The sequence below is a fragment of the Geotrypetes seraphini genome, chromosome 10 (genome assembly GCF_902459505.1).
Source record: "Geotrypetes seraphini chromosome 10, aGeoSer1.1, whole genome shotgun sequence".
NCBI classification, from domain to species: Eukaryota; Metazoa; Chordata; class Amphibia; order Gymnophiona; family Dermophiidae; genus Geotrypetes; species Geotrypetes seraphini.
The window spans coordinates 137,823,006-138,081,065 of NC_047093.1; the positions used below are offsets into that span (position 1 = coordinate 137,823,006).

General features: G+C 46.0%; 6 protein-coding genes across 14 annotated transcripts; 5 read left to right on the plus strand and 1 right to left on the minus strand.

The window, feature by feature from the left end:
• Positions 1–4,984: 4,984 nt before the first annotated feature.
• LOC117368660 (extracellular calcium-sensing receptor-like) lies at positions 4,985–18,481 on the plus strand. The gene is made up of 5 exons (XM_033962385.1): positions 4,985–5,020; positions 9,475–10,314; positions 10,778–11,005; positions 12,739–12,862; positions 17,562–18,481. Exons 1-5 carry the CDS (start codon positions 4,985–4,987, stop codon positions 18,479–18,481), a joined length of 2,148 nt encoding a protein of 715 aa, XP_033818276.1.
• Positions 18,482–32,615: 14,134 nt separating this feature from the next.
• LOC117367386 (uncharacterized protein ZSWIM9-like) lies at positions 32,616–42,769 on the plus strand. Of its 6 annotated transcripts, XM_033959866.1 has the most exons (4): positions 32,961–33,062; positions 35,923–36,070; positions 37,890–38,149; positions 39,248–42,769. In XM_033959866.1, exons 2-4 carry the CDS (start codon positions 36,053–36,055, stop codon positions 40,614–40,616), a joined length of 1,647 nt encoding a protein of 548 aa, XP_033815757.1. In that variant the 5' UTR covers positions 32,961–33,062; positions 35,923–36,052; the 3' UTR covers positions 40,617–42,769. The 6 variants fall into 6 exon arrangements, with proteins under 6 accessions (XP_033815759.1, XP_033815756.1, XP_033815758.1 ...); XM_033959868.1 differs by lacking the exons at positions 32,961–33,062; positions 35,923–36,070 and adding an exon at positions 32,616–32,639; XM_033959865.1 differs by lacking the exons at positions 32,961–33,062; positions 35,923–36,070 and adding an exon at positions 32,787–32,842.
• A 13,083-nt stretch (positions 42,770–55,852) lies between these two features.
• Positions 55,853–151,847, plus strand: LOC117367517. 3 transcript variants are annotated; one of them, XM_033960115.1, is made up of 18 exons: positions 55,853–55,914; positions 60,594–60,825; positions 62,217–63,303; positions 69,251–69,340; positions 72,676–72,896; positions 79,065–80,160; positions 97,058–97,275; positions 103,923–105,009; positions 113,607–113,833; positions 130,671–131,757; positions 133,683–133,820; positions 134,719–134,808; positions 136,092–136,312; positions 144,334–145,429; positions 147,611–147,828; positions 149,073–150,156; positions 151,397–151,489; positions 151,707–151,847. In XM_033960115.1, exons 2-18 carry the CDS (start codon positions 60,614–60,616, stop codon positions 151,809–151,811), a joined length of 8,370 nt encoding a protein of 2,789 aa, XP_033816006.1. In that variant the 5' UTR covers positions 55,853–55,914; positions 60,594–60,613; the 3' UTR covers positions 151,812–151,847. The 3 variants fall into 3 exon arrangements, with proteins under 3 accessions (XP_033816006.1, XP_033816004.1, XP_033816005.1); XM_033960113.1 differs by lacking the exon at positions 55,853–55,914 and adding an exon at positions 56,784–57,115 and having other exon boundaries at positions 60,599–60,825; XM_033960114.1 differs by lacking the exon at positions 55,853–55,914 and adding an exon at positions 56,784–57,115 and having other exon boundaries at positions 60,599–60,825; positions 133,686–133,820.
• On the plus strand, positions 151,803–163,515 carry LOC117367519 (uncharacterized protein ZSWIM9-like). The gene is given in 7 exon segments (XM_033960118.1): positions 151,803–151,939; positions 152,607–152,950; positions 152,953–153,428; positions 153,430–153,699; positions 158,199–158,297; positions 158,950–159,185; positions 162,889–163,515. Coding segments are annotated over 7 exon segments (2,046 nt in total). The 5' UTR covers positions 151,803–151,913; the 3' UTR covers positions 163,484–163,515.
• Positions 163,516–163,832: 317 nt separating this feature from the next.
• On the plus strand, positions 163,833–220,060 carry LOC117367518 (uncharacterized protein ZSWIM9-like). Of its 2 annotated transcripts, XM_033960116.1 has the most exons (10): positions 163,833–163,968; positions 173,154–173,493; positions 190,688–190,762; positions 198,257–198,394; positions 198,706–198,807; positions 198,975–199,049; positions 205,775–205,855; positions 206,279–206,371; positions 216,182–216,429; positions 216,774–220,060. In XM_033960116.1, exons 2-10 carry the CDS (start codon positions 173,275–173,277, stop codon positions 218,104–218,106), a joined length of 2,364 nt encoding a protein of 787 aa, XP_033816007.1. In that variant the 5' UTR covers positions 163,833–163,968; positions 173,154–173,274; the 3' UTR covers positions 218,107–220,060. The 2 variants fall into 2 exon arrangements, with proteins under 2 accessions (XP_033816007.1, XP_033816008.1); XM_033960117.1 differs by lacking the exon at positions 190,688–190,762.
• Positions 220,061–245,210: 25,150 nt separating this feature from the next.
• On the minus strand, positions 245,211–248,588 carry ATG12 (autophagy related 12). The gene is made up of 4 exons (XM_033961514.1): positions 248,384–248,588; positions 246,816–246,952; positions 245,936–245,998; positions 245,211–245,640 (listed from the first exon to the last, which is right to left on the minus strand). Exons 1-4 carry the CDS (start codon positions 248,538–248,540, stop codon positions 245,581–245,583), a joined length of 417 nt encoding a protein of 138 aa, XP_033817405.1. The 5' UTR covers positions 248,541–248,588; the 3' UTR covers positions 245,211–245,580.
• Positions 248,589–258,060: the final 9,472 nt, after the last annotated feature.

A 258,060-nucleotide genomic window follows, 5' to 3' on the forward strand; every position in this document is an offset into this window, starting at 1 on the left:
AAATGAGCAACATAGAGTGCATAGAAGGAAACAAGCAGAAAACTGCATGATACGACTGTTACAACCCTACCCATCTTAGTAGGCAGACTAGATGAGACATTTCTCCCTCAATCTACCATGTCTATATTTCTAACTGTGATGTTAGTTTCCTGATTTATTGACTCTTTCTGTTTTGGACCTGTCACCCCCCCCCTCCTCTCATTCTATCTTCCTGTGGATTATATACAGTAACTCCAGAGATTTGATCTGTAATTGAGTTAACTGTCCAAGAGTATTCTTTTTTCTTTTTTGTTCCTTCCTCAATCCCTAGATATTTTGCCTCTGACATTGCAAAACAGAGGAGTGTCTAGTGAAAAGGGATAAATACCGTAGACTGAATATGTTATACTTAGCAACAAGGTGGGGAACACTGGTCACTCCTCATAGACAGGACAACATGTCATAGTAGACTTGATAAAGAATTGACGATTGAAGAACTACAAATATTTCATACGAACTGAAAACCTTATATAGACATATCATCATCGTCACTCAACAGATTCTGTTATAAATGTGGCTTGTATATCCATGACACTCTACCAGTTCATCAATCAGATAAAGGACACCAGCTCTTGAGGCATTTGTTAGCAGCTTACATCTGAATCCTTGACCTCTTCTTAACACCTCTCTCCCCGTCCTTTGATGCAGAATATAGATTACACTTTTCTCAGCATAAATTGATGCTAAACATGGAAGTAAAATAAAAAATATAGAGTAATGTACAGATTGTTGACAATGAAAGACCACTTGACCAACCACCTCTGCTCTTGTCTTTATCTCCTACTTGACCTTCCTTTTCTATCTCACACCCCTTTGTCTATGTCTCAAGGAATCTTGAAATCCGACACTGTTGTGTTGCTACCATTTGTTGGGAGGCAGTTGCAGGATTCCACCAACCCTTTTGGCTTCCTTCATATTGAGGTCCTGCTTCTGTGAAAAATGTTCTTCTTTTGTATATAGATACCAGAGATTTCAATGTTTGTTATCATCTCTTCCACCCTCTTCTTCCTATCTTCTTGAGAGTACATTTTTGGTTCTTCATGTCTCAGAGCTACCGTAGGTAAGATCTAATACCCTTCTATCGTTTGGAAATCTTTAAGAGTAAGAGATAGGGCAAAGACAGAGGAAGAGATTTCTAATCCCTCATGGAAAAGCTTTAAAATTAATGTTGCTAATTTTTTTTTTTTTTTACTTTAATTTTTTATAATCTTGCCACATAAAATGGTATGTCATCATAAAGGACTGGAACCGTCAATTTTTGCTATTAAAGAACTCTACCACACACTTTAATTGATTCAAAGTATTAACCCTGGAAGCCAACAGAAAATGATGAAAGAAGCCACGAAGGTCACATTTGTCCGTTTCTGTATAGCGAGCCTCCTACAATATGTAGAATTTTCTACATGACGTTGCCCACACCTGCACTTTTGGAACAACATTGACAAGCTTTCATGCTTTTTGGTTTTATCCTGTTAACTTTCCTCGCTCATAAAGAAGTTTTTTAAAAGTAACTTCTTTTAAAAATGTTTGTGTATTAATCTTTTAAGTTCAATAATATTTATTAACTTTTTAAAATCACAAATAACAGAACATCCCCACATCCACCAAGTGTCAAGTTTTATACATTTATACATCAATCTGACAATAAGAATCCAACAAACCCCCATACTTAAAAAAAATCTTTCCTTGCTCATCTAGAAGTAACTTCTTTTAAAAATGTTTGTGTACTAATCTTTACTTTCTGTAGCTTGCTATAGTTTTTTTGTAACAAAACTACACTGACTTTTGCTTCAGAATCCTGTCCCCTTTTATTTTTTGTTTAGACCAATGAGCCATTAGATATTTTCCGCGCAATATTGAATGCTATTTTAAAAAATATTTAAAATGTAATTGTTTCAGCATATCTGTGAAGTAATTGGTATATTAGTAAGGTACTAGGTTTACTTTTAAGAGAAAATGTTATGATGTCACTGTTTCCTATTTGAATATTATTAATGTAGCTATATAGATATAGAAATATAGATATAAATTGTCTAGTGCTATACGGTATATAAATTTTAAAAATAAATAAGGCTCTCTTTTACTACCGCGGCCTAGGGTACTAAATGCTCCGATGATCATACAAATTGTATGAGCATCGGGGCAACATTAATCACAGTAGAAACCTCTACCACGGCTTAATAAAAGCAGGGGGGAGGGGGGAGAGTAAATTTGGCAGGTCAAAAATAGCTCTTCATTGGCCAAACAGCACATAGCCAACTATCCACCGATATTCAACTATTTCCCGCTGAATCTCCCATTCAGCGGATTGGCCATTGACCAGCCAGCTGATGAATATTGGCTTAGGCAGTTATGTCTTGTCCAGCCCCCCAAAACACCCTGAAATTCAATGCTTCTTGACGGATATGGGGCTGGCATTGAATTTCCAATTTCAATTTCAGCCACTTAATAACGTGTTGTCAACCAATTGTCATTAGATGAACTATCATTAAATCAAATGTCGGGGGTCTCATTGAAGGCACCTTGAGTTGTGTCTTGTCCAAAGACATAAGCATAAAAAACCTCCAGAACTGTCATACTCAGTCCATCAAGCCCTGATATATTGTATCTAACAGTGGCCAAGTCACAAGTACCTGACAGAATCCGAAAAGGTAGCAGGGTCACAATGCTCTAATCTTTGGGCAACTCTTTCCTCCATATATGAACGGGACATTAGGGTGGGCAGACTGGATGGGCCTTGGCCCTTATCTGCCGTCTATTTCTATGTTTCTATGTTTCTATAATACAATTATTTACATAGTAACATAGTAAATGACAGCAGATTAAAGACCAGAAAGATTCATCCAAGTCAGCCGTATAACTACAAGCATTACAATTTCATGATTAAATTGTCTTTTTTCTTTGTTTCTTCTGGGCCACAGACCTTAGAAGTCCACCTGGTACTGTCCTTAGGTTCAAACTACTGGATTTGCCATTAAAGCTCACTCTAACCTAACCAAACCATCTCCTTTGCGGGATTCAGATCGTGAAAGTCTGCCCATTCATATTCTAATTAGAGATCCTCTGTGTTCATCCCATGCTTCTTGAATTCTGTCACTATTTTCCTTTCCACCACCTCCCTCAGAAGGGCATTTCAGGGCATCCACCACCCTCTCCGTGAAAAAGAATTTCCTAACATTATTCTTAAGTCTACCACACCTCAACCTCAATTTATGCCCTCTAGTTTTACCAAGTTCCCTTCTCTAGAAAAGATTTGATCCTATATTAATATTTTTCAAATATTTAAATGTCTGTATCATATCACTCCTATCCCTACCTCTTCTCCAGAGTAGAAATGTTGAGATCCTCTAGTCTCTTCTCGTACTTCTTGTGACTCAGACCCCCTACCATTTTCCTCTGGACCGCTTCAAGTCTTCAACTAGTATTTTGTTACCATGTGAAACTGCTCTGTGTCTAATTTTCCTCAGTTATTCTTTCACAAACGTTTTCATATAGGTAATGAAAATATTCACTGGGATCGCAAATGAACAGAGAAGTAAATGATGTTATATTTGAGAATCATGACCTCTGGAAGCTTTGTTCTGTCCTTGTAGGCTGCGTGCGGATGAACATGTCAAAGCAACGGAAGAGAAGCCATTTCTGGTTCTAAGATGCTTCTGTTCACTGCATGGTTTTTCCTGGTTACAATTCCGGTTTCCAACGCCACTAACACAGGCTGCAAGAAACCCCCTGCCCTGCCCACCAAAGGATTTGAGAAAGCTGGGGATGTTCTTATTGGTGGCGTTTTTCCAATCCATTATAGCAGTGTTGATCCAACCATCACTTTTCAGGCACCACCGAGCGCACTGGGCTGTGACCAGTAAGTATCACTCATACATGGGGTATGGCATTAGGAACAGAGGTTTTGTCCTTGCTTAGATGTGTGTCTCCAACAGGAAGATGAAAGTCTTACAATGTGCCGTCATCGGTGACTGTCTGCAAAAATGATACCGATCACATATAAGTCACACTACGGGTGCCATTTTCAGGATCACGGCTCCCATTAAAAGTAGGTATGGTAATGTAGGCCAAGGTTTTAAAGGCCTATATTACCGGCGCCTACCATTGACAGAGAATTACGCCTAATGGCACCTAAGGTCATTTCTGGTCCAAACCATGCCTACTTTGTCCTTAAGCACCACTAGGCACCTCTGAAGTCTTGATTCCAGTGCCCTTTTTTGTTGGGGCCTATGGGCGCCTACATTTTTTTAAACAACATTTTAATTGTTTTCAATTAGTGCAGTCAATTAGTGCACCAATTAAAACAATTATGTGGTGGTAGGGTGCCTATCGCTGCCTAACTTACAGCGCTATTTTCTGAATCCGCCCAAAAATGTCTAGAATTATTGAACTGGTGGGTCCAAAAGTCAATAAGACATCATTTATTTTCAGTGAGCGTCTTGTAAATAAGTGTTCCTTGTCCATTTTCCGAGCTACACAATCTCTATAGAGTTATCCTCAACATGAGCATCAGTCTTACATGCATAATCGAGATAAGGGATTCTTCTTGCATACAGCTTCTGTGTAGGGATCTTCTGCCATCTCATTCTGCCTTTCCCAGTTCCTTTCATTTTAGTTATGGTTAATTAAAGGAACGTTTCTAAAATCTGAACCTGGCTGATAAATGCTCTTGGGTCTCTTTCTCTCTAGATTTGAAGATGACTACTATCAGCTTGTACAGAGCTTCATCTACGCCATTGAGGAGATCAACGCAGATGGAAACCTTCTTCCAAACCTTACACTAGGGTTCTCCATTCGAGATTCATGCAGTTCTACATTAATGGCTGTTGAGGACACCATTCACCTCCTAACCCAAAATAAGCAATCAATTGCCAACTATCGTTGCAGAACACGTCCTCCACTGGCTGCTGTAGTAGGAGAAGAAAAATCCCTACTCTCAATCCCTATGGCTACACTTCTAGGGGTTTATAAGTTCCCCCAGGTGAGAAACCCTTACACGTTGATATTCAAAAGGTTCACAAGGCTAATTTCAGGAGTCAGATCAAATGTGTTGTTTCAGTTTCTCTTCCCCTCCCCCACCTCTCCCCCTTGCTGACCACATAAATTCATCTAGGAAAACCACAGCCCCCACAAAATGTATCCAGACAAAAAGAGAGCCCTGGGAACTTCCAGCACTGACATTCAATGTTAGCCAGCCAGGGTTATTCTGTTAATGCTGGTCAGGAAAAAGCAGGCAGATCCTGCAAGCAATTCCTCTTTCTTCCCTCCTTCAAGTCAGGTCTCCATTCTAGTTGAAAAATGCTTCCCTAGGGAATCCAACAAGCCCTTCACCTTCCTTCTTGTCCAGCCACAGACCTGGAAATAAACCAATTGCAGGTCAGGACCCCTTCCAACTGTATTAATATTGCCAAAAACTACCACCCGAGGCTGCTAGGAGGAATTTTCCCTCCATATTTCCCTCCCATCTATTCAGTCTTCAAATCCATCTACTTTCCCTTCTTATCCCTTAGAGATCCTATGTACTTGCCCAAAGTTTTTTTGAATTCAGATATAGTTTTCATCTCTACCACCTCCACCGCAGGTATATTCAGCTAGACATAACTACACAGATTTCAACTGAACACTCGCCTAGTGAAAAACCCTGTCAAAATAAGAAAAATGATGAGTGGAGCAGTTAAGGAACATAAGAATAGCCTCCTGGGTCAGACCAATGGTCCATCAAACCCAGTAGTCTGTTCTCATGGTGGCCAATCCAGGTCACTAGTATCTGGCCAAAACTCAAAGGGTAGCGACATTCTATGTTACCGATCCAGGGGAAACAGTGGCTTCCCCCATGTCTCTCTCAATAACAGATTATGGACTTTTCCTCCAGGAAATTGTCCAAACCTTTCTTAAAACCAGCTACGCTATCCGCACTTACCACAACCTCTGGCAACGCATTTCAGAGCTTAACTATTCTCTGAGTGAAAAAAATATTTCCTTCTATTGGTTTTAAAAGTATTTCCCTGTAACTTCATCAAGTATCTCCTATTGATCTTCAAAAACACTTCACTCTAGCAATCAAATTCTCCTACACGGTCCCTCATTAAGACATATTTTCTACGATACCACACGGAAGTGAATATTTTCAGTTACCGCCCCTACGCTTTGAAACACACTTCCACTATACCTACAGGAAGAGACAAATCTTGAAAAATTTAAGGGAAACTTTAAAACCTTCCTATTTATGGATGCTTACTACCTCTGACTTCCCTATTTCTACCGATTCCATCAAAGGAAGAGCATAGCTATCCCTCCCTAATGTTCCATGCATTGCTGTTCTTCTGTCCTATTCTCAATTGTAGTTCAGCCCTCCCTTCCATTTTTTTCCTGTACGTCATGCTATGTCTTTTGTCTTTGTTTTATTCCCCCCAATTGTTTTTTAAACTTTTTTATGTTGTAACCTTGTATACTGCTTAGACAGCTATTATAAGCAGTATATCAAATTTTATTAAACTTGGTAGTAGTTGGATAATTCATAACTCTGTTTGCTACTTGAAAATTGACCCAACAAATAATAATAATAATTTTATTTCTTGTATACCGCTATACCGTGAGGTTCAAAGCGGTTTACAGTAGATACAGAAGAGATGCAATTAAGTAAGATAATTAAAATGAAGAAAAAGTACTTAGAGTTCCCTGACTGTCCCAAAGGCTCACTAGGAAAATTAATTTAGAATACATTATATAGGAGGGTTTTTTTTCCGGATACGATATATGGGAAGGATTTAACATAATAAACATAATAAATTATGTATCATTAAAAAATTAAATCTAATAACATTACAAAGATTCTAAACTGAATTCCTTACATTGATTGAGTAAATGGATTAGTAAAAGAATTTAGAAATTGAAATTAGTTACATTGATTAAGAAAATTGAACCAGGTAATAGACTAAACTTGGGAATATAAAGAGGAGATAGAAGGAGAAGAGTTCAGGTAGATTGAATATGCTTAGTGAATAAATGGGTTTTGATTTATTTTCGGAAGGCTTTGATATTAGATGTTGTGATCAGCAATTTAGAGATTGGAGGATCAATTTTTGCTGCATGTGTCGCTAGAAGGCCATCATAAAATTTCTTTCACAGGGTGCCTTTGAATGATGGGTAGGAGAATAGGGTCTGTGACCTCCTTGTTCTGGTTGGAAGTAGACGATTTAGGCAATTGTAAAGATAGGAAGGGGCCGTACCGTAAATTACTTTGAAGAGTATACAGTATAACTTGAAATGAATTCTGGCTCGGATTGGTAGCCAGTGTAATGTAATGTAATGTAATTTATTTCTTATATACCGCTACATCCGTTAGGTTCTAAGCGGTTTACAGAAAATATACATTAAGATTAGAAATAGGAAAGGTACTTGAAAAATTCCCTTACTGTCCCGAAGGCTCACAATCTAACTAAAGTACCTGGAGGGTAATAGAGAAGTGAAAAGTAGAGTTAGAGGAAAAATAAAAATAAAATAAACATTTTAACAAGATTTTAGTTTCCAGAAAAAGGGCTTCTTCAGGGAAGAGACTTGGCCGACAGTCCCAGGATGTCTATGTCTCCTCCCCTGCGATGTTCTCCCATCCATGCATTCCCTCCCAGACACACTGCCCGTGCCCCAGCCGCTCCAAGGAGGCGAATGCAGGATTCTCTCCTCTGCGGGAAAGCCGCCCGGAGCCGACAGTCGATCTTCATAGCGGATTGCAGGGGGGGAAGAGTTCACACTCTTGGTAGGATCGGGTCTGTGTTCTCTCGGTGGTTGTGGCTGGTCTCGTTGCTGCTTAGGTGTAAAAGCAGTTGATCTCCACTGCTGCTGATATTTAAAAGCAGGCAGATTGATCTCTCCAATGGACTGCAGGGGGAGGAGTTCACAATCCTGGCAGGATCGGGTCTGTGGGCTCTTGGTGGTTGCGGTAGGTCTCGCTGCTGCTTGTATGTAAAAGCAGTTGTTTTTCTACTGCTGCTGATATTTAAAGCAGGTAGATTGATCTCTTAAACGGGATATAAGGGGAGGAGCTCTCGATAGTGGCGGCTGGTCTTGGTGCTGTTTAGGTGTAAAAGCAGTTGATCTCCCAATGCTGCTGATATTTAAAAGCAGGCAGATTGATCTCGCCAACGAATTGTATGGTGAAGAGCACACACGCCTGGCAGGATTGGGACAAAGGCTCTCGATAGTGGCGGCTGGTCTTGGTGCTGCTTAGGTGTAAAAGCAGTTGATCTAGATAAGCGTTAGTTATATGGTCAAATCTTCCAAGAGAATAAATCAATCGAAGAGCAGTATTCTGAACAGTCTGGAGTCGTTTGATCATATAATTGGGGCAAGATATTTAGAGAATGTTACAATAGTCTACTAGTCCTAGTACAAGAGATTGAACCATAATCCTGTATTGCTCTTTATCAAAGAATAAGGAGTTCTCAACCCAACCCTCAGGGTCACACCCAACCAGTTAGGTTTCTGGATATCCAGAATGATTATGCATGAGAAAGATATCATAGGAGTCAACTTTTCAAAATTATTGGGGGTGCTAAACACAATGGAAATTGCCTCTTCATGAACACTGTCAAAGACTCTGTTCAAGCACCCACGGCACCCACAGAGATGGCTCCTACGACAGATATAGGGCTCCTTTTACGAAGGTGCGCTAGCGTTTTTAGCTTGCAAAGATTAGCGCACGCAGCCCCCTGCGCTAAATGAAAAACTAACGCCAGCACTATGGTGGTGTTGGCGTCTAGCGCAGCGCTAAAACTGGCGCTACCGCACCTTTGTAAAAGGAGCCCATACTTTTGTCTCAAACGTATTCATCGTGGATATCTTGAAAAGCAGATTCACTTGTTGTTTTCTGAGAACGGAGATGAGAAGCCCTATAATAGTATAAAGCAGTCAGATAATTTATTGATCTTGGAGCATCAAGTTAATCCGGTTAGTATATAAGAATATAAAAATAGCCTTACTGGGTCAGACCAATGGTCCATCAAGCCCAGTAGCCCATTCTTACAGTGGTCAATCCAGGTCCCTAATACCTGGCCAAAACCCAAGCAGTAGCAAAATTCCATACAGAATCTCAAAGAATAGCAAGATTCCAGAATCCCAGAGAGTAACAAGATTCTAGAATCCCAAAGAATAGCAACATTCCATGCTACCGGTCCAAGGCAAGCAGTGGCTTCCCCCATGTCTCTCAATAACAGACTAGGGACTTTTCCTCCATGAAATTGTCCATAGGTCTGACTAGAAACAGAGCACTAAACCTCCTCTCTGCTCTATGATAACATGTGATCTTGGGATTACAAAATAAATGGAGTAACATCCATGGCTCTTCTTAGAGAGAAACCAACTTTACTGCTTGCACTAGATTGGCGTCATATAACGAGATTATGTTCTTACATTTAAAAAAAGTCTCTGTATTTCCAGATCAGTTATGCCTCATCTGTAGCCACTCTGAGTGATAAGACTCGCTTCCCTTCCTTCTTGAGGACCATGCCCAGCGATGACTACCAGGCTTTTGGTCTTACCAGGCTGGTGATCCGATTTGGGTGGACCTGGGTTGGGATTGTGACCGAAGACAGTGAGTATGGGTGGCACGGCACTCAGATTTTGATAAAGGGACTAGAAGAGGCTGGGGTCTGCATCGAGTTCCTCACAGCCCTGCCCACTTTCCTTTCCAAGCAGAAGACTGACCAAATAGTGAAGAACATTGAGAACTCTAAAGCAAGAGTTATTGTAATATTCGCCACTTTTCGTAGCCTAACTCCCGTCATGAAGGGAATCTCCAGAAAGAATATCACAGGGCACACCTGGATAGCAAATGACGGATGGGCCACCTACAGAAAATTTTCTGGGGAAGCATTTTTGAGAACCTGCGAGGGAGTCCTGGGATTTACTGGCCGAACAGGTTACATGCAAGGCTTCAGGGAACATCTCAGTCACCTTCACCCTACAAAGACCCCTGACGACATTTTCCTTAGAACTTTCTGGGAGACGACATTTAGCTGCAAGTGGCCAACTCATAGCAATCAAACAGGAAGTGATGGGGCAAACAGAGGCATGATCAAATTCTGTGCAGGAAATGAGAGCCTACATGAATTAAACATCTCTTTTTTGGATATGAGCAGTTTAATCACCGGTTATAACACATACAATGCCTTGTATAGCATCATGTATGCCTTGCGTAACTTGAGTCTCTGTCAACCAGGGCAAGGGCCCTTCAAGAATGGATCATGCGCAAGAATCCAGGATTTTGAACCATGGCAGGTAAAACAAAAAGTTTTGACATATAGAATAGATGTGATAATTACTTGAACACACATTTAAAAAGCAGAAAGAATGCCATGTTGAAAAAAAACCCTTCACTGAATATCATTAGTGGAAACTCAAGGCTCACTTCCTCGGAAAATGGCCTGGAACTCAATTCCATTTCTTCTTTTCAGGCTCTAGTCTAGATCATCATTGGTGTCCTGTTCCAGCCCCTCACTTCCAGTTAACCTTCAGAGAAGAGTAGTCACTATACTCCTTATTCCAGCCCATTGTTTCCAGTACATTCTGCCCTGGGCCCACCTGCTGCCTCCTTAGGCTGCACAGGTCCACTTCCTTTCAGTGTACAAATTAAACACTGGTAAATCCTATTCGTTCTGGATCTACAACAGGTCACTTACAGTCAAATTTCCATTTGCTGTACTTCCTGCATTAGACAATGTCTCCCTTCCTTTCTTTCCAGCTTCTGTATTACATATGGAACACCCGTTTTAGGAACAGCAATGGAGAAGAGGTGTTTTTCGATGCTGGTGGAAGTGCACCTGGGCTTTACAATATCATCAACTGGCAGCCTACCTCTAAGGGCACCTTCAAGTTTGTGAAGGTCGGTGTCTATGACTCAACAGCCCCCAAAGGAAAGGATCTCATTGTAGATCAGAGCGCCATCTTATGGAATGGAGGGCAATTACAGGTTGGTCATGTTTTCAAGAAACATGTTTGAACTGTAGAAGAATTTATAAAGCTGCGATAGCTGAATGGAATATGAGGTTTGTGTCCATAAACATCCCCTGTGGGCTGCTGTAATTTAGCTCTCCTCAGTCTTTCAAAAAAGATGCTAATTCAGTATTTCTTTATTCAGTTTGATGCATCTTCCATAGATGTATTTACTAAATTGCATTCTAATTTGGACATAGTCTATAAATGGATGCTGTTGAATAAACACGCTCAAGAAAAGGGTCGCAACATGGCAAATGAGATTTAACGTGGATAAATGTAAGGTGATGCATGTCGGTAACAGAAATCTAATACACGAATACAGGATGTCCGTTGCAGTACTCGGAGAGACCCCCCCCCCAGGAAAGAGACTTGGGAGTACTGGTAGACAAGTCAATGAAGCCGTCTGTGAAATGTGCGGTGGCGGCAAAAAGGGCAAACAGAATGCTAGGATTGATTAAGAAGGGGATCACAAACAGATCAGAAATGGTTATCATGCCGCTGTACCCGGCCATGGTAAGCCCCCACCTGGAATACCACGTCCAGCTTTGGTCGCCGACATGAAGGAAGACATAGTACTACTTGAAAGGGTCTAAAATGGTTAAGAGGCTGGAGAAGTTGCCGTACAGTGAGAGATTAGAGAAACTGGGCCTCTTCTCCCTTGATAAGAGGAGACACAAAGGGGACATGATCGAAACATTCTAGATAATGAAGGGAATAGACTTAGCAGATAAAGACAGGTTGTTCATCCTCTCCAAGGTAGAGAGAATGAGAAGGCACTCTCTAAAGTTAAAAGGGGATAGATTCTGTACAAACGTAAAGAAGTTCTTCACCCAGAGTGTGGTAGAAAACTGGAACGCTCTTCCGGAGGCTGTTAAAGGGGTAAACACCCTCCAGGGATTCAAGACAAAGTTAGACAAGTCCCTGCTGAGCCATAACGTACGCAGGTAAGGCTAGACTGAGTTAGGGCACTGGTCTTTGACCTAAGGGCCGCCGCGGGACCGGACTGCTGGGCACGATGGACAACTGGTCTGACCCAGCAGCGGCAATTCTTATGGCAGACTGAAGTGATGGTGGTTAGTCGATGATCTGTTCTGACTAACTTCTTTTGTTGAGTTTCAAGGTGTTCGATTGTAGGTTTGTAAGAGAATTTGCTATCTTGGAGTTACTTTGGACTGTCTATCATTTTGTGAACAAGCTATAGTTCCTCTTTCTCACATGCATCACTTTGCACTTGCTCACATTAAATGTCATCTGCCATTTTGATGCCCAATCTACCAGTCTGACAAGGTCCTCTTCTGATTTAACAACTTTGTGTCATCAGCAATTTTAATTATCTCACTAGTTATTCCCATCTTTATATCATTGATAAATATTGCAAAAGGTTTGATTATCCCCGCAAGATGTCCAAGCTGGCCCAAAGCCCACACAAATCTCACCCAAAACACACCTCTAGCACACCTCTTTATGAGTTAGATTTCCTCAAGACATTTAAAATATTTGTTTCAAAAATAGGCACTTGGACGTTTGCTGAGAAAAATGTCCAAATTCCGGTTTAGACGGGATTTTTTTTATGTTTTTATATTTTGAAAATGCCCTTAATAGTGAGCTCACTTAAGACTGAATCCTCAAGTGAACAGCTAGAGTAGAAAAGTCATGCTGTTCTGTCCACATTTTTGTATTTTTCTCTGTTTTCTGTTCTTTCTCTAGATCCCTCAGTCTATGTGCAGTGAACCTTGCTCTCCAGGATACAGGAAGATTGTTCAGGAAGGAAAACCTCTTTGCTGCTTCATGTGTGTCCTCTGTTCATTAGGAGAGATTTCTAACCAAACTGGTAAGTCCAACTTCTATCACAGATGGATTTATAAACATGATGGCAGGTAAAGGCCAAATGGCCCATCCGCAATAAGCATAATCTCTTCCTCTTTCTAAGAAATCCCATGTGCCTAACCCAGGTTTTCTTGAATTCAGGCACAGTCTGTCTCCACTACCTCTTCCGGGAAACTGTTTCACACATCTACCATCCTTTCTGTAAAAAAGTATTTCCTCATAATACTCCTGAGCCTATCACCTCTTAACTTCATCCCATCCTACCTCTCATTCCAGAGCTTTCTTTCAAATGAAAGAGATTCGGTTCATGTGCATTTACATCATGTAGGTGTTTAAATATATCTATCATATCTCACCTTTCACGCCATATCTGTTCCTGAAGTACTTAGGCAATTCATTTGTACAATCCTTCCCACAATAACTGATCTCCAGAGCCGCTATTCACTAGTTTTAACCTGCCAGTTCTACTCAATTTGTAGCATTTTTAATCATTGTAAACCGCATAGAACTTCACGGTCCTGCGTAATATAAAATGTTTATTATTATCATTATTTTCTCAAAGTATATAGATTGGGATCTTTAAGTCTGTCCCCATATGCCTTATCACAAAGACCACACACCATTTTAGTAGCCTTCCTCTGGACCAACTCCATCCTTTTGAAGGTGCGGCCTCCAGAATTGTACACAATATGCTAAATGAGGTCTTATCAGAATCTTATACAGAGGCATCAATACCTCCTTTTTCCTACTGGCCCTACCTCTCCCTATGCACCCTAGAATCCTTCTAGCTTTCAACATCACCTTTTGAACCTGTGTGGCCTCTTTAAGATCATCATCACATCTAATCACACCCAAGTCCTGTTCTGTCGTGCACTTAAGTTCTTCACCCCCTAAACTGTACCGTTCCTTTGGGTTTCTGCAGCCCAAATGCATGACTTTGCATTTCTTAGCATTAAGTTTTAGCTGCCAAATTTCAGACCATTCTTCAAGCTTCGCCAGATCTTTCTTCATGTTATTCACAACATCCTGAGTGTCTACTCTATTGCAGATTTTGGTATCATCCGCAAAGAGGCAAATCTTACCTGACAGTCCTTCAGCAATATCTCTTATAAAAATGTTAAAAAGAACAGGCCAAAGAACAGAACCTTGAGCACACCACTGGTAACATCCCTTTCCTCAGCGCAATCTCCATTGATCACTACCCTCTGTCACCTTCCACTCAACTAGTTCTAGACCCCGCCCGTCACTTTGGGACCCATCCTGAGGGCACTCAGTTTGTCTGTGTGGAACACTGCCAAAGGCTTTGCTAAAATCTAAATACACCACTTCTAGTGCACCCCCTCTATCCAATTCTCTGGTCACCCAGTCAAAGAAAATGATCAGATTTGTCTGACAAGACCTACCTCTAGTGAATTCATGTTGCGTCTGGTCCTATAATCCACCGGATTCCAGAAATTTCACCATTCTCTGTTTTAAAAGCATTTCCATTAATTTGCCTACAACATAAGTCAGACTTACCAGCCTGTAATTCCCTACTTCTTCCGACCTTACTTCTACTTTTGTGGAGAGGGCCCACATCCACCTTTCTTGAGTCCTCCAGTACCACTCCCGACTCTAGAGACTCATTGAATAGGTCAGTCAGCAGAGCCACCAGAACTTCCCTCAGTTCCTTCAGCACCCTCGGATGTACACCATCCGGCCCTATTGCTTTATCTACCTTTATTTTAGCTAGCTCCTCACAAACACAACCCTGTGAAAATCAATCAGGGTCTACCACTCCTCCATCCCTATTCATGTTTGTCTTCTGCAGTCCTGCTCCCAGCGCTTCAGCCATGAGCACAGAACAGAAATATTTGTTAAGCAATTCAGCTTTTTCTTCATCAGCTTCTACATATTTCTCCCCGTCATCTTTGGGACTAAGAATGCCACTAATATATCTAAAAAATGTCCTGTCTCCCCAAGAAGAGGAGTATAGAAAGGACTACTGGGTGAAACTGAAAGAAGCCAAGAGAAAGATATTTCTGGCGAAAGCGCAGGCGGAAGAGCATATGGCTAAAAATATAAAAAAGGGAGACAAAAATTTTTTCAGATATATTAGTGAAAGGAGGAAGATGAAAAATCGAATTGCTAAACTAAAAGATGCTAAGAAAAGATATGTGGAGAATGATGAGGAAAAAGCAAACATGCTAAACAAATACTTCTGTTCTGTGTTCACGTAAAAAAATCCTGGAGAAGGACCGAGACTGTCTGGCAAAGTTACGCATGAAAATGGAGTAGATTCTGCACCATTCATGGAGGAAAGTGTTTATGAGCAACTTGAAAAAATGAAGGTGGACAAAGTGATGGGACCGGACGGGATCCATCCCAGGATACTGAGGGAGTTCAGAGAGGTTCTGGCGGGTCCTATTAAAGACTTGTTCAACAAAAGTAGTCACAGAGATAAAGCGGGAAACTTCACTTTGGTTGTTGGAAAAATAATGGAAGTGTTGCTGAAAGAAAGGATAGTGAACTTCCTAGAATCTAATGGGTTACAGGATCCGAGGCAACATTACTTTAATATAGGTAAATCGTGCCAAATGAACCTGATTGAATTTTTTGATTAGGTGACCAGAGAACTGGATTGAGGACATATGCTAGATGTCATTTACTTAGATTTCAGCAAAGCCTTTGACACGGTTCCTCATAGGAGGCTGTTGAACAAACTTGAAGGGCTGAAGTTAGGACCCAAAGTGGTGAACTGGATTAGAAACTGGTTGTTGGACAGATGCCAGAGGGTGGTGGTTAATGGAAGTTACTTGGGGAAGGAAAGGTGAGTAGTAGAGAACTTCAGGGTTCAGTGCTGGGGCTGATCCTGTTCAATATATGCTGGGAGGTGAGAGGCCGATATGCACAGAGGGGAAGAGGGACCTTGGGGTAATAGTGTCCGAAGATCTAAAAGTGAAAAAACAGTGTGGCAAGGCGGTGACTGCCGGCATAAGGATGCTGGGCTGTATAAAGAGAGGAGTAACCAGTAGAAGAAAGAAGGTATTTATGCCCCTGTACAGGTCATTGGTGAGGTCCCACTTGGAGTATTGTGTTCAGTTTTGGAGACCGTATCTGGCGTAGGGTGAAAGAAGACTTGTAGCGGTCCAGAGGAAGGCAACGAAAATGATAGGAGGTTTGCACCAAAAAACGTATGAGGAGAGATTGGAAGCCCTGAATATGTATACCCTAGAGGAAAGGAGGGACAAGGAAGATATGATTCAGACGTTCAAGTACTTGAAAGGTATTAAAGTAGAACAAAATCTTTTCAAGAGAAAGGAAAATGGTAAAACCAGAGGGCATAATTTGAGGCTGAGGGGTAGGAGATTCAAGAGCAATGTAAGGAAATTCTTCTGTACAGAATGCGGTCCTGAGAGAGGTGGTGGAGAGGAAAATGGTGATGGAATTCAAAAAATCGATGAACACAGTGGATCTAGAATCAGAAAATAATAGTGTCTGTATATGGCCGCTTAGTTGAGGATGGGCCGGGAAGGGCTTCACTGGCTGGAATGGTGTAAATGGGCTGGAGTGAGTTTTGACAGAGACTTCAGTAGTTGGAACCTAAGCACAGTACCGGGCAAAGCTTTGGATTCTTGCCCAGAAATAGCTAAGAAGAAGAAAAAAAAAAAATTAAATTGAATCAGGTTGGGCAGACTGGATAAGCCATTCAGATCTTTATCTGACGTCATCTACTATGTTACTATTTTACCATGTCAGCTATTTTTTCTTCCATTTGCATCTTTGCTATCCTGAATACATGACCAGCCTCTCTTAACTTTTCCAGATATTTTTGCCTGTCTTCCACTTTCTGTGATTTGAGAGAGCAAAAAGTGAGGCGTCATAAACCCATATTAATTAATTGCATAATAATGCTTTAAGATCATCCATATATATTCTGCACAAAATGTTCAACGTGTGACTTCTGCACAACTTTTCATAAAGAAAGTATGAGGGGCCCCTGAAAAATTCTTAGCTATACACTTAGTCCAGTGATTTTCCACTTTTTCGTTCTGTCGGAAAAATAAGAAACCAAAAGAGTGGAAAATCGCTAGACTAAGTGTAAAGCCCTGGATGGAGACTTCCCCCAACTTTGTTGGTTGGGATCAAACCTTTCAGTGGCCCCCCCTAGTAGGGTATGGGCACAAGGTCTACTAACGACTACATTAATGTCTAAGGCAGCCATCAGAATGAGTTCAATTTCCTATAGGTTTTGAAAATAAATTAAAATTAAAAGAAGAAAGTGGCAATCCCTATGGCACCCCTGAAAGAAACATGCATGGGGAGTAAATAGAAACACCTGACTGACCTCTAAGACAACTTCCTGAAGAAAAGGGGTTAATCCACTCCAACACTGTTCTCACTAGTCCCAGTTGAGCACATCTAGCCTCCAAACCTGTATGGTCAACCAAAGTACATCTGAATTTTAAAAAGGCTAGGAAAGGTTTCTGAAGACCAAGTCTCTAAATAACTATTACTGAGGCAAACTTGCTAGTCTCCGTCACTTACTTCTGGGAATGTGCAGACTTTCAAGCTGGTACTTTTATATGACCCGAATTGGCTATTCTTGGAGACAAAATTCATGAATCTTTGAGTCTAGTATGTATTTAATTTACTCTTCATTACTCACTGGGGTTATCATTTATTTATAATTAGCTAACGTCTTTCTAATTATCTATCCACAGACTCCACTGAGTGCTGGAAATGCCCTGAGAACTACTGGCCCGATGAGAGAAAGCAGAAATGCATTGAGAAATCAGTTGAGTTCCTATCCTATACAGAACCATTGGGAATCATACTAGCAGTAACATCTGTAGTCACAGCTGTGATCCCAGCAGTCATCCTGGTGATCTTCATCAAGTATCGGCATACTCACATCGTCAAAGCCAACAACTGGCAGCTCAGCTTTCTCCTACTGGTCTCCTTAGTTTTCTGTTGCCTCTGCTCACTCATCTTCATTGGCCATCCCAGGGATGTGACCTGCTTAGTCAGGCAAGTGGCATTTGGCATCATATTTGCTCTCTGTATCTCTTGCGTCTTGGCTAAAACCATCATGGTGGTCATCGCCTTCAAAGCCACCAAGCCTGACAGTAGTCTAAAGTACTGGGTAAGACCACAGCTAAGCAATGCCATTGTCATCACTTCCACATCCATTCAGGTCATCATCTGTATTCTTTGGCTATCCATATCACCTCCTTTCTTACACAAGAACAAAAACTTCCAGATCGGTTCAATAATTCTCGAATGCAACGAAGGCTCAGCCACAGCCTTTTGGTGCATGCTGGGATATATAGGGTTCCTGGCCAGTTTGAGTTTAGTTGTGGCTTTCCTGACCAGGAAACTGCCTGACAGCTTTAATGAGGCCAAGTTCATCACTTTCAGCATGCTTGTCTTTGTTAGCGTTTGGTTGTCCTTCATTCCAGCCTACCTGAGCACCCGCGGAAAACAAATGGTGGCTGTTGAGGTCTTTGCTATCCTGTCTTCCAGCACTGGATTAATGACCTGCATATTCCTGCCTAAGTGCCATATAATCTTATTCAGACCAGATATGAACACGAAGGAATACCTCTTGAGAAGAACAGTCGGCAGCAAGAAAGTGAAGTGAAATTTATCCATTTGAAAATTGTGACATTGCTGAGCTAAGGAGGGAACTGCACAGAGAGTGGATATGCAGATTGTCTCACTGTAAGAAAAGGCAGACGAATTCTCAACATTTACACACTTTAGTGATGATAACTATTAAAATTGATAAATAAAGTTGGGATTAATAATGCAAACACTCTAAGGCCTGAATTCTGTAACCGTCGACGTTGTCAACAGCCGCTTTAAAAGTGGCCACCGATCGTATGTCAATCACACAATGGCAAAGGTAGGCCCCACCCTATTCTGACTAAGGCCCCACCCATTCTACATCCAGCCCCATCTAGCACCGCCTTCAGCCCCACCCAATTTTGCCCCCTGCTCTAACCCCTCAAAGCCTCCTCTCTTCTTCCCCGATGAACTCTGACCATGTCTGGAGGCCCTGGAGCATGTGCGGATATGTGTGATATCATCCAAGCATGCTCAGAGACCCTCCAGATGCGGCTGGAGCTCATCAGGGCTTTCCAAAACCTGGATAAACTGCTGGGTTTTGGAAAATCCATCTAGGCTCCTGGACAGTCCTCTAAAAAGAGGACATTTCTGGGTTTTCCCTGATGTCTGGTAACCATAGCCTTGCAAAATCATGGCCTATGGCACCTAGTGCTAAAACACCCTCCAGCAGGAAGGTGAGATTTGGAGGACTTGATGGGGACGGACAAGGGGAAAGATTCAGGGAAGGAGTAAGGGGGACATAGGTAACACTTCAATTCCAATATAAATAATAAATATTTAATAAAGGACTATAAAGATCTATTTATAGCTGCCACATTAGCAAGGAGATTAACTGGGTTGAAGAACACTATTCACTCAGAAGACTTAACTTGATTATTATGAATACTTCTCATGAGCAAATGTCTGAATGCTTTCATATAGTATAAATTGAAAATAGTTTAATAAACAGTTTTACGCTGCAGACAGTATTACTCACTGTGGTCTTTTTTTAATTTCTTGGGAGGAAAGGAAGGAAATTCCAACCCTTAACATATTTCTTCCCTATATGGAGGCACCGACTATTACAGGGCCTGATGGAGCCTGCCCAAAGGAAGGAGACTCTAGTCATATTGGCACTGAACCTAGGGATGTCTACAAGGGTGCATCACATAAGGTGGATCAAGGGATTCCCTGACAGAAGGGATGTTTAAAAAAATGATTGCCCAATCACTTCCCTACTCATAATCCATAAATTTGTTGCTGCAAAAGATGCTGATAGAATATTCAAACATATTGATTCTAAAAACATGTTGACAGAGCAGAATGACAATAAGAAGAATGCATATGGAACCAAACACCAGACAATGCTGAATAAGACTGGATTGATTTTGAGATTTTGTGTGAAAATAAGAAAAGACTACTTTGTATCTGAATTATGAAGTGGGCAATTTCTTATTCATAACATCAAAGTCTAGTAAGGAATACTGTATTCCATGGAGATTCCCTGTCACCACTCTTATTTCGTCTGGTAATAAATTTAAAGGTATCACTACCAGAACGAAGGAGGTTATCCTGCCATTGTATCGAGCAATGGTGCGACCACATCTGGAATACTGTGTCCTATACTGGTCACCGTATCTTAAGAAAGACATGGCGATGCTTGAGAGGGTCCAGAGGAGAGCAACTAGGATGATAAAAGGAATGGAGAACCTTTCATATTCTGAAAGGTTAGACAAACTGGGGCTCTTTACCCTGGAAAAGCGGAGACTGAGAGGAGACATGATACAGACGTATAAAATCATGAAAGGCATAGAGAAGGTGGATAGGGGCAGATTCTTCAGACTAGCGGGGACGTCAAAAACAAGAGGTCATTCAGAAAAACTGAGAGGGGACAGATTCAAAACGAATGCAAGGAAGTTTTTCTTCACTCAGAGGGTGGTGGACACCTGGAACACGCTTCCAAATGAGGTAATAGGACAGAGTACAATACTGGGTTTCAAAATGGGGCTGGATGACTTCCTGGAAGCGAAGGGGATTACAGGGTATAGATAGAAGGTTACTCTACAGGTCATAAGCGAAAAGTGTATGACAGTTTTAGGGTATGAGCACTATCAGGTCTTGGACCTGAGGGGCCGACGCGTGAGCGGACTGCCGGGCACGATGGACCTCCGGTCTGACCCGACAGGGGCAATTCTTATGTTCTTATTTTCTTATATTCATGAATTTATGGGCTATCGAGTTTAGGCTTAACCCTAAAAGACACTAAGACAACCCTCAAGCAACACAGTGCTTGTTATTTGTAGATGATTTAAACATAAGAATAGCCTTACTGGGTCAGACCAATGGTCCATCAAGCCCAGTAGCCCATTCTCATGGTGGCCAATCCAGTTCCCTAGTATCTGGCCAAAAACTAAGGAGTAGCAACATTCCATGCTACCCATCCAGGGCAAACAGTGGCTTCCCCCATGTCTTTCTCAATAACAGACTATGGACTGTTCCTTCAGGAAATTGTCCAAACCTTTCTTAAAACCAGCTCCAATGATCATCACTTAACAGAACAAAATTGAATGATAGAAAGTTTCTCAGATAACAGGTTTACGTTTATCCTCGACAAATGTTCTAAAGCAGTGGTTTCCAAACCTGTCCTTGGGATCTCCCCAGCTAGTCAAATTTTCAGAATATCCACAATGAATATTCATGAGAAAGAATTGCATATGCTATCTACACTGCTTGCAACTCTCTCATGAAAATTCATTGTGGATATCCTCCACACCTGACACTTGACTTCAGTTCCAGGCAAGATGATGGAAGCACTGATAAAGGACAGCATCTGTGAGCACATGGAAACAAACGGACAACTGAAAGAGAGCCAACATGGCTTTTGCAGGGGAAGGTCGTGCCAAACAAACTTACTGCACTTCTTTGAAGGTATAAACAGAGAGTTGGACAAAGGGGAACCCATAGACATCATTTACCTCGACTTCCAGAAAGCCTTTGACAAGGTGCCCCATGAGCGACTACTTAGGAAACTGCAAAACCACGGGGTGGAAGGGGATATATACAGATGGATTAAACACTGGTTGGCAGGCAGAAAACAAAGGGTTGGGGTGAAGGGACAATACTCAGGCTGGCGGAGTGTCACGAGCGGTGTTCCACAGGGGTCTGTGCTCGGACCGCTGCTGTTCAATGTGTTTATAAATGACCTGGAAACGGGGACGAAGTGTGAGGTCATAAAATTTGCAGATGACACCAAACTCTGCAGCAGGGTTAGGACCGCGGAGGAATGCGAAGACCTACAAAGGGACCTAAACAAACTGGAAGAGTGGGCAAACAAATGGCAAATGAGATTTAATACAGAGAAATGCAAGGTCATGCATATAGGAAAAAAGAACCCGATGTTCAGTTACAAAATGGGGGGATCAGTGCTAGGGGAAAGCAACCTTGAGAAGGACTTGGGTGTGCTAGTGGATACAACAATGAAATCAACGGCACAATGTGCAGCAGCCTCAAAGAAAGCAAATAGAATGTTGGGTATTATTAAGAAGGGTATCACAACCAGGACAAAGGAAGTCATCATGCCACTGTATCGAGCGATGGTGCGCCCGCACCTGGAGTACTGTGTCCAGTATTGGTCGCCGTACCTCAAGAAGGACATGGCGATGCTTGAGAGGGTCCAGAGAAGAGCGACGAAAATGATAAAAGGCATGGAAAACCTTTCATATGCAGACAGGTTAGAAAGGCTGGGGCTCTTCTCCCTGGAAAAGCGGAGACTCAGAGGAGACATGATAGTGACTTTCAAGATCATGAGAGGTATCGAGAAGGTAGACAGAAATAGATTCTTCAGACTAATGGGGCCCACAAGTACAAGGGGGCACTCGGAGAAGCTAAAAGGGGACAGGTTTAGAACCAATGCTAGGAAGTTCTTTTTCACTCAGAGGGTGGTGGACACATGGAACACACTGCCAGAGGCTGTGATAGGACAGAGTACACTCCAGGGTTTTAAAGAAGGATTAGATAAATTCCTGAAAGATAGGGGTATTGAGGGATACAGATAGAGGTAGAGATGGGATAGAGAGAGAGTTTAGATAGAGACCAAGGGGATTTAAGGGTTCAGATGATCACCGTACAGGTCATGGGCCTGATGGGCCGCCGCGGGTGCGGACTGCTGGGCGCGATGGACCTCTGGTCTGACTCAGCAGAGGCAACTTCTTATGTTCTTATGTTCTTATGTTCTTAAGTTGGGGAGCCTCCAGGATAGGTCTGGGAACCACTTTGCTAAGGCAATCTTCCTCGAGAAAGTGCTAAGTGAAAGTAAAAACATTTGAAGACGAGGTAGGAGACAACCGCACACCAGGAGGAATAGTGAGAGCACAGGAAGACATCCCCCCACCCAAAGAACAGGAAACAATTTCAAGAGTATCATTGGAGGAAGAAGACTGGCCCTACTCCAAGGACGTGGACCTACGCCCCCCAAGGAACTCCCGAATAAAGAAGATGGGGATCATCGTAGGCGACTCCATTATACGACATGTGGACAGCCACACCGCAGGAGGAAGAGAGGACAGAGTCGTCACCTGTCTGCCTGGAGCAAGAGTGAAGGATGTGACCAACAGGATCTCCAGGATCATAGATGGCGCAGGGGGAGAGGACACCGCTGTGCTTATCCACGTGGGAACAAATGATGTGAGCGGGCGGAAGTATGACAGGGAAGAGCTGAAGGGCCAGCTCCGCTCACTCGGAAGACAACTGAAGATCAGGGAGGTGAAGGTGGCCTTCTCTGAGATCCTCCCAGTACCAAGAGCGGATGGAAAGAGACAAGGGGAATTGCAAGTAATCAACGCCTGGATGAGACGATGGTGCGAAGAAGAAGGCTTCGACTTCGTGCGCAACTGGACGGCGTTCTGGGGAAAAAGCAAGTACTACAGAAGGGACGGACTACACCTCAACAAGGAAGGAGCACGAGTTTTGGCAGGCAACATGAAGAAGGCAATCGAGAAGGCTTTAAACTGAAAGATAGGGGAAAGCCGACAGTCGACCACCGGTCGATGGCACGGATAGCAGGATGCCCAGGCGAAGAAGCCAAGGACTACTACTCCTACACAAGAGAAGACGACCTCACAGCCAATAAGGGAGAAAAAGCAGGAAGGGACAACTCAGACACAGGAGAGGACGACCACACAGCAAACAAGGGTGATAACACAGGAGCAGTAAAGGATACCGTAATTGAAACTATAGGGACGGCCAAGAGTAGAAGGTCCAAAAAGGTAACACAAAGGGAACTTAGGTGTATGTATACAAATGCTAGAAGTCTAGGTAACAAAATGGGGGAACTAGAGACAATAGCGAGACATGACATATTGGATATCATTGGCATAACAGAAACATGGTGGAATGAAGAAAACAAATGGGACACAGTACTACAGGGATACAAACTGTATAGAAGAGATCGAGTAGGGCAGAAAGGTGGAGGTATTGCTCTATATGTTAAGGAGGGAATAGATTCTGTTGAAATGGTTACAACAGAAATGAAAGAGAAGCTTGAGTCACTCTGGATCAAAATTCCTGGTAAATATGGCGCAGATACGAAAATTGGCCTTTACTATCGTCCCCCAGGACAGGCGGAGGAAACTGACTCAGAAATGATGGAGGAAATCAAACAAGAATGCAAGACGGGCAATGTAATTATATTGGGAGACTTCAATTTCCCAGGGATAGACTGGAAACTAACAACCTCCAACTGTGGCAAGGAGGCCAAGTTCCTGGAGGTGCTAGGGGATTGCTTCCTGGAACAAATGGTAAAAGAGCCGACAAGAGGCAACGCCACCTTGGACTTGGTCCTAAATGGCCTCACGGGACCGATAACAGAAGTGGAAGTCGTGGTTCCACTGGGAACGAGTGATCACAATGTAATCAACTTTAAACTTGACATCGGGAAAGGGAAACATGCCAAAACCTTAACCACCACCTTAAACTTTAAAAAGGGTAAATACGATCGCATGAGGGCCATGGTAGAAAAACGACTCGAGAAGATGGTGGACAAAATTGAAACGGTAGATCAGGCATGGTCCCTACTGAAAAATACTATCACAGAAGCACAAGATCTCTACATTCCGAGGATTTCCAAAGATCGGAGAACAAAGAGCAAAAGAGAACCGGCATGGCTTACCATACAGGTGAAGGAAGCCATAAAAGAAAAGAAGGACTCTTTCAAAAAATGGAAATGCATAAAGACAACCGAAGCCTGGAACAAACATAAAGATGATCAGAAGAAATGTCACAAGGCGGTGAGGGATGCCAAACAGGATTATGAGGAAAAAATAGCCCAGGAGGCCAAAAACTTCAAGCCCTTCTTTAGATACGTGAAAGGGAAAAAACCTGCAAAAGAGGCAGTGGGACCCCTGGACGACCAGGGAAGAAAAGGGTACATCAAGGAAGATAAACAAATCGCAGACAAACTAAATTCCTTCTTTGCGTCTGTCTTTACGAAGGAAGACACCTCAACAATACCTGAAGCGGAGAAAGTGTTTCCAGGAGAAATAGAAGACAGCCTCACCACAGTTGAAGTGGACTTAGACCAGATATACTATCAGATCGACAAACTTAAAAGTGACAAATCCCCTGGACCGGATGGAATTCACCCGAGAGTCTTAAAGGAATTGAAGGTTGAAATCGGAGAGTTATTGCAAAAACTTGCAAACCTGACAATCAGAACTGGACAGATACCGGATGACTGGAGGATAGCGAACGTCACGCCAATTTTCAAAAAAGGATCGAGAGGGGAACCGGGCAACTATAGGCCTGTGAGTCTTACGTCGGTCCCCGGCAAGATGGTTGAAGCACTGATCAAGGATAGCATAGTCCGGCACTTGGACGCACACGACTTGATGAAACCCAGTCAACATGGATTCAGGAAAGGGAAATCATGTTTGACGAATTTACTCCAATTTTTTGAGACCGTAAACGAGCAAATTGATAGTGGGAAGCCTGTGGACATAATATACTTGGACTTCCAGAAAGCGTTCGACAAAGTTCCACACGAAAGACTTCTCAGGAAACTACAAAGCCATGGCATAGAGGGAGATATACAAAGATGGATAGGCAAATGGCTGGAAAACCGAAAGCAGAGAGTGGGCATAAATGGGAAGTTCTCCGACTGGGAGAAAGTGACTAGTGGTGTACCCCAGGGCTCGGTACTTGGGCCGATCCTTTTTAATATTTATATTAACGACCTGGAGGAAGGAACATCCAGTGAGATCATCAAGTTTGCAGACGATACAAAACTATGCCGGGAAATCAGATCGCAGGAGGATAGAGAGGAACTCCAGAGCGACTTGTGTCGGTTAGAAACATGGGCGGAGAAATGGCAGATGAAGTTCAATGTGGAGAAATGCAAGGTAATGCATTTAGGCAATAAAAATAAGGAATACGAGTATACAATGTCAGGTGCAACTCTGGGGAAGAGTGAACAAGAAAAGGATCTGGGTGTACTGATAGACAGAACCCTGAAGCCGTCGGCACAATGCGCGGCAGCGGCAAAGAAGGCAAATAGAATGTTGGGCATGATAAAGAAAGGAATCTCGAGTAGATCGGAGAAAGTTATAATGCCGCTTTATAGGGCAATGGTCAGACCACACTTGGAATACTGCGTCCAACATTGGTCTCCCTACCTAAAGAAGGATATAAGACTGCTGGAGAGGGTGCAGAGACGAGCAACAAAACTGGTCAAGGGTATGGAGAGACTGGAATATGAGGATAGACTTATAACACTGGGATTGTTCTCCCTTGAGAAAAGGAGACTGCGTGGAGATATGATCGAGACCTTCAAAATACTGAAAGGAATCGACAAAATAGAGCAGAGAAGATTATTTACACTGTCCAATTTGACACGGACTAGAGGACATGTAATGAAGCTAAGGGGGGACAGGTTCAGGACTAATGGTTAGCTGTTGTTTAAAATATTGCTCTGGCCTACATAGTTGAAAACAGTGTATAATCCACTGACCTCATCTGCCTGAAATGTATGTCCCTACCTTATCACATTGTAAGCTAAATAGATAAGAGTTTGAGCCATGATGTACCCTACCCTCCTGTATATGTAACATTTAGAACTGTAAGATTTAGATAAGCAGAGAAATGAGCTAGTTTCCTATAGGACTATAAGTTGTATCCCTGAACCTATCATAAGTGCTGGCTTAGGACCAATAATAATTGTAGAAAAGTTATAGAAGTAACAAATGAAAATTGTAGTTTTTGCATATATTAGTTTGCGTATGCTTAGTGAAAAGGGCATAAAAGTCCATGCATTTCCTGATTCTAACACTCTAGTAGGCAGGCTGTTAACTGCACTAGAGTCCAGCATGCTGTAATAAACCTCTTGTACTTTCTTCACACCTCTGACTTTGTGTGTCCAAGTGACCTTTCAATACTACACACAAAAATATCTTTTCAGTGACCGCGCCAACTTTGTGGAATTCGCTGCCATAGAACCTCCAGGAAGAAATCTCCATAGACAGATTTAAACCCAGCTTAAAAACGTTTCTTGAAAGAAAATGTGAGATATGTAGCTACAAAATCTAAGATAGTTTCAGTAGCTGGAATGTCACTTTGGAATAAGCGGTCAGGAAATCTAAGATTTAGCACTGACTGTTTCAAAAAGCTGTTGAAAACCAAGCTATTTGTGGACGCCTATTTGTAGACGTACTCAGTCTTCATATTTGCATATTTCCTGGTAGATGTAACATCTGTCTTGACTCTGTGTTTGTGTCAATAAGTGGATTCTTAAGTGCCTGTTATTAATTGCCTGGGCATTGTTTATTTGTTTGATGCAAATGGGGGTTTTTTTGGGGGGGAGGAGTTCTTCTTTTCTTCTTTTAAAGAAAATGTATTTTCTGACATTGTAATTTAGAGGTCATTTTACTAAGACGTGCTAATTGATTTATATCCTATGGGCACCTTAGCATTTAGATCGCGCTAAATCGGTTAACGTACCTTACCCCCCTCTTCTACAAAGCCGCGCTAGTGAGACCTCATCTGGAGTACTGTGTGCAATTCTGGAGGCCACATTACCGTAAAGATGTACTTCGAGCTGAGTCAGTCCAGCGAATGGCCACTAGGATGGTCTCCGGACTCAAGGGTCTCTCATACGAGGAAAGACTGGGCAAGTTGCAGCTCTACTCTCTAGAGGAGCGCAGGGAGAGGGGTGACATGATTGAGACATTTAAGTACGTCACAGGTCGTGTCGAGGTGGAAAACGACATATTCTTTCCTAAGGGACCTTCAGTCACAAGGGGGCACCCGCTCAAACGCAGAGGAGGGAGATTTGGTGGTGACACCAGGAAGTATTTCTTTACAGAAAGGATGGTGGATCGCTGGAACAAACTAACGGTGCAGGTGATCAAGGCCACTAGCGTGCTCGACTTTAAGAATAAATGGGACATCCACGTGGGATCTCTACGTGGGTCGAGCAGCACTCTGACTTAATGGGGTGGGACAGTAGAGTGGGCAGACTTGATGGGCTGTAGCCCTTTTCTGCCGTCATCTTTCTATGTTTCTATGTTAGTGGCTGCCGTGTGATAATGGCCCCGAAGCCCATAGAGATTTAAAGGGCTTCGGGGCTGTTGCCGTGTGGCTTTGTAGAAGAGGGGGTTAGTCAAAGGACCCCTTAGGGCTCCTTTAACAAAGGTGCGTTAGGGCCTTAACACGCGGAATAGCGCATGCTAAAATGCCGCGCGCTAGCCGCTACCGCCTCCTTGTAAGCAAGCGGTAATTTTTCGGCACCTTAGTAAAATGAGCCGTTAGTTTTTAATCTTAGAAATGTAATTTTGTTTTATACTTTGCGATTATGCATGTTTATTTTTTATGGAAACCGCTCTGTTTAAAGGCGGTATATACATTTTTTTAAATAAATAAATAAATCCAACTTAAAAACGTTTCTTTTTAAAGTTGCCTATGACCTGTGACTCCCATACCCCTAACAGAATAGCACGAAGGAAGAGCATGCCCCTCCTATTGTACTTCACCCCCCCTCTCCGCATGTATCTTTACGTTTTGTCTTTGTCCTTGTCCCAAAAAAGGAGGAAACCCAGACGTCTGGTAACCCTTGGTGCCCTCCACACATAGCCTGGACTTGGGGAAGAAGAGATGACGTTTATGTGGGGGCGGGGCTTGGGCAGAATGGGGCGGGGCTGGGTGAACTGAGGCGGGGCTGGAGGTAGAATGGGATGGGGCCACGTGTCCTCTTTTTTACACAAACAAATCTGGTTACCCTAAGTCAAGCAGCCATAGGAGCCAAAATCAAGTTTTATTAAAATTTGTTATCCCACTTATCAAATTTCTAAGCGGTGTGCAATAGTAAAATTATAAAATTATTGGATATACAGACTATAATCAATACTAAATGTACATTTACGTTAATAGATGAACAATTCAAAACAGGAGGTTAGGGGGGGGAGAAATACAATAATAAACAGGATAGGAGAATATGGAAGGCATGTGTATAAGGAGAAGGGGGTGCTAAACCCAATGGAAATTAATCTCCCTGGATCCAGTCAAGGAATTTGTTCAATATTGGGGGCACTCAAGCACCCACAGAGCTGACTCCTAGGCAAGCAGCCTTAACATTTCAGGTGCTCACCGCAGATCCCCTGATCCAATCGCCCCCAGCTCTTATTTGGAGCATATAACCGGCAATTATATTGTGGAAATCCACTTAAGAGCCAGATGGTGTAATAGTGATTAGTTTGACAGTAATAGCAGCAGACTGGGAATTGTTAGCAAGGTTGGTGTTTAAAAGCTACCTAATGACAAGGCTGCTGCAAGTACACACACACACACACAGGACCTGTGGGATTTTATTAAAAACTTCAGAGCAATTATAAACAATATTTGGAAAAGTTGGCTGTGCACAGTATTATATTGTTATGGCCACAGAACAAGCTAGCTCTATCTGATTTACAGCGTCTCGCTGAAAACACGTATGCTTTTGAAATAAATTAACGGTGATGGGAGGGGGGGGGACATGTATGGGCACCATTTACCAGTTAAAATTCCTTTCTGTCTCACGTGGTTAATGCATTGAGAAAAGGGCATGCAAAAGCTTAGGCTGTATTCTCCGCTGCCAGAAGTTCTCTCTTCTTAGGGTTACCAGAAGTCCAGGTAAACCCAGACATGTCCTCTTTTCAGAAGACTGTCTGGGCTCCTGGACGGGCTTTTCAAAATCCTGCATTTGTCCGGGTTTTGGAAAGCCCTGAAAAGCTCCAGCCGCATCTGGAGGGCCTCTAAGCATGCACAGATGACGTCACCCACATCCGCACGTGCTCAAGGCCCTCCAGACGCGACCAGAGCTTGTCAGGGAAGATGGCAGGAGGTTTGTGGGGGCAGAACTGGAGACTGAAGTGGAGCTGGGGCAGAATGGGGCGGGGCCAGAGGTGGAACTGGGCGGGGCTGGGGAAGAATGGGCAGGGCCAGAGGCGGAACAGGGTGGGGCCTTGTGTCTGGATTTGGTGCCTCCTCTAGTCTAAACAACGCTTAGTCTGTCCCTCCCAAACAGACGTATACACTTCTCCCTCCGTATTCGCTGTGATAGGGGATTAACAGAACCGCAAATACAGAAAAACCGCAAATTACTTTTTCATATGTTATTTGCTGTTTTCTATTAAAAACCATTGTGAATATGGTGAAACCGCGAACAACATGGTGGGAGACCTGGCCTGTTCCTGAAAGAGAGGCAAATCACGGTGAAGAAAGTGCTGGGAATCGGCGATTTTCTCTGTAAACGCTAGGAATCAGCGATTTTTCTATGCAAGCTGATGTAATTTGGGGGGAGGAGACAGCAAGCTAAAACCTGCGCATAATCGAAACCACAATTGCTGAAACCGCGAATACGGAGGGAGAAGTGTATTAAAAAGGACGGATCTAGATCACTCTGTATATGTTATTTTTAGTATAAATTAACCGTAGCATATGTATGTTAACCTGTAACCTGTTCTGAGTTCGTTGGGAAGGATGAGATATATAACAAGTTAAATAAGTAAAGAACTGGGATCAGTAGCATGGAATCTTGCTACCCTTTAGGATTCTGCCAGGTATTTGTGGCCTGGATTGGCCGATTTTAGAAGAGGACACTGGGCTAGATGAACAATCAGTCTGACTCAGTAAAATTTTTATGTTCTTGTTTCAGCTCCTGCCCACCGGCGTAGGAAGGGTGAGTGGCACCCCTCTTCCCCGCCCCTTCCTCCACACCGTTTTAACTTCTCCGGCATGAGCAGCATGCCCACGTCGGTGTCAGCTCGCTGTTTAACGTCCCTTCCTAGGCGCAGGTCCCGGAAGTGATGTCAGAGAGAGCGCCGATACCGATGTGGGTAGCAACCTCGTGCCGGGGAAGTAAAAATGGTATGGGGCAAGGCAAAAGTCTCATGGTAAGGAGAGGAGCAGGGGGGGGGGGGGCGGAGAGGAAGAGGGGTGCCACGCTCTTAGGAAGACGGCGTCTGGGGCAGACCGTCCTCTGGCCCCCCCATTACTACGCCACTGTCCCTGGCACTTCTAGCACTTTTTATTTTCCTGTTATCATTAATGCAATTAATTTTTAGGTTTCAGCTAGCAGTGGCATAATAAGAGGGGTGGGGAGGAGGGTCATCCACCCCGGGCACAGCTTCCCTCCTCCTCTCCTTGCCTTCCCCTGTACCTTTTTTACTTCCCTGGCATGAGGTTGCTGCCTGCGTCAGCATCAGCGCTCTCTCTGATGTCACTTCCTGGACCCCCGCCTAGGAAGTGAACCAAAGGGCGAACCAACACTGACATGGGCATGCTGCTCAAGCCAGAGCAGTTAAAAAGGCACGGGGAAAGGGAAGGGGGCACACACACAGGGGGGGGAGGGTAGAGGAGAGGGGGGGAGGGGCACCACCGCCCTGAGCACCACTCACCCTTACAACCACTGACAGTTATGGTTGGTTCTGAAATTCTATCTTCTGTCTAGGCAGCTTACATGCATACAACAGGGTGAAACCAGAACATATTTTTTCTTCTGACATGGATCTAGTTACTTTACTAGAATTAACATATGTCTGAATTTACCCAAAGTGTCCTCTTTTTAGAGGAATGTCCGGGTGTAAGGGGAATTTTGTCCAGGTTAGGAGCTTGGGGTAACGTCTGAGTAGGGTTATCAGATTTTCCAAATGGAAAATCTGGACCCCCTAGACCTGCCCCCAGGCCCTCCCCTGCTCCATTACACTCCAATCTGTCCTTTTTCTGAAGCCATATGGTAACCCTCCCTAGGACCTACAGCTTTGATTTCAGAGGATAGACTAAGGGACTACAAATCCCACACTGCTTTGAGATGTAAGTTTTAAAAGCCAGGGCTGGTCAAAAAGTCTCCCTCTTTGAACTGGGTAACTTGGTAGCTCTGAGTATATATTTGAGGGGGGGGGAATCTCTCAAGCACAATTCACACATGCATTATAATCTGCTTGTAATTTGCTGTAAATCTGCTTGTAATTTTGTTGTAAATCTGCTTGTCAATGCAGGTCATTTGCTAATTGATGTAAACCGCCTAGAACTCGCTGGGTATGGCGGTATATAAGAATAAAGTTAAAGTTATAGTGGAATACTGACTTCTTTGTCCCACTATAAGCCAGCCTTGCATCTGGAAATGCTTAGAAGAAATGCCAAATTATCCAGATCCAGGCTGAAGATCTCGTGGTCAGTCTTGGCTCTGAACTTATGTCCTAAAGCATTATGGGATTTGTAGTGCCTAAGCCTGTCCACCGAAATTAGGATGGGAGTGGTCAGAAATCCAGGACAGCCCAAAATCTCCAGCCTGGAAAATCTCTATACATCTGAACCTTACAGCTTCAGTGCATCTGCCTCGGTTTTGAGCATGCTCAAAGCAGCTCCAGCTATTGGGTCAACATGCTCAGTAGATATTTGTGCGATGCCGACCCCCTTGCCTCACTTCTGGGCATGCTCAGCTGCAATCCCAGTGACGTAGGGTGTGAGCACGTTCAGTGCGAACCTGGGAGTTTGGTTTCGGGCTATATGCGCTTGCTCAGTGCAGGAATTGTACTCGTGGGCAAGGAACGTAGCCATTAGTGTGGCAGCAGGACACGAGCATGCGCAGTAGGCTCGAATTCTGTGGCGTTTGGATTTGAACCTGTGCGCATGCTCAGGCAGATTTTTTAGTGTAAACTGTGGGTGAGGTAAGTAGCCATTAGTGTGGCAACAAGGTGTAAGCATGCGCAGTGGGCTCTACGTGGAGCTGGGTTTGAGCCTGTACGCATGTTCAGGCAGATATTTAGTGTAACTGTGGGCGTGACAAGTAGCCATTAGTATTGCTGCAAGGTGTAAACATGCGCAGTGGGCTATGCTCAGGCAGATACAGGTATTTTGTAAATGGGGCGAGGTAAGTAGCCATTAGTACGGTAGCAGGATGTAAGCATGCGCAGTGCGTGGAGCCGGGTTTGAGCCTATACGCATGCTCAGACAGATCTTTGTAATTGTGGGCGAGGCAAATAGCCATTAGTGTGGCTGCAGGGTGTAAGCATGCGCAGTGGGCTCTGACTGTGTGCATGGAGTTGGAGGGGGGGCAGCAAGTGCTCTTCTCTTTTGCTTTGGGGGTGCAGGTGAGTTGCAGCTTTGTCCTTTCCTCTTTGTTCTGCCTTGGGGGGCTTTTATTGCCTTTTGATCTGCAGCAGAGCCTGGCACTTGGCACTGTTAGTTTGCTTTGTTGCAAGAATGGTTTTTCCTGAATCACTTAATGCATTGCTTTGGCACCACATGCCAACCTGTCATTGCAGTTCAGGGGTAAGTAGGTTCAGCAAGGGCTTCTCTCATGTCTAACGCTATGTCTCCCTTTCAGTGTGTATTTATATCCCTTTCATTTGAATTTCAGCGCTGTTATAAGTCTATTTTTGAAACTGTTTCATGGTAGTCCTTATTATTCAGCTTCAAATTGCTGATTTTGAGTTTACCTTTCTCATTGCATTTGTTTATATTTGGTCTTTTTACTTCTGTTGATAAAATTGCAAGTTTTATGTTGAATTGTACTTGCCATACACCGCCTTGGGTGAATCTCTTCATAAAGGTGGCTAATAAATCCCATTAAAGAAATAAATACTTAACATTTTGCCAGAGAAAGTCTTCTTTTGGAATTAAGAGGCTGTGATGGGGGGGGAGGGGTCTGGGCTGGAGGGACTGCTCACCTCTTCCCTGCTGTCTTCTCTCAGCTGTTTGTGTCTTGTTTTACACCAGTGTATCGCAAACTGTGTGCCGTGAAAGGGACGAGTCTGTCACCGCCGGCGCCTCTCCTCCTCTCCCCTGACGATGGAGGGATTTCCAAAACCTGGCAGTTTGTCCAGATTTTGGAAGGCCAGTGAGCTCAGGGCTGCGTCTACAGGGCCTCTGAGCACACACGGACATCGATGTGTTGACATCACGCACATGCATGTGATGCCGCCTGTCTATATCTGTGCATGCCCAGAAGCCTTGTAGATGCGGCCCCAAGTTTAGTGTGTCGTGACGGAAAAAGTTTGCGAGACGCTAGTTTACACCTTATCCTCACATTGCATTTCTGTACAATTGCCAGGAAGGTACAGTTCAGGTAAGGGAAGGGGTATAGGCCAGTGAACTATAACGTTCTTCTGCCATTGTCACCTCTGTCGAGCACTCCCCCCCCCATTCCCGCCATCCCTTACTAAACTATAATTGTGTTTGTAACTTTCAGCTTTCTGACATATGCAGCTTTATATTGCAGAAAGATGAAAGTTACAACCTAGCTAACTGTACTTTTTCATACAGAACATAAATAGTTAACTAATGAAATCACTGAAATTGTAGATATGATGCCTACTCTGGACCCTGTGACATGCCCTTAATGCTTCCCAAGCTGGGCAACAATGGTTCACCCTATCCCAACTTAAGCCAAAAGTCATCTGTGGACTGGTATGTGTATTTCAGCAGTAAGTGCAGAGAACATTTACACTATCAAACTGATATTTATAATGGAAGCCCGCTTCCACTGACACAAAGAAGTTACTGGGCCAGTTACTAGGCCAGTTACTGGGCAGACTTGTACGGTCTGTGTCTGTGCATGGCCGTTTGGAGGAGGATGGGCAGGGGAGGACTTCAATGGCTGGGAGGGTGTAGATGGGCTGGAGTAAGTCTTAACAGAGATTTCGGCAGTTGGAACCCAAGCACAGTACCGGGTAAAGCTTTGGATTCTCGCCCAGAAATAGCTAAGAAGAAGAAAAAAAAAATAATAATAATTTAAATTGAATCAGGTTGGGCAGACTGGATGGACCATTCGGGTCTTTATCTGCCGTCATCTACTATGTTACTATATAAGTGAGCTTGGCTCTGGGAATCGGTTAATCCAAAACAAAGTATTGGATCAATTTGATCCATTAATTCTTAATGTATGCATCAGACCTTAACAACGTGCGTGAATTTCTATCATGGCCACCTTCTGAGCGCATCTGTGTTCTGCTGGTGTGGGGAAAAGTTTTTCTCTGTCTCTTCTTGCACTTGCCGGGCTTCGGTACTGAATCCTAGGAAAAAAGAAATAAATTTCCTTTTGCAGGTTACATAAGAATGGCCATACTGGGACAGACCGAAGATCCATCAAGCCCGGTATCCTGTTTCCAACAGTGGTCAACCAGGTCCCAAGTACCTGGCAGAAACCCAAAGAGTAGCAACATTCCAGAGCTGAGATTGTGATGTCATAATGCCTCATTCCGTCAATGCCTAAGAGCCAACCTCATCAGTGATGTCACAGTGGCTCCATTGTCCTAGACTTGGCTCACATAAAAGCTGCTGTACTGGGACAGACCAAAGGTCCATCAAGCCCAGTATCCTGTTTCCAACAGTGGTCAACCAGGTCCCAAGTACCTGGCAGAAACCCAAAGAGTAGCAACATTCCAGAGCTGAGATTGTGATGTCATAATGCCTCATTCCGTCAATGCCTAAGAGCCAACCTCATCAGTGATGTCACAGTGGCTCCATTGTCCTAGACTTGGCTCACATAAAAGCTGCTGTACTGGGACATCAAGCCCAGTATCCTGTTTACAAAAGTGGCTAACCCGGGTCCCAAGTACCTGGCAAGATCTCAAGGAGTAAAACAAATTTTATGTTGCTTATCCTAGGAATAAGCATTGGATTTTCCCTTGTCCCTCTTAATAATGGCTTATAATACCAACAGTATGACTTTGATACCACTATTATTAGCCATCATTTGGATGTAGCAGTTATCCTGGTCCCTAAGAAGGCAGGATCCTTTGCAGGCTTGATGCATTCGGTAGAGACAACATGAGAATTAGCGGTACGTAAATTCTTGCTGTACTAACAAAGACAAAAACCTCATTTGTAAACGTCTTTCTGGATAAGGTGTGGAAATCACCAAAAGATTAAATTGTGTTTGCTATTTTTTTTAACTTTTCAATATACTTATTTTGTGAGTATGCTGTCACGGATTTCTTTTTAATGCAGGATGGTCAAAGAAGCCGCCATAACCTTACGCTGTGAAATTTAGTTGTGGAGCACATTGAAATACAAATTAATTTTTTCGAGCAGTGGGATTAACGTCTACGCCTGACGAAGAGGCGAAACAGAGCAGCATATGGACTACACCGGAAAAGCTGAGTGTCTCCTGCTACTAGAAAACATTTGCATGTAATACGCTGGCAGCTGTACTCGCCCAGTGTGTTAGCTGAATCTCTTGCCCCCGATTCAAAAATTTTGATCTCATTACAACGTTGTTTTCCGCATCACTCTCTACATGTGATACATTAGACATCCCGGACCCCTGAGGAAGGAGTGTTTCTCAGAAACACGGACCGTGTTGGGTCCGTACTCCATGTATATGAGAGCCATTTTTAAGGATTACAATTTTGTATGTTTTTTTAATAAAGATTCTTGTACCTTGTACATTCCATTCTGCAGTCTTTTCCTTGTTTTTGGTGTTCGCCTTTTACTGTTTGATTTTTCTTTGTTTTAATTAATTTATTATGATCATGCTACATATGGTTAGTATCTCTTAGCTACTGAACCGCAAGGTAGCTGCAGTATGTAAGAATTTATGTAATGTAATGTTATTGTATATTATCTGCTTTATTTAAGCAAATGGATAACACAGCTGATTGAATTTTGAAAAAGCTAATAGAGTTCGTTAATTTCAGCTTCACTGACTTTCCAGTAAAAAGAGTCTTTCTGAATTGATGCGATTGTAACCATAATAGTACATGTTACACTTTTGTTTAAAAAAAATGTTACGGAGAAAGATGATGTCGTGGCGGGTCTGTGCTTTTTGACTCAAAGGAGCACTGCGTGCGGTTCCAAGGGGCATACCGCTATCATTAACGGGTTCCCTCTACTGAAATTTACTAAGAATTTAATAAAAATATTTTTTTAACAAAATAAGTATACTAAAAAGTAAAAAAAAAAAAAAAATCAAAGACAATTTAATCAGTTGGTGATTGCTGCACCTGAACCAGAAAGATGTTACATACAGATAAGAGTAGAGGTAGATTATAGGGATGGGATTAGAGGTAAGTTACAAAATTAATCAGGGACCACTGTTCAGGCACTAGGCCTGATGGGCCGCTGCGGGAGCGGACCGCTGAGCAAGATGGATCTCTGGTCTGACTCAGCGGGGGCAACTTCTTATGTTCTTATGTTCACAAACAAGGTTTTTGTCTTTGTTAGTACAGTGAAAATACCTCCTTTGTTTATTTTTTATTGAGCTTTTTGCGAATCTGCATGAATTCTTTTGACATCATGGGTCCCTGTTTTCAAATGGGTATTTGTCAATTCTCATTGGCTTCCAATCCAGGAAAGAATACAATTTAAATTCTACTGTATACTATTTAAAACTATAAATGGAGACAGCCCAACCTACCTGAACGACCGCCTCTTCCAAACCACCTCTACCAGGCATAGAAAAACACACACCCCATTCACTTACCCCCCTATCAAAGAAGTAAAACGGAAAAAACTATACAACGGACTACTGGCCACTCAGGCAGCGAAGATAGACACCCAAGTCTCCAACCTATTGACAACAACCCCAGACTACAAGATGTTCAGAAAGGAAATAAAAACTATACTCTTCAAGAAATCCCTTAATAAAGCTTAATACCATGATAAAGCTTAACCCCCCTCTTACCATCCCCTCCCTAACCCCAGATCCTACTTTTCCCTCTCGTGGAAACCTTCTCTGACCTAACATTGTAACCCTCATCCATAACTCTTTTTGTAATCCACTTTGAACCGAAAGGGAACGGCGGAATAGAAATCTGTAATGTAATGTAATGTATATGTTCTTCAACTCACATAGTACATTGATTTTGGATTTTTATTAATGACCAATTTCTCCTTTCTCAAAAGATGCTGAGAAAGAGCTGGGCCGGAGCTGAAGATTCACTTGCAGCAATTTATAAATCTTGTTTTCCTTGCAGGAAGGGGCAGGCATGGAGGAGCTGGGCCTGGGGCAAGAGTTCCACACCTGGCGGCAGTTCAGTACCTTCTTTGATAACTGGAGTGAGAAACACAAAGTGCTGTTCATCATTGCCAGCCTGAAGCCCCTCACGTCCTTCCGGCAGAACCCCGTGGACTACATCACCAACCTCCCAAAAACCCTCCGCTTCCGCTTTGTGCGGCTGATCTGTAAACATAGTGGCACGTATGTGGGACAGAGTACAGTCCGCAGGAACCAGCAGTAAGTTACCAGACGACCCTGAGGGCCTTCCTCTTCCCAAACCATTCTAGAGTTTCTGAATTCCTGGAGAATGTGGTGAAAGCAGTTAGCTTAGCAGGGTTTTAAAAAAGTTTGAATCATTTCCTATAACAAAAGTACAAAGGGTATTATTAAGATGGACTTGAGGAAATCCATCCTAGGATAAGCAGCATAAAATATGGTTTTCTCCTTGGGAACTTGCCAGGTACTTGTGACCTGAATTGGCCACTGTTGGAAACTGTTTGATGGACCTTCGGTCTGTCCCATTATGGCAGCTCTTATGTAAGCCAAGTCTAGGACAATGAAGCCATTGTGACATCACTGATGAGGTTGGCTCTTGGTCTTTGGCGGAATGAGGCATTATGACATCACAATCTCAGCTCTGGAATGTTGCTACTCTTTGGGGTTCCAAATGAGATTCTGGAATGTTGCTACTATTTGGGATTCTGCCAGGTACTTGTGACCCTAATTGGCCACTGTTGGAGCAAGATACTGGGCTAGATGGACCATTGGTCTGACCCAGTTTGGCTATTCCTATGTTAACCAAATTACAGGCAAGAGATGCAGTGGTGACCCTCAAAAACAGGGCCTGAAGGACCCAGAAGGATACTATTAAATAGCTTTAAGGCACTGGAAAAAAATAATAGTCACCTAGCACTCATTCATCTACCAAGATCCATGTAACATTAACCAGTCCAGACATATGAGGGTGGTTGGAAAAGTTTGATAAAAAAGCAAGTTAAACACCACAGTCTCCATCGATGGCTATACACTTAGTCCAGCAAGTTTCCAGTTTTTTTGATTTGTAGGAAAAATAGCTTACGTAAAAGCTGGAAACTCGCTGGACTAACTGTATAGTCATCAATGGAGACTACATTATTTAGCTTGCTTTTTTACCAAACTTTTCAAACCACCCTCGTATTTGCTCACCATCCAATAATTGAGATTTCAGTACTTCCTTAAGTAACCTGTTAAGAGTGTTTTAATTACCCTTAGTTAATGGTCTTCTTAATTTGTCTGCCCTTATGCCATCCTCCTTATGGCCACCTCTTTTATTGTATGTTAATTTTATCATTTCAGGCGTGAGAAGATTGACTGTCTGGCTTCAATCACTCTACGGCTCGGCCCCAAGAAGGACCGCCTGGTAGTCATCGAGGCAAAACTGGAGCACAACCACAAGCTGTCGGAGGTTGAGTTCTCACGTTACTTCAAGAGGCAACAGCTGGAGGCCAGCCTTGGTCTTCCCATTCGCATCACCAATAGCATCTCCAAGCGTTTTCTGGCGCCCGAAGTGGTTTGGAACCTGGAATACTACAGCAAGGCTAAGGACCAGGGCATGTGTGAGCTGCTTCGGGAATTCGACGGCCTCTTCAAGAGCGACCCTGGAGCCAAGGTCAAGCTGGTGTTCCAGGAGGATGTGGCAGTCCTCAACAGCATCTTCCTGTCTACTTCACACATGAGAAACCTGGTCCAACGCTTTCCTAGGCTCCTATACATGGACAAGGTATGCTGTGTCGCTGAAGACTTTGAACTGTACACCGTACTATGTCAAGATGCAAATGGCCGAGGACGGGAATGTGCCCATTGTGTGGCCAGGAAAGGAACACCGGACTTGGTTGTCTTCATTATGGCCTCGTTGGTCCAAAGCGTCCCTGCCATCAAATTCAAAGTCAAGTGCGTCACCGTGGGATCCAGCATCACCGACGTAGACTGTGTGGAGGAGGTTCTACCATGCAGCCGAGTGCAGATCTGTAGGACCCAAGTTCTCGAGTCTCTCTACAGGAAAGCAGAACATCTTGGCATACCAAAACTTGACAAAATCAAGAACGTTTTGCACAGTATGGCCTATGCAAATTCCCCAAAGAACTACAATCAGCACCTGAGTGATCTAGAGGACGTGTGTCCACTGAACTTCCTCCAGTACTTCCTGGAAACCTGGCATGAAAACAAAGGTACATGGGTGGAGTGCTGGGGATTCGAGAGGAAAAGGGAGTGCGCGTTTTTGGACCATGTTAATTGCCACATCCAGAAGCTAAATTCCACCCTGCTTTGGCCCTTGACCCTTCCTACATGTATACGTGGCTTGTTTGAACTCCAAGCGTTGAAGGTGGAGTTGTCTTATTGGAATGGAGAAAAGGTATCTACATTGTATCATTCGGTTTGCTCTCCTGAGTCGGCCAGGCTCATCGAGGAAGAGATGAATCTCGCCAAGCACGGGATTTATGACCTGAAGGAGAAGGAAGAAGGTTTTTTGCTGGAAGGTGGCATTTGCTCTTTCGTAGTCGACCGCGATGTGACTTCATGTACTTGCTCTATCTATACATCTAGACTGTTGCCTTGCCGGCACTTGTTCTCCGTGCGCCTCTGGACTGGGAAGCCTCTCTTTGACGCTGGCTTGATAGATATTGAATCTTGCTCAAAGAGCTCGGACAGCCCAGCCAGTTCCTAACAAAACATTTTAGCAGGTAGAAGGCTTATATTTGTTGATACCTTAGGACACAACAGGGAGGGGGAAAAAAACTGTCTTTCAGTTACACACTTCTCTATACATATGTGATTTTCAGCTTTTGGGAGATTTTGGGGGGGTTTCTGTTTTATGGATCATATTTGATTTCATGGTTACAGCTGGAGGTGGTGAAGGCCTCTGTGAGGTTGGAAACCAAGATTCTCATAGCACTTAACAAAGGCTTTTTTTTTTCTCTCAAGGAAGATGACTTCTCTTATTTTGATGGACCTGCTGTGACTTTGCCAATGTGCGACTTACTGTGACTGTACAGATATTCCATGTTTTGTGGGAGATGGTCCATTCGTTTGTACGTAAGGTACTGGATCAGGGTCGGCCCACAACCATAATAGGGTGACCTCATTCCAAATTGGAATTACTCACTTGTCACTTTAAAGGTTTCGAGAGAGACCATAAGGTCTATGTGAGTGCGTCTGAACCCTCTCTTGGAGGCATGCCGAAACAGGGTTTCAGAATTACCACAATGAATGGTGCATGATATAAATTTGCACACAATGGGTCTCTGCCATACCAGACTCTCCTGGCCTGGGACCGGACAATACTTCTGTACTGATAAGGTTCCTCTCTACCAAACGCTGCTTCCTTTTATTTAAGTTTCTTTTTTTTTTTAACGTATATTTATTGAAAGTGGATAAGAACATTAGGGTGGCTTTGAATGTCTGCACCTGAAGCATGAAGGGAAAATGAGAGAGGAATAGAAAGCAAGGGAGGGGTAGAGGAGGGCAAAAGAAAAGAACAGAAGGACCCTCCTCACAGATGGGCCTCCCCAGTCAAGAAAAGGGACCCAGACTTCCCTGCAGTCAGTCATAGATCCCTCCTTTGGACTTCCCTGCTTCTGCAGCTGGGCCCAGGAGCCTTCACCAGACCAGCCCCGCACTGCTCAGAGCATCCATTGCTATCTGCTGGAGACAGAAAATACAGGATTGCTAGAGCTGCATGGTGCCTCTTATTGGCTGCAACTCGCAACTGTTGGACTCTGTCTCCATCTGCTGGTTGATGGGTGTAACCCTGTCGGTTCTGGATTAGTCTGGTGGATAAAAAGGAAATGCAGGTTTTATTTTATTTATTTAATTAGGTTTTTTATATCCCATCCTCCCCAACGAGCTCAGAACGGGTTACAGGTTAACATACATAATATATAGTCAAAACGGGTTACAGTTTAACATATTTACAATACAATGTGTTTATCCTAACTCAACATATACAGACGATCTAGTTCCAATTTACATTTCTTTTATTTTTTTTATTACTCGTACGGAAATCTCATGTATATTCGTTGCGGTAATCCTGAAAATCCAACTGGCTAAATGTGCTTCCAGGAGAGAGTTGAGAGGGGTGTCTTGGAATACGGAGATACCACAAACACAGAGTAGCAGTGTAGAGCCAGCAGCTGTGTATTAAAATCCTTGGAGAGCAGAGAAATAACAAGTGGAGATACTGAGTCTCCTTTCCCCCTTAAATACCAGTTCATCGGCCCAGTATTTACATGTTATAAGGTTGTCTCCTGTGCTTTCCAAGGATTTTAAATAAACAGCTGCTGGCTCGACCTTGCTGCTTGGTGTTTGTGGTATATTTTGGATTGCAGCATCTGGACCTCTCGTCTGTTTGCGGTTGGAATATGGAGATGCCTGGACTTGAATTCAAAGTAGTTTACCGAGGGTAGATGCCCACGGTCCTCAAGTTGGGTTTTTAAGATTTCCACAATGAATTATGCATGGGTTTGATTTGCTTGTACTGCTTCCATTGTATATGAATCAGTCTCATGCGTATGCCTTGTGGACATCAAACTCCCACTGGGTAATGGCCCTCGAGGACCTTGGTTGTTTGCCCCTGTTAGTACAAATTTCTTACTGACAAACACCTAACCTTCAGCCTTTGGACTTGCATTTGATCATATCAACTCTTCTACTCATTCCCTTTTCTTCTTCCAGCTCTGGGAGTCCGTTTTTCTCATCTTTCGTACTTATCAAGCCAGCAAGGGCATTATCTTTTCAGATCAGAGTTTCAGCCACAACCTTTTCTAAAATCCAAAATAGAGAATGACATGGGGACAAATTTTTCCCCGTCCCCATGGGAACTCATTTTCCCATCCCGTTCTTTTCCTGTCTCTGCCCCATCCATGAAGCTCTGTCCTCATCTGCACAAGCCTCAAACACTTTAAAATCATGTTTGAGGTTTGTGTGGTTAAGGCAGAGCTTACAGGAATGGGACAGGGATAACGACAAAACTCGCACGGACAGGACGGGGAACCTGAGTTCCTGCAGAGACGGGGACAGATTTGTCCCTGTGTCATTCTCTAATCCAAAAGCCACCTTAAAAAGCAAGAAATAGAGAATGACACGGTGACAAAATTCATCACCGTCTCCGTCCCTGCGGATAACCGCGGGAAATAATCCCATGTCATTTTTTAGTGTCTATTTCAACCTCAGGTTGTTCTACTCCAGCATTCTTCAAAGCAAAGCTGGAGGGTCATTGGTTGTGGCCATTCATACTCTGATTCTTATGTGAGCCAATGATAATGAAGCCATTGTGACATCACTGATGTGATTGGCTCTTAGGCACTGGTGGAATGAGGCATTATGACATCACAATATCTGCTCTGGATATCAGAGACTGTCATTCTTCAGTGTCTAACTCAACCTCAGTCCTTCTACCCCAGCATTCTTCAAAGCAAAGCTTGCGGGTCGGTGGTTGTGGCCATTCATACTCTGATTCTTCCCTCTCTCCTTAAAGAATGACATGAAGATGGTTTCCCGCGGTTATCCGTGGGGACGGGAACGGTGATGAATTTTGTCACCGTGTCATTCTCTAGCAAGAAACTGTCATGCACATTGGTTCTCCATCCAGGATCCACCCAGCCAGTCAAGTTTTCAAGATATCCATATTGAATGTGCACACGATAGATTTGTGTATAAATAAATTGAATATACGCATAGTAAATGACAGCAGATAAAGACCTGAACGGTCCATTCAGTCTGCCCTGTAATTCCATGCATTACAATGTCATGTTTAAATTAAAATGTCTTTTTTTTTTTTTTCTTTATTTCTGGGCCATAGACCTTAGAAGTTTGCCTGGTACTGTCCTCAGGTTCCAGCTACTGAAGTTGCCGTCGAAGCTGGGGCATTCAGTAAAAATGTGAATTTTATAGAAATCATGGAATCTAATTTAGGCAGGGGGGAGATTTACATCAAGGTTCAATTGGTGCAAATCCTCGTGCCCAGGGCTGGCTCAGGAGATTGCGGTGCCCTCACCCTTGCACTGCCCCCCCACCAGTTCCCTCCTCCGATGTTACTGCCTGGTCCTGTGAAGATGTATCAGTGTCGAGCGGTAGCATCAGAGGAGGGAAGTACAGCACTTTCCTTCTCCGACACCAGTCCTCCCCCCATCGGGGCAACTGGTCTGTGAAGCCGCACCCTGCTGGGACAGGGCATTAGAAGAGGGAGGAGGAGGGAAGAGTAGCCACAAGGTAGCTCAATTTATGGGCTGGTGATGTCATGGCCTTGGGCACCAGCGCCCTGGACCAGAGCCTCACTTAGTCCGTAGGTTAAGCCGGCACGCATTTCGGTGCACTTTATTTTTTTCAATGTCCAATTCTGAGTTTAATCCTTCAAGGCCCCTCCTTGCTATTAGGAAGCCAACCAGCGCATTGCAGAGTGGCAATATTCCCTGGTTCATCCTAATTTCTCCTGAATAAATCTCCTCTCTGTTGTCACGCAGATGTGGGAAACCTATAGCGGCCAAGCCGCCAGCTCCCCTGGGTCTCTGCATATTTGCTCAAAGCTCATGCTGGCATACAGTTCTAGCTCAAATCTTTCCGCTGCAAATGCAAGGGTTTTACAAACGGATCCAAAACTCCTCATGTTGTTTCCGTACTGCTGTGTACACACCCATTTCAGGCAGTCCCCGCTCTAAAAAGCTTACCATCTCTTCAGGACAGAAAAATGGGACTTGTATACTGCCTTTTTGTAGTTTTTTTTAATTTTTTATTTATTTATAAATTTTATTAATTGTTACATCATAACAAACTCAAGCAAATATACAAAATATAAAGAAAATAATTCAAATTAAAATATAAACATTAACAAGTCCACATTATTGAGGGTTGACTAATCTTGTCGCCGATTTTTTATTCCAAAAAAGTAAAGAACTAAACATCAATATTCCAATAAACTCTAACATCAGGCAATGATAATCTTCATATTTCATTCCTTCTCAGCTTCTGCACTAGTAACAGGTAATATATCCAATTTAGGTTTGTCTGAAAGAAAATTTTCTAAATGAACTGGGTCTAAAAATATATATTTAGTATTCTGAAAAGTCACCAAGCATTTACAGGGGAACTTAAGAAAGAATGATGCACCCACACCCAAGGTTCTAGCTAGAGAATGACACGGTGACAAAATTCATCACCGTTCCCGTCCCCGCGGATAACCGCGGGAAATAATCCCATGTCATTTTTTAGTGTCTATTTCAACCTCAGTCCTTCTATATCAGCATTCTTCAAAGCAAAGTTTGAGGGTCAGTTGTTGTGGCCATTCATATTCTGATTCTTCCTTCGCTCCTTAAAGAATGATATGAAGATGGTTTCCCGCGGTTATCCGCGGGAACGGGAACGGTGATTAATTTTGTCACCGTGTCATTCTCTAGTTCTAGCCTTAAGTTGCAGGAATTGCTTCCTCCTGTATTGTGTTTGTCTGGAGACATCTGGGAAGATGTTTATCTGTTGACAACAAAACAGGGCATTTTTGTTCAAGAAATACAATTTAAGTATACAGTGGTACCTCGGTTTACAAGTGCACCGGTTTGTGAGTGTTTTGCAAGACGAGCAAAACATTTGCAAAATCGGTGCCTCGGAAAACGAGCACCCCCCCCCCCCCACACACAATCCAGCACCTCCCCCTGCAATCCCGCACTCCCCCCCCCAACATCATTGGGCACACCCCCCTGCTGCTTCTTACCCTCATCTGGGCACTCTTGAAGATCGGCCCTCGTCTGCTGGGCCTTGAGCATCTGAGCATGCTCAAGGCCCAGCAGACGAGGAGTCCGATCTTCTAGAGTGCCCAGATGAGGGTAAGAAGCGGCGGGGGTGCCCAATTGTGTCGGGGGGGTCGGATCATGTCGGGGGGGGGGTGCCCAATCGTGTCGGGGGGAGGGGGGGTGCCGGATCGCAGGGGGGGGGGGCCTTTGATGGGAGCAATGCCGGTTCTCGGGGGGGGGGGGGGGGGGAAGCATCAAAGCGAGTTTCCATTATTTCCTATGGGGAAACTCGCTTTGATAAACGAGCATTTTGGATTACGAGCATGCTCCTGGAACGGATTATACTCGTAATCCAAGGTACTACTGTATCTTGTTTCTCTATTTCAGTCATAAAAGTGACTAATAATGTTGTTCTCTTGGCTATATAATCTTTTGATGACTCAAGAAATTGGGAAATGTTTAAACTATCAGGTGAAACTAGTTGGTCTTCCCCCCCTTCTTCTGATATCATCAACTAGTTTCGCCTTTTTGTAGTTTTTACAACCACACACAAAACGGTTTATATACAGACATTTTTCCCTGTCTGTCCCAGTGGACTCGCAATCTATTTACTATATAATGCTGAAAGGTGTACGCAGCACTTACATTTTGACATATTTAATGTACCTGGAGGATTGAGTGACTCGCCCAGGGTCCCAGCGCAGAGTTTGAACCCACAACCTCAGGGTGCTGAGACCGTAGCTCTAATCACTGCACACCACACTCTCCTCCAATATACATGAGCCAAGTGTAGAACAATGAAGCCATTGCGACATCACTGACGAGGTTGGCTTTTAGGTATTGGTGGAATTATGACATCACAATCTCAGCTCTGGAATGTTGCTACTCTTTGGGTTTCTGCCAGGCATTATGACATCAGGGAAAGGGATTGGGACTTGTTATACTGCCCCTTTGTAGTTTTACAGCCACACTCAAAGCGGTTTACATACAGGTACTTCAGGCATTTTCCCTGTCTGTCCTGTTGGGCTCACAATCTATCTCATGTACCTGGGGCAGCGGAGGATTACCGTACGTATTCAAATATAAGTTGATCCAAATATAAGTCGAGACCCCCTTTTTCCCCAAAAAAGGAGGAAATATGGTTGACTCAAATATAAAACGGGTGGCTTAATATTCAAGTGTCTTGCCCCGTCAGACTCTACACCCAGCCCCCTTCCTTCCTCCCCTGTCAGGCTGTGCACCCAGCACCCTTCCATCCTCCCCTCCCGTCAGGCTCTGTACCCGCCTCCCTCCCTGTCCTAGCCTCATATGGTACCTCATCTTAGTGATCCGCGGTGGAGGTGCAGCAGGCAGGAGCAAACTTTCCAAGTTCCTGCCCTGCTGCTAACCGGCTGCCGCAAGTTCCTTTGGCGCTGAGCTACACGAGCAGGAGCGCGATTTGGCACTGCTGCTCGGTACTGAGAGGCATCCATACTAGCTCCCGCAAATTCTCGCCTCCACCGCAGATCGCTAAAATGAGGTACCATATGAGGCTAGGGCAGAGAGGGAGGCAGGGGCAGAGCCTGGGAGGGAGGGTGCACAGTCTTGATGGGAGGGGGGAAGGAAGGAAGGGGATAGAGGGAAGGGAGCTTGGTGAAGTGCCTGATGAGGGGGAAGGGTGCTGGGTGCAGAGCCTGACCGGCTGCTGCGAGTTCATTTGGCGCTGAGCTACACGAGGAGCGCGATTTGGCACTGCTGCTCGGTACTGAAGCATCCTTACTGGCTCCCGAGAATTCATGGGAGCCAGTAAGGATGCCTCTCAGTACCGAGCAGCAGCTGGTTAGCAACAGGGCAGGATAATGGAAAGTTCGCTCCTGCCCGCTGCACCGCGGATTGCTAAGATGAGGTACTGTATGAGGATAGGACAGGGAGGTGGGGCAGAGCCTGGCGGTGGCGGCCTTAAAAAAAAAATTCTGGGAGGGGGCATTGACCCGAATATAAACCGGGACCCCCATTTTTGGGCCAATTTTTTGGTTTATATTTGAGTATATACGGTAAGTGAGTTGCCCAGGATCAGGGGACAAATAAGGGATAGTTCAATTTATTATGGGAAATGGTTATAAGCGATAGGGGTTGAGTAGGCACAACCATTAGCCAAACGACTAGGCAGTTGTCAATAATAGCTGCTTCCGGGATGAGGGGGGTGGAAGGAGCAGCAAAGAGCTCAAAAACTCAGCACATACTTTTTCTCCTGCAGGAAGAAAAGGGCTGTTCTCAAATAGTCTATTTAATTGGCTTTGGAAGATTCTCCTCATTAGTGACACATTTACACCTAGGCCTCGTTTGCTCCTGAGCGCTCCCTCAGACCTGTCCTGCACATCTCTAAAGGCAGAGACCTCTTAAAAGTGCACGTGCATATATACTAGATGTAATAAAAGCCATTTGCACAGAACATGCCTCACACACACACAAGGCTGTATGAAATTATCTTAAAAAGTAGATAAGGTTGCAATGCAACAACAGTAAAATAAAAATACAGGGTGGAGAAGTCTTTTTCAAGTTCAAATGTTTTATTGACAAGTTTGCATTTTAAAAAAACTGAAATAGAAAGACATAAGTCAAACAGAGAGAGCGTATGAAAATATTATACAAGCCAATTTTATTTTTTGTAAGGAACAAATTATTCCCCCCTCCCTTTTTACAACACTATAGCGTGGTTTTTAGTACTAGCCACGGCGGTAACAGTTCTGACATGAATAGAATTCCTATGAGCGTCGGAGCTATTACCGCCGTGGCTAATGCTAAAAACTGCGCTACAGTTTTGTAAAAAAAAGAGGGGGGTATTGTATTGAATAAATAGAGTTCCACTGGAGACCAGATTAGTTTAATTATCTGGTGAAAGACTTTTTTTTCCCCAAAACCTTAAATTCTAATTTGTGTATTTTAACACATTGTGTGCCACCAGTAAATGTCATTCAAGTTCTTGGCATTTTTCCAAGATCCAAGGCTGGATTCCTTAGTACTCTATAAGCATGTCCAATAAAGATTTATAAGATTCATAAATTGTTAGGTGGTAGAGCTGAGTTTAAGATAATTAAAGACAATGAAATTGTTGCTTTGTATAGTCAACCTAACTTTATCCCAGAACAATTTAATCAAATACTGAGAAAAAGGTGCCTTGATCTTTGTCAAAACGCCAACATATATTGCATACTGCAGGTCTGTCTCCATTTTCTGACAGGGGGGTCCAAAGTGCTTTATGTGCCGTGAAATAAAGAGATTGGTGTAGAAAAGTCTTGCGTGTTCACATTCTTAGCAAGTAAGAACAGTGGTTTTCAAAGCAAGGCCCAGGGACTTCTGAAGTAGCCCCCATTGTTTCAGGGTATTTTTTTTTTTTTGCTATTCTGCCTCTCTACCTAGGCCAGGGATAGAGAAGAGAAAGTGTGTGTGTAGGGGGGGAGTCGCTTACTTGAAGGACAAGGCATTTCTCAATAGACCAGTGTCCCGCAAACTTTTCGACCAGAGGGCACACTAAACCCAGTGCCCCGGCCGAAAGGCACCTGGAAATGTGCGGACGTCGATGCAATGACGTCACTTGCATGTGTGATGTCATGTTGACATCTGCACATGCGCGGAGGTCCATCTGGCTGTGATCCTGAACCCGTCACTTTGTCAGGGGATCCTGGAGGAAGGGAGGTGCGGGAAGAGGAGGAGGAGACGCTGGTAAGGAAGAAAGGCGCCAGCGTGGGATGAATGCCTAAATGACGTGCCTCTTGCCACTAGAAGCACACCTTATAAGTAATCAGCCCACGCCTGCACCTCTCCTGCTTACCGGCGTCTCGTCGGGGCACACCTAGAATCTGCTGCAGCACACAGTTTGCAATACACAGACTGCAATAGACAAAAGAGAAAATGCTCACAACCTTGACAATTGTCTGATGGAATCTAACACTGATTTTGTGGGGGTGATCTTTGAGATCACCAACCCCACCTCCTCAATGCTTACTTATTCAAATTTATCTGAGGATCCTGCACCCATTCCTCCAAAATCAGAGTCCGCCATGTAAATAACGCTACACTACAACTCGCACTTGTAACTTTGCGCATGAAGTGTACTTTTTTGTGTGCAAATTTATGGAATTCTAGGGATGGGGGTAAATTGATATAGCAGTGTGTCTATATATATATATGTGCCCAGAGGGCATGTGATTGGTGCTCATTCTATACAGCATTTAGTGCAATACCAGTGTTTTTATTATTGTGTCTACTTCCAACCTTCCTTAGATAATGGTAGAAATAAACCTGGTTGGATATCCAAAGAGTAAATAATTCCTCTAAAATACCTCAGCCCCACCACTCCACCGCTATGTTTGCTTCAAAACAGCGGGAGATTTGCGTGGTAACTCATCATCGGTATTTTACCAAACTAAATGCTGTGACAGTTTTAGACAATTTTTATCTTTTTTTATCCTTTTGATATCTTTTTTTCATATATATCTATCTTTTTTATATAAAAAAAGTTATACCATAGTAATGGGTATACTTAGCTTTTAACCCACACAGCTGGACCTGGGAGCCAGACCCGACATGTTTCGTACAAACGTACTGTCTCAAGGGTCTCCCTAGTGTGCAAAGATAAAGAAAAAACGACTTAGGGAAATAGCAGAAAGATCTAATCCTACCTGCCACCTCCCATATGAACCTTTTCAAAAGTACTTAATCAAAGAGCGCTCACCGAGGCCGCCGTTGTCATCCGACTCACAATCACAACTCACAATCATAACTTCTGTGGAAAGATGGCGTCGGCGTTCTCAGGCTGTTTTTAAATCCACAGAAGTTATGATTGTGAGTCGGATGACAACGGCGGCCTCGGTGAGCGCTCTTTGATTAAGTACTTTTGAAAAGGTTCATATGGGAGGTGGCAGGTAGGATTAGATCTTTCTGCTATTTCCCTAAGTCGTTTTTTCTTTATCTTTGCACACTAGGGAGACCCTTGAGACAGTACGTTTGTACGAAACATGTCGGGTCTGGCTCCCAGGTCCAGCTGTGTGGGTTAAAAGCTAAGTATACCCATTACTATGGTATAACTTTTTTTATATAAAAAAGATAGATATATATGAAAAAAAGATATCAAAAGGATAAAAAAGATAAAAATTGTCTAAAACTGTCACAGCATTTAGTTTGGTAAAATACCGATGATGAGTTACCACGCAAATCTCCCGCTGTTTTGAAGCAAACATAGCGGTGGAGTGGTGGGGCTGAGGTATTTTAGAGGAATTATTTACTCTTTGGATATCCAACCAGGTTTATTTCTACCACATTCTATACAGCAGGCATGTCCAACTTCGAAAAGGTCATGATCTACTTTTTCCGGCCAAAAGTGCCGGTGATCTACCACCATGAAAATTAAGTTTCAAATTAAATTTTAACCCAATAAAGTTGGAGGTTTCTGCTCCCCCCCCCCATTTCTAATGAACCTTCTGTCATTTACTTGGATGTGATTAGCTGTTAAGCAAATTAAGCAAAAACAAAACAGACGAAGATCCAGTAAGAACTGCGAGGGGAAATGGAAAGTACATTTTTTTCTTAAAGTTTTAGTGAGTAATAACTTTAACTTTTATTGAGTAATTTGTGTTAAATTTAGGTCGAGTATTGATCTTGCACAATCTTTAAGATTTCGTTCTTGCTCATTAGTGAGATGTCTGAGCCTGCATTTCATCTACCAGATTTTTGAAGTTGGGTGAATATTGCGTGAGGGCCAGTCTCAGGGAATCCTGGAGATGTTCATCTGTCATGTTGGAACATTGTGTACTCTTTGTCATTTTCAGATGGGAAAATGCAGATTCACACAAATAAGTCAAACCGAAACAGGAGTGTACAGCTTCACTGCATCTTCTCAAGTTAGGAAATCTGTCTCTAGGCACCAGCTTCCAAAACGATTCTTGCTCAGCACGGGTCTTGAGAAAAATGTCATTTTTAAGGGTTAATATTTCAGTTTCAAGAGATGGCTTGTTCAATGAGTAATTTTTACTGATAGCAGCTGCAGTTTCTTCAATGTCCAGATCTATTTTGAATGGATAACAGGAAGCAGAGAGTGGGCATTAATGGGAAGTTCTCCGACTGGGAGATAGTGACTAGTGGTGTACCCCAGGGCTCAGTACTTGGACCGATCCTTTTTAATATTTATATCAATGACTTGGAAAACGGAACATCCAGTGAGATCATCAAGTTTGCAGATGACACAAAACTCTGCCGGGCAATCAGATCGCAGGAGGATAGTGAGGAACTCCAGAGCGATTTGTGTCGGTTAGAAAAATGGGCGGAGAAATGGCAGATGAAGTTCAACGTGGAGAAATGCAAGGTAATGCATTTAGGCAGTAAGAATAAGGAATATGAGTACAGAATGTCAGGTGCAAGTCTGGGAAAAAGTGTACAAGAAAGGGATCTGGGTGTACTGATAGATAGGACCCTGAAGCCGTCAGCACAATGCGCGGCAGCGGCAAAGAAGGCAAATAGAATGTTGGGCATGATAAAGAAAGGAATCTCGAGTAGATCGGAGAAAGTTATAATGCCGCTTTATAGGGCAATGGTCAGACCCCACTTGGAATACTGTGTCCAACATTGGTCTCCCTACCTAAAGAAGGATATAAAACTGCTGGAGAGGGTGCAGAGACGAGCAACCAAACTAGTGAAGGGTATGGAGAAACTGGTATATGAGGATCGACTTAAAACACTGGGATTGTTCTCCCTTGAGAAAAGGAGACTGCGTGGGGATATGATCGAGACCTTCAAAATACTGAAAGGAATCGACAAAATAGAGCAGAGAAGATTATTTACATTGTCCAATTTGACACGGACAAGAGGACATGAAATGAAGCTAAGGGGGGACAAGTTCAGGACTAATGTCAGAAAGTTCTGCTTCACACAGAGAGTGGTTGGCATCTGGAATACTCTCCCAGGGGAGATTATTGCAGAATCGACAGTCCTAGGCTTCAAAAGCAAACTAGATGCATATCTCCTTGAGAGAGGCATATAAAGTATGGTTGGCTATAAAATAAACCAGGTGTATACCTGGCAGGGCCTCCGCGTGTGCGGATCGCCGGACTTGATGGACCGAAGGTCTGATCCGGAGATGGCGCTTCTTATGTTCTTAGTACTCCACAACTGTTCCAATTTTTTTGGAAGTCACAGAATCTATTTTCGAATTCCTGGATAACAGAACGGATTTCTGTCACATACTTCTCGTTCTGAAAAACAAAATTTGGATATTGCCCCAGATGGTCCTGCATATTAGGAAAATGATTAAAAGTGTTGTGTGCAAGGTCAGTCATCATTAGCTCAAATTTGCTCTTGTAGGATGAAACTGTATTCATCATCTCGCCAATGCATTTGTTTTTGCCTTGTAGTTCAAGGTTCATATCACTTAGTTCACCTGTAAAGTCAGCGAGAAATGCCAGATCACATAACCACTCCTCATCTTCCAACTCTGCTTGGTCATCTCCCTTCTCCTTCAAAAAACTTCTTATTTCATTCAGCAAATCACGAAATCTTTGCAGAAATTTGTGCCTACTTAGCCACCTTACATCTGTGTGCAAAATGATTTCCGCTGCCCCTTCATCAAGAGTAAGATTGAAAAGCCGTCTTTGAAGTGATCTTCCACAAACTGAATTTACAATTTTGAAAGTGATGTCCATGACAGTCTTTGTATTGAGTCTCTTGCTTGCCAAAACTTGCTGGTGAATGATGCAATGGTAAGAAAGGAAATCTGGGAAGTCGTCATGCAGTCTACAGAGGGCTATGAAACCCTTAACCTTATCTGTCATTGCTCTTGCTCCATCAGTAGAGATGGAAACAAGTCTATGCAATGGAAGATTACACTTTGTCACCAAAGAATGGAAAGAACTGAATATTTCCTGACCGGTAGTTCTCCCTTTTAAAGAAATCATTCCAAGTAGCTCTTCTTTAACACTGAAGTCTTCAAAAACCATCCGGATAAAGATTAGTAAGTGGGCTATTTCTTTTATGTCTGTAGATTCATCCAGTTGGAGTGAGAAAGCAACACAATTTGAAACATCCTCCAACAATTGTTCAGTTGTGTCTCTACACATCTTTTCTATTTGACAATTGTACATCTTGAATAGCAGCTATGATCTCTTTCTTATTTTTAAATCCTTCAAAAAGATTGTCATCTGCTTTAAGAATACAATCTTTTACATATTCCCCTTCAGTGAAAGGTTTGCATTTCTTTGCGATCAGGTTGCTGACCTTGAAGGATGCTATGGTTGCATTGACCGAATGTGACCTTGGCTTCGCCATCGATTTAAGTTCTTTGAGCTTCAGTTTACGAATTTCACTTTTGGGTGGAAAATCAGCATCAAACTTATTGCTATGCAGAGCCATATAATGACATTCCAAATTACCCTTTTTGGGCAAGGATACTGGGGCATTACAAATTAGACAACAACACTTGTCTTTAACCATGATGAAGAAGTAGTCCATTTCCCATTCATCATGAAAGTGGTAGGTTTTGCTCTTCTTTGGAACACTCATCTAAGTTATACTAGGGTGGCTGGAAGTAAGAAAGCCATATCTGCTAAATTAGTATAAACACTGGCTGAATCTGGTCCCAAACTGTCACTGTCCCAAAGTATTAAAGATCAACAGGAACTGAAGACCTCTGGATGATGTGCAATACAGGGACTGGAGATGCCAAAACCACACATGCAGTTCTAAAAGTAAAAATAAGAATTCATCAGACTGGCACCAATAATCATCATAAAAACTCAAACACCTATCCAGCAAACCAAATAAAATACCGCCAAACAAGTTCAAATACCACCACACGCAATTTAATAAGTTCTCCACACAGTGTAGAATCAATGCAAAGGCTAGGCAAAATAAAACTGCAGAGGCATGCAAAAGTCACAGTGGTTTGAACCACTTCGAAGGCATAGGCAAGTTAGAACAAAATTGGAAAAGCCCGCCAAAATCACAAAATTCTTGATACTTTGTTGTGTTTGCCCGAAAACATTTAATGAAAGCAAACTATAAAGTGACCAACGACCAGCTTACGACACAACTAATTCGGTAAATGTATTCAGGTAAAGCCCGGGCGAATGGATATCACCCGGCATATGACGCACTTCTAAGGGGTGTTGTGGTGGGGGCAGAAGACAAGGTATGAGACCGGGCCTGTGGCGTCTCATTGCGGGGCACCCATAAACTATTGGCACGAAAACAACAAGCGCCCCCAATACAGCCGCAGGCAAGATTCCTGAGGGCAGGGGAAAAAAAGACAGGCAAAGGATCAGCAGCAAGCCCTCGGCAGATGACCTGCTGGCACGAGCTCTCTCCTAGCGACGGGGGTAAGCTGCTAGAGAGAAGGAGCCAAGTGGGGCTGGCGAACTACCTGTTGGACATGCCTAATCTATAACATCACCAGTAGGCCATGGTTCCCTCCCAAGGGAAAAGGGGATGGGCTTTTTCTGTGTGGTTGCAATCAAAGTGGGATCAGGCAGATACTTGGGGCAAAGAAGTGTCAAGTGACTTGCCCAGAGTTGCAAGGGATTGCAGTGGGAATCAAACTCACAACCTCAGGGTGCTGAGGCAGCTGTTTGAGCTACCAGGCCACTCGTCCCCTCACAGTGGCCCCTGCCTAAAAATTCATGAAGATCACCGATTTAAGAGTAAGGCTTGCCAACTGGATCTAAATTGTCAGGACAGGATGGATCCAGGCCAGGGTTTTTACCCCATTGCACGCAGGGACCGGTAGTTCTGATCACTGCATTTCCCCAAGTAGAGCAAGCTACTAATCCCAGCATGCCCTGGGGTTAACCCAGGACTGGGTCAACCCACGCACTGCGAATCCGGCCACTTTTTAAAAGAGCGCACGTGCGCTTGCCTTGAAATACTCTTGCTTTTTACCTTTGCTCGCGTAATAGGACGTAAGAGCGCGCGTGCCAGAGCACGGGGCTACGTGTGCGAGAGTAGAACGCCGCGCGCACCTGCACGAGTCGAGAAGACAGCTGGTCGGGGCCCAAGCGCGAGGCACTCTGCGCGGCACGCGACAGCTCTGTCTGTCTCTCTCTCTCCAACGACCTTCCGCCCCTCCTCCTCTGACGCCACTTCCATTCCGCGGCCCGCCCCCATCCCCGCCGGAAAGAGGAAGCGCGTCGGAAGAGGGGGCGGGAGAAAGTTAAGGGCCGGGGTCGCCCGCTCGCAAGCTGTGAGGATTACCGCCAGCTGCACCGGAGACGAGTTTTCAATGTAGGACCCGAGAGGGAGGGGACACCGGGGATTGCCTCCCTGAATGCCTTTGAAGGGTGGGGGGGGGGGTTGAGGTTATTATAAGCTGGGCCCCTCCCCCTCATTCTAGAATCTCGCGCACACATTTAGGTGACGAGGCCCGAATTCCACAGAAGGCGCTCTAAGTTGCGCGCGCAAATTGGTGCAGCTTCATGGCTTTTAACAAAGCTAATTGACGCTGGTGATTTGACAATTAACTCCTCATGGTTGACGCTAACGGCCACTAACTCCAAAGTTAAGTGCCCAACTGCAATTCCTTGCCAGAGAATGTGGTGGAAGCGGTTAGCTTAGCAGGGTTTAAAAAAGGTTTGGATCATTTCTTAAATCCATAAGCCATTATTAAGATGGTCTTAGGGACATCCACTGCTTATTCCTAAAATAAGCAGCATAAAATCTGTTTTACTCCTTGAGATCCTGCCGGGTACCTGTGACCTGAGTTTGGCCACTATTGGGAACAGGATACTGGATTTGATGGACCTTTGGTCTGTCCCAGTATGGCAACGCTTTTGTTCTTAGCCATTTTTGAATAGGAAAAATGGGGTTTCCTGTTCAAAAATATGTGAGTACATCCAAAATAAACAGTCATTTTACAAAATAAAATGTTCAAATTATGAATATCCCAAAAACCCCCACCAGGGCAAGGACATATGGCAGCATTTGTACGTGTAATTAAATTCTGATATTCGTTGCTGGAGAATATGGTAAAAGCAGTTAGCAGGGTTTAAAAAAAGGTTTGCATAACTTCCTAAGAGAGAAGTCCATAAGCCATTATTAAGATGAACTTGGGGAATCCACTGTTTATTCCTAGCATAAGCAGCATAAGATCTGTTTTACTGTTTTGGGATCTTGCCAAGTACTTTTGACCTGGATTGGATACTATTGGAAACATGATACTGGGTTTTGATGGACCTAGTGAATAACACAGGAACTCAATTTCCCTGTCCCGTCCCCAGGAGTTTTGTCGCTGTCCCTGTCCTATTCCTGTAAACCAGTGTCTCGCAAACTTTTCCGGCCGACGGCACACTAAAGCCAGTGCCCCGGCCAGCAGGCGTGACATCATCGCGTCAATATCCGCGCATTCATGGAGGCCCATTTGGCCACGACTCCACCGTTACAGGGATTCGGGAGGTGCAGGAAGAAGAGGAGAGACGCCGGCCAGGAGGTGAGTCAGCTGACGTGGATGACTCTCCTCCTTGCCAGTGTGTCGTGGCACACTTGAAATCTCAGGAGGCATATTGATGTGCCATGGCACAGTTTGCGATACACTGCTGTAAACTCTGCCTTAACTGCACAAGCTTCGAACACTTATGATTTTAAAGTGTTTGAGGCATTGTGCAGATGAGTACAGAGCTTGCAAGAATGGGGCAGGGACAGAAAAATGAGTTCCTGTGGGGAGGGGGAAAAATTTGTTCCATAGACCTTTAGTCTGTCCCAGTATGGCAGCTCTTAGATTCTTAACTTTGATGGCACATTCTATAAAATTGTGCATGGATCTTAGAAAGGGTGTGGACAGGGGAAGAGACTGGGTGTTCCTGTTAGATGCAATGTTATAGAATACGCCCGATCCATGCACAACTTAGGGCCAAATATTTAGTCCTTGGCAACACATGCACCTAAATGTTATACCGCCTACAGCTACTAAGCGCAATTCTCTGTAAAGTGGGAGCCTTTTATAGAATCACGTGGAGCGCTATTGTAATCAGCGCTGATTTTTTAGGCGCCTTATGTTCAATTTAGAGGTAAGGGTGCAAATCTGCATGAACAGATTTTAGAATAATAGTTATTAGGCACTAGCAATAATTGAAGTTGATTGCCACTAGTTCACAGTTGCGTGTGTAATTGCCCTTACTTGTAATTCAGAATATTGTCAGTTATGCACAGGCATTTATGCCAATCTTTGATGTGCTGTAAGTGCTTTTGTTTGTTTGTTTATTCAATTTTTTCTGTACCGTTCTCCCAAGGGAGCTCAGAACAGTTTACCTGAATTTATTCAGGTACTCTATTTGTCCTGGTTAGCTCACAATCTATCTAATGTATCTGGGGCAATGCGGGGATTAAGTGACTTGCCCAGGGTCACAAGGAGCAGCGTGGGTTTGAACCCACAACCCCAGGGTGCTGAGGCTGTAAAGATAAGTGCTAAAATGTGAACTTATGTGTATAATCGCCATATAGAATTCATACGTAGGCCCATATTCTATAAATGGTGCCAGTAGACAGCCTACCAGCGTATAACTTGTGGAAAACGCCATATAAAAAGATTTTAAAGCGGTTTTAAAATAAAATAAGAATCCGGCTCCTGTATCACAGCTACAGAGCCGCTTTATGACGCCTAATGCCACTGTAGGGCAATTCACATGAAGGGTAGGCACTGGAAATGTAAGCCTTGAAAACCCTGGCTTACATTTCCGCGCACAGAATTGTTGGATGTCTGCGAGTAATAATTTTTTAAATAAAATAAATACTTTAAACAGTGATTGACACATGATTAGCGGCCATTTATAGAATCCGGACCTTAGTACTTAGCATTTTAATACCCCAAGGAAAGGGGTTGGGACTTGATATACTGCCTCTCTGTGGTTAGAATCAAAGCTGTTTATCTAATATAATAAAACGGTAAGCCGCGCATGCGCATTTCCTATGCGTGCGTCCGTTTTCCGTGAGCTGTCGCACACATAGGAAGTGCGCATGCGCGGCTTACGGTCTGGCCTCACGCGAGGCAAGACAAGTGGCATGCGCGCCCTTCCCTGCTCTCCACCGCTGCCGGCCGCTAGCACCCCCTGCCCTCTCCGTCACCTCCCGGTTCCAGCGGCGTAGGCAGCACTATAAACATGCTGCTTCGCGCCCTTCTCTGCCTATTTCCTCTGCTGCGTCTCTGATGACATCATCGGAGACAGACGCGGCAGAGGAAATCGCCAGTAGAAGGCTGCGAAGCAGCGTGTTTAAAGTGCTGCCTACGCGGCTGGAGTCCCGAGGTTTGTTGGCGGTGGGAGGGCCATGGAGAGACATTTGGGGGGGAGGTGGGTGCTGGGGGCAGACAGCTTTGCTCGAGGGGGGGAGGGAGGGGGAGACAGAAGGATACAGACAGTGGCCAAGGAGAGAGAGATAAAGAAACACAGACAGACAGACACATCTATTCTAGCACCCGTTAATGTAACTGGCTTAAAGACTAGTATATTATATTCAGGTACTGTACTTAGTTTTGTACCTGGGGAAATGAAAGGTTAAGTGACTTACACAGAGTCACAAGTAGCTGCAGTGGGACTCAAACCCAGTTCCCCAAGTTCTCAGACTACTGCATTAACCACAACCCGGTCCTCAGGGTGCAGCCATCCAGTTGGGTTTTTAGGATATTTACAATGAATAGGCATGAGAAAGAATTGCATGCACCTCTTCTGTAGTGGTATGCAAATTAATTTCATGCATATTTATTGTGGACATCCTGAGCTGGCTGGCTGTCATCTAACTAAGTCTGATATCAAAGGTTTGTGTGCCGGTGTAGTTAACAAATTGTATGAGAATAGACCTGTGCAGAACTTGTGCGCTGACCTGTGCAAGCACAGCTCTGTGCTAACAGCAGCTGGAGCTTGCAGACAGATCTGAGCACAAATGGTTAGAGCTGCGAACTGAGAACTAGGGGAGCCTGGTTCAAATTCCACTGTGGCTCTTTGTGATCTTGGGCGAGTCAGTTTACCTTCCATTATCTCGGATATAAACTTGGATTGTGAGCTCACTAGGGACAGGAAAAATGCCTGAATGTAACTCACCTTGGAAAAAAAAGATGTTAGCTAAATATATAGAAATTCTACATCTGCGTTGGAATGCTATCTGTGCGTAAAATTTTTGCAATACAGAATAGCATTCCAGCTCATTTATAAATTTATGTGCAAATCTGAGTGTCAATACAGTTCTGCTCAGACCTGTTGCAGCTCAGTGTTCAGTTAAAACTGAATTGTGACAGCTGAAGAAGGAGTACACCTCTCTTGTGAACACCCCTTTGCATTTACATACTAAGCAAGTTGTGTTTGTCGTTTATAGAGTAACGCTGAATGCTCACATAAGCATTGCCATACTGGGACAGAATGAAGGCCCATCTGCCCTGTTTCCTAAAATTGTAAAAACAGATTTTATGCTGCTTAACCTAGGAATAAGCAGTGGATTTTTCCAAGTCCATTTTAATAATGGTTTATGGACTTTTCTTTTTGGAACGTAGTCAAACTTTTTTTTAAACCCTGATAAACTAATTGCTTTTACCACATTCTATAGCAACGAATTCCAGAGTTTATGCTTTGAGTGAAGAAACAGTTTCTCTGATTTGTTTTGAATTTACTATTTGGTAGCTTCATCGCATGCCCCCTAGTTCTTGTATTTTTGGAAAGAGTAAATAAACAATTCATGTATATCCACCACTCCACTCAGTATTTTATAGTTCTCTAACATATCTCCCCTCAGCTGTCTCCTCTTCATACTGAAGAGCTCTATTTATCTTGCATAAGTGATAATATTCTATAAATCTAAGTACCAGGTTATAGAATGAGGGAGTACGGTATATGTGTTGCTACTATGTGTAGCTCTGCCCCAGAAAACCCTAAAATATGCCAATTGTATGTTCTTATTATGTATTATCTTTGTGATGCTTTGAGAAAAGGCCTGCACCCCTGTGATGGAGGAACGGATGGAGCAGAGCAAATTCCAAAGCTGGGAGGACCTCTGCGTCTTCCTGGATGTCTGGTGTGAGGAGAAGAAGATGAAGTTCAACATCCTTCAGTCTGAGGCCTTGACAGAAGAGGATATCCAGAAATACCCAGGAGGCACTGAACGAGCATGGGCCTTGAAGTACAGCAGCTTGCATCTGGGTTGCAGCAGCTGCACCAGGTACACCTACCAGTTCCAGTTTCACGAGTAGAAAAGTACCTTGAAACTCTCATGTTTGCAGGGCAAGAGACCAGGATGCTTTTAGAAAACACAAATGTTGTCTCTACCTGCGATCATAAATTATCCAAGACTCATCTGCCCATCTTTCTCTGCCTTTGATAGAAGTAGAAAATAGGCAGTGAAGGTTAAGCTTCAGAGCTGTAGATTACCCTTCTCCATCAGGGTTCATTCCCATGGAGTGAAGATCTTCACAATGCTTGGAGCCCTTGCACCTTTAAGACCAGGAGCACAATCTTTTCATTTCTGTAAAAACTGGTAATATGCTAGGTCCTAGAATTTATTGTACTAACAGCAAAATCCAAGAGCATCAGTGACCCCCCCATGGTCAAGAAAGCAGTATGTGTTTCTTTCAGAGGCATTTCCAGTTCAGTCACTCACCAGTAAAGGTTGATGTATGAACAATCGTTGAGTTACCTCCTCACAAAGAAGTTTTGGAAATCTGATGTGAGGTATCATCCATGATAATAGATTGAACCTGATGGTGGTGATGATTCTGATGTAGAGGTTGAGGCTGTGATGATGATGAGTGTGGTGGAGGTTGATGTTCGGGCAGTTGTGGTGTGAGTGGTCCGATGTCAAGACTGAGGCAGTGGCAGATAAATAAGAGAACTAACAAATCATGTGCTTAAGGACATAGTCCAGCTGTCACCCATGGAGCATAACAGTTTGTGAGAGAAGAGCTACAATTTCCTAAAGACTGGCCAGGTTGTGTTGACAGTTGCTTTTGTGGGAAGAGAAGGGTGCAAGGTGTGAATGTAACTCATTTATCCAAGATAGTGGGGATACAGAAGAGGAAGAATCTTAAGGTGATATGAAAGTGTCTTTGATTTCTGCCTTAATCTGGTGGTGGTATTAATATTGAGGTGATTGGAAGGTCATTGGTGATCATACTTGTGGTGGTCTGAAATGGCTAATTTGGGTGGTGATGACAAAGTAATTTCTGATTTCCTTAGTGTCCTCACCAGCCCAGTCCAAAACTGTGATTTGTGCCTGTCAACCAACTGGTCAATAGGCATAAACCTACAAGGTCTGGACTGGTCAGGTGAGACTAAAGGAAAGAAATTAGCAGGTTAGACCAAATTTCTCCTTCTGATTGTTGTCTTGAGAGGAAATGGGCCAAGGTGTTTAAAACAAGGCAGATGGTAGTGATGCATTTATTACATGAGTCCTAAAGACAGAGAGAAGGGTAACCCATATGGAGTCATAGGTATTTCCCTTTTTGGGCAGACTAGGTGGGCATGATGGTCTTTATCTATGTTATGATGCATTTGATGATGACAGAAAAGGAACATTTAATATAATTAACATATTTATTCTCTATTACTGTCCAGCAAGAGCTGCCCAGCTTCCATCCAGCTGAAACTGTGTCCTGATGAAGATAGGCTCATTATCGCCAGTGCCAACCTCCTTCACAACCACAACTTGCCAGATACAGATGTCCCACTTCAGGTTAAGAGAAGCAGAGTGACTTACCCAGCACGACTCCCAGCACAAATGGCAAATGACATCTCCTGGAAGTTTCTAGAGTCATGTGACTTGAAAAAACTCCTAGGGCTACGCTGTGCAGTGTTTGAGGAGCGAACCCATGTCCTAAAGGAACTAGAGTCTCTGTTTCGTTCTGATCCTGACATCAAAGCAAAATTAGTGTTTTTGGAAGGCAAACTTCTCATCAAGAGCCTCTTTCTTATGACCTCTCAAATGCAGCATATTGCCCAGAAATTTCCTGGCTACCTCTTTGTGGACTGCATCTCCTCTTTCAGCCCTGGATTTGATTTCTACACTGTTTTCTGCGAAACAGAGGGCCTGGCGTGGAAGGTGTGTGCCAACTGCTTTGTGAAGAAAGGTTCGGCGGATACTTTAAGGTTCATCGTGGTCTCTATTTTGCAAAGTAGTCCTACCATGAAAAGTCAAGTCAAACAAATAATGGTGAATCCTGAGATCTCAGATATCCTTGACTTACAGATCCTCATACCTCACGCCACGGTGAGGTACTGTAGGCCGTTGATTTTGGAGATTTTGTACCGTAAAGTGTCTCACCTGGACACCACCGCAAAGGCCCACGTGAAGAACATTTTGCATATCTTGGTTCACACCCTGTCGCCCAAGGACTATGATCGGTATCTAACTGAGCTGAAAACCGTCTCTCCAGCTGAGGTCTTCCAGTACTACCAGGAGGTGTGGCACCCGCGCAGGAAACTGTGGATGGAAAAAGATGTCAGGACTGAAGTTGCAGAGCATTCCATACAGTCCTCTGTGAATGCCACTCATCGGGCCCTCTTGGACCAGCTGGGCAGTACACCCACCTTACACCACTGCCTTCAGGTTGTTCTCAGTGACAACAGAGCAGTGTTGTCTACTACTGAATCATCTCAGGAACTTAGCTCCAGAACATACATGACTCCATTAGTCATGATCAAGGTAAAATCATCTTTCCTTATTGTCCACACCAGTCCAGCAAAGTAGGTTATGTTCCCTGCCAGCAGATGGAGCGAGAGAAAAACAGCTCAGAGCTGACTTCGTTCCCTTTATAGGGGGCTGACGCTGCCTTCAGCTACTGAGTATTTCTCTGGCTCCAGCAAATGGCACAGACTTGTGGTATGGTGCAGTAAGATCCAGACCAGGTCCACTAATAGGAGATTTTGTATTAAAAGTTTTATGCTGGGCAAATTTCTAGGTTTTGGTAATGACTGGCTATTCATAATGATTGAGCATCTAATAGGTAACAATGCATGGATTTGCACTAAGACTGTGCTGGACAATTCCAGCCATTGCAAGGAAAACCGGCACAATTTTCAGCATATCCACAATGAATTGCACATGGGAGATGTTTGTAGGTACGGCTGTACTTAATGCACATTTACTGCAGCTATCCTGAAAAGCAGGCTGTGTTTTGGCTGTTGGGGATTAGACTTGCCCAGCACTGTTCTAAGGAGTTGAGGAGGAGCTTGGCTTTTTGCACAATCAGTTGTTCACATTCATCCCAATTCAGGCTGCTCATGCTTTACAGAGGGGGTAGTTCCATATAGATCACCTTAAACTAGGCACCAGGATGATACAAACTAAATCGTATAATAGCATTTGTGCATGCAACTGTGTTATAGAATACAGGTCTCCTTCCATATTTGTGGGTTCGGCACTCACCACTTCAATTATTCACGGTTTCATCTCGCTGACTCTCTAAAGTTAAAAGGGGATCGATTCCGTACAAACGTAAGGAAGTTCTTCACCCAGAGAGTGGTAGAAAACTGGAACGCTCTTCCAGAGGCTGTTATAGGGGAAAACACCCTCCATGGATTCAAGACAAAGTTAGACAAGTTCCTGCTGAACCAGAACTTACACAAGTAAGACTAGTCTCAGGGCACTGGTTTTTGACCTAAGGGCCACCGCGGGAGCGGACTGCTGGGCACGATGGACCACTGGTCTGACCCAGCAGTGGCAATTCTTATGTTCTTATGACTCTGCCCCCGAGTGACATCATCCTGGGGTGCCATGAGAAAAGTTCAGCACTTCAGCGGGCAAACAGGTCGGGCAAACAGCAGCGTTGGAGAAGTTTGCTACTGTGAGTTTTGCTGCAGCTGCACCAGAGATACCGATTGAAGTGTATGACATCATCCAATCTATGCGTGCAAATATGAAGGGAAGGTTTATTATTCGCAAATTCACAGTATTCGCACAGACTATACCTCCAAACCTCATGAATATGAAAGCAAAATGTTATTCACAATTTTTTTGTATTCGCGGGTGGGCTTTGCTCCTGACCCCCTATTTATGAAACTGCGATTCACTAGCATGGGGAGCGCGCTGCTCCCGATGTTCATAGAAACTCAATGTGCGTTGGGAGCAGCACAGGCCATTTAGCGCGGCTCCCCGCACTAGAAACCGCTATCGCAGTTTCGTAAAAGGAGGCCTAAGTCCTGCAAATAAGGAGGGAGATGTATATTAGTTTAAGTTTGCATGGACCTATGTAACCATTTATGCTAGCTCAGTGGCTGGGGAAGATGCTCGTGCCTAATTGTAGGCCGTTAGACACACAACTGCTAGTGTTTCGCTAACATTTTTTTAGCTATGGCACACTAAACGGAGTAACTGTGTCTCATGGCACATTATAATTGAAATTATAAAATTGCAAAACCAACAAAAAATTAAATTTGAGAGTTATTTATTTAAAGTTCTTTAAGCTATGTATGAGTAATTGTAACAACGGTGAAACTAAAGTAGAATAGAATTGCTAATCAATGTGATGGATATGCTTGTTTTTGAGTGCAAATTAACTCAAAACGCAGCTTGATAGTTGACAAGCAAACACTCATTTCATTCACCATCTGTCATTGTTCTCTCTCTTTTTTTTTTTTTTTTAAATTTCTATCAGAGCTGAAAATCCAAGTTCGCAAAGATAAGATCCAAACAGTAACAAAGCCTTGATTGCTTTGTTGCTCAAGTCGGGATAACTACTGCATAAAAAATAAAACTAAAATTACTTGCCGTTAGTTTTCAAGGACCAATCACGTCCAAGAATGATGCTTGTCTGGGCGGTTGTATCCTTACGCAACGCAGACCCTCATAATATTGACAGACTCTTGCATACGCAACATACATGTCATCTATTCTAATGTAATAATTATGAAGGGACTTTTTAAAAAATAAAGTAAAATTCTGGAATCTCTCGTGGCACACCCAGAATCTCTCAGGGCACACAGTTTGAGAGACACTGCTTTAACCCATGCACATAACTACCTGACAAACTCCCGACCCACCCATTCGCCTCCCAGGTCCTCGCCTTCCTTGGAATTGTGCACTCTGGAATTCAAGTGCACAACTTACAGTATACCCACTAATTGGGGAATTCTATAAAGGGTGTCCAAAGTTAGGCACCTAATTTACAACCCCCCCCCCCCCCCTTTTACTAAACTGTATTAGAGGTTTCTTCCATGGCCTGGAGCGCTAAATGCTCCGATGCTCATAAAATTCCTATGAGTGTTGGAGCAGCGTCAGAGCATTTAGCGCTCTGAGCCACAGTAGAAACTTGTACTGCAGCTTAGTAAAGGGGGGGATTAATTAGTAAATTGTATTCACTAATGAGCTTTAACAAGCTCATAATTTAAAAAAAAGAGATAGTCGCCTGTCTTTTTTTTAACTTTTTCTTTATTGATTATTCATTACAATATATTAATAACAAATATTCATGAATGACCACAAAAAACTCCATATAGAATACATTAAAACATATATAAGGCAATTAATCAACCGTGTCCTAGTCCACATTATCGTGGTCACCAGTATTTTAAACAAGAAAAAGCAAATCTATCTAGCATCAAAGGACAGGCAAATGGCATTTATATATTTATACATCATCCTCCAAAAATGAAAATCAATACTAGAAATTAAACTTTCAGCAAAGGTTTCTCTTTAATGAAGTCGTCTAACTGGACTGGATCATAAAACACATATTTATCACTTCCATTCGATATAAGGCATTTACATGAAAATTTCAAAAAGAAAGTAGCTCCAACTGCCAAAACCTTAGAGGGGCATAATCAAAAAAAGCGTCTAAGTCCCCTTTTGGCCTAAGTCCCTAAACGTTCAACCCAGAAGCAGGGAAAGTGTCCATAACCAAAACAAACGTCCATATTTTGATTATGGCCTTCCTCTGCCTAAACGCCCAATCTCCACTACCTCTACAAGTACCCCCACAGCACATCTACACTTTTTAGCCATAATGAAACAAAAACACGCCTAGGCCACAAACGTCCAACAGAAGGGCTTTTAGGCGAAGGAGGAGCCAGTCCTTCGCCTAAAAGCTGGATTCTGTAACCGGTGTCTGTCAAAAACAACACCGGTTACAGAATCTTCCCCCCTCCACAACGATCCAGGCAGGAGGGTGCCCAAGCCCTCCTGCCATGTCAAACCACGACCCCCCCTTCCCGACAACATCGGGGCAAGAGGGAGCCCAAGCCCTCTTGCCCCGCCAACTCCCCGACATGATCGGGGCAAGAGGGAGCTCAAGCCCTCTTGCCCCCCCGACTCCCCGACAATATCGGGCCAGGAGGGAGTCCAAGCCCTCCTGGCCCTGGCGACCCCCCCCCCCCCCCCGCTAGTTGTTCGGGCCAGGAGGGAGCCCAAGTCTTCCTGGCCCTGGCGACCCCCCCCCCCCCGCTAGTTGTTCAGGCCAGGAGGGAGCCCAAACCCTCCTGGCCACAGCGACCCCCTACCCCCACCCCGCACTACATTACGGGCAGGAGGGATCCCAGGCCCTCCTGCCCTCGATGCAAACCCCCCTCTCCCCAACGACCGCCCCCCCCAAGAACCTCCGACCGCCCCCCCAGCCGACCCGCGACTCCCCTGACCGACCCCCACGACACCCCAACCCCCCTTCCCCCTACCTTTGTTTAGTTGGCCGGACAGACGGGAGCCAAACCCACCTGTCCGGCAGGCAGCCAATGACGGAATGAGGCCGGATTGGCCCATCCGTCCCAAAGCCCCGCCTACTGGTGGGGTCTAAGGCGCCTGGGCCAATCAGAATAGGCCCGAGAGCCTTAGGCCCCTCCTGGGGGCGGGGCCTGAGGCACATGGGCCCAACCCGACCATGTGCCCAAGGCCCCGCCCTCAGGAGGGGCCTAAGGCTCCTGGGCCTATTCTGATTGGCCCAGGCGCCTTAGGCCCCACCAGTAGGCGGGGCTTTGGTACCGCTGGGCCAATCCGGCCCCATTCTTCGGTGGCCTGCATGCCGGACGGACGGGTTTGGCACCCGTCTGTCCGGCCAATGACGAAAAGGTACGGGGAAGGGGGGGTGGGGGTTGGGGGGTCGTGAGGTCGTCCGGGGGGCACGATCGGGGGTTCTGGGGGGGCGGACGTTGGGGGGGGAGAGGGTTCGTCGAGGGCAGGAGGGCCTGGGATCCCTCCTGCCCGTAATGTAGTGGGGGGTGGGGGTAGGGGGGTCGCCTGGGCCAGGAGGGCTTGGGCTCCCTCCTGGCCCGAACGTGTCGGGGTGTAGGGGGGTCGCCTGGGCCAGGAGGGGTTGGGCTCCCTCTTGCCCTGATCGAGTTGGGGGGTTCGCGGCTTCAACGGGGCAAGAGGGCTTGGCCTCCCTCTTGTCCCGATGTTGTTTGGGGGGGGGGGGGAGTGATCCATCGTGGCAGGAGAGATGCCTTATCTCCCCTACCGCGATGCCATCACTCCTCTACCGGAACTGGCCTTTAGGGCAGATATGCATTAATTAGCACCACTTATAGCCAATAAAACTGGAAGTTAAGGCCAGTTAGCCTTACATACACAACTGACCTTCTGTAATTTGTGCGCTCAACTTTCTAGAATTAGGGGGGGGGAAATGTTTATGATCGCCCAGCGATTAGGTGGATTTTGGGCAAATTCTACAGATGAAAAATAGTACCGACTTGATCCCAGAACTACGATTACACCCAATCTGTGAGCTCCTTGGTTAAATCTCGGCTTCCTTTTCTTTTTAAAGTTAGAATCATACTTGTAATTTACCTGAAAAGGTAGAAAGAGATATTTTTTTTATTTTTATTAATTCTTTATTCGTTTTCAAATTAAACAATAAGTGCACAAAAAAATATATTACAACAAATTATTCCAGAATAGCACTTTGATATCTACCATATAAACATCTAGTAAAATCAATAACCCCCCCACCACCCACCCTTCATCATATTTTCAATAAAATAAAAAAATATACACATATATCATAGTATAACATAATATGTAACATTATTTCCAACTCCCTCCCCCCTTTAGTGTGCTAAAACAAAGAAAACGAAAAGAAGAGAAGTGCTGACTATTCACTACAATATTTTACCAATGGCCCCCATGTTTTTATAAATTTAGTATATGTCCCTCTTTGTACTGCTATTGCTCGTTCCATTTTAAATATATGGCATAATGTATTCCACCAAAATGTATAACTAAGGTTTCTGTAATTTTTCCAATTATTGGTTATGTGTTGGATGGCAACCCCTGTCATAACTAATAAAAGCTTGTTGTTCTCTGATGATATTTATCCAAAAATAAAGATGGCAATGAGACTTGAAGGAGGGATCTATGTAAACTTGTAAAATTCAAGTTACAGGGTCAGCTGTGGGCAGTTTTTACATTAGTTTCGTAACCTACAAAGAATACAATTTTCTCGTGGCCCTGCATGAGCCATTAATGATGGGGAGTCTTGATGATATCTGGCATGAACCACTGTTGTAAGGCTCAATAATGGGAGCAAAACACATGAAATATTACAACCTTTATACCCCGACTACATCTAAACTACATGTATGCTGTTTTCAGTAAATGTATGGGAAGAACTTCTTAGGAAATCCATTTTTTTTTCTCTCCTCCCTCCCTCCCCCCCCCAATTCAGACAGATGAAGCAGCAGCTTCTCCAGAGGACGATGAGAAAATAAAGAACTTGTTTCAGTTTCCTGGAGAGTGTAACTCTAATGAAAATCAGGTAAACAGAGACCTCTAGGACAAAATACTTGAAAAATCCATGGCTAGACTTCAGCTGCAAGGGTCTATTTTTGTTGAAGAGCTTCTTTGGAGCTGTGTACCCCTAAGCACTTCAGTTTATCTACCGTATTTTCACGCATATAACGCGTGCGTTATACATGATTTTACAAACCGTGCATAACCATGCGCGTTATAGGCGTGAGCGCGTTTTACAACTTTTTTTTACATAGTTCCCCCCCACCCCCCCCCGACGTCCGATTCACCCCGCAGGACAGCTCACCCCCCCACCCCGCAGGACAGCTCACACCCCCACCCCGAAGGACCGTTCGCACCCCCACAGCCTCCCCCCCCCCATCATGGAGAAGCTCCTACCATTGTCCTGCTGCTTCCTCTTCCGGCGGTCCCGGCCCTTCTGTGAGCCCTGCGTCTGCTGCTTCCTCTTCCGGCGGTCCCGCCCTTTCTCTGACGTCAGAGAAAGGGCGGGACCGCCGGAAGAGGAAACAGCGCAGGCGCAGGGCTCACAGAAGGGCCGGGACCCCTGGAAGAGGAAGCAGCAGACGCAGGGCTCACAGAAGGGCCGGGACCGCCGGCAGAGGAAGCAGCAGGACAACGGTAGGAGCTTCTCCATGATGGGGAGGGGGTGAGGAGGCTGTGGGGGTGCGAGTGCAAGTGGTCCTTCGGGGTGGGGGTGCGAGCAGTCCTGCGGGGAGGGTGAATCGGACGTCGGGGGGGGCATCAGGCTTTCAGGGTGGGGACAGGACTTCAAGGGCGAAAGGAGAGTCGGGGTGGCCAGAGGAGAGTCGGGGCGGGTGAAAGGAGAGTCGGGCGGCGACGGGAGAGTCAGGGCGGCATGCACGGTATACGGGTGTGCGCGGTATATAAAAATTTCTTTACATAAATTTGTGTTCCCCGCGCGCTATACCCGTGTGCGCGTTTTACACGGGTGCGCGGTATATGAGTGAAAATACGGTACAATACCCTGCAAAAAGATTAGGCTTGCTTTTCTGAAGTAGGCTGTGAAAACTGTAAAGCTGTTTATACCGCATTCAGTGGTAGATTCTTCCATTTTATATCTAGTTTAAACAACTCATTTTCAACTTACAGCCTAAGGGGCCAGAACAACAGTTTATCACCAGCAGTTAATCATCAATTTAGTTTGTAACAGTTTCAATGTAATAAACTTGACTTATCATGATACCATGTCACTCTCCAGCTGTCACAATTCTTTAGATCTCTTTATTCTTACGGTTTCTCCCACTTCTCTCTGGGTTTCTGTGATTAAAGCCTTGTCGAATCTAGATATAAAATGGAAGAAGGTTTGGGAAAGTTTTTAAGGTAGGAGTATATTTATAATTAAAATTTAAAAATAAGATAGCAAGAAAAAAAGAAAAACATTTTAATACTGAGGATTTTTTTTTGCCAATTTCTGTATGAGAAGCAGAGTGAGTAATCACGCTGAATATCTGTACTGTGTAGACCAGTGTTTTTCAACCTTTTTATACCTATGGACCGGCAAAAATAAAAGAATTATTCTGTGGACCGGCATCGATCCGGGAACCGGCGGTTGAAGAACACGGGTCTAAGTCGTGGGCCAGACCCCGCCCATCTCTACCCAATCTCCACCCCAGACCCCGCCCCCATAATAGTACTAATTGCACCTTCCCTCATCTGAAAGCCTTCCCTCTGATGTTGCAACGTCAGAGAGAAGGTTTCCGGTTCAGGCACAGGATGCCCGTAGGAGCCACTGCCCGTGACTTTGTGCACTGAATCAATTAGGAAGAGGGAGCTGGCTCAAAGATAACGCCGCATCGATCGCACCATAGACCGGCGGTTGAAGAACACTGTTTTGGGCCTGATGCACATGCTGGCCCTGTGGACCGGCAGGAAATTTCTGTGGACCGGCATCGGTCCGTGGACCGGCGGTTGAAGAACACGGGGCTAAGTCGTGGTCCAGACCCCGCCCATCTCTACCCAATCTTCACCCCAGACCCCGCCCCCATAATAGTACTAATTGCACCTTGCACGTCCCGTGCCTCATCTGGAAGCCTTCCCTCTGACGTTGCAACGTCAGAGAGAAGGCTTCCGGTTCAGGCGCAGGATGCCCATAGGAGCCGATGCCAATAGGAGCCGATGCCCGTGGCTTTGTGCACTGACTGAATCAGTTAGGAAGAGGGAGCTGGCTCGAAGATAACGCCGTATCGATCGCACTGTGGACCGGCGGTTGAAGAACACTGGGCTAAGTCGTGGTCCAGACCCCGCCCATCTCTACCCAATCTCCACCCCAGACCCCGCCCCCATAATAGTACTAATTGCACCTTGCACATCCCTTGCCTCATCTGGAAGCCTTCCCTCTGACGTTGCAACGTCAGAGAGAAGGCTTCCGGTTCAGGCACAGGATGCCCGTAGGAGCCGCTACCCGTGACTTTGTGCACTGAATCGGTTAGGAAGAGGGAGCTGGCTCGAAGATAACGCCGTATCGATCGCACCGTGGAGCAGCGGTTGAAGAACACGGGGCTAAGTCATGGTCCAGACCCCGCCCATCTCTACCCAATCTCCACCTCAGACCCCGCCCCCATAATAGTACTAATTGCACCTTGCACGTCCCGTGTCTCATCTGGAAGCCTTCCCTCTGACGTTGCAACGTCAGAGAGAAGGCTTCCAATTCAGGCGCAGGATGCCCATAGGAGCCGATGTCAATAGGAGCCGATGCCCGTGGCTTTGTGCACTGACTGAATCAGTTAGGAAGAGGGAGCTGGCTCGAAGATAACGCCGCATCGATCGCACCGTAGACCGGCGGTTGAAGAACACTGTTTTGGGCCTGATGCACGTGCTGGCCCTGTGGACTGGCAGGAAATTTCTGTGGGCCGGCACTGATCCATGGACCGGTGGTTGAAGGACACTGGTGTAGACGGCTCCAAAATATGAGGCTTTTTCCCCCCCTAAAGAATAGATCTAGTAGTAATAAGCTGGAATAAGCCGCGAGACTCTTATCAGCCTATGGATCCTACAACTGAATAGTGGGGGACTATTCTATAAAGTAACTAATTTTTGGACCATAGGTCAGACATTTTGGGCTCCTTTTACAAAGCTGCACTAGGGCCTTAACGTGCGGAATAGCGCATGCTAAATGCTGCACGCACTAGCTGCAACCACCTCCTTTTGAGCAGGCGGTAGATTTTTGGCTAGCGAGCGCTAATCCAGTGCGTGCATTAAAAACGTTAGCGCACCTTTGTAAAAGGAACCCTTTGTGTTCCCCCCCCTTTCCTTACTACGCCACTGTGTACCAGCCTCCGTTTTTGTCGTAGTGAAAATAATTGGCATATTGTATTTGGACAGATTTCCGAGGAGGCCCTGGATGAACCGTTGGAGCAGAGCGAGTTTCACAGCTGGTGCGACTTCTGCGCTTTCTTGGATACTTGGTGCTTGAAAAAGAAAATGGCCTTCAATATTCGGCAGTCAGTGTCTCTGAAGAACGACCACGTGAACCCAGACCCTCAGTGGCCGGATCTAGCAAACGCCCTGAAGTACAGCAGCGTGATCATGGGCTGCAGCGTTAGGTATGTTGAGTAGCACTTTTAGAGTCATTGGATTTTGTTCCTGGAAGTATGTCCAGATACCCACAAGAGCCATGGTAATATTTTAGTGTTGCATATGACGGGGCTTCAGAGCAGAAGAAATTGTACTTATCTGTGAATGAATGGTATAGTCTTGTAAAAATAGGCTAAAATATTATTATTTTTTTTAAAATTCTTTATTCATCTAATATAATAAAAGGCTACTCGTGCATGCGCACTCCCATCTGCGTGTTCCGTTTTCCGTGCGCTGTAGGGCACTGCAGGTAGGAGTGCGCATGCGCCAGAATGCCCCCTGAGGCGGATGTCGGCAGCGGTGGATGTCGTCGTCGTCGTCGTCGGCTGTCGGCCACAGCGGCGGCGGCTGTCGACCGCAGCAGCGACAGGCCGCGGCGGACAAGAGCTACAATAAAAATAATTAAGTGCCGACTTCTAAGACCTCAAACCCGAGACTCACAGGATAAAACTAAAAAAAAGGGAGACACAATCCCACCACGTGTCAGCTTGAATAGAAACCTCATCACCTGCCCCAAAAATGCCAAACAACTGTTTAGAAGAATGATAAGTGAAGTCCTTAAGATCTGGATGTAACACATGCTACAGAATGACCAATCCCTACTGATTCAAAAAAACTATGCAACTTAACCCGATCAGCCTGTCCATTACTTACAGCCTAGGCACATGCACACACACAGGGAAGTGGTGGGAGAGAAATGGTGCTGCATAGGAGGCAGGGAGAGAGACAGATAGATAGAAGGAAAAAAGAAAGCCACAGGGGCAGGGAGAGACACAGAAAGACAGACAGACAAAGGGGGCCAGGGAGAGAGACAGACAGCAGGAGGGAGAGAGAGACAGAAATAAAGACACACAGACATATATTCTAGCACCCGTTAATGTAACGGGCTAAAATACTAGTTTTTACATATTACAACAAGTGTATCAGATGAAATCATTTGAATTTGTATATATACACTTGATTAACTTTCATATAACACTTTAAATATAACATTTCAGTCAATCAGTACCTATCTAATATAATAAAACGGTAAGCCGCGCATGCGCACTTCCTAAGCGTGCGTCCGTTTTCCGTGAGCTGTAGCTAGGAAGTGTGCATGCGTGACTCACCCCCTGCCCTCTCCGTCGTCTCCCGGCTCCAGCGGCGTGACAGTTTTCAAAGAGGCGCGGGATTGTTTCAACGCGGAACCACCAGCCGTTAAAGCTCCTGCCGCTGTCTCCCAACGGTGGAGGAGAGGCAAGGTAGAAGAAGATTTCCGCTGCCCGGCACCCGAGTCCTTGGCCGCCACCCCCCCTTCCCTTACCGCGGCCCCGACTGGCGATTTAAGCAGCGTGTCCAGCAGTCTTCACACGCTGCTTCGGGCCCTTCTACTGCCATGATTTGCTCCGGACGTGCCAGAGTAAATCAGACCAGTAGAAGGACCCGAAGCAGCGTGTGAAGACTGCTGGACTCACTGCTTGAATCGCCATGTGTAGTCGGACCCGCGGGAAGGGAAGGGAAGGGGGGCGGCAAAGGACTCGGGCCCGCGTTTGTAGTCGCGACTGTGGGAAGGGAAAGGGGGTAGAGGAAACAATAATGCTGCTGCACAGGGAACTGGTGGGGGGGAGGGAAATGGAAGGGGGAGGGAATGCTGCTTTGGACAGACAGACAGAGGGATGAAGGGAGACGGAAAGACACAGGGGCAGGTGCACAGGGAACAGACACAGGTGCAGGGAGATATACAGAAAGACAAACAGACAAAGGGGGCCAGGGACAGAGACAGACAGAAAAAAAGACAGCGGGAGTCGCGTCAGGAGGGGTGCGGGATGCCGCAGAGGGAACTTTTCCAATGGGTGTAACTGGGCGGCTGTCGGGAGCCTCTGATCAGGGGCAGAGCAAGGTAAGTGTATCATAGGGATAAGAAGGAGGAGGGGGGATAAAAAGGAAGGGACGCCTACTGCTGAACAGGGGGAGAAGGAAAGAGGTGCTGATGGACAGGGGGTGGGTGAAGAAAAAGGAACGGAGGCCTAATGTTGGATAGGGGGAGAAGGAAGGTGCTGCTGGACAGGGGGGAGGTAAAACAAAAAGAGAAGGGCTGCTGCTGCATAAGGAGAGCTGTGAAGAGGTGGTGGTGGACACAGGGGAGGTAAAAGGAAGGGAGAATGGACAGGGGAAGCAGGCAAGGGGTGGTGATGGACAGCCAAGGAAAAAGAAAGACAGAAAGAAAGAAAGCGGCTAAGGAGAGAGAGAGAAAAAAAGAAATAAAGAGAGACACACACACATATATTCTAGCACCCGTTAATGTAACGGGCTATAAGACTAGTGTTCTATAATATGTTGAATATTATATCCTACATCTAATATCTTAAGAATTAATATTAGGATAGAAAACCCTCCCTCCCTCCCTCTACAGAAATTCCATCTACAATATATCAAAATTATTAACACATTCATATACATTATAGTATTAATAAATATTACCCACCCACAACCCCTCATGTCGAATATCTTACTTTGGGAAAATGTTATTACTCATTGCAAAAATCTGTTAATGGTCCCCATATTTTCTGAAACTTATCAAAATATCCTCTCTGTGTTGCTATTGTACGCTCCATTTTATATATATGACATACAGAATTCTACCAAAAGTTGTAATTTAATCTGTCATAATTTTTCCAATTATATGTAATCTGTTGAATGGCTATTCCAGTCAATATAAATAAAATATTATTGTAAAGACTTCCCAATTCAAAAATTTGAAAAATAGAAAAACAGGGTAGATATACTCTAATAAATTAGAAATGGGAAAAAAAATATTTGTAGAAGGGAGTGTTCACTCACTAAACTATCAATAAAACCACAATGTTTTTAAATAGTGAACAAAGAGGGGGAGAAATATCAGACTTGTAGTTTATCAGGGATTGTAGGGCCTCTTATAACACTCAGCTATTTCAGTACCCACTCCATAGATATAAGTCTTTCAATCACTTGTTTCTCCACCCTCTATAACAGGGGTCTCAAAGTCCCTCCTCGAGGGCCGCAATCCAGTCGGGTTTTCAGGATTTCCCCAATGAATATTCATGAGATCTATGTGCCTGCACTGCTTTCAATGCATATTCATTGGGGAAATCCTGAAAACCCGACTGGATTGCGGCCCTCAAGGAGGGACTTTGAGATCCCTGCTCTATAATCTTATACCAACACAACCAAAAATTATTGAACAGTCCTTCTAAAATACAAAAATGAGGCAATGTACTTAGCATTGTCCACAAGGAGTCTAGCACTGACCAATTCCTACTCCCGATGCCGGTTAACCCAGTTCAGCTACTGGTTTACTTAGCGTTTCAGTCCTTAGACCTGCTTCTGGGGATTCATCGGCCACACACATCTGAAGACACACCACAATAAACAGAACAAAACGCCAAGCATTATATCACAGTCTACATCAGGGGTGTCCAACCTTTAGGCTTCCCTGGGCCGCATTGGCCGAAAAAAATGTTTCTGGGGCCGCACAAACGCTGCAGCAAGACGGAGGAGGGAGCTGGCAAGACAGTAAACATCCGGGGGCAGCAGAGGAAAACACTGTATCGCCCTCGACCGGGGCCACACAAAATACTTCACGGGGCCGCATGCGGCCCTTGGTCCGCAGGTTGGACACCCCTGGTCTACATCTTAAGAAACGCACTCCCCAAATGTAATTAAGGTGCAAGGCTCGTCAATTCACGCAGCTGTCTTACTGCTCACATTCAAACAATGGCATCAAACGTGCTCAAAAAAGAAATAAAGCCTATATATACTACTAACTCGACGTCATCAAAAATACCACCTTCGTTACATTTCCCAAATATCTAAACCCTAATCAATCACACACCACCAATGTCACACCACCCATACCGCCCATATAAAACACACAACTCACCACAATGCAAACACAAGAAAATAAAAAAGTCGAAAACATAGGTGTGAAACATGACTAATGTATTTTGAGGCGAGAAGAATGAGCCTTGGGGGGAGGGGCAATTCTATAACAGGGCGCCACTTTGTTAGGTACCTGATGGCATGTATGCTGAGCGTCAGTTCAATTGAATTGATTGGATTTATTTCACTTGATACACTGCTTGGACAAATGTACAGCAGTTTACATAAAAATAGTCTAATAATATTTACAATAAACCTATCTCACAATAAATACAAAAACATTTTATATTTATTTCCTTCTTTTTATCTGCTTTAGGATATAGTATATTAATTGTGTTGATAAAAAATTATAAACAAAGCCCTGCCAGCTGAACATCTCTTTCTCTAGTTCAGCAGCCAGAACTTTGATTTATAAGGAAGGAATAAGCTAAATATTGCAGTACTGAGGCTTGTATGGATGCTACAGGGACAGTGGTCGCGGGGACAGGGCGGTGACGGGGACAAATTTTTTCCCCGTGTCGTTCTCTATTTGTAATATCTACACTGTCGTCATTGTCATCATGTTTGTAAGTCTATGCTATTTCCACGGTCATGCATCATATATAATTCTATATAATTTTATCATAAACTACCTGGAATGATTTCTTTGGATTCAATGAATAGGCATTTTTTTTTCTACCTTTGTTGTCTGGTTTCTGCTTTCCTCATCTTCTCATTCAATTCGTTCCATCCACTGTCTGTCTTCTCTCTGCCATCTTGCTGTCTTCCATTTGCTCTATTACTGTGCCTCTCCCTTCACCCCCCCCCCAATTGGTCTGGCACCCATCTTCTTCCCTCCGCTCCCCCAAAGTCAGGCATCTCTGTCTTCTTCCCTTCCAGTGTCTTCTCTCCACTCTCTGTTCCCCATTCCCTATAGCGTCTTCTCCCCACTCTGTCTTCCACATTTCCCTTCAGCGTCTGTTCCTTTCCATCCCCTTCAGTGTCTGTTCCATTCCTTTCCACCACCACCCTTCCCTCTCGCCACCCCCTTCAGCATCTGTTCCTTTCTACCGCCCTTCAGCATCCCTTGCACGGTTACAATGTAATTTGTGCAAGCCGCCGGAGCCTGCAAGCTCGGTCCCCATCCTATCCCCACAAACCATCTCACTTCTGTGTTCCTATTTTCTCCATTTCTAATATCTCCCCTATGTATCTGGCATTCGCACCTCCCCCCCCCCCCCGGTGTCCATATAGCATCCCCATGTATGTCCTCTTTATGTCTCTGTCCCTATACCCCCATGCACATAATTTCCCCCCTATGTATCTCCCCTTTATGTCTCTGTCCCTATGCCTCATGCACATAATTTCCCCCCATGTATCTCCCCTTTATGTCTCTGTCCCTGTGCTCCCATGCACATAATTTCCCCTCTGTTCCTGTTACCTTCCTGTGTCCAGATTTCTGTGTCCGGATTTCCCCTCTCTTCCTTTTCCACACCAATGTGTCTCTTCTCTGCAGCCCCATCTAGCTTATTTTCCTCTTTCTCCCCCCCCCCCCCTCCCACTGCTTCCAGCATTTGGCTCACCTGCCTGTCCTCCCCTTTCTTTCCTGCTGTGGGTTTTTTTTCTCTTCATTCCCTTGGCCCAGCATCTCTTTCCCTTTCACTCCCTCCTTCCTAGTGTGAGCTGGGAACATGTGCAATCACGGATCGCGCGGTCCAGCAGCCCCCTCCCGCCCGATCGCAGCATTTCGCCATCTCCCTCCCTCCCTCCACCTCACTTTAGGTGCCGACTTTAATTATTCTTCTCCCAGCTGCACGCTTTCAGTATGCCTCGCAAGCGCGGCTGCTTGAATTGTTGAATCTTCTCCTCTGACGCAACCGGAAACAGGAAGTTGCCTCAGAGGAGAAGATTCAACAACTTGAGCAACCACGTATGCGCAGCTTATTGAAAGCGTGCGGCTGGGAGAAGGCATCTAAGGTGAGGTGGAGGGAGGGAGATGGCAGGATGTGGGATGCGACGATCGGGTAGGGATGCTGGACCACGCGATCCGTGATTGCTTCACTGTGGAGACAAGACCATTCACCGCTCCACTGGGTGGTGAATGGCCTTGTCCCCTTCCCCGCAGCGACCACTATTTTTTCTCTCCCCGTTTCAGCGGGATACCCATGGCTAGCCGTGGGTAACAACCACCATGTCATTCTCTATTGTAGGGCAGTCATGAAATGAGGCAGATAGTTAATGATCTATTGGTTCTTTCCCAGCAAGAACTGTCCAGCTGTCATGAACCTGAAACTGGGTCCTCAAAACAACAAGCTCATACTCACCAAAGCCGTACTTCGTCACAACCATGACGATCTTGGGACTAATATCCCCCCTCCGGTCACAAGAAGCAGGCTGGCGCCTCTTATGTGCCAGCCCACCAAGATCACGAATGACGTCTCCAAGAGGTTTTTGGAACGTAGTGACTTGATCAAATTGCAGAAGTTGCACCCTGCCCCGTTTGAAGACTGGGCTCAATTCCTGAATCATTTGGATGCCCTCTTTGTTTCCAATCCTGGGGCTAAAGTCAAGTTAGTCTTCATGGAGAATAGACTGTTGGTGAAAAATGTCTTCATTATGACCTCCTACATGCTGGAGGTGGTTCAGCGTTTTCCCGGATTTCTCTATGTAGACTTCTTACCACGTTTTGGAAGCCTTTTCGATTTATACACAGTCTACTGTGAAGATGACAATTCAGAATGGAGGGTGTGTGCAAAGTGTATTGCACGAAAGAGCAGATCATCAAATTTACGGTTCCTTATGGTTTCTATTTTGCAGAGCATTGAGAATTTGACTAACCAGGTTAAATATGTAACAGTGAACCCAGAGATTCAGGATCCGCTAGATCTTGAGCCACTAGTACCCTTTGCTTCACTGAGGTATTGCATGCCACTGGTCTTGGAGATCCTGTACGAGAAGATTTCTCACTTTGGTTCCACAGCAGAGGTCCAGATTAAGAACTTTTTGCACATCCTGGCTCACACTTGCTCACCCAGTGTCTATGGCCGGTACTTGAGTGAGTTGAAGGGTGCCTGCCCTGCAGAATTTTTCCACTACTATTACGAGACGTGGCACCCGCACAGAAAAATGTGGATCAAGAAGGACAACAGAAGTCAGATTGCAGAGAGCAACATCTGTACGTTAGTTAAGTCTGAACACCAGTCACTCAGAGCTCACATAGACTCCTCTTCCTCCCTGTACCATTGCCTTCAGGTGATTCTCGATGGCAACATGATGGCACTGGATGCAACATCACCTTCCCTTCTCCAGACATCACCAGCTATGCTAGAAACATCTCCCACATATGCAGCCCGTCAGGTATGACTTTTTTTTTCCCTATTGAGTCAGAAGTCACTCAGTTATGCAATGACTAGAAGGTGGTAGAGTGCAGACTGGATGGACCATTCGGGTCTTTATCTGCCGTCATCTACTATGTTACTATGAGGTGTGGATGATGGATGATGTTGGCAAGGCAGAAGGCACAAGCATTTTCACCTTTACTAAGCAGCTGTAATACAGATTGTAATGCAGTCTGTAAGGATAGTGGGAGCTTTATGAAAAACAAGCAGTATAGGCTACAAGTCCTTGGTGTGTCCTGGCCACTGTTAGGCATTTGGTGGTTTTTCACCAGACCGGTCCAGAACTTGTGGATTATGTCCAAGGACCAGCGGCAGACACAGCCCACAGCTTCTGGTCTGGGGTGGTGAGACTAAAGGAAGGAAAATTAAGTAAGATATCATTTCTTCTTTCTGAGACCTTATGTGTGTGTCATAATTTGATTATAGTAATAGTATTTTACCTCCTAATTCTGCCTGTTGCCAATATTCTAAGTTCTATATATGCAAGGCAACTTGTTGAAATTTGTCGAAACCTTCAATGATTTCAATATTTTATCAATTTTTTGATAAGTCTTGAGAATTTGCCAACCACCAGCCTTGATAGGATGACCTTGCCAGACAATACCTCAGCCACGAACTGACAGGCTGGTGGTTGGCAAATACTCAAGACTTATCAAAAAATTGATAAAATATTGATAATCATTGAAGGTTTTGACAAATTTCAACAAGTTGCCTTGCATATATACAACTCATCATTTGATTAGACATACTCCTTGGTTAACAATAAGTTATATGAACGGTTTGCCTCCATTCCTACCCCTCAGTGTCTGTTCCACTTATTTGCCAGTATCTAAAGCAAATCATGCGGCCTTGCAGTTGGAGGGCATTCTGGTGCACCCCTACCTGGACGACTAGTTGATTCGGGCAAAGTCGTTGCAGGAGAGCTCCCAGGTTACGGCTCGGGTGGTAGAGTTTCTCCAGTCGCTGGGCTGGGTGATCAACCTTTCCAAGAGTCGGTTGGTCCCGGCTCAGCGTCTGGAGTACCTTGGGGTTCTGTTCGACACCTCCTTGGGGAAGGTCTTCCCAGTTACTCACTCTCTCTATGTCTCTCTCATTCAATGTCCATGGATTCTTCCTGGCTCTCTATCACAGGACCAGCGGTTTGTACCTCCATTCTTTCCACACCATTAGGAAACTGGAAACCTGAGGTGGGGAGGATTTCTTCCACCTCCTGCATAGGCCAATCTGATACTTCTGGTTCTGCTGCCTGGCTCCACGGCTCCTACATTGCCTTGGGCTGTGGGAGTGACTCACCCTGGTCACTCGCTCCTCCCCCTGCTGCTTGCCTCAGCCTGCTCTTAAGCAGCTCAGAGCCAATCCCCTTCAGCCTATAGAGGGGAATGGGCTTTGGTTCCACAGCAGCCTTTCTCTGCCTGGGTTTACTTGGTGCAGCTAAATTCCTTGTGGCGTTATTGTTCCGCATGGTATTTAACCATTTCAAGGCCGCGTGGTCGGTAACCAGCGTAAACTCCCTATCCTGTAAGTAGTGTTCCAGGGTTTGCACAGCCCATTTCACAGCCAGACACTCCTGCTCCACCGTTGCATAGTTCCGTTCATTTGGGTGGAGCTTACGACTTAGGTAAAGAATGGGATGTTCCAATCCTAGGCTTTCCTGACTTAGGACTGCTCCTAATCCTGTACCCGATGCATCGGTTTGTAAAATAAATGGTTGTGTGAAATCAATAGCCTTGAGCACAGGCTGCTCACACAAGCTAGCCCTTAACCTGTGGAAAGCCTGCCTACTTACATCATCCCAACATAGCATCTCTGGGCTCTTTTTCCTCAGCATGTCAGTTAGTGGTCCTGCCTGTGATGAAAAGTAGGGATAAATCTCCTGTAGTATCCTACCAGCCCCAAGAATGCCCTAAGTTGTTTTTTGTTGTTAGGACAAGGATACCCCCGAATACACTGCACCTTATCTACTATAGGCTTTATCTGTCCTTTTCCAACAATATATCTTAAGTATTTTACTTCTTGTTGGCCTATAAAACACTTTTTAGGATTTATTGTGAGGCCGGCCGCCCTCAGAGCTCCCAGGACAGCCGTAAGGTGTTGCAAATGTTGTTCCCATGTATCCGAATGGATGACTATGTCATCAATGTAAGCGTCTGCAAACTCGTAGTGGTCTCTTAGCACCTTGCGGACTAGGCACTGACATGTAGCCGCCGTCCCATGAAGGCCAAACGGCATGCGCTTAAATTGGATTAGGCCCCATGGCGTGCTGAGCGCTATTTTAGGCCTAGCCGATTAAGTAAGCGGAATTTGCCAGTAGCCCTTTGTGAGGTCAATGATAGTCAAAAACTGGGCTGATCCTAACCTATCCAGTAATTCATCTACCCTTGGCATTGGAAATGCGTCAAATTGGGACACCTCGTTTACCTGGCGGAAGTCAATACAAAAACGCGGTGTCCCGTCAGCTTTAGGAACGATCACAATAGGGCTACACCATGGGCTTTGTGAGGCTTCTATCACCCCCAAAGTTAGCATCTCCTGTACTAACTCCTCTACCAGTGCTTTCTTCTCCTCTGACAGTCTATAGGGATGTACCCTTACCACCTTCCCTGGTACTGTAACAATATCATGGGAAACTACCCCCGTTTTCCCTGGAACCGAAGAGAACACATCCCCAAACTGTCGAACTACTTCCTTTACTTAACAGACCTGTATCTGTGTGAGGGCTGTTCCTACATTTATTTCCCCTTCAGCCCCGAAGTCCGTTACCTGAGGCCCCAGGTCATCATCCTGCCCTTGTTGTGCCACCAAAGCCAATACCTCCCGATCCTTCCAGGGTTTTAATAGGTTGATATGATACGTCTGTAGTCTTCCCTTATTATCCCTGCCCCGATAATCCACCTCACCTACCCTTTCCACAATGGTGGCCAGACCCTTCCATTGTGCCAAGAATTTGTGGGGATCTGTGGGCACTAATATAAGGACCTGGTCTCCTATCTGTAACTGACGTTCCTTTGCCCTTCTATAATAATACGTCTTCTGCTGTTTCTGACTCCACTCCAAGTTCTCTTTTCCGAATTCCAATGATCTCCGCAACCTATCCTTAAGCTGGGCTAAGTATGTGATTATATTGCTCTCCGATTCCTCCGGGAAAACCCACTTCTCTTTCAGCATGTCCAGCACCCCCCTAGGTGGTCTCCCAAACAATAATTCATAAGGACTAAGACCCAAAGAATCCTGCACTTTCTCCCGTGCCGCAAAGAGCGCGAAAGGAATAAACATGTCCCAGTTTTTAGAGTCTCCCCCTATGCCCTTCTTCAGCATCTGCTTAATTGTCTGGTTAAAACGCTCCACCATACCATTAGCTTGAGGGTGATAGGCAGATGTTTTAATATGACAGATGCCAAATCCCTCATAAAACATTTTCATTTCGCTAGATAAAAAATTGCTACCCTGATCCGTAAGAATCTCCCGGGGAAACCCTACCATACAGAACAACCCTAATAGTTCCTTCATAATGCTAGTAGATGTGGCTTTCTTCAGAGGAAAAGCCCAAGGGAACCGCGTGGCAACATCCATAATCACCAAAATGAAATTATTCCCTCTAGGTGTTTTCTCTAAGGGTCCCACAATATCCATGGCCAGACGCCTCAATGGTTCCTCCACCACCGGTACTGGGATAAGGGGTGCCCTGGCCGGTTTCGCCAAGGTCAGTTTTTGGCACGTGGAACAGGACTGACAGAACTTTATATCGGCCTGCCTTAATCCAGGCCAGAAAAACCGTCTTTCTATCTGTTTAAATGTGGCTTTTGCTCCCTTGTGACCGAATAAAGGGTGATCATGGGCTATCACGAGTATCAGTCTTCTGAACCCTTGAGGAATCAATAACTGTTGTTCTATTTCCCCTCCTAGGTTACCCAGGCCTTCTCTATACAACAGGCCCTGCTTCACGACCCAGCGTTTACCCGCTATACGCCCATTTCCTACCCGCTGCCACTCCTCTTTCAGAGTAGGATCGGTCTTTTGTTCCTTCCGAAATGTCGGGAAGGCATCCATAATTTCCTTGGGGAGCCAGGGAACTTCTTTAGTTTTGATTGCCCGATTCATGGCTCTCCTTCTCCCTTGTTGCTGCCTCCTTCTCTGGGCACGGGTCCTACGCTCCTGCTTTTGTTTATACTTCTGAAAGGCTTCTCCCATGAAGGGAAATATCCTGCCTAGCTCCCCTTCCACTTCAGGGTTAGAGGGTCCCTGTGATCTCATGTTTACTAAACATTGTCTTTCCTTCAATGTCACAGGGAACCCTTTCCAATCTTTCCCCAGTATAATATCATAAGGTGCCTCTGGCACTATTGCAAAGGACGTCCTATACACTTTATCCTTATACTTAACAGTGGTAGGTCTCAATGGGTACTGTTTACTATCCCCGTGAACACACTTGATTTTTACCCTACCAACAAAATCCTGCCCCTTTTCCTTAGGAAATACCGTCTTCCAGCATAGTACTAGTATGAGCCTGAAGTGTCTGGAACTGTGTCTGGGGTCTATAAATTGGACCTGTTTTCTCGGAAAGCCCCTAGGCATCCAAATAAGCTTCTGCCACAGAGAGTGTCTATGTCAGATCCTGGCATCCCTGATGTCACAGTCATGCCAGAGGTCCTCCGTGCTGCTATTAGGCTATCATGCAATTTGAACATGGAATCTTCTATATCGACTGTTTCCTCTTCGGCTGACCTTTCACATCTTTTAGCTTGGTTATGCAATTCCTCAATTTCTTCAATTAGTCTGCTATTGACTTCCATAGCCATCTTGAGTTTTTGATTGTTGAACTGTAGGTCATCAATATAGGTAATCAAGTCTGAGGTCTCCCTTTTAGCTTGGTTATGCAGTTCCTCACTTTCTTCAATTAGTCTGCTATTGACTTCCTCCATGTTTTCAATAGCCATCTTGAGTTTACAGTATTGCTCCTCTGTAGGAATGCCACAAAAGAAACACACATGCAACCTTAGAATCGGGAGGAGGCGCTCCAAATGAATGGAGAATCATATCTTCATTAATTACTTAGTTAATGCTCTACAAGGTTATAATTTCATAATGCATTTACAGTGAGGATTAAACCAAGGCAATATATTGTTTATCTATATCACAGGTGTCAAAGTCGGTCCTCGAGGGCCAGAATCCAGTCGGGTTTTCAGGATTTCCCCAATGAATCTGCATGAGATCTATTTGCATGCACTGCTTTCAATGCATATTCATTGGGGAAATCCAGAAAACCCGACTGGATTCCGGCCCTCGAGGAGGGACTTTGACACCCCTGATCTATATCATGTGCATCTCAATGCTACTATCTCACGTGACATATGAATACATAATAACAGTTACAATAAAGTGATTCCTAATGTGTACATTTCTGATATGCTCAAATCTTACTATGGCATGTGACAGTCCAAAGGTTATAATGCATGCTTCTTAAGCTCTCTTGATTAGCCTTGCTCAGGCAAAGTCTGATTGTTGCCCATATAAGGGATGCTTAAACAAGATAAGAGAAAAAGGGTAAATGTATGTCAGGTTAATATGTGGCAAGAGTCAGGGAGGGGGGAATGCCTCAGCCTTCTGCAAGGTGCAACCCTTGTCCTTGCTTAGAATGTATACGTGGCAGGAGGGAGAGGAAATGAGAAACAGGGCCTCAGAACCAAACCCAGGCCTGGATCCACACACAGGCCTCAATCTGCACACAGGGCCTAGGTCGGTGTGCCGACCCAGCCTGCGTTCAGAACCACCTGTGTGTTGACCCTGCCTGTGTTCTGATGCCCTGGATCAGAACTTATCAGATCTCCATCCCTACACTCCTCAAGTTTTTGATTGTTGAACTGTAGTTCATCAACACAGGTAATCAAGTCTGAGGTCTCCTGTGTATAAAATGTGCTGGACGACTAGAAGAAAAATAAAGTCTGCCAAATTCATTTTAAGTCTTGAGAAGTAATGCAGCAACAACATTTAAGAAAAGCTGGGCTTCTTTTAAAGCTTCTCCGACTATCCAAGCAAAGAAACAGAAGCGCTAAGTGGACCAAATACACATTACATCCTTTAACTATCTCCATTATCCTCGTCCAGTGGCGTACCAAGGGGTGGGGGGGGGGACAGTCCGCCCCGGGTGCACGTTCCAAGGGGGTGCACAGCCGGCCGGGTCCACACTCCGGAGCCTCCTGCGCTGCTCATTACAGGGTGCACCACCCCTCTTCAGAGACCTCCTGGTCTCCCTCTGGTTCCTCGCCAGCTCCGGACGATGACCTCGTCTCCTGGCCTGCTATCCGCACTTCCTGCAGTCGCCTTACTCAGGACACTGGAACCGATATCCCTGCAGTGTTAAGCAGCTTTCATTCAGCAGAATTTGTAATCCTGGTTCCGATGAACCAACCACTGTTTCCATCCGGTACAGGTAAGACGCAATGACCATCCAATCCAGCAGATCAAAACATGGAACCAAAAGAGTAGGGAGACAAAAAAAATAATTTTCCACCTTTTCACTCTCAAATCTTCACCTGAAGAGGTACCAGATCCGCACTCCTGACACCAAACTTGTCACCAACACTCTGCAGAGCAGAGCTATCCTGTGACAAACCACTGAAATTCTGGCATGTCCCTCTAACCAGGGGTATCTTCAGGCCTTTTTGGTTGGCCCTAGGCGGCTGCCTAGGCCCGGGAGAGAAAAGGTGAGTATGGTTCCCAAAACACCACCACTCAGACACAAATGTTCCAAAGAAAACAAGGTGTTTATTCTGACCTTAACGGTTCAAACAGTGTAGCACAAAGTACAGAAATTATAGTATTTCATTCAAAAATAAAGTCATTTGCAAAAAGGAAAATAAGAAAATACAAAAGCCACAAATCCCTATATGCTTTGTTTGTCAAGGGTTTTGTACTTTGTTTCAATTTCTTCCCAGCAATGCTTGTCAGAGGCATGAAACAGATAACTTTCAGCAGACAGGCAAAGTTCAGAACCAAAACCTTGCTACAGGCAATATCAGATATCTTACTAGGCAGTGAGTCTCAGCACAGTCCTGCACAGCACAGCTTTGCCAAAAACCCCAGCGTTTCTTCAGCTACCTCATGGAAGGCAAAAACAGCTGTGAGAGAATAGCTAATTAGCTTCCAAGGAATGGTAGCCACAGCAGGATTTCCACAATTCAAAAACTAAACTCAATCATTCAACCTTTAGATTCTTTAGTTCAAATTTTGCTTTAGGTACAAACCAGCAGATAGCCTTCAGGTAAGTTTTGTACTTAATCCCAAAATAATATAGCCCAAATACATAGGAAATTATTTAGGCTTTTTCTCCCACAGAAAGAAAGAAAGCATAAGAGAAAAAAAACCACCAACTGTTTTCCAGTTACTCACTCTCTCTGTCTCTCTCATTCAATGTCCATGGATTCTGCCTGGCTCTCTATCACAGGACCAGTGGTTTGTACCTCCATGCTTTCCACACCATTAGGAAACTGGAAGCCTGAGGTGGGGAGGATTTCTTCCACCTCCTGCTTAGGCCAATCTGATACTTCTGGTTCTGCTGCCTGGCTCCACGGCTCCTGCACTGCCTTGGGCTGTGGGAGTGACTCACCCTGGTCACTCGCTCCTCCCCCTGCTGTTTGCCTCAGCCTGCTCTTAAGCAGCTCAGAGCCAGTCCCCTTCAGCCTGTAGAGGGTGATGGGCTTTGGTTCCACAGCAGCCTTTTTCTGCCTGGGTTTACTCAGTGCAGCTAAATTCCTTGTGGCTTCTCTAGCTGCCCTGTAGCCTGGAGGCTGCCTGCCTCTGTCACATACCGCTATTACTCTGATTATAGGGACAAGAGAGGTCAGCCTCAAGTTTACCCCTAGTATCAACCTGGTCAGCTCTTCTGCACCGGATCTTACCAGGGGCAAAACTAGAGCTAGTGCTGGGTTTGTCACATCTGGACCTCTCGGCCTCTCACATAGCCGGGGTGGAAAATGTTCAGGCGGACTTCCTCAGTCATCACTTCTTGGATCCAGGAGAGTGGTGTCTCAGCTCCATGGCCTTTCAGTTGATCGTGCAGTTGATCGTTGTCCCTGATGGATCTGATGGCCGCGAGTGGCAACGCCAAAGTGCCCCGCTTCTTCAGTCATCGCAGGGACGGTCTGGCCGAGGGTCTTGATGCTCTGGTTCAACCATGGCCAACGGAGGGGCTGTTGTACGTGTTCCCTCCTTGGCCATTAGTGGGCAGAGTACTTCTTCGCATTGTTCACCATCCGGGTCTGGTGGTTCTGGTGGCTCCGGATTGTCCATGGTACGTGGATCTGGTGAGACATCTGGTGGCGGATCCTCTTCCTCTGCCTCTCTTGGACGACCTTAAGACGCAGGGTCCCATTCCCATGTTCGACCCGTCTCCCTTACGGCTTGGCTCTTGAAAGGGGTCGCCTTAGTAAGAAGGGGTATTCAGATAAGGTGATCTCTACGCTCTTGGGGGCCTGGAGGTTTTCTACCTCTCGGGCTTATGTGCGGGTTTGGCGTCTCTTTGAGGGGTTGTGCCGGGCACGGGGAGTGGTCTCTTTTCACTCTTCCCTGCCTACCATTCTGGAGTTCTTGCAGAATGGCCTGGATAGAGGCCTGGCTTGGTCTTCTCTCCGGGTTCAACATGCGGCCTTGTTGGCTTTTTGGGGGTTAGTGACAGGTCAGCGTTTGTCGGCCATTCCTGATGTGATTCGCTTTTTGCAGGCGGCCAAGTTGCTCAGGCCTCCCATGCGGCCCTCTGTTCCATCTTGGGATCTCAATCTGGTTCTCTCTGTTTTGGTGCCCTTCGAACCGTTGGACGGCTGCTCTTTGAAGGACCTTACTCTGAAGGCAGTCTTTTTGGTGGCCATTACTTCCGCTAGGCGTGTTTCTGAGCTACAGGCTTTCTCTTGTAGGGCTCCCTTCTTGGAGTTTTCTAGGAAGCGGGTTATCTTGAGGCGTGTTCCTTCTTTTCTGCCAAAAGTAGTTTCTCCTTTTCATGTCAATCATTCTGTGGTTCTCCCGGTCTTGGGTAGTCGGGAGGGCTCTTCTGAGCAAAGACAGCTGCGCAAGTTAGATGTCGGTAGGGTCCTTCGCTCTTATGTGCAGCGGACCCAGGAGGTCCAGAAATCCGATCATCTCTTTGTCCTTCTGGCGGGTCCTCGTCGGGGGGCTGGCGCTTCCAAGGCTACTATTGCGTGCTGGATCAAGGAGATGATTGCTTCCGCTTATCTTCTGAGACAGAAACCTGTTCCGGAGTTTCTCAAGGCTCATTCCACTCAGGGTCAGGCGGCTTCTTGGGCTGAGTCGTCGCTCGTGCCTCCAGTGGACATTTGTAAGGCTGCGGTCTGGTCTTCCTTGCATTCCTTTGTCAGACACTATCGGATAGATGTTCAGGCGTGTCAGGACGCGGTGTTTGGTGAGCGTGTTTTGGTGTCGGCCCTGCGGGGGTCCCGCCCGTGAGAGGGACTGCTTTGGTACGTCCCATTCGTAAAGATTAACCTCTACTGGTCTGGAGAGTGCTAAAGAAGGAGAAATTAGGTTCTTACCTGATAATTTACTTTCTTTTAGCTTCTCCAGACCAGTAGAGGTCCCCACCCTGTCTGTTATTGGTGTGTTGGTGCTGTTGCGCGGGCAATTTTTGTTTTTAGCTGCGGGTTCTAGTATTTTTCTAGGTTCGGGGAGAATTAAAGAACAGCGGCTGTGGCTCGGCTGGCGAGCTGTGGGGACATTTTCCTTCTGGTATTTCTCTGCATTTTTCAACAGCATTTGGGTTTGTTAGTTGTTACTCCTGTTCGGAGTATTGTTTTCTTTCTGTTTTCCAGTTCTTGGTTCTGCTTGGCTATTCTGCAGACTGAGGTAAATAGAGAAGGGAATATATTATATACTGTCCCACAGTTTTGTTTTCAGTCTCCACCTGCTGGTCTTGATTGGATATATACTAGAGAGTTGCGCGGGGACAGAAATCCCACCCGTCCCCGCCAAAGTCTCACCCGTCCCCGTGAGGAATCCCACCCGTCCCCGTGAGGAATCCACCCGTCCCCGCGAGGAATCCCCTCCGTCCCCGCCCGTCCCTGTGAGGAATCCCCTCTGTCCCCATCCGTCCCTATAAACTTCAGAAATAGTTATTTCATTTAATTATGCTACTGAATTAAAGGCTCTGGTAGAAACCCATTTACAAATAAGCAAAAAGACTTTATTAATTTGGAAATATTAATTGGGAAGAATACATACTTTGTAAACGGGTTTCTACCAGAGCCTCTTTTGTTTATAAATTTTTATCAACACAACTAATATACTACTTTATCCTGAAGCAAAAAAAAAAAAAAGAAAAGAAATAGAATTATTTTCCTACCTTTGTTGCCTGGTTTCTGCTTTTCTCATGTTCTCATTCAGTTCCTTCCATCCACTGTCTCTCTTCCTTCTGCGTCTTCCATTTGCTATGTTACTGTGCCTCTCCCTTTCTCCCCCCTTCCAAATTGGTCTTGCACCCATCTTCTTCCCTCCGCTCCCCCCATAGTCTGGCATCTCTGTCTTCTTCCCTGCCAGCGTCTTCTCCCCACTCTCTCTTCCCCATTTCCTTTCAGCGTCCTTCTCCCCCCCCATCTTCCCCATGTCCTGTCAGCGTCCTCCCCCCTCTGTCTTCCCCATGTCCTTTCAGTGTCCTTCTCCCCCCTCTGTCTTCCCCATGTCCTTTCAGTGTCCTTCTCCCCCCTCTGTCTTCCCCATGTCCTTTCAGCGTCCTTCTCCCTCTCTGTCTTCCCCATGGCCTTTCAGTGACCTTCTCCACCCCCCCCTTCCCCATGTCCTTTCAGCATCCTTCTCCACCCCTTTGTCTTCCCCATGTGCTTTCAGCGTCCTTCTCACCCTTCTGTCTTCCACAAATGCTTTCAGTGTCCTTCCCCCCCTCCCCCCGTCTTCCCCATGGCCTTTCAGCATCCTTCTCCACCCCTTTGTCTTCCCCAATGCTTTCAGCGTCCTTCTCCGCCCTCCTTCTCTCCCGCCCCGGGTGCAGCACAGCCGGCCAGGTCCCCTTACTTTTGTGGCGTTTCCCCGATCGACCGACCGACAACAGCCCCGGTCTGACAAACCTCCCTGCCCTTAACCGCGAATCTAAATTTCCTTCTTACAGCTGCTGTAAGAAGGTAATTTAGATTCGCGGTTAAGGGCAGGGAGGTTTGTCGGACCAGGGCTGTTGTCGGTCGGTCGGGGAAACGCCACAAAAGTAAGGGGACCTGGCAGGCTGTGCTGCACCCGGGGCGGGGCGGGGCGGACCGCCCCCCTCCCTTGGTAGCCACTTGAGCTGCGAGGCTACTTACCTACCCTGCCTGCAGGACAGAGCCGAACGGAAGTCTTCCCGACGTCAGCGCTGACGTCGGGAAGACTTCCGTTCGGCTCTGTGCTGCAGGCAGGGCAGGTAGGGAGAAAAGCCGCGCGACTTAGTACATCCAGCCCCGCAGGAACCCCGCGACCCTCGGAGGCGTCCCCACGGGATCCCCGCGACCCTAGGGGGCGTCCCCATGGGATTCCCGTGACCCTAGGGGGAACCCGCGGGATGCCCGCGGGTCCCGCGGGATTCCCGTCGTCCCCGTTCCTGTGCAGCTCTCTAATATATACCCATTTGTAAAGATTAACCTCTATTGGTCTGGAGAAGCTAAAAGAAAGTAAATTAGCAGGTAGGAACCTAATTTCTCCTTTTTATTGTTAAACGCAGTATTCTGAGAAAGCCAAGCAGTATATAAAATTTTAATAAACATATTTGCATTTTAACGTGCAGTATTTTTTTGAAAATATTTGCAATAACAAAAATTATTACCACAAACATTTGGAGTTGCCCAGAAACTTTTGACGATGTCATAACTTCTGCATTGTGAGTATCCTCTATTTGTGATGCTATTAGTTTCTTCTTGAATTGTAGTTCTGCCCTTTCTTTCCTTATGTATCTATTAGTCTGTAAGTCCGTCAGTCTAACCTATTACAGTGGTGCCTCGCATAACGGACGCCTCGCACAGCGAACGCTGCGCACAACGAACTTCAGGTCTTGCTTCCCACAACGAACTTCGTTTCACACAACGAAGTCGCCCGAGCTGCATCCTTCTGCGCAGGCACTGCGCTTAACTGCCCTCTCTCCGCCTGGCTCCCATATTTTAAACCCCCCTGCCGCCGCTGCTGCATATTTTTAAGCCTCTGCCGCCATCGCATATTTTTAAACCTCCCCCCGCCGCCACATATTTTTTTAAAAAAGCCACCACTGCTGCAACTTTAATCTCACCCGCTCACTCGTAACTGGTGGTCTAGCAAATTTCCCAGCCAGAAGCGCAGAGATCAAGAGCAAGCCTTCTATGCTACTGCCTGGGCCTGCGCTGATCTCTGAATGGCTGCAGTCAGCTCTCGCGGGACTCACAAGAACTAACTGCAGCCATTCGGAGATCGGCATGGGCCCACACAGGCGTGCAGAGGAATTGCTCCTGATCTCTGCGCTTCTGGCCTGTACGCTACTGGCTGGGAAAGATGGGAGGAATTAAAAAAGGTACCGAGGGGGGATGATTAAAAAGGTACTGGGGAGTATGTGGGGGGTGATTATAATACACAGCAAGGATCAACAAAACCCCTGTCTCCCCTCCCCTTCACATATATCCCCTCTACTATCAAGAAAATTGAATAAGCCAAATTATTATAGAATGCTACACAGAAATATCATGCTAACAGAATACCACAGTCACACATAGCAGGAATAAATTTATCTTTTTTTATGTCATCTTAGCATATTTTATGCTACAGAACAAATTATTTTTTTTAACATGTATTGTTATGGGAAAACGCGTTTCACATAACGAACTTTTCGCATAACAAACTTGCTCCTGGAACCAATTAAGTTCGTTGTGTGAGGCACCACTGTATTTTAAAAATTAAATGGTATATTTATCGCATGCGTATACTTTTTATTAAAGTTGTATTTCGCTTAGTAAATTAAATAAGCGATTCATCAAACCAAAATAAAACTTGAAACTTCTAACATGTCAAATTGTCTGTCACCCTTAACACCCAATAGAGGGCATGACTTTAGAACAGGGGTGTCCAACCTGCGGCCCAAGGGCCGCATGCAGCCCCGTGAAGTATTTTGTGTGCCCCCGGGTGTTTACCGTCTTGCCGGCTCCCTCCTGTGTCTTCCTGCAGCGTTTGCGCGGCCCCAGAAACATTTTCATCGGCCAATGCGGCCCAGGGAAGCCGAAAGGTTGGACACCCCTGCTTTAGAATGTGAGAATGCACTTGAGAGCCCTAATTGTGAGGATGCGGTGGTGAATTTAGGGCAGAGAGAAAACGAGCAGATGATGCATTTAGTCTTCAGTTAACTAGTGTAGTCATAAGAGATGGTATGAATTTAGCTTGTAAACCCTGGGGGGATAGGGAAATACTTACCGTACCTGAGCTACAAATGAAACAGCATGTACTAAATCCAAAAGAAAAATCCTTTGCTGATTTAAAAGTCCAAGTCCAAAAATCCAGATGCCACAAATTTGAACCACCTGAGAATTCAAACCCTTCAATTGCAATCCGGACCTCCCAAGAATCCAGAGAAACGGTGATGCTGAAGCTTCGAGAGTAAATGTTACAAACAGGAAAAAATGAACATTCAAAACCCAATTTTACAGTAAATTACATATATTTTCTATGACACCCCTAATATGGTCTAATTCAACGAGACATATTTGTTTCATTGTATGCTTTCCTATAAATATTCCCATTTTGATAAATGAAGCATTCTGTATTTGTTAGTGAATAAATAAAAAAATTGACTTGTTCTTCTCTTCTTTATTCCTTAAATTTGAATTTTAAGGTACTGCCTGAGTATCTGGAAAATCCAGACTGACCCAATCCTCGAGTAGTCCGGATTTTTGGACTTGTACTGTATAAAGAATACAACATTACAAGTGTATTCTAAAACTAGAAACAGAAAATTTAAAGACAAATACAAAACCAGTATTATCCCAGGACAAGCAGGCAGCATATTCTTAACTGATGGGTGACGGCACTGACGGAGCCCTGGTATGGACAATTTTAGAGTGATTGCTCTCTAAGAACTTAGAAAGTTCTAGGTGGTCCACACCGCGCATGCGCGAGTGCCTTCCCGCCCGACGGAGGCTCACGGTTCCCAGTTTCTTAGTTTCTGCGGAGTTAAGAAGACGCGTTTTTTTCAACGGCTGTTGAAAATCTTTTTCCTCGCCTTCCCACTCATGCGTTTTTGCGGAAGTTTACTTCCTTTCTATTTTCTTCCCTTCAAAATTAAAAAAAACAAAAACAAAACTTCTTTTTATCTCTTTTTTCAGGCGGGGCCTGTTGGCATCATTGAAGCCTCGGCCTTCGATTTTGCGGCGGCCATTTTTACCTCCATGCCCCCTCAGTCGGGTTTCAAGAAGTGTCAACGGTGTGCTCGCCCTATTTCTCTGACCGACCCACACAATAGGTGTCTCCAGTGTTTGGGTCCGGACCATAGGGCTTCATTGTGCACCCGTTACGCTTCTCTCCAAAAACGCACCTTGAAGAGTCGACATCTTCAACACAAACTCCTCTTCGGTGCCGGAATGAAGGTCCCTCGACATCCACTCCAACGTCAGCTGCTTCGACCAAATTGGTGCCGACTCTTTCGACACCGCAAGAACTTTCTTCGGTGTCGCATCCTCCAGGTAAGCCAGCTAAGAAACCTTCCCCTACCCTTCCCCTACCCTAGCGTTTCAGCATCTCTCTCCCCAGGTTCTTCTTCTGTGCACAGACAACCAAGTTGCCATGTACTACATCAATAAACAAGGTGGGACGGGCTCTCTACTGTTATGTCAGGAGGCCCAAAAGATTTGGTCTTGGGCGACAGCTCGCAGTCTCTTTCTGAAGGCTGTCTACATTCAGGGCGAACAGAATTCATTAGCAGACAACCTCAGCAGAATTCTTCAACCTCACAAATGGACTCTCGATCCTGTCACTCTTCAGTCCATCTTTGCTCAATGGGGCACTCCTCAGGTGGACCTATTTGCAGCACCTCACAACCAACAACTGCCCCAATTTTGTTCCAGACTCTACTCCCCTCATCGTCTGGCAGCAGATGCGTTTCCCCTCAATTGGACGCATCGGTTTCTTTATGCCTTTCCTCCTCTCCCTCTCATGTTGAGGACTCTCTTCAAACTCAAAAGGGAGACAGCCACCATGATTCTCATTGCTCCACGGTGGCCCAGGCAACATTGGTTCTCCCTTCTTCAGTTCCAGGGAGCCCATACTTCTACTCTGCTTACTCAACATCAGCTTCTACATCCCAACCTGCAATCTCTACACCTGACAGCTTAGTTTCTCTCGGGCTGAGTTCGGCTCATACACTCCTTTCTCAGCCTGTTCGTCATATTCTGGATGCCTCCAGGAAGCCGGCCACTCTCCAATGTTACCAACAGAAGTGGACTCGGTTCTCTTCCTGGTGTCTTCTTCATCAGCATAATCCAATTTCGTTGGCGGTGGAACAAGTGTTGGACTATTTGCTCTCTTTGTCTGACTCTGGTCTCAAATCTACCTCCATCAGAGTCCACCTCAGTGCAATTACTGCTTTTCATGAGCCCGTTCACGGAAAACCTCTCACTGCTCATCCTTTGGTCTCCAGATTCATGCGGGGTCTTTTCAATGTGAAACCACCTCTTAAGCCTCCTCCTGTTATCTGGGATCTTAATATGGTCCTCTCTTCTTTAATGAAGCCTCCATTTGAACCATTGGCCACAGCTCATCTCAAATTTCTCACTTGGAAAGTGGTCTTCCTTATCGCTCTCACCTTTGCCAGGAGGGTCAGTGAGTTACATGCACTAGTGGCTGACCCACCTTTCACTGTTTTTCACCATGACAAGGTGGTTCTTCATGCTCATCCTAAGTTCCTGCCTAAAGTTGTCTCTGACTTTCACCTTAACCAGTCCATCGTTTTACCAGTCTTCTTTCCTAAACCTCATTCCCATCCTGGGGAACAGGCTTTGCATACTTTGGACTGTAAGCGTGGCTTACTATTTAGAGCGCACCAAAACTCACAGATCGTCTCCCCAGCTTTTTCTCTCTTTTGATCCTAATAAGCCGGGTCGCCCTGTTTCTAAACGAACGATTTCCAACTGACTTGCTGCATGCATTTCGTTCTGTTACGCTCAGGCCGGACTCGCACTGGAAGGTTCTGTCACGGCCCATAAGGTTAGAGCTGTAGCAGCATCTGTGGCTTTCCTCAGATCTACACCTATTGAGGAAATCTGCAAGGCTGCTACTTGGTCCTCAGTTCATACTTTCACTTCTCTTTACTGTCTGGATGCATTCTCCAGACGGGATGGACATTTCGGCCAATCTGTTTTACAAAATTTATTTTCCTAATGGCCAACCTTCCCTCCATCCCTCTTTGTTAGCTTGGAGGTCACCCATCAGTCAAGAATATGCTGCCTGCTTGTCCTGGGATAAAGCACAGTTACTTACCGTAACAGGTGTTATTCAGGGACAGCAGGCAGATATTCTTACGTCCCACCCACCTCCCCGGGTTGGCTTCTTAGCTGGCTTATCTTAACTGGGGACCGTGCGCCTCCGTCAGGCGGGAAGGCACTCGCACATGCGCAGTGCGGACCACCTAGAACTTTCTAAGTTCTTAAGAGTGCAATCACTCTAAAATTGTCCATACCGGGGCTCCGTCGGTGCCGTCACCCATCAGTTAAGAATATCTGCCTGCTGTCCCTGGATAACACCTGTTACGGTAAGTAACTGTGCTTTCCCATTATATCATTTCAGAGCCACCGGCATCTAAAAGTTACAAAATAATTATGAATGCCCAGGTACATTTCTACAAATTAAATTCTTTTCTCTCTCTTTAGGCCCCTGAATCCACCCGAGAGGATGAACTGGATCAGACGGCGTTCTCCAGCTGGGAGGATTTCTGTTCATTCCTGGATGCCTGGTGCGAGGAACGGAAGCTGATGTTCACAGTACGCCAGTCGGCAACCTTGACGGAGGAAGAAATAAGCCAGTGTCCTTCGGGTGCTGTGCTGGCCCAGTGTTTGAAGTACAGCTTGGTTCTGCTCTTTTGCACCAGGTAGCAGTCACAGAGAAATAGAAGAGGGAATTTGTGGGTGCTATGGCTTCTTTGTTTTAGTTTAAACGACCTAATTGAAAATGTTTAGTTAGTTATTTTAAAAAATTGTAACCCACACAATGATACATTTTAAACAGCATACAGAAGAATTTAAACAAAATTCTGGCTTCTACAGGAAGCCAGTGAAGCTTCAGCAGATATAGGGCTCCTTTTACAAAGGTGCGCTAGCGTTTTTAGTGCGCTACCCGAAAAACTACTGCCTGCTCAAGAGGAGGCGGCAGCGGCTAGCACTCACTATTCTGCGCATTAAGGCCCTAACGCACCCTTGTAAAGGGAGCCCATAGTGTATTGTTAAACTGATTTTAAAAAATATCTATATCTTTAACTAAAAAAAAATCAGATAAAACTAACACCTGAGTTTTCACCATGTTCAGTTTAAAATGGCAACATACTAAAAGCAGCCAGGTACTTGTGACTCGGACTGGCCACTGAGGAAACAGGATACTGGGCTTTATCCCAGGACAAGCAGGCAGCTATTCTTGACTGATGGGTGACGGCACCGACGGAGCCCCGGTACGGACAATTTTAGAGTGATTGCACTCTAAGAACTTAGAAAGTTCTGGTAGGCCGCACCGCGCACGCGCGAGTGCCTTCCCGCCCGACAGAGGCGCGCGGTCCCCAGTTTCTTAGTTTCCGCGGAGCTAAGAAGACGCGTCTCTCTCAACGGCTGTTGTGAGAGGATTTTTTGTGAACTTCCCGCTCGCGTAAACTTTTTGAGGAATCTTATTTCCTTTCCTTTTTTCTTTATTTTCTTTCTTAAAAAAAAAAAAAAAAACATTTTGTTTTTTTGCCTGTTTTTCGGCCTTGCCCCGGCGGGGCCTTTAGCCACCATCGAGGCCTCGGCCTTCGATTTGGCTGAAGCCGTTTTTACATTCATGCCCCCCCAACCCGGCTTCAAAAAGTGCCAGCGGTGTGCACGACCAATTTCACTAACTGATCCTCATAATTGGTGTCTCCAGTGTCTTGGTCCCGACCATCGAGCGTCAACCTGCACCCGCTGTGCAACTTTAAAAAAGAGAACTCTTAAAAATCGAGAGATTCAACAAAAATTATTGTTTGGTGCCGAGATGTCTGATTCTACACCGGCACCGACATCGGCACCGGCGCAGTCGGCACCCACATCATCGACACCACGCGATACCACGGCGGTGTCGACTCCAGGTAAGCCGGCTAAGAAGCCTTCCCCGTTGGAGCGTCCTCCGGTCTCGATGGCAGCGAGTCCAATTCTGCCGACCTCGAGGCGCCCACGGAAGCGCTCCGCTCCAATAAAGGTGAGCCCCTCGACATCGGGGTCCTCATCCTCGGAGCGTAGAGCGGCACCGCAGGTACCATTAAAGAAAAAGACGGTACCGGTGCCTTCCCTTGAGGAGCGTATAGCTGCTGTTCTGAAGGCACAACTTAAAGAACAGCTACAGCACCTCCTACCTCCAGCCCTGGCATCGAATTTACCGGTACCAGTCCGGTCTGAGCCACCGGTACCGATAGTGGACCGTCCTATTTTATCGACGTCCACTCTATCGGTACCGGTACAGTCGGTTTCCTCGGTCTCCATGCCGATTCTGGCGCCGGAGCCGAGAGCTCACCATCAAGCTGTACAGACTTCGGCTCCGGTGCGTACTGTAGCATCTCCCGGTACCGAATCAGGCAGGTCGGGGAAGTCTCTTCACAAGTCCCGGCATTTAGAGCCTTCCACTCCAGAGTCTCGAGACCGGAGTTCTCAGGTTCGAGACCCTGACTTATGGGGTGACTCGGAGGATCCTCTTCTTTCGGAGGGAGAATGCTCTTCTGGTGATGAGGACCCGTCTGTTTTAGGAGCCTCCTCTAAACCAGAAGTGTCTTCCTTTTCTTCATTTTTGAAGGAAATGTGTGATTCTCTCTCCATTCCTTTGGAGGCTGAGTCAAAGAAATCCAAGGCTTTCCTTGATGCCTTGGACTTTGACCAGCCTCCAAAGGAATACCTTAAACTACCTCTCCATGATATATTGAGAGAGACGTTTTATAAGAATCTGGAATCTCCTTTAACTATCCCTGGAGCTCCTAGAAAGTTGGATTCCTTGTATAAAGTCATTCCTATTCCTGGGTTTGACAAGCCCCAATTACCTCATGAGTCCCTTTTAGTTGAGTCCACTTTAAAAAAGTCCAAAGGGGCTAGTGTATATGCCTCAGTCCCTCCTGGCAGAGAGGGCAAATCTATGGACAAGTTTGGTAAAAGGCTATACCAAAATGCTATGTTAGCAAATCGATCAGGAAATTATGCATTCCATTTCTCTTTTTATCTTAAGCACCTAATACAAAATCTCACTGCTTTTGAGAAATATCTTCCTGATAGGAAAAAGTCTGCTTTTCACCACACTTGTTCATCTCTTTTACAGCTTCGAAAATTCATGGTAAGATCTATCTATGATACTTTCGAGCTGACCTCCAGAGCCACTGCCATGTCAGTGGCCATGCGAAGGCTAGCCTGGCTTCGTGTTTCAGAACTGGACGTTAATCACCAGGATAGGCTAGCCAATACACCTTGCTTAGGGGATGAGCTGTTTGGAGATTCCATGGACTCCACTACCCAGAAATTATCGGCTCATGAGACCAGATGGGACACGCTTCTTAAACCTAAGAAGCCTCCACCAACCAGGCCCTTTCGTCCACAATCAACCTACCAACGTAGATTTGTGGCTCGTCCTCTGCCTCAAACTGCACAACAACCTAGGCGTCAGAGGCAACAGCGTCCAGCTGCTAGACAACCTCAGCAACAACAGCAGGTAAAACCTACTCCTGCACAAAAGTCTACCCAACCCTTTTGACTTGGTTCTCCAGAACATAGCCAGTCTTCTCCCTCCTACTCAACTTCCACAGCCTATAGGAGGACGCCTTTCTTATTTCATAAGCCGTTGGGAACTTATCACGTCAGATCAGTGGGTTCTGAACATCATCCACCACGGCTACTCTCTCAACTTTCAGACTCTACCTCCTCCAAGTCAACCAAAAGAGTCTGCTTCGCACACTCAGTCTTTCCTTCTTCTCCAGGAGGTTCAATCCCTTCTCCTTTTGAACGCCATAGAGGAGGTTCCTCTAGATCAAAAGGGACAGGGATTCTACTCCCGTTACTTTTTAGTCCCCAAAAAAACAGGAGATCTCAGACCCATTCTAGATCTCCGCGATCTCAACAAATGTTTGGTCAAAGAAAAGTTCAAAATGCTCTCTCTAGCCACTCTTTATCCTCTTCTAAATCAAGGCGACTGGCTATGTTCTCTCGATCTCAAAGAAGCATACACTCATATACCGGTCAATCTGGCCTCCAGACAATACCTACGTTTCATGATCAATCGTTGTCATTACCAATACAAGGTGCTACCCTTCGGTCTTGCCTCCTCTCCGAGAGTATTCACCAAATGTCTGATTGTGGTGGCTGCCTTCCTGCGATCTCACCACCTTCAGGTCTTTCCTTACCTGGACGATTGGTTGATAAAGGCCAATTCATCTCAGACTGTTCTCCTGGCCACCAACCAAACCATCAGGTTTCTTCAACTTCTGGGGTTCGAGATCAATCTACCCAAATCTCATCTCATCCCCACTCAGAGACTTCAATTCATAGGAGCTGTCTTGGACACAATCCTCATGAGAGCGTTCTTGCCGTCCAATCGTCTTCAAACGCTTCACTCTCTATGTCAGCAGGTGCTTCCACAGCGTTCCATCACAGCAAAGCAAATGATGATTCTCTTGGGTCACATGGCCTCCACAGTTCATGTCACGCCTCTTGCACGTCTTCACCTGCGCACTCCTCAATGGACACTAGCTACCCAGTGGTCCCAAGCGACGGATCCTTGCTCACGTCACATATCTGTGACATCATCTCTTCGTCAGTCTCTACAATGGTGGTTGGTATCCTCAAATCTGTCCAGAGGTCTTCTGTTCCATCAACCTCCTCATCAACTAGTCATCACCACCGATGCCTCCCCTTATGCATGGGGAGCTCATTTGAACGAGTTCCAAACTCAAGGTCTTTGGACTGCCCAGGAAAAGAAGCGTCACATCAATTTCCTGGAACTCAGAGCGATGTTTTATGCCCTCAAGGCCTTCCAGCATCTTCTTTTTCCTCAAGTTGTCCTGTTGTGCACAGACAATCAAGTTGCGATGTACTACATCAACAAACAAGGTGGGACGGGCTCCCGCCTCTTATGCCAGGAAGCCCAAAAGATCTGGACTTGGGCCATAACTCACCATCTATTCCTGAAAGCTATTTACATTCAGGGAGAGGAGAATTCCTTAGCGGACAAGCTCAGCAGAGTTCTCCAACCTCACGAATGGACAATCGATCCTGTAACTCTACAATCCATCTTCGCTCAATGGGGCACCCCTCAGATAGACCTCTTTGCAGCTCCTCACAATCATCAGCTGCCCCTATTCTGCTCCAGACTCTACTCACCTCACCGTCTGGCAGCGGATGCTTTTCTCCTCGATTGGTCCAATCTGTTCCTGTACGCTTTCCCTCCTCTGCCTCTCATGTTGAGAACCTTATTCAAGCTCAAGAGGGATCAAGCAACCATGATTCTGATTGCTCCGAGGTGGCCCAGGCAACATTGGTTCTCCCTTCTACTTCAACTCAGTTCCAGGGAACCTTTTCTTCTGCCTCTGTATCCTTCTCTGCTTACTCAGCATCAGGAAACTCTTCTACACCCCAACCTACAGTCTCTGCACCTGACAGCTTGGTATCTCTCGGGCTGACTTCTCATGATACACTCTTGTCTCAGCCTGTTCGTTCAATTCTGGATGCCTCCAGGAAACCGGCCACTCTTCAATGTTACCATCAGAAGTGGACACGGTTTTCTTCATGGTGTCTTCTTCATCACTATGATCCCACTTCCCTTGCAGTGGAGACATTGTTGGATTATCTCCTTTCTTTATCAGACTGTGGCCTCAAGTCCACTTCAATCAGAGTCCATCTTAGTGCTATAGCAGCTTTTCATGAGCCAATCCATGGAAAACTCCTCTCAGCTCATCCCTTAGTGTCCAGATTCATGCGGGGTCTTTTTAATGTGAAACCACCTCTTAAAGCCCCTCCTGTTATCTGGGATCTTAATGTAGTTCTTTCCGCTTTAATGAAGCCTCCATTTGAACCCTTGGCTACTGCTTCTTTCAAGTTTCTCACTTGGAAGGTGCTTTTTCTTATTGCTCTTACCTCTGCCAGGAGGGTCAGTGAGCTCCATGCACTAGTGTCGGATCCACCTTTTACGGTCTTTCATCATGACAAGGTGGTTCTGCGTACTCATCCAAAGTTTCTCCCGAAGGTTGTCTCTGAATTCCATCTCAACCAATCCATTGTTCTGCCTGTCTTTTTTCCAAAACCTCACTCTCATTCTGGTGAACAGGCTTTACATACTTTGGACTGTAAGAGGGCTCTGGCTTACTATTTAGACCCTACTAAGCCTCACAGATCGTTCCCTCAACTCTTTCTGTCCTTTGATCCAAATAAATTGGGACGTCCTGTTTCTAAACGTACGTTGTCTAATTGGCTGGCAGCGTGCATTTCATTCTGTTATGCTCAGACCGGACTGACACTGGAAGGTTCTGTCACAGCCCATAAAGTCCGAGCTATGGCAGCATCTGTAGCTTTCCTCCGGTCCACGCCCATTGAGGAAATCTGCAAAGCTGCCACTTGGTCCTCAGTTCATACTTTTACATCTCATTATTGTCTGGACACATTTTCCAGACGGGATGGACACTTCGGCCAATCTGTTTTGCAAAATTTGTTTTCCTAATGGCCAACCTTCCCTCCATCCCTCTTTTTGTTAGCTTGGAGGTCACCCATCAGTCAAGAATAGCTGCCTGCTTGTCCTGGGATAAAGCACAGTTACTTACCGTAACAGGTGTTATCCAGGGACAGCAGGCAGATATTCTTGCGTCCCTCCCTCCTCCCCGGGTTGGCTTCTTAGCTGGCTTATCATAACTGGGGACCGCGCGCCTCTGTCGGGCGGGAAGGCACTCGCGCGTGCGCGGTGCGGCCTACCAGAACTTTCTAAGTTCTTAGAGTGCAATCACTCTAAAATTGTCCGTACCGGGGCTCCGTCGGTGCCGTCACCCATCAGTCAAGAATATCTGCCTGCTGTCCCTGGATAACACCTGTTACGGTAAGTAACTGTGCTTTATGGACCATTGGTCTGGCCCAGTATGACCGTTCTTATGTTAGTGCCGAACCTTGAGGAACTCCATTGGGCATTTCAAACCATGCAGATTTCACAATTTCTCTGTCCCATTTGAAATTTTTAGAAGTTAATAAGAGCTCAGCCACAATCTTTTCAAGGTCTGGGTTGAGAACCCCTGCTCTACAGTAGTTCTTTTTTAGATCACTAATAGCAGAAATGGTGGTGGGATATTATAGACCATTAAGTCATAAGATTTTGAGAGCAAGAATCCACTTTGTCAGATCATCAGAATAGAAAATGATCTGGGTGAGCTAATAATTGTATTGCATTAAATTAGATAACAATGACAAACATAACTTGTTAGCATGAATTGCTTAGATGTTCCTGAGCCTGTCTTACGTTTGTCTTTCACTGTGCGTAACATGTGTTTTTTTCCTTTCTTTTCAGGAACAGCTGTCCTGCTTTCATTAAACTGCAGCTGTGTTCCCAGAAGGAGAAACTCATCATCTCCGACACCAGCTTTGAACACAATCACGATCTTCCGGAGACTGACTTCGCCCCACCATTGAAAAGAAGTAAACTTGCGTCTGCAGTGGGCCTTCCTGTCCAGATCGCGAATAACATCTCCAGGAAGTTCTTGGAACCTAATGACCTGAACACACTTCAGAGGTTTCGATCTGGGGCATTTGAGGACCGCTCCCAGGTCCTAAGGGAATTAATCTCCCTTCTCCTTTCAGATCCCGATGCCAAGGTCAAACTGGTGTTTGAGGAGAACAAGTTGCAGGTGAAAAACATCTTCCTCATGACGTCAAGCATGCAGCAGATCGCTCGCTGTTTTCCACGATATCTTTACATTGACTTTCTCTCCGGTTTCAGTCCAGGTTTTGATTTGTACTCTGTTCTCTGTGAAGAAGAGAATTTGGGATGGACAGCCTGCGCATACTGCATTGCAAGGAAAAGAACCTCAGACAATTTAAAATTCATTGTGGTCTCCATATTTCAAAGCATCCCCATCCTGAACAGTCAAGTAAAACACGTGACCGTGAACCCAGAAATTCAGGATCCCCTGGACATAGAAGACCTTGTACCTTGTGCCTCCTTGAGATATTGCATGCCGCTGGTTTTGGACCTTCTCTATAACAAGATCTCTGAAATGAACTCGGAAGAGGAGGCTCAGATTAAGGATTTTTTCCATATCCTGGCCCACACTCATTCGCCTGCAGTCTACAATCAGGCCTTGAACGAGCTGAAGGCTGCCTGCCCCGCTGAGGTCTTCCAGTATTATTATGAGACATGGCACCCATGCAGGAAACTGTGGGCCGAAGAATACAATAGCGCTTCAGACACAGAAAGCAGTATTAGCGCTTACGTGAAGCTGAAGCATCAGGCGCTCGCAGCTCAAATGGGCACCTTGCCTTCTTTGCATCGCTGCCTTCGGGTGGTCCTTGATGACAGCAAAACAACTTTGCGCATTACTGACTTTTCCCAGGCCCATCCATCTGGGCCAGCCATAAGCCCAGCAGTCGTACAACAGGTAATATCTCCACATGCTGCTTTATATGGTTGAATCTGTGGTTTGTAGCTCTTGATATTTTGAATAAGTCAAGGAATCAAGTTAGCGCATCTCTCGGCTATCTCACTGCTGTATCCCTGCAAGTGGAGCTAGAATGGACATCCAGCAGAGGAGTCCAGACCCCCGGGAGTTGTGTATCATGACCATAGGATGGGTGAGGCACGCACCATAGTCATCTTTGATTGTAGCTTAAGGAAGAGCGTGCCCTGTAAAAATGTGTTTGAAAAGGCAGTTTAGTAGGGGGGGAGTTGTACTTTTCTAGGATAATCTTATTTTTTGAGAGATTTGTTGCAAATAGCTCTGCTTCAGTCTTTTATTTTTTGTTTTTTATAATTTGATAATTAGAGAAGTGAACTCTCATGGTTGTGTGCGATTGATGAAAAAGAAAAGTATTCTACTATTACTACTATTTATTATTTCTCTAGTGCTAGATGCAAACAGTTCTGTTCATTAAACCAGTGTTTTTCAACCGCTGGTCCGTAGAAATTTCCTGCCAGTCGGCACATGCATCGGGACCCAGACAGTGCTCTTCAGCCGCCGGTCCAGAAAGACACGGGCAGTGGCTCCTACGCGCTTCCCGCGCCTGAACTGGAAGCCTTCTCTCTGACGTCGTAACGTCAGAGGGAAGGCTTCCAGATGAGGCATGGGACGTGCAAGGTGCCGCTGCCCACAGCTTTGTGCACTGCATTAGTGAGGAAGAGGGAGCTGGCCCGAAGATAACACCAGGGGAGGCGGCATAAAATGGCCAGGCGGGAGCAGGCCAGAAGGCAAGGCACAGCATGGAGGGAGGTAGACAACAATGGCAGGGCTCTCGTGAGACAGTTTCAGTCGATGTTTTTCAGTGAGGTCACCAGTGCCCATTCCAGTACAAGGCTCTCAGGAATGGCTAGAAGGTGAAAATATTTTGGGATCTTCTAGTCACTGGACAGATTGCCTGGGAGCAGAGGCATCTTTTTCCCCAGCATTTGTACTGTTACTTCAGAAAGCATTTCTTTTGAAGTGCTCTCTGAGTATCCATATAGAAGGGTTTCTTCTTCCCTTTTGCAGAGCCACCTTTAAAGCAAGAACCAAGGCCCTTAGAGAGCATAGGGCTTGCAGGTTTGGGTAACTGGATATTATAGCTGGGGAGGGTAAATGTTGCTCTTTTGTCGATGTCTGAATGTATGTTGGTATGTGTCCAAAAGTTTTTGCCCCCTAGGTTTGAAAATTCTATAGTACGTGCACAAAAATGCTATAAAAATGATACACTATATTTTGTATGTTATATTATTTTTTCACCACGTGGTTAAACTCAGTTACAGGGAATCTCATACAGTGATTAGTAAGAATCCACCAGGGTTTGACCCACAGATTGTGAGCCGAAATAGGCACACTGTGGGTAATACCCCTCACATCATTTTATATCCACCGGGTGAGTGCATGTACCAAAATCCCATTGGAATATCTTTAATAAGGAGACTTTAAATAGAAAAGTGAAATATCCATCACTAAAAGGCCCCACTATCCAAGTAGAACACCAAAAAATCTGACTTCAATTATAAATATCAATATCAAAAAAAGTATTTTTCTTATCGTATAAAACGTGCATGAGCTGATGATAGTCATCTTTTAAGAGCTGATTGCCTTACAGAGTACCCCGTTTTGTTTCCTTCGTCAGGGGCAAACTCAGACGCACGTCCCGCTGAAAACCGTTTGTCCAGATTTCTCACAACTCAAGGCGTGTACAAGCAGTCAGTGATTTAACTTAAATCTGTATAAGTTGGTAGCCATGATATTGTCAGCAAGGACGATTTGTTGTAGAGAATGGAGGGGGAAAGATATGTGGGTTTAATAATATAGACAACTGCTGATGTTATATATGTTTTTATATTGCTTCACTGTTATGGTGTTTGGCATAGTCTTCAATAAGTAATTTTTTTTTTTTTCCCACTTCTTTATTATTTTCAATACTTACAATAAGTGTAACAGTAAATATAACATTTTATACTCAAATATCACACTTAATTGAGGAGTTAAGATGGCGTCTCGCCGGTAACCACGCTGAGTAAGGCTACTGTTGGAGATTATGTTTCTTCTGCTGTTCAAGCGTTTTGAATTACTTCAACATGGGTAAGAGAAAGGGGAAAGTAAGGACTTACCCCTCCGAGTCCTCTCCTCTTCCCCTTTCCACCATGGAGAGATTTGTGGTCCGAACAGCGAATATCCCCGGAGCGGGTGCTGGCGAAGGGGCGGCCTTACCCGAGCTCAATGTCACGCTGAGCCCGGAGGAGCGACTTCCACCCTCTGACCCAGGCATGGTGACGCTGCCAGAACAAGCGTTGAGTACGCAGGCTATGATTGGCGCTGTGGATTTCTCAACGGAGGAGGGCGGTATCCGGAGCATGAGAGGAGAAACCAGTTCGCTGGGAGACAATATGGGAGCGAGTTTTGAGCTCCACCTGGTCCCTGAAGGTGCCGTAGGAGGTGTAGAGGAGAAGCACGGAGAGAGTTCCAGGTCTGAGAATCTTGGTCAGTGGCAGGATATTGGTGAGCAGCAAATTACACCTCTGGTTAAACCTCCCCATGTTACTTTAGACTCTATCTGGGACGCTGTAGCTCGTTTAGAGAAGATTTTCATTGGAAATAAGGTCTTGGTGGACAATTCCTTGCAAGACTGTAAAACACGTATTGTCATCCAGGAGGCAAAGAATTTTGAGCTTGAGAAAAAAGTAGAGGAAGTTCAACAAAGTCTAAAGGATTTAAAATCTAATACCTTGATTTATGGACAAGGTATGACTGGACTGAGGAATAAAATGGAGAAAATGGAGAATTATACCCGTAGGTTGAATCTGCGTTTTATCAATTTTCCTCAATCCAGGACTGTAGCCCCCATTGAACTGCTTAAGAAATATCTGATGGAAGTTCTGGGGGTCCCCAAGGAAACTGTGCCTCCATTTTCTCGAGTCTATTCTATGCCGGGAAAGAAACGACAATCTTCTTCCCAAGGAGAATTATCGATGGACAGTTTAAATGTAACACAACTATTAGAAACATCTTTGGAAGAAGAGTGTATAAGAGCTACACTCCTAGTTACATTTGTTTTTGAATCTGACAAGGACTGGGTGATAAGAACATAAGAACATAAGAACATAAGCAATGCCTCTGCTGGGTCAGACCTGAGGTCCATCATGCCCAGCAGTCCGCTCACGCGGCAGCCCAACAGGTCCAGGACCTGTGCAGTAATCCTCTATTTATACCCCTCTATCCCCTTTTCCAGCAGGAAATTGTCCAATCCTTTCTTAAACCCCTGTACTGTACTCTGCCCTATTACTCCCTCTGGAAGCGCATTCCAGGTGTCCACCACTCGTTGGGTAAAGAAGAACTTCCTAGCATTCGTTTTAAATCTGTCCCCTTTCAACTTTTCCAAGTGTCCTCTTGTTCTTTTATTTTTCGAAAGTTTGAAGAATCTGTCCTTCTCTACTCTCTCTATGCCCTTCATGATCTTATAAGTCTCTATCATATCCCCTCTAAGTCTCCTCTTCTCCAGGGAAAAGAGACCCAGTTTCTCCAATCTCTCAGCGTATGAGAGGTTTTCCATCCCTTTTATCAAGCGTGTCGCTCTCCTCTGAACCCTCTCGAGTAACGCCATATCCTTCCTAAGGTACGGAGACCAATATTGGACGCAGTATTCCAGATGCGGGCGCACCATCGCCCGATACAATGGCAGGATAACTTCTTTTGTCCTTGTTGTAATACCCTTCTTGATTATGCCTAGCATTCTATTTGCTTTCTTAGCGGCTGTTGCGCACTGTGCCGTCGGCTTCATTGTCATGTCCACCATTACCCCCAAGTCCCTTTCTTGGTTGCTCTCATTCAATAACATCCCTCCCATCGTATAGTTGTACCTCGGGTTTCTGTTTCCAACATGCAATACTTTACATTTCTCAACGTTGAACTTCATCTGCCATCTCGCCGCCCATTCCCCCAATTTGTTCAAGTCCCTTTGCAATTCTTCGCATTCCTCTTTAGTCCCAGCTCCACTAAATAGTTTTGTATCGTCCGCAAATTTTATTATCTCACACTTCGTGCCTGTTTCTAGATCATTTATGAATATATTAAATAGCAGCGGCCCGAGCACTGAGCCCTGCGGAACACCACTCGTGACCCCCATCCAGTCCGAGTAGTGGCCCTTCACCCCTACCCTCTGTTTCCTACCCGCCAACCAGTTTCTGATCCATCTATGTACGTCTCCGTCCACTCCATGGTTCTTCAGTTTCCGGAGTAGACGTTCGTGAGGCACCTTGTCAAAGGCTTTTTGGAAATCAAGGTATATGATGTCTATGGGGTCTCCTCTGTCCATCCGTTTGTTAATTCCTTCGAAGAAGTGCAATAAGTTCGTTAGGCACGATCTCCCCCTGCAGAAACCATGTTGGGTTGTTTTCAAAAGTTCGTTTCTTTCCAGATGTTCATCGATGTGTTCTTTAATCAGTGCTTCCGTCAGTTTCCCCGGAACCGAAGTCAAACTCACTGGTCTGTAGTTTCCCGGGTCACCTCTTGATCCCTTTTTAAAGATGGGCGTGACATTGGCTATCTTCCAATCCTCCGGGATCATGCCTGTTTTCAAGGATAGGTTGCAAATTTGCTGCAGTAGTTCCGCTATCTCCTCCTTTAATTCCTTCAGAACCCTGGGATGGATTCCGTCCGGACCCGGGGATTTGTCAGTTTTAAGTTTTTCTATCTGCCTGTGTACATCATCAAGGCTCACTTCCATGGATGTTAATTTTTCTGCTTGATTTCCATTGAATATTTGTTCAGGTTCCGGTATGTTGGTTGTGTCTTCGTTTGTAAATACAGACGAGAAGAACATGTTGAGTCTTTCTGCGACTTCTTTCTCCTCCTTCACCGCTCCCTTCCTGTCTCCTTCGTCCAGCGGTCCTACCTCCTCCCTAGCTGGCTGTTTCCCTTTAACATATCTGAAGAACGGTTTGAAATTTCGTGCCTCCCTGGCTAGCCTCTCTTCATACTCTCTTTTGGCTTTTCGAACCACACGGTGACATTCTTTTTGATACTTCCTGTGCTCCTTCTGGTTCCCTTCAGTTTTGTCCTTTTTCCATTCCCTGAATGAATTTTTCTTATTGCCTATCGCTTCCTTCACTATTTTAGTCATCCATACTGGGTCTTTTGTTCGACCCTTTTTGCACCCCTTTCTGAATCTGGGGATGTGCAGATTTTGTGCCTCGCTCACTGTGTGTGTGATGAGAATGTTTTTTCGTAACTCTGATAAATTGTTTTTGGGAGGTAAAATTTGGGTTTTCCCTGATGTCTGTGTAGACACTCAGGAGAAAAGGAAGCAATTTTTGGCTCTACGATCTCAGGTGATAGCCCTGGGTGCTCATTTCTTTTTGCGTTTTCCTTGTAAATGTTTAATATTATATGAGTCAAATAGATATCTTTTCTTTGATCCCAAACAATTGGAGGCTTTTCTTGAAAATAAGCGTAAAATACAGGTACAGGTATCGGGTCAGGGGTAAAGAGTATAATTATTATAATAATTATTAGTAAGTGGAAGATTGTAATAGTTTAACTGGCGAGACGTTGTCATTGTTGATATTATTGATTTAATTAAGTTATTTTCTTTTTCTGAGATGTGCCTCTTTTTCCTTATCCTCTCCCCAGCTTAATTGAGGACTTATAGAGAAAGTTGCTATAATATATTTGCTTTTTAAATTTCAATGGGAAATAATGTTTAGTGATTTGTTTTGTAATTAGCAATATGCTTTCTATTTCTTTATGCATTTTTATGGTGTATGTTTATTTGAAATTCCATAAATAAAAAAAAAAAAAAAAAATATCACACTTAATATTCTTGTAATATCCATTTCAAAATTAATCCCCCCTCCCCCCTAAACAATCACAATGCCCATAGATAAAATATCTATAATCATCCCCCCCCCCCCCCGGATGTGCATATTTAAAGGGGAAAATACTATTTAAACGTTACAATATTTTGTTAATGGCTCCCAAATCTCCTGAAACCTCTTAAAATTCCCTTTCTGGATTACACCAGACTTAATTACACCTTCTGGTGGAATTCACTGTGCCATATATATAAAATGGAAAGAATAATTGCCATACAAAAAGGGAACTATAATAATTTTTAAAAGATTTGGGGCATATATAAACCACAACGTAATAATACTTTTTCATAATAATGTGAAGTGCTCAGACCTTTTAACCAGTGCTTTAGTGTTATCACTAAAATGAGGTTAACAAGGGGACCATCATCGCCTTCACTGTCCCCTGACCACCCTTATTATATAGACAAAGCACTCCACGTGCGTAGCTACACTTTATGATGTACTTATCTTTGCCGGGTGGTTGGTGATAATGTTAATCCTCATTCAAACGAAGTGCCTAAATCTTGTGATGAAGGATTAAAATAAATCACTGTGTGCCATTCAATCTATAGTCCCTGTCCCCCCGACCCAGGTTTCTATATAATAAGGGTGGTCAGGGGACAGTGAAGGCGATGATGGTCCCCTTGTTAACCTCATTTTAGTGATAACACTAAAGCACTGGTTAAAAGGTCTGAGCACTTCACATTATTATGAAAAAATATTATTACGTTGTGGTTTATATATGTACTAGAGCTGTGATTATTGAAATTGCAGAAGTTCTATCATCACAGAATACAGACATTTATTCCTCCATTTATTGGTATAAAAGATTTGGGGGCCATAGACAGCATATTGTGATGATTAGACACCTTTTTTTTTGCACAAATAGTATGTTATAAGAATGGAACGGGGGTATATTGTTATTGTACTGGCTTTTTAGTATCTTTGAATATAATATATGTATAATATGCTTGAATTATATTATTGGTGGAAGGGGAGGGTGCGGGAGGGACTTAAATTTATGTATTTACAATGATAATAGAAAAGATTTTCAAGTGATTTGTATGAACCAATTGTTGTATTATTGTTCACTTGTTGTGAGATATAAAAATGAATAAAGATTTGGGGAGGAAAAAAAATTCCCTTTCTGAATGGCCAATGTCCTTTCCATTTTATACATATGACACAGTGAATTCTACCAAAAACTATAGTTAATCCTTTTCCAATTGCTTGTAATTTGTTGTATGGCGAATCCTGTTATTATTAACAAAAACCTGTTGTTCTTAGATGATATTTGGCTTTTAGCCCTCATTGACATACCAAATAATACAGTATCATAAGACAATGCCACTGGGTTGTCCAACAAACAATTAATTTTGCCCCATAAGTAATTTTTTTCACTAAAGTAAAGATGTCTATAGATGCGTTTAGAGTCAGGCTACCATACAGTTCGGCTACCATATAGTTCATTACCCCTCCCACATGTAAATAAACTGTTGGTACAATTCTTAAGAGACCCCTGAGGAAGGGTTTCTCAAGTCAAAACACGGACTGCAGTTTCCTCATTGGTTTGCACCTATTGCTATCATTTTTTTATGTCATTCCACTTTGACTAAAGTTTTTTAATAAAGGACATTTTATCCAGATCATCTGTTCCACCTTCCTTTTTTTGTTTTGGCTGTCCAGTATTTTGGTGGAATGTCGTGGTCTTGGGTTTGGGGTTTTTTTCTCACAATGTTAAGACTATACTGGGTTGCTGTCCATTGTACCTTAAAAACACATGTGCTATGTTCTATTTATATTATGCTATTGCATTTTTGTATACAGTACTTCTTAAATATTAAGATAAAAAATGTTCTGAAGTCAAGAGACTCTAATAACCACTTGGCATCCTTTTCACATCATAGATAGTTTTCAGTGATGTTGATGTGCAACTGAGTGGAGTACGGAAGGGAATGAGGTAAAGGTTCATCTAAAAGTATAACATGTCAACAGTTTTCAGAAGCTTGGCCATGTATTTCACCAGTGCACGCAGATGCAAAGAGATTTAAGATCTTCCAGGGTAAATAATACGGATAGCCCTGAATGACAGTTCCACACCAGTGGAAAAGTTCACACTAGAACGATATTGCTCTGCATACAGGAGTTAAATAGTTACAGCATTATCACAGATAGATGAAAAATGTAGAGAGTTGGAAAATAGAGAATGTCGCGGAGACAAACCTGTCCCAGCAGGAACTCAATTTCCCTGTCCTATCCCCAAAGGTTTTGTCACTATCCCTGTCCCATTCCTGTAAGCTCTGTCGTAACTGCACAAGCCTCGTGCACTTATGATTTTAAAGTGTTTGAGGCTTGTGCAGATGAGGATAGAGATTGCAGGAATGGGGCAGGGACAGGAAAAGAACTGGACGGGAAAATGAGTTCCCGCAGGGAAGGGGAAAAATTTGTCCCCGTGTCATTCTTTGTTGGAGAACGCAAAGGATGCGAGGAAAATCAAATTCATTGTATGGTGGCTAAATGTCATATTACCATTACCCGTTCTGAGCTCTTTGGGGAAAACGGGATAGAAGACAAATAAATCAATACATGTGAATCTATCAGAAAACACCCTAAAAAAACAGTAAAGTGGTAAGTGTTCTATTGTTTTTTAATGCTTGTGTCCTTGTGGTTTTCCACGGGTAGGCCGACGCAGCCCCGGTAGAGGAACGGATGAAGCAGAACAAGTTTGGGAGCTGGGAGGACCTCTGCATCTTTCTGGACACCTGGTGCAAGGAGAACAAGGTAGAACTTAGTCTCCACCGGTCCGAGGCTCTGACCGCAGAGGATATTCATCAGTATCCAGGGGGTGCCGAACGGGCACGGGACTTGAAGTACAGCAGCGTGCAGCTGAACTGCAGCAGCTGCATCAGGTACAGTCAGTTGGTCCAGCGGAGGGGATGAAAGGGGAAGAACAAGGAAACTCGCTAGTAGGACAGATGGGTAGGAAAAGGAACCAACTAGAATGTGATGGCAGATAGAGACCAATGGGAAATGGAAGTTTAATTGTACTAATTATAGGATTCTCATTATGCAATCATTTAAATTGGGGTAGTACACTTCTCCCTCCGGATTCGCGGGGGATAGGGGCAGAGCCGGACCACGAATAGCGAAAAACCACAAATATCCGGCTCTGACTCACCCCCGCCTCCCTCCCGCCTTCCCGGCCTTACCTGGTGGTCTAGCGGGCTTTCGGGGCAAGAGCGATCTTCCTATGCTCCTGCCCCATGCAGATTGCCATTAGGAAATGGCTGCTGTGAGTTCCTGTAGTCTCTCGAGACTACGACGGGAACTCCCTACAGCTATTTCCTAATGGTGATCTGCACGGGGCAGGAGAATAGGAAGATCACTTCTGCGCCGAAAGCCCGCTAGACCACCAGGTAAGGCCGGGATGCCGGGGAGAAGACTTAACGATGTTTTTGGTTTTTTTTCTTTTTTCCCCCTCCCCCAAAAATCGCGAATATGTGAAATCGCAATTGCCGAAAACCGCGAATGGGGAGGGGGAAGTGTAGAGATAAAGCGATGTGCCCAGAGGCAAGCAGTAACATTGTTGAGAGTTATATCTGAGGAATGAGGAGAAAATGTGACTTAGCAAAATCAGTAGGGATGGGCAGCCAGAAAGTTTTCATTTTATGTCGACTCCCGTGTCCTTATGAGAAACTGTTTTTTTGGGGGGAGAGGGGTTGGCCATCTTGTCATTGAGAGCATTGTACTCAATACTATGCACACTCTTATCGGCATATGAAAAACCACAAAACGTTGGGTTCGTTTTCTGCGCGTTCTCATTTAAGGCCGCAAAGGAAGGGAGAAAACCAGTTGTAAATACCTGACGCTGTAAAACTGTATAGCATGCTGAAGGAGTAAACACAAAGGGCTCCTATTACAAAGGCGCGGTAGCGGTTTAATGCGCGTAATAGCGCGTGCTAAACCGCCGGACGCGCTAGCCGCTACCGCCTCCTCTTGAGCAGGCGGTAGTTTTTGGCCAGCGCAGGAGTTAGCGCGTGATGAAAAATTGCGTGCCTTTGTAAAAGGAGCCCAAAATTAATTATGCCAAAGCACAACAACAGTCTACATTAAGACAATTTAAGAACATAAAGTTAAAAGGGGAGAAAACTTACCTCGAAAAGAGCCATAGAATACTCATGAAAAACGCTGTAAAAGCGAAAAAACAAACAAGTTGAAGGACGAGCATCACACAAGTACTTCAGCTTTAATTTACACTGTGTACTTTATTCTGCCAACAAATGTTTTTATTCTATACTTTTAGAATACTTGTTATTATTTATGCATACATATGCTCTGATTTTTTGTGTATATCATTTAATTCACGCTTGTGTATTTTATATACTTTAGTATACATGTCACTTTTTATATGTTTTGATTACATGTGCATGTATGTCATTTTATTGATGTCTTTACATTGTATATTGGATTGTATCCTACAATTACTTAAGAACATAAGAACATAAGCAGTGCCTCCGCCGGGTCAGACCATAGGTCCATCCTGCCCAGCAGTCCGCTCCCGCGGCGGCCCAAACAGGTCACGACCTGTCTGAATCACCAGAAGGGGCCCCCTTGCCACCTTGGTTTCCCATTGAAGTCCTATCTTCCCATTGAAGTCCTAACCCTCCGGTCTTGCACATGCACGACCTGGTTGGGTTTCTATACTTATTACCTGGTTAGCTTTCTATACTTGTGTTACATCTCAGCACCTCTCTCAGTATCCCACGATCCCTTTATCCCTCAGGAATCCGTCCAATCCCTGTTTGAATCCTTGTACCGTACTCTGCCGGATCACTTCCTCCGGTAGCGCATTCCAAGTGTCCACGACCCTTTGGGTGAAAAAAAACTTCCTTGCATTTGTTTTGAACCTATCTCCCTTCAGTTTCTCCGAATGCCCCCTCGTATCTGTTGTCCCCCTCAGTCTGAAGAATCTGTCCCTATCCACCCTCTCTATGCCCCTCATGATCTTGAAGGTCTCTATCATATCTCCCCTGAGCCTCCTTTTTTCCAGAGAGAAGAGCCCCAGCCTATCCAACCTCTCGGCGTATGGGCAGTGTTCCAGCCCTCTTACCAGTTTCGTTGCTCTCCTCTGGACTCTCTCAAGTACTGCCATGTCCTTCTTGAGGTACGGTGACCAATACTGAACGCAGTATTCCAGATGTGGGCGCACCATCGCTCGATACAGTGGCATGATGACTTCCCGCCCCTGGTTGTTATGCCCAGCATCCTGTTGGCTTTTTTCGAGGCTGCTGCGCACTGTGCAGATGGCTTCAGTGATGCATCTACCAGCACACCCAAGTCTCTCTCAAGATTGCTGTCTCCCAACAATGCCCCCCCCAATTTGTAGTTGAACAATGGGTTCTTTTTCCCTATATGCATGACCTTGCATTTTTCCACGTTAAAGCGCATTTGCCATTTGTTTGCCCAGTCTTCCAGCTTGTCCAGGTCCCTTTGCAGGTCCTCACACTCCTCCCTTGACCTAACTCTGCCGCACAGTTTGGTATCGTCTGCAAATTTTATAACCTCGCACTTTGCTTCCTTTTCCAGGTCATTGATAAATATGTTGAAGAGTAACGGCCCCAGCACCGATCCCTGTGGCACACCGCTTGTGACTCCCCGCCAGTCAGAATATTGGCCCTTTACTCCGACCCTCTGCAGTCTACCCGACAACCAGTGCTTGATCCATCTGTGCACATCCCCTCCCACTCCGTGGTTCCACAGCTTCCTAAGCAGCCTTTCATGTGGCACCTTGTCGAAAGCCTTCTGAAAATCGAGATAAATAATGTCTATGGGTTCCCCATTGTCCACCCGACTGCTTATTCCCTCAAAGAAGTACAGAAGGTTCGTTAAGCACGACCTTCCCTTACAGAATCCGTGCTGGCTTGTTCTCAATAGGCCATTTCTCTCGATGTGCTCGCAAATGCCGTCCTTGATCATAGCTTCTACCATCTTCCCTATAATTGAAGTCAGGCTCACTGGCCTGTAGTTCCCGGGGTCGCCCCTCGATCCCTTCTTGAAGATAGGTGTGACATTCGCCAATTTCCAGTCCTCTGGTACCTCTCCAGTTTTCAAGGATAGGTTGCAAACATGCTGGATTGTGCCCGCTATTTCTTGTCTTAGTTCCTTCAGAACCCTTGGGTGGATCCCGTCTGGGCCCGGTGATTTTATATTTATTTTTACTTTTGTTTAATCTTTCATTGATGCTTAGTTCTGTGTCCCCTGAGGAAGTTGTCGTTTAGACTCTGAAACTATGATCCTTGTTGGGACTTGTATTTTCTTAATAAAGACAGTTTTCCTTGGCTGTTTGGACTCCTCCCTTTCCTCTCCTGCTGTACTGCGATATAGGATATGTCATTAGCACCTCTCATGTCATTGTAGAAAACAGCCCATGCCTAAAAATCAAGAATCTGAAATAAAGCACTAGAAGATACTATAATTTGCCTGAGGATTGCACAGAGACAACAGAAATCAGATTAAAACTTAGGCACAGGGGCTGGATCAGCTTCAGTGTTGTCTGCTTCCATATGAAGGGTCTCTGCTTTTATATAACATAGTAACAAAGTAAATTACAGCAGATAAAGACCTGAACAGGGGGGGCGTGGCTTGGAGCGCGCACGATATGGCAGCTTAACCGCGGAGCTCCTGAGTCCCAGGCAACAACTGAATAAAATAAAACTATTTATTTCACTTGTCCGACTTAAAAATAATAAAAATCAACGGCGGAAATGGCAGCGATAAGGCAAGGAAAAAATGAAAAACCTTGTACTTCGGGAGTGTCGGCAAAAAGGTCAAAGGTAACCCCTGTATCGCCGTCCAGCGTACCAATCCCGCTGGAAGAAGATGAAATTAATGAAAAAGCTGACATCATGGCGGAATTATTTAAAATCAAAATAATGCTGACTGATAATGCCAACAAATTATCAGAAGTGAAGGAAGAGTTGATTAACCTGAAACAAGAAATCCAAACTGACAGACAAAGAATGTCTGTGATGGAGGAAAGAATCTGTCAGTTGGAAACTTTCACACAAAAGTGTGAAGAGGAAAAGAAAAATGTAACAGCCTTAAAAAATCAACTAATTGATATGGAGAATCGAGGAAAAAGAAAGAATATTAGAATCCTTGGCTTAGCTGAAAATATTGAAGGAGAAAACCCTATACAGTTCTTGGAAAATCTTTTGCCTAAACTGCTGCAGCTGAATTCTAAATGGCCGTTGGAGATAGAACGTGCCCACAGAATCCCCACAAGAAAACAAACAAACCAGACAGCTCCTAGACCTCTGATCTTCAAAGTATTAAGATACCAACAAGCATTTGAGATCTTAAAAGTGGCAAAAGCAAATAAAAACCTAAACTATAAAGGATCTAAACTGATTTTTGTTCCTGACTTTGCTAAAGATACTGCAAATATAAGGAAACAATTCCTTACATTCAGACAACAATTAAAAGAAAAGGGCTACATGTATGGTCTTTACTATCCGTCTACAATGAGAATTTCTACAGGAAATAAATCTATGTATTTTCAAGATCCTGCTAAACTGAAAGAATTTTTGACACAAGAAGAACCAATGTCTACATAATAAAGCAGAATAAAGCAAATTTATCTAATGAAAATAGATGGAAATAAAGAAAGAAAAAAGAAGAGGAACTAATGTCTACATATAATCAGAACAAAATGGAAGTTTCATCTGAAGAAAGGAAATAGAAAATGCAAGATAAAATAAGAATGACAATTTTTGATTCAAATTTTATTACAATATATTGAATTTTATGACTTAAATTAATTTTTGATTTTTTTCCATCCATTTAAAAAAAAAATATATATTTTATAATTTTTGATTCAATTATTATTAATATATTGGATGTTATGATAAATTTACATTATAATTGAATTGAATACTATTATAGAATTATTGCATTATAGAATTATAGAATTAATACTGCTATTATTAATTGAAAAAAAAAAATTATTTTAGATTTGATTAAATGAGTGTGGAAATTATTATAACATAGATATTTAATTCCTATACATATTAGATTATTATAAATGATGATGTTTAAAAATGTTATTATTACAAAATGATATATGGAATTAGAGTTATATTTTACATATATTAAATTTATTGTAGGGATAATATATTATTTTTATCTAAGACTTGAAAATATTAAGATGATTTATCCAATTATAATTTATATGAATTACTACATCTATATTTAATACTGCTAATATTAATGGAAAAATTTTTTTGGATTCGGTTAAATGAATGGGAAATTATTATAACATAGGTATTAATTATAAAATCTTTTTGATATAAATATTTACCTATACATATTACGATACTATAAATGATGATTTTCAAATATATAAAATGATTTACTAAAATATTTATTATTATATATATTATATATATAGGAATAGATATATCTAATTTGAATATATGAAATTAGAACTATATATGAAATATATTTAATTTATTGAAGGGGTAATATATTATTTATATCTAAGACTTGAAAAGATTAATATGATTTATCAAATTAAATTTGATATGAACTATAATATACAAGGGGATTTAATGAAGGTTTAAATGAATAATAAGGTGGACAAAGAAATATGAAATGTATTGAATTAGAGAATATTTTTATGAATGATTAGTTGCCTGGGAGAGGGGATTTAGGTTTTGCATGACCAATGTGTGTTCCAGGACAAACATTGATAGTGGGAGGGTCGGGAGGGAAAATAGAGGGTGGGAATGGGAATCAATATATATTAATTGTGCTGAGATCTAATCATGTATATTATCATAGAATATTGGTTAAAATTTAATGATAAATAAGATGGATATAAAAATTTATTCTATGAATGTCAATGGTTTAAATCATCCTATTAAGAAAAAAAAAATATTATCGTTCCTTAAAAATCAAAATGCGGATATCTACTTCATACAAGAGACCCATCTTTTTGAAACTGAATCTAAAAAATTATCTGGGGGTTGGATTTCTAAATGTTTATTTGCACCGGCTTTAAAGAAAAAAGCTGGAGTGGCTATTCTGATAAACAAAAAATGCAATGCGAATTTCAAATTAATAAATTATGACCCCTTAGGTAGATGGGTGCATGTCGAAATGGATCTGGGAAATACAACCATGAATTTATTCAATTTATATGCTCCTAATACGAATCAAATGGAGTTTTTCAAACAAATTCAACAATTACTTTTACCACTGGCTACATCTAATTTAATAGTAGCAGGAGATTTCAATGCTGTAATGGATCCAATTTTGGATAAAAAACCAAGTAGAATTATGAAATCATTAGGCTTAGATAATTTGATTCAATCTTGTGATTTAGTAGATATATGGCGTATTCTTCATTTTAATGATCAGGAATTTTCTTTTTGTTCTCAGGTCCACAAATCCTTTTCACGAATTGATTATATATTTGTTTCTAATAACCTAGCGCAGCGTGTGATAAAAGCAGTTATAGATCCTATTATAATTTCGGATCATGCTGGTGTGTGGATTAATCTTCAAAATTATGATATTGAACATTTAAATTCAATTTGGAGATTTAATAATACTTTTTTAGCGGATTCAAATTTTCTCGAAGAATTTAAATTAAAAATACAAGAATTTTTTCAAATTAATGATTCAGATAATATTAATGCTGAGATTTTATGGGACGCTTTTAAAGCAACAATGAGAGGGAATATTATTTCATATTCAGCATATATTAATAAACAACATAAAAAACAATTTCTTGAATTAGGAAAACAAATTAAATTATTAGAAAATAAATTAATTGAAAAATGGGAAAATAAAACATTACAAGATTTATTAAAATTAAAAGTTAAATATAATGAGATTTCTTCTCAATTTGTGAGAAAAGATTTATTTAATAGACAAGTTCAATTTTACGGAAATTCAAATAAAGCTGGAAAATTATTAGCAAATTTCCTTAAAGCAAAAAAAAGAAAAACCAAGATTATTGCAATTAAAGATATACAAGGTAATACACACACTAACAATAAAGACATTTTAAGACAATTTCTTGATTTTTATAAAGATTTATATTCTTCTGAATCTTATGAAAATAAAGAACAAGATGGACAAAAATTTTTAAATTCATTTATTGGACCAAATGTTCCAGATCATATAAAAAGAAGTTTAGAAGAACCTATATCTTTAAAAGAAATAGAATCAGCATTGAAGTCTCTTAGAGTTGGATCCGCTCCGGGTGGTGATGGTTATACGGTTGAATTTTATAAATCATTTCAAAACATTATTTTACCATATCTATTAAAATTGTATCAATATCAAATGAATAATGGAAATATATCAGGTACTATGGCTGATTCATTAATTATTGTCTTACCAAAACCAAACAAAGATCCTACCTTGGTTTCAAATTACAGGCCTATTTCCTTATTAAATGTAGATGGTAAATTAATTTCTAAAGTACTAGCAATAAGATTGGCAAAAGCTCTTCCTTTCATTATTGATGTACATCAAACAGGATTTATTGCTAAAAGACACTCATCACATAACACCAGATTAGCATTTCACTCTTTAAATTTAGCAAAAAATATGAATGATCCAACTTTTATGCTATCTTTGGATGCAGAAAAAGCATTTGATAGAGTAGAATGGAAATTTATGTATCAATCTCTAGAATGGTTTGGAATAGGACCCGGTTTTATTAAAATGATTCAGACATTGTATAGCTCTCCTGGTGCAAGATTATATATAAATAACAATTTATCAGATAAATTTAATTTGCAAAGGGGAGTTAGACAAGGATGTCCTTTGTCTCCCTTACTTTTTGATATTGTTCTAGAACCCTTGTTAATTGCAATTAATCAAACTAAGGAGATAAAGGGAATCCCATTTTCTTACTGGGAATATAAACTTTCTGCATATGCAGATGATATCTTATTATATTTGAGAGAACCGGGGATTACTATTCCAAATTTACTTAATCTTCTAGAGGAATTTGGAAAATTCTCTGGATATAAAATTAATTGGAGTAAATCAGAAATTCTTCCAATTAATGTTCACTGCACCAAAGGATTATTTGATTCATATTCATTTATTTGGAAAGAGGAAGGATTAAAATATTTAGGAATTATGATCAAAAATACAATTGATGATACAGTCAAAGAAAATGAAAAACTTTTATTGAAAAAAATTACAGAAATGTGTGAACAATGGAATCCTTTACATCTTTCATGGTGGGGAAGAATTCAAACAATTAAAATGATGATATTGCCTGTGGTTTGTTATCAAATGAGTATGATACCAATATTTTTTCAGGGGTCCTTTTATAAAAAATTAAACAATATTATTACAAAATTTGTTTGGTTTGGGAAAAGACCCAGAATTGCTTTAGTATCTTTACAAAGACCAATTATGGAGGGAGGGGTAAATTTTCCAAATTTTTATAGGTACCATCAAGCCTATATTCTAAGACAGGGTATGTATTGGATCCTCCCAGATCTCATGGAGAATGTACCAGATTGGCTATATTTAGAATGGCGGCTCCTGTTCCCATTACATTTAGATCATTTAATTAGTATAACAATGCCTAGAAGATACAAAGAAAACAGAATATTATTAGACACTTGGAAAACATTAAGATATATAAATAACCTATCACCAGATCCAATTTGTAAATCACTAAATCAATCTATTTGGGTAAACTCCAGGATCAAAATTGGCGGATTTAAGATCGTCTGGAAACAATGGATAAGTGCAGGTATACGAACATTAAATGATGTCATTTCAGAAGGTTCACTGCTTAGTTTTTCACAATTGCAAAATAAATTTGGCTTAAATAAATCACAATATTTTAAATGGATGCAATTGAAGCAGGCCATTCAGGTAGGGTTCCCTGAATGGAAAAATCTTAATACTCAATATAGTCTGCAGGTTTTATGTTTCCAGGCGGATTTCTTGGGTCACCAAGCCGCAAAATGGTACAAATTGATATATGGATTTTTAAATAAAAAAAAGAAAACTGGTCTTAGGGATATTTGGAGTATTGAGATTGGACAGACAATTTCTGCGTCTCAATGGCCACGATTTTGGTCCTGGAGATTAAGATCTACAAAGTCAGCATCTATGAGTCAAACATGGATGTTTTTATTACATAGAGTGTTATGGACCCCTACGCGCTTGCAAAAGATAGATAATACTAGATCCAATAGATGCTGGCATTGTAAATTAGAAATAGGGACGTTAGATCATCTAATTTTTTTTTGTCCCTGTGTAAATGCCTTTTGGAATATGATTTGGCCCCAAATTAACAAATTACTAGAAAATCATGTAGGACTCTCATATGACACTGTATTATTTGGAACTGCAATGAGAACTCAGAGTCCGATCTCAGTAAACAATAATAAACTACTATTCTTTAGCACTCTCCAGACCAGTAGAGGTTAACTTTACGAATGGGTATATATCTAATCATGACCAGCAGGTGGAGACTGAAAACAAAACTTTGGGACAGTATATCCTAGCCCCTCCTCTCTATTTCCCTCAGTCTTCTTTCAGTCTCCAGCAGGTGTTGAGTGATCTGTACCCATCTCCCTTGGTAGGGCTGTTGGAATTTGTTTAGGGGGTTTATTGTCCCTGTTTTTAGCCGGACGGAGCTTGGACGGACTCTGTTTGGGGGTTCGTCCGACCTCGGGGGTGTCAAACCCGGCGGGTCACGAGCGGGGTCCCTCCCCCCACTTCCTCCACCTCCCCACATTTTTTTAGAGGAGCCTCAGCAGTAAGCCTTGCCCCCTAAGTCAAGCAAGGCATATTGCTTCGAGAGCCTGTGGAGTCTGTTCTGTAAAAAAAAAAAAAAAAAAAAATCCTGAGGTAGTGCTGGTCTGAAGGGTTGTTTCCCTTTAAGAAAACTGTATTTTACTGTATTTTTTCATGTAACCAGCACTTTTTTATAGCTAGGTCGCGTATGGAGCAATTGTGCCCTTCTCCGGGGGAGTAGGACACAATTTTAGTCCAGCCGCGAGGCACTCGCGGCCGGCCTGAACTCGGCGGTTTGGGTCGGTGAGGTGGTGGAGCTCCGTCGGCAGCGGCTGCAGGCGCCCAGAGCTCCCCGCCGATGGTGCCTCGCGAGTCGGCTTGGAGCAGTGGGGAAGCCCGGTCTTCCACAACCGCCCACGGAGGGATTCCCCGAAGGATTCCCTCTCAGCTGATTTTTTGGCAGCTGATGCCGGCTTGCCTGCTTTAGCGGCTGAGACTATTCAGGTTTCTCAGCCGCTTCAGGCTATGGAGGGAGCTTTTTTGGCGGGAAAAACCGCCATCTTCTCTGTCTGGCCCCTCCATTTTGTCTTCCACCTCAGGTGACCTTCCCCCTGTTTTGACTATGCAGGGGCAAGGTTCTGCTGGGTCCCCTGCTGTGGCAGGGAGTCCCTTGGGACCCTCGGGGGGTTTTTCTCCTGAATTTTTCTTTTCTTTATGCAGAGCCTATTTTCAGGCGGCTGGGGGTCCCGGTTGCGCCCAGGGGGTTTCGGGGGGTGGGTTTTCCTCCGCGCTCCCTGCGGCTTTGCCTCTTTCGTCTGGCGTGACGTCCCCTCCGCCGCCTCCCTTGTCCAAGCGTCCGCGGGTGTCGTGGGACGAGAATTTGTGGTCGGAGGAACGGGTCGGTCTGGAGGAGGACCTGGACCCTTCTGAGGAGTTCCAGGACTCTCTGGAGGGGACGGAAGCTGGCGGCGGGTTGTCGGATTTCCCGTTCTCCAGTGACGAGGCGTCCGTGGTGCGCCTTTTTCAGAAAGATGAGCTGCCTGACCTTATTCAACAGGTTTCTTCGGTTTTGCGTTTTGAGGACGCGCCGCCGGAGACTCCGCGTGTGGGGGACCCCCTGTTACGGGGGATCCGTTCCGTTTCCCGCTCTTTTCCTATGCATCAGGATATTCGGGATATTATTCTGGAGCAGTGGAAAACGCCGGAGACGCCGTTTCGGCTGGCGCGCAGCATGGCTCGCCTGTATCCCATTCCTGAAGGGGATCGGGCTACGTTAGCTTCGCCAGTCGTGGATGCGGTGGTCTCGGCAATTTCCAAGCGGCATACCGTGCCTGTTGAGGGCGGTTCTGCCTTGCGGGACCCTGAGGAGCGCAAATTGGAGAGCATCCTTAAGCAAAATTTTCAGGTCTCTGCCTTTGGGGTCCAGGCGGCTATTTGTGGGGGACTGGTCGCTCGCGCCGTTTTTCGGTGGGCGGAGCGGGTCTTGGATCGAGAGTCTGACGACTGGTCTCTGGTGGATCAGGAGGTTGCGAAGATTGAGATGGCGGCCTCATTCCTCTCATATGCTCTATATGACTTGGTGCGGATATCGGCTAAGTCTATGGCTTTTGGCGTGGCCGCAAGGCGTGTGTTGTGGCTGCGCGCTTGGGCGGCGGATGCTGCGTCCAAAGCTAAGCTTACTAAATTTCCCTTTCGGGGGTCGTTTTTGTTTGGAGAGGACTTGGATAAGTTGATTCAGACTCTGTCGGACTCGAAAGTTCCCCGTCTGCCGGAGGACCGTGCCCGCCCGGCGTCTCGGGGGGGTGCGGCCAGGGGGCGTTTGCGGGATTTTCGCAAGTATCGCCCTGGGCGTGGGGCTGCTTCTTTCCAGTCTCCGGGATTTTCCCGGGGTCGGTTCTTCCAGCGCATGCAGCCCTTTCGGGGGGCCCGTCGGGGGGCAGGGAATCCCTCCGCCGGTTCCCCCGCTTCCCGTCCTGCACAATGACGCCTTGCCGGCGCCCCCTTTGGTTCCGGTGGGGGCTCAGCTGCGCGAATTTTTCCCCAAATGGGCCGAGATCACGTCCGATCGGTGGGTCCTGGAGGTGGTGCGGGACGGTTATGCCCTGGAGTTCGCCCGCTCTCTGCCGGATTTTTTCCTCGCTTCTCCGTGTCAGACTCCGGGGAAGACCCAGGCTTTTCGCCAGACCCTTCAGCGCTTGCTAGATCTCAGGGCAGTTGTTCCGGTGCCCCCTCCGGAGTGGGGCACGGGCAGGTACTCCATTTACTTTGTGGTGCCCAAAAAGGAGGGGACCTTTCGGCCCATCCTCGATTTAAAAGGGGTCAACAGGGCTCTCAAGATTCCCTCTTTCCGTATGGAAACTCTGCGGTCGGTCATTCTGGCGGTTCAGCCGGGGGAGTTTCTCACTTCTCTCGATCTGACGGAGGCCTACTTGCATGTTCCCATTCGGGCCTCTCATCAGCGTTTCCTGCGCTTTGCGATCTTGGGTCGGCACTTTCAGTTCTGTGCGCTTCCCTTTGGGCTGGCCACGGCTCCTCGGACGTTCACCAAGGTGATGGTGGTCGTCGCGGCAGCCTTGCGGTCGGAGGGCATCCTGGTACACCCCTACCTGGACGACTGGTTAATTCGGGCAAAGTCGTTGCAGGAAAGCTCCCGGGTTACTGCTCGGGTGGTGGAGTTTCTCCGGTCGCTGGGCTGGGTGGTCAACCTTTCCAAGAGTCGGTTGGTCCCGGCTCAGCGTCTGGAGTACCTAGGGGTGCTGTTCGACACCTCCTTGGGGAAGGTCTTCCTCCCAGAGGGCCGGGTGAGCAAATTGCAATCTCAGATTCGCCTGCTTTTGGCGTCCCGGTGTCCTCGGGCGCGAGATTTCCTCCAGGTCTTGGGGTCGATGGCGGCGTCCCTGGACGTGGTGAGGTGGGCGCGGGCCCACATGCGTCCTCTCCAGTATGCTCTGCTCCGGAGGTGGTCTCCCCAGAGGCACGGGATGGATGTTCCGGTTCCCCTGCGAGGCTTGGCGCGCTGCAGTCTGCGTTGGTGGCTCCAGACCCCTCACCTTGTTCAGGGGGTGGGTCTGGATCTCCCGCAGTGGACGGTGCTCCTGACGGATGCGAGTCTCTTGGGTTGGGGGGCTCAGTGTTTGGGTCACTCGGCTCAGGGCACCTGGTCCGCGGAGGAGGCCGCCTGGTCGATCAACGTGTTGGAGACCAGAGCGGTCCGTCTGGCGCTGTTGGCTTTCCACTCCCTGTTGATGGGCAAGTCGGTCAGAGTGCTGTCGGACAATGCCACGGCGGTGGCTTATGTCAATCGTCAGGGGGGCACCAAGAGCACTCAGGTGGCGCAGGAGGCGGCTCTGCTCATGGTTTGGGCGGAATCCCATCTGCTGGACCTCTCGGCCTCTCATATAGCCGGAGTAGAAAATGTTCAGGCAGACTTCCTCAGTCGTCACTTCCTAGATCCAGGAGAGTGGTGTCTCGGCGCCGAGGCGTTTCAGTTGATAGTGCAGGCTTGGGGGCAGCCCCTGATGGACCTGATGGCCACGGGTGGCAACGCCAAAGTGCCCCGCTTCTTCAGTCGTCGCAGGGACGGTCTGGCCGAGGGTCTGGATGCTCTGGTCCAGCAGTGGCCAACGGAGGGGCTGTTGTATGTGTTCCCTCCTTGGCCGCTGGTGGGCAGAGTGCTTCTTCGCATTGTTCACCATCCGGGTTTGGTGGTGCTGGTGGCGCCGGATTGGCCTCGCCGTCCGTGGTATGCGGATCTGGTGAGGCACCTGGTAGCGGATCCTCTTCCTCTGCCTCTCTCGGACGACCTTCTGATGCAGGGTCCCATTCCCATGTTCGACCCGTCTCCCTTCTGTCTTACGGCGTGGCTCTTGAAAGGGGTCGCCTTAGCAAGAAGGGATATTCAGACAAGGTGATCTCTACACTGTTGGGGTCCCGGAGGCTTTCTACCTCTCGGGCTTATGTGCGGGTTTGGCGTCTCTTTGAGGAATGGTGTCGGGCGCGGGGAGTGACCTCTTTTCGCGCTTCTCTGCCTAACATTCTAGAGTTCTTGCAGGATGGCCTGGATAGAGGCCTGGCTTGGTCTTCTCTCCGGGTTCATCTTGCGGCCCTGTCGGCTTTTCGAGGGTTGGTGTCAGGTCAGCGTTTATCGGCTCTTCCTGATGTGATTCGGTTTTTGCGGGCGGCCAAGTTGCTTAGGCCTCCCCTACGGCCCTCGGTTCCCTCTTGGGATCTTAATCTGGTTCTCTCTGTTTTGGTGCGTCCGCCTTTCGAGCCCTTGGACGTCTGTTCTTTGAAGGACCTTACTTTGAAGGCGGTCTTTTTGGTGGCCATTACTTCTGCTAGGCGTGTTTCTGAGCTGCAGGGTTTCTCTTGTAGGGCTCCCTTCTTGGAGTTTTCTAGGGAGCGGGTCGTCTTGCGGCCTGTTCCTTCCTTTCTGCCGAAGGTTGTTTCTCCTTTTCATGTCAATCAATCGGTGGTTCTCCCGGTCTTGGGTGGTCGGGAGGGCTCTTCTGAGCAACGGCAGCTGCGCAAGTTGGATGTCGGTCAGGTCCTTCGCTCTTATGTGCAGCGGACCCAGGAATTCCGGAAGTCCGATCATCTCTTTGTCCTCCTGGCGGGTCCTCGTCGGGGAGCTGGCGCTTCTAAGGCTACTATTGCGCGCTGGATCAAGGAGACGATTGCTTCCGCTTATCTTCTGAAACAGCAGCCTGTTCCGGAGTTTCTCAAGGCTCATTCCACTCGGGGTCAGGCGGCTTCTTGGGCTGAGTCGTCGCTCGTGCCTCCAGTGGATATTTGTAAGGCTGCGGTTTGGTCTTCCTTGCATTCCTTTGTTCGTCATTATCGGGTTGATGTGCAGGCGCGTCGGGACGCGGTGTTCGGTGAGCGTGTATTGGTATCGGCCCTTCGGGGGTCCCGCCCGTGAGAGGGACTGCTTTGGTACGTCCCATTCGTAAAGTTAACCTCTACTGGTCTGGAGAGTGCTAAAGAAGGAGAAATTAGGTTCTTACCTGCTAATTTACTTTCTTTTAGCTTCTCCAGACCAGTAGAGGTCCCTACCCTGTCTGTTGTTGTTGTTGTTGGGGCTGTTGCGCGGGCAGTTTTTGGTTTTTGCTGCGGGTTCTAGTATTTTTCTAGGGCCGGGGAGAATTGAAGAACAGCGGCTGTGGCTCGGCTGGCTTAGCTGGCGAGCTGTGGGGACATTCTTCCTTCGGGAATTTCTCCTCTGCATTTTCCAACAGCATTTTGGGTATGTTATTTGTTACTCCTTTCGGAGTATTGTTTTTTCTCTCTGTTGTTTTCCAGTTCTTGGTTCTGCTTGGCTATTCGGCAGACTGAGGGAAATAGAGAGGAGGGGCTAGGATATACTGTCCCAAAGTTTTGTTTTCAGTCTCCACCTGCTGGTCATGATTAGATATATACCCATTCGTAAAGTTAACCTCTACTGGTCTGGAGAAGCTAAAAGAAAGTAAATTAGCAGGTAAGAACCTAATTTCTCCTTAATATTGACAGGAGTCGCCATGCAACAAATAACTCAGAATTGGAAAGACTATACCAAATTAAATTATACGTTCTGGTGGAACTCTGTCTGTCATATATACAAAATGGAAAAAGTAATAGCATTACAACACGGGAACATTCATAATTTCAATAAAATTTGGCAACCATTGACTAATTATTCTAATGATTAGATTTCTTAGCACAATTATAATACTTATATAGAAAAGGGGTGGGATATGTATAATTTTTAGAATCATTATTTGAAAAAAGGGGAGGGATGTATAACTTTTGATTATATATAATATATACTGTTTATAAATTAAGTTGTATTAATGATAGATACAATGATATATAGTAATTAATTATATCACTTGAATTTCAACTATTGTAAAAATTGAAAAATTCAATAAATAAAATTTAAAAAAAAAAAAAAAAAAAAGACCTGAACTGCCCATTAGTTACACGCCTTATAAATTTATTACATTGTCTTTTTGCTTTGATATTTTTGTGTCATAGACGGTAAAATCCACCTGGTATTGTCCTTAGATTCCAACTAATGGAGTTTCCGTCGAAGCTCATTCCAGCCTATCCAACTCTCGTCGTTTGCAGGATACATACCGTAAAGTATGCCAAGCAACGTTCTCATTTTCCAAGTTACTGGAGTTCCCATTGATGTCCTCCCCGGCCCATCCTACACTGAATCGCCATATACGGAACACAGACCTTGCAAGTCTGCCCAGTACCCACCTTAGTTCTTCAGTTTTTTGGACCAAAGCTTTAACACTACAAAGCAGTTGGAGCTGGGATTGCTGCAAAGACGGCATTCACAGTCCCTGGGCAACACCCAGAAGAATGTGATCTACTATTTGAAATCACCAGGGGTAGTCGTTTATTACCTATTAAACCAATTAAGTTAGGCGGTGATGGGACACCTACTGCCACCTATCTTTCAGCATCCCTACAAGAATCAGGGTCATAATCTTGGGTCAGCTACTGCTTTATCTCTAGATATAAGCAAGGAGAAACAAATTAACTCCTCGGGATCCTGCCTGAATACATGTGATCTGATTTGGTCCCTGTCTGAGATGATGCTAGTGATGGTCCTTGGTCTGATCTTTAGTAGGGCACGTCTTATGTTCTTATGTAATACTTTAATTTCTCTCTGGTTATGATGTGATATTGAAGTGATGGGCAGACTCATTAGTGATCTTAGCTGTGGTAATGCTTTGTGTCTGTCTATATTGTCTCTTTCCCTCTTAAGTCTACAGATGTTGAATCTGGTGGTCATGTGTGCTGGTGAGTTCATTGGTGATTTATGACTGTGATCTTGAGAGAAGATGTCATGAGGTGCTAACATTGAGATGCATGGTGACGAACATGCATTTATAAATTCATAATAAACTTACATATAGCAAGGAAGGAACATGACACGCAATTCATGTTTTTATGTTCTTCATTTATTTCCAGCAAGAGCTGTCCAGCTTTCATACAGCTGAAACTATCTCCTGAAGAGGACAAGCTTATTGTTGCTGACATCAACCTCCATCACAACCACAATTGGTGGGGTATGGATATCCCGCTTCAGATTAAGAGATCCAGAGGGAAGCATCCACAGCGCTCCCCAGCAAGCATAGCAAATGACATCTCTTCCAAGTTCCTAGAACCAAGTGACCTAAAAGAGCTCTTAAGTTTACGCTCCGCTGTGTTTGAGGAACGAACTCATGTCCTGAAGGAGCTGGATTCTCTCTTTGTTTCTGACCCAAACACAAAAGTTAAATTAGTGTTCTTTGAGGACAAACTTCTGATCAAGAGCATCTTCCTCATGCTCTCTAATATGCAGGATGTTGCCCTGAAGACTCCCAGGCACCTATTTGTAGACTTCATCTCTTCTTTTGTTCCAGGCTATGATTTCTATACTGTCTTCTGTGAAGAAAAGGGCCTAGCATGGAAGGCATGTGCATGGTGTTTTGCAAGGAAGGGTACAGCTGATAATTTACGGTTCATTATGGTCTCCATTTTTCAGAGTATCCCCACCTTGAAAATTCAGGTCAAACAAATTATGGTTAATCCTGAGATCCGTGATGCCTTAGACCTAGAAGTCTTCATACCTCGTGCCTCAGTGAGGTACTGTATGCCACTGGTTTTAGATATCTTGTGCCAAAAAGTATCTCACCTGGATAGCTCAACAAAGGATCAAGTAAAAAACATTCTGCACATCATGGCCCACACACCATCACTCAAGATTTATAACCGGTATCTAGATGAGCTGAAGACCATTTGTCCTACTGAGATCTTCCAGTACTATCTTGAGACCTGGCATCCATGCAGGAACATGTGGATGAAAAAAGACGACAGGACTCAAGATGCAGAAAGGAGCATAGGAGTCTCTCTGCATACTACTCATCAGACCCTCCTGGACCAGGTGGGCTGTCCACCCTCTTTGCACCATGGCCTTCAAGTGGTCCTTAGCAACAGCAAACCCTTGTTGGCCATCACAGAACCTTCCCAAGAGCTTAGTTCCAAATCTCACATGACTTCATCAGACGTGAAAGAGGTAATACTTTTTTTTATCACCATAAGATTGAACTGAATAAAGTTTTGCCAGATTAGGATATATGAAGCACCAGTGGGAGCAGGTTCACACTTTATAAACTTTTATGGTATCGCTAGTTGAGTGTCCAGTTAGTAGGTGCTAATGCTGGCACTTAATCTGTTCTCCTTTAAGACAACTTAGGATGGATTAGTGCTGCCTGATTCATGATTCAAATCAATTCACTGATTCAGTATGCCTGAATCAATTCGAATTGATTCATTTAAAAAACCCCAACAAAAAACAGATTCACTAATTCAGTCCTGCTCTTGGGCTTTCCCTCTGCTGGAATCCTTCCTTGTGATGTAACTTCCTGTTTCACAAAACAGGAATTAACATCAGAAGGAAGGACTCCAGCAAAGGGAAAGCCCAAAAGCAGGCCTGTGCAAATGGGTGTTGAGGACTGAGAACCTCTGGTACTGTATGTGCTGCTTCTGCCATCAGACCCATGCTGCTTTTGGACCCATGTGGTGGGGAAGAGCACTGCTTCCACTGCCCTTGGACCCATGCTGGAGAGGTGGGGGGTTGTTTGAAGCTGGAGGGAAGGCCTGGAAGGGAGAGAGAATGCTGGACCTGTGGGGTGGGGGGGGGGGTTTGACTGGCTGAGGCTGGAGCTGGTAGGAAGGGAAGAGAGAGAGGGTGCTGGCCACATTGGGTGGAGCAGTGTTGGTGGCTGGAGGGAAGGGAAGAGAGAGAGAGTGCTGGCCACATGTGGTGGGAGGCTGGAGAGAAGGGATATCCACAATGAACATGCATGAGAGAGATTTGCATACCAAGAAGGCAAATCTCTCTCATGCATATTCATTGTGGATATCCTGAAAACCTGGCCTGCCAGTAGATCTTGAGGACTGGAATTCAGCAGGCTTGCTTGGAGGAAAGGCGGGAGAGGGGAGATACCTATGTGATGGAAATGCACATGAGTTGAGTCTCTTCCATTTGAAAGGAAGCTCTGGAATGAGAGGGCATATGATGAAGTTAAGATGTGATAGGCTCCGGAGTAATCTGAGGAAATACTTTTTTACAGAAAAGGTGGTAGAAGCGTGGAACAGTCTCCCTGAAGAGGTGGTGGAAACAGAGACTGTGTCTGAATTAAAGAGGGCCTGAGATAGGCACGTGGGATCTCTCAGAGAGAGAAACAAATAATGGTTACTGCGGATGGGCAGATTGGTTGGGCCATTTGACCTTTATCTGCCATCATGTTTCTATTTGATCTTACAACCTCAGGATGCTGAGCAGCTCTACCACTAAGCCACTTCTCACCTCCAGTTACCTTTATTTATTTTTGTGCTTAGTTACTCAATTTTCTAGCCTGTCCTCCCAAAAGAGCCCACACAATATGAATCAGCAGTAAGGTAATACGCACATATGCTCTTTCACAGATTAAAATTTGTTTCCATAGTTGCAGAAATTGGGAGCCCATTTAAAGTTCGGGATGCACATTTACAGACATTTATGTAAAAAGATAGGTTTTCACAGCTGTGACCCACTGGTTGGGCTGCTGCTTCTGCACCTAGAGGTTGTGAGATCAAATCCTGGTGCTGCTCCTTGTGACACTTAATCCTCCAGTGCCCACCACTTTGAAATGCCAAAGCGACAAAAGGGCAGTATACAAGTCCCCATTCCCTTCCCCCTTTTCTGAAACACAACATCCCTTTCAATGATCTAACAAATGACGGGGTTTGATTCCATCTATAGTTTAGGTATGAAATGAGAATATGTTCGCCGGTGGGCACTAAATTTCGTCCTTAGGGCACATAACGCTGTCTCTCTCCTTGGTCTGGGAATTTAGATTGTTAGTTTCTAGTGTTCTTGCCTTATCTTTAAATTCTGCTATGTTATTTTGTTTCTTTTATAAAGTGTACTAACTTTTGCTTTCTTTTGCTCCAAAGAAGAAATCTGCTTTGGTTAAAAAGAGGACATTATCATCATGGATTTCGGATTGCATAGAGCTTTGTTACCAAAGAGAACAGGACCAGCGAGCAAGAAAATTGACAGCTTATCGTCTAAGAGCTGCAACAGCAACAAAGGTGCAGGGTCAAAGATCACCAGTGTATGAAATTTGCAGAGCAGCTACTTGGAGACAAATGGGGCAAGCTCGAAGCCTCTAGTTCAGTGAATCACAAACTGTGTGCCGCAGCGAGATTCGAAATGTACCGTGAATACGCCGGTGAGGAGGAGTGGCGCCGGAGCCAACTGACTGCATACAGGATGTGCCTCTTATGGAGAGAGGCACATCCTGTAGACAGCCAGCACCTTTGCCTGCACCTCTCCTCCTCCCTGGCACCTCTATTCGTCTCCACGCTTCTCCTGTTGATCTCCCCCTCCCCCGCCAGCTTAAGGCCCCGTCTGCAGGGCCTTCGCCCATGCGCAGACATTTACATGATGACATCACGTGTGTGTGCGATGTCATCGTGTTGACGTCCTCACACTTCTGGGTGCCCTCGAGCCACAGCCACCTGTTTAGTATGCTACGGTTGGAAATAGTTTGCGAGACACTGCTCTAGTTAGTCTGCCTTAGGACTAGGGCACAACAGTAATTACATAGAATGAAAGTAATGATGATTGGTAAGAACAAGTTAAAATACAGCTGACTGTCACTCATCTGAGTATGTGTATTTGGGAAGACTAGCTAGGGTGGAAGGATCATAAGTGACAAAATCTGCTTGGACTCAAATATATTGTCAAAAGAAAATGGTACCAAGCTATATGTTGGGATTTGCCCCTGCGGGGCAAATGTGAACCACCTGAGCCCAACCAAGGTTGTTCATCTAAAGCTATTATGTCACAAAGATAAGTGGAATAGAAAAGCCTAAATTAAATTAAACCATAAGCAGATTTTTGAAGGAAAATGTCCATACGTCTCCTTATCAATAAATGTAATGGAAGAAAGTCTTAGGAAATCTGTGTTAATTTTTTTGCCCTCAGAAAGATGAAGTAACAATTTCTCCTGAGGAAGACGAGAAACCCGAGAGCCCCTTTCAACTATCTGGAGAGTCTAGGCCTTCCGAAAACCAGGTAGTGTAAAGAGAGATCTCTAGGGCAGAATACTTGGATGATCCATGTCCAGAATCCGACTGCCAGGCCTTGAAGGTTTGGTAGTGCTGTCAAAGCAGCCAGATAGTGCTCTTTCAGTAACATCTACAGTAGTTGGCCGAAGAGTATCCTTGAATGTGTATCCTTTGTTCCTCTTCTGGGCCTTAAGTCCCTCAAAATATTAATTCATTCTCATCATATCTAAAATCGATTATTGTAATTTCCTTTACAAAGGACTCTGTCAAAAGGATATTAGGCGTCTTCAACTCATTCAAAATACGGCCATAAAAATTATTATGAACTCAAAAAGAGTTGATCATGTTACTCCATTATTAAAGAATGCACACTGGTTACCCATTCCGCACCAAATTACACATAAAATTGCCTTCTTAACTTTCAGAACTCAAAAGACTAACGCCCCTGCTTTCCTTGATAGACTTTTAATACCATATGATCCTCCCAGAGCTTTAAGGTCCACCTCGCAACATACCCTCAACGTTCCTTCACTTGTACCACCATTTTTTTGGTCACTGCTCCTGAAATCTGGAACTCTCTCCCACTTTATATTAGAGCAGAACAATGTTTGGACAAATTCAAGAGTAGTTTAATATGTTTTCTTTTTAAAAATGCCTACTATTTAGTTTTCCAATCTTTTAGTATTTTATTCCTGAAGCCAATCCCTACCTTTTCTTATCCCATTGTTTTACCCTTTTGCGTTTACTTTACTTATAAATTGTAGTTACATAGAAATATAGAAACATAGAAAGATGACGGCAGAAAAGGGCTACAGCCCATCAAGTCCGCCCACTCTACTGACCCACCTCATTAAGTCTGAGTGCTAATGACCCAGTTCCTTAACTCGACCCTCGTAGGGATCCCACGTGAATGTCCCACTTATTCTTAAAGTCGAGCACGCTGGTAGTTCTCCCTAGCTTTCCCTCTTCTTTACAATTGCCCTTTCCCAATCAAGTATGTTTGTCGTATGAAGATTCTGTCCATTGTCTGTTGTTTGTTTCCCCATCTTATATTTTAGCTTTTTTTGTACAATGCTTAGAATGCTATGATAAATGTTTAATCAAAATTTTAATAAACTATGAAACTACAGTATAAACTAAACTCAGCACGTCGCTTTACCCACAGTGCCCTGTCAGTTAACAAGGAGGTGAATAAACTTGTTCAAGAGGTTCCATTATGACAGTCTTAGCAGGCGGGTGATTTTCATTTCTCTTCACAATAATAATAATTGCCGTGTTACATTTGGCAAGGTCTCTGAAGAATATATGGAAGAACGACTGGAACAGAGCGAGTTCCACAGCTGGGAGGACTTCCACTCTTACCTGGATACTTGGTGCTTGAAGAACAAAATGAGGTTCGCTATTCGGCAGTTGGTGCCTCTGAAAAACGAGCACTTGAGCCCTGACCCTCAGTGGTCTGAATTAGCAAAATCCCTGAAGTACAACAGCGTGATCATGGGCTGCAGTGCTAGGTACGTTGATCAGCTCCAAACCCTACATTTTGTTCCTTAAACATATGTTCAGATAGTTGTGGTTTTGAAATTAAGTGATTATATTTTCACATAATAAAATAAATGGTTACTTCTGTAGTGCCTGGTAGACTGGTATAGTCCTTACGAATGGGTTATATACCTCACTGCTACCAGCAGGTGGAGACTGAGAATAAACTTGTATATCAAGATAGCTTCCCCTCTTGCAATCCAGTCTTCCTCAGTCTCCATTAAAACAGGTGGTAAGACTAATTCAGCTCCCCTCTTAGTACTGTTGGAATTTTGTTTTGGACTCCTGGGTTCCCCTTTTGTGCCAGATAGAGCTTGAACGGGTCCTGTTTGGGGATCTGTCCAACCTCCCCCCACCTTCCTCCACTTCCCCACATTTTTGTAGAGGTGCCTCAGCCAGCGGCTTGGCCCCCTGGTTGGTCAGCCCTCCAGCTTTGAGAGCTGTGGAGTCAGTACTGACTAAGTGAAAAAAAAAAATCCTGAGGTGTGCCGGTCTAAAGGGCTCAATTCCCTTTAAAACTGCCATTTGTGTTGTTTTTTTCTCACCTAACCAGCACTTTTATTACAGTTAGGGCGTTTTTCAGCACAATGAGCACTTTTAAGGGGGGAAAAAATGTTCATCGTGCGGTCTGTGCAAGCGTTGTGCAGGCCGGAGCAGTGGGGGAGTCTCGTCGGCAGCGGTTACCGGCAGCCAGGGCACCCCGCCGCATGTACCTCATGAAGGATTCCCTTACTACTGAAGCAACTGGGGATTCCCTTTTTGCGTCGGTCGGTTCCTCGGCTTCAGCGTCAGGAAGTCCCAGGCTTTTCAGACACGACAGGCCGCATGAGCTCCGATTTTGAAGGTTTCAGGTCCAATTTCGGCGGGAACCTCCTCCTTCATTTCTGTTACCTCAGGTGACCTTCTCTCTGTAGTGGAAATACAAGGGCAAGGTATGACAGGGTCCCCTGCAGGGGCAGCGAGTCCATTGGGGCTGCCGGGGGTTTTTTTCACCCCTTAATTTATGTTGGCACTATATAAAACTTATGTGCTGTGGCTTGAGGTTACGTGTCCACTCGGGGGGGAGGGGGGTTGCCCTCAACATCTTCCCCAGTGTGTCCCCATATAGCGGCGGTTTTGCCCTCCTCTACTCCTCTCTCATCCAAGCGCCCGAGGGTCTCTTAGGATGAGGAATTCCCAGAGGAGCAAGATGGTATTAATGTGGACCTTTAGTGAGATTTATAGGATCCTCTTGGGGGGCCGGATTCTGCTAGCGAGGGAATCGAGCACCCCCTCCTGCCGAGGATGCATCTGTGGTGCGCATTTTTCAGCGGGAAGAGCTTCATGAGTTAATTCTTCAGGTCTCCTCGGTTTTGCACTTTGAGGACAACGTGTCGGAGCTCCCGCATACGGTGAACCCCTTGCTTAAGGGGATCCGCTCTGCTTCCCGCTCTTTTCCTATGCATCAGGATATACGGGACATTATGCTTGCACAGTGGCAGGTGCCGGAGGCTCCTTTTCATTTTGCGCGCTCTATGGCCCGCCTGTATCCCATTCCTAAAGGGGGGGATAGGGACACACTGAAGTTTTCTGTGGTGGACATGGTGGTCTTGGCCATCTCTAAGGGGCATACCGTGCCTGTTGAGGGCTGTTCGGACTTGAAGGACCCTGAGGAGTGTAAGTTGGAGTCCCTCCTTATACAGAGTTTTGATGTGACAGCTCTGGTGGTCCAGGCGGTGATGTGTGGCGGGCTGGTGGCTAGGGTGTGTTTTTGCTGGGCCGAGCATGTGCTTGACAGTAAATCTGAGGATTGGGAATTGCTAAAGCACGAAGTGGCAAAGATTGAATTGGATGCTTCTTATCTTTCAGATGCCATGTATGACCTCTTGCGAGCTTCTGCCAAGTCGTTGATTTTTGGAGTGGCAGCACGTTGTACCTCGTGGCTTGGCGCTTGGTCGGTGGATACAGCGTCGAAAGCTAAGTTGACAAAGTTTCCCTTTAAAGGGTCCTTTTTGTTTGGTGAGGACTTGGACAAGTTGGTTCAGACCCTAACTGATTCTAAAGTGCCTCGTTTGCCTGAGGATCAGCCTAGGCCGCTGGCTTGAGGTGGGGCTGCTCGTGGGTGTGATTTCCGCTACTTCCACCCTGGTTGAGGGGCTGCTTCCTTTCAGTCTCCTGGGCTCTCTAGAGGCAGGTTCTTTCAGCGCATGCAGGCTTTCATGGGGTCCGTCTTGGTTCCAGTGGGCGCCAGGCTGTGAGATTTTTCTCCAAAATGGGCAGACATCACATCCGATCAGTGGGTTCTGGAGATGATTCGGGACGGCTATGCTATGGAGTTTGCCCGTTCCTTGCAAGATCGTTTTCTCGCTTCCCCCTCGCAGGTGGAGTTGAAGCAGCAGGTCTTTCGCCAGATCTTTCAAAGATTGTTGGATCTCCATGTGATGGTTCCAGTTCCCCCGCAGGAGTGGGGCACAGGTTGGTACTCGATTTACTTTGTGGTGCCCAAGAAAGAAGGGACATTTCGGCCCCTCCTAGATTTGAAGGGGGTCAACAGGACTCTTCACATGCCTTCCTGCTGCATGGAAACTCTGTGATTCTGGCAGTTCAGCCAGGGGAGTTTCTGACCTCTCTAGATCTGACCGAGGCCTACTTGCACATTCCTATTCGGGTCTCCCATCATCACATCCTGCGCTTTGCGATCTTGGGGCAACATTATCAGTTCTGTGCACTTCACTTTGGCCTGGCCATGGTTACATTACATTACATTACATTACATTAGGGATTTCTATTCCGCCTGTGCCTTGCGGTTCTAGGCGGATTACATTTTAGAAGATATCTGGGTAGTTCCAGTAGAGTTACATTTCGGATAGGAGTATATTACAGTAATAGTAAGGAGTTATGATACCTCAAGTTCACAGAAGATAATACTTATCACAGAAGTTATTACATATAACAGAAGATAATGCATTTTGTAGAGGTAATACATGTCAACTTGATCGTTTAAATCGGGTGTAATGTAGAAGAGTTACAGTACATTCTTGGTCACTGACAAAGAGATAGTTTAGATGGGTGTTTCCGAAGTCGTTGGTTGGGAACTCATTGGGTGGTGGTTAGAATGATGGGAGGTATTTTTTGAACAGTAGTGTTTTTATTTCCATGGACATTCACCAAGGTGATGGTGGTTGTCGTAGCAGCGTTGCGGAAAGAGGGCATTCTAGTTCATCCCTACCTGGACGACTGGTTGATTTGTGCGAAGTTGTTCCAGAAGAGCACCTGGGTCACGGCTCGGGTGGTGGAGTTTCTGCAGTCGCTGGGATGGGTAGTCAACCTTTCCAAGAGCCGATTTTCTCCATCTCAGTGCCCGGAGTATCTAGGAGTGCTGTTTGACGCCTCCTTGGGGAAGGTCTTCCTTCATGATGCCCAGGTAAGCAAATTGCACTCTCATTTTCACCTGTTTATGGCGTCCCGGTGTCCTTGGGTGCAGGATTTCCTCCTAGTCTTGGGGTCGATGGCGGCTTCCCTCGATGTGGTGAGGTTGTCTCAGGCCCACATGCGTCCTCTTCAGTATGCTGTTCTTCGGAGGTGGTCGCTTCAGAGGCACAATCTGGATCATCCTGTTCTGCTTGGCTCAGTGCAGTCATATTTGGTGGCTCCAGACCTTCCATCTTTTACAAGGGGCGATTCTGGACCAGCCACAGTGGACGGTGCTGCTCACGGATGCCAGTCTTCTCGGTTGGGCAGCTCAGTGTCCAGGTCACTCAGTTCAGGGCACCTGGTCCATGGAGGAGGCTTCTTGGTCGATCAATGTCTTAGAGATCAGAGCCATCCATCTGGCATTGTTAGCCTTCCAGCCCTTTCTGATGGGCAAGTCAATCAGGGTTCTTTCGGACAATGCCATGGCGGTGGCCTATGTCACTAATCAGGAGGGCACCAGGAGCACTTTGGTGGCACTAGGAGGTGGCTCTGCTTATGGTCGGTTGGAGTCTCATCTTCAGGACATTTCAGCCTCCCACATAGCCGGAGTGGAGAATGTTCAAGCGGACTTTCTCAGTCATCATGTGCTAGATCCCAGAAAGTGGTGTCTATGCCCCATGACCTTTCAGTTGATAGTGCAGTCTTGGGGTCAGCCTGATGGTCATAAGTGTCAACGGCAAAACACCCCGCTTCTTCAATCGTTGCAGGGATGGTCAGGCCGAGGGCCTGGATGCTCTGGTTCAATGGAGGGGTTGTTGTATGTGTTCCCTCTGTGACCATTAGTGGGCAGAGTTCTTCTCCGCATAGTTCGATATCCAGGCCTTGTAGTTCTGGTGACTCCGGATTGGCCCAGGCAACCATGGTGCACAGATCTGGTGGTGGATCTTCTTCCTCTGCCTCTATTGGATGACCTTCTGACTCAGGGTCCCATTGCAATGTTCAATCCGGGTCCCTTCTGTCTTACGGCTTGAAAGGGATCGCCTAAGTAAGAAGGGGTATTCAGATAAAGTGATCTCAACTCTCTTGGTGTCTCGGGCTTATGTGAGGTTTTGGGGTCTATTTGAGGAGTGGTGTGATGCACGTGGAGTGTTCTCTTTTTGCGCTTCCTTGCCTGCCATCTTAGAGTTCTTGCAGGATGGCCTGGACAGGGGACTGACTTGGTCTTCTATCCGGGTTCAGATTGCGGCTTTGTCAGCCTTTCGCAGGTTGTTGAAAGGTCAGCGTTCGATTGCCATTCCTAATGTGATTCGCTTCTTGCGGGCGGCCAAATTGCTCAAGCCTCCTGTGCGGCCCTCTGTTCCATCTTAGGATCTGAATCTGGTTCTGTCTGTTCTAGTGTGCCCACCTTTTGAACCATTGGGCGACTGCTCTTTGAAGGACCTTACTGTTAAAGCTGTCTTCTTGGTGACCATTACTTCAGCTAGATGTGTTTCTGAGCTGCAGACTTTCTCTTATAGGGCTCCCTTCTTGGAGTTTTCTAGTGAGCGGGTTGTCTTGAGGCCTATTCCTTCTTTTCTGCCAAAGGTAGTTTCTCCTTTTCATGTCAATCAGGCCGTGGTTCTCCCGGTGTTGGGTAGCCGGGAGGGCTCTTCTGAGCAGAAATAGTTGTGCAAGTTGGATGTCAGTCGGGGTCCTTTGATTTTCTGTGCAGAGGACCCAGTAGATCAGGAAATCAGATCATCTATTTGTCTTTCTAGCGGGTCCTCGTATGGGGGATGGCGCTTCTAAGACTACTATTGCACGCTGGATTAATGAAACTATTGCTTCCGCTTATCATCTGAAGAAAAAGTCTGTTCCAGAGTTTCTCAAGGCTCATTCCACTTGGGGTCAGGCAACTTCTTGGGCAGAGTCTTCTCTGGTGCCTCCAGTGGATATTTGCAAGGCTGCAGTTTGGTCTTCTCTGCATTCCTTTGTCAGACACTACCATGTGGATGTTCAAGCGTGTCAGGACATAGTATTCGGTGAACATATTCTGGTGTCAGCCCTTCGGGGGGTCCCATCCTTAATGGGTACTGCTTTGGTATGTCCCATTCATAAGGACTATACCAGTCTACCAGGCGCTACAGAAGGAGAAATTAGGTTCTTACCTGCTAATTTTCTGTATACTGGTATAGTCCCTCACCCTGTCTGTCTCTGTGCGGTGATTGCGGGTTTTTGTTTTGCTCACGTGCAGATTTTGTTTTTTCTGCAGGTTCTAGAATTTTTCTAGGGCCAGGGAAAATTAAGAACGGCGGCTTTGGCTCAGCTGGTGAGCAGTGGGGATATTTTCTATACCAGGGTTTAGTTCTACACATCTTCCAACAGTTGTTTACCAATCTTTGTTGTTTTTGCACTCCTGTTTGGAGTGTGGTTTACTATTTTCAGTTGAAGTCTGTCCTAGGTTCTTGGCTATTCGGCAGACTGGATTGTAAGAGGGGAAACTATCCTGATATACACGTTTGTTCTCAGTCTCCACCTGCTGGTAGCAGTGAGGTATATAACCCATTTGTAAGGACTATACCAGTCTACAGGCTAACAGAAAGAAAATTAGCAGGTAAGAACCTAATTTTTCCTTATCTGTTAATAATGTACCCTTCCCCCGATATACAACCCGTGTTTTTATCCGTTAGCACTAAAACCAGAAATTCAGTGGCGAGCCTTTCTAGAATTCAGCATTAAATATACTTTTCTTTTCTTTTTTTAAGCCAATTAGCACATGACCAGTTAATATTCAGATGTAGCTGGCCTTGGGTTAGTGGATAAAGATAGGACTGCTATTTATGTGATCTTATTTATCCGCTAAACCTGGCCGATTACATCTGAATATCAAGATGTAATGACTGTGTCTCCGACATAGACTGCTTGAATTTCACCTCTAACAAGTTATTTGCAGTGGCGTTAACCGGTGAAGCGCAGCTGAAAATGACTGGATAGCTGCAGACAAGCGAGTTAACTGGTCAGCAGCTTTTTCTAGCCAGTTAACACACTTTGAGTATCTGCTTGGTAGTCTCCAGGTGGCTGTTGATTGCTGGTTAAAAACTGTTAATAAGATTATGACATTCATTTTACAATGACCTCAAGTACACTAGGGCTGGATTCAAGTGGTTGTGTTTATGAGAGGTGCCAACAAGAAAACACACTGACTAACTTCAATGATATTAGATTTTTTTTTTTTAATTCTTTATTCATTTTAAATACATCATCAAGTGTAACAAATTATATCAATATATCACAACATGTATCACTTGAAAATCTTACATAAATAATCATAAAATATAAAAATTATCACCCCTCCCACCCAATCTTCTTCAAGTACAACCAATAACCTAATTCAAATAAAAACAAACTTATTAAAAACAATCAAATTTTCTCCCCCACCCCCAATAAAAAAATATATATCTACCAACAGGAAAATGATGTTCACTCATTGCAATAACTTTCTAATGGCCCCCAGATCTTTTTAAAATTATCATAACTACCTTTCTGCAAAGCAATTGCTTTTTCCATTTTATAAATATGACAAATGATATTAGATTTAATAACAGAGGAAAAGACCTGAAAACACCCCAGTGTCGTATGTTCACTCAAGACACTTTATATTGGGTTTCAGGGTATCATCATAGGTCCAATAAAAATAAAGAATTTAAAACTAAACTAAAAAAAACCTCTGTTTCTATAATTCCTAATTGTATTTTTATTTTTAATTGTTTTCAAATATATTTTTTTTATTTATTCCAATTGTTTTCAAATTTCACATGAATTTCACTCATAATCCCGATGTAGAAAGGCTTGGCTAGATTTGCATGTAAATCTCATTCAGCAGCGAATTCCTCTTTATTTAAAGGAATAACAATAAAAAGCACTTAGCTTTTGCTCCCGACGGAGGCCAATCTGTTTCGCTATTGATGGCTTTTTCGGGGGAAGTGCTTCAAAAGTCATTGCTCTTAACGGCTTTTAGGAAAGCCAAGTCTATTGCCTGGGGTGTTTTGAGGTCTTTTCTCTGTTAGTAAATCTAATATCATTGAAATTAGTCAGTGTGGTTTTTTGTTGACACCTTAGGTAGTTATTGAACTTACACACTGGGCCTCACATTGTTTTGACTAGTTTTGTGTTTATGAGAGGGCATATTTTTTCATGAGCAATTATAGGCAAACATTACTATGGACGTTACTTAATGCATTCTGCTTCATTTTTTCAATCAAGTTCCTTATATTCAACTTCATGTATTTTATCTGTTCTATGTATTACTTCTTTCCCTGCCATACCGGTATTTTCTGCATTATATTGTAAATGCTTTCTGTCTTTATCTGTTTTTAAGTCCATTATTCTAATTTGTATCTTATCTGTATCCCATGTATTAGTTCACCTTGTTGTGAACCGCCTAGAACTTTTTTGGTATGGCGGTATATAAAAATAAAATTATTATTATTATTATAATGATAATCTTCATGGACTATGATGATGACTGTTATAATCATGTAGCTGTTGTCATAATGCTATTGTGTTAAACATAGTAAAACCAGAGAAGGAAGAAAATAATTGTATTTTGATTCTTCCTCAGCAAGACCTGTCCAGCTGTCATCAGTCTGAAACTGAACTCCCAAAAGGACAAGCTCATTCTTGACAAAACCATGCTTTGTCACAACCACAACATTCTTGAAGACAATCTCCCACCTCCAGTTACTAGGAGTAGGTTATCTGCGCTTCCTTGTTTCCCTGCTAAGATCACAAATGATATCTCCAGGAAATTTCTGGAACGCAATGATCTGGTCAAGCTTCAGCGATTCCATCCTGCTCAGTTTGAGGACCGGATCCATATTCTGAACGAGTTGGATGCCCTCTTAATTTCCGACCCTGGGGTCAAGGTCAAGTTAGTCTTCATGGAGAACAGGTTGCTGATGAGGAACATCTTCATTATGACCTCCCACATGCAGGAGACAATTCAGCAATTTCCCGAATACCTTTATGTGGATCTGTTGTCGCATTTTGGCAGTCATGTTGATTTGTACACAGTCTACTGTGAAGATAAAAACTCAGAATGGAAAGTGTGTGCAATGTGCATTGCACAAAAGGGCATGTCGGCAAATGTCCGGTTCCTTATGATCTCAGTCTTGCAGAGCATCCAGAACTTGAGTACCCAAGTTAAATATGTAACAATGAACCCAGACATTCGGGAACCTCTTGACATGAAGTCATTGATACCCTTTGCCTCGTTAAGGTACTGCATGCCACTTGTTCTGGAGATGCTGTATGAGAAAATCTCTTACCTAGGTTCAATAGCAGAAGCCAAGATTAAAAACATTTTACATAATCTGACTGACACTTGCTCACCCATAGTCTATAATCAATATTTGAAAAAGTTGAAGGCTGCTTGCCCTCTAGAGTTTTTCTACTACTACTATGGGACCTGGCACCCACATAGGAAAATGTGGCTCCAAAAAGACAACAGAACTCAAATTGCAGAGAACAACATTTGTACCATCATTAAGTCCAAGCACCAGGCACTCAGAGCCCAAGCGGAGTCATCGTCCTCCTTGTACCACTGCCTTCAGGTGGTTCTCAATGATAGCTTGATAGCACTGAATGCAACGTCATCACCTCACATGCAGGAGTTGCCGTCTGTTTTAGAAACATTCCCCACAAATACTCCTGAGCAGGTATGACTTCCCTTCCATGTAAACATTATCATTTATGGGATGATGGGGGTGAGGGAGAAGGTATTGCAAGCCAAAGTGAAGTGATCTAAGCAGAGCATAAATCACAGTGCTTCTTCACTTTGCTTTGAAATGCATAACTGTTCTGAATTGACTCCCCAGTCATTAGTAGTGGTATAGAAGTTTACATAAGAATTGCCATACTGGGACAGACCAAAGGTCCATCAAGCCCAGTATCCTGTTTCCAACAGTGGCCAACTGAGGTCCCAAGTACCTAGCTAGATTCCAACCAGTAAAACAGATTTTATGCTGCTTATCCTAGGAATAAGCAGTGGATGCCCCAAGCCATCTCAATAATGGCCTATGGATTTCTCTTTTAGGAAATTAGCCAAACCTTTTTTAAATCCCATTAAGCTAACTGATTTCACCACATTCTCTGGAAAATTTTGATTCTCTCACACTCCAAAAAGCATGGTAAAAAGAATTAGGAGCCTGATGATACTTCTAACATAAGGGAGCATCCATCCCTCTCATATGAAAAATCTGAAATTGGCTTTCCCTGAGTTCAGTTTTTTTATTGCTCTGGACTTATGTGTAATTTTCTTTGTGTGATTTACATATGACTCCCTAAACTTCTTGTTAGTATTTGTGAGGAAGTATAAGAGTCCAGCCTTCTTGCTGGAATTTGGGAGATTATTTCTGCACAAGTTGTAGAACAGTCATGTTGGAGAGGGTGGGGGGGGTTTACAGCTTTATAGGGTTCTTTGACTTGTTTCATACTGTCCATTCTAAGTTATGTATTAAAGCTTATGCTAACTTTGCATTACTGTCAGAGACATTGGTGTAATAATTCAATAATAAAAAAAAACATTTGACCATAAAAGAAAAATAAAACTTGAAACTGGACTTGCAAGACTTAAAGGGTAAGGAGAAGTTACTATGGGTTAATCTGAAGAGAGGGCATAAAGAATGGAACATCAGTTTACATTAGCATGATATAGGGGCCGCAACCACAAGAAATTTAATTGAAAGCATTCACAATAAGGGAAAATGCAACTAAAGGTGCTTTCAGTATGCCAAATGTTAATTGGGACATTCCTGTTGTGTTGTAATGTGTTTTAGAAGTATGGGCTGCAAAATGTAAGAGGGAAGGGTTCAGTTCAGGAGATGAAGTGCCCCTGTGCATGAAAGAGGAGCAGGGACTTGAAGGTAATGATGATCTTAAGGTAGCCAAATGGATAGAAATGGCAATTATGAATACCAGAGGGATGCTTGGGTGCCTAGAGAGAGGGATGGTTAAGCAGGAAAAAGGAGGTGACTGTGCATTTCTATAAGTCTGGTGAGACTTCATATGGTGTGCTGTGCACAGTTTGGAGATTGCACCTTCAAAAAGAACATAAGCAATGCCTCTGCTGGGTCAGACCTGAGGTCCATCATGCCCAGCAGTCCGCTCACGCGGCAGCCCAACAGGTCCAGGACCTGTGCAGAAATCCTTTATTTATACCCTTCTATCCTCTTTTCCAGCAGGAAACTGTCCAATCCTTTCTTAAATCCCAGTACCGTACTCTGCCCTATTACATTCTCTGGAAGCACATTCCAGGTGTCCACCACACGTTGGGTAAAGAAGAACTTCCTAGCATTTGTTCTGAATCTGTCCCCTTTCAACTTTTCCAGATGCCCTCTTGTTCTTTTATTATTTGACAGTTTGAAGAACCTTTCCTTCTCTACTCTCTCTATGCCCTTCATGATCTTATAAGTCTCTATCATATCCCCTCTAAGTCTCCTCTTCTCCAGGGAAAAGAGACCCAGTTTCTCCAATCTCTCAGCGTATGGAAGGTTTTCCATCCCTTTTATCAGACGTGTCGCTACAAACAGGATGGAGTCTGTCTTCAGGGTGGTTACTAAGATGGTCAAAGGTCCAAAAAGCTCATAGGGACAGACTTAAAAATCTCAATAAATATACTTTCTTTATGGAAAGAGTCGTAAATGTCTTGATTTTTAATAAACTCTCTTTTTTTAAAGTTATTTACCCACTATCCCTCCCCTAGTTTTCCTTTGAAAACTAGCTCCAAAGTGCCTGCATACTTTGCAGCCAATGTAGATTGTCTGAAAATTGCCCCAGAATAATTAGAAATTCTAAGGTTTATTTCTATAATTTGATTTTTTTATTATTTTTATTTGTAGGCCTGTGAATCCACCAAAGAGGAAGAGCTGGCTCAGACGGAGTTCTCCAGCTGGGTGGATTTCTGCTTGTTCCTGGATTCCTGGTGCGAGGAGCGGAAGTTGCTCTTCACCGTACGGCAGTGGAGGACCTTAACGAAGGAGGAGATTAGCCAGTGCCCGTCGGGGCCTGTGCTGGCTCAGTGCCTGAAGTATAGCATGGTTCAGCTTTTTTGCACCAGGTACAACAGTCAAGAAGACTTGGTGGGGGCAGATGGTACTACAGTGGTTTTAATTCCGTTTCCTTGTCGCTGTCAGAGACAGGTGTAATCTCTAAGGACAAAGTTATCAGATGCATACTCTTTCGTTGCTAGACAGCATGTTTGGGTTGAATGTTTTCTGTCTTGCATACTTTATAATGTGAAGAAAAGTTTAAGAAGAGTATAGAGGAGGTGACGGTCACACTGAGTTTGATCAGGTCCCAACCCCCACCCCTCATGAGCTGGAAGAAGAACTGTGAGCCAAAGTTTAGGTCAGTGAGGGGGAGGGGGGTACCCTGGGGCAGGTTCTTCCACAGTTAACAAAAGAATAAAAAGGACAAACTTTCTGTAGCAGAAGCACTGAGATCAGAATCTCAAGTTCTACTGGTCTTTGCCTTCAGGGTGCCACACATAGGGTGACTGGGTCCTTCCCCTCCAAGGTTGCTGTTCCAGCTGAGAGCTAGTAGAGTGCGACATTTTCAATTTAGTGATCAAAACGTGTCAGTTTTGAGAATTTATATCTGCTGTCTATATTTTGCACTATATTTGTCTATTTTTCTATAGTTACTGAGGAGACCGAGCTCGCGGAGATGGGGGCGGAAATGGGGTTTTTAAATTTTAATCCTAGTAGTTTGCCGGTCCACAAAATAATTATTTTATTTCTGCCGGTCCATGGGTGTAAAAAGGTTGAAAAACACTGGTCTAGGCAAATCACAAATCAAACATTCAATAATGTTGCTGAACTTCTCAGCAACAAAAAAGAAAACTGCAGAGATGATGTACAAGATACCAAGTCTTTAATCAATAAACAGTTTGTATCCAAAACATATGGTCCAATTGGGTTATAAACCGGGACCCGACACTGCGAAGGAGCTAACCTGACTCGTTTTTCAGTCTACCAAATCGCCTTTTTTCATCCAGTTGTATACCGTATGGTTCCCTAGAATGTACTTTTAATACCCTTAGGACCCCTGAGGAAGGAGTGTTTTTTGAAACACGGACCGTGTCGGGTCCCGGTTTATAACCCAATTGGACCATATGTTTTGGATACAAACTGTTTATTGATTAAAGACTTGGTATCTTGCACATAATCTCAGCAGTTTTCTTTTTTGATTGTTGTTTGACACATCACTGCAGTTCTGTTAGATTTTTTGCTTGTGTTTACCTACTGAACTTCTCATCCATCTTGCTTGTTAAATTGAGATTTCTTTTCCATTTCTGTCCAGAAAGAACTGTCCTGCTTTCATTAAGCTACAACTGTGCCCCCAAAAGGAAAAGCTCATTGTCGCCAATAGCAGCTTCCTGCACAATCACGATCTTCCAGAGACAGACTTCGCCCCACCTCTGAAAAGAAGCAAGCTGATGTCTACAGTTGGTCTTCCTGTCCAGATCGCGAATAATATCTCCAGGAAGTTCTTGAAACCTTATGACCTGAATACACTGCAGAGATTTCTGTCTGGAGCATTTGAGGACCGCTCCCAGGTCCTGAAGAAACTGGACTCTCTCTTTTTTTCAGATCCCGATGCCAAAGTCAAGTTGGTTTTTGAGGAGAACAAGCTACAGGTGAAGGACATTTTCCTCATGACATCAAGCATGCAGCAGATCGCTCGGTGTTTTCCACGCTATCTTTACGTTGACTTTCTCTCTGGTTTCAGTCCAAGTTTTGATTTGTATTCTGTTCTCTGTGAAGAAGAGAACGTGGGATGGGTGGCATGTGCTTACTGCATAGCAAAGAAAGGAACCTCAGACAATTTAAAATTCATTGTGGTCTCCATATTTCAAAGCATCCCCATCCTGAACAGTCAAGTAAAACACGTGACTGTGAACCCAGAAATTCAGGATCCCCTGGACATAGAAGACCTTGTACCTTGTGCCTCCTTGAGATATTGCATGCCGCTGGTTTTGGACCTTCTCTATAACAAGATCTCTGAAATGAACTCGGAAGAGGAGGCTCAGATTAAGGATTTTTTCCATATCCTGGCCCACACTCATTCACCTGCAGTCTACAATCAGGCCTTGAACGAGCTGAAGGCTGCCTGCCCCGCTGAGGTCTTCCAGTATTATTATGAGACATGGCACCCACGCAGGAAACTGTGGGCCGAAGAATACAATAGCACTCCAGATGCAGAGAGCAGTGTCAGTGCTTATGTGAAGGCAAAGCATCAGGTACTTACTTCCCAAATGGGCACCTTGCCTTCCTTGCACCGCTGCCTTCGAGTGATTCTCAACGACAGCAAAACAATTTTGCCCATTACTGACCCTTCTTCAGGATATCCTGAGCCAGCCGTGAGTCCAGCAGTCATAAAGCAGGTAAAATCCCTACATGCTGTTGTGTTGTCATTGAATCTCTGGTTTTTCAATCATAGTAATCAGGTGTCAGAAGCTGAAGACTCGAGTTGGTGCATCTCTTGGATAGTTTGATATAGTAGATGGGCAGGACAAGCTTTTTGTCTCATTCCTACACAGTGTAATAAATAGCAGTGTCCGTACTAGCCCCAATATAGGTATCCATGCCACCAAGGAACCGAGTCATGAGCACAACCAGTCCTTAAGGAAAGATGGACAGAACATTCACCATTCTGTAAATATGAAGTAAATACAGTGGCGTGCTGTGAATCCCCAGCTCTGTAGCCCTGCTTTTTTATTTTTTTTGTTTACCTTTTTGCTTGATGCAGTTTGATTTGTTGAGTAGGCAGCCTGTTCAACCAGTCAAACTGCATCAAACAAAATATAAACCAAAAAAAGCAACATTCTTGGGCTGGGGATTCTCTGGACCCCCTGAAGGCCTTGACTGTATTGATCTGAATTTGATTGATTGAGTAGCAGTCTGCTGTTGACTGCTCAACCAATCAAATTTAGAGCAGTGCCCTAAGGGTCTTTAGGGAGTGAGGGAAATCCTCTGAAAGCCCTGACTGCACACCACTGATATTGGTAACATCCTAAGAGGCCTGGTTAAGGCCTGAATATTATTACAGTCTGAAAAATCCAGATATACCAGTGTCGAAGATCTTCCTTTGCTGAAGCCGTGCTGGCTGGTCCTCATCAGATTGTGTCCATCAAGGTGATCATTGATGTGGTCCTTTATCAGCACCTCTACCATCTTTCCAGTACCGAGGTCAGACTCACCAGTCTGTAGTTTCCCGGATCTCTCCTCAAACCTTTCTTGAAGATCAGCATAACATTTGCCACTTTCCAGTCTTCCAGAATCCTTCCCGATTTGATTGACAGATTGGCTATTAATTGAAGCAGTTCAGCTATAGCCCCTTTCAGTCTATTTATGCAGCTACGTCTCCTGTATTCCACATCCCCTCATCAAGGTCTCAGACTTTAACTAAATAACTCAGAATATTAATTCTATCTGCTTGAATGTGTCCAGTTAAGTCACCCCACATGAATTTCTGTCATAAAGTCAACTGGGTAACTTATCTGGTTACTTTTTACCAGATTCAGGGCTGCTGAATTTCAGCTCTGTTGATTCCATCTTTTACCCATGAACTTCAGAAGGTGGACAGAGGTGACCATGTATAATTTCATGCAAATTCATTTTCAGAAAATGGACGTTCCTGCTGCTTCCCTGGATGAAGAAGAAATGGAAAAGAGATCACCTAAAAGATACAATGACTCATACGTCCCTAATAGTCAGGTAAGGACAAAAGGATAAAGCAGAAGTAGACCCATGAACCGGAAGCATTTAATCTGAATGTCTCATGAGAAGTATTAGATAGATGATGGAGGAAGGGTTTTTTGGGTTTTTTTATTTTCAAAACTGGGGATCTCGACAGGGAGCAGTAAGTTGACATTTTAAGGAGTTGGAATGTCGTCTCGTGCCTATGAGCTATTCCTCTTTTCTCTTGGGACAGGTCAGTGAAGCCCTGGTGGAGAAACAGCTGGAACGGAATGAGTTTCACAGCTGGCAGGACTTTCTGCTCCTTCCTGGACGACTGGTGCGAGGAGATGGAAGCTGACATTTGCCATTCGTCGATCAGTGACCCTCACTGAGGAAGACATTAAACCAGGACCCCCGGGGGCCCGAGGTAGCAAAGTCCCTGAAGTACAGCATCGTGTGCATGGCCTGCAGTGTCGTGACTAGGAGGTATGTTTATTTAGTTTATATTTATTTTATTATTTATATACCACTTATATCCTAAGTGGTTTGCATTCAGGTACTTTATCATATTTCCTTATCTGTCCCGGTGGGCTCAAACTCTATCTAGTGTACCTGGGGCAATGAGGGGATTAAGTGACTTGCCCAGGGTCACAGGGAGCAGTGAGGGATTTGAACCCACAGCCTCAGGGTGCTGAGGCTGTAGCTCTAACCCCTGCGCCACACACTCCCGAGAAAAAATGAAAGAGGTGATTGCGGAGAGTTTTATTTTCAGTTCAGGAGACCCTGAGAGTTGGAGGGAGACTGGTGGTCATGAGTAAATCGAGAAGACATCACGCTAACAGATGATGTGATGTGAAGTTAGGCAGGATGGCTAGACAGAGAATTCTGGTGCTGCTAATATCAGTGAATTTAAGGTGCAATGAATTCTATTCCAGGTGGACATAGATAAAGAGAAGATATAACACAGGCTGTGATGATTAACTTTATAGCAGTCATGCTAGCGTCTGTTTAAGCCTCTTAATGATAGATTACAGGTGGTAATCACATAGCAGTACTAAATTTAGAACAAGGTAGATTGTAGATTGAAAGTAGTTTCAATAATGTGGACTGAGGTACATATATGCCACTTAATAGTTGCTGTATTCCTGCCTAGGAAGAACTGTCCAGCAGTCATTAAACTGAGACTCAATCCCCAAAAGGATAAACTTATTGTCACCCAAGCCATCCTCCATCACAACCATGATGTGCCAGAGACGGCTCTCCTTTCTGAAAAGAAGCGAAGCCAACAGGTGGCTCCCACGGACTTGCCCACCAGGATTGCTAACGATATCTCCAGGAAGTTTCTGGAGCACAACGACTTGAGGAGACTCCAGCGCTTTCGTTCGTATGCCTTTGAGGACCAAAACCAAGTCTTGACAGAGCTGGTTTCCCTCTTCATATCCGATCCCGAGGCCAAGGTGAAGTTGGTGTTTGTGGAGGACAAAACCCTCGTGAAGAACATTTCCTCATGACCTCCAACATGCAAGAAATCGATCACAGATTCACTGGACATCTTTATGTGGATCTCCTTGCTGATTTCAGTCCAGGTTTTGCTTTGTATACTACATTCTGGGAAAAAGAAGGCATAGGCTGGAAGGTGTGTGCCTATTGTCTTGCACGAAAAGGCACTTCAGATATATTGAGGTTCCTCATGGTCTCTGTGTTACAAAGCATCCCCAGTCTGAGCACCACTGTTGAGCACTTAACAGTGAGTCCAGAGATCGAAGATCCTCTGGACTTGGAAGCCCTGGTACCAAACACCTCAGTGAGATACTGTATGCCACTGGTTTTAGAGCTTCTGTACAGCAAAATTTCTCACTTGGATTCAGCAGTGCAAGCTCACATCAAAAATATCCTGCACAATCTGGCTCATTCCCTTTCCCCCAAGACCTACAGTCACTCCCTAACAAACTTGATTGCTGTCTGCCCTGCAGACTTTTTTCCAGTATTACTATGACATATGGCATCCACGCAAGAAACTGTGGATCAAAGGGCAGCATGAGAATCAAGCTGCAGAGACCAATATCTGTGCATTTGTGAAGGTCAAGCATCTGGCACTCATAGGCCAAATGGGCACATCTTCCTCCTTGCACCGCTGCCTTCAAGTGGTTCTTAGTGACAGTAAATCAGCAATGGTAGGCTTTGAGACATTCCTTGGACAGGAGGCTTATTCAGCAACCGGCACTGCTCCAACAGGATCCCAGCTGGTAAGTCTGTCTCATGTATGTATAAGTCAACTCTGAGCATTATCTGACTTACTTATGTCACCCAACCTTACCCTTTCTCTAAGATCTCCCATTGTTTTATCTTCAAATAGCTGCCCTCCTAACTCCATTGAAAATCCACTCTGTTGGGTCCAAATTGTCTTAAGGTTTTTATGACCATTAAAGACCAAATTGTACTTTTCTTTTCTTCCACCAGATCAGTCCAAAACATGTTCTGGACTGGTCTGGTTAAACTCAAGGAAAGAAAATTAGCAGGTAAGACCAAAGTTTTCCATGATTAATACATTTTCAAAAAAGATAAAGCAAGGGTCTTGATTAGAGTCTGGCAACTAAATGTGAATGTTAAATTTAAATAAAAGGAAAACAGAGAGATGTGACTTTGTTGTTCAGACTCGCAGCAGTGATTGGTGAAATAGAAATATTTTAAACAACGAAAGAAAATTCACACTTACTGAACATGTACAACTAAGGCTCAAGGCAACGCACAATATACAGTATAAGATTAAATAACAAAGACTTTAGTGTAACAGTACAATACTAAAACCATAAAATAAGATAAAATCTCAACCCATTCTGATAAATAATACCGCTTGCATTAACATCCAACCAAAAATATCTTAAATTGTTGTCTAAAGCAGTGTTTCTCAACTCGGTCCTGGAGTACTCCCTTGCCAGTCAGGTTTTCAAGATATCCACAATGAATATTGTTCAAATGTATATATGTATAAGAACAGCATTTTAGGATGTCTGAATAAGGAACTACTTCACTTGTAGTGATGGAACCAAATATTGTACGGTAATGTAATGTCCTTATTGTGAAGTTTTATTGCCAACTATAGTCCCCTAAACTCTGACGATCCATAGCATAGATGTTTATAGGAGTACCTCCTCGGAACCACAGCAGCCTGCGCTCTACCCCTTTGCGGACGAACCAGGGGAGAGATGGCTCCCGAACCTGGAGACCCGATTCAATCTTCAGGCTGTCTAGAGGGCTTACTGCAGTTTCAGGCTTACAGAGCACCCTCCATAAGCAGACAAACATTAAAATGTCTGCGATCTCCCTCCGAAGGATCACTCACATAGAGTTGATCCACAGCACGAGGTCAAACCCGCGGTACCGAAGAAAATAAAATACTAGGAATTGAGAAATAAAATCATGAGCAGAAGAAAACTAGAAGTTCTCAGCAAGGCTGCAGAATCAAAAAAGAACTTCAAGGGGAATGGCCGCACAGGTGACCTCGCAGAGGGGGTTAGTGTTATTTTTAAGTTCTGCAGCCAAGGCTGGAATGGATGCATTACCCAATAGTTCAGGCTCCAGAGGATATCTACAAGAAGGAAGATTAGCAGAGGTAAGAAACCTAATCTTTCATTTGATTATTAAAAAAAAATGAAATTATAAACAAAATGCATGAAAGATATTTGCATATAATAGAGACAGTGTATGCAAATTTATGCAAATTCAATGTGGATATCCTGAAAACCTGACTGGCAAGGGGGGGTACTCCAGGACCAAGTTTAAGAAACATTGGTTTAAAAAATAAGCCAGTTCATTTTCAACATGGCATATGTCTTAATTTGCCCCATCATTTCATTCAGTTCAATTTCTAAGGATAATACCAGTAATCATCACCGGCCCTTTACTGGTTAGAGGTAGGCGAAAAGCGTGCAAATAATAACCTTGTAGCTGTCTAGAAACAAAAACGTCTTATATTTAGCTGACCTGAGTTCAGACTCCCTCTTGTACTCGCTGATAAGCTGCAGTATCACATGGTATGTGTAATATATATAGGTTTTATTTACAAAGGCACTATCAACTTATGTCTCCTTCTCGAGATCTCTAAGTCTAATTTAGCCTGTTGCATTTAGTGAATTATGAGATACTTTTCTTACACATGGCAGTGGAGAGAATGAGACTGTAGACTTCAGGAACAAGCTGATGAGTCCTGTTTCAGCTCTATTGCATTTGTGAACATAAGAATTGCCGCTGCTGGGTCAGACCAGTGGTCCATCGTGCCCAGCAGTCCGCTCACACGGCGGCCCTTAGGTCAAAGACCCATGCTCTAAATGAGTCCAGCCTTACCTGCAGACGTTCCAGTTTAGCAGAAACTTGTCCAACTTTGTCTTAAATCCCTGGAGGGTGTTTTCCCCTATAACAGACTCCGGAAGAGCGTTCCAGTTTTCAATCACTCTCTGGGTGAAGAAGAACTTCCTTACGTTTGTACGAAATCTAATCCCTTTCTCTTTTTTTTTCTTCAAATTCTTTATTAATTTTTTCATCTTACATCAAGTACACAATATTACATCATCTGAACTTGTACACAACACTTGAATTTCTTACTATTATCATCTTAAACACATAAATTAATTCCCTCCATCACCCACCCTTCCCACAAGTATTGTAGTCAAAAATATCATATAACATTAGCTTCATATTTATTGATTAAACCTTAAAATGCTATTCCACCCCCCACCCTATAAATATAAATGTACTTTCAACTTTAGAGTGCCCTCTCGTTCTCTCTACCTTGGAGAGGGTGAACAACCTTTCTTTATCTACTAAGTCTATTCCCTTCAATATCTTGAATATTTCGATCATGTCCCCTCTCAGTCTCCTCTTTTCAAGGGAGAAGAGGCCCAGTTTCTCTATTCTCTCGCTGTACGGCAACTCCTCCAGCCCCTTAACCATTTTAGTTGCTCTTCTCTGGACCCTTTCGGGTAGTATCGTGTCCTTCCTCATGTACGGCAATCAGTGCTGGATGCAGTACTCCAGGTGAGGGCGCACCATGGCCCTGTACAGTGGCATGATAACCTTCTCTGATCTGTTCGTGATCCCTTCTTTCTTTAGCACTCGCCAGACCAGTAGAGGTTAATCTTTACGAATGGGTATATATCCTATCATGACCAGCAGGTGGAGACTGAAAACAAAACTGTGGAATAGTATATAATATATTCCCTTCTCTATTCTCATCAGTCTTCTTTCAGTCTCCAGCTAGGTGTTGAGTGATCTGTACCCATCTCATTTGGTAGGACTGTTGGAATTTGTTTAGGGGGTTTCTAGTCCCTGTTTTTGGCCAGACAGAGCTTGGGCGGGACCTGTTTGGGGGTCCGTCCGACCTCGGGGATGTCAAACCCGCCGGGTCTCGAGTGGGGTCCCTCCCCCCACTTCCTCCACCTCCTCTCATCCCTAGCATTCTTTTTGCCGCCGCCGCACATTGCGTGGACAGCTTTGTCGACTTGTCGACCAGTACTCCCAAGTCTCTTTCCCGGACATCCTGTATTCGTGCTTGAGATTTTTGTTACCGACATGCATCGCTTTACACTTATCCACGTTGAACCTCATTTGCCACGTCGATGCCCTTTTCTCGAGCTTGATTTTGTCACATTGTGGGCTCATAATTTCTTTCCTGTCTATTTGTTTGAAGAGATTGGAAGTTAGCAATTATGAATGTGCATAGTACCCTTACAAAATAGCAGTGGTGGCAGCAAGTTTTGTTTGTTTTTTTAAGCCAACTGCAGAATTTAGACAGGAGCAATATTTTTAATCTTTATTCCTTTTTTTTTTCTTTCAACAAGTGTACAATATTATTACAATTAATTCACATAACTCACTTGACATTCTTAAACAATATTATTATACATGTTTTAATACCCCCCATCCACCTCCCATCCCTTCCCATATCAACAAAATATTTCATCCAAACTTATACATACTTGTACATCCCTCTTTCATAATACAATTAATCTTACATTAAATCTGTCCCTCCCCCCACCCTTTCTTCCTCAAACTCTTTATTCATTTTATTATACAAAGTAATGCACAACAATATATATCTCATCATAGTACATATATCCCCTTATATTTCATAACAACATATTTCCAATAAATTTACCCTCTTTCCTTTTCTATTCATACCTATATACCATGTTTCTTATATCCATTAATCAGTTGAAATATACCGCTAGCTAACTAAATTATCCATATCCCCCCCACCCCACCCCATTTCTATAAATTATCCCCTAAGGAAAAAGAATAAATCTTAATCATTATAATAATCAATTAATGGCCTCCACACCTCTTGACAGGAGCAATATTTTTAAAAAATGTTTAACGCACACTAATTTGTAGATTAATATGTGAATTGATTTAGTATGCATTACGTTTTATAAGGTATTCTAACAAACTGAATGCACATTGCTGTCTAATCCATAGATGCAACGGGGGAGTTCAGAATTAATTTCTTGTTGTTCAGGCTCCCCTGCTGCTGTCGGGATACTGGTCCACAATGAACCCTTCAGTAGCCACAGCCAGGCCAAGCGATTCAGCATGTTGTTGTATAATATAAAACAAATTCTATGGTTGATATTTCTTCTTAAAAAGAGTTTAGCATCAATTGGGAGAGGGGACTTTGAAAAAATAGCTGTTTTGTGAACTCTGACGAAACATGGTGCATGAAGGATTTGGTTCTTTTCTTTTTTATCAGGTAGGTGCAGGCATTCTTCCCAATGATGGGGTGGAACAAGGTCCAGACTGGGAGAGCTCAGCTGACAGGTCCATAGACTCTCATACCTTTAAGTCTTTGGTAAGGAAGCAGGTCACTCAGATAGGAAAATCTTAAAGAGAGGCTCCTTCTGTATCCGCTGCTGTCACACATTCATCATGTTTCTGTACAGGACTGCAACCAAAAACGTCAGAACTAATCCAACATTTATACTACGCTTCATTAACCGTAATATAAATACTGTCTTGCTGATCCTCAGCGGGCCACCAGGCACTCAAGCTTCTTTCATAGTGCCTGGCTTTATGCTCCCAATCGTCATCGGATCATCGGGTTTTGTTAATTTATTTTATTACTTATACTTCTTTATTTTTATATATCTCTTAAATAAATATGTACTAAAAGTACTTAGCTGTGAAATGACTGAGCATGCTCTATAGCATTGTATAAAAATATGAGGCATTTTGTGTGGCCTACATTTTCTTCAGGTAGCTTTAAGGTCAGGACTGAATAGAAATATGGGTAGAGAAATTATATGCTTATAGGACCAAAAACACATGGACCAAGTCGTCTCTATCTGCTGTCATCCTATAAGATCACCTTGGGAGCCCCAAAATTTCAGTTTCAGAAATATAGGTTGTAGGGCATGCAAGACCTAAGGCCACAGTGACTTAAGGTCGCGGGTCTTTATTGTCTTATTCCATTACTGCATTTGACTTCCTTTCCTTCCTCCCAGGCTAGCAACGCATCTGAAGAACTCAAAGGAAGGCAGTTCTGGAGCTGGGCTGAGTTTTGCAAATTCTTTGATTCCTGGTGCGCACAGAATAAAGCACTGTATAAAATTGAGTTGGCCATCCCGACGGATGAGATGGGTGACCAGGTCTGGCCAGAGGGCATCAAATATGCACTCGTTCAGTTCATGTGCCAGAAGGCTTCCACAGATGTTCCCTACCTCAAGACACCATTGCCAGGGTAAGTTGATATGGTGCAAACCATTTTGCCTGTCTGTTCTTCCTGTTCTGTTGACCCTACTTGACCTTGTGAACTTCTGTTTCTAAACCCATCTCTTTGTTCCTCAGTATACTCAACTGTGATTGGCTAAAAGCAATAATAAGCTGCTGCTTCTTGTCCTTTTACAAAAATTGCATCCACCACCCAGTGGACCCTATGCGTCTTCTTGTAATTCTGGTCCACAGAGCTAATTACTGCAGTCTGGGTGAACACAACTTGTAATTATAGGCAACACTATAGATCCATGATTTTCATAGTTGCAAGATTCCATTGACCTCAGCTGCTGTTCCCTTCTCTCAGTACATACACTCTCCACCCCCACCTTGTCCAGAAGCTTTTTACCCAGTATTTCATTATGGCAGCTACCCTGGGCTCCTCTGCCTATACTGCGAGCTAAGTTATAGGCTCCTAACCCTTATCTAAGAGTGATTCTCACTGCTTGGCACGCAATTCGGAGACAGATGTTTCCGGATCATGTGTATTTCTATCATACCCCTATTAGTTTAACATTTGATTTTAGTCCTGGGAGTCAGGAACCCATTTGTCACCAGTGGGTCAGAGCAGGGCTTCGTACCTTGGGCCAGATGTGGAAAGATTCTAGGATGATCTCATTTGACTTTTTGTCCTGGCTTAGGAGGAATATGGCCTCCTAAGCCAGGACAAACTTTTCTGGCCAAGAGGGCGTTCTGGGATCTTAGTCTAGGGGAAACCCTCTTGGAAAAAGCTTTGGATAGAGGGATGGGGCGATGGAGGGGTTTCCCGTCTTTCTACTTCCTTATTGTGTAGAGAGGCCCCTCATGACCCCTATAGAGTTAAGTGGGAGGTGGAACTGGGTTGGGAGGGTCAAGACCAAACTTAGAAGCAGATATATAGATATCTATTTGTACTACCATTATCTTCCAACCTGATTGAAAATGGCTATAAACTTTCCTATCAATTGTATATGCTTAGGTTTCCCATATTTTTGGCATGCCTGATAAGCTATGCTTGCAACGGGGGTGGGCCAGTTATTGGTAAGCATTACTGAAAAACACTTTCCTTTGCTGTTGGAATATTGTCTACTTAATGATGCTCCCCCGGGATATACTGCTTATGAACATCGCTTGGCGATTTTTGTGTTTATAGCGGCCAAGATAGCACTTGCCCGTCATTGGCGCATAGCAAGCGGGCCTGAGCGCAGTTGCCTGTTGGGGAGGTTGGATCATATACAACTCAAATGTAAACTTACTGCTCTTTGACGTCATACATTACCTGTTTATCACAAAGTTTGGGACTGTTATGTAACTTGGAGAGCTGGCCAGGACACCCGGACTGGAAAAGCTCAGTGACTTTGTGGTGCCTAAACCCCTTTATGTACAAGTCTACACTGACTGGGATGGGAGGAAGGTGTGATTGTTGGGATTTGGGGTGTGTCTTGTATTGCCATTATTGCTGTTGTCTTGGATGTTGATTAAAATCGAAATCAACTTTGGACACCACTGCTTTATGGTCATAGAGAGACCATTTCTATAACCTGGCCACTGGCATTTGGGTTAATCCATGTCAATTGGTCCAACTTCAAGGAGAGTGTCCTCTTGACATCTTCCACAGATATAAAAAGGTGGCCCAAATAAAGGGGCCCCTAACTCTGGACCTAGTTGAGATCAATCCCCAAAACTTTGGGTATCTTCATTAGAGGTTCCTAAGTATCCCCTGAAAAAATGTCAACAATTTCTGGGATGGTCGAATGAGAAGTTCTGGACCACTTGACATGGAATGACCCATTTACATGTCTGTTACACATGTAACTGTTTAGAATACCGGCATTCACACATGTAAACGTTAAAGCTTGCCTAGGTGGCATTCTGAACATACTTGCTTAACTTACATAGCATATGTTTGCAAGGGGGATGTAAACATGGGTAGAGCATGGATGGAGCTCAAACCTATGCATATCAATGACATTTATGTAGGAGCATTTTCACCAGCTCTGTGGCTAGCAAAAGTGTGCATATTCCAGTTAATGCCAATATTCTATAATGGAATGTAGGTGCCTGCATTGCTTTATAGAACGAGCTCCTCTGGACACCTGATTGTAAGCACCTTGTTGATAGAATTTCCCCCATGATGCTGGACGAAAACAGAATAGATGTACTGGAGGCAGCGCCCGCAGCACGAGTCCAGGGAAGGTCGGGGACATGATCCATTCGGGGGCGGGGAGAGACTGGATGATGTCAGCTGACTGGGAGGAGAAGTTGATGGGAGTTGGTTGCCTTTGAAATCACATTCCTCCTTATTTTTAACCTCTAAGCTCTTTTTAATTACAGTCAAACCTCGGTTTACGAGTGCACCGGTTTGCGAGTGTTTTGTAAGACGAGCAAAACATTCGCAAAATTGGTACCTCGGAAAGCGAGTTTGACTCGATTTACGAGCGCCACCCCCCACGATCCAGCATCCCCCCCCCCCCACGATCCTACATTCCCCCTCCCCCCCCGAGCACCGAAATGACATCCCTTACCCCGATTGGGCACCGGCACCAGCACCAACGCACAGGACGTGCCGGTGCCCGAAGATCCTCCCTCTTTTGTGCTGGGCTGGGCGGTGCATCGGAGATCCTTCTTCTTGCCTGTGCTGGACTGGACTGGGACTTGAGCATTTGCGCATGCTCAAGGCCTTCTGGTCTCACTCTCTCTGAGATTCTCAGATTCAGAATCTCGGAGAGAGTGAGACCAGAAGGCCTTGAGCATGTGCAAATGCTCAAGGCCCAGTCCAGCCCAGCACAGGCAAGAAGAAGGATCTCCGATGCACCGCCCAGCCCAGCACAGAAGAGGGAGGATCTTCGGGCACCGGCACCGGCATGTCCTGTGCGTTAGTGCAGGTGCCAGTGCCCAATTGATGTAAGGGATGTCATTTCGGTGCTCGGGGAAAGATGTAGGATCGTGGGGGAGGGAGGGGGGGCCATGTGAGCGGGGGGGGAGGATGCCAGTTTGCAGGGGGGGATGCCAGATCACGAGGGGTATGGAGCAGCGCTGGTGGCCTCAAGGGGGGGAATGGAGCAGCGCCGGTATCCTCAGGTGGGGGAGAGGAGGAGGAGGAACGAATCAAAGCGAGTTTCCATTCATTCCTATGGGGAAACTCGCTTTGATATACGAGCAATTTGGTTTACAAGCATACTTCTGGAACGAATTATGCTCATCTCATCCCCTCCCTTATGTTTTTTTACCTTAAATGTACTCTGTTCTATCAAGCTTTGTAGTTCCTCCTCCTTTCCTCGTGGTTTTTGGTATCAATTGTTTTTGTTTATGTGAGATAGAATACATATGTTATTGCCTCCCCTTTTTATTTGTACATCGCTTAAAAGTACTAATAAGGTTTTGAATCAAATTTTAAATAAAACTTGAGAATGATTGGGACAGAGTTTTGTATTGAGGGAAGAGAGTTTGTGGGGGAAATGTTGGTTGGGGAGACAGGATAAGTTGAGGGTAATTTGCACACATTGCCATGAGTGTGCCTGAGCAGCTGGACTGGCTATCGCCTAGGGCTTTGGACACCATCCGCTTTATCTAGTATTGGTTTTGACTCTTATGCTCTTTGGCTAATGTGGCCCCCTCTTCAAAAATAGTGAAGATCGTTGATGGTTGGGTGTGGTATCAGTAACCATATGTTTTGTCTCTGTACCTCCTAGAGACGTGGTCTGTCCATGCTTATCCAGTATCACCCTGCAAGCAACAGAGGACTGCACAAGGCTAGCCATTGTACAAGCCCACTTGGACCACAACCATGAGCTGGATACCTGGGAGTTTGAGGCCCTGTCCTCACACTTCTGCCTGACCACCAAGACCTCTCACTCTACCCAGCTCACCGGCTGCATCTCCAGGCGCTTGCTGACATCTTGGGACATCCAACAGTTGCTAGCCAAGCAGGAAACTCTGGAACTGGCACTGATGGACCTCTTGCAGAAGCTGGAGGCCTTGTTCCTCCTTGATCCTGCCTGTCAGATCAGGTTGGTCTTCCAGCCAAACACTGTCGAAGTAGACAGCCTCTTCTTAGTTACCTCGCACAGTCGGGGTCTGCTCCAGTGCTATCCGACCATGCTCTTCCTGGGTCGCTCGCTAGCAATGAATGATACTTTTGACCTATATACAGTGCTTTGTGAGGACATGGCCAGTCAGGGCCGTGAGTGTGCTTATTTCATCACGAGGAAGGAGAGCCCAGCACCCATCCGTCTTCTGGTGGCCTTCCTCATCCAGAGCGTGCCAGAGGTCAGGTCACATAACTGAAAGGATCATTGTGCGGGCTGACCTGAAGGAGCTGGACCTCATCCGTGAGCTCCTCCCATTCTTGCTGTGTTCGAATGAGCCAGATCCATGCCCTACACGTGCTCTATAAGAAACTAGCAATAGAGGAGCCCTCTGTGCAGCCCAAGCTAAAGACAGTGGTCAACAACGTGGTCCATGCACATTCCCCTGTGCTCTACAACGTCTTCCTTCAAGAGCTGGAGGCCGCTGCACCTCCCGACTTCCTCCAGTACTTCCTGGAGACCTGGCACAGACGCAAAGAGGATTGGGTCAAGTGCTGGGGCCACCGTATGCGCAATGGCCGTTTTCTGGAGTTTGCAGCCTGGAAGTTAGAAGAGCTACGCTCAACACTAAGTTTTCCCAGCTCACTGGCAGCCTCCATTCAGACCCTGCTGAAGGTGGTGAAGGAGATGGCTGAGGAGGAAGTAGAAAAGAAGGTGGCCCAGTTGTTGCCTGATGCTGATGAGGTGAGCAGCCTGAGTGCTGTCCCGGTACCAAAGCCATATGTGAGAGTCCCACACTTTTGCATTGCTCTAACCCCCCCCCCCCCCAGTACTGCAGCTGTATGTGAGGGGCTAAAGCTACCAGCAGTGCTCCCTAGTGCTACAGATGTAGAGGTCCACAGTCCCAAAGCTCACTTTCTCATCCCCTGTATTATAGTAGTTCTGATTATTGAACCTTTTGGTTATCCAGCATTCCAGATTATTTGACAGTCGGTATGTACATATTTATTTGTTTATTTAGTTAGTTGATTTTTTAGCCCATCCTCCCAGAAGAACCCAGAACTGATTACAAGTTTACATATATAATAAAAGATACGGTGAGAAAGTTGGGAAGTGTTTGCTGGTAGCATTAGGTAGAAAGAGTTAGTGTAAGGACATCTATTAGTGATAATAGAGTGGTTAGGTAATTAGGGCTGTGTCCCTTCTCCCCCTAAGTGCCTCCTCCACCCACCCATAGGCTCCCTCTGCCCTACCTTACAGTCCCAGGTTGTCTAGAGATGAAGCCAGGCAGGAGTGATCCTAAGTCACTTCTGCTCATGCTGGCTTTGCTGTTACCACTAGACCACCAGGGACTGTTAAGGTGGGCACTTGGAGGGTTGTTCTAGGAGTTGGGGACTGCTATGAGCCACACATGAGCAATTCCAAAGCATAGAGGTGCAGGATGGTTTCAAAGGGATGTGCTGTGTATGGCAGCAGTGCCCTGTTTCCAGAATATCTGACATTATCCCAAGACAGGCAGCATATTCTCACATGTGGGTGATGTCATCCACGGAGCCCGGATGTGGACAGCTTCGCAAGCAGACTTGCTTGTAGAACTTTAGAAAGTTTGTGACTGCCACATTGCACATGCACGAGTGCCTTCCCACCCAGTGCAGGGCGCGCCTCTCCTCAGTTTTCCACAGAGCCGAGAAGTCCTATTTCGACGCTCTGCGCTAGACTCAGTTCTACTTCGTGCCTTCTCTCACCGAGGCTCGTGTTTTATTTCTTTTCAGGGTCACTGTGTATTTCTTGCGCGTTTTGTAAAAAAAAAGACTACTCTTTAATTTTCTTTCAGTCATGGCGGGACCTGTCTCGCGGCCTCAGCCAGTGGGTTTCGACTTAGCTGCGGCTATCTTTCCGTTTATGTCCCAGCCAGTCACAGGCTTCAAGAAGTGTAGCCGTTGCCAGCGCACAATCTCCCTCACTGACCCACATCGGTGGTGTATTCAGTGTCTGGGACCTGACCATCATCCAGAGTTGTGTGCCTGCTGCGCTACCCTTCAACCTTGTGCCCGCAATACGTCGTCGAGTTTAGGTGGAAAAACTCTTTGGAGGTATGGATCCACTTGTCCCGGCCTCGACCTGATTCCGATCAAACTTCTCACAGGGTTCTGCCTTCTGCCTCGACCTCAGCTTCAAGTATAATCAAGCCATCCTCGTTCAGCAGGTCCTCGTCCTCGAGTAAATCTGCTAAGTCTTCTCCTGACGAGATGCTTGCTTCGCTGCCTCGCTCAGGTCAGGTACCAGCAGTAGTTATCAAGATACCCAAGAAGCATGTCTCCAAATCGAAGAGTCAGTCTTCCTCCTCTTCCTCGGAGTCTACCAGATCCTCAAGACTCGGTGTCACATTTGGAAGCTATGACCCAGACCATCTTAAATCTTCAGTTTGGTAATATGCTTGCCAAACCATGCTCCTACCTCAACTCTGCTTCCTGCAGTCCAGTCTGAGCACTTAGCAGTATCACAAGGAGTTGAGTCCTTGGCTGTGCCTCGAGCTGATCCTCCTCACTCTATACAGAGAGTCGAGTCCTTGGGAGTGCCTCGAGAGGATTCTACACACTCTATGCAAGGAGTCGAGTCCTTGTCATTGCCTTGAGATACCTTGACATCAGGCGTTCAGTCCCTTTTGGTGCCTTCGATCTCCAGCCTCCAGCCCTCCCTCCTCATATAAGGCATCGCCCTTCCCAAGGCATAGGGCAAAGACTCCTCGACTTTCTTCTCAGCGAGACCTGCCTGGTTCGAGGTACAGTTCTCCACATCAGTTGAGGCATAGATCCTCTGCTCAAAGCAAGACTTGTCTCTCCAGGCCTCGAGACTCTTTGAGGCCTCCAACTCTGAAGTCGAGAACACCACCGCCAGATACCACTGCTTCTTCTCCTGTGAGGGATTCTATCCACTCTCTCAGTGAGTCATCTATACCTGCATATTCAGGCCTCCAGAGAAGCTTCACCTTGGTTCTCTGCCTTGCGAGGCACCTCAAGGTCATCCTTCTTCTCCTAAAGGTCAATCTTTCCTTGGAGCAGATATTTTTTTTCTTCTTTCCTACTAGAGAATGACACGGTGGTTGTTACCCACGGCTAGCCGCGGGTAACCCGCCAAAACTGGGAAAGAAAAAATAGTGGCCTTTGCGGGGACAGGGACAAGGCCATTCACCGCCCCAATCGCTGCCTGGCTGGCCCAGAACATCCTCTCCGACTTCAGAATTGATGTCGGAAAGACTTCCTGTCGGCTTTAGCAGCTGCAGCAGGGCGGTAAGAGCAGGGGAAATGGAAGGAAGGAGGCTTTTTTTTTTTTTTTTTTGAAGCAGCAGGGAGGCAGCAGGCTGGCTATGGCTAGGGAGGGAGGGAGAGGTAGACAGGCAGACTTTGGGGGTGGGGTAGGTCCAAAGTGTGGAAGGCAGTGAGAGAGACATAGGAAGGAGGCACTAGGGGCATTAAAGACATGGGAAGTATGCACTGGGGGCACTAAAGGACAGGAAGGGGGCACTAAGGACATGGGAAGGAAGCACTGGGGGCACTAAAGACATGGGAAGGAGGCACTGGGGGGCACTAAAGACATGGGAAGGAGGCACCGGGGGCACTAAGGACATAGGAGGAACGAGGGAGGGAATAGAAAGAAACAATTCTTGGGCCTGAGTGCAGAAAGAAAGAAAGGATACACAGACAGAAGGAAACGCAACCAGAGACTCATAAAATCACCAGACAGCAAAGGTAGGAAAAATGATTTTATTTTCAATTTAGTGATCAAAACATGTCAGTTTGAGAATTTATATCTGCTGTCTATATTTTGCACTATATTTGTCTATTTTTCTATAGTTACTGAGGTGACCGAGCTCGAGGAGATGGGGCGGATAACGGGGTTTTTAAATTTTAGGTCCTAGTAGTTGCTGGTCCACAAAATAATTCTTCTATTTCTGCCGGTCCATGGGTGTAAAAAGGTTAAAAAAACACTGATGTAGAGTATGACGGCTTTCTTTTTCGCCCAGTCGCACGCAGCGCGCTGCTCGTGTTGATCAATATTCCTCCTCTCCTGCAACTTCCTGTTTCTGGTTGCATCAGAGGAGAATATTGAACAAATGAGCAGGTCGTGCGTGCGGCTGGGCGAAAAAGAAAGCTGGCATACTCTACATCTAAGGTGAGGTGGAGGGAGGGAGATGGCGGAACGCTGCAGTCGGTCGGGTGTTTTTGTATCACTGCCTGCCTGCACTCACGTTCCAGATCCTCCTGTTGCTTATTGTACTGCAACATCTGCATGATTATGTGCTCAGGTGGGCATTTTTAGTGTGCACAATTGACCTGATTCGAGCTATAGGTGAACATGGGGATCACGTCATTGCAAGGGAGGACAAGTCAATTGATTTATTTTATGTTCTGTTTTTACTACAGGGCAGAGGCACTGAAACAGATTCTCAGTGCAGTAGTAGTAGTGGCAGGACTCTCTTCTGTCTTCATGGTGTTTCGCAGTACTGAGGCATTATATGGAGATGCTGCGGGGACGGTGACAGGGCGGTGAAATGGGATGGCAGTGACAGGTGCGGTGAAGGGGATGGTGTGACGTGACAGGGCGGTGAAGGGAATGGCGGTGACGGGACAGTGAAGGGACAGTGAGCCGGGGACAGATTTTTCCCCGTGTCATTCTCTATTTCCTACCTCAAATAAGTAGGAACTCAATATTACTTTGGACTCTGATTCCAAATACTCTCAGGAGTACTTAGAAGAAATGGGGTATGTCTAGTCATCCTGCGGAGTCACTCAAATTACCCATCAATAGACTTCTTTCTCAAACCTTCAAGAGAAATCTTGAGACACCTTAATCCATTCCTGCTGTACCAGGAAAGTTGGAGTCTCGGTACAAGATGGTCCACTGCAAGGGCTTCGAGAAATCTCAGTTATCCCATCAGTCCATTCTTGTGGAGTCTTCTCTGAAAAAGACCAATCCTGCCAAAGTTTATGCTACTGCCCCTCCTGGAAGACAGGGCACGACCATGGACAAATTTGGTCGCCGTTTGTATTAAAATTTCTCTCATGGGAACTAGAGTTTTGAATTACAATTTTGTTTTCATTTCTTATTTCAAGCATTTGGTTGACACACTGCCTGAATATTTCAAATATATTCCTCAACATCGTCTTCCAGGGTTTCAACAGACGATCACCACTCTGACTCAACTCCGCATGCATCTACTTCAATCTTCCTATGATGCATTTGAGCTTTCCTCAAGGGTAACCACCTTTTTAGTGGCCATGCACCAGCTTGCCTGGCTTTGCACTGTTGACATGGACCCTAATCTACAGTATCGCCTCGCCAACATTCCTGGTCAAGGCAATGACTTGTTTGATGACTCCATCGAGGAAGCTACTAAAAAAGTTGTCCGAACATGAGAATTCATTTGCTTCCATCATTACGTCCTAAGCCTAAGCCTTTCCACCTCTAAGGGCTTCAGGCCTCTATCATCTTACCAGCAGTGTTTCCCAACAGAGGACAGCTCCTTATACCAGGGCGCCTCCTAAGAAACAGCAAACAGCAACATAGGCAGCAGAAACCTCAGACTCCTGCTGCGCCTAAAGCCTCTCAGCCTTTTTGACCATCTAATACAGAGCATAACCTCCATCGTTCTGCCTCTGTCCTCTCCCCTTCCCATTGGAGGTCATCTCCATCATTTTTACCACCGCTGGAAGATCATTACATCAGATCTCTGGGTGCTGTCCATTATCAGGAAAGGATACTCTCTTCATTTCATCCAGGTTCCTCCAGATCTGCTTCCAAAAGAGTATTCTTCCAATTCATTCCAGACACCGCCCTTCTTCTTCAGGAAGCTCAAGCTCTGCTTCGTCTCCGTGCCATCGAGGAGTTTCCGCTGGAATAGCAGAGCAGGGGGTTTTACTCCCGTTACTTCCTAGTTAAAAAGAAGACAGTTGATCTGCGCCCTATTTTGGACCTCAGAGTCCTCAACAAATTTTGGATGCAGTCTCTGGCATCTCTATACCCCCTTCTAGATCAGAACGATTGGTTATGTTCTCTAGATCTCAAAGAGGCTTACACTCATATTCCCATTCATCCAGCTTCTCAACAATTCCTCAGATTTTGGGTGAGGAATCTGTATTTTAAGTCAGTGTTCACCAAGTGCCTAGTTGTAGTGGCAGCAGCTCTGTGAAACCATGGGCTCCAGGTGTTCCCGTACCTGGACGACTAGCTCAAGGATTTAACATTTCAAGGGGTTATTGTAGTGACCCAACAGACTACTTGGTTCCTACAAAGTTTGGGATTCGAAATAAACTTTCCCAAATCCCAGCTACAAGTAATTTAATCAAGTTTGCGGACAACACAAAACTGTGTAGGACAGTTGGGTCTCAAAAGGACAGAGAAGAACTCCAGAGGGATTTGAACCAGCTAGAGAAATGGGCGGAAAAGTGGCAGATGAAGTTTAATATAGAAAAATGCAAAGTGATGCACCTGGGTAAGAAGAACAAGGCACATGAATACAAAATGTTAGGTACAGCATTGGGAAAGAGCGATCAAGAAAGGGATCTGGGGGTACTGATAGACAAGACCCTGAAGCCGTCGGCTCAATGTGCAGCGGCGGCAAAGAAAGCAAACAGGATGTTGGGCATGATAAAGAAGGGAATCACGAGCAAATCTGCGGACATCATAATGCCGCTTTACAGAGCTATGGTCAGACCACACTTGGAATACTGTATCCAACATTGGTCTCCCTACCTGAAGAAGGATATAACCCTGTTGGAGAGGGTGCAGAGGCGAGCCACGAAGCTAGTAAAAGGCTTCGAGAATTTGAGCTACAATGAATGCCTCGGAAAACTGGGATTATTCACCCTCGAGAAGAGAAGGCTGCGAGGGGATATGATAGAGACTTTCAAAATACTAAAAGGATTTGACAAAATAGAGCAAAAAACATCATTATTCACATTATCAAATGTGACTTGGACAAGGGGTCATGGACTGAAACTGAGGGGCACCAGGCCCAGGACAAATATCAGAAAGTTCTGTTTCTCTCGGAAAGTGGTGGACGCTTGGAATGCTCTCCCGGAGGAGGTTGTGTCGGAGACCACCATTCCAGGATTCAAGGGCAAGTTGGATGCACACCTCCTTGCAAAACATATTGAGGGGTACGGGTAAACAGGGTCTTTAGCAGGGAACACCGGGATTGGCCTCCGCATGTGCGGGTTGCCGGACAGGATGGACCTAGGGTCTGATCCGGTGAATGGCATTTCTTAGTCCTCTCAAACTTTGCAGTTCATCAGAGCTGTTCTAGACACTGTCCGACGTAGAGCATTCCTTCCTCAACAATGTCAGGATGCTCTCCTTCATCTCTGCCACAGAGGGTCTTCCTTAACTACAATTTCAGCAAGACACATGATGGGTCTCCTGGGTCACATGGCTTCCACAGTTCACGTGACTCCTTTTGCCAGACTTCACCTCAGAATTCCTCAGTGGACCCTGGCATCTCAGTGGGTGCAGGCTTGCGACCTACTATCTCAACACATCAGAGTAACTCTTTCGTTGAGACAGTCTCTCCACTGGTGGATGCTCTCTTCCAATCTCTCCAGAGGTTTACTGTTTCAAACACCTCCTCATCAGAAGGTCCTCACAACAGATTCTTCGACCTACGCTTGGGGTGCTCATCTCGATGGTCTCCGTACTCAAGGCCATTGGTCCAGCACGGATCACTAGTGTCACATCAATCTATTGGAACTCAGAGCAATTTTCAATGCTCTCAAAGCTTTTCAGCATCTTCTCCACGACCAGATAGTCCTCATTCAGATGGAAAACCAAGTCGCCATGTACTATGTCAGCAAGCAGGGAGAAACAGGATCTCTCCCTCTTTGCCAGGAAGCTCTACATGTGTGGGACTGGGCAATCCTTCACAACACCTTCCTCAAAGCTGTCTACATTCAAGGAGAGAAAGACTGTCTAGTGGACAAATTGAGTCGTCTTCTGCAACCTCACAAATGGACACTCAATTCCTCACTTCTTCGTCACATATTTTCTCATGTGGGGACCCCTCAGATAGATTTCTTTGCATCTTCCCACAACAACAAGCTGTCTCAATTCTGCTCCAGGATATACTCCCCTCACCGACTGGAGGCAGAATGCTTTTCTCCTGGAATGGACGAATCAGTTTCTCTATGCGTTCTCTCCATTCCCTCTCTTCTCAAGACACTTGTCAAACTCAAACAGGAACGTGTCACCATAATTCTAATAGCTCCTCGGTAGCCCAGGCAACCTTGGTACTCCCTTCTACTTCAACTCAGCAACAGGGAGCCACTGCTTCTACCAGACCCTCTCTTCTTACACAGAGTCAGGGGTCTCTACTTCATCCCAACCTGCAGTCTCTACACCTGACAGCTTGGTACCTCTCAACTTAAATGCCACTCTACAGTTTTCTCAATCTGTACAGGACACTTAGATGCTCTAGGAAGCCTACCACTAGACAATGCTACAATCAGAAATGGACTAGATTTCTGCTTGGTGCAACATTCATCACAAGGAGCCTCAATCTACCTCCTTGTTTTCCGTATTGGATTACCTGTTCTATTTGTCCTCAATTAGGCCTCAAATCCACATCCATTCAAGTCCATCTCAGTGCAATTGCTGCTTTCCATCAGCCTATTGAAGAGAAACCCCCTCTCTGCTCATCCTGTGGTTTCCAGATTTATGAAAGGTCTATTTCAATATCAAACAAAAAACCGCCTCCAGTGGTTTGGGATCTCAATGTTGTTCTTGCTCAATTGATGAAGCCTCCTTTCGAACCTATGGATTCAGCTCATCTGAAATATCTCACTTGGAAAGTGGTTTTTCTTGTTGCTCTCACATCCACTCGCAGGGTCAGCGAGCTCCAAGCTTTAGTTGCAGACCCACCTTTCACAGTATTCCATCATGAGAAGGTGGTCCTCCGTACTCATCCTAAATTCTTACCTAAAGTGATCTCGGAATTTCATCTCAATCAATCTATTGTCCTTCCAGTGTTTTTTTACAAAGCCTCATTCTCACCCTGGAGATTCAGCTCTTCATACTCTGGACTGTAAGCGTGCTTTGGCTTTCTACTTGCAACACACTCAACCACACAGATCTGCACCTCAACTTTTTGTCTCCTTCAATCCAAACAAGTTGGGACATTCGATTTCCAAGCGCACCATCTCCAACTGGATGGCTGCTTGCATTTCTTTCTGCTATGCTCAAGCTAGACTCCATCTACAGAATTGAGTCACAGCCCACAAAGTCAGAGCCATGGCAGCATCAGTGGCTTTCCTCAGATCTACTCTATTGAGGAAAATCTGCAAAGCTGCCACTTGGTCCTCGGTTCATACATTCACTTCTCATTATTGTCCTGGATACTTTTTCAGACGGGATGGCTTTTTAGTCAGGCAGTTTTACATAATTTATTCTCCTAAGTTGCCAACACTCCCACCATCCCATTTATGGTTAGCTTGGAGGTCACCCACATGTGAGAGAATATGCTGCCTGCTTGTCCTAGGATAAAGCACAGTTACCTACCCGTAACAGGTATTATCCAGGGACAGCAAGGCAGATATTCTCACAAACCCACCCACCTCTCCTGGCTGGCTTCTCTGCTAGCTATCTGAACCGAGGAGAGGCACGCCTTGCACTGGGCAGGAAGGCACTCACGCATGCGCGGTGTGGCAGTTACGAACTTTCTAAAGTTCTACAAGCAAGTCTGCTTGCGAAGCTGTCTGCATCTGGGCATCGGTGGATGACATCACCCACATGTGAGAATATCTGCCTACTGTCCCTGGATAATACCTGTTTACGGTAAGTAACTGTGCTTTTTTGATTTTCAAACTAGCTGTTGGTCCCGTTTATGTCAGATAATCGGGTCTGTACTGTTATTCCCCTTTTCTGTTCTCTCTCTGCAGGGCTTGCTGAGTACTGCAGAAGGCTCCTCTCTACCTGATCTGACACTCATGCACAGAAGGTGCCATCAAGCAAGATGTAGCCGAGAGCTATCCTCTGCCTGGCCCAGCATCACCTCCACTCATGCCCGAGTATGTCATTGAGCAGAGTGAAGCTGAGAGCTATCCGATATCCCTTCCACCCATGCCCAAGCAGGATGCAGCAGAGAACTATCCACTATCTAATCAAGTATCACTTCTGCTCGTGCCTGAGAGTGTCGATCAGCAGGTTGCAGCTGAGATCTATCCTCTACCAGATCTGACATCCGCTGTATTCATGACTGAAATTGCTGTCAAACAGGAGGTAGTTGTTCTTCCACTCAAACTCGTCCTCAATGGAAAGCTGTAGGCAACAAATCTTAAAACAAAAGGTCCTTTTGCTATGTTTTAGCATAGCAAGTCCTCACAGATGGGTGGTAATCACCTGATGGAGTCTAGCGCAGTCAAAAGCTTCTCCAGTTAGAAACTTTCCAGATGCTTTTAAGAAGTACCACTACACATGTGTGCCCACTTCCTACCTGCAGCTGTGGCATGGGACCTCTTTGTTTCTACAGAGCCATTGGAGCATGCCTACTGAGCTCACATCTCTTGGGACTTTTTCTTCACTATTTTGGCTTAAATTTCACTATTGCATAGATAAGATCATAAAAATAGCCATTCTGGGTCAAACCAATGGTCCATCTAGTCCAGAATCCTATTTCCACAATGACCAAACCTGGCAAAAAAAACAAATTCTGTAGCACCTGGTAGACTGGTATAGTCCTTACGAATGGGTATATATCTCATCATGACCAGGAGGTGGAGACTAAAACAAAACTGTGGAATAGTACATAAGAGATACCTTCCCTGTTCCTATCAGTCTTCTTTAAGTCTCAGCAGGTGTGAGGAGCTGTACCCATCTCCCTTGGTAGGGCTGTTGGAATTTGTTTAGGGATCTTGGTCCCTGTTTTTGTGCCTGATTGAGCTTGGGTGGGTCCTGTTTAGGGATCCGTCCGATCTCAGGGGTGTCAAACCTGGCAGGTCTCGTGCTGGGTCCCTCCCCCCCATTTCCTCCACCTCCCCAGCATTTTTTTAGAGGTTCCTCAGCAGTACGCCTTGCCTCCTAATTCAAGCAAGGCATTCTGCTTTGAGAGCCAGTGGAGTCTGTTCTGTTAAAAAAAAAAAAAAAAATCCTGAGGTAGTGCTGGTTTGAAGGGTTGCTTTCCCTTTAAATATGCTGTAAATTACTTTATTTTTTAACTAACCGGCACTTTTCTTTTAGATAGGTCACATATGGAGCAATTGAGCACTTCTCAGGGGAAGTGGTGCTCAATTTGGTTCAGATGCGAGGCACTCATGACCAGCCTGAAAACAGCTGTTCGGGCCGATGCGGTCGTGAAGCCCCGTCGGTAGCAGCTGCAGGTGTCCAAGGCTCCCCTGCCTTCGTGCCTCGCGAGTCAGCAGGGAGCAGTGGGGAAGCCTGGTCTTCCCTCACCACCCACAGATTTTTTTAACAGCTGATGCTGGCTTGCCTGCTTTAGCGACTGGGACAGTTCAAGCTTCCCAGCTGCTACAAGACCTGGAGGGGTTATTTTTGGCGGGAACTTCGCCATTTTCTCAGACAGGCCCCTCCATTTTGTCTGCAACCTCAGATGACCTTCCCCCTGTATTGAAAAAACAGGGGCAGGTTTCAGCTGGGTCCCCCACCGTTTCAGTTGGCGCACATCATGGCTCGTTTGTATCCCATCCCAGAGGGTGATAGGGCTACTATGAAGTTGCCAGTGGTGGACTTGATGGTTTCAGTGATTGCTAAACAGCATACTGTGCCTGTAGAGGGCGGTTCTGCCTTACAGGACTTTGAGGAATGTAAGTTGGAGACCATTCTTAAGCAGACTCTAAAGTGCCCCGCCTGTCTGAGTACCGTGCCCGTACTACATGTCGGGGGGGCACTACCCATGGGAGTCTGCAGTAGAGAGTTGCGCGGGGACAGAAATCCCACCCGTCCCCGCCAAAGTCCCACCCGTCCCCATGAGGAATCTCACCCGTCCCCACCCGTCCCCGTGAGGAATCCCTCCATCCCTACCCGTCCCCGCGAGGAATCCCCTCCGTCCCCGCCCATCCCCGTGAGAAATCCCCTCCGTCCCCGCCCGTCCCTATAAACTTCAGAAGTAGTTATTTCATTTAATTATGCTACTGAATTAAAAGCTCTGGTAGAAACCCATTTACAAATAAGCAAAAAGACTTTATTAATTTGGAAATATTAATTGGGAAGAATACATATTTTGTAAACGGGTTTCTACCAGAGCCTCTAATGTTTATAAATTTTTATCAACACAACTAATATACTACTTTATCCTGAAGCAAAAAAAAATAAAAAATAAAAAGAAATAGAATTCTTTTCCTACCTTTGTTGCTTGGTTTCTGCTTTCCTCATGTTCTCATTCAATTCCTTCCATCCACTGTCTCTCTTCCTTCTGCGTCTTCCATTTGCTCTGTTACTATGCCTCTCCCTTTCTCCCCCCTTCCAAATTGGTCTGGCACCCATCTGATTCCCTCCGCTCCCCCCATAGGCTGGCATCTCTGTCTTCTTCCCTGCCAACGTCTTCTCCCCACTCTCTCTTCCCTATTTCTTTTCAGCGTCCTTCTCCCCCCATCTTCCCCATGTCCTGTCAGCGTCCTTCTCCCCCCTCTGTCTTCCACATGTGCTTTCAGTGTCCTTCTCCCACCTCTGTCTTCCCCATGTCCTTTCAGCGTCCTTCTCCCTCTCTGTCTTCCTCATGGCCTTTCAGCGTTCTTCTCCATCCCCCGCCATCTTCCCCATGTGCTTTCAGCGTCCTTCTCCCCCCCCCCTGTTTTCCCCATGGCCTTTCAGCGTCCTTCTCCACCCCTTTGTCTTCCCCAGTGCTTTCAGCGTCCTTCTCCCCCCTCCTTCTCTCCCGCCCCGGGTGCAGCACAGCCGGCCAGGTCCCCTTACTTTTGTGGCGCTTCCCCGACCGACCGACAACAGCCCCGGTCAAACAAACCTCCCTGCCCTTAACCGCAAATCTAAATTACCTTCTTACAGCTGCTGTAAGAAGGTAATTTAGATTTGCGGTTAAGGGCAGGGAGGTTTGTCTGACCGGGGCTGTTGTCGGTCGGTCGGGGAAGCGCCACAAAAGTAAGGGGACCTGGCCGGCTGTGCTGCACCCGGGGCGGGGCGGACCGCCCCCCTCCCTTGGTAGCCACTCGAGCCGCGAGGCTATTCTCCTTCTCCTTACCTGCCCTGCCTGCAGCACAGAGCCGAACGGAAGTCTTCAAGACGTCAGCGCTGACGTCGGAGGGAGGGAGATTTTGTTTAAGCCCTCCCTCCCCTCCGACGTCAGCGCTGACGTCGGGAAGACTTCCGTTCGCTCTGTGCTGCAAGCAGAGCAGGTAGGGAGAAGAAGAGCCACGCGACTGAGTACATCCAGCCCCACAGGAACCCCGCGACCTTCGGAGGCGTCCCCACGGGATCCCCGTGCCCCTAGGGGGTGTCCTCACGGGATTCCCGCGACCCTAGGGGGCGTCCCTACGGGATCCCCGTGACCCGAAGGGGGAACCCGCGGGATGCCCGTGGGTCCCGCGGGATTCCCGTCGTCCCCATTCCTGTGCAGCTCTCTAGTCTGCAGGAGTTCCACAACTACTGCCCTGGGCGTAGGGCTGCTACTTTCCAGGCATCGGGGTTTCCCCAGGGGCATTTTTATCAGCACATGCAATCCCTCCTCTGGTTCCCCCGCTGCCCGTCCTGCCCAATGTCTCCTTACTGGTGCCCCCTTTGGTTCTGGTGGGTGCCCGGCTGCGCAAGTTTTTTTCCCAAGTGGGCCAAGATCATGTCCGATCAGTGGGTCCTGAAGGTGGTGCGGGACGGTTATGCTCTGGAGTTTGCCTGCTCTCTACCAGATCATTTTCTAGCCTTAAGCCTTTTTCTAATTATTGATAGACCTCAAAGCAGTTGCTCCAGTCCCCCCTCAGAGTGCGGCACCGGCAGGTACTACATTTACTTTGTGGTGTCCAAAAAGAAGGGACCTTTCCTGGGTCCTCTGAACATAAAAGCGAAGGACCCAACTGACATCCAACTTGCACAACTTTCCCTGCTCGGAAGAGCCCTCCTGGCTACCCAATACCAGGAGAACCACAGCCTGATTGACACGAAAAGGAGAAACTACCTTTGGCAGAAAAGAAGGAACAGGCCTCAAGACAACCCACGTCCTAGAAAACTCCAAGAAGGGAGCCCTGCAAGAGAAAGCCTGCAGCTTAGAAACACATCTAGCTGAAGTAATGGCCACCAAGAAGACCACTTTAAGAGTAAGGTCCTTCAAAGAGCAATGGCCTAACGGTTCAAAAGGTGGGCGCACTAGAACAGGTGACAGCGATAGGCAGGAAGTGGTGCATGTGCATGATGGTTCTTCTCAAATGCTTCTGGAAAGTTTTTCAGCTGGAGAAACTTTTTTCCAATTATCCACTTGGGAAGACTAATATTCTGTTGTACATAGAGAACACCTGCTACAAGTAAGTAACTTAAGGCTTTTTCTATTAAACTGCGGTAGCATTTTTTAGCGTGGTGAGCTGCACTGAATGGCCCATGCTGCTCCCGACGCTCATAGAGTTTCTATGAGCATCGGGAGCAGCGCGGGCCATTCAGCACAGCTCTCTGCACTACAAACTGCTAGCGCAGTTTAATAGAAGAGGGGGTTAGTTACATTTCTTGAATGAAATTATTTTTTGTGATCTTGAAAATAAAACTCTGAACAGCAAAAGAATGAAGAGAGGAGGATGATCATCTCATTTTCAAAGAGCCTCCAATTCCTACCTTTCATTGCAAGTAGCGATGTCACAGCCAGACCTAGGGGTGGGCCTGTGTGACTGTCATATATGGGAAGATTAATATTTGAAGATGATAATCAATGTAGAGAGAGGGAGAAATTCAGGTGTTGATAAATGTAGGTGACTACCAATAAACTTGAAATCCATGAAATAATTTATTAGAGCACTTCAGGTTAAATTGTATGAAGTGAAGTTACTTACCTGTAATGGGGGTTCTCTGTTGGCAGCAGGATAAGTCAGCCATACAGAGATGTCATCCAACAATGCCAAACTCATGACAATTCATGGCACTAATCAGAACTGTAAGTTAGACGGCATCCAAAACAGGGGTTCTCAGTTCAGCTGAAACCAAAACTATAACTGAAAATTGAAAACTTGATGCCCTCCATCCCCCCTCTCCAAATCAAGGAGCGAGTGCCTTCTGGGCCGTACACCCCTGACCACAATTTCTGCCCATCCTGGGCATTTCCTTAGAAGCCCGGGTGGTCTAGTGGCCTTTTCAGGTCAGGAGTGATCCCAAGTTGTGTTTGCCTGTGCCAGCTCTGCAGTCAAAATGGCTTCTGAGAATTCCTGTGGTAGTCTCTCTAGGCTGCCTTGAGAAGTCATGGCAGCCATTTTGAGATTAGAGCCAGCACGGGCAGGACTGGAGATCACTTCTGTCCTAAAGAAGACACTAGACCACCAGGACTTCTAAAGGTAGGCCCGGGGAAGTCCTTCAATGATGGGAGGCGGCAGGGGTGGGTTTTTGGCTGGCATTTTTGGCTAAAACTGAAGTTAAGTGATAGCGGTCTGTATCAGTCAGTAATGTCTGATGGGGTTGAAGATGGAATTGTTGTCGACCCACAGCTGCAGTCACAGGCTTTCCAGCACTTCCAGGCTCCTGGCTCCACTGTGGTGGAATGTTTTGTTCATAAATACTTTCATTCTTTAGCACTCTCCAGACCAGTAGAGGTTAACTTTACGAATGGGTATATATCTAATCATGACCAGCAGGTGGAGACTGAAAACAAAACTTTGGGACAGTATATCCTAGCCCCTCCTCTCTATTTCCCTCAGTCTTCTTTCAGTCTCCAGCAGGTGTTGAGTGATCTGTACCCATCTCCCTTGGTAGGGCTGTTGGAATTTGTTTAGGGGGTTTATTGTCCCTGTTTTTTAGCCGGACAGAGCTTGGGCGGACTCTGTTTGGGGGTTCGTCCGACCTCGGGGGTGTTAAACCCGGCGGGTCACGAGCGGGGTCCCTCCCCCCACTTCCTCCACCTCCCCACATTTTTTTAGAGGAGCCTCAGCAGTAAGCCTTGCCCCCTAAGTCAAGCAAGGCATATTGCTTCGAGAGCCTGTGGAGTCTGTTCTGTAAAAAAAAAAAAAAAAAAAATCCTGAGGTAGTGCTGGTCTGAAGGGTTGTTTTTCCCTTTAAGAAAACTGTATTCTTTAGCACTCTCCAGACCAGTAGAGGTTAACTTTACGAATGGTATATATCTAATCATGACCAGCAGGTGGAGACTGAAAACAAAACTTTGGGACAGTATATCCTAGCCCCTCCTCTCTATTTCCCTCAGTCTTCTTTCAGTCTCCAGCAGGTGTTGAGTGATCTGTACCCATCTCCCTTGGTAGGGCTGTTGGAATTTGTTTAGGGGGTTTATTGTCCCTGTTTTTAGCCGGACGGAGCTTGGGCGGACTCTGTTTGGGGGTTCGTCCGACCTCGGGGGTGTTAAACCCGGCGGGTCACGAGCGGGGTCCCTCCCCCCACTTCCTCCACCTCCCCACATTTTTTTAGAGGAGCCTCAGCAGTAAGCCTTGCCCCCTAAGTCAAGCAAGGCATATTGCTTCGAGAGCCTGTGGAGTCTGTTCTGTAAAAAAAAAAAAAAATCCTGAGGTAGTGCTGGTCTGAAGGGTTGTTTCCCTTTAAGAAAACTGTATTTTACTGTATTTTTTCATGTAACCAGCACTTTTTTATAGCTAGGTCGCGTATGGAGCAATTGTGCCCTTCTCCGGGGGAGTAGGACACAATTTTAGTCCAGCCGCGAGGCACTCGCGGCCGGCCTGAACTCGGCGGTTTGGGTCGGTGAGGTGGGGGAGCTCTGTCGGCAGCGGCTGCAGGCGCCCAGAGCTCCCCGCCGATGGTGCCTCGCGAGTCGGCTTGGAGCAGTGGGGAAGCCCGGTCGTCCACAACCGCCCACGGAGGGATTCCCCGAAGGATTCCCTCTCAGCTGATTTTTTGACAGCTGATGCCGGCTTGCCTGCTTTAGCGGCTGAGACTATTCAGGTTTCTCAGCCGCTTCAGGCTATGGAGGGAGCTTTTTTGGCGGGAAAACCGCCATCTTCTCTGTCTGGCCCCTCCATTTTGTCTTCCACCTCAGGTGACCTTCCCCCTGTTTTGACTATGCAGGGGCAAGGTTCTGCTGGGTCCCCTGCTGTGGCAGGGAGTCCCCATGGGACCCTCGGGGGGTTTTTTCTCCTGAATTTTTCTTTTCTTTATGCAGAGCCTATTTTCAGGCGGCTGGGGGTCCCGGTTGCGCCCAGGGGGTTTCGGGGGGTGGGTTTTCCTCCGCGCTCCCTGCGGCTTTGCCTCTTTCGTCTGGCGTGACGTCCCCTCCGCCGCCTCCCTTGTCCAAGCGTCCGCGGGTGTCGTGGGACGAGAATTTGTGGTCGGAGGAACGGGTCGGTCTGGAGGAGGACCTGGACCCTTCTGAGGAGTTCCAGGACTCTCTGGAGGGGACGGAAGCTGGCGGCGGGTTGTCGGATTTCCCGTTCTCCAGTGACGAGGCGTCCGTGGTGCGCCTTTTTCAGAAAGATGAGCTGCCTGACCTTATTCAGCAGGTTTCTTCGGTTTTTGCGTTTTGAGGACGCGCCGCCGGAGACTCCGCGTGTGGGGGACGCCCTGTTACGGGGGATCCGTTCCGTTTCCCGCTCTTTTCCTATGCATCAGGATATTCGGGATATTATTCTGGAGCAGTGGAAAACGCCGGAGACGCCGTTTCGGCTGGCGCGCAGCATGGCTCGCCTGTATCCCATTCCGGAAGGGGATCGGGCTACGTTAGCTTCGCCAGTCGTGGATGCGGTGGTCTCGGCAATTTCCAAGCGGCATACCGTGCCTGTTGAGGGCGGTTCTGCCTTGCGGGACTCTGAGGAGCGCAAATTGGAGAGCATCCTTAAGCAAAATTTTCAGGTCTCTGCCTTTGGGGTCCAGGCGGCTATTTGTGGGGGACTGGTCGCTCGCGCCGTGTTTCGGTGGGCGGAGCGGGTCTTGGATCGAGAGTCTGACGACTGGTCTCTGGTGGATCAGGAGGTAGCGAAGATTGAGATGGCGGCCTCATTCCTCTCAGATGCTCTATATGACTTGGTGCGGATCTCGGCTAAGTCTATGGCTTTTGGCGTGGCCGCAAGGCGTGTGTTGTGGCTGCGTGCTTGGGCGGCGGATGCTGCGTCCAAAGCTAAGCTTACTAAATTTCCCTTTCGGGGGTCGTTTTTGTTTGGAGAGGACTTGGATAAGTTGATTCAGACTTTGTCAGACTCGAAAGTTCCCCGTCTGCCGGAGGACCGTGCCCGTCCGGCGTCTCGGGGGGGGTGCGGCCCGGGGGCGTTTGCGGGATTTTCGCAAGTATCGCCCTGGGCGTGGGGCTGCTTCTTTCCAGTCTCCGGGATTTTCCCGGGGTCCGGTTCTTCCAGCGCATGCAGCCCTTTCGGGGGGCCCGTCGGGGGGCAGGGAATCCCTCCGCCGGTTCCCCCGCTTCCCGTCCTGCACAATGACGCCTTGCCGGCGCCCCCTTTGGTTCCGGTGGGGGCCCGGCTGCGTGAATTTTTCCCCAAATGGGCCGAGATCACGTCCGATCAGTGGGTCCTGGAGGTGGTGCGGGACGGTTATGCCCTGGAGTTCGCCCACTCTCTGCCGGATTTTTTCCTCGCTTCTCCATGTCAGACTCCGGGGAAGACGCAGGCTTTTCGCCAGACCCTTCAGCGCTTGCTAGATCTCAGGGCAGTTGTTCCGGTGCCCCCTCCGGAGTGGGGCACGGGCAGGTACTCCATTTACTTTGTGGTGCCCAAGAAGGAGGGGACCTTTCGGCCCATCCTCGATTTGAAAGGGGTCAACAGGGCTCTCAAGATTCCCTCTTTCCGTATGGAAACTCTGCGGTCGGTCATTCTGGCGGTTCAGCCGGGGGAGTTTCTCACTTCTCTCGATCTGACGGAGGCCTACTTGCATGTTCCCATTCGGGCCTCTCATCAGCGTTTCCTGCGCTTTGCGATCTTGGGTCGGCACTTTCAGTTCTGTGCGCTTCCCTTTGGGCTGGCCACGGCTCCTCGGACGTTCACCAAGGTGATGGTGGTCGTCGCGGCAGCCTTGCGGTCGGAGGGCATCCTGGTACACCCCTACCTGGACGACTGGTTAATTCGGGCAAAGTCGTTGCAGGAAAGCTCCCGGGTTACTGCTCGGGTGGTGGAGTTTCTCCGGTCGCTGGGCTGGGTGGTCAACCTTTCCAAGAGTCGGTTGGTCCCGGCTCAGCGTCTGGAGTACCTAGGGGTGCTGTTCGACACCTCCTTGGGGAGGGTCTTCCTCCCAGAGGGCCGGGTGAGCAAATTGCAATCTCAGATTCGCCTGCTTTTGGCGTCCCGGTGTCCTCGGGCGCGAGATTTCCTCCGGGTCTTGGGGTCGATGGCGGCGTCCCTGGACGTGGTGAGGTGGGCGCGGGCCCACATGCGTCCTCTCCAGTATGCTCTGCTCCGGAGGTGGTCTCCCCAGAGGCACGGGATGGATGTTCCGGTCCCCCTGCGAGGCTTGGCGCGCTGCAGTCTGCGTTGGTGGCTCCAGACCCCTCACCTAGTTCAGGGGGTGGGTCTGGATCTCCCGCAGTGGACGGTGCTCCTGACGGATGCGAGTCTCCTGGGTTGGGGGGCTCAGTGTTTGGGTCACTCAGCTCAGGGCACCTGGTCCGCGGAGGAGGCCGCCTGGTCGATCAACGTGTTGGAGACCAGAGCGGTCCGTCTGCCGCTGTTGGTTTTCCACTCCCTGTTGCTGGGCAAGTCGGTCAGAGTGCTGTCGGACAATGCCACGGCGGTGGCTTAGGTCAATCGTCAGGGGGGGCACCAAGAGCACTCAGGTGGCGCAGGAGGCGGCTCTGCTCATGGTTTGGGCGGAATCCCATCTGCTGGACCTCTCGGCCTCTCATATAGCCGGAGTAGAAAATGTTCAGGCAGACTTCCTCAGTCGTCACTTTCTAGATCCAGGAGAGTGGTGTCTCGGCGCCGAGGCGTTTCAGTTGATAGTGCAGGCTTGGGGGCAGCCCCTGATGGACCTGATGGCCACGGGTGGCAACGCCAAAGTGCCCCGCTTCTTCAGTCGTCGCAGGGACGGTCTGGCCGAGGGTCTGGATGCTCTGGTCCAGCAGTGGCCAACGGAGGGGCTGTTGTATGTGTTCCCTCCTTGGCCGCTGGTGGGCAGAGTGCTTCTTCGCATTGTTCACCATCCGGGTTTGGTGGTGCTGGTGGCGCCGGATTGGCCTCGCCGTCCGTGGTATGCGGATCTGGTGAGGCACCTGGTAGCGGATCCTCTTCCTCTGCCTCTCTCGGACGACCTTCTGATGCAGGGTCCCATTCCCATGTTCGACCCGTCTCCCTTCTGTCTTACGGCGTGGCTCTTGAAAGGGGTCGCCTTAGCAAGAAGGGATATTCAGACAAGGTGATCTCTACACTGTTGGGGTCCCGGAGGCTTTCTACCTCTCGGGCTTATGTGCGGGTTTGGCGTCTCTTTGAGGAATGGTGTCGGGCGCGGGGAGTGACCTCTTTTCGCGCTTATCTGCCTAACATTCTGGAGTTCTTGCAGGATGGCCTGGATAGAGGCCTGGCTTGGTCTTCTCTCCGGGTTCATATTGCGGCCCTGTCGGCCTTTCGAGGGTTGGTGTCAGGTCAGCGTTTATCGGCTCTTCCTGATGTGATTCGGTTTTTGCGGGCGGCCAAGTTGCTTAGGCCTCCCCTACGGCCCTCGGTTCCCTCTTGGGATCTTAATCTGGTTCTCTCTGTTTTGGTGCGTCCGCCTTTCGAGCCCTTGGACGACTGTTCTTTGAAGGACCTTACTTTGAAGGCGGTCTTTTTGGTGGCCATTACTTCTGCTAGGCGTGTTTCTGAGCTGCAGGCTTTCTCTTGTAGGGCTCCCTTCTTGGAGTTTTCTAGGGAGCGGGTCGTCTTGCGGCCTGTTCCTTCCTTTCTGCCGAAGGTTGTTTCTCCTTTTCATGTCAATCAATCGGTGGTTCTCCCGGTCTTGGGTGGTCGGGAGGGCTCTTCTGAGCAACGGCAGCTGCGCAAGTTGGATGTCGGTCGGGTCCTTCGCTCTTATGTGCAGCGGACCCAGGAATTCCGGAAGTCCGATCATCTCTTTGTCCTCCTGGCGGGTCCTCGTTGGGGAGCGGGCGCTTCTAAGGCTACTATTGCGCGCTGGATCAAGGAGACGATTGCTTCCGCTTATCTTCTGAAACAGCAGCCTGTTCCGGAGTTTCTCAAGGCTCATTCCACTCGGGGTCAGGCGGCTTCTTGGGCTGAGTCGTCGCTCGTGCCTCCAGTGGATATTTGTAAGGGTGCGGTTTGGTCCTCCTTGCATTCCTTTGTTCGTCATTATCGGGTTGATGTGCAGGCGCGTCGGGACGCGGTGTTCGGTGAGCGTGTACTGGTATCGGCCCTTCGGGGGGTCCCGCCCGTGAGAGGGACTGCTTTGGTACGTCCCATTCGTAAAGTTAACCTCTACTGGTCTGGAGAGTGCTAAAGAAGGAGAAATTAGGTTCTTACCTGCTAATTTACTTTCTTTTAGCTTCTCCAGACCAGTAGAGGTCCCCACCCTGTCTGTTGTTGTTGTTGTTGGGGCTGTTGCGCGGGCAGTTTTTGGTTTTTGCTGCGGGTTCTAGTATTTTTCTAGGGCCGGGGAGAATTGAAGAACAGCGGCTGTGGCTCGGCTGGCTTAGCTGGCGAGCTGTGGGGACATTCTTCCTTCGGGAATTTCTCCTCTGCATTTTCCAACAGCATTTTGGGTATGTTATTTGTTACTCCTTTTGGAGTATTGTTTTTTCTCTCTGTTGTTTTCCAGTTCTTGGTTCTGCTTGGCTATTCGGCAGACTGAGGGAAATAGAGAGGAGGGGCTAGGATATACTGTCCCAAAGTTTTGTTTTCAGTCTCCACCTGCTGGTCATGATTAGATATATACCCATTCGTAAAGTTAACCTCTACTGGTCTGGAGAAGCTAAAAGAAAGTAAATTAGCAGGTAAGAACCTAATTTCTCCTTTTACTGTATTTTTTCATGTAACCAGCACTTTTTTATAGCTAGGTCGCGTATGGAGCAATTGTGCCCTTCTCCGGGGGAGTAGGACACAATTTTAGTCCAGCCGCGAGGCACTCGCGGCCGGCCTGAACTCGGCGGTTTGGGTCGGTGAGGTGGTGGAGCTCCGTCGGCAGCGGCTGCAGGCGCCCAGAGCTCCCCGCCGATGGTGCCTCGCGAGTCGGCTTGGAGCAGTGGGGAAGCCCGGTCTTCCACAACCGCCCACGGAGGGATTCCCCGAAGGATTCCCTCTCAGCTGATTTTTTGACAGCTGATGCCGGCTTGCCTGCTTTAGCGGCTGAGACTATTCAGGTTTCTCAGCCGCTTCAGGCTATGGAGGGAGCTTTTTTGGCGGGAAAACCGCCATCTTCTCTGTCTGGCCCCTCCATTTTGTCTTCCACCTCAGGTGACCTTCCCCCTGTTTTGACTATGCAGGGGCAAGGTTCTGCTGGGTCCCCTGCTGTGGCAGGGAGTCCCTTGGGACCCTCGGGGGGTTTTTCTCCTGAATTTTTCTTTTCTTTATGCAGAGCCTATTTTCAGGCGGCTGGGGGTCCCGGTTGCGCCCAGGGGGTTTCGGGGGGTGGGTTTTCCTCCGCGCTCCCTGCGGCTTTGCCTCTTTCGTCTGGCGTGACGTCCCCTCCGCCGCCTCCCTTGTCCAAGCGTCCGCGGGTGTCGTGGGACGAGAATTTGTGGTCGGAGGAACGGGTCGGTCTGGAGGAGGACCTGGACCCTTCTGAGGAGTTCCAGGACTCTCTGGAGGGGACGGAAGCTGGCGGCGGGTTGTCGGATTTCCCGTTCTCCAGTGACGAGGCGTCCGTGGTGCGCCTTTTTCAGAAAGATGAGCTGCCGGACCTTATTCAGCAGATTTCTTCGGTTTTGCGTTTTGAGGACGCGCCGCCGAAGACTCCGCGTGTGGGGGACCCCCTGTTACGGGGGATCCGTTCCGTTTCCCGCTCTTTTCCTATGCATCAGGATATTCGGGATATTATTCTGGAGCAGTGGAAAACGCCGGAGACGCCGTTTCGGCTGGCGCGCAGCATGGCTCGCCTGTATCCCATTCCGGAAGGGGATCGGGCTACGTTACCTTCGCCAGTCGTGGATGCGGTGGTCTCGGCAATTTCCAAGCGGCATACCATGCCTGTTGAGGGCGGTTCTGCCTTGCGGGACTCTGAGGAGCGCAAATTGGAGAGCATCCTTAAGCAAAATTTTCAGGTCTCTGCCTTTGGGGTCCAGGCGGCTATTTGTGGGGGACTGGTCGCTCGCGCCGTGTTTCGGTGGGCGGAGCGGGTCTTGGATCGAGAGTCTGACGACTGGTCTCTGGTGGATCAGGAGGTAGCGAAGATTGAGATGGCGGCCTCATTCCTCTCAGATGCTCTATATGACTTGGTGCGGATCTCGGCTAAGTCTATGGCTTTTGGCGTGGCCGCAAGGCGTGTGTTGTGGCTGCGCGCTTGGGCGGCGGATGCTGCGTCCAAAGCTAAGCTTACTAAATTTCCCTTTCGGGGGTCGTTTTTGTTTGGAGAGGACTTGGATAAGTTGATTCAGACTTTGTCGGACTCGAAAGTTCCCCGTCTGCCGGAGGACCGTGCCCGTCCGGCGTCTCGGGGGGGTGCGGCCGGGGGCGTTTGCGGGATTTTCGCAAGTATCGCCCTGGGCGTGGGGCTGCTTCTTTCCAGTCTCCGGGATTTTCCCGGGGTCGGTTCTTCCAGCGCATGCAGCCCTTTCGGGGGGCCCGTCGGGGGGCAGGGAATCCCTCCGCCGGTTCCCCCGCTTCCCGTCCTGCACAATGACGCCTTGCCGGCGCCCCCTTTGGTTCCGGTGGGGGCCCGGCTGCGCGAATTTTTTCCCCAAATGGGCCGAGATCACGTCCGATCAGTGGGTCCTGGAGGTGGTGCGGGACGGTTATGCCCTGGAGTTCGCCCGCTCTCTGCCGGATTTTTTCCTCGCTTCTCCATGTCAGACTCCGGGGAAGACGCAGGCTTTTCGCCAGACCCTTCAGCGCTTGCTAGATCTCAGGGCAGTTGTTCCGGTGCCCCCTCCGGAGTGGGGCACGGCCAGGTACTCCATTTACTTTGTGGTGCCCAAGAAGGAGGGGACCTTTCGGCCCATCCTCGATTTGAAAGGGGTCAACAGGGCTCTCAAGATTCCCTCTTTCCGTATGGAAACTCTGCGGTCGGTCATTCTGGCGGTTCAGCCGGGGGAGTTTCTCACTTCTCTCGATCTGACGGAGGCCTACTTGCATGTTCCCATTCGGGCCTCTCATCAGCGTTTCCTGCGCTTTGCGATCTTGGGTCGGCACTTTCAGTTCTGTGCGCTTCCCTTTGGGCTGGCCACGGCTCCTCGGACGTTCACCAAGGTGATGGTGGTCGTCGCGGCAGCCTTGCGGTCGGAGGGCATCCTGGTACACCCCTACCTGGACGACTGGTTAATTCGGGCAAAGTCGTTACAGGAAAGCTCCCGGGTTACTGCTCGGGTGGTGGAGTTTCTCCGGTCGCTGGGCTGGGTGGTCAACCTTTCCAAGAGTCGGTTGGTCCCGGCTCAGCGTCTGGAGTACCTAGGGGTGCTGTTCGACACCTCCTTGGGGAGGGTCTTCCTCCCAGAGGGCCGGGTGAGCAAATTGCAATCTCAGATTCGCCTGCTTTTGGCGTCCCGGTGTCCTCGGGCGCGAGATTTCCTCCGGGTCTTGGGGTCGATGGCGGCGTCCCTGGACGTGGTGAGGTGGGCGCGGGCCCACATGCGTCCTCTCCAGTATGCTCTGCTCCGGAGGTGGTCTCCCCAGAGGCACGGGATGGATGTTCCGGTCCCCCTGCGAGGCTTGGCGCGCTGCAGTCTGTGTTGGTGGCTCCAGACCCTCACCTAGTTCAGGGGGTGGGTCTGGATCTCCCGCAGTGGACGGTGCTCCTGACGGATGCGAGTCTCCTGGGTTGGGGGGCTCAGTGTTTGGGTCACTCAGCTCAGGGCACCTGGTCCGCGGAGGAGGCCGCCTGGTCGATCAACGTGTTGGAGACCAGAGCGGTCCGTCTGCCGCTGTTGGTTTTCCACTCCCTGTTGCTGGGCAAGTCGGTCAGAGTGCTGTCGGACAATGCCACGGCGGTGGCTTAGGTCAATCGTCAGGGGGGCACCAAGAGCACTCAGGTGGCGCAGGAGGCGGCTCTGCTCATGGTTTGGGCGGAATCCCATCTGCTGGACCTCTCGGCCTCTCATATAGCCGGAGTAGAAAATGTTCAGGCAGACTTCCTCAGTCGTCACTTTCTAGATCCAGGAGAGTGGTGTCTCGGCGCCGAGGCGTTTCAGTTGATAGTGCAGGCTTGGGGGCAGCCCCTGATGGACCTGATGGCCACGGGTGGCAACGCCAAAGTGCCCCGCTTCTTCAGTCGTCGCAGGGACGGTCTGGCCGAGGGTCTGGATGCTCTGGTCCAGCAGTGGCCAACGGAGGGGCTGTTGTATGTGTTCCCTCCTTGGCCGCTGGTGGGCAGAGTGCTTCTTCGCATTGTTCACCATCCGGGTTTGGTGGTGCTGGTGGCGCCGGATTGGCCTCGCCGTCCGTGGTATGCGGATCTGGTGAGGCACCTGGTAGCGGATCCTCTTCCTCTGCCTCTCTCGGACGACCTTCTGATGCAGGGTCCCATTCCCATGTTCGACCCGTCTCCCTTCTGTCTTACGGCGTGGCTCTTGAAAGGGGTCGCCTTAGCAAGAAGGGATATTCAGACAAGGTGATCTCTACACTGTTGGGGTCCCGGAGGCTTTCTACCTCTCGGGCTTATGTGCGGGTTTGGCGTCTCTTTGAGGAATGGTGTCGGGCGCGGGGAGTGACCTCTTTTCGCGCTTATCTGCCTAACATTCTGGAGTTCTTGCAGGATGGCCTGGATAGAGGCCTGGCTTGGTCTTCTCTCCGGGTTCATATTGCGGCCCTGTCGGCCTTTCGAGGGTTGGTGTCAGGTCAGCGTTTATCGGCTCTTCCTGATGTGATTCGGTTTTTGCGGGCGGCCAAGTTGCTTAGGCCTCCCCTACGGCCCTCGGTTCCCTCTTGGGATCTTAATCTGGTTCTCTCTGTTTTGGTGCGTCCGCCTTTCGAGCCCTTGGACGACTGTTCTTTGAAGGACCTTACTTTGAAGGCGGTCTTTTTGGTGGCCATTACTTCTGCTAGGCGTGTTTCTGAGCTGCAGGCTTTCTCTTGTAGGGCTCCCTTCTTGGAGTTTTCTAGGGAGCGGGTCGTCTTGCGGCCTGTTCCTTCCTTTCTGCCGAAAGTTGTTTCTCTTTTTCATGTCAATCAATCGGTGGTTCTCCCGGTCTTGGGTGGTCGGGAGGGCTCTTCTGAGCAACGGCAGCTGCGCAAGTTGGATGTCGGTCGGGTCCTTCGCTCTTATGTGCAGCGGACCCAGGAATTCCGGAAGTCCGATCATCTCTTTGTCCTCCTGGCGGGTCCTCGTTGGGGAGCGGGCGCTTCTAAGGCTACTATTGCGCGCTGGATCAAGGAGACGATTGCTTCCGCTTATCTTCTGAAACAGCAGCCTGTTCCGGAGTTTCTCAAGGCTCATTCCACTCGGGGTCAGGCGGCTTCTTGGGCTGAGTCGTCGCTCGTGCCTCCAGTGGATATTTGTAAGGCTGCGGTTTGGTCCTCCTTGCATTCCTTTGTTCGTCATTATCGGGTTGATGTGCAGGCGCGTCGGGACGCGGTGTTCGGTGAGCGTGTACTGGTATCGGCCCTTCGGGGGTCCCGCCCGTGAGAGGGACTGCTTTGGTACGTCCCATTCGTAAAGTTAACCTCTACTGGTCTGGAGAGTGCTAAAGAAGGAGAAATTAGGTTCTTACCTGCTAATTTACTTTCTTTTAGCTTCTCCAGACCAGTAGAGGTCCCCACCCTGTCTGTTGTTGTTGTTGTTGGGGCTGTTGCGCGGGCAGTTTTTGGTTTTTGCTGCGGGTTCTAGTATTTTTCTAGGGCCGGGGAGAATTGAAGAACAGCGGCTGTGGCTCGGCTGGCTTAGCTGGCGAGCTGTGGGGACATTCTTCCTTCGGGAATTTCTCCTCTGCATTTTCCAACAGCATTTTGGGTATGTTATTTGTTACTCCTTTTGGAGTATTGTTTTTTCTCTCTGTTGTTTTCCAGTTCTTGGTTCTGCTTGGCTATTCGGCAGACTGAGGGAAATAGAGAGGAGGGGCTAGGATATACTGTCCCAAAGTTTTGTTTTCAGTCTCCACCTGCTGGTCATGATTAGATATATACCCATTCGTAAAGTTAACCTCTACTGGTCTGGAGAAGCTAAAAGAAAGTAAATTAGCAGGTAAGAACCTAATTTCTCCTTCATTTCCTGGTTGGTCACGAACTGTTGTCAGTCCTTGGTTTGCTGCCTCTCATCTTTGGTTCCTTCCTTCTCTTTACAGAATGTGGAGATGCCTGTTGGGGAGGTGAATCTAGCCGACGACATCCTTCCTGCACCTGTCTCAATCAAGCAGGAGGTACCGTATTTTCTCGCATATAACGCGCGCGTTATACGTGGTTTTTACATACCGCACATACCCTTACGCGTCATACGCGTGAGCGCGTTGTACAAATTTTTTTTTACATAGTTTCCCCCCCTGACGTCCAATTCACCCCCCTTGCAGGACCGCTCGCACCCCCACCCCGAAGGACCGCTCGCACGCACCCGCACCCCCACCCCGAAGGACCGCTCGCATGCACTCCCACCCGCCCCCCCACCCTGAAGGACCGCTCGCACCCCTACAGCCTCCCGACCCCCTCCCCCATCATGTAAAAGCTCCTACCGGTGTCCTGCTGCTTCCTCTTGGCGGTCCCGACACCCGACACAATCGGGGCAAAAGGGAGCCCAAGCCCTCTTGCCCCGCCGACTCCCCAACTCCCTGACAATATCGGGCCAGGAGGGAGCCCAAGTCCTCCTGGCCCTGGCGACCCCACCCCCCGCTAGTTGTTCGGGCCAGGAGGGAGCCCAAACCCTCCTGGCCACGGCGACCCCCTACCCGCACTACATTACAGGCAGGAGGGATCCCAGGCCCTCCTGCCCTCGACGCAAACCCCCCTCCCCCCAACGACCGCCCCCCCCCAAGAACCTCCGACCGCCTCCCCAGCCGACCCGCAACCCCCCCGTGGCCGACCCCCACAACACCCCCACCCCCCTTCCCCGTACCTTTGTGTAGTTGGCCGGACAGACGGGAGTCAAACTCGCCTGTCCGGCAGGCAGCCAACGACGGAATGAGGCCGGATTGGCCCATCCGTCCCAAAGCTCCGCCTACTGGTGGGGCCTAAGGCGCCTGGGCCAATTAGAATAGGCCCGGGAGCCTTAGGTCCCACCTGGGGGCGGGGCCTGAGGCACATGGGCCCAGCCCGCGGTTGGCTGGTGCAAGAGGGCTTGAGCTCCCTCTTGCCCCGATCGTGTCGGGGAGTTGGGACCGCCAAGAGGAAGCAGCAGGACACCGGTAGGAGCTTCTTCATGATGGGGGGGGGGTCGGGAGGCTGTGGGGGTGCGAGCGGTCCTTCAGGGTGGGGGTGCGGGTGGGAGTGCGTGCGAGCGGTCCTTCAGGGTGGGGGGTGTGAGCGGTCCTGCGGGGGGGGGTGAATCGGACATCGGGGGGGGGCATCAGGCTTTCAGGGTGGGGACAGGACTTTAAGGGGGAGAGGAGAGTCGGGGTGGCCAGAGGAGAGTCGGGTGGCGACGGGAGAGTCGGGCAGCATGTGCGGTATACGGGTGTGCGCGGTATATAAAAATTTCTGTACATAAATTTGTGTTTTTCGCGCGCTATACCCGTGTGCGCGTTTTACACGGGTGCGCGTTATCTATGTGAAAATACGGTAAATCCCAACATCTGTTGTTTCCTCACGCTCCTCATTTCTGGAATCTCTCTGGGAGTTACTCGGCTGCTGAAGGGTCCTTTCTTTATTCCAGGACAAGTAGGCAACATATTCTCACATATGGGTGACGTCACTGACGGAGCCCCGGTATGGACCACTTTAAAAGTGCATCGCCACTTTAAGTCTTCAGAAAGTTTGCGATAGCCTGAACCGCACATGTGCGAGTGCCTTCCCGCCCGACGTAGGGCACGCGGTCCCTCAGTTTCTTAGTTTCCGCAGAGCTAAGAAGTCATGTTTTCAACAGCTGTTGAAAATTTTTTTCTTTTTTGTTTCACTGCCTTCCCGCTCTTGCAGTTTCTGACTTTTCAGTCAAAAAAAGCAAAACAAAAGAAAAAGAAATTATATATAATTTTGTTTTTCTTTTACTGTTGTGTGCTTGGGTTCGGCGAGCCCTTATGGATTGCCCTAGCGGTCGTTTTTCCTATGGCTGTCTTACCATTACTGTCCCTCCCGCCGATAGTTCTCAACACGGGCAGTTGCTGTGCTCGGGCACTTGTGGTCACCGCCATCCACCACTGCTTCTTGCAGTGTCTGGCCCTCGACCTTGCCGATTTCAGCTTCCTCTGCTCTTTTCTTCAGCAGTGCATTCCCACTCCACTTCAACAGCAGCTCCTGTTCCGTGCCATCAGGAATCTGGCGCCCACCGCATTTCCGACACCGGCTGTACTAATCAAGCCCGCACTGACCATATCGGCGCCAAGTGTGGATCTCTGCAATGTCGCACCTCACAGTGAGTAAGCCGGCTACCAATCTTTTCCCTGCTCCCTCTGGGCTTCCGATCATAGTAGCAGTGAGTCTACTCCTGCCAACCTCTAGCAGCCCCAACTATAGCTCCGCTCCGGTATCGATGAGTGCCTTGATACCGGCATTCGCATCTCCGGAGCTTAGAGCGGCGCTGAAGGTACCAGCTAAAAGGCCAATGGTACCAGTGCTTTTCTCTAATGCTGCGAATTCCAGAATTACGGGAGGAATTTCGACTGCTTATGCCAACTCCCATGTCGACATCAACTCTCTCGGTGCTGGTTCAGTCTGAGCCATCGACTCCGGTTGTTCCCACCCAGGAGTCTCCAGTAGCGGCACCAATTCTGGCATGGGAACCAACATCAACAGCCTTCCGATGCCGATCCTCTTCTCCACAGTTATCACCAGAGACTATATCGGTGCCGTCCGAGGCTCTCCACAAGTCAAAGCATTTGGAGCCTTCGGTACCGTCTGTCCGACACTGCCCCGCACTGCTAGAGATTCATATCTCTAAGGGGTTTTCTGAACAGGAACTTTTGCTCTCCGACACCAAGGGTTCCTCAGGGGGTAATTCTACTCGCCTTTCTTCTCAGGCAGCTCCTTTACCACATTTCTCCAGGAGATGTCTGGGGCTTTATCCATTCCTTTAGAGGTGGATTCTAAAACATCTAAACTATTTTTAGATGCTTTAGTTTATGATTATTCACTTCTCACTAAATCACTAACTATTCTCTGTACTCTTTTTAAATCTCTAATATTGTAAAGCTATATGGTGTCTGTTTATATATTGCGGCCCCATATACACTGTAAAGAGATTATTGGTCTAGTACTAACATATACTTCATAATATATGTATATGTATATATATATTAATTCTTTATTTTTTCATTTGTATGGACCTTCGGATATCAACTAGACCATGAATAATGCCCAGCAATCTCTTGTCTTCATCAGTCCACTTTATTGTTTATTTACTCAAAACTCTAAAATTCATTTAGTTTCATAATTCCATAACTATTTCTTCATTGTATTTCATTTTAGTTTCCTTCATTTCCTTACTTAATGTCTTTTTTCTTCTAATTTAATCTTATTACTTAGCTACTTAGCTTCGATGCCACCTCTCCCGACATGCATGTTTGAAACAATGTTTTTCTTCATGGTCGAGGGGAACTGCAAAACATACAAAACTTTTAAAATCCAACTCTCTTCTCAGTTTTTGCTTTTTTTTTTAAATTCATTTAAACCTGCAAACGCTGGTGACCTCTCAAATGTAAACACATTATACTCTGCTTAACATCGTGCAAGCACTTTATCTAAAAGTTGTTACTTCGGGAGTTTGTTTCAAAACACACCTAGTTCAAGCCCAACCTTTTCAGATATGGTTTAGTTCAGATATAAGCTTATTCAGATGGAAATTAGCTAAGATATAGAGTTATCTCTTACCAATCGAGTGTGTGCAGTCTTTCTTCAAACATGGCCACAGTTTGTAATCTCCTGAATATAAAGCAGCTGCAAGCTCCCCGTTTGAACGTCTGACGTCAGCCAGAGGGCTGACCTATTGCTAGGCAACCAGCTCATGGAATCAGCACTATCTTTCAGGAATATTGTTCAGATTGTGGAGAGCACTGCTAGCTCTACTGAATAAAGCTGGAAAATACAAAACAACTGCAGGCTCCTTGTCTGGATGTCAGTCAGTAGGCTAATCTGTTGCTAGGCAATCTATTCATGCTATCAGCACTGACAGACCTATTATTTAGATAATAGAAAACCATTCTATTTCCTTATTGAGCCCTACTGGCTCTAATGATTTGAGCTGGAAAATCCATCTCTGTTCTTTCATTGCCGAAGCTTTTTTTAATATTACCACCCTCCCAACCCAGCAGAAATTGAATCAATGATGCGCCATCTAATATCGGACCACAAATGTCCTGCTTGCTGCCAGGGTTTTACTAGCTGCGCTGTATCATGATCAGTACGCACCCTCGATTTGTGTTCATTCAAGCAAACTTTAATAGAGCAAATTGTACGTACCACATATATTTTGTCACAGGGACATTGTATGAGGTAGATCACATTTGTGGAGTCGCAGGTCGTCCTAGATGATGAAAAATACCTTTTTCCTGTGTTAGGGTGACACCACACATCCCCGTCATACTCAATACACACCACTGACATCTGCCACATGTGTTATGTGTCCCCCTCATAGTTGCCATATCTCGTTCCTTATGTTTCACCATCTCACCTATATTCTGTTAAGGCCATCTTAGCTACATGCTTTCGTATGATCTTATTGATTTTCTGGGAAAGGGGGGGTGTATTTTTGAACAAAGAACAAACCAGTATTTTCCCTTTCCTCATGGTAATTCAATAATAAGTCACGTTGGGTGAATTTCACCCAATCTCTCTTTCATAATCTTTGCTTGCTTTTTGAATTCTTCTAAAGACGAACAAACTCGTCTAATACGTAAAAATTGGCTGATAGGTAAGCTATCTCTCACCCTTTGTGGGTGAAAACTATGATAGCGAAGCAAACTATTCCTATCAGTGCTTTTTCTGACCAGAGTTGTTTTGAAACCTCCCCCATCCTTCTGTATTATGATATTAAGGCCTCCATACCGCAAGTGGAAGATGATTGGATTTTGGTTACATTAGATATAGCCTCTCTATACATCATGATATCGGCTGACCATGCGTTAAGATTGTTGCAGGAAATATTGAGTCGTAAAACCCAGTATCCTAGAATTTCTGTAGAATTCCTATTAACCCTTGCTGAAATAATATTGAAGCAGAATTATTTTTGGTTTAATGGGAAATTTTTTCAACAAATCCATGGTATTGCTAAGGGGGCGTCTGTAGCTCCATCAATAGCAAACTTATATATGGCAGATCTAGAAGAAAAACATATATATGGTTCCATGAGGTTCCAGCAGGTTGTGATGTGGCGTAGGTTTTTGGATGACATATTCTTTATTTTGAAATCATATTTACAAGAGCTGGAGGATTTTATTATGTGGCTGAATAGTCTGGATCCGAATATTAAGTTCTCTGCTAATATTAACACACACGAAATTGCGTTTTTAGGCCAAAAAAATCTGGATTTGAGCGACAGCTCGCAATCTTTTTTTGAAAGCTGTCTACATTCAAGGGGAGAAGAATTCCCTAGCAGACAACCTCAGCAGAATTCTTCAGCCTCACGAATGGACTCTCAACTCTGCAATTCTCCAGTCCATCTTTGCTCAATGGGGCACTCCTCAAGTGGACTTATTTGCGGCTCCTCACAATCACCGGTTGCCCCAGTTTTGCTCCAGACTTTACTTTCCTTTCCATCTGGAAGCAGATGCATTTCTCCTGGATTAGACGAGTCTGTTTCTATAGCATTCCCTCCAATTCCTCTCATGTTGAGAACTCCGTTCAAGCTAGAAGCAGCCACCATGATTCTCGTTGCTCCACGGTGGCCCAGGCAACATTGGTTCTCCCTTCTACTTCAACTCAGCTCCAGGGAGCCCATACCTCTTCCAGTATTTCCTACTCTGCTTACTCAGAATCAGGAATCACTTCTACATCCCAACCTGCAATCACTACACCTCACAGCTTGGTTTCTCTCGGGCTGAATCCATCTCACTTGTATCTTTCTCAGCCTATTCGTCAAATTCTTGATGCGTCCAGGAAACCAGCCACTCAGTTATGTTATCAACAAAAGTGGACTAGGTTCTCTTCCTGGTGTCTTCTTCATCATCATGATCCAACTTCATTGTTAGTAAATTTGGTGTTGGATTATCTGCTTCATCTGTCTGATTCTGGCCTCAAATCTACATCTGTCAGAGTCCAGTTATTACACCTTTTCACATGCCAGTCAAGGGAAACCTCTTATTGCTCTTCCTTTGGTCTCCAGATTCATGACAGGACTTTTCAATGTAAAACCACCTCTCAAGCCTCCACCTGTCATCTGGGACCTTAATGTGGTTCTTTCCAGCTTGATGGACCAATGGCCACAACTCATCTCAAGTTTCTCACCTGGAAAGTTGTCTTCCTTATTGCTCTCACCTCTGCCAGGAGGGTCAGTGAATTGCAAGCCTTGGTAGCAGATTCACCCTTCACAGCTTTTCATCATGACAAGGTGGGTCTACATACACATCCAAAGTTTCTACCAAAAGTTGTCACTGAATTTCATCTTAATCAGTCCATTGTTCTACCAGAGTTTTCCCCTAAGCCTCATTCTCATGCTGGAGAAACCGCTTTACATACTTTGAACTGTAAACGGGCTTTGGCCTATTACATTGACTGGACAAAGCCACATTGAGCATCTCCCCCAACTGTTCATCTCTTTTGATCCATCCTGTTTCTAAAAAATTGGCTGCATTTTGTTCTGTTATGCTCAGACTGGACTGGCACTGGAGAGTCGTGTCACAGCCCACAAAATTCGAGCTATGGCAGCTTCTGTGGCTTTCCTCAGATCTACTCCCATTGAGGAAATCTTTAAAGCTGCCACCTGGTCCTCAGTTCATACCTTCACTTCTCACTGCTGTCTGGAGTCATTCTCCAGATGGGATGGGCACTTCAGCCAATCTGTATTACAACGTTTATTTTCCTAAGGCCAACACTCCCACCATCCTATTTCTGTTAGGTTGGAGGTCACCCATACGTGAGAATATGCTGCCTGCTTGTCCTGGGATAAAGCACAGTTACTTACCATAACAGGTGTTGTCCAGGGACAGCAGGCAGATATTCTCACGACCCACCCACCTCCCCGGGTTGTCTTCTTGGATGGCTTATCTTAACTGAGGGACTGCGCACCCTACATCGGGCAGGAAGGCACTTGCACATGTGCGTTTCGGACTATCGTAAACTTTCTAAAGTCTTAAAGTGGCAATGCACTTTTAAAGTGGTCCGTAACCGGGGCTCCATCGGTGATGTCACCCATACATTAGGATATCTGCCTGCTGTCCCTGAATAACACCTGTTACGGTAAGTAACTGTGCTGACATGTCCATGTGTACAGAAAGAGACTTCTGTTCTGTATTTGGCTTTCATGTGACTGCTGGCTGAGATCGGATCATGTTTCATAGTTAATGATGTGTGCAGATAAGCTTTGAGAAAGGGAAGATTGTGCCGCTTGTGCTGTGCCTGTTCTGAGTTGGGCCTCTCTGCATTGCTGCTGCTGCCTGCATTCTACCTGTTCTGTGGGTTTGGCGGGGACAAGAGGAGCAGCCTACGTACAGAATTAAAATATATCTTGCTGTTGCGTCTTGTATGTAAATGAACAGACCCTCATTTTCCAGTGCTGTGACGGAGGTAGGCTAAAGGAGAGATCGTGTCATTTGCTTTCTTTCTGTCTTGCCTTTCAGGGCATGGAACAGCCCATCAGGGTGAATGCAGAGTATAAAACCTCTCCTTCAGCACTGACAGAAGCATCGAAAGGCTGGCTCAAAGAGGAAGAACTGGAAGAGATGCTGGCCCAGAGCCATCCTGCTACTGAAAACGAGGTGGACATTCAGCACGCCTACTGTTCCCCATCTGCTGTATATAGGAAGCTCCATGCAGCGCAATCCCCCACCCCTGGAAATGAGGGGTCCATCCTCCATCTAGTGCCTCCCACCCAGTCCTAGAATTGTATATGGAGGATCCACACTCCTTTCAGTCTCTCTCCCCAGAACTAAACTAAAGCCCCACACTTCCCCCATCTCTTCCTACATTGCCTAGACTACTACAGCCATGTTTTAAGTGCCTGGTGCCACCTGCAGTGCTCCCTCCGCAGCTCCAGGTCTTATTTCCCCTTTTTGTTCCCCCTCTGCAGGGACATCTGATACCCTTCTGTTCCATATATACAGCTGAGGACTTCTCTCTGCCTGATCCAATACCACCTTCGCTCATGATTGCGAGTGCCGTCAAACAGAAGGCAGGTTTCTCCTCACACTCAGTCCAATACACTGTATGTAAATCTGACGGGATCTTGTGCCCACTGCAGCGGGATGTGTCCTTCACAAATGCTCACTTGTGCTTTAGACTGGTTGTGTCAGTCCGGGGTTTGCTCTCTCATCTTTGGTTCTTTCCTTCCTCCTGCAGGATGTGGAGATGTCTGTTGGGATGGCGAATCCTGCTGAGAGCATCCTTCCTTTACCTATTTCCATCAAGCAGGAGGTAAATTCCATATCTGTCCTCCCCTCATGCTCCTCATCCCCAAAATCTCTCTGGGAAGCTCTCAGATTCACCTGCCTGGGTTGATCTTTATCTGATCTTAGGAGTTTTTAGATGCAGAGGGCCTCCTCCCATATCCATGTAAATGGGAGACCTACATGAGCATTGCCGCAATGGCACAGACCATCAAGCCTAGTATCCTGTTTCCAATAGTAGCCAACCTAGGTCACAGGTTCCTTGCAAAATCCAAAAAAAGAGTAAAACAGATTTTATGCTGCTTATCCTAGGAATAAGCAGTGGATTTTCCCAAGTCCATCTTAATAATGCTCAGAACTTGTCCAAACCTTTTTAAAACCCTGCTAAGCTAATTGCTTTTACCATACTCACTGACAACAAATTCCAGAGTTTAATTATATATTAAGTTAAGAAATATTTTCTCCAGTTTATTTTAAATTTACTACTTTGTAGCTTCATTGCGTGCCCCCTAGTCTTTGTGTTTATCCCAGGACAAGCAGGCATGATATTCTCACATGTGGGTGACGTCATCTACGGAGCCCCGATGCGGACAGCATTTCAAGCAAACTTGATTGAAGATTCAAGCTTGCTGGCTGCACCACGCATGTGTGCCTCCTGCTCCACTAGAGGGCGCATCCCCTCCTCGTGGTCTCCAGTTCGATTTTTTCCGCTGTGCTAAGAAGACACGTTTTTCTTAGCGCTGCCCTAGTGCCTTCTTTGCACCGCGATTTACTATCTTTTTTCTTTTTTTTTTTTCTTTTCTTCGTAAAAGTCGCTGTGCATAACAAAAAAATTTTTTTTTTTCTTCCTGCTCATTGCGCTTTTCGCGCCTTTTTCTCGCGATCCGGGGGCTCCCGGATCGCCGCGACAGCGAGGCCTGATTGGCCGTGGCCGCCTGGATGTCCCGGCCCATTACGGGCTTTAAAAAGTGCACCAGGTGCGAGCGTCTTCTATCTCTCACAGACCCGCATCGCTGGTGCATCCTTTGCCTTGGGGCCGAACATCCAACGGAAACTTGCCCCCGGTGTGCAACTTTTCAACAGCGGGCGCTCCGCCACCGCCAGGCCCGCATGGCAGAGCTATTTGCTACCGATCAACCCTCGGCCTCGAGATCAGCCCCGGCTTCGGCCCCGGCCTCAATCTCGGCCTCGACTACATCGGCCCCGCCTCGGGACTCGACTTCGAAGACCTCGAGCTCTCATAAGTCCTCTGCCCCGGGTAAGTCCCCTCTTCCTTCCTCAGATTCCACATCGTCGAAGAAGCCAACCTCGGGGACAATGGCCGCACAGAGTGGAAACTCCTTACCCACGGCCCCGGTAAAAACCCCGAAGACCTCGGGACGTGCCTCCACCCCTCGGGAATGCTCCGAAGCGAGATCACCCCCGGTGGAGAGCACAGCGGCCTTGGACATGCCATCGATGCTGTCCGTGCCCGTATTCCAGGACCTGCTCCGAGCGATGATCACAACGGAGCTATCCGCTGCCATGGCTCACCTTCAACCGGCCTCGACCTCGCATGCGCCGGACCAGCCTGAGCAACGTGCCGAGACCCCTCGAGGAAAACCTCGCCGTTCTCGTCGCCTCTCCTCTTCATCGGATTCCTCCCCGAGGCATTCAAAACGAAAATCGAGACCCCTCTCTAAGAAAGCCCGGAGTTCCCCTCCGGTACGAGGGCGCACCCCCTCGACTCGATCGGGGGAACCGCTAAGGGTCACCGAGCTGTCTCTTACCAACCCACAGCTCCTATTGACTCCCCCTCGGTCCGGAGCTCCGGCCCGAGGCCCTAGGCTTTTGCCGAGGGAGTCCGGGGAGGGATCCCCGACCAGGCACCGGTCGGTCCCCAGAACCCCGGCAGCGTCCCCGAGGGGCTCCTCGAGGCGACGCAGGTCCTCGACCCCGGAGCGCTTTCACAGCGCATCTCCGGTATCGGACCGAGGATCCGAGCGAGAGCCCCGCTATTCGAGGAAGGCTTCCCCTTCTCAGCCAAACGGCGGTCCCGCAAGGGGCCACGGGACCCCATCGACCATCCTTCACGAGGTTCGTCCAGGACATGGGACGTGCCCTTGACTTGGACCTACAATCTGACTCAAGGTACTCCAAGGAATACCTCGCGGAGCTGGATATGCCTTCCCCGCCCCGAGAGTCCCTCCGGCTACCACTGAACCCGGTACTCGGGCAGACCCTTATCAGGAACCTCGAGACTCCTTACATGGTGACGGCGGTCCCATCCAAAATGGAGTCTAAGTACCGGACGGTACCTCACCCGGGGTTTGAGCAACCACAGCTGTCCCACCAATCCCTGCTGGTGGAATCATCTTTGAAAAAAGCTCACCCCTCGAGGGTGTCCGCGGCGGTCCCCCCTGGACGCGAAGGCCGGACACTGGACAAATTCGGACACCGGTTGTACCAGAACTCTATGATGACCGTCAGAGTCCTGAACTACACCTTCACTTTTTCCTCCTACCTGAAGCACCTCATTGGGCGGCTCGCCTCCTTCTCGGAGAGCTTACCCACCCATCGCCAGACAGAGTTCAGCCTCCTCCTCGAGGATTTTTCCAACCTCAGGCTACACTTGTTCCACGCCGCTTACGACGGCTTCGAGCTATCTTCCATGGTCGCAGCCTTCGCGGTGGCCATGCGCCGGCTGGCATGGCTACGACTCGTCAATATGGACCCCAACCTGCAAGATCGACTAGCCAACCTCCCCTGCGTCGGGAAGGAACTCTTTGACGACACCATCGAAGCTGCTACGAAACGGCTGTCTGAACACGAACGCTCATTCGCGTCTCTTGTCCGACAGAAGCCTAAACCACAGACCTCTCGCCCCTTCCGGGGATTGCCTTGACGCTACCCCCAAAAGTCCACACCGGCCTTTTCCAGACCACCGCCGCGACGCCCCCAGGCTCACTCTAGGGCTCCACCAAAGTCACAGCCCACGGCGTCGGCGAAGCCATCTCCGTCCTTTTGACGGAATGAGCGGACGGGGGCGGGCCCCCTCCGCACCTCCACCGAGCCCCCTCCCCATCGGGGGCCGCCTTCAAGCTTACTACCCTCACTGGAAAGCCATCACGTCGGACTCATGGGTCCTTGGCGTGATCTCATCAGGGTACTCGCTCAACTTTCAAGAGGTACCCCCCGACAGTCCACCGAGCGCGTGCCCTCCAAACCGAGCGCAGTTGCCCCACCTCCTCTCCGAGGCACAGGATCTCCTCCGTCTGCGGGCGGTGGAACCGTTCCCCCAAAATCAAAGGGGAACTCCCGTTACTTCCTGGTACCGAAGAAGACGGGAGACCTGCGCCCGATCCTAGACTTGAGACGCCTGAACAAGTTTCTAGTACGGGAAAAGTTCCGGATGCTTTCACTTCCGATTCTTTACCCCTTGATCAGCGAGGGCGATTGGCTCTGCTCCCTCGACCTGAAGGAGGCCTACACCCATGTTCCGGTGCACCCTGCTTGCCGCAAGTTCCTGCGTTTTCAGGTGGGAGACCTTCACCTGCAATATCGGGTCCTCCCCTTCGGCCTGTCCTCGTCCCCCCGAGTCTTCACGAAGTGCCTCGTAGTGGTCACGGCTGCCTTACGCTCCCATGGTCTGCAAGTATTCCCCTACCTGGACGATTGGTTGATCAAAGACTCGACCAGGGAGGGGGCTATCTCAGCGACCCAACAGACTATCACTTCTCTTCAGTGTCTGGGGTTTGAGATAAACTTCCCAAAATCCCAGCTACGCCCCTCTCAGTCCTTACAATTCATCAGGGCCGTGCTGGACACGGTCCGCCTTCGCTCCTTCCTCCCCCCTCAGCGTCAGAAGGCATTGGTAAACCTGAGCCGACAAGTCTCGAGATCGAACTCGGTCTCGGCACAACAAATGATGACGCTCCTCGGCCATATGGCCTCCACAGTCCACGTTACCCCGCTTGCTCGCCTTCATCTGCGGTTACCACAGTGGACTTTGGCATCACAATGGCGACAGGATCGGGACCCGATCAACTGCCACGTGACAGTGACTCCTTCCTTGCGAAAATCGCTCCGTTGGTGGACCGACTCTTCGAATCTTTCCAAGGGTTTGCTCTTTCTCGCCCCTCCACACCACAAGGTCCTAACCACGGACTCGTCGGAGTATGCTTGGGGTCTCATGTGGACGGTCTCCGCACTCAAGGTCTGTGGTCCGCAGAGGACCGTCGCTGCCACATCAACGTGTTGGAACTCCGGGCCATCTACCTCGCCGCAGTGGCCTTCCAACACCTGCTTTACGACCGGGTGGTTCTCGTCCATACGGACAACCAGGTGGCGATGTACTACGTAAACAAGCAAGGAGGGACGGGGTCCTGGTCCCTCTGCCAAGAAGCTCTACGGCTCTGGGAGTGGGCGGTCTCCCAAAACATCTCCCTTCGAGCGGTTTACATCCAAGGGGAACAAAACTGCCTGGCGGACAGGCTCAGCCGCCTCCTCCAGCCACACGAGTGGTCCCTGCATTCTCAGGTGCTGTGACAGGTGTTCAACACATGGGGGACTCCCCAGATAGATCTGTTCGCCTCCCCCGACAATCAAAAACTGCCTCTCTTCTGTTCAAGGATATACTCCCCGGACCGTCTCGAGGCCGATGCCTTCCTCCTAGATTGGGAGGGAAAGTTCCTCTATGCGTTCCCGCCGTTCCCTCTGATTCTGAGGACGCTGGTCCATCTAAAATCTCTGAGGGCCACTCTGATCTTGATCACTCCTCGATGGTCCCGCCAGCCTTGGTTCTCCCTACTACTTCAACTCAGTGTCAGGGAACCTCTGCTTCTGCCTGTCTTTCCCTCTCTGCTATCTCAGAGTCGGGGTTCATTGTTACATCCCAATCTTCAGTTTCTTCATCTGACTGCTTGGTTTCTTTCCCCTTGACTTCCTTCCCTGTATCTCAGTCGGTCAGGGAAGTGTTGGAGGCTTCTCGAAAGGTCTCGACCAGAATCCGCTATTCTCAGAAGTGGAATAGATTCTCGTCCTGGTGCTCCTCTCACCGCCAGGACCCGGTGTCGGTCCCTGTGTCCTTGGTTCTGGAGTATTTACTCCATTTATCTCACTCTGGCCTGAAGACCAATTCCATTCGAGTCCATCTCAGCGCCATTGCTGCCTTTCATCAACCCCTGGAAGGGAAGGCTCTTTCACTCCATCCCTTAGTTTCCCGTTTCATGAAGGGGCTCCTGAATGTTCATCCTCCCCTCAAACCGCCTCCGGTGGTTTGGGATCTTAATGTGGTTCTAGCTCAACTGATGAAACCTCCATTTGAGCCTATGGATAAGTGTCATCTTAAGTTCCTCACTTGGAAAGTGATCTTCCTACTCGCTCTCACTTTTGCTCGGAGGGTTAGCGAGCTGCAGGCCTTGGTGGCGGACCCACCTTTCACGGTATTCCACCATGACAAGGTGGTCCTCCGCACTCACCCTAAGTTTTTGCCTAAGGTGGTGTCTGATTTTCATCTCAACCAGTCCATTGTTCTACCTGTGTTCTTCCCCAAGCCCCACTCTCATCCCGGAGAGGTGGCGCTTCACACTCTCGACTGCAAGCGGGCGTTGGCCTTCTACCTCCAACGCACCCAGTCTCATCGGACGGCCCCCCAGTTGTTTTTGTCCTTCGACCCCAACAGGTTGGGGCGCCCAGTTTCCAAGCGCACCCTGTCCAACTGGTTAGCTGCTTGTATTTCTTTCTGCTACGCTCAGGCTGGTCTCGCGCTGTACGGTCGAGTTACGGGACATAAGGTCCGAGCGATGGCAGCTTCGATAGCTTTCCTCAGGTCCACGCCTATCGAGGATATCTGCAAGGCTGCCACGTGGTCTTCGGTTCATACTTTCACCTCACACTACTGCCTGGATACACTGTCCAGGAGCGATGGCCGGTTTGGCCAATCGGTCTTACGTAACCTATTTTCTTGAATTGCCAACCTCCCTCCATCCCTTATCAGTTAGCTTGGAGGTCACCCACATGTGAGAATATCATGCCTGCTTGTCCTGGGATAAAGCACAGTTACTTACAGTAACAGGTGTTATCCAGGGACAGCAGGCATATATTCTCACAACCCGCCCACCTCCCCGGGGTTGGCTTCTTTGCTGGATATGTGAACTGGAGACCACGAGGAGGGGATGCACCCTCTAGTGGAGCAGGAGGCACACATGCGTGGTGCAGCCAGCAAGCTTGAATCTTCAATCAAGTTTGCTTGAAATGCTGTCCGCATCGGGGCTCCGTAGATGACGTCACCCACATGTGAGAATATATGCCTGCTGTCCCTGGATAACACCTGTTACGGTAAAAGTAACTGTGCTTTGTGGAAAGACTAAACAAGTGATTCACATCCACACATTCTACTTCTCTATGCCTGTGTTTGGCTTGTGACATTTAGCTGATGGGAATATTTATTCAATTTTCCGTACCGTTCTCCCAGGGAGCTCAGAATGGTTTACATGAATCTATTCAGGTACTCAAGCATTTTTTCCTGTGGGCTCACAATCCACTCTCCCCCCTTAGATTTGATAGTTAAAATTCATATATGCACGTGTGTAGATTATGCTTGTTTTGTGGGGCAGATGTAAGGCAGACTTGCACTACAGATGAATGTGCTATATTTGGTATGTGAACTGAAGCCCACATTTCCAGTACTCTTGTTCGGAGGGGGTGCAAGCAAGAATGTTGTTCAGTTGTGAGAGAAGTGTTTGTGAATAAAGGTTTCTTTCTCTTACCTAGGATAAAGAAGAATTTGTTGCTGTAGATAATGACTATGAAATCTCTCCTTCAGCTTCTACCGAGGATGGGATCAAAGAGGAGGTAAAGAAAGTCACATACGTTTGAGGGCCCTGGATTAATTTAAAAGAAACCCCATCTAATACAAAGTTGTGAGCTTTGGTGAGGACTGATCCCTCTTCCAGTAGTGGAAGGGGTCTTGGTATCAAATGTGAAATATGGGCCTTGGTGGTCTCTGGATCCTAGTGAGCTCATCCCTGGAATATGGTGCGAACTTCTGGTTTCCATTTCAGGACTGGTAAAAGTAGAGTTAACAGCAAGATTTATGAGAAGTCAGGAAAAACCAGGGCTTTCACTTCCAGCTTTTTTGAGCAAGAAATCACCCATTCTATTGGGTATCCAATTCCTTCAGCTTTAAGTTCAGAAAGGCAGAACCTCTGAGGCAGAAGATTTCTTCTACTACACCCATCTTAGATATAAACTTTTCCTCTTCACTGTCTTCCTCAGGATGTGAGCCTGCCTCTTCCTGCTGCCAGTGAAGCTGATATCCCCTCTCTGGCAGTGACAGCTGAGAGCTTTCCAGAATCCAGTACATGTGAGGTAAAATCCAGTTCCAGTCTGAAGACATTTGTTGGCCACTTTCTTCTTTTTTATATATTTTATTGAAATTTAACAAATTCAACAAGATAACTCTTGCACAAGAAATACAGAAAGAAAATCAATATAATAAAGGAAATCTTCAAGTAACATGAAAATTATATAATATCTTCCTTAGACCCCATTAATAAGGAGGAAAGTTCTTAGTAAAGAGAAGAGAATCATATTTAAGACCACAAAATGATAAGGAAAAGGCTTAACGGTGGCTCCCAAAATTCATTAGAGGAGTTCTTAATCTCTCCCAAACATTCACGTCACCAACTTCTTCATATCCAAGAATGTTCTCAGTTGTTCTGGTGCATAGAAAATGTATTTTACTCCCAAGTATTTAATCATGCACTCAATGCCTCAGATCTCATTGCAAGAAATAGTTTCCTTCTTTCTTGTGTTTGACAGGTTAAGTCCAGAAACATCCAAACTTTTTTTACCATAGAACAATACTTGTGAATTTCAAGTAATGCAGTCTAAATATGGCATTGACATCTTGCTCAAATACAAGGGAAACCAATAAAGTAGTTCTTTCAGTTGTTTCTGATATACTTGTTTCAAGCAAGTCTGTAGTATTAAGATTTTCCTGTTTGTATTTATTTGTTCCGTATCTGGATTTACTGCTATTGCTTTTTTAGATGGCAAATAGTAAATTTATTTGTTTCTTATTTCAATTGTTTATTTCCATTTAATTGTTGTTTATCAACTTGTAAAAGAATATAAATTAAAAAAAAAAAAAATACCTGAATGAAGTTTTGAAATTTCCCTTGGAAGCGTTTCTGCCATTAAATAAAATTTACTTTAGAGTAAATTTTATTTAATGGCAGAAACGCTTCCAAGGGAAATTTCAAAACTTCATTCAGGTATTTTTTTATTTATATTCTTTTACAAGTTGATAAACAACAATTAAATGGAAATAAACAATTGAAATAAGAAACAAATAAATCAAATTATAAAATAATTTCACATTAGTAACTAAAATCAAAGTCCACAATATGAGGAGAGAGAATCCATCACCTCCAAGGGAAGTTGGTTTTCAGGAAATACTTCAAAATTAAATCACATTACAGAGTGCAGTTGGAGTCAATTAATTAATGGCCTAGTTAGGAGATTCCATGGAGGCCTCTGAAGTTCTTTTAGTTGCTTTACCCTCAAGGAAAAAGTTCAATTGATCAGGTTCATAAAAATATATATCTATTACTCTGATAAGTATTGCAGAATTTACAAGGAAAACGTAACTGAAAAGTTGCTCCTATACTCAAAACAGACTGACAATAATCCAGAAATTTCTTATGTCTGGCTTACGTCCACTGTGATACATCAGGAAATATTGAAATTTTGAATCCATGAAATTCCACATTATAAAATAGACAGAGAATTGCCTCCTTATCTTGAAGAAAAACAAGTTACCAGTAAAGTGGCTCTAGTAATTATTTCTTCTTGAGATGTCTCCAGCATACCAGTGAGATCCAAATCTCCTGGTAATGTTTCTCCTTTTTCTTTATCCTCTTTAGGTAGGTTCAGATAGTATAACTTTTGTAGCGGTGGCATATTATTTTCAGGAAATTTCAAAACTGAATTTAAGAAGGAATGAAATAAATCTCCAGGTGTTTGAATTTTAGGGACAGGAAAATTTAAAAGTCTCAAGTTCAAACTTCTGTTTGCATTCTCCAAATTTTCTATTTTCCTAGTAAGCAAACACTTTTTTCCTTCAGTTGTAAGTTAGTAGAAACCTTCACTTCTGCCATAGATTTTTTCTAAATTGTCCATTCTAACAGACTGTTGTTGGAATTTCTCTTCAAAGGTTTTAAATTGAATGTTAGTATTCTGTATTGAGGCAACAAATTGGGAGCATACCTTATGTAAAGTTTCCAAACCACTCCAAATCACCTCCATGTCGATCACCGCAGGTCTTATCAAAGGAGCAGGGAGAGATATTCCAGGAGACTCCCCAATAGGTTTCACCTCCTCCTTCCCTGCTTCAATACGAATTTCAGTTCCTCCGAACTCCAGTGTCGGCTGTGAAAAAGTCGGCAAGCTGTGGATCATATCTGGGGTCAGGGGTGAAACTTGCAACGCCGACAAAGACATCAACTCCAACGCTTCCTCCGGGACGTGGAGGAATTTCAGGTCCTAATGGGCTAAGCGATACCTCGCCTTCCAAAACCGAGGTCTGCCCACCTCGGTCAGTGGATACGCCTGCTCCAGCCGGGATGGCATAAGATGTTGTAGCCGCTTGTCGCATCAGGGAAGTGGAAGAGGAAACAGGAAGAACACTTCTCTGCTTACCCCTGCTCTTAGGCATAGCAAAAGGTAAGATTCTTGATGGAAATATAAAATAGCCAGTAAAGTACAGGAGCCACTTGCAGACGCGACTCACTCTGACACCATCTTGGATCTCTCCCCCACTCTCATTCAGGTATTTTTTAAATAAATCCAGAGGAGACATTATTGGTGATTTGGGAAAGTTTAAGAAATGGATATTCAACCTGCTGTTAAAGTTCTCCAATTGTTCTATCTTCCTATTCAAAGAAACTTTATCAGTACATACAAACTGAGAAGTATCTTGGGAAGATTTGGTAACGTTACTGTTTAGGTGCTGGAGAACTTCCCATATGTTCTCCAGAGTTATCACCGGCAGTTTTATTAGCTGGGAGCAAACTCCAACTCACAGCTCTACCTGCTCTCCCATGTTCCTCGCTGCTAGTTACCCTTGAAACGGGGTTTCCCCCACGAGAGGATCCTCACGAGACTTCCCCAGCACTGCCGCATTGGGAGCAGGATACGGTGGAGAAACTACTCCCAGAGGCGAAAGGGATGTTTCAAAGACCAGCTCCTTGGTCTCTTTTCCAGGTGAGAAGGCAGCAGACTTGCCTCCGGACACTTCCCGGGGCCTCAAGGTTGCAGCGAACTCTCGAATGGAGCATTGGGCAAGGGAAGACGTTCTAACCTTCAAAAGTGAACGCTTCCTTTTCGTCTTAAGAAAGCCTGAGACAAGTACATTGAATCTCTAAGGGAAAGGAGGGGATAGTAGATTAAGAGAATGGCTTGGTTAGGCAGACTAGATAGGCCATATGGTCTTTATCTGTCTTCATTTTTTAATGTTTCTATTACAGCATGTCTCTCTGATGCTAAGTAAGCCCCAGAAATGTTAGTGGTAGGAGGAAGATTGCTAAGGTAACAATATTGTGTGTGTGTTGCCTAGAAGTGGGTGGAGGTTAAGAGTCTCTTCACTGCGCAAACAAATAAAACCTAGTGTATGAACTTTTGATACCAGATCAATCCCTTCTTCAGCGATAATGTTAAGTCTGAATAAAGTACATGATATCTTTATAGCTAGAGAGAAATTACAGGAGAAGAAATTCACATAAAATCCTTTAGAGGTAGAGGATGAATGTGGAAGGGAGATCGGACACTTAATAGCAAATAGTCGTGTCAGAAATTTCAGGCCAGTTATTCAGCAGCACATATCCCAGATAAGTACCACTCACTGGGGCCATAACTGGGTTTTCTTTAGCACTCTCCAGACCAGTAGAGGTTAACTTTACGAATGGGTATATATCTAATCATGACCAGCAGGTGGAGACTGAAAACAAAACTTTGGGACAGTATATACTATCCTCCCTTCTCTATTTCCCTCAGTCTTCTTTCAGTCTCCAGCAGGTGTTGAGTGATCTGTACCCATCTCTCTTGGTAGGGCTGTTGGAATTTGTTTAGGGGTTTATTGTCCCTGTTTTTGGCCGGACGGAGCTTGGTCGGGCCCTGTTTGGGGGTCCGTCCGACCTCGGGGGTGTCAAACCCGGCGGGTCACGAGCGGGGTCCCTCCCCCCACTTCCTCCACCTCCCCACATTTTTTTAGAGGAGCCTCAGCAGTAAGCCTTGCCCCCTAAGTCAAGCAAGGCATATTGCTTCGAGAGCCTGTGGAGTCTGTTCTGTAAAAAAAAAAAAAAAAATCCTGAGGTAGTGCTGGTCTGAAGGGTTGTTTCCCTTTAAGAAAACTGTATTTTACTGTATTTTTTCATGTAACCAGCACTTTTTTATAGCTAGGTCGCGTCTGGAGCAATTGTGCCCTTCTCCGGGGGAGTAGGCCACAATTTTAGTCCAGCCGCGAGGCACTCGCGGCCGGCCTGAACTCGGCGGTTTGGGTCGGTGAGGTGGTGGAGCTCCGTCGGCAGCGGCTGCAGGCGCCCAGAGCTCCCCGCCGATGGTGCCTCGCGAGTCGGCTTGGAGCAGTGGGGAAGCCCGGTCTTCCACAACCGCCCACGGAGGGATTCCCCGATGGATTCCCTCTCAGCTGATTTTTTGACAGCTGATGCCGACTTGCCTGTCTTAGCGGCTGGGACTGTTCAGTCTTCTCAGCCGCTACAGGCCATGGAGGGAGCATTTTTGGCGGGAACTTCGCCATTTTCTTTGTCTGGCCCCTCCATTTTGTCTGCAACCTCAGGTGACCTTCCCCCTGTATGGCGAACACAGGGGCAGGTTTCAGCATGGACCCCTGCTGGGGCAGGGAGTCCCTGGGGACCCCCAGGGGTTTTTTGCCCCCAATTTATTTTCTTTCTTTGTGCGGACTTTTGGGGGTCCCACGTGCGCCTGGGGGGTTTCGGGGGGGGTTTCCCTCCGCGCCCCCTATGGCTTTGCCTCCCTCTTTTCGTTTGGCGTCCCCTCTTCCTCCTCCCTCATCCAAGCGCCCGCGGGGGGGCTTGGATTGCGAATTGGTGGGCGGAGGAGCGTGTTGGCCTGGTTGAGGACCTGGCTGCTTTGGCGGGCTTCCAGGATCCTCTAGAGGGGACGCCTGTTGGCAGCGGGGCGGCGGGTTTCCCGTCTTCCAGAGCAGATGCGTCCGTGGTGCGCTTTTTTATTCAGAGGGATGAGCTTTTAGACCTGTGTAGCAGGTCTCCTTGGTGCTGCATTTTTGCAGTGGCGCCGCCGGAGACCCCGCGTATGGGGGCCCCTCTGCTTCAGGGGGTCTGTCCTGGTTCCCGCTCTTTTCCTGTGCGTCAGGATTTGCGGGATTTTGTGTTGGCGCAGTGGCCTATGGGCGCTGTTTCGTTTGGTGTGCGCCTTGGCTCTTGGGTATCCCGTCCCGGAGGGAGGTAGGGCTACCTTAATTTCGCCAATGGGGAACGCGGTGGTCTCGGCACTTCCTAAGCGGCATACCGTGCCTGTTATGGACGGTTCTGCTCTTAGGGTCTCGGAGGCGCGTGCGTTAGAGACTCTTCTTAAGTATGATTTTGATGTCTCTGCCTTTGGGGTCCAGGCGGCTGTTTGTGGGGAGCTAGTCGCTCGCGCCGTGTTTCGGTGGGCTGAGCGTGTCCTGGATCGGGAGTCTGATGACTGGTCTCTAGTGGATCAGGAGGTAGCGAAGATTGCGATGGCTGCCTCGTTCCTCTCAGATGCTCTTTATGACTTGGTGCGGATTTCGGCTAAGTCTATGGCATGGCCGCGCGGCGTATTTTGTGGCTGCGCGCTTGGGCGGCGGATTCTGCGTCCAAAGCTAAGTTTACTAAAGTTCCCTTTAGGGGGTCTTTTTGTTTGGAGAGGAATTAGATGAGTTGATTCAGACTCTGACGGACTCGAAGGTGCCCCGTCTGCCTGAGGACCGTGCCCGCCCTGCGTCTAGGTGTGGGGCTGCCCGGGGGCGTTTGCGGGAATTTCGCAAGTATCGCCCGGGGCGTGGGGCTGCTTCTTTCCCGGCTCAGGGTTTTTCCCGGGGTCGGTTCTTCCAGCGCATGCAGCCCTTTCGGGGGGCCCGTCGGGGGGCAGGGAATCCCTCCGCCGGTTCCCCCGCTTCCCGTCCTGCGCAATGACTCCTTGCCGGCGCCCCCTTTGGTTCCGGTGGGGGCCCGGCTGCGCAAATTTTTCCCCAAATGGGCCGAGATCGCGTCCGATCAGTGGGTCCTTGAGGTGGTGCGGGACGGTTACGCTCTGGAGTTTACCCGCTCTCTGCCGGACCTTTTCCTCGCTTCTCCATGTCAGACTCCATGGAAGACGCAGGCTTTTCGTCAGACCCTTCAGCGTTTGCTAGATCTCGAGGCAGTGGTGCCGGTGTCCCCTACGGAGTGGGGCACCGGCAGGTACTCCATTTACTTTGTGGTGGCCATAAAGGAGGGGACCTTTCGGCCCATCCTGGATGTCTCTCGATCTGACGGAGGCCTACTTGCAGGTTCCAATTCGGGCCTCTCATCAGCACTTCCTTCGCTTTGCGATCTTGGGGCGGCACTTTCAGTTCTGTGCGCTTCCCTTTGGTCTGGCCACGGCTCCTCGGACGTTCACCACGGTAATGGTGGTTGTCGCGGCAGCCTTGCGGTCGGTGGGCATCCTGGTTCTCCCCTACCTGGACGACTGGTTGATTCGGGCAAAGTCGTTGCAGGAGAGCTCCCGGGTTACGGCTCGGTTGGTGGAGTTTCTCCGGTCGCTGGGCTGGGTGGTCAACCTTTCCAAGAGTCGGTTGGTCCCGGCTCAGCGTCTGGAGTGCCTTGGGGTTATGTTCGACATCTCCTTGGGGAAGGTCTTCCTTCCAGAGGCCCGGGTGAGCAAATTGCAATCTCAGATTCGCCTGCTTTTGGCGTCCCGGGGTCCTCGGGCGCGAGATTTCCTCCAAGTCCTGGGGTCAATGGCGGCGTCCCTGGACGTGGTGAGGTGGGCGCGGGCCCACATGCGTCCTCTTCAGTATGCTCTGCTCCGGAGGTGGTCTCCCCGGAGGCAAGATTCGGATGTTCCGGTTCCCCTGCGAGGCTTGGCGCGCTGCAGTCTGCGCTGGTGGCTCCGGACCCCTCACCTGGTTCAGGGGGTGGGTCTGGATCTCCCGCAGTGGACGGTGCTCCTTACGGATGCGAGTCTCCTCGGTTGGGGGGCTCAGTTTATGGGCCACTCAGCTCGGGGCACCTGGTCCGCGGAGGAGGCCTCCTGGTCGATCAACGGGTTGGAGACCAGAGCGGTCAGGCTGGCGCTGTTAGCTTTCCACTCCCTTTTGCTGGGCAAGTCGGTCAGAGTCCTGTCGGACAATGCCACGGCGGTGGCTTATGTCAATCGTCAGGGGGGCACCAAGAGCACTCCTGTGGCGCAGGAGGCGGCTCGGCTCATGGTTTGGGCGGAGTCCCATCTTCTGGACCTCTCGGCTTCTCATATAGCCGGGGTAGAAAATGTTCAGGCAGACTTCCTCAGTCGTCACTTCCTGGATCCAGGAGAGTGGTTTCTCGGCGCCGGAGCGTTTCGGTTGATAGTGCAAGATTGGGGGCAGCCCCTGATGGACCTGATGGCCACGAGTGGCAACGCCAAAGTGCCCCGCTTCTTCAGTCGTCGCAGGGAAGGGCTGGCCGAGGGTCTGGATGCTCTGGTCCAGCCGTGGCCAACGGAGGGGCTGTTGTATGTGTTCCCTCCTTGGCCGCTGGTGGGCAGAGTGCTTCTTCGCATTGTTCACCATCCGGGTTTGGTGGTGCTGGTGGCTCCGGATTGGCCTCGACGTCCGTGGTATGCGGATCTGGTGAGGCACCTGGTGGCGGTTCCTCTTCCTCTGCCTCTCTCGGACGACCTTCTGATGCAGGGTCCCATTCCCATGTTCGACCCGTCTCTCTTCTGTCTTACGGCGTGGCTCTTGAAAGGGGTCGCCTTAGCAAGAAGGGATATTCAGACAAGGTGATCGCTACACTGTTGGGGTCCCGGAGGCTTTCTACCTCTCGGGCTTATGTGCGGGTTTGGCGTCTCTTTGAGGAATGGTGTCGGGCGCGGGGAGTGACCTCTTTTCGCGCTTCTCTGCCTAACATTCTAGAGTTCTTGCAGGATGGCCTGGATAGAGGCCTGGCTTGGTCTTCTCTCCGGGTTCATCTTGCGGCCCTGTTGACCTTTCGAGGGTTGGTGTCAGGTCAGCGTTTATCGGCTCTTCCTGATGTGATTCGGTTTCTGCGGGCGGCCACGTTGCTTAGGCCTCCCCTACGGCCCTCGGTTCCCTCTTGGGATCTTAATCTGGTTCTCTCTGTTTTGGTGCGCCCGCCTTTCGAGCCCTTGGACGACTGTTCTTTGAAGGACCTTACTTTGAAGGCGGTCTTTTTGGTGGCCATTACTTCTGCTAGGCGTATTTCTGAGCTGCAGGCTTTCTCTTGTAGGGCTCCCTTCTTGGAGTTGTCTAGGGAGCGGGTCGTCTTGCGGCCTGTTCCTTCCTTTCTGCCGAAGGTTGTTTCTCCTTTTCATGTCAATCAATCGGTGGTTCTCCCGGTCTTGGGTGGTCGGGAGGGCTCTTCTGAGCAACGGCAGCTGCGCAAGTTGGATGTCGGTCGGGTCCTTCGCTCTGATGTGCAGCGGACCCAGGAATTCCGGAAGTCCGATCATCTCTTTGTCCTCCTGGCTGGTCCTCGTCGGGGAGCTGGCGCTTCTAAGGCTACTATTGCGCGCTGGATCAAGGAGACGATTGCTTCCGCTTATCTTCTGAAACAGCAGCCTGTTCCGGAGTTTCTCAAGGCTCTTTCCACTCGGGGTCAGGCGGCTTCTTGGGCTGAGTCGTCGCTCGTGCCTCCGGTGGATATTTGTAAGGCTGCGGTTTGGTCCTCCTTGTATTCTTTTGTTAGACATTATCGGGTAGATGTTCAGGCGCGTCGGGACGCGGTGTTCGGTGAGCGTGTTCTGGTATCGGCCCTTCGGGGGTCCCGCCCGTGAGAGGGACTGCTTTGGTACGTCCCATTCGTAAAGTTAACCTCTACTGGTCTGGAGAGTGCTAAAGAAGGAGAAATTAGGTTCTTACCTGCTAATTTACTTTCTTTTAGCTTCTCCAGACCAGTAGAGGTCCCCACCCTGTCTGTTGTTGTTGTTGTTGTTGGGGCTGTTTTCGCGGGCAGTTTTTGTTTTTTGCTGCGGGTTCTAGTATTTTTCTAGGGCCGGGGAGAATTAAAGAACAGCGGCTGTGGCTCGGCTGGCTTAGCTGGCGAGCTGTGGGGACATTTTCCTTCGGGTATTTCTCCTCTGCATTTTCCAACAGCATTTGGGTATGTTATTTGTTACTCCTGTTCGGAGTATTGTTTTCTTCCTGTTTTCCAGTTCTTGGTTCTGCTTGGCTATTCGGCAGACTGAGGGAAATAGAGAAGGGAGGATAGTATATACTGTCCCAAAGTTTTGTTTTCAGTCTCCACCTGCTGGTCATGATTAGATATATACCCATTCGTAAAGTTAACCTCTACTGGTCTGGAGAAGCTAAAAGAAAGTAAATTAGCAGGTAAGAACCTAATTTCTCCTTCAGCATCATTATCTGGTTAATGCCGTTGAAAATCTTCTCTAACCGCACTTGTATTATCTGGGTAGTAACAAGTACAGAACAAACAGGGGTGGTCAAGGGACGTGATGGGGAAACAAATTGGCTTTCATCAAAGGCTTTATGAAGGAGAGGACCCAACATGGCTTGGTTTCGGCAATTATCGCCTGCATCAAGGGGTCACAGTTTCTCACAAAATCACACAGGAATGATAATTAGTTTTACACAGGTTGTTCCAACCTTACAAAAAGTTTTGAAGTCAATCTGTCACAGAAAATTAGCAATTGCTTCCCTTGACCACATCTGTTTGTTCTGTTCTTGTTCATCATTGACAGAGGACTTTCAGTCCTTACTTACCCAATAGTTGTCCAGGTACCGGCACTGAATATCAGTAGTATCATCCATTGGTCACTCTATACCTGAATGTTCAGTACCAATATTTGGATATAAATACTAGTGTTTAAATATCAGGGACACTGTGAACATGCTATGTACATTTTTACATTTCTTCCTATGGTTTTTCGCAGCTCAAAGACAAGTCTGCAGATCTGAAGGGCCGGGAGTTCTTCAGCTGGATGGATTTCCGCCTTTTCTTTGACGTTTGGTGCCAGGAGAACAAGGCTCTCTATAAAATAAAGAGCTCCACCCCACTGGACAAGTTCAAGATATCCCGGACTCATGGCACCGAGCTGGTGGCTACCCTGAAGTATGGCTTTGTACGCCTAGCCTGCAAACATGCCTTCGCCATGCAAAGTACGCCAAGGAACTCCCCCTGGTATGTCCTGAACTTCAGTGCAGGCAGGAAGCATCCTAGGGTAACAGGTTCCTGCTCTGATTCTGACTCAAGAATCGTTCTTGCAAGTTTTTTTCTGGCTCTGGAAGATACTGCTTTCAGCATAGCATGGAGGTATGCTGGGAAGATTATTTCTCACTCCAGGGCAGGACAGATGCATATTGGCAGAGCAGTGTATACAGATGGGTGAGGGTGAGGCTCAGTACTGAAAGATCAGAGTCTTATTACAGATCAGGCACAAGATCCATGATAAAATCCAAATGTTTCCTCTCATCTATGACTGTTGCCCAATTCATTTAAAAGTAACAATGTCCTCTTTCTTCCAGGGAATCTCCACCCTGCCCTTCCAACATCATCCTTCGAGCCAGTCCCTGTGGTAACCGTCTGTTGATCACAGAGGCCGAGTTGGAACACAATCACCAGCTTAGTGAGGAGGAAGTCACCAGATATTTCCAAAAGTTCAAGCTGAACTCCAAGCAAAATCTTCTTTTGGGGATGACTAATAGCATCTCCAAACAGTTCCTGGAGGTCCGGGACCTTCAAAAGATGGTAGAACGCAGTTCTGGTGAAGAGCCAATACTACAAGACCTGTTGAGGGAGTTGACAGTCTTGTTCTCCATGGACTCCAGGGCCAAAGTCAAATTGGTCTTCTGTCCAGATAGCGTGGCAGTAGAGAGAATATTTCTGATGACATCACGAATGAGGTGCTTGCTTCAGCGTTTCCCTTCTGCCTTGTACCTGCATCGGTCCATGTCAGTGAATGAGGACTTCAACTTGTATACAGTGCTTTGTGAGGATGAGGAGAGCATGGGCTGTGAGTGTGCCTACTTTGTAGCCCATAAGGACAGCGAGACACCAATCCGGTTTATGGTGGTGTCCCTCTTGCAATGTGTGCCTGATGTCATCAAACCCCAGATACAGAATATCATCGTCGATGCAAGTTTCAAGGAGGTGGATTTGATCCGAGCCCTTCTTCCAAAAAGAACAGTAGTGATGAGCCAAACATTTGCCCTGGAGACTTTGTACAATAGAGTGGCCCAAGAAGACCTTAGTGTCCAGGAGACAATGAGGAACATCATCCATAACCTAGCCAGTGCCCACTCTGCTGATGTCTACCAGCGCAACCTCAGGGAGCTGGAAGCTGTTTCACTGGTGGATTTTCTTCAGTACTTCTTGGAAAATTGGCACTATCGCAAGGAGATATGGGTGGCATGCTGGGGGCTGTCCCAGCCAAAGAGATCCAGGTTCTCTGACCACATAAGATTCCATCAAGAGAAGCTTGCACCAGTCCTCAACCCATCTGTAACATTGGCTACATGTGTTGGCGGACTGCTGCGTCTTCAGACCCTCAAGATGTTGACAGCAACACTGGAAGAAGACAAAATTTCTACCCTCTACCAATCTGTCTGTTCTGCAGCCAGCTTAAAACTTATACAAGAAGAGATCAGTCTCACTAGGCAGGGGAGCTATGAGATTAGAGAGCAGACAAGAGGCTTTGTCCTTAGTGATACAATTTCTGATTTCTTTATCAACCGGACCATGAGCAAATGCAGCTGCTCCATCTACACCTCCAGCCTCCTGCCCTGCCGGCATATTTTCGCCACTCGCCTATGGGCCGGTGAGGCCATATTTGACCTTAAGCTCATACAGGAGCAGTAGCCACATGGCAAGCAGAGCCCTTTCTTATAACAGTCTTCACTGTCTGTGGGGTTAATGATTGCAGAAGCACTTTACAGCTTTGGAGTTGGAGGCTTTCTCAGATATGCAGAGGGGCCATTAGAAGTTTGTGTGACAACAGTGGAGCATCTCCCCTTTCCTAAAGAGATCAAGGTCTACTGTTAGCTGTGAAATGGCTGGATGAGAGGGACCTGGATTTTCCCACTTACAAATAAAAGCACCCTGTGCATTTTAAAGGTCCTGTAAAGGGAAGTGCACGAGGGTGGGGTTTTTTGATGGGATATGTAATCTTGTCTTAGAAAAGGACAAGACTGTCATACTGTAGCCATTCTGAGCAAAGAGCCTAGATGGCAAGGAAATGATTCTTTGGTATTCATCCATAGCAGTAGGCCTCCCATAAAAATGAAGAACAGCCAATGTCTAAGAAGGGTGTGTATTCTGTAGATTCATTTTGCTCATGAAATAACACCCTTGGGAGGGTCCATCTATCTGTGTATCTGCAGGCATGAATAACTCTGTGCATATGGATAAAGCAGAAAGAAGGATCAGAAGTAGAAGTCAGTGGGAGAGTTGGGAAGTAAGAAGTTGGCATCATGATGACCCCAGCTCCTGCAACACTAGAAAGGTGCTGCCATGGACTTTTGCTCTATCATCAGCCTACTGTAAGAGACCCAACCTATGGGGCTGAAGGAGAGAAGCAAAATTGCTAGGCCACCACCAGGGACCTGACCCTCAGTGAGAAGAGTAGAGATGGCTGCAGAGTAAGAGGATAGAATTGGGGCTGGAGAATAAGGAATGAACACACTTTAATATGTTTTTCACTAAGATCCCCAGAAAACACACCTAAGTCTGCAAATGAAGGAAGAGAAACACACTACATGTTAACACTTGAAATGTGCACTTTTCAACTATTTCTCAGTTCTCCTTTACAAAAGAAGAGGATTTAACCCTCAGTGGGAGTCTTCTGCTGGCCTTGGTGCTGTCCCTGGAATAGCAGCAGGACAGTGAGGCCTTACCTAGCATGAGCCATGGGGACATAAGTCAGAGCTTGCTCCAATGCGGGGCTAGCCAGCCAGTAAATTAAGAGAATTATTTCACCAAACTAATCAAACACGGGAATCCTGAACATGCATGGAAGCATTAGTAAAAGAATGGAAAGAGTAGAGGGTGGGTAGAATAAGGGGCCATAACCATACTCAGACTAGTTTTCCACTGGGCAGGCTGCTAATTAGATAAAGCTATGGGTTCAAATGAAACTCTGTTCTCAGCAAGGGAGCAAATTTCTAGGAATTTGCATAGAACTGTGCTGGGTCAGAACTATGCTCGTGCAAGTGTGCAGGATTCATTTCATTTGTCTGATGCCTCAAGGCCACAGCCTGGTATGCTTTCAGGCTGTCCACTGTGGTGAGTGCGCATGAGAGAGATTGCATACATAGCACCTGTTGTGTGCGTTTAATCTCTTTTAATTTTCATTGTGTGCGTTTAATCTGTTTTAATATTTGTAATGTACATATGTTATTGTTAAACCAATTTGAATATTGGGAATGGGAATTTTTATAAATAAAAGATACACCAGTTTATCCCAGGACAAGCAAGTAGCATATTCTCACGTGGGTGATGTCATCCACAGAGCTCTGATGCGGACAGCCTCGCAAGCAGACTTGCTTGTAAAACTTTTAAAAAGTTTGCAACTGCCACACCGCGCGTGCATGAGTGCCTTCCCACCTGACATGGGGGGCGTGTCTGCTCAGTTCTCAGTTTTCTGCAGAGCCTACAAGCCACTCGTTTCGATGCTCTGCGCTAGACTTAGTTCTACTCGTGCCTTCTCTCACCGCGGCTCGTGTACTCATCCTAAATTCTTACCTAAAGTGGTCTCGGAATTTCATCTCAATCAATCCATTGCACTTCCAGTGTTTTTTCCAAAGCCTCATTCTCATCCTGGAGAAACAGCTCTTCATACTCTGGACCGTAAGCATGCTTTGGCTTTCTTCTTGCAGCGTACTAAGCCACACAGATCTGCTCCTCAACTTTTTGTCTCTGATCCAAACAAGTTGGGGCATCCAGTTTCCAAGCGCCCCATCTCCAACTGGATGGCTGTTTGCGCCTCTTTCTGCTATGCTCAGGCTGGACTACATCTACAGCAGGGGTGCCCACACTTTTAAGCTACTTTTAAAATGACCCAGTTAAAATGATCTACCAACAATAAAATTTTAAAACAACACAAAGCACACTATACACAGAAAAAATGTTAATTATCATTTGTATTCGGGGGGTTTCCAGAGGTCAAGGCAGATGACTAAAATATGCAATGTCACTTCAGTAACAACTATACAAAAATAGATAACTATACCCCCTCCCCTTTTACTAAACCACGATAGCGGTTTTTAGCACAGGGAGCTGCGCTGAATGCCCCTCGCAGCTCCCGACACTCATAGGATCCCTGCACTAAAAACCACTATCACGGTTTAGTAAAAGGGGGCCATAGTGCAAAATATAGACAGCAGATATAAATTCTCAAAACGGACACATTTTGATCACTAAATTGAAAATAAAATCATATTTCCTACCTTTTGTCTGGTGATTTCATGAGTCTCTGATTACACTTCCTTCTGTAAAGCCAATATTTCTTTCTTTCTGCCTTTCTCTCTCCCCATCTGACTATCTTTCTTTCTCTCTCCACATGCCCCCTCTTTCTGCCTTTCTTTCTCTCTCCCCCTGCCTGCCTCTTTCTTTCTCTGTCCCCACTGCCCCCCTCTTTATTTCTGCCTTTCTTTCTCTCCCCCTGTCCCCCTCAAGCCATCACACCGATTTCTCCACTTCCCCAATTCTTTCCCTAACCCCCCCCACACACACACGCTGATTTCTCCCTGCTGCTTCCCCGAACCAGGCCTGGCGCGTACAAACGCCGGACCCACAAGACTTCACCTCCAACGTCAATTCTAATGTCGGGGTGCAAGTTCCAGGCCAGCCAGACAGCGATTGGCTGGCCCATAACTTCCTCTCCAACGTCAGAATTGACGTCAGAGGTGAAGTCGTGTGAGTCCGGCGCTTGTAAGCGCCTGGCCTGGCTCGGGGAAGCAGCAGGGAGAAAAAGATTGCAAAGGCAACGCGATCGACTCACGTTGCCTTTGCAATCTACTGATCGATCGCGATCAATTATTTGGCCACCCCTGATCTACAGGGTCGAGTCACAGCCCACAAAGTAAGAGCCATGGTGGCATCAGTAGCTTTCCTTAGATCCACTCCTATTGAGGAAATCTGCAAAGCTGCCACTTGGTCCTCGGTTCATACTTTCACCTCTCATTGTCTGGATTCTTTTCTAGACGGGATGGCCATTTCGGCCAGTCAGGTTTACAAAATTTATTCTCCAAAATTGCCAACACTCCCACCATCCCATTCTGGTTAGCTTGGAAGTCACCCACATGTTGAGAATAGGCTGCCTGCTTGTCCTGGGATAAAGCACAGTTACTTACCGTAATAGGTGTTATGCAGGGACAGCAGGCAGATATTCTCACAACCCACCCACCTCCCCATGTTGGCTTCTTAGCTAGCAATCTGAACTGAGGAGATGAACGCCTTATGTCAGGCGGGAAGGCACGCGCGCATGCGTAATGTGGCAGTCACGAACTTTGTAAAAGTTTTACAAGCAAGTCTGCTTGCAAGGCTGTCCGCATCAGGGCTTCATGGATGACGTCACCCACATGTGAGAATATCTGCCTGCTGTCCCTGGATAACACCTGTTACAGTAAGTAACTGTGCTTTGTGGCCTATGAAGAATAGAATTGGGTGAGAGTTCTCGATAGGGCGAAATGGCCCATCCTTGAGCGTTTGAAAGGTAAGACTGCCCACCAACATATTTAGGATCTGTTTTGGAAAGAAGGGAACACAGGAAGATGTTGGCAATGCTATTTCTGCTTCCTGGATGATGATCCAAAAAGCTTTTTTTTTTTTTTTTTTTTTACTGTTAAATAAATTATTTCACATGCAAGTGTTTAATTCTCCTGTACTGTTACTGGCTGATGTCCTTCACCAATAGGATGGTGGGAATCTTCCATTTATTTATCTTCAATTAAATCTTATTTACGGTGCCTTTGTGGTTACTTCATGTGAATCAAGTTTCCCGTTCCAGTATATTTCTAAAAGGCAGTGCTATATTATTTATTTATTCAATTTTTCTATACCGTTCTCCCAAGGGAGCTCAGAACGGTTTACATGGATTTATTCAGGTACTCAAGCATTTTTCCCTGTATGTCCCAGCGGGCTCACAATCTAATGTACCTGGGGCAATCGGGGAATTAAGTGACTTGCCCAGGGTCACAAGAAGCAGCGTGGGTTTGAACCCACAACCGTAGGGTGCTACGGTTGTAGCTTTAACCACCGCCACACATTCCATAGGATGTGTGCTGCTGAAGACTATGACCTTCAAGGTAAAAGGTCTCCTCTTCTATAGATCACTGTTATTTCATGTGGGGCTTTGCTTAGCACAGTGCAGTGTTCTCCCTAGCTGTCATCTTGGTCGCGAATTCTTCTCAGCCTGACCTTTTTTCTAAAAGCGCCAGCAAGCGGGTTTTCAACTTTACTTTTTATTTTATTTTTCCTACTGCTGGTCATTTTTTATCCCAGGACAAGCAGGCATGATATTCTCACATGTGGGTTACGTCATCTACGGAGCCCCAGCGCGGACAGCTTTTCAAGCAAACTTGATTGAAGTTTCAAGTTTGCTACACTGCACCACGCATGTGCATGCCTTCTTGCCCACTAGAGGGCGCATCCCCACCTCGTGGTCCTCAGTTCAGTTTTTTCCGCGGAGCCAGAAGCCCTGTGGAATTTGTGCTCTTCGATTTTAGCCTTCTGACACCGCGGCTGAGTGTTTCTTTCTCGGTCGCTGTGCTTACTTTGCTTTTTTCTTTGTTTTTGTTTCAGTTTTCGTCGAAAAAAAAAAAAAAAGAAAAGAGGTTTTTTGTTCGGCTCCGGGGGCTCCCGGTAGCCGCGGCCGCGGGACCTCGTTCGTTCCCGGCCGGTTTTTGTGTCCATGTCCCGTCCCTTGACGGGCTTTAAAAAGTGCACCCGGTGCGATCGGTTACTTTCAATTACCGATCCTCACCGGTGGTGCTTGGTTTGTTTGGGTCCTGAGCATCCTACGGAGTCCTGTGATAGGTGCTCCACTTTTCAGACTAGAGCCCTCTGCCGACGCCGTGCCCGGATGGCGGAGCTCTTCTCTGCGGACCACGCGGCGGAGAAGGCCTCGACGGCCTCGGCTTCGGCCCCGGCCTCGGCTTCGGCCCCGGCCTCGACCTCGGCCCCCTCGACCTCGCCGCGACCCTCGACTTCCTCCAAGCCTACTGCCTCGACCAAGCCTGCTTCGGGTAAGTTCTCCCTTCCATCCTTGACTCCAGGGTCGGCGAAGAAGCCATCCTCGGGCTCCTTGACTGCGGGTGGGTCGTCCTCGGCCCCGCCCCGAGTAGTGAAGCCTAGTGCCCCGAGGGAATACTTGAGACCGAGGTCGCCCTCCAGGGAGCACTCCTCGGCCCCGGCCTGCCAGCCATGATGGGGGTTCCGGTCTTCCAGGACTTGCTCCGCGCACTGATTGCCTCGGAGCTTTCCGGGGCCCTCGCACACCTGCAGCAGGCTTCGGCCTCGACTGCTCCGGCCTTGACTGCCCCGGCGTCGGCGGCCTCGGTCTCGGTGCCCTCGGCTTCGGCCCCCGGGGGTCTGCCGACCTCGACCCCGACCTTGCCCTCGACCTCGGTTGACCAGCCTGAGAGAAGTGTCAGGCCTCGGGACAAGGTGCGTCGAGTTAGGAGGATCTCTTCCACATCCTCTTCCTCGAGGTCCTCCCGGGGCTCCTCGCCCTCGGTTCGGCCTCGGGCGAGGCATCGACCGAGGAAGCCCAAGCGTTCTCGGGCTTCCCCTCAGAGACGCGGTCGCTCCTCGCCGACCGGGGGTGAGACCTTGCGGGTCTCGGAGCTCCGCCTCGACAATCCGAGGCTTTTCCGATCCCCCGTGGGGAGGGGTTCGAGAGACTCCTCGCCGAGACGGAGGGGACGGACCTCGGTTCCTCATACCCCGGGGACTTCCCCCAAGGGCTCCTCGGGGCATAGGCAGTCCCCGACCCTTTGAGGTCGCTCGGTACGGCCTCCTGGGGATTGGGGTCCGGTAGGGAGCCTCGGTATTCCCGCGAGGCCTCCCCCTCTTTCTTGGCGGCTCGGACTTCGCGAACTCCTTCCCCGCTTGCCAGGCTGGACTTGCTTGCTGGGTCCCAGTACACGAAGGAGTTTTTGGAGGAACAAGACTTGCCCACTCCCCCGAGAGAAACTCCTCGTCTGCCTCTCAATAAGGTCCTCCATCAGACCTTCCTGAGAAATTTGGACTCCCCTCTTACAGTCACAGCGGTGCCTTCTAAGATGGAGTCCATGTACCGGACCATCCCATGTAAGGGCTTCGAGAAAGCGCAACTGTCTCACCAGTCGTTGCTCGTTGAGTCGGCGCTGAAGAAGTCGCAGCCCGCTAAGGTCTCGGCGGCGGTCCCGCCCGGACGGGAGGGACGGACCCTGGACAAGTTTGGTCGTCGCCTCTATTCCAATTCACTGATGGCTACCAGGGTCCTTAATTATGCCTTTACGTTTTCCTCTTATCTGCAAAGCATGGTCAAAGACTTGCCTCGTTATCAAGGGGTCATGCCAGATTCCCACAAGGAGGGGTTTGCCACATTCATGTCCAACTTATCGCAGCTGCGTCTGTACCTGTTTCACGCTGTCTACGACGCATTTGAACTGGCCTCCAGGGTATCCGCCTTTGCAGTGGCAATGCGCCGGCTGGCATGGCTACGTACCCTGGACATGGACCCGAACTTGCAGGAACATCTAGCCAATCTACCCTGTGTTGGCTCTGAATTATTTGATGAGTCCCTGGAGGCGGCGACCAAACGTCTGTCGGAACAGGAGCGCTCCCTTGCCTCCTTGGTCTGTCCTAAACCTCGGGCCCCGCCGCAGAAACCATTCCGGCCTCCCCCAAGGCGATACCCCCAGAAGTCCATGCCGGCCTTCTCTAGACCTCCGCCCCGGCGCCCGCCGCAACAGGGTAGGGGAGGCCAACAAAAACCTCCGGCGCAGGGGGCATCCAAGCCGGCGCCGTCTTTTTGACATGAAGTGCGGATGGGGGCGGGCCCCCTCCGCACTCTCGCCGAACCCCCTTCCTATCGGGGGTCGGCTCCGAGCCTTTTTTGCGGCCTGGACCGGGATCTCATCAGATGCTTGGGTGCTCCGGATTATCTCCGAGGGCTACTCGCTCAATTTCTTGGCCACGCCGCCGGAACATCCGCCGGGGGCTTACCCATTCAGTCAGGCCCAACTTCCTCTTCTTCTCGCGGAAGCAAGGGCCTTGTTGAGCCTTCGGGCGGTGGAACCGGTACCCCCCGACCAACGGGGCGGGGGTTTTACTCCCGTTACTTTCTGGTCCCAAAGAAGACCAGGGACTTACGCCCCATTTTGGACCTCCGGAAGCTCAACAAGTTCCTGGTCCGGGAGAAGTTCCGTATGTTGTCGCTTCCGGTGTTGTACCCTCTTTTGGAGGAAGGGGATTGGATGTGCTCCCTAGACTTAAAGGAAGCATATACTCATGTTCCGGTGCATCCCGCCTTCCGCAAATTCCTACGGTTTCAGGTGGGGGAGTTGCACCTTCAATATCGGGTCCTCCCCTTCGGTCTGGCTTCGTCCCCTCGAGTCTTCACGAAGTGTATGGTGGTGGTCGCTGCAGCCCTGAGATCTCGGGGGCTACAGGTCTTTCCCTACCTGGTCGATTGGCTGATCAGGGCGTCGACCAGGGAGGGGGTTATCTCAGCGACCCAACAGACTATCATCTTCCTTCAACGTCTGGGGTTCGAAGTGAACTTTCCCAAGTCTCAATTGTGCCCGACTCAATCCCTTCAGTTTATAGGAGCCGTGCTGGACACGGTTCGCCTTCGTTCGTTCCTCCCCCCCCCCCCCCTCGGTTGGAGGTCCTGCTTCGATTGAGTCGCCAAGTTTCGCTGATGCCCGTAGTATCGGCTCAGCGCATGATGGTTCTTCTGGGCCACATGGCATCGACGGTCCACGTTACTCCGTTCGCCCACTTGCATCTGAGGCTTCCTCAGTGGACCTTGACCTCGCAGTGGCATCAGGATCGCGACCCGGTCTCTTGTCCGATAACGGTGACTCCTTCTTTGAGACGCTCGCTCCGTTGGTGGACCAACTCTTCCAATCTTTCCAGGGGTTTGCTCTTTCTCGTTCCTCCGCATCGCAAGGTCCTGACCACGGACTCCTCGGAGTACGCGTGGGGGGCTCATCTCGACGGTCTGCGGACTCAGGGCCTATGGTCGGCAGAGGACCGTCTTTGTCACATCAATGTTTTGGAGCTTCGAGCCATTTTTCTGGCGGCTCGAGCATTCTGCCACTTGCTACATGATCAGGTAGTTCTCGTGCAGACAAACAACCAGGTGGCAATGTATTATGTGAACAAGCAGAGGGGAACGGGCTCTTGGTCCCTGTGCCGGGAAGCCCTGCGCCTTTGGGAATGGGCGATCTCCCAGAACATCTTCCTACGTGCGGTTTACATTCAGGGAGAGAGGAACTGTCTGACAGACAAACTCAGTCGTCTTCTCCAGCCGCACGAGTGGTCGCTGAACTCCCGGGTTCTGCGCGAGGTCTTCGACCGCTGGGGGACTCCTCAGGTGGACCTGTTTGCCTCCCCGGAGACTCGCAAACTGCCCCTCTATTGTTCTCGGATGTACTCCCAGGACCGTCTCGAGGCCGACGCCTTTCTTCTCGACTGGGGGGGAGGTTCCTTTATGCGTTCCCTCCTTTTCCTCTAATCTTGAGAACGTTGGTACATCTCAAATCAACCAGAGCCACTATGATTCTCATTGCACCTCGTTGGCCCAGACAGCACTGGTTCTCCCTGCTTCTTCAACTCAGTGTCAGGGAACCTCTACTTCTGCCTGTGTTTCCCTCTCTGCTGTCTCAGAGTCGGGGTTCGCTGTTACATCCCAATCTGCAGTCTTTACATCTGACCGCTTGGTTCCTTTCCCCTTGACTTCGGTTCCTGTTTCTCAGTCGGTGAGGGATGTTTTGGAAGCCTCGCGCAAGGTCTCGACTAGGCTTTGTTATTCCCAGAAGTGGACCAGATTTTCATCCTGGTGTTCCTCGAACCATCTGGACCCGAGTTCAGTTCCAGTGTCTTCGGTGCTGGAATATTTGTTGCATCTGTCTAAGTCTGGACTGAAGACGACTTCCATTTGGGTGCATCTCAGTGCCATTGCGGCGTTCCATCGGCATCTCGAGGGTCGGTCTCTTTCTCTTCATCCTCTGGTTACTCGTTTCATGAGGGGTCTCGTGAATGTTCACCCTCCTCTGAAACCTCCTCCTGTAGTTTGGGATCTTAATGTGGTCTTAGCTCAATTGATGAGGCCTCCTTTTGAGCCTATCGACAAATCTCATCTTAAGTTTCTCACTTGGAAGGTGGTCTTTTTGCTTGCGCTCACCTTTCACGGTGTTTCATCATGACAAGGTGGTTCTTCGCACCCATCCTAAATTTTTGCCTAAGGTTGTGTCTGATTTCCACCTCAATCAGTCCATTGTTCTTCCGGTGTTCTTCCTGAAGCCCCACTCTCATCCTGGTGAGACGGCGCTTCACACGCTTGACTGTAAGAGGGCGTTGGCCTTTTATCTCCAACGCACCGAGTCTCATCGGAAGGTTCCTCAATTGTTTTTGTCCTTTGATCCTAATCGGTTGGGACATCCTGTTTCCAAGCGCACCTTGTCCAACTGGTTGGCTGCTTGTATTTCTTTTTGCTACGCTCAGGCTGGTCTCACGCTCCATGGTCGAGTCACGGGGCATAAGGTCAGGGCTATGGCAGCTTCTGTTGCCTTCCTCCGGTCTACTCCTGTGGAGGACATATGTAAAGCTGCCACTTGGTCTTCGGTTCATACGTTCACCTCCCACTACTGTCTGGACACTTTGTCCAGAAGCGACGGCCGGTTTGGCCAGTCGGTGTTACGTAACCTGTTTTCCTAAATTGCCATCCTCCCACCTGCCCTTTTTTGGTTGGCTTTGAGGTCACCCACATGTGAGAATATCATGCCTGCTTGTCCTGGGATAAAGCACAGTTACTTACCGTAACAGGTGTTATCCAGGGACAGCAGGCATATATTCTCACAACCCGCCCTCCTCCCCGGGGATGGCTTCTTTGCTGGTTATGGAACTGAGGACCATGAGATGGGGATGCGCCCTCTAGTGGGCAAGAAGGCATGCACATGCGTGGTGCAGTGTGCAAACTTGAAACTTCAATCAAGTTTGCTTGAAAAGCTGTCCACGTTGGGGCTCCATAGATGACGTCACCCACATGTGAGAATATATGCCTGCAGTCCCTGGATAACACCTGTTACGGTAAGTAACTGTGCTTTACGGTCGCAGTTGGAGGCAGGGGCTGCAGGCTTGTTACGACCGAGTGCACAAAACAGGAAGAACCCCATTGTCGTGTTTGCTTTTGTTCTGCTGCTGCTGATCCTGCAAGACAGGCTGGCCACTGCTTGTAGATCTGTTTCTGCAGGACATTGGTTTCGCTTTGTGCAGGAGAACAAATCAGAAAGAGGAGAAGCGGAAGCTCGCAGCTGCGTGCTTAACTAACTGCTGCTGGCACACGGAAAAGGAGGGAGAAAGTACCTAAGAGGAATAAAGCAGGTCCAAGAAATAGATTTGCTACAGGCTAAGGCAAGGAGGGAAGCTTACAACTTGGTGTTCTTGCTTGCTTCGGGCCTTTCTCGCTGCCAGGTCCTGCCTACTTTCTGTTTCCGCAAAGGCAAGACCCGGCAGCAAGGCCGAACAAATACAAAGAAATACCGCAAAGTATACACTGTAGTCTTCATTTCAAGAATTTTATCTTTTCTAAGCAAATTGTATGCATACCTTTTATATTTATTTTTTTATGATTAACATCAATGGTCACGGTGTATCTATTAATGCAGTATCTATGTGATGTTTATGTACATTTTGCTTTTACCAATTTTTGACAAACAATATTTCATATATTTGTCATTGTTTATTTTGTTTCATACAACATTGTGCCTTTATTTTAGGTTTATGATTTTTTATTCCATATTTTTTGTGGCATATTTTTCAAACCTTTTTGCATATTGGTACGTATCTTATCTCCTTTCTTTCTTAGATCTTTGGATAATTTTTTTGTTCCATCTGTACATGTCTTTCCTATGCCATCTATGTGTTTTGTTTTGTTTTGTTTTGTTTTTGTGAAGATATCTGTGTTTTCTATCACAAATGTTTGTTTTTCACTTATCTTCATGCATGCAGTTTTGAGATTGCATGCTTTGCGCACACTTGTTTCTCTAGCATGACACAACAACATCCTTCTGTCCATATATATGATATTTTATATTGTTTTTATAATTTAACTAGCTGATGCCCCGGCGTTGCACGGGTATTTAATTATAGCAATAACACTGTAAATGGATTCAAATAAAGATACTTTATAGTGGTGAATGAATGCAAGTCTCACTGGAATTAGCAATCTCTTAAACTGAAAAGGAAGATCTGTTGGAATAAGTGGCATCCAAAAGTTTCAGTATTGATTTAAACAACTCAATATGTGGAAACTCAGATTGAAAAGAAACTCCATGCAGTTTTTTCCCGGTTCAGAATGGAACCTGTGTGCCTAGTTCAGCATATGAGCATACTCATGTAATGTAATAACATTATGAACTGGAGTGCATGAAGGAAACAGTTACAAACACAGTTAGAACATACAAACTCTATATGTATGGTGTCCGTGGTAGAATAGAAAAGATGTCCCTAGTGGTTATAGTGTCATATAAAGTGTTTTATAGTTGGAATTACTGTGAGAATGGCAGCTTTTTACATCCTTTCCATTGACATGAATGGGTGAAATAAGATTTTCTGTTTGTAGCTCCGCCCACGTGTACAGGTGGGCCGCGAGACCCCCAGAACATATCACCCCAGGTAGTTGGAATTACTGTGAGAATGGCAGCGTTTTACATTTTTTCCATTGACATGAATGGGTGAAATCTGATTTTATGTTTGTAGCTCCGCCCACGTGTGCAGGTGGGCCGCGAGACCCTCAGAACATATCACCCCAGGTAGTGAGGGATCTGCATACCAAGTTTTGTTCAAATCGGTCAAGCCGTTTTTGATTTACTGTGAGAATGGCAGCTTTTTACATTTTTTCCATTGACATGAATGGGTGAAATCTGATGTTCTGTTTGTAGCTCCGCCCACGTGTACAGGTGGGCCGCGAGACCCCCAGAACATATCACCCCAGGTAGTGAGGGATCTGCATACCAAGTTTCATTCAAATTGGTCAAGCAGTTTTTTAAATACTGTGAGAATGGCAGCTTTTTACATTTTTTCCATTGACATGAATGGGTGAAATCAGATGTTCTGTTTGTAGCTCCGCCCACGTGTGCAGGTGGGCCGCGAGACCCCAGAACATATCACCCCAGGTAGTTGGAATTACTGTGAGAATGGCAGCTTTTTACATTTTTTCCATTGACATGAATGGGTGAAATCTGATTTTCTGTTTGTAGCTCCGCCCACGTGTGCAGGTGGGCCGCGAGACCCCCAGAACTTATCACCCCAGGTTGTGAGGGATCTGCATACCAAGTTTCGTTCAAATCGGTCAAGCCGTTTTTGCGTGATCGCGGCACATACACACACACACACATACATACACACATACATACCTCCGATTTTATATATATAGATTAATAAACTTTTGTATTGCATTTGTACTCAATAGGACCCCTGACGAAGGTTTGTCCGAAACACGGACCGTATCGGGTCCCTTTTTTGTTTGTATATAATAAATCCACCAGGATGTTTGAAAAAAACAAACAAACACCTAATTGGGCAGGAAAATCGAATTGAATCAAAAAACCAATTCAATAGGCTGAATCGAATCGAATTGAAATTTTTTTTTCCTGAATCGGGAAGCACTAGTTTGAACCCTCAGCCTCTTGCTCCAAAAACAAGACCACCTTCCACTAGGCCACCACTTACCCAGTGACTCTTGTAGTGGCTTTTCTCTCCTTTATACCTTTTTCTCTCTGATTTGATTTTAAAAATTGATAAGACATCATGAAAGGATTTGAACCCTCAGCCTCTTGCTCCAAAAACAGCCTTACCCTCCTCTGATCTAAGGGGTGGGGGAGATTGTTATGTTGCTGATTTCATATCCCGGTCTAAGGGACTGTACAAGTGCCCCAGGCACGACAAGCAGGGGATTCAGTGGAAAGTTCCTGACTCTACAGACTGCAGGGTAGTAAAGAGAGGGATGTGGCAGCCATCATTATTCCTAGAATCTCTGCCACAGCTCCCAAAGTGCTTCTTAACCTCCCTAGTTTAATGACACTCCCCCTCCCCCAATACACACACACTCATCCTGGACCTACTGCAGGAGGGTGAAGAACCGGGTCCTATCCCCCATCCAGAGAGAGCCATCCTGTCATACCGCTCCTTGGTATGACTCTTATTCTTACAAGAGGCATCATCTGTATGAATGGTTGATTTATTCAAGTCAAGAATAGATTTATACACCTAATACAGGAATTTAGCAATCTTTACCACAGACAGTCAAATGTCAGGCTGTTACACATATGTGATCACGAGATGCCATCCAAGTTTGATGGTAAGAAATGAGGTTGAGAGCAGCCACTGCCACTTTAGAGAATTATATTCTGCTCTGGGCTTTGCTTATTTGCGTTACTCTGCTCTGGCCAGTTAAGGGGCACTTTCCTATTTACAAAAGGCAGGGAAATAATATAGAACACCCTACCAGTGTTCTCCCTAGGGCCTTTTAGCCGGGCGGTCCACCCGGGTAATTTAGATGACCACCCGGCTATCATCCACTGTGAATTCTGCTGCTGCCGCCGGTGCTGCTCAACACATACACAAAAAAAAATGGCTTGGAGATTTCACGCCTTAGCCCATAGCGAACTTATGCTCCGGGCCTCTAACATGTGCATGCCAGCTTCCCTCTGAAACTGAAAGTTATGTCCAGGGCTGGGGGGGGGGGGGGGGGAAGAGAAGAGAAGGGAAGCCTGCACGCACACGTTAGAGTCCCAAAGCATGCGTTCGCTACGGGCTAAGGCAGGAGACAGGTCAGTGAAGCTTACAATTTGTTCTTCTTGCTGCCGGGTCCTGCCTACTTTCTTTTTTTTTTTTTTTAAAGATTCTTTATTCATTTTAAAACTTTCATCAAGTGTACAAAAATTATAACAAATAAAATAAATTTAAGCACTTGTACATCTTATCATTATATCTTATAGTTATAAATATAACCCTCCCCCTCCCACCTTGAAATCCCTCTAATTATTTTTATTTTTCATATAATGGAAACCCACCCAACCCTAAATCTTACATAAGTTTCCTCAAAGGCAGGATCCGGCAGTATTTCCCCAATAGATCGATTGCGATCTTGGGCCGATCAGCCTTCCTCTCCCCGACAGCAGAATTGATGTCGGGGAGAGGAATGCTGGTCGGCCCGAAGCAGGGAGAGCTTGGGGCAGCGGCTTTGAGGCCTGTTATCCGATGGCAGCAGCTTGGGGACCTGTTCCCTGATGGCAGCGGCAGTGGCTTGGGGGAGGGCAGGGAGAAAAAGAAAGAGGCCAGGCAGGGAGACAGAAGGAAAGAAGAGAAACAGAAAAAAAAATGAGGCATGAAGAGAGAAAGAAAAGGAGGCAGGGAGAAAGAAAGAGTAAGGAGAGGAAGAAAAAGTTGGGGGAGGGAATGAGGTCTGGAGGAGAGGAAGCATACAGGCTGAAAGAAGGGAAGAAAGACTGGATATAGTCAGAAGAAGAAAGTGCATCCAGAGACTCATGAAATCACCAGACAAGGTAGGAAAAATTATTTTATTTTAAATTTAGTGATCAAAATGTGTCTGAATTTATATCTGCTTTCTATATTTTACACTATGGTCCCCTTTTACTAAACCGCAATAGAGGTTTTTAACGCAGGGAGCCTATGAGCGTGGAGAGCAGCACTGGGCATTCAGCGCAGCTCTCTGCGCTAAAAACTGCTATCGTGGTTTAGTAAAAAGGGAGGGGGTATATTTGTCTATTTTTGTATGGTTGTTACCGAGGTGACAGTGCATAGAGTCATCTGCTTTGACCTCTTTGAAAAAACCTCGGAATAGGAATGATAATTAAAATTTTCTGTGCATACAGTGTGCTTTGTGCTTTTTTTTTTTTTTTTATTGTTGGTAGATTATTTTGACTTGGTCATTTTAAAAGTAGCTCGCAAGTCCAAAAAGTATGGGCACCCCTGATCTAGAACATCTGTTCCTTAGTTTTATCAAGTGGTGCAGTGAGGGGTCAGCACTTTAAGTTTCAAGTTTCAAGTTTCAAGTTTAATTCAATTTTGATTAATCGCTATTTCTTAATTCAAAGCGATGTACATTAAAATTACATTAAAACATAATAATACATTAAGAAAAGTAGACTAGACTTAAGACAGAAAATAACAATACTGGAAACATAAGGGAAAGGGCAGGCAAGAAGTTACAATATAAAATAAAGATGGGAATCACATTTAGGGAAGGAACATGAGGAATGGGTGAAGCTTGGTCCTGAAATTGATTTATGATGAAATTAATAGTTAATTTAAGAAGGCATCATTGAATAGAAAGGTTTTCAGGTTACTTTTGAATTTCTCTAAATTGACTTCTTGTCTCAAGTGATAAGGTAAAGAATTCCAAGTTTGGGGAGCAGTGACGGAAAAGATAAATTGGCGTCTTGTATTTATAATTTTAAGAGATGGAATTGAAAGTAGATGTTGATCAGTAGATCTTAATGTTCTAATCGCAGTGTAAGGAATTAGTGATTTATATATAAAAGACGGAGTTTTGAGAGATAAAGATTTGAAAGTAAGCAAGCTGAGTTTGTAAATGATTCTGTGAGTAACAGGAAGCCAGTGGGCTTCTTTAAGCAGTGGAGTGACATGGTCGAATTTTTTGGCTTTAAAGATAAGCTTGACCGAGGTATTCTGTATAATCTGTAAGCGTTTGATTTCTTTTTGAGCTATGCCTTTGAAAAGTGCGTTACAGTAATCTATCCTGGATATAATGAAAGAATGGATGAGAATGTTAAGTGCATTATTATTAAGGAATTGAGAAACAGAACGAATTTGTCGAAGTCTAAAGAATGATGACTTAATGATATAGCTGATGTGGTTATGAAAGGAAAGTTTACGGTCAAAAATGACGCCTAATATTTTAATATTATCTACCTCTTGAATAGGATGATCCTTGATGGTGATAGGAAATTTGAGCTTTGGGTTATCTTTCCAAGGAAAGAGTAATATATTAGTCTTGTTGATGTTTAGTGCAAGTCTATTGTTATTTAGCCAAAGATGTATTTTTTCTAGTTTTGCATTGATCTCTGAAGTGTCTGAAGGATTATCAATATCAATAGGGTGTAAAAGTTGTACGTCGTCGGCGTAAGCGAAGACATTAAAACCTATTGATTGACATAAGGTTAGAAGGGGGGCAAGAAATATATTAAATAATAGTGGAGACAGTATGGAGCCTTGGGGGACGCCACTAGTTGAAGTAAAATTATTAGAAGTAGAGTTGTTAAAAGAAACTGAAGAGACGCGATCAGAAAAATATGATTGAAACCAGGAGAAAACTTGATCTGTAATTCCTATTGAATGAAGTCTGTGAAGTAGGAGTTCGTGATCAATTGTATCGAAGGCGGATGAAAGATCTAAGGAGATTAATAGAACGGATTGATGGTGGTCTAAGAAGTAATGAATTGTAGTGGACATACCTATTAGTGAGTGTTCGGTGGAATGATGTTGTCGGAAGCCGGTTTGATTGGGGTGAAGAATATTTGTTTTTTCATCTTATCTCCTCATGCACAGCACGGTTCTTTATTCTAAGCAGCTCTGGCACTAACAGTACTACGGGTGCCTTATGCTACTTTCACTATCACTTGCAGTCAGGTTTGGCATTTTATCATGGTTTTGGTTTTTTATTTAGTTTTTTCACCAGTATTTTCATTTATTTATTAAAGCAGCCCTTTTTAACAGCCCGATTCCCCTCCCCTATCAGTGTGCATCCAATCCACTGCCGACACTTTTTTGGCGCCTCTTTCAACGGATCAAATATCATAGCCCCACTGTCACATGTTCACATTTATTCTGAGTACGAGTTTATCTCATCAGTGCAGAGACCTTTTTGGTAAGTCCATTATTACTCTCCCTTTTTTACTTTCCCGAGTGCTGTGGTTTTATTCTTTGGTTTTAATAGCTCATTTGAACAATAATTTTGATCTTTCCCAAGTTTCACTTTTCAACTACTCAGTCGGCTTGTCTTTGAGCTACTATCGGCTTATGTTTTCAAGATACATTGTATTATCAGCTGTTCATTTCCCATACGTTTACTTTTGCCCTGTTTAGGTCCATCAAAAAATTCTTCGACGAATCATCCTTTCGTCTACTTGTACAAGCCTCCATCTTGAGTACTCTGGACTACTGCAACATCATATTTTTAGGAGCATACAAAAAGTCCCTCCAAAAGCTAAGATTAATCCAAAACACGGCCGTCCGTCTCATCTTCGGACTCAAGAAATGGGAACATGTCTCTCCATACCTCCAAAGACTCCACTGGTTACCAGTAGAATCCAGAATACTTTTCAAGTTTGCCTGCATCAGCTTCAAAGCGATCTTCGGGATGCTACCAACTACCTAGCTTCCCAATTCCTCACCTACTGCCCAAAAAAGACTTCCTGCAGAACAAACCTCTTTACTTACCCATCTCTGAAATCATGTCACTACAAGAAGTACCTAAACAGAATGCTTTCTTTCCAGGCAGCCCAACTGAACACATGGCTAGCAAAACCTATACTCGAAACCACATCGTATGCGGACTTCAGAAAATCTCTGAAAACCCGCCTCTTCAACACCACCTAAACTCTCCCCCTACCAATTATAAACCGCCTCGAAAGTCCTCCCCCTCCTTTTCCCCTCCCCCAATGTTTAATGCTGTACCTCTCTCACGCTCATCATATATATCTAGCTGTAAACAGCACTGATCCCTTGTAATTGTTCATATTGTATCATCCTACAACTTAGTATAACATCCTGTATCTGATTGTAAACATCCTGTAACTATTCTCTTGCTATCTTGTTATCCTGTTATCTTGAACCTACTGTAATCACCCCAGTACCCGCTCACTTGGTACTTCCTGTATCTTATTGTAAACATCCTGTAACTATTCTCTTGTTATCTTGAACCTACTGTAATCTCCCCAGTACCCGCTCACTTGGTACTTCCTGTATCTTATTGTAAACTTCCTGTAACTGTTCTCTTGTTAATATCTGGCACCTTATTGTAAACACCCCAGTACCCTGTACCTCATTGTAAACATACTGTAACTGTTTTTTCATGTTAATATCTCGTACCTTACTGTAATCACCCAATACCAGCTCACTTTGTATCACCCTGTATCCTACTGTTAACACTGTACTCTCTCTAGACACGACTCCACTGTAAACCGCTTCGAACTTAGGGTATAGCAGTATATAAGAAATAAAATTATTATTATTATTATATAGTCTAGACATACTGTTTGTAACCAGCCATCATTTTAAGTATGTATCTGCCCTATTTTAGGGGGGGAGGTTAAGTTCTTTTAGCATGTTATTTCATTAATTCTGAGTTCGCTGTTACAATATATTGTTCTTAGTTTTTAGTTTACACATTATTTATTCTTTTCTATGACATGTTCGCATAGCAATTTTACTCAAAAGTATAAATAGGTATCCATATTTCCATTCAAGTTTCATCACGGTGCTCTGGTTTTGGCTCCAGTATTTGTCACTTCCGTCCACAAGGTCTGGCTATCCGTTACCGTCTCATATTTTAAAGACTCACTCGTTATAATTAGCGGTGATCCACACGTCTCTTCATAATGGACATGTCCGATTTTAGCATTTGGATCTTAGTACTATGGGTTTGGTCTTTTCTGGTTTCCTTTCTATAGTCTGCTTTTCGTCTGGAGTCTTTTGAATTTAGAATTATATTTTATGACATATTTTTGTGGTTATAATTGTATGACATGTCTAAATTGGTCAAGTTATCCATTCTTTTTATTATTTTTTGTCCCCTCATACAGTGGCAGACCGCCCCGGGTGCCAGCCCTAGGGGGATACACAGCCGGCTGGATCCAGAACCTTCCGAGCTGCTCTAAATGGCACCTGCACCTCAGCGCGGCTGCCATACTTATTCCGAAGTAGAGTTGGAAGCCGCACTGAAGTGCAGGAAGGTCTCGCGATGACTTCATTTGCTGCCTCTGCCTCCGGAAGACGTGACGTCAGAAGGGGTGGACCGGCAGCTGCAGTCATTGAGGAACCTAGCCACAATTCCCTGCATCTGCTGGCCCACCCTCTCCAACGTCACTTACATCTTCCAGAGGCAGAGGCAACAGAAGCAGTCATGATGGTTTGGAGGGAGAGAGGAGCATAGAAGGGTGGTGGAGGGAGAGAAAGGGGGCAGATGCTGATGGAATTGGTGTGCAGGGAAAGGAGAGAGACATAAGGGGGAAGGATACTGGATGGAATTGGGTTGGAGGGAAAGAAAGGGGGCAGATGCTGATGGAAGTGAGGGGAAGGGAGAGGAGAGAGGTCCATGGGGGTGTGGGAGAGGGAAGGGAAGAAGAGGAGAGAGATGCCAGACCATTGGAGGAGGGAAGGGAAGAAGATGGATGCCAGAATAATAGGGGTGAAGGGAGAGATGGAAGTGGAATACAAGGAGAGAAGATGCCATATAGAAGGGGCAGAGAGAGGGTAGACAGTGGTTGAAAGGAAGACAAGACTATGAGGAAAGCAGAAACCAGAGAAGACAATGTAGAAAAAAATTATATTTATTTATTTTTTTGCTTTAGGGGAGATGCATCGCTGTTTCTGTGGTGTTGCATTGTATGCAGAGTCCAGCTTCTTGGTGGTTCAATTTAACCTTTGTCTACGTTTTTCTATTTTATCCCCCCTTTTACAAAACTGTAGAGCATTTTTTTAGCACCAGCCATGGTGGTAATTGCTCAGAATTCTATGAGTCTGAGCTGTTACTACCATGGCTTTAAACCACATTACAGTTTTGTAAAAGGGAGAGGGGTTAGTTTGTGATTACATATTCCATACTAGGCGAAGGTGTTTTCTGTGTTCTGTGTGTTCGAAAGACATGGTTTTCAGTTAGGATTGACTGTGTAGGATTGATCTGTACTAGACTGGCTTGTTTAGTTTTACAATGGGTGTATTGATGTTGTACTGCTCACTGCAGTATGTAAGATACTGCCTTTTCCTAGGTACACTCTTGTGTGATGTGTGGATTGTTACTAAAAATCATGTTTTTCATACAGATGGGGGGGGGGTGTAAAAAAATGATGGGCCTCTGGTGTCACATATGCTAGGTACACCACTGCCTTCATAGTTTATATCTAATCCACAAGCCTGTTTTTAGGACCTACGGGGTATGTATCCCTCTGATTCATGACAATTTCACTTCTCATGATATCTTATCCATTCTTTTTATTATACAACTGCCCAGATAAGCATCATTCTTTGACGTGATTGGACCTTGAAAACTAACGGCATCAGTATTCTCCCCAGAAATTTTTTCCAGCCTTGAAAAACATTTGCTCCGTTTAGTGTGCCGGAGTTAAAAAAGTTTGAGAGACGCTGCTCTATACCATTTGAAAGAGGGCAAATATCTAATTATTCACTTCTAGAATTGGATACTTCTTAAATTTAATAAAAAATATTTTTGGGGAGAACACTGCTATACGATATGCAGGAATGAGAGAGAACCAATTATATTCACTAAAAATACCTCTCTGCTTCAGATTAAAGTCCTTAAACCAGCTTTGAAATATAAATAATGTTTTGTCTCCCTGCTGCTGTTTCAAAAGTAATACAATCTCTCTTAAAGGAGGAAACCCTCAGATCTCCGTATCGTGCAAGCATACTAGAAAGGGAGATGACCTCATTGGTTCAAAACTCTCCAAATCTCCTATCTGAGCAAGTTCATGTATTTTCTGGTAATGCACACAATCAAGTTTATCATTCACAATCAATTTACTTCTTCCTTGTGCTGTGCATAAACCAATTAAAGTAGTATTACATTCATAGAACTTATCTTGCTCAGATCGTTGTTTGGATTCACTTCGTGCTGTCTCTGCCCAGGTCCACTGCAGCAGCGAGACAAAACATTATTTATATTTCAAAGCTGGTTTAAGGACTTTAACCTGAAGCAGAGAGGTTATTTTTAGTGGAAAAATATAGAACACCCCAGACACTATTCCCTTTGGATTTTGCATCCACCAGGGAAAGGAGATGTTGTCCTTTTTCTTAGAAAGGTACCCAAATGTGACTTGTACACAGAGATTTGAAGCTTTTTCCAACCGAAGCACCGCACATGGCAGCATTCTCTGGACGGGGTAAGACCCCGGCCCTGCTGCCCTGAAAATATGAGTCAGAAAACACATGGCTGAATTTTTATGTACGAAGGTGGGAAAACTCCAAATAGCCCTTTCGTAAGGGTAAGTAGCTTAGGTGGGTAAGAAGAAATTAGGTTCTTACCTGCTAATTTTTTTTTTGTTAGCCTGTAGACCGGTATAGTCCTTACAAATGGGTATTAAACCTCACTATGACCAGCAGGTGGAGACTGAGACAAAAACTTGTTGTAGTATATTAGCTGAGGCTCCCTCTAGCAATCCAGTCTGCTGAATAGCCAAGCAGAACCTAGGAAAATACTAACTTAGAACAGCAAAAACACTCCAAACAGGAGGTGAAAAACCCACAAACACAGGTAACAACTGTTGGAACTTGTATAAAACTGGAATCCTGCATGGAAAGTGTCCCCACAGCTCACCAGCTGAGCCATAGCCGCTGTTCTTATACCTCTCCGGCCCTAGAAAAATACTAGAACCCACAGAAAAATTCAAAATCGGTACGCGAGCAAAAAACTGCAATCACCGCACAAAGACAGATAGGGTGGGTGACTCGACTGGTCTACAGGCAAACAAAGAAAATTAGCAGTTAAGAACCTAATTTCTCCTTCTGTAGCGCCTGTTAGACCGGTATAGTCCTTACAAATGGGACGTACCAAAGCAGTACCTATCAAGGGTGGGACCCCTGAAGGGCCAACACCAGAACACACTCACCGAACATCGCGTCCCGACACGCTGGAATATCCAGAGGCACTAAAGAAGACAGTCCAAGAAGCTGCTTGACCCCAAGTGGAATGAGCCTTGAGAAATTCAGGAACAGGCTTTTTCTGAAGAGAAGCAGAAGCAATAGTCTCTATGATCCAGCACGTAATGGTAACCTTGGAAGCACCATCCCCCTGATGAGGACCCGCCAGAAGGACAAAGAGATGATCTAACTTCTGATCTCCTGGGTCCTTTGAACATAAGAGTGAAGGACCCGACATCCAACTTGCGCCAACTGTTCCTGCACAGAAAATCCCTCCCGACTACCCAACACCGGGAGGACCACTGCCTGATGGATATGAAAAAGAGAAACTGCCTTGGACAGAAAAGAAGAAACAGGCCGCAAGACAACCCGCTCCCTAGAGAACTCGAGAAAGGGAGACCTACATGTAGGAATGACACAAAGGAAACATACACACGCAGTCTTAGAGTCGGGAGGAGGCGCTGCCAGGGGCTAGCTCTGAGTCCCTTTTTATTATGCTTCTAAGCTAATGACATCATAGTAACTCCCTTGTTTACACATCTCATGATTGGTGGGTACAAAGGTACATGCTTTTACATTGGTGGATACAAAGAAAGATACATGCTTATACATCGTGATCACCCTCCCTTTACCTCGTGATCATCCTCCAACTCAGCACTTAGACAAGGGTCTGATTAACACGTGGACAGCACCTGAGTTTTTGCATGTCCTCAATGCCTGTCAGCTGATGTCCTTTCCAAATAAGGACTGCTTGATTAAGATAAGGGTTAATATGTGACAGGGGTCTTGTGACAAGAAAGGAGGGGGGAATGCCTCAGCATTCTGTCACAAAGTGCTAACACTTTTCTTCCTTAATAAGGGGATAGGGAATGGGAATAATTCATAATTCTTCCACAGTGGCTCAATTCTTTCACAGGGCGGTGAAATCAGTGTGCCGATCTCGCCCTGTTGCAGAATGGAGTCCCTACACCTACATGAGAAAACCAGCTCAGAAACACATCTAGCAGATGAAATTGCCATGAGGAAGACTGCCTTAAGAATAAGGTCCTTCAAAGAGGAGTCACCCAAAAGTTCAAAGGGTGGACGCACCAGAACAGACAGGACCAAATTAAGATTCCAAGATGGAACAGAGACCTGCTCACAAGAAGCGAATCACAGCAGGAATGGCAGTCAAACGCTGACCTTTCAACGACCCATGAAAAGGCTAAGGCCGCAAACTGAACCCAAGAAGACCAAGCCAGGCCACTGTCCATGCCATCCTGCAAGAACTCTAAGATGGAAGCGCGAAAAGAGACCACTCCACGTGCAGCACACCACTCCTCAAATATACATCAAAAGCCCGAGAAGTGGAAAGTCTTCAAGACATCAAGAGGGTTGAGATCACTTTATCTTATCTAGGCAGTCCCTTTCAAGAGCCAAGCCATAAGACAAAAGGGACCCAGATTGAATAATGGAATGGGGCTCTGAGACAGGTCGGTCGAAAGAGGAACCACCACCAGATGCCTCACTAGGGCTGCTTCACCACGGAGGCCAATCCGGAACCACAAGATTCAACAGGCCGGGATGTCGAACAACGTGGAGAAGAACTCTTCCCAATAATGGCCACGGAGGGAACACATCCAATAGACCCTTTGTTGGCCAGGGGGGAACCAGAGCATCCAGCCCCTCGGCCTGCCTGTCTCTGCAATGACTGAAGAAGCAGGGTGTTTTGGCGCTGACACGCATGGCCATCAGGTCCATGAGGGGCTGACCCCAAAACTGCACAATTAGCTGAAAAGCTGTGCGGCTTACACACCACTCTCCGGGATCTAGGACATGACGACACAAAGTCCACCTGCACATTCTCTACACCAGCAATGTGGGAAGCTGAGATGTCCTGAAGATGAGACTCTACCCAGAGGATGAGCAGAGCCAAAGTGCTTGTGGTGCCCCCCTGAAGACTGACACAGGCCACCACCGTGGCATTGTCCGAAAGAACCCTGACTGACTTGCCCATCAGACAGGAGTGGAAGGCTAACAACGCTAGACGGATGGCTCTGGTCTCTAAGACATTGATCGACCAGGAAGCCTCCTCAGTGGACCAGGTACCCTGAGCTAAGTGACCCAGACACTGTGTTCCCCAACCGAGGAGACTGGCATCCGTGAACAGCACCATCCACTGCGGCTGGTCCAGACCCGCCCTTGCACAAGATGGGAGGTCTGGAGCCACCAACAAAAACTACAACGAGCCAGGCCCTGAAGAACAGGATGATCCAGACTGTGCCTCTGAGGCGACCACCTCCGAAGAAGAGCATACTGAAGAGGACGAATATGGGCATGAGCCCGCCTCACTAGTTCTAGGGAAGCCGCCATCGACCCCAAGACTTGGAGGAAATCCTGCGCCCGAGGATACCGGGACGCCATAAGCAGGTGAATCTGAGATTGCAATTTGCTTACCCGGGCCTCTGGGAGGAGGTGTCAAACAGAACTCCAAGATACTCCAGGCACTAAGAGAGAGACCAACTGACTCTTGGAAAGGTTGACAACCCATTCCAGCAACTGCAGAAACTCCATCACCCATCAGCCGTGACCCGGGTGCTCTCCTGGAACAACTTTGCTTAAATCAATCAGTCGTTCAGATAGGGATGAACCAGAATGCCCTCCTTGCGCCATGCCATCGCAACGACCACCATAACCTTGATGAAAGTCCGCGGAGCTGTGGCCAGGCCAGAAGCACACAGAACTGGTAATGTTGCCCCAATCGCAAAACGCAGGAAACAATGATGGGAGGCCCATACTGGAATGTGCAAGGAGGCCTCCATCAAAACGAGAGAAGTCAGATACTCCCCTGGCTGAACTGCAAGAATCACTGACCGCAGAGTTTCCATGAAGGACAGAACGTGGCGAGCCCTGCTGACCCCTTTCAAAACTAAGATGGGCCGAAAGGTCCTTTCTTTCTTTGGCACCACAAAGCAAATCGAGTACCAACCTGTGCCCCACTCCTGAGGGGGAACCAGAACCACAACGTGGAGATCCAACAATCTTGGAAGGGTCTGGAAAAAAAAACCCCGTTGCTTCCATGCCACCTGCGAGGGAGAAGCGAGAAAATGATCTGCCATGATCTCTGCCCACTTCGGCTAAAAAAACAAGCAGCCAGGCGTCGGCAAGAAGTCATTGGGCAGGACGGGCTGCAGGGGACCCAGCACCCCACTGGGCCCCTCAAAAGGATTTCATGTGCTGAAAGAACTGGCCCCTGGAAATCCAAGGAGACTGGAAGGAAGTGGCCCCTCGAAGAGTGGAAATGGCGGAAATCTCACCCATGAGCAGCACCACCCCGAGCTAACGACCTAGGCCTATCTTCAGGCAAACGAGGCACTTTAAGCAGTTAAAGTCTGCACCAGCTTCTCCAAGCCCTCACCAAACGAGAAGGACCCCTTAAAGGGAAATTTGGTCAGCTTAGCTTTGGACACTGCATCCACCGATCAAGCACGAAGCCACAAAGTATGGCATGCTGCCACTCCCCAAAGGGTCCAGGTCCTAAGAACCAAAAAGACTGCTCCTTTCAAACCAACAGCGTCCCAAGAGACCCACGGGTGATGGGACACGAGAGGAGCAAAGGGGAACAGCACTATCACTGAATGGGGCCGACCCGTAGAGTACGTCAAGGGCAAACCCCCCCCCCCCCTTCCGAGCGGAAGCAGGATATCCGGCCGCAGCAATAAAGCCAAACATGAAAATAGGGGGAAAAAAAACTAGGGGACCCAACAAACAACCTGCTTCCTATGTCACCAAACAGGGGCAAGGTCACCTGAGGCTAAACAAAAATGGAAGTGCTTCCTGCCAAAAATGGAGCTGAACCGCCAAAAAAAATAACTCCAAAGATCTACAGCGGCTAGAAGGCCTAAACTGCCCCAGCCGCTAAAGCGGGCAAGCTGGCATCAGCTGTAACAAGAGCCCCCAGCTGCTTCGCACTTTCTGCCTGGCCATCGGCGGCTAAGGAACCTCTCACATGGGCGGCGGGGGAAGCCTGGGCTTCCCTGCAAACAGCTGTCAGGCGCAAGGCACTAGCGAAGGGGATCCCTGGCTGCCGGCACCTGATGCCGACCAGGATTCCCCTTCGCAGCAGCCTGCCTTACTCAAACAGGCCGGACGCCAGTGCCTCGCGGCTGGATTACAATGAGCACTTTTCCCCTTGCAAAAGTGCTCACTGCTCCAGACACGACCTAGATAGAATAAAAGTGCCGGTTAACAGAAAAGAACAGTAAAATACAGTACTTTCAAAGGGAAGGAACCCTTTAGACCGGCACAGCCTCAGGATTTTTTTTTTCTTTTCAAAACATACTCATGGCTCTCAAAACTGGAGGCCTGACCAACCAGGGGGCCAGGCTGCCGGCTGAGGCCCTCTACCAAAATGAGGGGAGGGGGAGGAAGGGGGGGGGGACAGACCCAGCACAAGACCCGCCGGGTTTGACACCTCCGAGGTCGGACAGATCCCCAAGCAGGACCCGTCCAAGCTCCGTCCAGCACTAAAAATGGGACCAGGAGTCCTAAAACAAATTCCAACAGGCCTAACAGAGGGAGCCAGATTTTTCCTACCTCAACCTGTTGGAGACTGAGAAAGACTGGATTGCTAGAGGGAGCCTCAGCTAATATACTACACCAAGTTTTTCTCTCAGTGAGGTATAATACCCATTCGTAAGGACTATACCAGTCTAACAGGCGCTACATAAACAGCTTTTGAAAGGGCCTTCTCAGACCCCTGTAAGTCTCAGCCCTTCTTCCCTTGCCTACCACCCCTCCAGTAATCACATGGCTACAGCTCTAATACACATATCCACATTTTTGACAGTGAATGTCATTTGTGATTTCTTTTATTAGAAAAGCAGGTTAACTACCCTGAAGATGACTTGAGAGGCCAAGTACAGTTCTGTCCTGTCTTCTGCTGGGGGACAAGCATATGGGGGTGGAGAATAGAAGAAGAGCTTGGTGCTGACACTTCCAGACCACAGCTGACAGAGCTCCTAGGAATGACTAATTGAACTGAAAGAGAATGTGTTTCCCCATTTGCTGCCAGTCCCGGAATATTTCCATAACCAGTGGCCACAGGGGATCGGAGGTCGTATCCAGTACTGTCCCTTCACCTTCCAACTTGCTGAGAACAGTCAAAATTCAGCAAGGGGTTGGGCCCAGTCTTTTCTGGAGGTCGGTTGCGAATGTCCGATGTCAGCCCCAGGCCTGAGATTTACAATAATGCAGGACAAGTTTCCCATCGCTTCCAAAGCACTGTAAAGGAGGGGGGAATGGGATAGAGAAAAGATATGTGATTGCAAACAAAAACCAACTGGCCTACCTAGAGGGCCCGGATTAAGTTCGCTGGTTTTCTACCACCGAGTACATGAATCCCCCTATTGAACTAACACTAACTCCCCACCCTCTCTCAACCCTGCCCCAAACCATGTCCAAATTCAAAGACAGTGACGGGATCACCAAAGCACAGGATGGATACGACTATGGAGAGACTGGCGTCCATTGTTTTGGTCATCCGAGTCTATATATCCATGACCCTGATAATACTCACCTCATACAGGGTGCCCACTTCCTGGTCCGGGGAGGGCGCAAACGACTGATTTACATAGATAAACTAGGAGAGATGAAAAATGCCAAAACAGATAAGTTCACCAAGTCTCTTACATAACTGGACCTAGGCCCATTCACAGAAGAAATGGTATTTCCCTAACCAAAGCAAACTTCATTTTATTGTGTAAGATTATTTAAGGTGTAAATGTCCATCTCCCCTTTTTCGTTCTATTCTAAAATATTCTTTTCCCTATGGAGAGACTCAGACGAGACCACATACAATAAAAGGAATCAAGAATGGGATTACAGGCTGCATCTTGGGCCTAGTGGCTCAACAGCCGAACTGCCATGTAATAGGCACCTGCTTCGATTCCTGAACCATATCTTCTGCATCCAGGGTCACAGGATGTGGGGAGACTGCTGAAGGAGCGATCATAGTTTTGAGTGAAGTGGGAATCAGAGGCATCAAAGAGCTTGGGGAAAATTACATATAATCTGGTCAGAACTGAGGTGGAGTTGAAGTTATCCGGCACTCAGATAACTCTGGGAAGCAAGTTAGTTATTTCTCTGAACTGTCTTAATTTGCTCAGAAACTATCTGAATACTGGCACCAAGTATCGGCAGGTACCCTGATAGCTTCTGTTGGCCACTAAATACACAAATATTCAGCGTTGGAATCTGATTACAGCCCAGAACTGAATTACCAGGTACAGAAATACCTGATGCAGCTGGTGTTTACACAACAAAAAAAAAAAATAAACACAGTTACAGGTTTAACATTAACCCCATAATTTGTAAGGGAAAGTCACAAAAATCCTTCAGTATTTCTTTATCTCAGTTACTGATCATCCCTTTTCGCTCTCAACTCTCCAGTCACCCACCAATTGCTCGGCTGAATCCAGTTTAAGGAATTTCTTGATGAAGTCCATAAGACCTTGGATGGTCCGGCTTCGCTCCATCGTCCATTTTTTGGTCTTCATTATTGGGGTGTCCCCCACTGCCTTCAGCAAAACATCAACTGCAGTAAAAAGAAAAGAGCTCTGGGTTAAAAGCACTAGTGGACACCCTCTCACTTTCCTCCTCTCCTCCCACTATACTGCAAACAAGGAGAGGTTTGTGATAGCTTGAAAAAAATTCACTCTGCAGGTACAGGAGTTGTGTTAACTCAGTATTTGACAGTACTGGAAGCTATTATACTGAACGAGTGTTGAGACCTTGCTGCCAGGCCTCGCATCCCAGAGGTGGCTGCAAGGATTTTCCTTCAAAATTTTGCAAAACAACTATTTGGCAGGGGGATAACTCTTATCTTGTTCTGCAGATATGCAAAAATTATTCCTACTTTACTCTCTGGGCTAGATTCTTTAAGAGCACATGACTGAAAATGGATATGATTTTAAGATGCCCAAGCTAGTAGAGAAATAAAAGATATTCTATGGACGCATTAGCATTTAGCGTGCACTAAATCAGCTAGTGCGCCTTAGTAAAAGACCCCCTAAGCTTGACTTGGGATGAAGTGGCCATTCTAATGATCATTTCTATTATAGAGCAAAATGTGCTTACTTTACACAAATTTAAGTCATGTTATTAAACCACTAAGAATATTCTTTAAAGGCAGCATATTACATGGGATGAACACAGAGGATGTCTAATTTGAAAATGAAGAACGAAGGATAGAACTGGGCAAACTTGCACAGTCTGTGTCCTGTATATTGCAAGTCGGTTTAGGATGTGCTCGGGAAGGCTTCGACATGAATTTCAATGTGGACCACGAGGATGGTGCTGGGCAGATTTTTACCGTCTTTATCCCGCAAATGATGAGATGGTTTGGATAGGGTGGAGTAAGCTTTCACGGCAACTCCAATAGGACGGGGACGGTACCAGGAGGCCTTCTATGGTTTATGTTCAAGATTTATCAAAGAAAAAAAAGAATTTAATCATGAATTTATAATGTATGCAACTTGGGTTACTATATGGCTCCAAATAAAGGAGGTCAGATTGAGACATCTGGGTTTTACTCCCACGGAAGGCAATAGAAGTAAAACCCAGATATCTCACTCCATCCTCCTTTTTTTGGGATCATATGGTAAACCCTACCATGCGACTATTGAGTTTACAGACATGTAAGAGCGTAATATATAAGGTTGCCAATTGGATCCAGATTTGCCTGATAGGGTTCACTCCAGTGCATGCTGGGAGTTATAGTTTTGCTTTTCTTTGGGAATTCAAGGAGGGAGGGGAGGAATCTCCCGCATGCAGCAACACAGTCAGGCGAATCTGCAATCAAATACAACAGTGTAAACCTCAAAAAAATCCTGTTTGCAGGATAGAAAGCCTAGCCCACCTCTAGCTCTCTATAGGCTCCCCCTGCTATCCATCACCGAGAAGTCCCGCCCTCCCTTGCCGGACCGGAAGCACCCCTTTCCCCCTCCGCGGCAGCGGTTGTTTTTACTTTTCTTTTTGGTCTCGCCCGGGGTTTCCTCGGCAGACGGAGAGAGGGCGGGAGGGAGAGTCGCCGCAGCAGTGGTCGCCACTGGCTCCGGGCTCGCAGCGTCGCCGAGGGAGGGCGACGGGGAAACCGCCGCAGGCTCCTTCTCTATCTCTGCCATCTTGCTGAGTGGCAGGCGCCCCGCAGCCGAGGAGGTGAAGCGGAAGTAGGGAAGAGGGGCGGAAGTGGTCCCGGGAGGCCATGTTTGTGCGTGGCAAAGTGAGGGCTGGGCGTGGCCGAACGCGCGCACCAAAAGTTTCCCTCTCCTCAAGATTTTTTAAAATTAAAAAGGTTCAGCTTTCAATGATTTCTGTCTTCCGTTCATCAGGGATTCGTAAAATTAATTTTTTTTTATCATTCTATATTTAATTTTACAGGAAATTTTAGCACTGAGAATCATCCATTCATTTTCTCCTTCACACACAAATTTAATCTAATATCTGCACATCTTGTTTCTACCTACAAATGCAAATCTTTTTTAAAAAGTTGAGCAGAAAAGGCTTTGCGTGATTTTTTTTCCTCCAACTGGCTTAAAAAAATATCAATACAAGAAATGCTTAGAAGATTTGAGAGCATGGTTTATAACTAACCTGACTATTTATTTTTTTCATCAAAAGGGGACATACCGTATATTAATTGTCAGTCCCGCCCCCAATCCTGCCCTAGCCCCGCTTTAACCCTGTCCTAGCCCCGCCCCCAATCCCGCCCCAAATTTCTTCCATTCATTTTTCATGTACACATAATATATTCATATTAATTCATAATGGTAATCTTAAAATTAAAAAAACCTACAAAACACACTATACGCAGAGAAAATGTTAATTATCATTTGGGGTTTTCAAAGATGTCAAGGCAAATGACTTTAAAATATGCAATGTCACCTCAGTAACTATAGAAAAATAGACAAATATAGTGCAAAATATAAACAGCAGATATAAATTCTCAAAACTGACACATTTTGATCACTAAATTGAAAATAAAATCATTTTTCCTACCTATGCTGTCTGGTGATTTCATGAGTCTCTGGTTGCGTTTCCTTCCGACTGTGCAATCTTTCTTTCATTTCTTTCTTTCTGCACTCAGGCCCAACAATTGTCCCTTTCTATTCCCTCCCTCCTTCCTTCCTATGTCCTTAGTGCCCCCAGTGCTTCCTTCCCATGTTCATAGTGTCCCCCAGTGCCTCTGTCCTGTGTCCTTAGTGCCCCAGTGCCTCTGTCCTGTGTCCCTAGTGCCCCCCAGTGCCTCCTTCCCAAGTCCATAGTGCCCTCCAAACAGACTACAGAATGAGATAGACTAAGATGTGGGCCTGACCCCCTTTCATTCCAAGTTACCTACTGAAATGGAAAATTCACTGTACTCACAACTGGGATGAGCTTTCCTCTTTTAGATCTGGAAGGAAAAAAAATGACTTTTCTCTATCATGTTGTGGGGTAAAATTAAATCTTTAATTGTTATTGCACTCAGTGGCGTACCTAGGGTATGTGACACTCAGGGCCCATCATATTTTACACACACACACCCCGGCCCATCATTTTTTTGACACACACCCCCGCCACTATGTTTTGAAAAAGGCTAAGAAGCCGGCGGGAGCAGCAAAAATGTCCTTTAAGGAACACCCTCCCGATCTGGCTCTATCTCGCCCCCTTTGTGACACCACTGGACAGCGTTCTCAGCCATTGGTTGACCTTGCCTGGGTCAACCAATGGCTGAGAATGCTGTCCGGTGGCATCACGAAAGGGGCAGGATAAAGCCAGATCGGGAGGGTGTTCCTTAAAGGAAGCTTTCACTGCTCCCGCCGGCTTCTTAGCCTTTTTCTTGGCCGCAGGGGTGGACCAGCAGCCGCGCTGAAGTGCAGGTCCCAGGAGGTTCCGGACCCGGCCGGCTGTGCACCCTCCCCCCCCCCCCCACCCTTCACCCTTGGTACGCCACTGATTGCACTACTGCAGTGTTTCCAGTCAGGTTTTTAGGATATCCAGCGGACGGCTGGGCATGATGGACCTCAGGTATGACCCAGCAGAGGCATTGCTTATGCTCTTAAATATGCAAGAATGAGATTTGCATACTTAGTATAATTAAATAACTGGATAGCACAGACAGAGACTCATTCAGGTAACAATTTAGAAGTCAAAGTCCATAATTGCAGTCCAGTTCATGTGAAAATATAAAAGTTTTTACTGCTTTTCTGAAGTTTGATCATTTTTAGAGTTCAGGAATTGTGGACATCTTAATTTTTAGCAGCAAGAATGGCCCGCTCTATGGCAAGCTATGGATTAGACACTAAGATCTGTCATTTTCAATTTCTTTTTACATGTCATCCTCTTCCCACCCCCTCAGTATTTTTCCCCAGATAGTAAGTGATATGTATACCAAGTTTGGTGTAAATTGCTCCATTCATTTCAGAGTTATGCTGGAACATGCATACATACACACATCTGATTTTATATAGATGGAAACCGTTTTTCCCCCATATTAATTTTCAGGGAATGTCTTATTTTTTTCATGTTCAACAGTCATCTCTCCCTTCCTCTCCTCTACCCCAATTCTTCTTCTTTCTTTTATCCCCCACACCCTATGTGCAGCATCTTTCCTTCCCTCTCACTCATCCCCTTGTGCAGCATCTTTCTATCCCTACCTCCCATCCCCCTGTGCAGCAGAACCCCACTGACCCTCTCACTGTGAGACTGACATACCTTCGCGCTGAGGCCTCTAAAAACAACAACTGCGGCAGCGCTCAGTGATGCGGCAGAGGGAATGCCCCGACAGGGAAGGCCGCGAAGCAGCCCATTCAGAGCACTGCCAATGCTGCTGCTTTAGGAGGCCTCGGAGCGGAGGTATGTCAGGTCTCACTGGGGTAGGGGTTGCTGAATCGACGAGTACGATTTTTTTCGGCGAATCAGGCAGGGATGGAGTCAGGGAGTGTTGGGGGCATTTGGGGATTGATCTTAAGTAGGGCTTATTTTGTGGGTAGGTCTTATATTAGGAGCATCTTTAAAAATCATGCTAGGTCTTATTTTCAGGGAAACAGGATAGATAGATAGATAGATAGATAAAGCGATTTTACCTATATTCTGAGGAATGACCACAGGAGGACAGCACTGAGCTATTAAATATAGTTATCTCTAAGGTAATGGCGCCCTCGTGTGGCATGATCCAGAACAGCACCTATAGATCTACGATTTGAAATTCAACATAAAATTTCTTTATACAGTATGCATTTTATTTATATACTGTATTTGGTTGTTTAGCTCATTCTCCCAAAAGAGTCCAGAATGGGTTACAAATCAGCATACGTCATATAATTAAATAACTGCATAGCACAGACAGATACTCTTACAAAGAATGGTATTAATTTTCCTGGTAACAGTATATTATGATTATTGAGAGCTTCTATACCGCTACTAAAGACTGAGGAGTCAATTCAGAACGGTCTACATGAGCCTTTGCAAAGGCACTACACTACATGAGCTTCTGTAAAGGTGATATGATACATTAGCTGAACTGTAGAGATGTTACCATAAGGAGTTGTGAGGTGTTACAATGCTTGGGTTCTATACTAAAACACACAGAGCTCTATGGTGGTGTTACAGAGTTATTAATACCAGCATGGTTATGCCAATAATCCATCATAAGAACATAAGAATTGTCACAGCTGGGTCAGACCAGTGGTTCATTGTGCCCAGCAGTCCGCTCCTGCGGCAGCCCTTAGGTCAAAGACCAGTGCCTTATTTGAGTCTAGTCTTACCTGCATACGTTCCAGTTTAGCAGGAACTTGTCCCACTTTGTCTTGAATCCATGGAAGGTGTTTTCCCCCTATAACAGACTCCGGAAGAGCGTTCCAGTTTTCTACCACTCTCTGGGTGAAGAAGAACTTCCTTACGTTTGTACGAAATCTATCCCCTTTCAACTTTAGAGAGTGCCCCCTCGTTCTCTCTACCTTGGAGAAGGTGAACAACCTGTCTTTATTTACTAAGTCTATTCCCTTCAATATCTTGAATATTTCGATCATGTCCCCTCTCAGTCTCCTCTTTTCAAGGGAGAAGAGACCCAGTTTCTCTAATCTCTCGCTGTACGGCAACTCCTCCAGCCCCTTAACTGTTTTAGTTGCTCTTCTCTGGACCCTTTCAAGTAGTACCGTGTCCTTCTTCATGTACGACGATCAGTGCTGGATGCAGTACTCCAGGTGAGAGCGCTCCATGGCCCGATACAGCGGCATGATAACCCTCTCTGATCGGTTTGTGATCCCCTTCTTTATCATTCCTAGCATTCTGTTTGCCCTTTTTGCTGCCACCGCACATTGCGTGGACTTGTCGATCAGAATTCCCAAGTCCCTTTCCTGGGAGGTCTCTCCAAGTACTACCCCGGACATCCTGTATTTGTGCATGAGATTTTTGTTGCCGACATGCATCACTTTACACTTATCCACGTTGAAACTCATTTGCCATGTCGATGCACATGTTTATCCCAAATCAGTTGTCCTATGTATATACACATATAATATTAGTTTTACTATTGCAGCTAAATACAATATACATTTTAAATGCATTCTAATAGCAGTCTAGTTCATGTGAAAATAAAAGTTTTTATTGCTTTCCTGAATTTTGATAATTTTTAAAGTGTTACCCAGTGTATGCAGTGCCAAGACAAGAAATACAGAAATCAAGGAAAGCCTGAGGAAGCCCAGTTCAGCGATGCGCAAAAACCAACTCCTATGATGGGATGTTGTAGTGTTTGTTGAGATTTTACATATAAGGATCCTGCATGGAGGCAAGGGAGTGCAGTAGATAAATCCCTGAGGTCTCTCCCAGACCCATCTTTCTCCAATTCTAGAATAATTATCCTTTTAACTGTAACCCTCAGAATTTTGTGATTCTGGACATGTTTCGGAGTGAAACAACTTTAGGACCCGCTGGAGTAAAACAACTTCCTTACTCCTTTACTTAAGTTAAGTTAAGATTTTGTCACAAGATAATTTATGAGTTTGAAGTTTTTTTCACCACAATGAACACTTGAAGTTTTTTTGAAGTTTAATTTATCACCTTTCTACCAAAAGAAGATGGTGCAATGATAGATGATTGAAAACACCTCCAGGGGAGCATTCCCCGATTTGTGATTTTCTTACCGTTATACGGTTCTGAGCACCGCTTTGGTTACAAAGGTTGAAATAGGTATCACAGTTCCTATTTTTGTTTTGTTGAGTAGGCATCAGTGATATACATCTTGGTTTAATGGGTTCAATATTATTATTACGCCAGTTCATTCACCTGCCACTCTTGGGGAGGGCGGTGGATAGGAGATGATGCACTTATACTCTCCTTTTCCACCCCAAATATTCTGTGACATGCTTCTTCTCAGGAGGCACCAGCCCAAGGTCCTGTTCCTGGATAAGCTCCCTGCTTAATAACTACCATTGCGAACAGAAACGGGTCAGGTGTAGTGGAAATACACAGCAAACACCTCAGCGGGACAGGCTTGGCCCATCAGAGTTCCCAATATCGATTCATATTTTATTTTTGAAATCCATTTAATCTAGGAAATACCCTCTCTAAAAATACGTAACAACAAGATCATCATCATGTCGGCATCTGCGCTGGTGCAGAGGCCCTCCAGATAATAATAATAATAACAGTTTATATACCGCAATACCGTGAAGTTCTATGCAGTTTACAAAAGATTAAGCAAAGGTACAAATTGACTGACTTCAAGAGGGGAAGAGGAAAGAGAAGTAATTAGACAGGAAATTCATTGTTGAGGAGAAAAGTGATCAAAAGGACAGTAGGTCGCTATTGAGAGGAAAGAGATAAGTGGATCAGTTGTCAAGATGTTTTAGGAACAGGTGTGTTTTTAGACGTTTCCTAAATTCCTCATAAGTAGAGGGCGAAAGTAATTGTTCTAGGTCTTTATCCCATGATGCTGCTTGGTGTGAGAGAAGGAATTCATGGTGTTTTTTCAGTTTGCAACCTCTCACTGGAGGGGGAAACAAAGTTGGAATGTGAACTTCTCTTGTGTCTGTTGGTTGAGAAGGAGAAAAGGTCAGTAATGTATTTGGGGGCAAGTCCGTGTAATGCTTTAAAGCAGAAACAGGCAAATTTGAACTTTACGCGTGCCTTCATCGGCAACCAATGTAGCTGCCGGTAGTAGGGTGTCACGTGGTCAAATTTTTTTAGTCCAAAGATTAGTCTGACTGCCGCATTCTGCAACAGTTGTAGGCGTCGCATATTTTTTTGGGAAATTGCCAAATAGGCGATGTTACAGTAGTCAAGCAGGCTTAGTACGAGGGATTGGACTAGGATTCTAAAAACCGATGTAACAAAATAAGCTTTAAGGGATCTGAGTTTCCAGAGAGTGAAAAATCCCTTTCTGATTAAGGAATCTACTTGGTCTTTCATGGTAAGGTCCTGAGATGCCAGTAGGGGGTGCCATCAGGGAAGAGGGCTGGAGAGAAGGAGAGGCACTGATGCCAGCTGATTGCTTATAGCAGTGTTTCTCAACTACTTCAAGCTAAGTACCTGTTAAGTCTAACAAATATCAACTGAGTACCCCAACCACAGACCTCCCTAAGCCCACTCAAGCTCTGCCCCAGTTCCCATCCCCTTTACTCATTATAATGCAATTTTTTCCATTCATTTTTCATATATACACAGCAGATATAAATTCTCAAAACTGACACCTTTCAATCACTATATTGAAAATAACATCATTTTACCTACCGGCGATCTTCTGCAGGCTGCTGTAATTAGCTTTAAAGGTGAGACCAGGAGGCCAGGGGGGAAGCCAGAGGACATTAGAGAGAAAGGGAAACATGCAGGCCTTTGGCGAATAGGGCAGTGCTGGCGATGTACCGTGTAGGGAAGTCAGCTGGCAGGCGCCTCTCTTCCTCCTTAGTGTGCTGCGGCACACTTGAAATCTCAGGAGGCACACTAGTGTGCCTCGATACACAGTTTGAGATATACTGAATTAGGCACTAATATCTTTCATTTTCAATTATTTTTACATGTCACCTCTTTCCCACCCCCACAGTAATTTTCCCAAGATAGTAAGTGATATGTATACCAAGTTTGGTTGAAATTGCTCTATGCATTTCAGAGTTATGCTGGAACAACACACATCCGATTTTATAGATTATTATACCTGTATTCTGAGGAATGACCACAGGAGGACAGCACTGACCAATTAAATATAGTTATCTCTAATGTAATGTCGCCCTCGTGTGGCACTATTCAGAATAGCACCTATAGATGTAAGATTTGAAACTCAGCATAAATACAAATACAGAATAATTGACTGCAAACTATAAACAGAACAAAGCACAAGGAAATTGAATTGGAAACTCCCTGGAACCAGACTGCATATGATTCAATTCTGGAGAAATAAAAACAGACACTGTGCAAAATACAAAGCCATCAAAATGCATATTTCCCAAAGCGAATATAGAAAATCACAGACTTCCCAGATAAGAATAAACTTGGTATAATTCTGGGGGAAAGAAGAGAAAAGCAGCTATTACAGAAAAGTCTGTTTCGATTTTTGGGATTTTCTAATACCACCTTACGGGTGAGCACACCATTTTGGATCCTGCCACTGGAAATGCAGATCTGAGAGATCTCTTACATTCAGCTGGAAACTCCTGCTTGTCCAGCTAAATGTGGGAGGCCTATATGGATAATATATAGTAAGGCCTTAAGTATGTATCAACCCTATAGATCAAATAATTGTTAACAAAAAGGAAGTAAAAGGGAAGATAATTCAATCAATAAATGAAATGATTAAACAATACTCTCACAAAATTAATGACTGTATCAAGGCCATAATGGCATCTTAGCAAATCAATTTTTGATCACTAGAATCTAAAAATGTATTCATAAAAATATTAAGTCACAATCCCTATTGAGTGTTTAAAGAAAATAGTGGTGGACATATCATAAATTATACAGACTTCAGTCTTTGCAACCTCTTATGATATATACCATTGCAAGTTCCTGTCTTGTATATTGTTGTAATCATCTATGTCCACCACTATTTTCTTTAAACACTCAATAGGGATTGTGACTTAATATTAATATTTTTATGAATACATTTTTAGAATCTAGTGTTAACAAATGCGGGAGGCCTGGCAGGTCTGCATTTCTGTACCTACCAGTGTCAGGCAGATTTCTATAGTCTGTGCCCTGATCGTGGCAGAACAGATTTGGATGGGCTGCAATGGTGCTCTGATGAAAGGTTCAATAGTTGGGAACAAGTACAGTTACCAGATTTCCTCTTTAAAGAAAGAGGACACCTGGTCCCGCCCAGTCCCGCCTCCACTCAAACCTCATGTCTCCTTCCCTGAGCTCGGGGCTGCATATGGAGGGCCTCAGCGCATGGGTGGATGTCAACACGATGATGTCATGTGCATGCGTGTGATGTCATCATGCTCAAGCGGCCTTCCAAAACCCGGACAAACTGCCAGGTTTTGAAATCTCTCTGGACACTCGAGACCAGGGCGAATTCTACAGTCTGTACCCTGAAAATGACAGACGGGTTGCCAGATTTCCTCTATAAAAAAAAGGAGACACTTGGTCCCGCCCCATTTCGCCTCCATCTCTGCCCCGTTCCGCCTCGTTTCCACCCCACATGAACCTCCCCGAGATCAGGACTGTGTCTGGAGGGCATCTGTGCATGCACGGATGTCAATACGATGATGTCACACGCATGCTTGTGATGTCATTGTGTCAACATCTGGATGCCCTCCAGATGCGGGCCTGAGGTTGGGGGACATCAAAACCTAGACAAACTGCTGGGTTTTAGAAGTTCCTCCAGACACCCAGACAGTCCTTGAAAAAGGACATGTCTGGTAACCCTAGCAAGGGCAAATCAAGATCAGTTATAACTTTGTCAGTTGAAACTTTATCTTGTTGGGTATCTGCCACCATCTATGTTACAAATGTGTAATATTTTATTTGATTGTTTAGGAATTTCCTATTTTAAATGTAGTTCCTTTCTGTTTTATCTTTTTTTTTTTAATCTGTATAAATCGTTATGATTTGCTGAAGCTAAGCAGACTAGCAAGTTTTAACTGCTAAATGTTGTTAATCAGGTTTTCTATTCCGCCTTTACCTATTCAGTTCAAAGTCAGATTGCAAGAGGTTGGTTCAGTTACCCAAGAAGTTGCAATGGACAGTTTGACACAAACATTCAATAGACATAGAAACATAGAAGATGACGGCAGATAAGGGCCATAACCTATCAGGTCTACCCACTCTACTGACCCACCCCCAAGTCTCCTATCCTAGGGAACCCACTCCTGGTGACAGGTTCCCTTGGCTTAACCCTCTAAGGGATCCCACATGGGCATCCCATTTGCTCTTAAATTCTTGCACGCTGTTTTCCTCGATCACCTGCACCGGGAGCTCGTTCCAAGGATCAACCACTCTCTCAGTGAAGAAATATTTCCTGGTGTCGCCATGAATTTTCCCGCCCCTGAGTTTGAGCGGATGCCCTCTTGTGGCTGAGGGTCCTTTGAGAAAGAGAATCTCTTCTTCCATCTCGATACGGCCGGGTAATATACTTAAACGTCTCGATCATGTCTCCTCTCTCCCTACGTTCCTCGAGTGAGTACAGCCGCAAATTTTTCAGCCTTTCCTCGTACTTGCAATAGGGTTGCA

Excerpts from the sequence above, each read along its gene's own strand:
- LOC117368660 (XM_033962385.1), top strand. The coding sequence starts at position 4,985 with ATGGCTACACTTCTAGGGGTTTATAAGTTCCCCCAG. Across the intron at positions 5,021-9,474 it reads GGGTTTATAAGTTCCCCCAG|ATCAGTTATGCCTCATCTGT; the intron begins GTGAGAAACCCT and ends CTGTATTTCCAG. Across the intron at positions 12,863-17,561 it reads AGAGATTTCTAACCAAACTG|ACTCCACTGAGTGCTGGAAA; the intron begins GTAAGTCCAACT and ends ATCTATCCACAG.
- LOC117367386 (XM_033959864.1), top strand. The coding sequence starts at position 33,009 with ATGGAGTTGGAGGGGGGGCAGCAAGTGCTCTTCTCTTTTGCTTTGGGG. Across the intron at positions 33,063-37,889 it reads CTTTTGCTTTGGGGGTGCAG|GAAGGGGCAGGCATGGAGGA; the intron begins GTGAGTTGCAGC and ends TTTTCCTTGCAG. Across the intron at positions 38,150-39,247 it reads ACAGTCCGCAGGAACCAGCA|GCGTGAGAAGATTGACTGTC; the intron begins GTAAGTTACCAG and ends TTATCATTTCAG.
- LOC117367517 (XM_033960113.1), top strand. The coding sequence starts at position 57,035 with ATGGAGGCCCATTTGGCCACGACTCCACCGTTACAGGGATTCGGGAGG. Across the intron at positions 131,758-133,682 it reads CTTCATCAGACGTGAAAGAG|AAGAAATCTGCTTTGGTTAA; the intron begins GTAATACTTTTT and ends TTTGCTCCAAAG. Across the intron at positions 134,809-136,091 it reads CTAGGCCTTCCGAAAACCAG|GTCTCTGAAGAATATATGGA; the intron begins GTAGTGTAAAGA and ends ACATTTGGCAAG.
- LOC117367518 (XM_033960116.1), top strand. The coding sequence starts at position 173,275 with ATGCCCGAGTATGTCATTGAGCAGAGTGAAGCTGAGAGCTATCCGATA. Across the intron at positions 198,395-198,705 it reads ATCCTGCTACTGAAAACGAG|GGACATCTGATACCCTTCTG; the intron begins GTGGACATTCAG and ends CCCCCTCTGCAG. Across the intron at positions 206,372-216,181 it reads CAGAATCCAGTACATGTGAG|CTCAAAGACAAGTCTGCAGA; the intron begins GTAAAATCCAGT and ends GGTTTTTCGCAG.
- ATG12 (XM_033961514.1), bottom strand. The coding sequence starts at position 248,540 with ATGGCAGAGATAGAGAAGGAGCCTGCGGCGGTTTCCCCGTCGCCCTCC. Across the intron at positions 245,999-246,815 it reads TGGATTCAGCCGAGCAATTG|TTTATCTATGTAAATCAGTC; the intron begins GTGGGTGACTGG and ends CATCTCTCCTAG. Across the intron at positions 245,641-245,935 it reads AAGTGGGCACCCTGTATGAG|TGCTTTGGAAGCGATGGGAA; the intron begins GTGAGTATTATC and ends CCTCCTTTACAG.